The sequence below is a fragment of the Hirundo rustica genome, chromosome 8 (genome assembly GCF_015227805.2).
Source record: "Hirundo rustica isolate bHirRus1 chromosome 8, bHirRus1.pri.v3, whole genome shotgun sequence".
NCBI classification, from domain to species: Eukaryota; Metazoa; Chordata; class Aves; order Passeriformes; family Hirundinidae; genus Hirundo; species Hirundo rustica.
This window is the reverse complement of record NC_053457.1, coordinates 35,642,249-35,930,606: the sequence shown is the minus strand read 5'-3', so window position 1 is coordinate 35,930,606 and position 288,358 is coordinate 35,642,249. Positions and strand designations below refer to the sequence as shown.

Below are 288,358 nucleotides of genomic sequence, written 5' to 3'. Positions count from 1 at the left end.
GCATGGTGAGTTCACTGGACTTCTAGTGTATCTGTACAATTCACACACACAAAAAAATCTTTTGTTACCACATTTCTTCACCAGATGCTGACAAACACTAGCAGATGTATATATAGTAAATAATAGCAGAAAAATAGCTTATTTGACTGGTGAGATAGAAGGTAGAGGAATGGAAAGAAATATAAAGTAGACATACTAAAAAGAATAACTAAGAAATTCAGCAGATACTTGGGGGAATAGTATTCTCTTTATATCTGTAAGGTTAATCTGAAATATGGGCAGACAAATATGAGCAGCAGCAGTGGATTTTTGGTATATCGGTCCTGTCTCGTTCCTTCTAGGAATTGAGGGCCCTATCTGATATGTCAAGGTGCTTGTACTTACTTGCTGTGTTGGCTAACCTGGAAAGAAACCACAGACAAGCTAAAGTACTCCTTGAGAAAGCACAGCTTCTGGGAGGAAACGAGCAGTTTTGGTACAACAGTACTCTTAGTCTAACGGAAGCAATCCTAGAGGAAGAGGGGGAAGGAAAACTGAGCATGGTAAGAAAATTTTTTGGGGCTTGGAGGTTGTGGTTTGGGGTTTCTTTCAGAAGTCGTCTCTCTCAGTGAAATACTATAGCCTTTACATTTCAATAAAAGCAAAATTGGGTGTTAAATGCAGTTAATGTTGTCTTCTCTGAGAGTTTAACAGACATTAATTACAAATTCCAAACAGATGCAGGCCACTAGGAATGAGATTATACCCACAGAAATTTAGGATGTTTTTATGATAAGCTGTATATTCTTCTATTGGGTTAAAACCACTTATAATCTAAGTGGATGTGTGACTAAATCCCAGAGTTCTGATTCTCTTGATTAGAATTCTTTAGCATTCAGATAGTTCTGTTAACACTGGTGTGTCTGTTTTTCATCTTCAATAAAAATCATACCTTTCAGTATTATTTTCCATTATGCTTTTCCTTCCCAAGTATTTAAAATAGTTTTACAAATATTTTTTCTAGATGCTAGAAGATACTTCTGTAACACTTTTTGTTTGTTTTTACTAAAACCCTATAACATCAAAATATCCATTTACTGTTAAACCCTTAACTTTCATGAGTTTCAGAATAAATAAAGTCTTATGTCTGTGATGGTCTGACCTGTCTCAATAAGCTGTGCAAGGTTGTGTCATGTTGAGGGATGATTTAGAATTTGATGAAACTCCTATTTCCTGTCTTCTGCTATGTACCTCCAGGATGAATCTGGCTCCATCTTCTCTCCTTGTATGTATGTGCACTATTTATGTAATCATCAGAGTATCTAAGTGGGATCATAATAAAACTTTCTAGACTTATTTACAGTTATCAAGAGCCAGCCATCTTGGGGATAATTACTACAGGTTCTGTACAAAGTTTAAGTTTTCTAAATGAATGTTTATTATTACCCATAGGCATAGAATTATTCAAATTCTGGTGTTACCTGCAGGCTTGTGAGATACTGGAGCGTACTGTAAACGTGTTTCGATCGACGTTACTGAAGAGACCTCCTGGCAGGCAGTCGGAACTGGGCTTTATGATTGCATCCCTTGAAGCCAGGTAAGCTGTCTTTTCTCTAAATTATGCCCGGCTTCTAATATGCAGCTACATTGCGCATATATATGTAGTTTTTACCATACTGTCTTATTTTAGTATGGCAAATTCTGTGGATTCTCAAATATTTTTGTTCTAAGTCATTTATGTGGTGGTTAGATTTTTAAAAATTGAAATTTCTTTCCAAATTTCTGTATTTCCTTCCCAAATGCTTGCATGTAGCCCTACTACCTGTTATGTTGGTAAACAAGATACCACGATCTATTGTGCAGAGCTTGCAGTGTAGGTTACCTAAAGGTGCAATATATATTTGCCTATGCAGAGGTGTCTGAACACTTCCACAGCACGACTGCAGTCTACAGTATTGACTTCTGATCTCACCCTGAACCAAGAAGCCCATTCATGGTGAAACTAAACAATGATTTTGGTTCCACTGAAATCCAAGTTCAGAGACCTTAAAAGGTGTCGGTAAAGGGAGAGAAGTATACAACACTTGCACTCCTGCCTCTTTCCATAAATGGGAAGCTTTTCAATTAGAAAAGGAGGAGTATTATCAGTCTTCTCAGTTCATCTGTATTTAGAAGACTGATTAGGCCTATTGAGATGGAATGATTAGATATATGGAACAAGTGACACTTCTTCTCTAATCTCAACATATAATATTTGGATTTTTTCAGAATTACTATAATTTGTAAAACAGACATTTATGATGTTTTTTGTAGATTTCTTAGAATTTAAAGGGAAGCAGAGAGAAATGTGTCTGCCCTCAAGAATAAGCCTGTGCTTTCTGACTGCTGTCTTGTATTTAATTTTTATTTCTAGAAAAACACTTATTCAGATACATTTCACCCAGGATCATATGACGGTTAATGCCAATTCTGCTCAGTTGCCACACATTCTACAAGAATCCTACAATAAATTAGTTCAAGTTGAGAAGGACTTTTTTCATCATGGGCATAAAAAGTACAGTGCTGAAATACTGCTGGAATGTGCAAATATTCATAGGTAATACTATACCTCTATATGTCCATTGATTTTTTTTCTTTTTAGGTTGAACTAGTCCATGAAGTGTATTGCTCACTTATTATGGTCTAATTAAGATGGAAAAGAGCAGATAACATTGTTAGGTTTTATATATTGGTATTAGATGTCTGTTTGCATTCTTCATGTGTTCTGTGTTCAAAAAAGTACTGTAAGAATCAAGAATTGTTTTCATTGAAAGCGTAATTCTCTTTTGTTCTCTCTTGAGGTCGAAACCTAGTGTCAGGGTCTCTTAAGTCAGCTTTTTGACTTCCCATTTGTAGATGTACCATTCTCTAGTATTTACAGGCTTTTTTTACTGTTCTTATTGTTGAAATGTTTCTCTAGAAACTGCTGCAACAGTAAAAGTGCAATAACATGGTATACTTGGAATCCCAGCTGTTTGCATGATACCCCTTAAAACAACTGAGATATGTTTTGTACCTGGCACACTGCCATTGTGTTCCTGCTGAATACGTGCTCTAGAATATCATCTGCTTTCTTCTCTTTGAGTCCTGGCATCTTCTTGCATTGCAGCAGTACAGTTCTAAGAATAAGACCTTGGAAAAATAACTTGTAAGAGTTCACTTCTCCTATTTGTGCATTTCAAAAACACATGTACAAAGGTATATTTTATCTATAATTAATCTATTTAATAAATTATATATGTTGTTATTATATATGTTCAACAGTGTTGATACCACAAAAATAAGCACTTTCTTATGTAGGTTCTTTTGAGTTCATGGTGTTGTTTTTTGGTTTTTTTTTTTTTTCAGGGTGATTGCCAAGCAGGAAAGGAACAAAAAAGACAAACACAGTCACTACCTAGATGCCTTTAACTTAGCTCAGAGAGCAATATCCAAAACAGAGGAAGTACTTAATAGCATTTGTAGTTTATTTGCATTTAATGAGGTATTGACTTTTTTTCCCCCTTTATTGTGGAAAGGAAACCTAGTTCAGTTGTAATATTCACTCATTCTTGGATTATCTCATTTGGGGCTTCCAGGAATTATCTTCTTGTAATGATAAACATCCTTTGTATATAAAAGGAAAAACAGCATGCCAGAAGAATTTGCAATTGAGAAAGGGATGAAGAAAGGATATGTTTCATCTTTGTCAAGTTTATTTAATTCTGACATTTATCTGATAGCTACAAAAGAAAAATCTGTAAACTTGGAGATATTTTTGATTCGTTAAATACCTTGAAAGTTTAAAATTATTCAAAATGTGTTTCTTCTCAGGAGAAGCAAAAAACATTATTATAAATAAAGAATGTCTGTCTTCAAAATACTGTATTTTGGGTAATGAACGCCTGCAGCCTACTTCACTAGTGTGTATGTAGCATTATTAGATATTATATTTGTACCAGGTACCTAAAACCTGAAAAGCAGAGACCCAGCTGCTCTTTTTCTATGGAATTACTTTGATTGCCTTGTAATATACTTGACATTGAAGTTTTTCTTTTAAATTGCTTAAATATCTTCATTGTAATATTTCTGCTCTATCAAGGTGGTAATGCTAAAATGTTTGTTTCTTTGGTTAAAGGAAATACAACATTCTAACTTCTTATAATGTAAATTTGCAAAAATACTTGAAATTAAAATTCTGTTTTCTTTGGCATTTCAGAGTAAAAATGCTAGTATCCCATTAATGAGACAACTAGCTCTTAGAAAAATAAATCTTGTAGAAATTCTTCTGGATATTTTTCATCTTGTCATTAGTGAGAAAAAGCCTAAAAATGTGGGAGAAGCATCATTTCATGAATTTGTGGAAGAATTCATCATTGAAGATGATGCAATAGAGCAGGTAATAAAAAATATTTAGTCCTGTGATTTGCATAAAGGTATAACAAGGTTTTCCATTGCACAGTTTCTTCCACCACTGAGGAAATGGGTTTGTAGCATGGAGGTTTGTAGCAATGGAGGTTGAAGTGCCTGGTTTTAACCGGCCACCCTCCCCTTATCCCGTGTTTTCCTTGGCACTGGTTGAACTTTGCTTGTGGATTACATTGAATATGGATTACGCAGAATTTTTCTCTAAATCAGTTATTAATGATGTTGTATATCTATTAAAGACAACTCATTTGTAGTTGAAAGTATAATCACATTTAACATATGTTTTTGTATGTGAATATACATGTGTTGTATTTTTTAAAACGTATTTGTCTGTCTGTATGGGGATATATGAGCAAATAAATATAAATATGTGTTTTACCAGGATTGGAAGTATATGAAACGCACCGCAGCTCATATTGCACTGGCTCAGTTAGCAAACATTCAGAATCTTTGTAAAGGCTGTCCTGACATCAAATCCAAATGCCTGTATCTAACTGGGAAAACCCTTCATTTACTGGCCATTAATGTAGATCCTGTATGTTCAGAGATTTACTGGAAGCCAAATATTATGGTATGCGTTCTTTCCTTCAGTGAAATTTATTCTTCTGTGTGAAGTTTATCTGCTATAATATTTTTTCTATATACATTAGTATAAAAGCTGCTCTTTATATAGAGCTAGGCTTTATATACTGCATGCAAGCCGTAATAAAAATGTATGTCCAAATGAGTAATTTCAAAAACATGCTTCTGCCTACATGCTATTCTCATATAGCTAATTTTTAATTTGTTTGTGAGCTATACTAATTACAATATTTTCAAAAGACAGAGAGGAAAATTCTTTGAATGCCTTAAAGGGTGAGTGAGGTATGGTCTCTGAATCCGTGCAATCAAGAAGTATTTATTTGTAGGTTAAAAAGCTTGGGCTTGTAAGTCCCTTTTGTGTTGTAGTAAGAACCCCATGTAAAAAAAGGAGAGTTGGTGGAGACATTAAAAAGTCAGTGATGAATTAAAGTTTTCAGAAGAAATGAGTGGAGGACAAATATGAGAAAGTCAAACTCTTAGAGGTTGTATAGGGGTTCTTTTTTTGTTTATATTGGTCATATTGCCTTCAAAACATACTAAGAAGTTTTCATGGTTGATAGTATTGCTAAATCTCTCACCATGAAGGAATTAAAGTAGTGATTTCTTTTAAGAAGAATTCTGTTTTCACATAAACTTTTATAAAAGAAATGAAGCCTGCCTTACTTAATGAAGTGATTAATTGTTCCTCCTTTTCATACTGTGATGGGTAGGAAGATGCTAAATCAGACATCAGAAAATCTTCCCTGACTTCAGCAGAATGCAGTGAACAGGACACGACAGAGAGATGTTTATCAACTAATACATGGCATAACGATAAGTGTAGGAGGAAAATACAGGAATTAAAGGTATATTTCTTTATGAGCTCGCATTAGAATTTGAGTGCTTTCTTTTTAAGGAATAATAGTCAATTTAGCTTATCAGTTCCGTTTAAACTGATAATGGAAATGTTGTCACAAAAACTTGATCTTAAAAAAGATAAAAATCTACAAAACACCTTACCACAAACAGCTTTCCATCACTCTCTGCTGTGTAGCCTGCTCCTCAGTAGATTGTGTGGGAACTCCTGAATGAGCATACCCAGTTGCTCCTAGAAAGAAATAATTTCTCCTCCAGTGGTTTCCCACTGATAGAGCATGTAGCAACCAGGACTAGATGAGCAGGCAGCTTCTTTCTGCCTCACAGACCTTTTAAGGGAGCATAACATTTTGCAGACTGGGAACAAATAAAGAAATTACTTCTATCACAAAACATTTGTGAAATTCGGTGAGCTGATCTCTGTTAATTAGTACAGTTGAAAGCACACTAGGAATTGGGAACGTACAGTTTGTGTTGCTAGTAAAATCAATACCTGAGATAAGAGATTTGTGGGTAAATTTGGACTAAGTATGGTTAACTGTCCACAGAAACAATTGTATTGATCCTTGGTTCTGAACTGCTCATATTGCCTGGAATTTAAAATCTGTTCTGCTGAGTACACATTTTATAGTAAAAGAAATTTCTGTGTTAAGCCAAATATTTTTTAATGTTTTATAATAAGTGCTGGTGTCTGCTAAAAAATTAATCAGTATTTGCATATTTTGATCACACATTAAGTGCCTTAAAAAGAAAATGCATTAAAATTACTCATTAAAAAACAATATTTATCTTCCCTAACCTGCTATAATTGATGTATGTATCATAAATACTTAATATTAGCCAGTTTTAATATAAAGCTTTCTATTTTTATCATCTAGACACAACAAAGGATGGCTCAGAAGTATCTTTCTCAGTCCAGTGAGGCTTTGCTACAGTCTATGGCTATTGCATTCACTCATAATGTTACTGATATACTGGCTCTTTCTAGTTTGGAAATGGCTGAATGCTTTCGACAGTTGGATCCAATTTCAACTAGCCAGTTTTTGGCACTTCATCAGGTAAGGCAACTAATGTTTATGCTGCTTTTCACTGGGGGGATGTTTGAAGTTGCACAAACTAAACTGTATTTGCATAGTCTGAAAACTGGTCATATAGAACACATGTAGGGTTCTGTGTAAGAGGCAGTGTGTAATATAGGTCAGAAAATATATGATATATTTGCTAAGTTCAGAACATTTGATCAGTGCTCTTTTAACAATTCTGTTGTCTGTTGTATTTCGCCCGAGATTTTTACTGATGATTGCATACATGAAAAAATGTTAATAAATAAATTATTATATTGTCACTAGCAAAGATAAGACATTGCCACAAAATAGAGTTTCATCCCTCCCTAACAAATAATTTTGAAAATGTTTCTCTGGATTTATTCAATCATTACTTTTTCAGTTTACATTCAGTTGGTTGGATTGATACCTGCACAGCCTGGTCCCATAGATGGCTTGAGGGTGTATGTATGTGAATATGTGCCTCCATCAAAGACAAGATGCAGAATGGCTGTTGGGCTTATATTGCTTGCATCAGGAACAAACAACCTATAGTTCTTAGTTCAAAGGACAGGATTAGTGTGTTTGCTGAAAGAAAAGTTTATACACTCTTACTCATTATTTTGCTCTTCATAGAAGTCTGTTGTGTGATACGATGGGTGTCCATTATAACACAGAAACAGAAAAGACAGCTTGCGTGAAAGGCTAAGCTAAAAACACAGTATTTACCATTCCTTGTGGACCTTAGATGATTAAATGCAGGAACCTTGATGATAGATATAGGCAAAGAAATCAATTCCTTCCTTAGTTATTGCCAAAATGTTTACATCAACCTGTAAGAACAAACAGCAGTCTTCAGCTAGTTCATCGCACCTTTCAAGTAAGAGAACTTCTCTTCAGCATAGATATATGTTATAAAAAACATAGTGTATGTATTTATTAATTTTATTTTTGTGAAGGAAAATAAATAGATGTAACAATTTCACAGAGTTGTTCGGTGTCTATGATGCTGAAGAGTATCCTTCTAACTGCTACATCCAACACCAGCAGCTCTCAGCTGGCAGCGTTGCTGCACCTTCAGAATCACTTAAAACAAAACAGAAACACCAGTGATCTTCTAAAATGTGTGGAACAGCAACTGACTGCTAATTCAATGGTAACTTTCTGAGCTACTTATTAGGGGTTTATTTGTATGTTACATAAATGCATACAGAGTGTGCTTGTGTGTGTGCAGGGCATGGGTTGGTGGTTGGTTGGCAGTGCTGAGAGAGCAGTTGGAACTCGTTGGTCTCCAAGGGCTTTTCCAACCTGAACAATTCTGAGATTCCGAGAGCCACCCCCCACATCTTCCACTGCTACCAAAATCTTGCCACGTAAACCAAATACCATTTTATATAGCACTTGTTGGTGAAATGTCTCTAGTAAATATTTTTCAAATATTTGTTTGAAATAATGTTTCTATTAATGTTACTTATAAATGTAATAAATGTTACTATGAATTATTCTACTAATTTCCTTTGCTAATACTTTGCTAGTATTTGATAGCGTTTTAACTTCAGAAATTAAGTAGTGGCCATAAAAGTCGTGTTTTGATGGAGAGTGGACTAAGATACAGTATTTGCAATTTGTTTTAAATAATATTTATATGTTCTGCACTGCACAAAAACTACATGATCATAGAATGGTTGAGATTAAGAAAAAATCTCTGAAGGTCATCTTGTAAACCCCACTGCTCAAGCAAGGGCCATCTAGAGCTTGTTGTCCATGACCATGTTTAGATGGCTTCTGAATTATCTCCAAGAATGGAGGTTCCACAGCCTCCTTGGATAACTTGTGCCAGTGCTTGCTTCCTTCACAGGGAAGCAGTATTTCCTGTTTTTTGGACAGAGCCTACTGTCCTGGCACACCTGCTGAGTGTTTGGGCCTTTAAAGAATTACTATCAATTTTCTAATGAAAGAACTGAGAATGGGGTTTATAAAGTCTGTGAAAATAATAGTATGTTTGAACTATTGACAGGCATGGAGAAACCTCTGTATTCCTGTTGAACATTTTAATATAGTGGATGAATTGCCATCCCTTTTCTACATAGTTATTCTCCAGCATTCAGAAGACAGGTATAAAATTTCATCATTTTGATTTAGCACTGTTTGTTACAAATATAATATTTTTTTTTACCTGGATGAATATTGCCTTTCACTTCTAATTTTGATGGACTTGAATTTTAGGATAATGAACTAATTAATATATAAATAAAACTGCCTGCAGCTCAGTTGTATGTTTTCTGTTCTTTCAATTTCCCTAATTATCTCTTAGATTTCCAGAGGTCACTTAAAAGATTTCAGGCCATTCTTGATATCTTTCACAAATTCTTTTAAGAGTTTCCTGCTTTTATTGCTTATGCTCTTGGAAATGTTAGAAGGGGTCATATTTAGCTTCATAAAGCCACCAATTACTTGATTATTGCAGCCTAATTAGCTGCAATAAACTCATAAATTGAGCTATAGCAACTGACTATGGGAGCATTCACCAATTTTAAAAGTGTTTAACACTTATCATGGAACAAATAGAAATCTACCTTACTGGTTATATAGTAATAGAATTTACCCTACCACTCTCAGTTTGTTCCAGCTAGAATTTGCAGGTTTTTGCACCCAAGGTGGAGATAGTTACTGCATCATGAGAATATTTGTGAGCACATTAAGTTAGAGGGCAGTAATTACTCATCTAATAAATTTGAGTCATATAAACAAGGTTAGGCAGTCAAATAATCTATTCTGCACTTTTCTACTTTCCACAGATCACAGTTGTACAGTTCATTGATTGAGATGCCCGAAGTAAGTACTGCACAACAGAAAGGAAAACTCTCTCAGAGGATGGGTAAGTACCTCTTACTTTTAAGAGACAAAAATCATTGCACTGATGTTATGAGAAGGCTCATATCTTTCACTGTTGCAGTTAGTAAAATTTTAAAATTCTTTTCCAAGTAATTTTAACTCTTCTTAATTATCAAGGAACATAAATTCATGAATATATGTTTCATTATCAGATGTCATGTATCTAGTCAAAATTTATGTAATTTTTGCTTATATTTGAAGGCTGAAGTTGTTACAAATAATAATAGAGTTTTTTCATTGTAAATTTCTGTATATATTTTGTGTTTATTTCTATCTATTAATCTAGATTTTATTTTCAAAGAACATCATGGCTAGAAACTGATGATGTTTGTACAATCATTTGTTCAAGTACAAATATGTCTCAAAAAGACTCTTAAGAGGGTGTTATCCTTCTTTTAATAGTGCAGGCAAAAGTTTCTCGATTTCCTGTGGATCCTGATGTGTTTCGTGTTTTGCTGGAAAAAATGAGTCTTTATAAGCAGCAAAAGATGAAGAATCATCTTAAACAAACTGTTATTCAGAACTTGCAAGACTCTGTCTCCAAAACAGACGTGGTAATATGTTTTATTACTCTATAATTTAAATTGGGTGAAAAACGTGTACTAAAAATACGATAGACATTCTTTATGCGGAATTTTTCAGTTCATTCCAAGTGTGGCATCCCCAATCTTCACAATGACTATATGCTTTGTACTCTGCTTCAAAATTTAGTCTTACTGTGCTATTGTTGCTGTATTAGTCATTCAGGAGCTTTGAAATGTTCAATAGTTTATCAGAATTGAAATTATGCAGTTGAGATCAGTTTACTTGAAAATGTGCCATATTTCAGAGGTCTGCATTTGCATATGTACACTGTCTTTCATATTACATGAAAGTCTCTGCTGTTCCAAGGGGAAAACCAAGATCATAGATTGTAATGATTTAATCTAAATAAAACTACCTTAGCCAAAGATTTATTATTGATTTCCAACACAGAAAAGTTTTCTGTCAGAGCATGCAGTACCTTCTGCAGTGTAGCTCTTTATCTGGGTGCGGTTGATCCAAGTTAGTTAGTCACAAAATTTTGCTTCAAGGACATGTTTTGTTGGAGTCTTAAGTTTGTAGCACAGTCTTAAATTCTAGATGATAAAAGTTTTCTGTAACTGTAACTGTGGGAAGGCTTGGTTCTATAACAACATTATCCGAGTCAGTGAGCACAAGTTGTATAACATGTAGATATTGGAAAAACCTACAACTTTCACACTGTTTATCTCCAAGGTGACAGAAGGTTTTCTACACATGAAATGTACAAGTCTAAATTCTAGCATTTTACTTTTAATTTTGGCTTCATTACAAAAAACTTTGGTTTTTCAACTCTGAAGAAAATTCACTGTTAAATATAGCATTAGCAAAAGCTGGTACAGGCTTATTTTCATTATTAATATAAAGGTAAAAAATACAGATAATATTGAATTTTCTGCACAAGTTTTCATTGTTTTAATTACACTAATTTGGTTTAAGACAATTTGAAGAGATGTACACTCTAAGAGATGTATTTTAAGACAATTTTAAGAGATGCTACACTCCCCTTATAGCTTTAACCAATCCCTTTCCACCAGTAAGGAGAAACAAGTATGAGCAGATATACATGAAAAAATAACAGTTTAAAAAATGGAAGAGCTATAGGCAGAAATAACAGTAATACTCGTTAGTTGCTGAAATCTCATGGACTCCCTGGGAGCAAAGAGGAGCTCACAGTGGTGGAGTGACCCCTTCCCCAGCGTGGGTGTGGAGGGAGGCGAAGGTAAAACGGCATCAACACCCCAGCGTCTCTGCCAGCGGCCGCTGTGCCAGCAAAGGCGGCTGGCACGCTCCGGCGACTGGCACGTGCTCAAGGACTGGAACCTGTCACTTGCCCTTCCTCTCAAGAGGAGATGGCAGGGCAGCTGCCTGGGGAGGCTTGGTGCCTTCCCACCCCGGCGGGCACTGCTGGCAGGCTGGGGTGACCACCCTGAGCCGGGCCACTCTGCTCCTCTTGCTTTGATGCTGGCTGCAGACAGGCACGCATGGAATTTGCCCTGAGGATGTCCAGGACTGTGAAATGTAGCCTCTCAGGAAAAAAACCCCACTCATAGCAATCGTCCAAAAAAACCACAAAAGAAAACCCAAAAGGGGGGAGCCTCCAATTGCACCGCCTCAGCTCTATGGCAAAAGCCAAGAGGCGAGAGAGCTTTGCTTGGGTGACTGACTTTTAGGAGGGACTGTCACTCCCCTGCCCTGTGGTTCTTGTTCCGGGTGCAGGGCCTGAAAGAAACAGTGACAATTTTAGGTACAGATAGATAAAGGATACAATACCTTTAGTTTGGGTTACCCTGGACATTGACAGATTTGGTTCTTGAATTTTAATTCTGTTTTATTCATCATGTTAGCATCTTTCTGTTAAAATACTGAGTATTGCAGATGATTGAAATGTTGATGATCACTTTCTCTTGCCCATGGCCAGCCTTTGTTGTATTGGCAAGTTTGTAAAGATTGCTGTAGTTGGGTAATTAAAAAAAAAAGGTGCTAAGATAGTGTCAGGTTGAACAGGTGAAAAAAACAAGTGGCATAGGTTTTAGAAAAGCATACGCATTAAACTCCCAGACCTTAGGGATGCACCCCATACTGAGCCTTGGATGAGGAGGTCATTCATTAATACCAACACTCTTCACCGTTTAGTTGAGCTTGTTTGTCCAGTTCGGGGATTTGTGTCCAACTACGTTGGATTTTACAATCCTCAGTTTTCAGTGTCTTTCTCTCCTACGTGATTTTATTTTCTCCTTATCTATTTTCTTCATTCTGATTAGTTTTTTCACTAAATTGGCTCCACTGATCTCTCCATATGCTTTCATTTGCTTCTTCCATATTCGTCATGCAGCTTCTGCTCACTTCTCAAAGTTGTCCTTAGGCAATTTCTTCTCATTATTTGGAGAAACACATTAAAATTTCTTTTTGCTGTAGTTTCCTGCCATTCTCCATTGAAATGAAGTATTTTAAATGTCAATAATTAATAATTAATTTTGCTGAAGTATATTAATTGTTTAATAAGTACTAACACCTTCTAGAAATTGTTATGTTAGAGTATTTTGCAAAATGCTGGTACAAAATTGAAATAAAGTAGTTCTGAAACCAACTTCTTATATTTATTTATTCCATTTTATGCTCTTTTGCATTATTTTATTTGGTCTCTGATTTAACGTATTACAGAATTTATATATATAATGGTATTTAACAAGGATGGAGATCGAAAGTATTCTAATTTTTGTTTCTACGTGTGTAATAGATTCCAACAGAGAAAATAGATGATAGTGAGCTTGATTTGACATCAGATTTCTCTGAAATAATAGAAATTATGGAAGACTATCTGAAACCAACACTGTCACAGTTTGGTTTTTCTGCTGTCAGGTAAGATATATTGACTTTGATTATCATTTGTGAAAACACAACTGTGACTCAGGTCCCTCAAATAAAAGAATAGTTTTAGCAAGGATGCCCTCTTGGGTGACTGTTTCATGTCTTGAAAGTGAGTATATTCAGGATATGTCAGACTAAGGGACTGAGCAATATGATAGACTAATGGCCATTTCTGACAAGCACTGTTCTCCAGCTGAAGTTATACTCAAGTTGAAGCTCAGGACGCATCATTATAATTAAACTGTTTAAAGATGGAATTTCTAAAGGACAAGAGGGAGCGTGTCCTTTGTGTAAAATTTCACTGAAACTGAAGCAGAAATTGAGGCTGGTAACATTTTCCACAAATTTCCTTTTCTCAGAGAATCTCAGTGTTCAGCAGCTGAAACAGGAAAAAAGAAAGTGAAAGATAAGGACACCAAACAAGTTGGAATGCAGGGTATGTGCTTCCTTGAGTAGTGTGTGTGTGCATGTATGGACAGATCCTAAGACCCAGTAATTTTAATTTTATTTTAAGCAAGGAGGGGACAAAGGCTTTAGCATTGTTTTTCTTGGTTTTATTTTCTATATCAAGTCAAATATTTCAATATACATTCAAAGACAAATTTAGATGCTGGAGCAATGCTTCTGCATTTATTTAGGGTCTTCCAAACCATACCGTCTGTAGATACCTAAATGAAATGTTTTTATTACAAACCAGTTTTTCAGGAGAAAAGCTAGAATAAAGAACTTCCTTAAGTCAGTAGATCTCTTTGTTTTGTCTTTTCTTTTGCTTTTAGCTTTATGGACCGTCACAGGTTGTTAGCCTGCATACAAGCCTAATGCTACAGTATGTCTCTAAACACATCTGAAGAGTAGTTCTGCAAAAACTGGAGAAATTGTCTCCCATGCATCTGCTCTTTCTCTGTAGAACAGAAATATTGCCATAATAATATTTAGTACTTTTTTCCTAAATAACAGAAACGAATTTTTTGTACAGAACAACGCAGTATTGGATAAGAGTTCCTTTAGAACTCTATTCTGTATAGCCAATCACTGCTGCAGCGATTTTGCATTTGCAAACATTGCTTTCCTGAATGTTTTGCATATACCTGGTCTTGGACCTGGGTTGGTTGGTTATTAATATGGGGATATTTTTCCCTCTAAAGAGTTGGTGCTAACAATTTGAGAACATCTTAAGAGTAATGATAAAAAAAGAAATATTTTTTGTTAATGGACTTAATCCACAGTACAGTGAGGTTCATGTGTCATACAATGGATAAAACTTAGGTTTTTACATCTAATTGCAATTGTTTATATACAGACTGAGAACTAAATCTCAATCATGTTCTGTTCCATCACTTTAGATACACCTGTGGATTTAGGAGTGTGTGTGGTATTACTAGGGGATACATTATTTATGGAATTGCCTTTGGAAGCTCTGAGTGTATTTAAAGAGGAAGGGATAAGTTCTGTTTCCAGAGATTTTTCTCTACAGTTTCTCTACAATCGACTACATTGGACTGAGTCAGGTACTATTAGATACACTTTTTTTTTTCTTTTAGCATAATGATGCATAAGAAAGATACTTAAAAATTTAAATATGAACCGTGGTGTGTATTTTACTGGAAGACAAGCACATGCAGTAGGTTTCCTTCCAGTATTTTAGGTGGACTAGATAGTGCAGTAGGCTTATTTCAGTAATGTACAGGCTGATTTTAGGTGCAGTGGTAGCTAATTTAAAATAACCTTGACACATTAAAGAATTATGTAAAACTCAGTGGAATCTAAAATTTTAAACAAATTTACAAGCATTTTGTTAAAACTTCAAAGCTATTTTCAGCTGCAATGAAAAAAACACAAAGTAGGAATTTACACTTCTGTAATTTTTCTTTATCATTACTATAAGACTTTACTTAAAATACCAAATGTAAAATCTTACTCTGAAATACTTCCCTCTGTAGTTCTTGTGCTACACCTGGGCAAAATCAAATCCCCACAGGCTTTATGAACTTTCCCTACTGCTGACACTTATACCCTACATAAACTCTTCAGCAAAATGAGGTTAAGTAAGGTAGTTGGACAGTTGGTAAACTTCTCCTTATGGCATCTCACAACTCATTTCTTAGATCTAGAAGTGAGGGATAAATGCAGGTGTTAAGCCATTCCTGTATGAATCAAAGACACCTTCTATTAATGAAGTTTGAAGTTTAAAATTTTAAGCTGCATTTTTCTCACATGTAGAGAAAACTACATAAAATTATTAAAACTAGCTTGTCCAAGATAAAAAATAGACCAAGTATAGAAAATCTCACTCTGTACCATGAAAGTATGCTGTTCTGGAGAGGTTCTTGTATTGTGTCCATAGCTGTAATATTTAGCCTCCAGTACAACCTGTTCTCTGTTTTTCCATTTCACTTCTTTCGAAAGGAAAAGAATTGTAAGCAATCTGAGATTAAAATATTTTCAGTTTACATACTGTTACAGGCCTTTCATAAATACAAGTTTTAGAACATGTAGGGGTTTTTGTATTTCTTTTTTTTTCCACTTTTTTCTGAGTGGAACTTCGTCTCTGTTCTTGTAATTATGACAGAGGCCACTGAGTGAGGGAACATGAGCAATATTATATTAATGCGTATGTCAAGATTCCATGAACTCCCAGGGCACTCAGTGATGACTGGCTGAGATGAATTCTGGGTGATATTCATATATGCAGTGAGAATCATAAGACAGTTTCCTGTGCTTTTTAAAATGCCCTTCAAGAAATAAAAAATCTAATTCAAATATGAAACTTCCTTTTTCCTTTAGACCTCTGTGTATCCCAGAGAAACTTCAGTTATTATATTAACATCAGCCATTAATAGATACGGTAAATGACTTAAAAATGATCACTGTTCTACTCTATCCAATATTGGCGGTATAATGAAGCATTTTCACATCTAAGGGAACTCCTCCTCGTTTTCCACTTTAAAGCCTTTATTTTTAGGCAAGAGGGTTTGGGTAATGTCCTTACCTTGCTGCAAGGAAGTTTTGAGATGGATTTTTATTTTTTTATTTCAATCTGTTGTTATTATTTTTATTATTACTACTAGTAGTACTATTACTACTACTACTTCATCATATTAAATACATACAGTCAGTCCTTCAAGGACACTTATTTGCTAAAACTGCCTGTATATTAATATTTTTTTCTTTTCTTTTTCACAGAAACTGAATTTAAAAAAAAAATTGAAGTATCTAAAGAAAAAAAACCAAAAGCTCAACAGAAAAAGAATGTCCAAATGGTGAACTTTCCACATTTTTGTAAATAACCAGAGAACTTGCATAGAAAAGTGTGGAAGTGGATTTCATAGAAGTTCCTTATGTGTGCTAGAATTCTGAAATGGAATGAATGTCACATAAGTCCATAAGAATCTTGCTTCCTGTTGATTTTGCAAGGAGTTTTTCTTTGTAAAATAATGCTTTATAAATGGGACATATTTAATAACCCACAAAGGAAGTTGCTTAAAGTTACTGAAAATAATTTCTGGAACAAAATACTGTATTTTATATAGAGAATAGATATGTTTTTATAAATCTATATTTATATTTGCATATATATCTATATATGTGCACACGTGTATATATGTGTAATATATGTATATGCATTGTAGATAATGCAGAATAGTTTATTAATTTCCACTGACAGTTGAGTACCATGGTGCTTTTAAACCCAGATTCAAAAGTTCATTAGTGGTTTAACGTGTCTTTCTCTTAGTTGTTTGACACAAAGAATGCAATGCTGTTAGTATTTAATTGAAACTTTACCACATAAGAGAATATGTATTCTTTTTAATTGTAGGCACCAATTAATCGGGATCTGCATTCTAATTTCTTGCCTGTTGATACACGTAATTTAAAATGTATCCTTTCACAACCTATTGGCTAAGTGCATTAGCTAAATTTCCATCTTTTGTTGTTTGAATAACGTTGTTTGTGATTAACTGTTTGTCAGATATTGTGGACCCCTATAATGAAGGAAGAGAAGCAGGTAATATATATTAAAGGATATTTTATTCATGTTCTACCCATGGAATTTAGAATTGTTTTGTACCAAAAATTGAAGTCATGACATCAAGGTGTTGGCAAAAAAGCATTCTTTTTCATCAGGAGTGCTTTCATCATTCAGCACAGCTTATCACCTGTAAATGGTGCATCTGTAAGACAGTATAACATTTCATGGAGGTTTTTAGTTAAATCACAGAAAGACAAACTGGTTTGGGTTGGAAGAGACCTGTAGGCTCATCTCATTTCCCCCCCACCGCAGGTAGGGACACCTCCCACTGTCCCAGGCTGCTCCAGCCCCAGTGTCCATCCTGGCCTTGGGCACTGCCAGGGATCCAGGGGCAGCCACAGCTGCTCTGGGCACCCTGTGCCAGGGCCTCAACACCCTCCAGGGAAGAATTTCTTCCTGATACCTAACCTAAACCAACTATGTTTCAGTGTGAAGCCATTCACCCTTGTCCTGTCACTCCATGCTCTTGTAAGTAGTCTCTCTCCACCTGTCTTGTTGGCTCCCTTCAGGCGTTGCAATACTTTTTAAGTCTAAACACAATGGAAAAGAAGCTACAGAACAATCAGTAGCATAACAGAATGTGTCTCTATGTGTTAGCAGTTGTCCTTCACAGCAGATCAATATAAAACAGTTTATGTGCTCAATGTCTTGACTCTGGAGTGTATTTTTAACTTAGACTAATAGAAAAATGTTGTCAAAAGGAGAAAATTTTTTATCATTCAATGTTTATCATTAAATCTCTTGGAGAAAAGAGGTGGTTTTAGAGTCTTGTTTTCTGAAATTAGGGCTCTGGAAACTCAGTTTATCAGCCCACTTAAGTCCTCTCTGAGCCTCTGCAACAGAACCGTATGAGCAGTACTGGTTTTCAATGCTTTTTTCAGGGTATTTAATTTTTTTTCTTTGTGTCCTTAACCTGCCTACCAAATATTCCTTGTTCATTATAAAAGACATCTTTCAAATGGGCATCCCAATTTTACTCTGAAAATGCCACAATTGTTTTAATTTTAAAAGCCAGACTTAGGTTTCAAAAAAATGTGAAATCTATTGATGACCTAAACCACCCTAAATATGATAGTGTCATTTTAAAGTTATTGAAATTGAGATTGTCCAATGTACTTTGTAGTATATTACAATCATAATGATGAAATTCTGTTTTTACAGAAACTTCAAGTCCTTCCCAAAAAATACAGAAAATACTAGAAAAATACCATGACCTATTTAAACTGCAGTGGGAAGGTGTCATTGGCAATATATGTTCTCCAAGGTATGTAATATTCTATCAGCTTTCCTGTTTAATCCGTATTTCTTGTTTAAAATTATGCCTATTTCCAGAGACTTTGTTAATAAAATATGGTCACATTTTGCTGAGCTGATAAACACAGAGCAAACCATTGTTGTTGTATCGAACACAGATCTAGGTTTGTAGACAGAATCTTTTAGAGATCTGAAATAAAGTGCCACAAAGTGATTTAGCCAGGTTGGTTTTGTCAGAGTTGCTGTATATGTAAATAATCTAATTTTGATAGTCTTCTGGTTCAGTCTTTGATGAATACACATCTGTGAGCATAAGTGTAGTTTCTGGCTTTGCTCATAATTGTTTGTAAATCCAAGTGGTAAAACCACAGCATCTCCATGCACCTTCAGTCAACTGTAAGTGAGAGCACAGATTTCAGGAGCAGGGTAGTGAAGGTACATCACACAGTTTCCAATTTGAAACATTGATCATGAAGCTAATACCGTTTTATGGAGTCTACTCATTAACACACTTCATTCTTTATAAAAATGCTTTACTTTTAAAATCATGGCCATAAAGGAATAAAAGGGATCTCAAGAGGTCAATCAGTGACAAACCTTGTGAGACAACATGGCCATCACTGGACCTTCCTTCTTGTCTGCTAGTTTAGCAGTCAGTCCATTGGGTTTTTCTCTGCTTAGTTAATACCACTGAGCAGGTACTGTAGTATTTTTTCATAACAATTGCAAAGATTGGTATTACCAATTTGCCATTTTTGCTGCCAGATAGCCTGATTATGCACATCTCTTTTCAAAAACTAATTGCTCATGTCCTGGTGGGTATATACACAACTACTCCCTTTGACTGTTAGACAAATACTGTATTTTAAAGCTGTACAATACATACAGCAATGATTTTTTGTTTTGGTTTGGTTTTTTTTGATTGTGAGGCTGGTATTTATCTAAAAATGCACTATGTCTTTTGCTCACTATGAGATGTTACTGAGTAATCATTTTAATACAAGAGCATAGTATTAATAATCCATATGAGTTATTAGACTTCTCACACAATTCTGTCGCCATGTTTGTCTCCTTGCTTTGCATGCTGGCTTCTGTTATAATTATTCCTGGAGTAAATAGCGCTGAAGTATTTGCTATGGATAATTTCTGAAAAGTATTCTTGTCAAACAGTAACATGAAAGTAACTTCCTTTCTTTTTTCTTCCTTCCTTCCAGCCAAGCTAAATGGGAGCAGCTGCTGACAAACTGTAGTGCATTTCTGTTCTGTGGGATGGAGAGATTCATGTCTCATGTGTTGCTTGATTGTTTGGTTGCTATGAACATCCCAAGTAAGATAAGCAAATTGAGAAGTATTTTTAATTACTCCAACTTTTATTTCTAGATGTGTCATACTGTATCATTATTGCAATATTAATGTTGCCAGTTAAGGGCTTTTTTCTAGAACCAGGGTTTTCTAGTCAGAAAACCTTTGTATTAAGTAGGTTTTATTCTGTTGCACAGTTTTCTTGTTAATCCTCACAAATAAGCTTAGTCCTTCTTTGCTTCCACGTCTTGGAATTTCTTAGGTTTCAAAAGTTAAATCATCATCTAATGGTTTTCTTTGGAATTTAGTACTTGATTGCAAGATATATTTTAATGGTAAGAACAACCTCTGCAGTGCCACTTCAAAATTCATAAGTCTCTGCTGAGGCAAGCAAGAATTGTCCATCAAGGCTGAGTTAATGCTGAAGGATTACTCTGGTATTACAGAGCATTTGTAGGCTCTGAGAAGGTATTTTTTTCTGTTTCTTCACAACTAATTAGTCTTCCTGTTGTAGTATAATGCTCAGATTCAGGACTGGTTTTTCAGATCCACAATCTTCCTTTCTCCTCCTTTTTTCCTTGTACATCTGGAAGGGGCTTGATTTCAGAATTGTGCTGAATTTGGCAGGGTAGCTATATTGTGTTGAGATATGAAAGTGAGAAAGAGAGTACACATCAGATTGTGAAGCCCTGAAGAGCAACAGGAAGCTTCTTCATGAAGCTTTGATTTTAAAAGTGATTTTAAAAGCTATATGTAAATACTACAAGAAATAAGAAAATGTATTTTCTATATACATGGATCATGTCTGAGGAGGATGTTCCAGATATCCATTAACCAGATATTTACAGGTCTGGCAGCTTTTGGAAAGTTGTTAAACCTCGCCCTTTGTCCTACTCTTAAAATATACCAGGATTAAGTCTGTCTGACACTTCTGAAAGCTCTAACCTAGACCAAATATTAAGTATTCAGTTTGGCCATTTACATGGTAAAATAAAAATATGTAATTGGTAAATCTGAGCATGAGACCAGTCTGACAAAGAGAATGCAGTGGTTTAGCAAATCGTGAAATGCAAGATTATGATACAAATTAACCTTGCTTTATGTGGGATGTAATTTGGGAAAATCTAGTGGAAGATACATTTCAGGGAAAATAATTAATCATTGATAAGTTAAGTTATGACTGCTTAAGGGACAGAGTTACAGAGCAGACTCAAGAGATGGATCACAATTTAGAAAACGTACCCTTGCTAGTGTTAAAACGCCCCAAGGTCTGTATAGGGGTAGCTATACAGGAGTGTCACGTGAAAGTTGTGTGAAATAATTTTCCACTCTATGTAGTATTCCAAGGGGCTCAACTGGAGAAGAATATCAACCACATTGAGTAAGTTACTGGTGGAGAACATTAGGAGTGGTCAGAAGGCTGTACCACAGCTTGCGTGCTTAGTTTTATGAATAAATATATATGTGCATTGATATGTTTATATGCATTTTAAACATACTTTCAGAGGAAAGATTGACATATTGAGAGGAGACATGATAAAAGTTTTAAGTGTGTTAAAGACTTTCTAGTCAGAAAAGTAATTTACTTCTCATCTGCTTGGCTTAGGAGGATAAGTAACAGATTTAAGCTACAGCAAACCAAACAATAGGGAAAACCTTTTAATTCTGAGATTATTCTGAGTTATTTCACTGGAGACCTTTAAGGAAAATCGGCATGTTAGGGATGTAACTTGGTTGTGAGTTGTGGAGAGGAGCTGTTGTTCAAAAAAATGTCAATACCTGCATACCATAAACTCCTCCAAGAGTTCATAACTACTAAGTTGGGTGACACACGTCATTGGCTGTAATAAGATGACATTGTGGACTTCATTCCCAATTGACACAGGAAAAAAAAAAAAACAACTGCAAAACACTATGGAAAAGTGTAGCAAAATTACATGAAATAATGCTAGGATGATTTTATTAGAGTGCATTTACATAATATTTGACAATTGCTGCTGAAATACGTAGATTTTGTGGTTTAGACTATGTTCAAGAAAGTAAGTAACTTACAAAAGACCTAATTTACTTTTAATTAATTATTATACTGGGCGCTGTTATTAGTGCAAATACTATATTTTTTTTAGTGCAAATTTTTATTTTTTTTTAGTGCAAATTGCTGTATTTTTTTCCAGAATGCCGTTTGGTGATTCTTCTGGATCTGGTACGATCACAGCAAAGTTACCAAAGAATTACAAACTCTGATATCCACAAAAGGTAGATGAATTAAATTTCAGACAAGTCCATGATAAGGCAGATTATTTCAAAGCCAAGTTAAAATTTTGAGTTATGAATATTATCCTTTACTTCTGCAAGTAAAAGAGCTTCTTTATAGGATTAAATAGGATGAAAGCTCTATTAGAAGGCAGTGATAAGAAAGTATGATACAGAAACATTACACATACCTCACAAGTCTGAGAGCAAGATTCTCAAAGTGTTCTAGTTGAATGTTTGAAATTTTCCTTTAACAGATAAACTGCTAAGCGTCCCTCTGAGGGGTCATACATGGAAAAGTTTAATAATCCAACAGATTTGTATTTAAATAATTTTTATGGCATATTAAATAACCTGTTCAGAATTTTTAATGTTAATGGCAGCTTTTTTAATCTTTAAAGGCAGTTCAGTATTTTCGTTGTTTTTAAGTTGACAGCTGGTAGAGTTTACATTCTTTTATTGCATGTGTATTATGAATTCTAGACAGATGCCACAGTGTCCTAATTTCATTCATTATTTAGTCCATGTTGAATTTTCGGATAAGTTGATCATCCTCTTGATGGATGGGATGCCTTGCAGAGGGATGTAGACAGATTGGAGCATTGGGCAATCTCCAGTGACATGAAATTTAACAAGAGCAAATGACAGCCTCTTCACTGGTGACAAAGTAATGCAGGACGCAAGTGTCAGCTTGGGGAGGGGTGGCTGGACAGCAGCCCTGCAGAAAGGCACTTCAGGCTGAGCCAACACTGTGCCTGGGCAACAAGTGGGCAAAGCACGTCCTGAGGACATAAATACCTCTTGACTTTTCTAATTATTCATTCCATGAAGAAGAAATAGAAAAAAAATTCTAAAAATACTGGTTAATTGGTGCAACAATGCATAAGTTAAATCCGGTTGTGTGTAAGATAGGTTATACACACATCTACATATGTAAATATGCAGGTGTCTGAGTATATAAACGAACACCTGGGGTTTTTTTGATACCCTTTTTGATCCCAAACAACCATTTCCTAAAGTAAACCAAAACACAATTCCTTTAACTAGTTTTTCAAACTCAAAAATTTTGAAGTCTCAGTTTAATAGTTTGGTGGATTTATCAATAAGATAAATTTTTGTTTAAGTCCAAAAGCTTCCTGAAAATTTAACATAACATTCATTTAAAAATGAGTCACATAAACTCCATAGACAATCTGACAGCATCTCCCCAAAAGATTGCAGAAAACTTTAATTATCATCTTTTGATAAAGTTACTATGAAAAGCAGATCTGAATAAAACCAAAATGCAACCTTCTGTTTACTGCAGTTTCAACCTTAGAGTATCACTCCCCTCTTATTACTAAAATAAATATGCCAAAGATACTTAGTGAAATATTCAGCAGTAAAAACTCAAATCCCACATTGCACGTGATTTGCTTTCACGCCTCCAAATCAACACCATACTTAGGACAAAGAACAAGGTTTCAGTTCCTGCAGTATTTTATGTCTAAACGTGTTTTTTCACACCTGATTCCCAATATTTTGACTGTCTTATAAAAGGTATTCTGCAGTGTTTTGTAAAAGTTAGCTCCTTTCAGATTTCCAGAGACATCCAGAATTGTGGTAATGACAGAGAGTAAAACCCATGGCAGAACTGTATCATGAGAAAATGGAGAGAGAAGGTTACCTGAATTCATTGTGTTAAATCCAAAGTGCTGTATGAATGTTAGAAAACACTTGATGCTCAGCATACAAGAAAATGCACTCTGACATTCTTTCTCCTTCTATTAAAAAGTGTTGCATATTGGCTATATTTTTTATATATTATGTACATTTTTCTTCTATTGATCTCATAATTATGATCTTTTTTAGCTGTCTACGTATTGCTCTAGAAAGACCAACAGAGACAGCAATGCTTCTAAGCCTGACAGGTGTTGGCTGTATAATAGCCACCCAGTGGTACACGAGCTTGGAGGAGAATGCAGAAAGGCTGGAGACCTTGTTTGAGAGTAAGTGTTTGTGTTTTGTGTTTGTGATTTGTGTTTGTCCCGGCCTGCGTGCGCATTGCTACAGACACTCGTGGTGCGCATTGCTACAGACACTCGTGTGTGTGCACTCAGGGACTGTGTGTATCCGACTGTCTCCTGTCTCTTCTTTCTTGGCTTCTTACCAAATTCTGCCAGGAGTTTCCATAGGAGGTGAACTGCATGTGGGAGCCACTGTGTGCTTGACAGGTTGATCTTTCATACAGAACAGTAACCTACTTAAAACACACTTGGTGGGGTGTTTGTTTGTGGTCCTATGGTAAGAAGAGTATTTGTGTGCTGAGAGGCAGTGCCCTAGGACATGGCCATCTGCAATGACATCAACTACGGGGAAAAAAAATCCCCTGGATTTAACTTACATTTGCACAGATACATTGTTTAAATCTGTAAATATACTGTTTTTCATTAAGTTTTAAATATGAAAGCACCAGGCTCTATGATTGATATTTTCTTATTTTTCAAGACTTTCGTGAAAAACTCACAGAAACTAATATTTCTTTCCAGATCTGCTGAGCTTTGGTAAAATGACTGGGCAGACAGTTCATGTTCTTCAGAAAAGCAGAAATCACAGGAAAAGGGATTCCATTAAAAGTAAGAATTAAAAGGCTTAGTATGAAAGACTGGCCATAAAAACTAACTAGAACCTTTAGCTAGGTAGTTCACGGGTATAAGTGAAACCTTACAGATGAGCTAATAAAATTTTCTCTGAAACCTCCTAAAAGAGCTGAGAGTTGGAAGACCACTGATACAATATCATACTTCGAGTAGCTATAGTTTATATAAATAAAATTTTGGGGAGGCTTTGATATAGCTGTCCAGAAGCTAAAATTTCTTCTCCACCAAACAAATAAAATAGTGTTTTATGTCGTGCTCCTGATGTACCTCAGGTGCACAACATAAACAGAATAAGTGGTATGGGATTATAAACTGCAAAAGATCAGTAGGATCTGCAGTGGTTTTAGACAGTCTGCATTGTACAAGGCATTCTAGACATAAGAAATATCTGGCATCCTGTTGGAGAGGGGGTAGAACTTCTGAGTAAAACAATTTCTAATATACTGTCTGTAAAATTATACTGCTATTTTTCAGTGTACGGGACTTACCTTTTAAAATAAGTTTTGATAAAATAAATTTTACTTATAGCTTGCACTGTAATAGAATTGAAGAGAGAAAGAACTCAGATCAGAAATATTCCCTAGTTTTTTGTTTTTCTTTTTCAGAAAATGCTTCTTCAACATAGTGACAGTTGTTAATATTTTTAAAAGAATTTAAAAGAACTACAAGTATTAATCAAAGGGAAGATGCGTTAAATTACGGCACTTACAGCATTCTTATGTTTAGTCATATTCAAAAATAACAAAGTTTTTAATATATTTTTATAGTGGAAGCAGATTCTCACAACTCTTCTGGAGACAAAATAGAAGAGCAGACTGCTTGTGCTTCCTCAGATATTCCTGCAACTCATCCATCATCTTTTAATTGTGTGCTCTATGGTTTACCCAACGTAATTCCAGTGTAATTTGTGTCAGTCTTTTCATGCTAGGTGTACCTACACTGATCTAAAGAGAGGTGAGATTAAGAAAATGTACATATTGCTGATTTCTGTTTCAGATGTAAGCAGTTTGATATTAGAATAAGTGTTAGGAAAATAGAATATTAGTTCAGAAATTTCAGTTAGTGCTGTAAGGTTTTTTTAACTTTGTGAATCCTTTAAAAATTTGGTAAGTACCAACATATTTTAAAGAAAAGTGTGTGTGTATGTATATATATATATATATATATACACACACACACTAGCTAGTATTTTTCAGCCTTGATGCTTGAATGGAATTGGAATGTATCAATGTTAGTGCTTCTGTTTGGAAAAACATTTCCTTGATGTATTTTATTTTCACATGGGTGATTCATCAGGAACATACGTAAAAAATTTACCAAGTGACTTTATTCTGAATGAACTGATCTTTTTATATGGAGGTAGTTGTAGAATTAGAAAACAAGTTAGTGTTCAATAAAAAGGTTAATAATTTTTGCTTTATTTTCCTGTGTTTTTCCTTAATAACATTCCCAACATAATTCTTTCCCAATCTCCCACCCAGCCCTGCCCTCTGGCAGTGGGAGCCATTCCCTGTGTCCTGTCCCTCCATCCCTTGTCCCCAGCCCCTCTCCAGCTCTCCTGGAGCCCCCTCAGGCCCTGCCAGGGGCTCTGAGCTCTCCCTGGAGCTTCTCCTCTCCAGGTGAGCACCCCCAGGTGTCCCAGCCTGGCTCCAGAGGGGCTCCAGCCCTCAGAACACCTCTGTGGCCTCCTCTGTATTTGCTCTTCTACTGGGGACTCTTGAACTAGATGCAGTGCTCCATCTGGACTTTCACAAGAGTGAGAAATTATTTTTATTATATTAAGCAATAAATTGTTTTAATTAAAAGAATTAAAATATTTTAAAATTAAAAATACTTATCTGATTTTTCAGTATTCTAAAGTGTTCATTTATTTGATTATGAGCTCTTAATTTTTACAGTATTATATAGTGTTCAGCAACCTGGAGGAAAAAAAATTCCTACCAACTAATGACCCAGAAATAAATTACAGTAGCTACATCTTAGGACGTATGAGCTCTCTCATCAAATGACGTTGGCACGAGCCCAAACAACAAGAATAAGAGCTTCTGAAAATATTTCATCTACATGGCACTACATCATTCTCATGCACCGTATTCATTCATACAAGAAATATTAAGCAGTTAGTGCTATTCCATGTATCAAGGGCTTTAAAATAACTTTCTGAATTATGTCTCAGCAACATAACAAATCACACTATCAATTAGCTTTTATAACAGAAATGACATTTCATAATATATTTGAGCATGAAAAGAATTGGTCAGCTAAAATTTATCTAATCTGAAAAATGTGAGAAGGAAAAAATCATGGTGAATTTATTGATGATATTCTAGGATGAGAACATAATTTGAGTTGTACATAGCTGTCCAAAACAAGCGTGTGGTTTTGAATGGTCTGCAGTAAAGAGCTGCAGCAAGTTTGCTACAAAATGGTAAACAAAAGAAAGGATTTCATGTCACATGTGTGTGTCTCTGCAGAGCTGCCGTGGCTGTGCCTGTCAGCAAGGCTGCAGCCCCTGCTTTGCAAAGAGATGTGGTGGAACAGATGCCAAAACGGAGCAGCTGCTGCTGTAGGTGTTTGTAGGCAGGGAAATCAGAGCGGAGTTGAGCGTGGTGTACAGTTCTTTACCATAATTATTTAAGACCATCCATCTTGAGTTTGAACACTAATTTAGTGATTTTGCAACCTTGTAAGCCTTCCAACCTGTGCTTCAGCGCTGTCTGCCCTGGAAGCTATCCTGAAATAGGGTATCAGAGGGAATTGAGCAGTCCTGTATGAGTGTAAATCCTTTCTTCTCTTGCATGTGGATGAAAGACCAGCTCATCCCTGTAAAGTCACCAGGAAGAGCTTCTTAAAGTCCCTCTTGAGTCTTAATTCAGGCCTCCAAATGTAGATATAGTGATATACTGTCTTCATGTAGATATAGTGACAGCTATTAGCAGGAGTTTTAAGGGTGTGGTCGAGTTAAAACTGAAGGCGTGCTTATGTGCCCTGAAATATTTACTTCTCAGTGGAAGACCCAAATTGGTACTCAGGTGATAAATTGATGGAATACTTCTCAGCCAGTGATAGAAGAGTGTGTGGGGTCTTTCATGAACACGGTAGTAGCATTTTCAAAAGTAACAGGCTCAATAGTCTTCATTTCAGAATAAGAAGAGAGGAAATGTATTTAATATGTTGCAGTTTTCCAGAAGGCTGCTTAAGACTTACAGTTACTTATGACTTACTTAAGTGTCATAGAGTTTTAGATCACTTAATCCCATATTTATAAAAATGCAGTATGGAATGTTAACAATAGTGCTGGTGAGTAAAATATAAATTATTACATTCGCTGAAATCTGAATCTTGATACCTATTATGATATATATGTACACTTTTAAATACATTAAAATAAACATTGTAAATGCAATAGTCTATCTATGAAGAAATGTTTTCTTCCTTTGCCAAAAGAGTTCATGAAGTCAGCGCTGAATTCAAACAGTTGAAGCCAACAAAATAAAGACCCCTTTCAGAAGTAAAGGCCAATATTTTGGGCTAGGAAGGTGCAAGAAATTAAAAGTGTGTTTTGTGACAATGTCCATTACTATAGGAAATATTTAAGAAGATATTTCTTTGTTACTGGATAACTACTGTGTTTTCCCTGTGTTTCATATAATGCTTCATCCTCACACACGATGGCAGAAGACGGTGAAAGCTGTCGAGATTAAACTGTGAGTCAGTACTGAGTTCGAGAACGTCCTTTCCAGTAACTGAATGTTCCTTACTCGTCACTTTTCTTGATGGTTTCATACTTGACATTAAGCATTTGAGATTGTTAGGAGAAACTAGATGTTTACAAAGATGTACAGCTTTTCCAGAAATCAGGGCTGCACTGGTTAAGGATTTGCGTTTATTTCCTGAAAAGGCATCTAAAAATATTTTTATAATGTTCTGGCTTTTTTTATGACTTAATTTTCTTAAAGAAAGTGAAGTTAATGTCATAAGTGTCTTACCAAGGTGGATGGGTAAGACTTCTGATTTTTACAGGCTTACCATAACCATGATCAACAATTCAGCAATTCCAAGAATTGACATAACTTTTCTGTGCTATAGGTACACTGAGATAAACTACAGATAATAACACTGAAGTAAACTAAATCAGAGTCATTATTGCCTAAAATTATTTTTAATTTCGAGTGGATTTTTTCTTAATTTTAACAAAGTATGTCAATTGTGAAAGAAGTCAGTACATTACAGGGAGAGGTCCAGAAAGCAAATAAAAAACCCAAAACAAACATGGGTTTTTCAAAAGTGCGGATGGTAATTTCCCTTGACAATCATAAACTCTACTGGCTTCTGTGTGAAAATATTATGTATTATAGGTGTTTTATTATCTGACTGGATACTGGGTTGCAGATCAAATTTATATCATAGCAACAGTGTCCACACTACTCTTCTCTGTTTTCTTCTTGATGCCAAAATTTTAAGAAACAGACCAGTGTGCCAATTTTGTTTTGATTAACACAATGAAGACATGATCGTAATCCATCAGTAGGGGAGAACAGTTTCATATTGTAGGACAGAAGTGTTTGTTTGGAAAACCAGCTTGGAGAACAACTTCTTAAGTACAAACTGAGTCTGATGAGAGAACAGTGACAGTGGAATTACAGTTAAGACCAGTAATCTGCAATATCCTGGAAAAGGAATGTGAGGAAAAAAGTTTGTGATGAAAACATTTAATCTGCTCAGAGCAGACATCTTGACCTTCATTCTTGTCTGCTGGGGTTCTCAGCATTGTAGGTGCAGCCAGAACAGTCTGTTCTCCCACTGATGTGTATTAATTACCAGTCAATACACTAGTGGAGAGAATTAACTAAGATTTCCTGATGGAAAAAAAGAATGGGCTTCAGAAATATTTGCAGTTCTGTCATGTCCTCAGAATTTATCTGAGCTTGTGACTCTTGAAGTAGGTTACAGAATAGAAACTGAGTGTGGAGTATGCTGCCCTGAGGTATGTAGATGACCACCTGTACTTTGGTTAATCCTGACAGTGAGGCAGCAGCTAAATTGCATAGATCACTATGCATGGTACTGACATAGAGTTCTTACATTGTCATTCTGCATCTGAGCCTCTCTGGGCCATTATTTTTTTCTGATGATTAGCAGGTAATCCTGTCACTGTCACTGATAACACAGGTGCATGCTTTCTCCTGCTCTGCTGCTCTAGAAGCTCAGATACACGTGGATACAGATGTGCAGGCATAGAGTGGGAACAGATTTCTTCAGCTGAGACTTCACCATGGAGATACACATATGCTTTGCTTATGGTGTGTCTACTGTAGCAAAATATGACTGATGTAACTATCTTCTGAATTTTTATCATATATGGAACAGAAGCTGTTTCCAACTTTTAAGTCATGGGAGCATAACTTAAGTGGTTCATCACATGTGACCTGTGTGGGCACCAGAAAATTGAGAGGTATTTCATCTGTAAGGATTTGTCCCTTGCTGGTCCATGACAGACCTGCATGTGCAACTGGATGCACAGTTTGTGTGTACAGAAAAAGGAGGGCACAGTCCTAGTGACCACCAGAATGGCGCAGAAGCCAACACAGAGATACTTTAACCAGATGTCACTATCAGGTATTTATACACAGGTTGTCTTCCTGACACAAAGCATATACTGTATTTTCTGGTCCAGCAGAGACAGAGTTTAAGCATTACTATTCCCGTAAGTAAAAGAAATGCTCATTTTGCTTCCTTGGTATAGTCACATACGTGCCCTTGGGCATCATCTGTGCTTGCACCAGCACACTGGCTTCTGTGCTGGTTTTACAGTTTTTGCTTTTTTCTCCTCCAACAGAGTTCATTGGTATTTCTCCTGAATTATATTGACTTTTATTCCATCTGAAAATTCCTATTTAGCGTGGGTTTGTGGTTTTGTTTGTTTGTTTTTAATTAGTATTGCAAGTACTGGCATTAGAATCTGAAGTAGGATGTACATTGGAATAAATTTGCACTGGAATTCCACAAACCTTTCTGGTTCTTCATCAGTGTGATTCAAGGGACATGGCCTACATCTCTACTTAATCAAACAGGGCTGTGCTGGCCAATATAATCTAATTGTTTGACATTTTTATAGTAATTCATTGAGACTAAAGAGAGATGACTACATTAATATCTTGATGCAGGTAGCTAATAGTTGAGATAAAACTGGTGTGCCAAATTGCTGAAAGGCCTTTAAATTCTCTTACAGATATTTAACTATTTGTGACATAGGAAAGAGACTTTAACATAATGTAATAAAGAGAAAAAATAGTACAATCTATAACACTAAGCATTATAATAAAGAACATTATCATAAATTTTCTAGGAATCTTCTCTTCACCAATCATTTAAAATTATATTTCTCAATAATTGAGATGAGAATTATTGTTAATGTTCATGACTCTGTTTTCTTGGATAATCATTTTCACCGAGGTCATAATTAAACAGAAATGTTCTAGCCATATAATATATATATTATTCCTCTAGCTAGACTGTGAACAAATATGTCAAATGAGTCCGCCCTGTGTATATCTGTGGGAACACTCAGGCTGGAATAGCGGTGGAGGAAAATCATGGGCACTCTAAACATATGTGAATGCTGAACCTGCTGAGGCTTAGACCTCATCTCACTGTCCAGCCCTTCTCTCCTTTGTGAGTGCATTTCTTGGGGGAAGGAGTCTCCTCTGAGTGAGATGTCAGATCTGCAGGTAAGAGCAACCAGAGAGAGAATATTAGAAGTGTTTTATTTTGGACTTGTTGCTCTGGACCCAATGATGAAATGAATGGAAGAGGAAGTAGAAAACAAAGAAAAAGCAGGAATTAATATTTCATCCAAAATCAGAAACAGAAATGTGTTTCTCAAACTTGGTTTGACTGCTAGTTGCATTTTGGCTTTTAGAGCCTTTGGCAATAAAAGTTCAGTGTGGGTAAGGGTAAGGTCTTATTAATCAAAGGTGAAAGAAACTCAGATACGTGGTTAAATGCATTTTTACCAAAACCAAGGCAAAAATATTTGCAAAAGGAGCAACCTGTGTATAAAGAGGTACAAATAGATGATTCAGAAGTTAATCTGTATCAGAGCTATACTGGAGTGGTCTGGTTTATGGTGAACTTCTGTAGAACTGATCTTCAATGACAATCTCTGCTCCTCTCCATGCCCTTGCACTTTGAACAAGAAGTATCTTCTCCAGCAGTGCTCTGCAGTACTTGTGGGTTTAGGAGAAACGAGATCTGTATATTAAGACAGATTTGTATCTTCAAAAGCAGTAAAGAATCCCCAGGGAAGCTGTGGTGTTTGCTGCCAGAGCAAGAACAAAAACATTTTGTAAAGTGCATCAACACTACATTCAGTGTCTAAGCTTTCACCTTCATCCCTGCTAGTGGGTGATGAGATAAGCTGATCTTAGGACATTTTAAAATGTATTCTTTCTCTGGATTTGAGACTAGGAGAAATAGCTTGGACAATCTACTTTTAAGCCTCAGCATTTTATCTCTTACTGAAATGAGTTTTGAAAGCTGTTTTGGATATTTTTCCCCATGTCCAAATCCACTTGTTTGCTCGGGGTTTTTCCTCAAGAATACACAGCTTTAAGAATAGATTTGTTTGTTAGTTTTTCCACAAGAAAGAACTGACACAACTATAATTGCAGAGCAGCTCTGGTGGGGCACAGAAGACCTGGTAACGAGGAGATAGTGATTCCAAACAGAACCTGAGCAGAGTTTAAACTCAGCTGTACAGACCTGTTCATTAGCTTGAGTGACCCCTTCATACCCTGTGCACATGCCATGATGTCAGGATACACTTGCCCTAAAAATGCACCTGTGTGGGCTCATTCCTAGCGGGAGAGAACCGTGGTGTGCTGACTGGAGAGTCCAGCATTGTACAGGCACAAGATGCTAATTTTGTTCACTTGGACATACCACAAAGCTGTCAAGAACAAGGCTGGAATACTTCGTCCCAAACAGGGTCTGGGTAGCATGTCATGACCTAAAAGGAGAGAATCATTTCATGCTGAAACATGAGGTTTCCAGAACAAGGGTCTTAAGATTGATCTTTTCCACGCTTTCTAGTTTTCACTCAGTGAATCATTTAGCTAGGCTTCAGTGTCTGTGCCTTTCTTACTGTTATTCCAAAGGAACCAACATGACCTCATAACACAACTGTAACTCCTAGTGCATCTATCATTTATATATATATATATTAAAAAAAAAAAAAAAAGTAAAAAAGCGCTATTTCCATTACAAACAAGTAGATTGATGAAGTATTGCTGACATTTTTAAGAAAAAACACAAAGCAATTATCCCCCTATGCCGTGGAAGGTTTGTGGAAAGGGCACTATCTTTCTTCAGGTTACATCATTTAAATGCAATGATTACAAAGCAGAATGTGGTATAGTGTTACATTGCTAGTTTTGCAAACAATAGACAATATATAAAAAACTTTTTTTTAAGGAATGTTATTTCTAGGCATAATCTTGGTGGCAAAATGAAAATTCAAGGACACAAGATGCTGTTTATTAGCTCCCAATCAAGTGTAAGCAAGCTGACTTTTGCAGTGTTCACACCTTTCATTCATGGAATCTTAAGGTCTTAAAACCATCCATTGCCAAAATTACTTTTTGTACCTGTTAAAATCTTCGTGTCATGTTCTTAGCACATACTGCAAAAATGTGTCCCCTTAATCACTGTGCACAACTCTGAAAAAAGAGAGCCCTCTCCCTTACCCCTAGTTTTGTTTGTAGGTCTAAAAATTATTTTATCGTGTTACATTGAAAGACTTAACAACCATCTCCTGGGAAGCCTGTAATATTTTGCTCCCAGACTGATACTGTTCTGGTTGGCCCACTCTGACAATGCATTAAGGTGTTCTCACATTTTAAAATCTACTCTCTGACCAGTAAGTAGAAGAAAAAGTCTCCTCCTCCTCCTGAAAAGCATTACTGAAGATTTTTTAAGATTAAAATACCCATTGATTCTATTATTCCTTGTTTCTATGAAAGATGGGAACATCTTATAGAGACAGCTTGCTGTTTTCTACTGTTTTCCATTGTTTTTTTCTTTGCAATTACTTATTTTTTGTTGCTTTACTTTGGACTACAGAGCTATACTTTACATATCCTCACCTTCTCAGGAGATAAAATAATTCTGTTGCTTTAATTAAACACTAGCACTTCTGCCAATTCTTCATGATTTAATGTATGTAATACTATTAACTTGTGATTAACCTAGGTCAATATATCCTTGAAAGAGAAAATCTGAGTCTTAAATGCAAGAATTTTCACTTTCAAATCACATCTGACTGTTTTAACGGACTAATGAGCACAAAAGGGTGCATACAATTAATTACTGAATCCCTCTCTTCCTATCTCACAATATGTCCAAAACATTTTAAAAAAGCAAATACATCTGTTCATTGCTCTGCTACAGCTAACACAGGATTACTGGTAAGGAATGTGCCTGCTAGAATAAGGATCAACATTTGAGTTTAGGGTTGAGCTCTTACAGAAGTTCAAGCCAAAACTACACTGTAAAAGGCAGTCACCACATGAAATTTTGTGAGACTAATAGGAAAACTATATAGTCTTTTGCAGTGAGCTCTCACATGTGCAGCTCATGATTTTATTTGCAGACGAACTCCTCTCTTTGGATATTACCATCCCAAAATGAAATCAGGGCAATGGAATTTGAACATCCTTCTAATGAGAAAATAGAAAAAGATCCAATGCTTCCTAACCTCTCCTCTTCTGGTAAGGTCGCTGTGTAGAAAAGGTCCAAAGGGCTTTTGTAAGATGCAAAACCAAAGAGCGTGATCGTCCATGGGTGTGAGTGCTGTGAGGGCCACGAGCAGGAGCAGATGGCGAGCAGCCCAGCGAGCATGTCAAGGCCAGAGTGGCTCGGGGCCACGCTCCCATGCTTGTCCCTCCACTCCTTGCAGGTAACTACAGCTCGCCTCCTCATGAGCAGGGGAATCATACCGAAACCTGTCTCTGCAACATACCAGGGTTTCAGGATATGCTTTGTGCTGTATGTCTGTGTTACCTTTTCCTGATCCTCCAGTGTCCCCGGCTGCTGCAGGAATGGTTCTTGACTTCCAAGTCAGCAAGGTACTGCTCAGGGACTGGCTTTGACCACAGGTATCTCAGGTATTCCCACTCTTTTTCAAGGCAATATAGTTTTTCAAACATTAACTTAACAGAAAGCAGAAAAACATCTGATAGAAACAAAATTTCTTCATTCTGTGTAAAATAATTTTATTTTTTTGAAGTAAAACTGAACCATGGATGATCCATTCCACATCACATTTCTATAGATAAGGACTGTACAGGGTGGAGTTAATGTAACTTCCCTATACCACCATGGAACAACATTTGTTTCAACTGGCATTGTACTAACATCTTCTCAAGAAATAATGCTTTTCCATCCTAAAGCGTTTAAATGCAGTCAGCCTTTGCCTTTTCTCCTAATATGCATTCAATTAAAGATAGATTTTATATAGGATTAAAATTCCAATGTGCCTTAGCACAAGCTTAATTCTTAGCAGCACTTCATATGATGATCCCAAACACTGTGCAAACCAGAAGTCTGTCTTTATTACGCTCGTAACCTGGTTTGGCTTTTCATGTGCAAGTGACATTCCGCTAAAGCTAAGTATATTGCTGCACTTCACTGTGTCAATTAAATATGAGATGGAATACAGCCACAGAAAGCTGGCAGTTTCCGTTAGTTTTCACTGTTTACAGAAGCAGTATTTGTGTTATAGTCCTTGCTTCTAAAAGCGGAGGTGTAATAACATGTTAATAATTTATTCTGGAATCAGCAGCCCAGTTTAAGCAGTGAGGACGTGACTTAAGCAGAAACAAGGACTTAAGGATTGGAGGGAGAGAGACACACAGCAGAAACAGTAGTGGCACGACTACCTGCTACAGGTGGATTGTGGGTTGGGAAGAGGAATGCAGTGGAGGAAGGGACTCAGCTTATGTTTGAGCCAAGAAGCTCTTGCACACACTGAGGAGTCTGGGATCTCAAACGCTGATGTCGACAGGACCACAGTGTCCCCAGTGACAACCTGTCTTTAGTAGGTGATTGTAACAATGACATACACTGTAGCATTGCATTAATGATCCCATCTCCCACTCTGCATGGGACACATTTTGTTTTCGGAAGTTGTCTAGAGAACCAAAGATTGTCGGCTTCTGTGTTCATCCCCAGTTTTCCTCTTAGGAATGGTGCTGTGAACTGCCATGGGGGACATCTCACTGCCTCTTCTGTCCTGGCTGAGCACTGCTCTCTCTGAAGTCAGGTTCATGTTGGACTCCGCAGTTCCTATGGCACTGCAACTGAACATTTGAATCAGACACTGCCTGAACTAAAAAGTTGAAAAAACAGGAGATCAATAAAAACACATAAGAAATTTAAAAACCGTTCTATAAATCAATCTGCATATTGGCTAAAAGTCTTGGAAATTCTCTCATGAATCAGTTGGAAATATAAAGAAATAACCCCATAAAATATATTTGCCTATGCCACCATGAAGAACTCTAAACCTAAAGATCAACTATGTCCTCAAAAGACCCAATCAATCTAAAAAATAATTTTTCTTTTCTGCTTCTAGCTAATCATATCTAATGAACATAATTGGTCATTTCTCCAGACTCATGCTTTCATATACTAAATTCCTGGCTAGTCAAAGATGGGGTTTTGTCGTTTACATCCACAAACAGGGTGAAGTGTAGCACACATCTACATGGTTTGGGAGATCAGCGTGCTGTCCCACAGGATATAAGATAAGCAATAGCTCTCTCTGCAGGACTGAAAAAATAAAGTCACTATTTCTTATTCCACAGCCACTTAACAATTTTTCTTTATTTAATTTATGTGCTTGATGCCACCACTCCCTGTGTTGCATTCATTGCAGAAATCTGCCCGTATTTATTATCATGCTGTTATCACTGTGAGGACATAGCCCTCTGGTTCATCCCCATGTCAATTCTTTATTCCTGCATTCAATCCTCTGCCCTCATTCCAAAGAAGAAACCCCCCTGTTAAATGTTTGTGTGCAATACTTCTACCCCTCCCTGCACATAAACCACAAATGCCTCATTTCCCCAAGAAAAATTCAAGCTTCAAAAATATGCAGCCCACCTCAAGGTCAACTTACTGTGTTACATTCCTATACATAATTTTTATACAGGAAACTAACTCATGTTCCCTAAGGGCTGATTTTGCTTTATAATATCTAAACCAAATAATCATTAACATATTTCAATCATGCTCAGAGGTTTACACTATCTTCCACCAGGCAGATTATTTTTTCATTCTAAATGCTGGATATTGTAATGCTTGTTAGCTAACACATAGGTAGGTAGAAAGAATTCATTATAAAGCAAGACAAAATAGCAAAATATGAGTGTTAGAGACACTCTGAGAGCATACAGTACCTGTTTGTTCATAAAGACATAAATAATTGGATTATAAACCGTAGCTGTTTTGGAAAAGAAAGCCGGAATTGCTGCCAGACAAGGATCCAGCTCAATGGAGGGATATGCAGCGACTAGGAGAGAAAAGGTAGCGTATGGCATCCAGCAGATTAGAAAGGCGATGATCATAAAAACAACCATTCTAGTCACTTGTCTTTCAGGTCTCCTGGTAGTTCCCAGCCTGTCTTGTGCATCTGACACCTTTTAAGAAAAGAGAAAAGATTCCAGAAAGCAACAAGTCCTGTCACCCTGGTTTTTCTGAATTTTTTTTAAAGCCTTTTACTTGTTCATAAGATGGAATCAGTTTCTTTAGTTTCTACACAATATTAGGAGCAGTTTTCTCTTTTCTCACACATGGGAACATAAACAAACCTTTTGTTTTTCATTCCCTGTCCTTTGTTTACATATTTCTAGCCTGAAAATAATTGTAACTAACAGCTGGTCTGGCCACCGGGCTGAGAAGCGGTAACCCCAGAAACCAATCCACGACCAGACCTACAAATGTACAAACCGTAAGAAATAAACAGGCTAGGTCTCGGCCTTGAGCTGTCTCTGAGGAGCAGCTCTGCCCTACAAGTCTCCTGTCTCCGTGCGATTGCTTTGCGTGCCGCGGTCACAAAGCCCAGCCAGCGACTGCAGCGAGCGGCCCGGTGCCCTGCCGGGAGGGAAGAGCTGCTCCTCCCGAGTGGGGTAGCGCAGAGGGATGGGTGCCGCAGTTACTGCTGGGGGGCGTGAATTACCATATACCAGCCTTCGTAAATTGTCCTTTGCTTAACTATCTTTGCGTTTTTATTGTCAAAGTGAAAAAGAAGGACATCACGGTGAGTCATAAGGAGATAGTGAGCTGAATTCAAGCGCTTTCTATTCCGTGTAGCTTTTGCAGACAATGGGGTGTCTGACATGCTATTACAGACAGCATGCTGCTGAGCTGTGCAACCTCCTAACAGAGGGGCAAATTCACACCAGGGGAGTCTGTCTGGCTCAATGGTGCTCTATGGCCTTCCCCAGAAGAGCATTTACTGATGCATTTACTGAGCATTTACTGATCTGATAATGATATCAGAATTAAAGTGGGATTGCGGCACTTAGTAGGAGTGTTCTCACTCTTTTCCTCAGCGATCGTGCAAAAGCTTAAGCACAGGTGTTCATACAGAGATTAGCTGATGTCAGACACCGTCTTTCTGGGAAAGATCCTTGTTTGGTTTCTGATGACTTAGTGAAACAAGGTGTTGTTACGAAATGTTACTTTACATGAGAAATAATTAATAACTCTGGCTCCAGAAAAGTCTTGTGCCAGGTCTTGCAATATTACATTCTAATAAAATAGGATTTGTTTGCATAACTTGGCCTTTTAACTTCCTGCAGTAATGTTAGAACTCTATTGAGACATTTTCTATAATAACTTTTGAACTGCACTCGGAGAATTCAACATGTTTAGTACTTAAAGAGGTATAGAAGCACCTCCTAGGAATGGCAATGTCCTCGCCTCTGTAGAAAGTTTCAATACATGTCAGTTTTTACCAAATATAACAACAGCAAGACAACAACAATAATGAATTGTTACAATAACTGCAAGTTATTAGGCATTAACAAAGGCTGTGTTTGATACTAATATATTCCCTGCCAATATATGAGATTTCTACAGCATTTTTTCATGTATGCTTTTCCTACACAGAGAGCAGCCCAGCCTCTCTTCTAGCAGGAGTAGTCCTCTGGAAAAGGAACACAATCTCCTTTATTGCACTTTCAGCTGTTTCATCTCTGTCTCATATCAGCCTGGTCTTTTTTTCCACATACAGATTTTCCTTTCTATTTAAAGAAAAACATACTGGTGCTTTATCTTACAAACACAGGAATACTGCCATAATAATTTATCTCTATTGTAAACTGCTAAATTGATATTTTCCTGAAGATTAATTTCTTTCATCGACTTCGATGTTGCAGTGAAAACTACAATTGGCATTGTAAAGCTGGGGTCACTGGGACTGAGCGACTGGCAGATTATTCCACTCAGGAACAAGCCTACACTGTGACAACTGTGGGACAAAATGCATGAGGAGAGATGGCTGGGAACATCAAGACACCAGTTCTGGTGCTTGGATCTCTCTCTGTTCACTATAGTCAGATTTTTGAAAATTAACTCAGTTGTGAGATATAATCATATGCCAATTCATTATAGATTCACAGAATATGTTGCAGAGCTTTGCAGTAAATAGAAATATCAATATTTTCCCAAAATTTTGTCCCCAAATCCTGTACCAGACAGGAATTTTCCTATCCTGTTGTCTTCTTTGTCACTTTTTGCAGCTTCTCTTTTGGATCAGGTCAACACAACCATTAAAGAAGATTCAAAAGCATTTCTCAAGTATTTTTAATACTCCTTATTAATATTTTGTTTATTGAACAGCATTGCATTATTTACAAAGGCTGCATCTTATTTGAGAGTATTACTAAATAGTAGGCAGCACTCTTAACATTTACAACTGCAGTCATTTTAAGCTTCATTCTTATTTGCCTGGTTTGAGTCTTATGAACTGTCACTGAATTGAAGAACAGTTGTGAATAAAGCAGTACTGGATCATTCTGTTTATATATGAGGTAAACATTCTTTCATTTGTATAATGTTTGACTGATGAGATGTACTGATAAGTGATGTGAACTCCACACTTTAAAATATCACTTCTAACCATAGCATGAATTTCTGTGTGTAAAGAAAATTATATAACAAGGGATGTAACTGAATGCGTTTGCTGCCTGCGAATCTGATCTGCTTATGTCTGATCTTTACAGAAAATCGAACACAGTAATTCCAAACGTTTGCATGCATACACATTTTAAAGGTTTACTTATGAGTGCTTCTTCTTACCTTTTTTAGCTTCTGCATCAATTTTCCATAGGATACCAAAATCACAAATAAGGGTACTATAAAACAGGTGGTGAAGAAGGTAATAATGTATGCACGGTCAGCATAAGCTCCTGAGTACCTATATAAAATACAAAATACCTTGGGCATGTACACTACTACTATGTGCTCTTATTATTTTCTTGAATATTAATCTTTCTTTTCAAAGACGTCACTAGTATTTTTCTCAAATGTTTTTTTATTCGACATGCCCCTTTGCAGTTCTAGTCATATCACCAGATGGAGCACTGGGCCAACTCCCTGCCCAGGGGCTGGGAGAGGATCCTACAACTGTAGGTGCAGTATGAAAGAACTGTGGGGCTGCTTAGGTCGGAAGGGATGTGTAGTCCAAACTCCTGCTCCAAGTAGAGCCAGCTATGGGGTCAGACCAGCTTGCTCAGAGCTTTGTCCAGTCTTCTGAAGAAAATCTATCTCTTTGTCCTTTGACTCCTGACAAAAACCCACAAGGTCTAGAGTGATTTTTGTTTTAGAAACTGATCATGGAAAATTTTGATCAGTTTTATTACGGGTTTCTTTATTTTATTTTTTTTTTCCCAGAGATTTACATCATCTTTAACCCTTTCCTTTAAATTTCTGTCCCTGAGACATCCTAAGCTGCAAGTTTCATTTTTTTACCATACTCTGTGAGAGCAGCCTTACCAGTTAAGCTCGCAAGTAGTTCCAATCTTACTGGTGGTATAACTGCTCCAACCGATTGTTGGTGGAATGGTCCAAATAAAGGAAAAACTCCACACAAAGACAATACCTAGAGCTGCATCCTTGCTCCTCAAGCGCTTATTTCTCAGCGGGTGGCAGATCAAAATGTACCGCTCAAAAGCCAGCAGAGCAAGAGACCAGAGAGCTACAATGCCTGTAGCAAGAGAACACAGCATCCAATTTGGGTAGATCGCTGAAAAGCAAACACCATCCCAAATTACAGAATCCCTGAATGGTTTATTTTGAAAGCATCTCTGGAGGTCATCATTCGCCCTCAAGCACTGTCCGTCAGCAGGTTGTGCAGGACCCCGTCCAGCTGGGTTTTGAGTGCTGTGGAGATGGAGACTCCACAACCACTCTGGGCAACCAGTTACACTCTTTGACTACCCACAACATCAGACATCCTTTCTATCAGCACAGGTTATGAAAGGATGGGCAATTTATGTGCATTATTCTATTATTAATGAATAGCATAAGAATTTCACATTTATCCAGTTTGACAGTCTATGGTATAAGGGCTACAAAACCAAGCAGCTTATCAGGCCAGTCAAGTGATTAGGACCTACACTTTTCATTTGGCTCTTCTCTGAAAAGCTGCGAATTACGTGTAGCATCCAAATTAATTAACTAAAATCTTCCAAATACTATCTTTGCAAAAAGTATTTCAGGCTATCAGAAAACTCAAACCTGCAGACAGCTGCCCACAACAGCAAATTACCAATTTAGGCACATATTACTTGGTGGGACACCAAAATCTCAGAATAGCCTGATCTTTCTCCATAGGACACAAGCTTACATGCCACAAACTGATGAATAAGTATTGTCCCTCACTGTCATTCCCTCTGTCTAGCTAAAACAGGCAGAGAGCAGCTGTGGGATTTTATTTCAGCACTGTGAGTGATTCAGCTGAGCTGAGGATCAGTACTGTGTGTGATTTAGAGCAGGGACAAGCATTACTGGCTGTCTTCATGCAGCTTCAGAAACAGGCACAGGATGCAGGAATGAGCCTCTGTCTCAAGTGAGTAGATGCCCCATTTTAAACTAATACACCATTTATTCTGCAGAGGTGTATTTACATGGGGTACTGTGCGGTGAGGATTTTTCCTCTTAGAGTACTTCTCATATATTTTGTAGCAAGTGAACAAAGACATGAAAAAAAAAAATTACAGAAAGATGTAGATGTGTGGACTGACTGTTACAGATGCTCCCTGCTCCTTCAGTCCCTGAAAGATAGAGAGCACAAGATGTTCTGTGCCCTAAGATTTTCCATAGTTTATGGGTAGCCACTCACTCTTTTTCTCTCTCTCTTATTTATCCATATATGCGTACAACTAAATACAAATATTGAATGTAGCTACACATAAGGATTTTTTTCCTGAAATTGTTTTACCATAGGCCCCATAACACTGCTATTCTATTGGCAAGCTTTTCCTCATCCTATGAAACATATTCAATGATCAGTACACATGCGACAGTACACATGCCATTTATATGACATGGATAGAGAGATACACTTTTCCACTCTCCACTACAGAATATATGTAACAGGGGAAAATACCAGTGAATTCAAAGGCATGCAAAGTCAGTGACTTAGGAAGCTGCTGCAGAATACGCTGAAGGAAGTTGAAGGAAAAGGACATAAAACTACAAGCAAAATCAAGCTTACCAAAAAATGTGACGGCAAATCCTTCCAGTACGCAAGCCCAGTATCCCATGAAAAAATAACCTTTTAGATTTGTTAAAAAGCTGATGGTACCACCAGTAAGTGAGACCAGGAAATCAGCCACAGACAAATTGACTATGATATAATTGACAGGTTGTCTCAATTGCTTGAACTTAAAAGTTACCAGGATTACAGCCAGGTTCTCAGCAAGTGACAGGGAGGTCACCACCAACATTACTGCTGCCAGAAGTCTGAATTGCCAGGGCTGGATGGAGTCCAAGGGACGACGGAAGGGATCCCATCTGGCAGGAGCAGGGTAACTGGACAAGAGCGACCCGTTTTCAAATGCTCCGAATGCATTCATTACTTCGTTCAGTAGCCAAAAAAAAAACCAAAACCAAACCCAAAACAAAACAAAACAAAACAAAACAAAACCCACAAAAAAACAACCAAACAAAACCATATAATATTGGTGTTTCAAATCTGTAAATAATATTCAGGATTAAAAGGAGATGTTTGCTCTCTCCAACAAAAGTGTGAACAAACTCCTCCCTCTTCTGCTCTCAAATAATAATTGAGGAAAAAATGTTTTGATTAGAGGAAAGTTTAGTGCTGCAGAGTGAAAGTGGGAACAGGGATTAGCAAGAATATATTTCAGAACAATTTCTGCCCCTCTCTGCCCACTGCCTCTCTCTCACTGCAGCTGTGCCTTTATCTGTAGTAGAACTCAGCTGTAGAAGCTGCAGGTTTCCCCCTCCTGCAGCAGCCAGCAGTGCTGAAATACCCCACAGCTCAGCCCTACTCTGTCAGGAAAAAAAATCAGTGTTTGCTTGGAAGCTCCCACACCTTTAGCACTCTAAAAAGAGAGGCTGCCTGGTGTGAGGGAGATGTCTGTGGTGAGCCAGAGAGCTTACAGGAATTTGGGAAAGGGGAATGTAAATGTTGAAATCAAAATAATATGATTTTTGGCGTTATACTGATCCTTCTCATGGTGTGGTTCCTAAAGAAATCTTCATGGAAGAACTTTTCTCTGCATACCTTGAGAAAACAACAGATAAAGAAACACATGGAACCAGCAGGGAACAAAAACCAGACCTAGGGACTCTTTTCCTCTAGCTGCACAAGATTAGATCCCTCTGTCTCTTTGCAAAGCCAACATGACTGTCTCAGAAAATCAATAAATTAAAATAAATGTTTTAAATATTTCCCTTGTTCAGCGGCCTTTATAATGACTAATGTAAAGATAACCTACATCTGACTGCAGTGATATGTGCAATACACGGATGGTCGCATTAGATATGTCACAATCAGTGAAATTCTGCTGCTAACTTCTAGCCCCAAAATGCATTACTTTTAGCTCAATGTCTGAGAAGTAATCTTGCTTTCTTAGATCAGCTGATGATTGAAAAATGTTCTGAAACCCTACTAAATATAATCAGAATATTAAAAACTGAAATTCAGCATTAACAGAAACAAAAACCGCCAAGTTTTTTGCTTCATAGCAACAATTGAGTCTATCTTTATCCAAAACAACTCCTGTAGCCTAGGCAGCCGGTGAAAAGACTTGACTACACATTGCTGACATGAAGAACTGTATGTGTTGTATCATTTTGCTGGCAGAATTTGTCAGTTTGTTGCTTAAATGTGTCATCCAACCTCTGATTCAATTGATGGAATTTAACAGAATAGTAAGAACTGAGGTATTACTGAAAGTTAATTGCAAATATGGATTTCAAGAGCTGATCCTGACTTGATCCTGCATGACTTATTATGTGCTTCTGCTCTAAATAGTAACTTTTGACATTAAGTGTATTCAAGAGCTTACAAAAAACATTCCTATCTCTCTTTCTGCTCACTCTGAAAAAATCAGTCTGAAATACAAAAAATTAAAGGGGCTTTTCTATTTCTCCTGCCCTATCAGTAAATAATTATTTTCAGTCTCTCTGCAGATGGTTTCCCCAAGTAGGGCTGATCTGAACATAAGTTCCTTTTCTGCAAACTGAATACACTTGCAGGTGCTTTAATGAATATGGAAGTATTTCCAGAGTACTTCCTTTTGAGATGCACCAGAAATTATCATCCACCTACCTTGTTCCTCCAGTGTCAATGGAAATCATAATTGCCTGTGATTGGATTTTTCTGTTGGCATAGCATCTTTTATGTACTCCCTTGCCCATCTGAGCAAGGTTTTACCTAATAAATTTTATTTTTGTATTTGCACTGAAAAAGAACATTTATTGATGGGAATTTATGAGAAGAAAATAAAATGTTCTGAGGTACTACTTTAAGAGAGTTTTAAGCCCTGTATAAACCAAGCCATATGTCACTTCATCACACACAAAGCTCCATGAAAAAAGAACAATCACATCTCAGTTCAGTGACTCTCTTATTCCTAACACAAATGTCACAGATATATGTTCCTGTATGCTTCAGATTGTTCTGGGTTAATTTTTTAAACAACGGTATCTATTGCAGCCCTAAAAAAAAAAACCAAAAAACCAAACAAACAAAAAAAAACCCACCATACCTTGCAACCCATTAAATGATCCAAATGCCATTAAGTTCTGTCACCAAAAGTGAGTCCCACTAAATCAGGGCAAAGAGAGGGCGAAGCAAACTGGTAGGATGCACAGAAGGACCAGCACCACCACCTTTCCTCGTGCCGTGGGAAGGCTGCAGTTGTACACTCCAGAAGGATGCAGCCTGGGGAGGGACTGCCAGAGGTTCACACAGCTGGTCACCAGCCTGCAGAGCCAGGGACTGGGAAACTGCCGACAGAAGTTTGCTAAGCAGTCTTTCAGATTCGAAACAGGAAAAATTGCACAGACCACTTCAGAGCATAGGCAGAAGTTTTAGACTGCCTGAGACATCCTGTGTGTGAAATCCCACACCTGTTAGTGCTTTGGAGAGAAAAGCAAGGGAAGAGTGTCGAGAGAGGAGATAAGGCTTTCTCAGGCAAGGATGCAGGGTGGACTGACTATGAATTGGCCATAGTGCAAGGTAGTGCACAAAGAAAACTGCCCTGATCTTGTTGACTTCTCTACCAGAAGTATTACAGCCCAGTATATAATTTTCCTCTATAATCACAGGGAAATTCAAAAAGCACAGGCTGAAAAGAAGAGTCAGGACAGTCAGGGTAACACTGAGATCCAGCACAAAGTAAGGTTCTTTATGCATGGAAAAAGTTCACCACATTATGCAACTGGATAAATGACTAGCAAACAGCTCTCACTGACCTGATTTGGCATTAACACCATCATGGGACCCTGGCTAGAACTGTCCTGGGTGGACGGGCAGGCTTCCAGCCCTTGACAAGAGGAACCTTTGCTAGCACAGGGTTCTCCTCTCTGTTGTGCTGGGTGTGTGTACACTAAGACATCTCCTCTTCTGCTTTAACTGCACTATGCACATCTCCTTCTGCCTGACTATTCTGTGGATAATTAGAATGTATATACTTCAAGAGAAATATTGTCTTTACAGAAAAAAAAGGGTTTAATCTTCAAAATGCATGCTATTTTTTGCCTTCCTTGCATTTACAGATGTCTAATTTGCCATTCTAATTATCTGTCCTATTGAAGTAGACATTTTCTACATGTTTATGTTTGGAACGAAACAACTATAATATTTTTCCACAATCTTTTCTCTCTTTGAGAATGTCATTTTGAACCCCTCTTTCCACGAGATCTTATAAGTACTGCTTCTCAGTCTTTTAACCCTTGTTCCAGTGACAGATTTTGCTAGTAATTTTATTCCTTCCAAATGTAAATTCATGCGGAGTTTTTCAATATCATCAACAATTAAAAAGTCCTTATGTTCTGCATAAGTGGTTACAAGATACATTTAATTTTTGCAATTCAGTTTATCTGAGCTAAAATGAATGTAAAACCATTCAGAATTATTTTAATCAGTATAAATAAATCTTATCTTTCATTACCAAAACAAGGGGCAGCAGGAGAGAAGAATGACCCCAGAAAACCTGAATATATAGTGTGGAATAAAGTGAAGCAACAGCACAGAAGAAAGGATTACTGTCATAATTCATTTAGCAAATTGGATGTCAAATGAGCAAAAATTAATGCCAGAAAGGGGGAAAAAAAAGAAAAAAAAAGAAAAAGAAAAAGAAAAAGAAAGAAAGGAAAAAAAAGGTATCGGTCATTTGGCAAGTGCGAGGATAGAAAGTGCACATTAAAATGTGCGAAAGTGAAGTTAAGCCTCATGATTTTAGAGTGTACATATGGAAAAAAAGGTACATTCCATGCTGATAGAATATCACCACGAAGAGTTTGCTAATACCATATATAAGAAAAAATCTGCTAGAAATAAAACTGCCTAAACATCTATTTCATTCAATAAACTCTCGCTATGAAACACAGCACATAACGTCTCCAAAGTAATCCAGTCTCTCACTAGAGCAAAAACTAACTTCCTGGTCAGATTTCAGGAATGTAAATTACATATATTTCATATGGATGACCTGAACGTAATAAAATAATGTATTAGACTGATCAGATTTCAAGGAAGGAAAGTCTCTGCAAGAGATTAATCTCATCTCACTGCTGCAAGATACTTAAGTATCTATAAAGACGACTTTAAGACATACAAACCAGCAGGACTAGTTACAGAGGATATTATTGTCTTTTTCTGTTTTATTGGAAGAGTTAAGATCTCTTAAATAACTACGTATCTATTCCTGTCCCCAGTACAGGGTTCATACCATGTCTTTTAAAGGTAGAGTTGCCTTTAAAGGAAGCTTTTAAAATCTTTTTTTTAACTTTCATTTTTATTTAATATGGGATAATTTCTCAATCAGTTATTCCAGTGTATTTTTAAACTACTTTATCTGACACAACTTTCTGTTTTCCATCATGTGTTCTAAGAAATCCTGTTATGCAAAACACAGTTGAGCTCATCCACTTCTGTCCTCAACGGCAAAAGAAACAGTATCATTCCCTTGTTAATCTAATTAGCAGACACAAATTAAAAGTATTATTTATGTCAGTTGAATTGGTCATTGCAGAATGTTTTATCTATAGAACTGAACGTTCCTGAATGTACTCCTGGATTGCTGAAATTACCAAATTGAAAAAGTACAGTTTTGAGGCATTTTTCTGGTGGAAACAAATTTGTTTATCATTCTAACAAAATTATAAATACTATCTAGCTTCTGACATGAAGGTTTCACTGTGTTTCATGTTGTATAAAGAGAAGAAAAAGGCTCCAGGATGTGATTTCAAGTGAATATTCACTGGGAGGAGTTCAGCCACTTCCTCGTAAGAAGGGAGGAGTGACCAGTGCCAAAGGCTGTGACTTCTAGAAGCACAAATTCCTGCAGAAGTGCTCCTGAACTGCACAGAGCCCTTGGAGATCCTCTTCCTGCACTAGCAGGGAAAATAACAAGATGGTGAAACCAAATTACTAGAGAGCAGACAGAAAAACAGTAAAGAATAAAGAAAAGAGAGAACTGACAGTGTAGAAAATACTGAGAGAGGATGTAAACCCAGAAAGACAGAAAAAACAAGCCACATCAGGGGTCCATGTAGGGAGCTTTTACTGCTCCTGTCTCTCATTTTTTTAATATTCTCCAAACAACCTGGTCTAGCGGAAGGTGTCCCTGCCATTAGAACTGGACGGTCTTTACGGTCCCTTCCAAGCCAAACCAGCCAGTGACTCTGTGATTCTAGCTAAGTAGAATAAGCAGTGTAAGTTCATGGACACGGCACCATCATTGGGTGCTTTTACATCAGCTCTGCACTTTTCTGCACACAGACAAGAGGCAGCAAGTGTAAACAGCCAGAACTGCAGCCCAGGAGTAAAGTTCAGTGGAGAATGCAGTGGTGTTTGGTTAGCACTGGGACTCTCTCATATTGGAGGTCTTTTCCAACCTAAACAATTCCATGATTTTATACAGCAATCACTGCCACACTAGTAACACAAAATTTAAAATAATAATAGCGTTGTATTTAAAATAATAATAGCATTGTATTTAAAATTGCAATCATTCTACAGTGGGTACAAGGAGAAAATGTTAGTGACAGGAGAAGAGGATGGCCTTCTTTCCAAGATACCTGTCTTCAACAACACATCTTTTCTTTATTAATGATATTGATTCATTTCAGTGGTATGCTTGTTCTAGAAGTTGATAGTAATCATAAAAGGAAGAAAAATAGGGACCATTTCAAACACCACCCTTTTGCATTTGCCGGAAAAATTAGAGTAAATAGTATTACAGTGCCCTCAGGTGGTGTAAATTCAATTCTGTTCTATTGTCTCAGAAAGACATCTCTAAATAAGACTAATTTCAGCAGACTGGGTGAATATGGAAGGCAAATCACAGTATAAGAGGGTTTTGTTTGTGGTTTTGGTGTTTGTTTGTTTGTTTGTTTGGGGCTTTTGTTTTGTTTTGTTTTTGTTTTTGTTTTTCCCAAGGAAGGTTCTTTTCTTGAGTGTTCTCACAACTTCTGATTTTTAAAAGCGTTATTTTATTTTTAAATACTGTGGAATACATGTAACAAATCTCAAAAAAACCCTTAAATAATATCATCACTGAATGTAGGAACAAAAAATAATAGAAGGAAAGGGATCTAAAAAAGAAGATAAAACCCAAGGGCAGAAGATGTAATGAATTCTGTAAGAGCTTTTTGGAACAACATGAAGTAGGTGTTTGAAAAAAAACAAAACAAATGAAGGTCCAAACCACAGTCAATCAACCAACCAACCAACCAACCCCCTCACAGAGATCACAGAATTTCTTGGATACATTCATGTATAGTATGTCTTAATGACGAGGAAAATTGCATAAAGAGAGCAGTATTTGATGTATTTGTAATATAACCTGACATATTTTGAATTCATACTATTGTGTTAGTCTCAAGAAATCAGCTTCCTGAACTGGATGTGCAATTTTTTGTTGTTGTTGTTACTAAGAGTAACAATATAAAAAGGATATTATTTAGCTGATGTACTGCTCCACGGTCAGGGTAATTCCAATATTGTGTCTTGCATAACTAAATGGTTGATGTATGTCCATCATTTATCACTGTTTTATGTCTTCATCAAAAAAATGTGAGGAAGACCAGGACATCACCAGGAGAATCTTCTAGCTTACCAAAATTAAAAGATTTGTCAAAGCTGAAGTAATACTGTAATTTGTTATTCTTTCGAGATACTCTTAAAGGAATACCCTGTCATCTTACAGATATAAATTACATCATGGAATATGTGCACCGAAGATGACGGGAATCCACCACAGAACATGATTTAACAGAGAACACCACTGCACTGTCGCTTTCCCTCCAGTTCTGTCCTGTTGTCTTTCTTGGAAAACGGCCCTGTAAATAATACTTATTTTCAGCAAGCTGTGTGAATATGAAAGAAATACACAAGATAGTGCAAGCATTATAGACCTGAGTGATCCACTATTTTTCCAACTCCCAGTAAATGGACTCGGCTGTCCTTCAGCTCAGAACCACACTGCTTCTCTTCTTACCTGCTCCTGAATTGGCCCCTAGTAGCTGTCTAACATCACACATTGAAATATTCCTCGAAAAGTATTTTCAAAGTGTCACAAAACCCAAACAGGACAAAAGGAATTTGAATCTCACCAGTCTCTCATTTCCTGTGCAAATGATATCTTCCTTTTCTTTCATGATGATTTGGGGAACTGTCTGATCAATCTGAAATCGTGTGCCATATGAAATGCTGTGCTAACCTTTCAGTTTTGTAAGGATTGCCTTTGGGGTTTCTGAGGATGGCCAGAAAAATTGCTGTCACATTTCTGTCATTTGTCCTTACAAACTGTACCCTTCAAAGAAAAACAATGTAGGGTTCTCACCCCAAGTCATACCCCAGCCCTCACTGCTTTCAGTAAGCCCTATCTTTTTTCTTATGCTCACTTACACATTCAGGAACAGTTTTACTAACAAAACAATTCTCTGTGGATCAGAGAGAATCAATAGTGCTTATAAGCACACTCTTTATTTATTGGCAACTTACTCCTGAGTTCCCCCATCCAGGCTATCACCAGGAAGGCAATCTCTTTATAGCACTAATGACTTGCGGTAAAGTATATACATCTGTTTAATACAAATAAGGGCAAACGACTTCCCAGTCTTGGTTGGATAAAATAGAGCTTGCAAAGGCTTATCTCACTTAGAAAAAATAATCTGTAGCCTCCTCTCATTAAAAGGATAAACTGGAGGGGAGGCATGTAGGAAAGGAACAGCATTGGAGGAACAAGGGAAGTGGGAGAGGTTTGGTAGGTGGACACTGACTTTGACATGATTTAAAAACACAGTGCACTGAATACTAACCAGTGTCTAAGCCACTGGCAGAAGAAAAGGGGCATGTAACCCGGGGTTTCCCCAGAGAGAGGGAAAAAACCTCCTCAAAAAACCTGGGAATCTCAGCAATACCAGTGGTCTGCTGGAAGCTGCACCAACAACTCAGTCCACCATAAACTGACTCCTAGATTGACTAGGGCAGGAAAAGCCTTTCATTTTGAAAAGGACATTAAGCCAAAAAACCACCCACACCCTGCCCACCATATCCTTGTTAAGAGTGCCTGTCGAGATACACAACAGAGAGAACAAAACTAATGTTAATAACTCCTTATCTTAAATCTCTCAGAAGTTTCCCCTGCAAAAATACTGTTTCATTTCTTGCCCTAAAAATATGTATAAAATTATGTCCATGCTATTTTCTGTCAATATTTACAGTAATTGTTTGGTGTTTGGTGATTACAACATCAGAAGCTTTCATTAAACCTAATTCACGGTTTTCAGAGTTTCAAAAACTTGCGGTTTAAAATCCAAAGCAGACCAATTCACACAAAGGCTGAAAACTTCCTCATGATACTTTTAAAATCTGTCTCTAGTCTTCAGCAGGAATAAGTTCTTTTGAAAAGATTTATATATACCGCTCTCCCTCCACCCCAATAATGAGATTAAAACCTTAGAGAGTCATAAGATTGCAACACATACTGAGCCTTTTGTTGTTGTTCTTTCTAGAAAGCACTAAAAAGCAGTCTCATCTATGTGCTTGGTAGCTGAAGTTAACCGGCTTCCCAGGAAGACATCAGTTAGAAAGAGAATTTTTACATTACTTGACATTTCTGTCACACTGTTCTCAAGGTCACACAGATTCTCTTGTTGCTGCTCTAGACTATGAACACTCCCAGCTCTGCACCATTAGCAGATTCCTACCTTTTGTGCCAGGGATCATAATGGAAAATATTAAATATGGCCTTTCCCAGAACATACATCATCTTGTGAAGATGTTTCAACAGAGATCATCTAGTCTAAAATGACTTTGTTTTCTAGTGACTGCATTATTAGGCAAAAATACCCTTCATTTTTAACACAAGGATCTCTTTTAGGTATGTTGTGAAGAAGCAGCATTCCCACTGACAGGAACACAGGCAGATAGCACCGTCACAGTGCCAGGACATGGATTTTCCCACTCCCTTGTCACTATTACTCCACTTCATGCAACAGTGTCATTTCCCTCAATCCTCCCTGCTACCTCCATCAGCTGCAGAACAACTCAGGAAAAAAAAAACAAACTGTGAGGAGAGCTGCTCTGAGCTCCCGCTTCCTCAATCATTCTGTTTTTACACAGACTTTACAGCTGCACTTTGGAATAATGTATAATACAGTGAGGGATGAAGAGCATTCTTATTTGCAACTTATTTTCTTCTAGTCCACAACCTCTCAGACATTTTCAGCTGCACAAAGTACTAGAAAAGGTACTTTGGCTGAATGCATTACGAAAGAAACACACAAAACAAAACAAAACAAAACAAAACAAAACAAAACAAACAAACAAAAAACCAACAAAGCACACACACACACACACAAAAAACCACCCCCCCCCCCCCCCCCGAAAAAAACCAGCCAACCAACCAACGAAAAACAAAAAAAAAAAAGACCAAAAAACCAAAACATCAGCAGGTTAAACAAAACTTGTCTGAAGTTATTTGCACTGTAGAATTTAATTCTGGTCCACGTACTGCAATACTCCTTTTTTCGTATGCTGAAATACGTAAGCCCCTGACGAATTTGATGTTACTGACATCAGTTTTGTTTCTATGTCTTTTGTAAGAAATGTTACTGATGTCAGGGGCAAAGCAAAACGATCGTTGATTTCGCACGGTGGGAATTCGTGCTTTAACCCGCCTGTGACTGCGGCCCGCGAGTGCGCCAGTGCCGCGGGTCTCACCACGCACGGCCCGGTGCGGGAGCGTCACCGCTCCGGGGCTGCGCAGGGACAGCGCCGGGCGCCCGCTCAAGTCTCCCGGAGCCCCGGTGTCTGTCCGAGCCGCCAGCACATCCGGCATGGAGAGAAGCGGCGGCAGCGGGCACGGCGGGGGAACGAGACCGGGCACGGCGTGGGGAACGAGACCGGGACCAGCCGGGGAACGAGACCGGGCCCGGCGCGGGAGCGAGACCGGGCCCGGCGGGCGGGCCGGCCGATCGGCTGGGTGCCCCGGTCCCGGGCCGCCAGGGGGCGCCGGCAGGCCGCGGAGGGGCCGCAGGCCGGGCCGGCCCCGAGGGGCGCGGGGCTGGGCGCGGCGGGGCCCGGACAGGTGACAGCGCTGCCACGGCCCGGCCCTGTTCTCCTCCACCGAAATGAACATTCCGAAAGCGGCGACACGAAGGGTGCCGGTGGCGTGTCCGCCCGACGGGACGCTCTGCAGCGCTGCCGGAGTAACCCGGGAAAGCGCCCGCACTGGCGGGCTCGGGCACGGGTTTATAGCTATCTGCTGGGGTAACCCTCCATCAGTAACTTCTGTTCGGCCACCGGAAGCACCGGGGACAGCAGGTGCTCCGGCAGCAGCTGAGCCGCTGACTCTTCGGGACTGAATCCTCGACTCATTTTACCGAGACAACCTCTCCGCTGCGGGAGGCTGCCGGGAGCGATTGCGGGCGCTGCGCCGAGCCCGGGGGCGAGCAGTCAGAATGCCGGGCCCGGGCCGGGGCCAGGGCGCGTTGTAGCGGCTGGTGCAGTCGCCCCGAGGACTGCCTGGCCACTGCGACGGCTCCGAGGGGAACGAGCTTTGCACCCGGAACGGGGTTTGCTTAAGGGCTATGGGAATTCTTGGCCCCGGAGCAGCCTGGCAGCGCCTGGGACCCAACAGCATCGGGGAGAAGGAGCGAGGGGGGAGTGGGGCGCGGCAAGGGGATTCGCGGGCAGCCCGGGGGCGGGGAGCCGGAGACGCCTGGCGATGGCTGCCCGTGATCTCCTCCTTCGGTACCACACCTCATAGGAAGAGCAGACGCAAAAGTAGATTTATCACTCCACGAGGTACACAGAGATAAACCCCACATATTTCCACGAGGGAAAACGAGGGTATGAGATTTCAGGAAAGTCGGTGAAATGGACAAACGCACCTCTAATGTGCAACAAGTGTCACTGATAATATACGAACTACCAGGCGGACTCCGAGGCTGGTTTTACACGGAGGCTTTGGCTCTGCCCCCGCGACCCATGGGCGCCCATGGGCGAGGGTCCCGAGGTAGTAGCCCATCGCAGGGCCACCGGCCACCGCGGTCCAGACGCCACCAGGGGCGACGCGCGTTGAGTTCTGCGCGCTCCTGGCTGCGGCAGAAGCCGCGCGGGAGCGGGACACAAGGACACGGACACTCTCGGATGTCCCGGGGGAGCAGGCGGCAGGCGCGCGGGAGGACGCTGAGCTCCGCCACGTCCCTCCGCTACCGCCGCCAAGGCAGCGCAGCGGCGAGCTTATCCGTTAAGGCCGGACCGGGGTCGGTCTCGCCCCGCCGCAGCGTGGATGGCGGAGGCGGCGCGCTTACCTGGTTCCATCTGTTCCGCGCAAGAAAGCGGCGTCCCCGCGGGGCCGCCACTCGGTGGGAGGCTGCCGGCTGCCTGTGTCTGGATCAGCGCCCGGTCCCCGGCCGGGCGGGGAGGGAGGCGTCCCTCTCGTTAGCCGGGCTGAACCGAGCCGGTCAGCACCACGGGGTCGGCATTTAGAGTAGCAAGATCTGCGGGCTCGGCGGGCAGAGGCGCTGCTGGCGCCCAGCACCGCAACTGGGGCGGGCAGACCGGCGGGAGGCGGGCAAGCCGGGCGGTCTTCGCCCCTGAGAGGCAGGGGCTGGCAGAAACCGAGCCGAGCCGCGGGCTGGCTGCGCTCCGGAACCTGCCTGGCCGGGACGGGCTGTCCTCGATCCCCGCCAGAAACCACGACTCTCCGGGACGGCCGATCAGCCCCGTCTGCGGCCACCTGCAGCAGCTTTCAAGGCCACCGTGAGCTGGGGCCGCGCCGGACGAGCAGGTGGCATTGCCAGCCCCTTCCCAACGCAGGCAGGCGTCGCGGGAACGAGCCTGCACAGAGCTGATGGGGCTCTCCTCACAAAGCCGGACGCACCGTGAGTGTTCCCTCCGCTGCTGATGTTTGCAGTAAACAGAGGGAAAAACAATTAATTCGTTTAGCTTTTCTTTAGTGCAGAGTCGTTTTTAGTCTCCCGTTTCTACGTAAAGCTTTTTATAAAGATGAGCAAAACAAGACGCACGGACTATTACATCCCGTAACTCCAGCGGATTGAAAACAAAGACCATGGAAAAGCCCGAGTAGTTACTTACCAAACCTACATTGACATTACGGTCTTGTTACGAGTTAAACGAAACCCTGCTCACCTGCAAACGATTCTGACGACAGACATGACCACAACCAAAAGACCACGCTTTCAGTTGTTCTGATATGATCAAGTCGATTCGTGTTTACGTTATGAACACTTTGAAAATATTTAGTTCCCCGCTTGTTGTGGATAACGTTTTCCTTGGATAACAATGTATAAAACCCGTAGGGGAAAGCAGTTTCAAGGCGGAAAACATGCTAAAAATCCAGTTTCCGGGATTATTTTCTGTATAAGCCTCAAATCCGAATTCTTTTCTTGACAGTGAATTATGCTTTCTATTAGGAATATCTCTGAGGGTCATTTCATTTATTCGAACGAGCTTGGTTCCCCGTGATGCAACAGCAGTTTTTCTCCCTTTAAAGACCAGAGGCGATACCCCTACTTCGAGAGGAAGGAAGGAAGGAAGGAAGGAAGGAAGGAAGGAAGGAAGGAAGGAAGGAAGGAAGGAAGGAAGGAAGGAAGGAAGGAAGGAAGGAAGGAAGGAAGGAAGGAAGGAAGGAAGGAAGGAAGGAAGGAAGGAAGGCCTTTGCGAGGCCAGTGGGTTTCAGAATAGGCAACAAAGTTGAGCTAAATAGTTATTCCCAGGGCGTAAGATAATTTTTTACAACAGCTTTGAAAACTTTGGGCTCTAACGCGAGGGAACGGCCGCTGCGCGGCTGAAGACGGAGCCGATTACTCGACCGAACAGCGATCGGGGTGGGCATTACCGCTCAGTGCGCCGAGGCAGCGCAGCCGCCCGGGCCCCGCGGTCACTGTTCGGCTGCGCGATGAGGCGCCGGCGGTCTCTGCGCGGGGTCCCCGCCCGGCGGGAAGGGCCCGACGCGGCGAGTGGGAGGGCATCGCCGCCTGCGGGTGTAGGCGCGGGCGGCAGGCGGGAGCAGAGCGGGCCGGAGGGGGCAGAGCCGGCCGGCGGGGCAGGGCTGCAGGCAGGGCAGGGCTGCCGGCGGGGCACAGCGGGGCGGCGCCGGGGCCGGGGGTCCCGTCGGGCGCGGCGCGGCCACGTGCAGCCCCGCGCGCTCCCACGGCTCGGCCCGGCCGTGACGTATCGGGGTGGAGGCGCGCGCCGCCCGCCGATTGGGCGGTGTTGGCGGCGCGGGGCGGTGGCCGCCCAATGGGCGCGGGGCGCGCAGGTGCCCGCGCGGTTATCTGCGCGCGGGGCGCGGCGCGGAGCGTCCCCGTGGCCGCCGGACACGCGGCCGGGGCGAGGCGCGGAGCTGCGGGACCCGCATCCCCCCTTCCGCCGGATCGCGCGTGGAGCTCATCGCCCGTAGTCCGCCGGGACGCGCCGCCGGCGGAGGCTCTTTCTCCCGCGGCTCTCGGTCTGTTGTTTCGTCGCGCTGCCTCGGCTCGGCTTTTGCCGCCTGGACTTTGAAGGTGCGCGGCGCGGGAGCGGACGGGCAAGCGCCGGGATTTTCCTGTTCCCAGCAAACTTCGGCTCTTGCTGTCGCTGAGATCCCGCGAGCGGCGAGGAGCCCGTCCCGCCCGCGGCCGCGCTCCAGGCGAGGGTCCCCAGCGGAGCGGCCGCGGCGCGACTGGGAAGGATCCGCGCTCGCTGATGCCCGCAGATGTTAGCGGTGGGACAGATGGATGCTAATCGCCAGAGCGCATTCGTCCTTAGCAGTGCGCCGCTAGCCGCGCTGCACAACATGGCCGAGATGAAGACCTCCCTGTTCCCCTACGCCCTGCAGAACCCCTCCGGTTTCAAGGCGCCGGCCCTGGGCGGACTCAACACGCAGCTCCCCTTGGGGACACCGCACGGAATAAGCGACATCCTGGGGCGGCCCGTGGGCAGTGCCAGCAACCTGCTAGGAGGGCTGCCCCGCATCAACGGGCTGGCGGCCTCGGCCGGGATGTACTTCAGTCCCGCTGCCGTCTCCCGCTACCCGAAGCCTTTGGCGGAGCTGCCGGGACGGCCGCCCATTTTCTGGCCGGGAGTGGTGCAAGGCTCTCCCTGGAGAGATCCCCGGCTCGCCTGTCCCGGTAAGTGCGGCCGGTTTTTGCAGGGGGCGGGGAGCAGCGGCTTGGGGTCCAGAGCCGGGGCGGCCCCAAGCCGGCGGACGAGCGCGGTGGACGGGGCGGGCGGCAGGAAGGCCCGGTGCGGGTCACTCGGTCCTCACGGCACCGGGTCTGTCCCGGACCGAGCCCTGCTTTAGAGCCGGCTGACACTCGAAGCGGCTCCGCAGCGCCTGGCCGGGCCCGGCTACGGGCCGGGGGCAGTGCAGAGTTCATCCCTGACGCAGCTCTTTCTCCGCTTCCAGCTCAGACGGGGATGGTTTTGGACAAGGACGGCAAGAAGAAACATTCTCGACCGACTTTCTCTGGGCAGCAGATATTCGCTTTAGAGAAAACCTTCGAACAGACGAAATACTTGGCAGGACCGGAGCGCGCCCGGCTCGCCTACTCCCTGGGGATGACTGAAAGCCAGGTGAAGGTAGGTCCGTCCTGCTCCCCCCTCTCCCGCGGCAGCTTTCTGCCATGTCGGTAATTACTAGCAGCCACGAACACTGCACAATTATGCAGGTTGGGGTGGTGTTTTTTGTTTTTTTTTTTTTTTTTTTGTAGAGTCAGTTACAATTTGAGTTGTCGTTTAATTTAAGTTACATTTCGATATTGGATAGATTTTAGGCTGATTTCTACATGTTTTGTGCTTAGAACTCTCTGTGCTACAAACGACTTTAAATAAATATATATATTATATTTAATATAAACCCCCGTCACAACGACAAGAAGCCCTCCGCAGGTAATTGTTTTTAAAGGGTCACTTCTCCACAAGGATCGTGTCCACTGGCACAACTTTACCTTGTGTAACCCCGCAAATTTTTTAGCAAAGCCTGCAAGTGCATCTGAGTGTTGGGATGCACCATAAGCCAAAAGTACGTATTTTCCCGGCTATTGTATTCTCTTTTCAATAAATGACTGTTCCGGGAAGCTGCTCATTTTAACCGTCTTGCACTCCCGTGGAGCCGGGCAGGTGTCCCCAATGGGGCGCCCCTTTCCCACGAGCCTTCCGAGGCTCTGCCTGGCGCAGGCTCTGCACCGAGTGCCCGCAGCCCCGCGTTGTGGATGGGATGGGGTCGGCGGGCCGGACGCGGCGGCGGGGCCGAGGCCGTGGCTGAGCTGTGCCCGGCGCCGTTGCCCAGGTTTGGTTCCAGAACAGACGGACCAAGTGGCGGAAGAGACACGCGGCAGAGATGGCCTCGGCAAAGAAGAAGCACGACTCGGAGACGGAGAAGCTGAAGGAGAGCTCGGACAATGAGGACGATGACGAATACAACAAGCCCCTGGACCCCAACTCAGATGATGAAAAAATCACGAGGCTATTGAAAAAGCACAAGTCCACGAACCTGTCCCTCGTCAGCCCCTGCAGCACCAGCTCGGATACGTTGTGAGGGTGTGGGGCCGACAGCTGCACCGGGCAGCGCGGCGAGGGTGAGTGTAGCCGGGTGTTTGAAGTGGTGTGTTGTACAGCCTAAGATGTATGTGAAATGTATATATTTTTTACAGAATAAGTTATGAATTTATTTTCTTTCTCATCGATGTAAATTTCAGAGAAATTTTTTCAACTTTTTGGGTTTTGTGTCCCCTTAAGTTTTCTCGCTCTTCCTTTAGCCTTCATGTTAATTTTCTGCTCCTAACAATCAGGTTTTGTTACATTTTATATGGGTCCCAAGTCCGAGCTCAGCCACTTTGTATATAGTAAATTTCAGATTTTGTGATGTATATTTCTAGTGTAAAAACCGGCAGTCTTCTTTCACTCCATCCCTCAGTGTTTTGGCAGTTTCCTTTCTTCTGCCTCTGGATTTTATGCTTAATAATACCAAAACCCCCAAACCAATGCTCAAAAAAGCACGAGAGGAAAACGGACACTTGATTTTACATTAGAATGTCTCCACAAGTGTTGGAAAGACTTTGTATAAATCAATAAATTATTTAACAACCTTCTCCTTTAGCGAGTTTCTTCCCGCATTTCTGTGCCAGGGGCCGGGGACACCAGAGCTTCGGCAGGGTGCCCGATGCTGCTCCGCAAGGGACAAGGAGCCGCTGATCCGAGAGAGCCCCGGCACCCGTGGCACGGCGGGCGGCATCGGTCACTGCCGCATGGGAAGCCGCGCTGTGGGACTGCCTGACAACCCCAGGAAGGAGAAAGGCCCGGGGCTGAACGTGCAGCCCGAATTGCCCGTGCAGCGTTTCGTCGGCTTCGGGCGGGTGTCAGGGTCCGCGGCACATCCCAATGCGCTGCCCGAGTACCGGCCGCTACAAAAACCCGGGGGCGAAGTTTTAGAGATCCGCGGCGGCGGCCTGCGAGCTCCACCACCTTCCCGCCGAGCTTCCGGGCCGTGCTTCGGCCCCGCAGCTGCGGGCGCACCCGTGCCCGAACCACCCGGGCGCTGCGTGGTTCCGCGGCCGCCAAGGCGCTCCCAGCCGCTGAGACTCCGCATTTCTCCCCTTGCCACACGCGAGTCCGGGCGGGTGTGAGCCCCCCGAGTTGTTAAGATGTTTTGCAGCCTATTTTTTTTTTTAATTTTTTTTTTTTTTTAAAGGAAGGAGAGCACCTCTTTTCCCTGTGTATTTGCTAGGGCTTCGCAACCTGAGCAAAGGCAGCGGCTGCACCGCGGGCGCTCCCGCTGCCCCTGCCTAGCAGCCAGCGTCCGGAGCGGGTCCAAGCGCCTCCAGCACCGCAGGGCCCGCGTTCTGCATCCACCTTCCGCAGCACTGGGCGGAGCGGGCCCGCCCGGGCCCGGTGCTCGCCCTCTCTCGGTGCCGAGGCCCGCACAGCACCATTGCTCACCGCGCGGCTTCCGCGGCACGACACGGGCGCGTTTCTGCTGCGGAAAGGGGCCCGGACCTGTCCCCGTGGAGCCACGCCCGGGTCCCGGTGCCCCCGCTCACTGTGACTGAATTCCCCTTCGCTCCCGCCGGGCCAGCTCCGCGTCCCGGGGATCCCCGGAGGCCCCTACGCACTGAACGGGGCCGCGCCCGGTTATGCCGCAGTTACAGAGGGAATCAATCGGGTTTAGGGCCTAGGCTTCGTCCGGCCGTGAGTACGCCGAGACCGGGCCGGTGTTCGGGCTCCTCAGGGGAAGTGGCTGGATAAAAACACCTGCGCTCGACGCTAATCATTCCCACCGGCCTCTTTCCAAAGTTCTTAAACGAAACGAGCTCGGAGGGGGCGTAACGGGAGAAGGGGGCTCCGAGACACCACAGGACTGACAGCCCGGAGACTGAGGGGGAGCTGACAGGACCCGTCCCCATCGGCTGTCCCGGGGCGGCGGCGGGGTGCGCGCTGAGATCCGCCCGGCCCGGCCCGGCCCGGCCCGGCTCATCCCGCGCCCTCCGCGCTCGCCTCCGGGCTGTTAAAACGCGGAAGTTGCGTTTTATGAATTTCTGAGGGTTCAGTTCGGGGCATTCTCAGCAGCTCACCCCGGCAGGTCACCGGTGCACGCTGCACCCCCGGGGAGTTCGGGCCCCGGACGGCCCGCGGTTGGAGGCTACAGCGAGTTCATCTGTACTCGGGGCTTCGGTCCTGCTGGAAAAGGCTAGAGAGGTTTCTTCTGAAACTTGCGATAATCACAAAGGAGTTTATGGTGGCACATTTACTGACCTGCTGAGGACTAGCATCTTGTGAACAGCTCGTAACGCTGCATCCCCCTCTTCATCAGAGCTCCCATACCAGCTCCTCAGCGCCTTTTACTCGGTTTGTATTGTGTTTTGATTAACACCAAAACGGTATTCTATCATCGAGGTTTTCATGTGAAAAATACCAGTGTGAATTGTCATATGAAAAGAATCTCACTAAGAAATGTGACAATTTAAAAATTTCCCTGTAATCACCAAATTAAAGGGGCAGACACAGCCATGTTCACCATGATTAGTTTTATTGCTTGAGAACCAGAGTACTCATTTCTAAAGGCCTTCAGAGTTATCATGAGTTGAGTTTGCTTAAATAGAATTACTGTGTGGTTATAATGCAACATGGCACAGTAAAAATACAGAGCTGCAGACACCCTTTGGGCAACAATATTTGCTATAAACTGGGTTGTACTGTTGAGAAAACTCTGCAAGCGGACATCAAATCATTTCCAATGGTAGTGATTTATACCAAAATCAAGCATCAATCTAATGCCATCACGCAGTCCATGAACTCTGTAGTGTTCTAAATTAAATCAATAAAACATACATTTGTGTTTCATCAACAGACTCCCTAATCACCTTTTAATGTTGTATTTAGTGGTGGGAGGAAAATGTCTGCAACAAGACTATATTGTAGGCTGCACCGAGCTACTAACCAAGAAAATTTACAGTTGGGTTGATTTTTTTTTTTTTATATACTGTATAAATACAGTCTGTGTCCAATACAATTGCTACTTGAAGCAGACTATTATTTTCTTCTCCCATGTTGTTATTGTTTCAATATAGAATATGGCACCATAAAACAGTAACAAAAGACAGACAAAAACAGTTTACAAAATTCTGGAGAGTTACACCCAAACCTAGCTAAGAACTTCACATTCAATCCTTAATATTACATAGAAAGAAGAGATTATAGGAGTAACAAAGTGAAACTGCTAATATATGTGCTATATAGTATGCTATATATCTGTATCCAGGATGGCACTGCTATATATTATTTATTATATAAATGTTGGTTGTTGATGTACACTTAACTAAACCTGCTAAGACTCCAATACTTACTGCTGATATGGCACTCTCAAGCATTCATATTGGAAAGTATATTTAGCATAAATTTTGGTCAGGTTTATAAATTATTTATATATCTGTGTATATATACACATACATACATATATACACACACATATATATGTATGTATAGAAAGCAGCTGCTGTGTGATTCAAAAGCCATGTAACATGGCAGTATAGTAAATAAAATGAGACAAAAAATTAAAAAATGAAAACCAAAATACTAAAACTAAAACACAAACCATAAGCCTTGGTCAAAAAACAAAATACCATTTAAAACCATCAATATCTCTATCTATACAATCCAATGTACAAAATCCCAAAGTGGTAAAGATATATAATGGGTATGATACCTTTAAAAGTTCATAATATGCTGAAATAGCTTTTCCACATTGACAAACACCCATTAAAAGTTGAAAGTTGTGAAATCTAGAATACATAACATCTCTGCTGTCTATTTAGAGTTTTGGCAACAGATCTGTGACATATATATAAAAAATAATTCCACATTTCTACTTGATGTCACATGAACATACAAGACAGTGAGGTATGTGAGGCTTCTCTTGAACAGAGTCCAGATGCTGAAGCATAGTGTACGATCAGCAGTCTAAAAATGTGGCACTCAGGACTGGATTTATCAATACAGCTGTTAGGATTACAGATTTCAGTGTGCTGCCTTCCCTCCTGGCTACAGTGTGGTTTCACGGAAAATCTTCTCACTTCGTAGGCATCTTTTTCCTGTTGCAGAATTGGCATTTTTTTTAAAAGAAAGATAAACACAGGGGAAATGATGTAGAAAATGTAATAGAAACGTAAAGAAAAAAGATGATATTTACCACCACATCACTGCACGACACAACACTTGTGCACATTTGCAATAGGTTTACCTGCCCCAGCAGCTATTCGAAAGGACAGGAACACAGGCTGCAGCAAGTTAGGGAAAAATAGAAGTTACATGTTTGAAATATACAGGTTTTTTTTCTTTACAGTCAGTAGTAAATATAACAAAAACTTCTCTATGACTGGAAACAATCTGTTTCAACAAGTTTTTGAACTAATCTAATTACAAAATGCACAACAACATCATGTCCTCACAGATTTCTGCTCCCACTAAGGGAAAAATTTCCACAGATTTCTGAGGGAAGAGGTTCAGGTACTATTCACATCTCCCTTTTGTAAACGTGCCACACCACTTTGGTGATGAAGGAAACAAAAACTGTTTTTGAACTGCCTGACCCAGAACTTTTCTTTTACTAGATAAGTTACTAAGTTGCTCTATTTTAAAACCATTCTGGACCAAATGCCCTAAGTGCATTTTTCCTTAGAAAACAATTCTCTGTATCACAAGAATTCTGGCCATGGAATTAAATAGCAGTATGTATTTGCGAGTTCAGATTTGTGTGTACACGTGCATCCACACATACAATTACCCACTATCCCTCTCTGAATTATCATTCGAGAGCCTCTGTGCTTTTAGATAGCCTTTCACAGGTTACCTCCTCCTCCTCAATCACCTTTTTTCAAAGAAAGCAAATACTCTGTTTTATTGAATTTCTAACTTAGATTTCCATCTGGTATCTTCAGCAAAGAAGATTGTAGAATTCAGGTATTTTATTAATTTCAACAACTGATATTTATATATATTTTTTATCCTTTTTCTATATTCTTTTTATCACTTCTTGTTTGAACATGGAACTGCCAATTTGTTCTTTTACTAATAAGCACCTGTGCATCAACCTAGCTGAAGTTATGCTCTTAAAGCATAGTTGATAACCCAATGAAATCACTTGTGCTTTGCTAGAAGAGTTTTAAGTGTACAGATGGGTGGTCCCTCTTCACTTGCACTGTATCCTGCTTTCATTCTAGGACCCGTCACCCTGCTCTTCAATACAAGCACCTATTGTAATGTACAGACTGACTGCAGCTCAATTTGACTTTGAAACATTTTCAAGGTGTTACTTGAAAATAGGGCAGAGATACAGCTGACTTACAACTGATAGAACCTAGTGCATACATTCTCCTTCTTATTAAAAAACTTAGAAGATAAAAGACTAAAATGTTTAATTTAATTACCTTGTGATCCCCCATGCAGACATTTGGCCCAATGTGGTCATATATTACTATCTTCTCATCATTTTCTGACTAGTTAAAACAAAACAAAACAAAAACACAACAAAACACTAGTCAGTCCAAGAATTCTCCAGATTACACACACAGAAAGGAACATTGGAAATATTGTGCAAATAGGTAAAACCAGTTTCCGAATGAGGCGATATTAACAGATCTTTGCTTGGCTTCTCCAGAGAAAGAATGTGTAAAATGAACTTTTATGCTTAGTACTGCTTGCAGTAATTTGTGCAGTTTGCCTGCATAACACCCCCTGAGATTTCTGCACCTCTCCCTCCCTGCTGATGGGACCTTGGGGAATATTTGTGGCAAACACTGCGCTAAGTGAAATGAGTGACTTGTAGTTTCATTCCAGGCTTCTGCTGCAAAATGCAGCAAGCACTTTTGCCCAGTCCTTTTTTAAGAACAACACAATTTTTATTGAATTAGGTGAGATAAATGTTCTTTGAATTAAATGCAATCCTTGTTGCCTTCTAACAGCATTTGATTTCATCATATAGGGGATTTTAAATGTTCAGAGAGATGAATGATTATTTTCAGGTTATGAGTATAATCTTTAACCATTTCTCGGAGATAAATTTCTTCATCTGAAATAAAGCATTCAGTGATTTTCAGAAAACCAGTAAATGCCGGATGACATTCCTCCAGTCTCCATTATGAATTGCTTTCATTTTGTTCTGTGTTGAACTTTACCCTTATACACTGACTTCTTTAGCATTTTTATCTTAATGAATAAGAAAATGTACTCATCTTCCTGCCGTTTGCAATAAACATGATTTGGAAGAGATATTTTGATTCTCTAGCACAGTGCTTCAGGAATAAATACAAATACGTTGCCATACAAAACAATCTCTTATTGTGCTAAACAATTTCTATAAGGTAATTAAAGATGTAATCTGCACACTCTCCAGTCTCTAATACAATCGTAGATGTGCTTCAAACCAGTTGGTGATACTAATTTATTTTGTAAGGAAACAGCCAAGACTTTCTCATGTGTAATCAGTCAATTTTGACCGGGCAATAACTTTATATAAACAGTAGCATTTAGGACTATAAAGTTAAAACTGAATTATCTTTAATGCAGTAAGGAAGCTTAAGGTCAGATTTACTTTACAGCACGGTTGTCTGCCAAAAATATAAAAACATAACCTTCTGCATTGTATGCATGAGCACTTTCCAATATTTCAAGATCATAATGCCACCAGCATCGGAAGTGGGGATACATTCATCAAAAGCGACTTGATAATTTACAAAGGCAGCATAAAATTGTGGATTTTCAACTGCATAATCTTTAGACAGATAAACAAATTACAGCAGTGCACAAGCAGAAACAATATACACTTGGCTGAGCATTCATTACTTCATGCGATCAGGCATCAGCGCAGCTCCCGAGCAGTGGGCAACCTTTGGTGGTTTAGGGCTCAGGAAGCATAAAATAACATGATGGTGAGGTAACCGACCATGGCATGATAGATGATGTTGCATGAAAGCTGTTTACAGCCCCATGTCAGTACAATCTGTAATGCCTACTGTGTAGCTGAACACACTGTACAGTGGCAATTTGTGCACCCTATCCTTTCTTTACCTAGGATTTAAATGCAGATTTACCACAATTTTTGTTTGAAATAAAACACAGAATTGCCTAGGCAGAAAAATAAACACTTTAATTGCCTATAAGAAAAATAAATACAGCAAAATAATTACTTGCATAAGAATATTCAATAGATAGTTATGACTGAAAAAATTCTTTAAAATTTCATATACATTTATATTTTAAGGATTTGTTACAGTGTAATCAGTTAATTAAAATTTGCTTTTACTTTTTTCAGAGTTCCTTGTAAAGCTTCAAAGCATAGATCACTGCAGTGGAGTAAATTCTCAGTCAAGGCCAACACTTCTTGTGTAGAACCACAGAAACCTGTAGGGTCATTTTGCCCTTTCCTCTATCAGTTTGGCATTCTTTTCTAATGACTATTTTGATTAGGTTTTATGGGCCAGAATCCTGGGTTGTCTTTGGGCTGGATAAGCTAACTCCTACGTTGGTACAGACTCACTGAGTTAAAGCCCAGTCCCTCAGCAGCCCCTGTCACTTTGCATACGAGCTTCTGGAGATGTCCCCAGTTGCCTGTCCACAATTTGCAAATGCAGAGCTCCAGAGACAGTTATGTGCACTTCTAAAAGTGAGCTTTGAATGATCTGAATGATGAGGTTTCTGTTACGTGGAGACTGGAAACTGTAGCTGACCTCACAGTTACAAATCAGTGTTCTAACTTTGTTTTCGCTTGTTTAATTTTCTCCCATTATATCCAAGTTATAGCCCTCTAGATAATCAGAAAGAATTCCTTTCCCTCTGTACTGTTTACACTCTTCAAGCCTTTGTGTACACTTCTATCTCCTTATTCATAGCTAAAAAAAAAAAAAAAAAAAAAAAAAAATCTTCCCTCATTGGCCACTCTTTTCATGGTTTTAATCTTTTGTTCTTTAGGAATTTCATGGTCGCCAAGCACTATCGGTAACATTTGGGGTAAAGTCTCACTTTCTCACATATTTTTGTATAAGAAAAAGGAATAACACTGATTTTGACATTGCTCTTTGACTATAAAGCCTGTATTACCTTTAGGCTTCACCTTTTTATTATTATTATTATTATTATATTTTTTTTTTTTTTTTTTACTGAATACTCAGTACATGCATTGTCTAAAATTTTGGTGAAATTTCATGATGTCATGCAGACCCTTTTTACACATCAAAATGTGTGAGGAAGTGCATTGCCTTGAAATTCGAGTAGCTGTGGAAAACACGTTCCCAGCCTTTCAATGAGTTATATACTGCAAAACAAACAGACTAACCATGAGATAAATAACCCCAATGAGAGAGAAAAAGAAGGTTATAAACTTCAGGAGGGCAAGTTTCAAGGGTGTAATTAATTTAAACTGGAAAAAAATTGGGGTTCTATAGCCATGAAGCTATAGACCACTGATTTACTTGGAAGATTATTTTCTGTCATTCACTCCCACTAAACTGTGTTAATTATACAGGAGCACACAGACAGACACACGACTTCTGGCAATTTTGGGTTCAGTAAGTCTGTTAGAGTCATACAGTCTGGTCAGCAAGACAGCAGCACATCCATTTATGCAGCCACCCATGGTCACCACCAGCCCAGAACAGAGAAGTGGGAAGATCTCATATCCCATCCCCATTTCCTGATCTATTCTTGGCCCTTTAGAGTAGCTGGCAACCAGTGTCAGCAGGTTGGGGGTCTGGGTGCCAGGAGCACACACACAGGGACAGAGGCAGTGGAAGCTGGCACAGGTAACCAGCTGACCTGGTCCACTGCTTCCAAGAAAAGGAGGACGGCAGAGCGGAGCAAGGAGAGAGAAAATGACAGAAAAGAAAACTGGAAGGCTCCTGAACCATATTTAGATCATTCTACCTTGGAGACAGCATCACAGACTAACCCTTAACCCTATCTATAAACACTAAAACCCCAAGAGGAATTGTATGTTCTAAAAATGCTGCACAATCTTATCTCTAAAGCTCTAACAGATTGTCTAAATTTAGGCACCTAATTGGTGTACCAAAGTTAGGACCCTACCTGCCAGAGACTATCCTCATTCAGGGGAGAGCGATAGATCTGGCCTGTGTAGGACCTGACATATTCTTGGGAGTACCTTAGGAAATCTACCACTCTGGTAACTCACGTGCCTCCAGCGGTTGCTGTACAGGTTTTTCTCTCAATTGTGTGACTCCTCAGCCAGCAGCCACTGGTACCTGCTCCTGTCTGCATCCCTGCTGAATCCTTGGTGCGGGCAGTGTTGCCGCTTATGTCACGGTAGGGTGGACTGGGCTGGGGGACTGATGAGGACTTTTTTATAAGGGCTTTTTTATTTTCTGTTACTCTCTTTAAAGCAAGCAGTCAGTCTCCCAGTGCTGTGCATCCCCGCACAGAAGAGGCACAGGACAGAAGACAGTCAATCATCACTGGCAGCTCAGATACCAAAAGAAGTGCTTGTGAAAGCTCATTTTTTAGTCACCGTCAGCAGGTTTATGGGGACAAATCTCCCTTCTTGGGTGCAAAGCACTGGAGGCACACCCCTCCATTTACTACCATGGTGCGCTGTCTCCAGCTTGACAAGTGTTTGCTACAGGCAAACTCAAGGACAGAGTCTTTCAGCTCTACCCACCTTTGGTGCAGCTAAATGCAGTGTGGAGGCATCGGGGGGGCTGCAGGTCTGTACTTACTTTCAGAATGAGCTCCTTGGCTGAGTGGGACATCAGGATTCTGTCGCACCAGGCTGGACATCTTGTGTTCATGTACTGCCTTCCCTGGCTAGAGTCCTCACTGTAGGGATAACTGCAAACAAATTCCAACCACAACCATCAATGACTCTTGGCAAAGCAGCCTGAAACCTCTGGCTCAAAGGGCCATATTACAAAATTTCACTGATAAAAAGCAGCTGTTCCAGACATTCATTCCAGACATGTTTATCTTTTTTTTCTCCTCTCTCTTTCCTTTTCAAGTGCTTTTTCTCTACGTCTCTTCTCAGATCTACAACTCCACTGTACGGTTAACAACACACACACAGTTTCAAAATTCTCACCTCCTACCTTGTGCTTTTGCATATGAGAGTGTTTTAAGACAACAAACTGCTTATCTGTGTGGAAGTATAGAAATCAGTTCAATAACAACTTGAAAGCAGACAAGAGACTATGGAAAATGTACATGCAGAAGCTGAAACGTGAAACCTAGGGAAAAAAAGTTCATCTTGTGTGATTTCTTTGCAGGATTCTCTCAAGGGGTTATCCAGGAATAATTCAACAGAAAACCGAGTTCATAGTGCTTGGATCACCGCAGTTGTACACAAACCTCTCCTGTATGGATTCTTGAAGGGGGACAGAATGGAAGACAGGAAAGACAGCAGGCTTTGCAGGGGATTTCTTCAGAACCAAGGAATCAGGAATGTGGTTTAAAGAAAGTGATGCTGACTACATAAGACCCTGTACCTATGAAATTGTGTTAAGAAGAAGTAGATTATTTTGTGAAGACATCTTGAATAGAAGCAGATTAAATGGTAGTTACACTCTGGGGCCATCATAAACATGCTATGACATCTCCAGTGCATTCTAACTTAGCTTTAAAGGGAAACAGAAAGCGTTTATTTTCATCTACTGAATATAACTAGAGGTAACACACCACTGTGAGCCCACGGGCTGAGATCATCTGAAGCACTTGAAGGGCAACCTCTGGCTCAACCTCAACAAGCTGAGGCCAGAATCTTTCATGTCTCATCCAAATCTTCTCACCAGTTTACTAAGACAGAACTTTGCATTCGATGATGGCTCACCACACTGTAAGGCCCACTGTTTTCTTGGGCCATTTCCAAAACGGCAAGTGGAAGTAGCTAAGAAGGGGTTTTGGAGAAATCCAGAGGGTTTGTGACAGGCTCAACTTCTTTAATATTGGGCCTGAATTAACTGAAGTTTGCCATTGATAAAACTCTTAAAATCCCCAAACACCTACATATGTATGTGTGAGTGTATTTGAAATGACATTTGCATTTTATTCTGCTCCTCACTAAATCATAAAGGAAATGCTGAGGTTTTTCTGATATGTGTCTTAAAATAAAATGTCTGGTATTGTAAAAAAAAGGTTTGCATGCCTGAAGAGAAACTTATTTACCATCCTGCTTGGTGTGATACTCTGAAATGGAGACATACAGCTCTCTACCAAATGGGTTTACAAGCTACACTGCCATTAAAAAGATTAGCCATGGCAAACATCCAAGAAAAGCGTACTGAATGTATTGGAACAAACCAGTGATCTCAGTATGTTTTCCACCTCATCAAACCTAACAAGACTCATTTTCAAAACATATTATGAGAATTCAATTTGCTGCTTCACTGACATACAGAAGTACAGCTTATTTCTGAGTGTCTGTGAAATATTTTGATGATGTAATACTATATTGGTAGTAGAAGCTCTTTGTCTGCAACTTAAGGCTTGACTTTTTCTCGTAACCTCTTGCTTTACTTGCTCCAGAACCCCACGTAACTGAAGCTACTTTTTATGACATAAAGGTATAAGAATCAATCACATTTCATATAATCCTTCCTTTTACAGCATTAACTGTATGGCTTTTGAAATATGATGTACCTGGAATGATCTGTTACTGCTATGTGTTAGAGCATTAAATCCTAGAGCCTATATTCTATGAAATGGTATTTTTCAATTTGCTTTATTTATCTTAATGTTTTCACAAGGTGAAAACTTCTGCCAATTTTTCAAGGTCCTTAGCACTGATCACCCAGTCAAAAAGTTACTGTAGTTTACAAGTATCTTTGACAAATCAGATTTCTAATGGCTGGGACAGACATGAAAACAAATGCTGCAGAATTATCCAGACAGAATGACTTGTAGGTAATAATTTAATATAATAAAGCAAGACAAGCTCTTCTTTTTATAAGAAAGAATCCTTCGAAGGAAGCAAGAAGCATGGAGTGTTCTGTCTCACTGCACTCCAATGAGTAAAGCTCCCTCCCCACATCCCCTCTGGCGTGTGGAAGTCCTAATCTCAGTGAAATGCTGACACTAACATAATAAAAAATCCTAACAAGATACATGCCCCTAAAATGGGGAAAACTATTTGCTCTCCTCCTTCATACTCTACAGGGGTCACAAACACTTTGGAATAAGCAAAATTCTTTTGTAGATGGGCTCAAATAGTGGCCATAGCTAAATACAACTCAAAATTCCCATGAGGGATTCTTTTTTTGGTGACTCTGGGTTGTAGGGATATTTTTATTTGCTAAAATCTTAAATAGATTTTAGCAAATAAAAACTCCGTTAGAGGTTTCTGGAATATAATTATCACTGAAGATGTTTTTGTGAAACATGCTGCTGAATGTACACTATTCCAGAACAAAACTTTTCAAATACCATAAACCCCAGAAGCTGTCTCCATCAGCCTGCTCCATAGCTAAGTGAACAGTGACATGAAAATAGTGGGACTGCTTCCAGAATAATCTGCATGTGAACTCTGAAGCTTTTGCTTGTTTGGAGTGTTTTTAAGAGTCTCGTCCCCTAGGATTACTCTTATGTGATGTTACTTCCTTTGGATGTCTCCCCACCAGCTGGTAAGACTTAAACCCAGTCAAGAGTAGCAATGGAAGCAGGAGCTTACAGATGCGCAGGCGTTTCAGGAAGGATGATGATTCTGATGCAGCCATAACAGAAAGATGTCGCAGAATCAAAGACTTAGGGAAAACGCCCAAAGCCTCAGAAGCGGCCTGAGGCAGCACTTGTTTCACACTCAGCCCCTGGGTGCTGCCAGGCCGGGGCCAGCACGGGCTGGCCGCGCCGGCTGCGGGAGAACCGTGCGGAAAGGCACAAGGCTCGTCCTGCCTCCTGCACACAGCCGCTGCCCAGGCAGCACGAGCCATGGTGGGACTCAGGAAACTGGAGAATACTTCCACTTGCTTCGGTGTGGAACCAAGACACGAGTGTGCCGAGACATGCTTCTACTTGACCGTTCACTTTTCGTTCTTTCTAAGCTGGCTTCATGATTTCCCTTCTCTTTTTCTTCCTTTCAACCCCACTTCTTGACTGCTTATTTGCCATTAGGCATAAATAGGCTCTTAAAAATTACTGTAAATTTAAGCTTGTGTGCATGCAAAAAGCAGAAATGTTCTCGTAATACCCATCTTCCAAAAGATATTAGGAATAAGACTGTCTGTGATCAAGAGCATTAAATCAGATTTGTTTTGCTGACATCTCCAGCCTCTTTTAACACATTCTCTCCAGGCAAATAAGAAACTTCCAGTTCTTAATTCAAAACTTACATAGTAATTCGAGTCAACAAATTTTCTGATTTGTGAATTGTATAAATAATTACAGATTTGATAAAAAAACAACTGCAGATTTGATAAAAAGAAATTCAAGGACTCTATACCAAATAATCAAAAGTTTAAAATTCCAGTATGGGAAAGTATTGTGCCATCCTTCTGTGTTTCCACCATTAGTCTTGACTACCAGGAAGAAGACTGTGGCAGAGAAAAAGGGAAAACCAGCTCCCTCTGTCCCATAATTAGACAGGAAAAAAGAAGTATTTTTTCCTTTCATTATCATTCTTTCTCAATCACAATCTACCTTGTGTAGTGCACAGAAAACAGTGATCTTGAGAATGAATAGGGAATGCTCAGGTAAAAATGATGACATAACAGATAAAGGCCTCTAGGTACCACGGAAACACAGATGATAAATAGATATAATGCTAACACATACAGGTGCTAGAGGTAAGGCTGTACACATGTCCGTAGTATTCTGTGCAGTTACACACTTTTTTGCACACACTATATTACATCTATTTAAAAATACAATGGGGAAATTGGGAATTCCCTGTGTGGAACAAATTTTATGCCCTACTTAAAACAGTGGCAAAGTTGGAATTTAGGACCTTAACCACTCATGTTAGCAGGGTAATTAATAGTAAAAAGAGACTGTTATTCTCTGTGTATGCCAGCCAGCAGAATTATCCAAAATACACTTTGACTGTGCACGTCCCTGGATGACGCAGAGACAGGCAGTTTTGGAGCATCCATGTGAAAAGCTTGCACAATTTTTCTCCAGTTGTTTAGGATTTACTTCTTCTCAAGATGCAGGTTCTAGCTGCTTTTCCACCCTATTTCACAAACTTTTGTTTCAGTTACACTTATTTAATCAGGATTACTGTCAGGTGGGTTTTCGGAATAAAACTTCCAGCAACATCATTAATATAATGTTCAATATTGTTGAGATTTAACCAAACACTTTGATGAATTGCTAATCTACTCTGTTAATAAGGAGCAGGCCATCCAATGAACTACTGTTGTCACAGTCAATAATGACGAGAACTACTTGGCAATTGTTTGGGGAAAATAAACCATTAAGAGGGTCAGTAGTATCAGTGCGCTACTGCTGTTGACAGGTATTGTCAGAGATGATTAGAGACCTTTACAAAAATGCTTACTGCAGGGTGAAAAGTTGTCCAGCATCGTAAACCATCCTGTCAGCAGTGCCTTAACTCAAAGCACAAGCCAACAATGCTGTGTATATAAATGCCTCCTTAACTGGCATTTCCAGTTAGGAAAAATGCTCCTAATGAACTCTTCTCTTGTGGAATATGGATAAAATCTGTTAGTGAGATTTCTAACAGGAAACAATTCATTCCCTCCGGAGGGCTGTTACCTGTAGCTGCCACAGGCAGTGTGCTCCGCGCGGGACACGCTGGGAACGCGCGGTGCTGCTCCGGGGACCTCCTTCTACGGACACACTGCCAGCTGCTGTGGGAAGTGTGGCAGCACCCACTAGGCAACAAGGGGGGAAATTCATCTATTTGATCTTTTTGAGTCCAGTAAAGGTCATTCTGAACAACTGTGCAGCCTACATCTAGGTTCAAATTAAGATCATGTAGCAAACTTTATCATGTTTCAGGGAGTGGAAATGCCTCCTGTTCAAAAACTCCCTGTGCTCGCTCATCTGTCAATTGTCCCCACATTTATATCACCCATTTTTTAATAGTACAAAGCAGCTGAGATAGAACTATAAAGCATCAATGAAAACTGAGCTCTTTATGGGAAGAACTAAGACACAGTTTTGATTTGGTTCATTTTATTTTTGAACTTAGGTAGGAGTACTCACATTTACTAAACCTTTTCTCACTTTTAGGTTTTCCTTTTTACATATGACATCGACAGAGAACTTCAAAAGGGGAAACCCCAACTACTCTTCATCAGAAAATTATTTACTATTTTCGTATTTTCTGAGAAAATGTTGGATCAATTTACCTTCAGCTCTGATGTGCTCTCATATCGTCTAAGATACTTTTACCTGAAGAAAGGATGGTGAACCTGGACTGTCAATACAATCTTTGGTGCTCTGAAAGTTTTAAGGCCAAAAATATAATAATATTAAAAAAAAGAAAAGATATTTTTAATTTACAGTCAGCATTAGTGCGAGCTGGTACATAAGTGTGATTTCAACAAAATGCCATTCAACCAATCAAAGGGCAACATCTAATTTTTGTCAGCTATCAGAGTGTTGGTTTCTTCCTCAAAATGGAATTAACATTTTTTTATTTTTCTGAACCTGAAAGTGAGAGTTGGATTCCCTAAATATCTTCCTAACAAATGACCCCATGTAATTTATCTTCATATACTCATCTTAGACAGCAGATCTAAACTAAGCAGTAAGACACATTGCTGTTTGAATTAGATTATCTGCTTCATAGGTACCAAAACACTAATAAGCCTTGGTGATGCTCTGTGAGCCAACTGGCCACAATACGTGTCTCACTCCAGCCAAATCAGGAGGGCAAACAGAGCCCTGCAAACACAGTAGTTATAGAGCAATGTGTTAAACAGCTGCTACTTGCACGGGCTACACTAACACCATGGTGACAGTACCAACAACTGGAGTCAAAGGTGACCATGGGACAGGGGGGTCACCCAGGCAAACCAGCAGCAAAGGGCAGGATGGTAAACAGGACTTAAGCCCTGAGTCTGGGCACAACACAAAACAGGAGGGTTAACGACATGGTGTTTTCATCAGAAAATTTTGCACAGATTCATGCTGGGCATATTGCTTTTTGGCTTAACGCTCTTTGGAGCATACTGGTCTGTAATATGCTTCAGAGTGAGCACTCCTGTATCACCAGTGTCCCAGCACCTTTTTCAGTTACAAAAAAACCCAAAAACCCCAGAGCCTATTTCTTTTTCCAGAGAGCATAATGCAACCCTTCACCTTCTGTGAAGAACATTCACCCAGAATGTTGTCCGTAGTAAAAATCTCCCCTGGCTGCTGAAAACCCCCAGTGGCCAAACCCTGGTGCTAGGGAGGACACGCTGATGCTCACCTCAGCACCAGGACCTGCCCGGGACCAGAGGCTGACACACAGCTGAGGGCAACGGCACACTGTGCTCTGCTCTTCGACCCCAGAGCCGTGGGGAGGCCCAGCTACCCGAAATGGATTATTTGGCAATACGAAAATGGATTATTCAGCAATACCAGTGCCTCAGCAAGTGAACGAGTGATGCACTCTATTGTTTTAATACCGGTAATGCTGTACCACACACAATGTATGCAATAATGCTACTATTACAAGGGGATAAATGCAATTATGAATAATGCTGGCTTCTTGGGAAGCACCCAGTGCTGACTTGTTGCACCAGATGTTTCTGTATAGGACTGTGATTGAGCTCGATGTCTTTTCTGGGAATATGTCTATCTGTACTTCTCAAAAGTACATTACTTTGAGGCTAAAATTTACGAAGTCTTATATTGGAAAAAAATAACTGGGAACCTGAGCAAGAAATGGGCCAGGGTTCAGGCTCCCATCTGCTGGGCTTTTCAGCACTAATTCAGATGGGACAGCCTGGCTGGCAGCAAGGACCATAAACTCTTAAGAATATTTTTTGCTTGCAGCATGGTCTGTAGTCCTTACCTTACACATGGTGTGGTGTAATTCTTTGAAACTTTTTGCTTCACTCATTTTCCTTTCTTTTCCCTTTTGCCACAATTCCTTAAACCAAACCTTGGGTAATGCTCTCCAGTTCCTCATAAAATAAAGAAACACCCTATTTCAATTTAAAAATTGAGAATTGGTGAGAGTGGCGCTGGTTTAATATGAGTAGAAACATGGAGGCAAGATCTGTCTGAAAAACCACTGTGATGATTAAATTCTAATTGTTTTGGAGGAGATGAGAGCTGTCTCTCTGCTTCCAGCTGGGAAGTTGTTTCTGTGCTTCAGCCTTAGACGCTGGAATCACCCAGACAACTGCATCGCATCAGGTGGGAATTTGTTCCTTGGGGGCTGAGAGATCCATGGGTGATTTCAGATACCTCACTAATACCTGGAAGGTGTTTTACAGTGCATGAGTGAGTCTGAAGTATTTTTGTTCAGTGGAAGATACTTCTTAATTGGCAAAAAACAATTAATGTCATAAAAGTAACAGATATTGCAAGCATAAAAATGATCTAGGGCTTTTTAATCTGAGCGCCTAACTCCCCTTTTTGTAAGACAACAGGACCCAGCAGCACCACTGAGATGTTCTAGGAAATGAGAATCCCGTTTGCTTCAGGAGTGCTGCCCTGCCCTGTCAGCAGGCGGTCTGTATGACCTGAGGACACGGAGAGAGGCAGTGAGAACACTGGAAAGGAAGGGCTGCCTGTTGACACCTAATCCATCATCTTGTCCTTCCATTTCACACCCAAGGGTGACCTTGGGGCTCTGTGCAATGGCACCCAGAGGTTCTGCTCTGAATGGTCCCTGCAGAAGGGAAGGAACAAAGCTTTGCTTCACGCAGAGCAGGCTGGCTCAGTGCAAATCAGACCGGAAATGCATGTGTCATCGTGAAACCTTCTAGAACAGAGAAGAGTCTTGGGACAAAACACAAGGTAGAGAAACGTTTCATGGACTAAATAAGATATTTCCAGAATGACGAACCAGTGCTAGAGAGAATTCCAAAGGAGGAACACTCTGCCGAGAGTAAGTAAGATTCAACCTGTCTCTGGCTCAGAGGCATCAAAAGCCAAGACACTCCCAGTGCAGAGGGTCTGCCTGAGACAAATATGACACAGAGGGTATCTAAGACACAAACACATGTCCAACCAGTAAATTACATGACAGCCTAATTCAACAACAAACAAGAACAGGTCACTTTAAGAGAATGATTAATACATGAGATTGCTGTGCATGCAGCCTTATCTGAGTGCAAACCTTGTATGTGGGTGTGAACTCTTGCTAAAGTCAGCCCCTATCTTTGCTATATAACAGCTACAAGAATAATTATAATAATTAATGGAGAGCAGTGATAAAGGTAACAATTGCCCACCTGTATATTGACAGACCACAATGTCTTTACCTCCTTTTTTCACACCTCCTGCCTTTTGCAGCGATTGTTGACTACCATGAAGCCCTTTGCAGCCTCACACTGAGCTGTTTGCTCATGGCCAGACTGTTCAGCCTGTGAGTGACAGAGCTTAAGGAGTTTAAAATTCTAAATTGTATTTAGTCTCCAGTGGCTTGGGTTGCTATGGGCTACACTAGATCACAGATGATAACAAGATGAAAACATGAATATTCACTAAATAAAATAAAAGACCTCAAAATATAGGAATATAGGAGTGGGTGAATAATGTTTGAAGAATACTCTGTGGGAAAATTTTTTTACAGGCTGCCTAACATAGCAGACCTTCCACATAGCCCATGGTTTCCTGTTAAACTGTGTCTTCCCTCCTAGGCTGCCCTCACCTTTGGCATATCTCAGCAGGACAGAGGAGGGGTTTGCAAGGGAAGGCTGGGCCCTGGACAGGGCCAGAGGAATGCCTGACCCAGGCTGTCCTCTGCCACTGCCCTGCAGGCTCCAAGGACCCTGGAGAGAATGTGCTGGGAGGCCCTGTGGACACAGCATCAGCAGATCTGGGTCCAGAGCAGGTGGGATAAGCCTCTTTTTTCCTGGAAGTTCGTTCACTGCATCCCTGGCATGCTCCTCTGGGTACAGGCATACAGGGTGGTGAGCTGACATTAAAGAATTAAAAGGAACTCAAGAATTGGAGAGGAGTTTAGAAAATGCTTTAGGGATGCTGAACAGAGAGGAGATAACTGACAGGCTTGCAGATGCTGTCAGTGCTATAAAATCACAGAACAAAGGAATGGTTTGGGTTGGAGGAACCCTTGAGCTCAGTCAAGGCTTTGTTCTGGGTGGTTCTAAGGAGTGACTACCAGAGCATCCCTCCCTCTGCACCACAGCAGGACAGTCACCCATGGCAGGAGGAAGAACTCACAGCAGATCAAGCACACATTTGATTTTAAATGACAGTATTGCACTGGGGAAGAACAATAGATTAGTTTTGAGTTCCCTAAGTAAGACTGCTATTTTTAGATGTAGCTGTAGGAGAGCTCAGAAGCATCTCTCCAATCCCTCCCACATTCAGAGTTAACTAAAAACTTCTGAAGCTAATGTGCAGTAACACAGACTCTGTCAAGACCCTGTGGAAACTCCTTTGCATATGCAGGAACATTAATTTGCTGTGCTGCCTTAACACCATTCCATTCACAGATACAAATATGTGACTATAAATCTCATAGAACTATTATAGAAGTAATCATTTATACCTACCAAAAATTATGTATGATTAAAAATAGTAATGTATTTCTGTTAAAAATACATGACTGAGCCTGTGGCCGTGCAAGGACCATGGGATGGGCCATAAGATGTCCTTGCCTCATGATAAAGAAAACAAGGAGGGATGGGTGAAAAAACATCCTAATGTGAAGCCAGTTTGCCCTTTATATATACATGCCATGTTTCAGTATATAATGTTTTGGGGTTTTTTTTACCATTTATTATTACTACTATTATCTAGTTGTAAAGAAGGAAACAGAGTGAGTGAAACTAAAACACACAGAGTCTACTCACACCTAATTTCTGACCACTGCTTGAGGGAAGCATGACACCGAAAGAGTGTCTGAAGAAACTGAAAACTTTTAATGGAACAATGTATTTTTGGCAAGCCTTGCTCTGGCAGAAAGCACTCATGTTGGAGAAATGAAGCAGAAGAGTACGTACAGTATAAAAATTGTATGACTTCCCTTCACCTTCATCTACCCTGACCAGATACCTGACGAGTGAGAAACACGCAGGTATGTACCACCCTGCTGGTCTACTGTTATCATATGCAATCAATAAGGACAATTTAGAGCGGTGGTAGCTCTGTGCATACTTCCAGTGTCCCAGGGGATCAATACAAATCAGTATCGCAGCTGGCTGCTGAGAAGTAATGAGATTATGATCACAAAAGGCAAGCTTCCCAAATTTTTTCTTAGCGTATGCCAAAACATCATACTTTTCTATCTGTCCACGAAGCATAAGATAGCAGTATTTAAACATACTATATCTATTAACAAAAAAGTATATAAAAAGCATCATTTTATCTGCCTTTTTTCTACTATTTTTTAAACATTTTCTTTGTGAATGCAGTATTTCTTTTCCTTGAAAGCAACTGTGAGATTTGACTTCCTCACTCTTGGAAAGGTATCATAAATGTATAAAATGGCACAAATCTTCCACAGATTTCTCCTGAATAGGACTGCCATTTGAAAAAATCTTGGTTTGTATGACAGCAATATCTGTCCATTCATGGCTAAAACATCTCAGGGATACTTCTGACTAAAATCATGAACGTGTATTAAGCCAGCCAATTTATTCTAACAGTCTTAAGTAGTTATATGATGTTTACTGAAAGTGAAAAAGCAGAATCTAAGTTCCTGCCCTCTTTCCTGATACCCCTCTTGGATTTCCCTGAGTGATGGCAGTAGGCTCTACACCCCCAGCTGACTGCACTCCTGCCGAGTGCCACCGCTCGCAGTCATCAAACAGCTTGAGGCAAAGACTGTCTTTATGGCTGCAATAATGTGATTTAACAGGTGGTCTGGGCCCAGTGCTTAAAAGTCCTTCTAAATCTCTGAGCACACAATCCTGCCAGGTCTGTTTTAAGGGCAGCTATAAAAGACAGGATCAGCGGAACCCAAATGATGAGCTACAGAGCACTACTGGCATGTGGTTTATTAGTGATGGAGGGGATGTGGGGAGAATAAACAATCATGAAAGGAACAGAGATCACGATAATTTCTGCAATAAATATAGAAACATTCACATTTTACCAATAGTGCAAGTAACAATTATGTTGTAGCTAGTTAAATATATGGATTATATATGAATCTTACCTGGGAGGAAATGAGATGTCCAGTTCATACAATCTGTCTTTAAAGACTGACAGCTCTCTGTCAAATTCTAAAAGCTATAAAAGATAGAAATAAATGCATTCACTCTTTAATGTTGAACTGCAGCAATTCAAATTAATTTGCTACATTATATAGAAGGAAATAAAAAGACACAGCTTGAGGTATAGCCTTCATAAAATAGATTTTATAACACGGTGCAAAACGGTCTCAAGTAGTTTGATACATAAACAGTTCCTTGAGAAAAGTGTTGAAAACATTCATTCTCCTCTGTGGAAGTTGAGCACTGGCTCTTCACAGCACTGACCTGTAAGTGCACTTATACCGCAAGAGGGTTACATTTCTTGAAATTTCATTAGCAATCTTTTCAGAGCTAAACCAACTAGCATTAAAAAAGAACAGCAAACTGATATGCTAACCAGCACATGAGAATGTCAGGGAAATGCATCATATTGCTCTGTATTATCTTTAGTGTAGATAAAGGTACAAAAATCCCAAGGATGTGCACATCACTCTTCCCAAGCAAAGCTGAGTGGAGTTCTTGGACATCTGTTCTGGATGGTGCATGGCAGAGAGCAGACAGAGGGATATGTGACAGTAGGTAAATGGTGTTCACAGGCAGCAGCCAAGACAGAGCCCCAGAAGCAGGTGTTTAACAAAGATGTTCGCAAGTCTAGATTTAATGCCCTGTACAAATATTAGTCCCAGCCACATTTGTTTTCCCCTGGACCTCTACAGAGTGAATAAGTATCTACAGTCCTTGTTCATAAACACAAAGCCACTCACAACAACTCAGTGATAACTGTCCCCATTAAACCCGTGACTGTTCTGATGGACACAAATAATCTCACTCCAGAGCCCGGCTGGGGTGCAGCCTGATGTCCCAGGGAGCTGCAAGCCACAGACAAAAGCTCATCATCAGCATGGCGCTGGCCCTGGCTCTGAAGGCCACTTGCTGTTCTGACGAGCGTCTCGGCACCGTCCCGCGCCACGGCCGTGTTTGCCCACCCATCATTAATCATGTCCCATCTCACAGCTGTGCTGATACCATTGTATGAATGGCAGAGGTTCCCAAAGAAATTAGATCGTGTCCCCTTTTCCCCCCTGTCACCTCATAAATCATTCCTGAAATGTGCAATTAGCAGCTACTTGTACACATTAATTATCTGTGTGAAAAGCAGCTACCTGAACCACCTGCACTGCTGATTAGCTCCCCCTCCATGGCTCACCCAGCTCTCTCCAGCCTCTCTTGCCATGCTGCCATATGTATGTAGGTACCCTTACATGAAGATGCCAGGTGATGGGCAGCTTTCCCTGGTTTCGTTTATTCGACAGAAAACTCTGTGAAAGTACGCTGGAAAAGATTCTGCAATACCAACAACTGTGACAATTTGTGCTTGTTTTAACACCCTAATTGAAAGCCTGAGAATTCAATATGTTTGGATAAATATTTTGAAATATCTGTGTGGAAACTTACAATATGGATCTAACAGTATACTCAATCCTAAAAGTTTTGGGCTCGTCCAGCACTCACTGGTCTAACTGAATCAATCTCAACATACTTGAAGAATAAATGGATGTTTCCATCACCATGAACGTTTCCAGACTGTGATTCTGTATTTCAGTAAGCAGAACAGATTGGTAGACACAATACATACACGCTGGCTGTGAAAAGAAATGTTACCGTTCCTTTCCTGCTCCACGTGTCTCCACCATAAAGGTATCAACCTCCCTACGTGAATCTGGGAAAGGAAAACAAGTTGCCACCCCCAGTTAAAACTATTCACTGAAATATGTCTATACATGTTTCCTACTGTTCCAAGTAAACAGCTCAGAGTAGGGAAGGGGAGGTGTCAGGAGAAAGGCTGTTTCTGAAGCGTTAAACTGCGAGGACTGAATGAAAGAACAATGCTCCACAGAACACAATGGTATAAATTACTCATGGGTATCCCAAGGGTTGGCAAAGTTCAATAGATGCATTGTCTTCTCACACCAATTCACATTTTCAAAATTTTATACACTCAGATTGTTCTTGCTATGATGATATTTGCAAACGCCATGAGGCCTGGGGTTTAGAGGACTAAGCATTTGTACGTGCATTAATATCCACGAAAGTTTCTGCTGTGTTTGTTTGCTGCAGTTGTGTATGTAATGCCTGTGCAATGCAGATGAGCTGCTGACACTGGTGACAGATAACAGAAACAAGACAGCATTGTGTACTGTGTTGTCAGTTTTCCAAGTTTCCCCAGGTAAAGGGACAGCTTCAACCTGAAGCCAAAACCCAACTAGGTGCCTAGAAGGATTTAGGGAATGCTCATGGTCTTGGACATGTCTGTCTCATTCATCCTGCCATGTAAAACAGCCAAATATTTTTACTGGATTATTTGCAAAAGCTTTTACTTCCTCCTATATATTAAATAATTATACACATTTAAAAATTATTTTTTCCTGGTCATTAAGTGACTGTGTTACAGTACCTGTGACCTTCTGTCCAAACATGTCTACCAAGTGTGCAGACAGACACCTGCTCACTCTTGCGAGGGCAAGGACAGGTTATCTGTGTGCTCAGGGCTGAGCAGTGGGAAACCCCCCCTACAACCTCTCTGTGTTTACCTGGCAGCACTGCAGGCAGTGAGGAGAGGAACAGAAGAAGTGACAAAAACCCAAACTGTGCATTTTGAGAAAACTGCAGTTATTCTTTTCAGTAGAAGTGCACATTTTAACTTTTCTTTTTTGGTGTGAATGCAAAACTCTAGTTTTGCATTCTCACTTAAGCCTGTTATCTCAAAATGAAAGATTTTTGATGCAAACGCAAGGTGTTCACTAGGTCTTGTCACAAACAATTAAAAATGTCATTTGCCCTGAAAGCAGCTTCAGTAAGAGAAGGCACAGAGCCTGACACAGGTATCAGTCAATTCTTTCTGCTTTAGGACAGGTACACGTGTGCCTGGAGCAACCTGGCATGACAGAAAATTAATGAAATTAACATGGGCAAGATGATACTGAGGAGCAGTCAGAATTTCACAGGGTAATGTCTTTACTTTTAAAGCATCTAACATTGTCTTTAAAAAACCCTGTCTGGAACACACTCCTTTCATGGCAATTTCACCACAAACTGCCCTCTCATTTTTATACTGTACAGTAGTCAGTACTGTGAATAATGTCATTGCTGGAACAGGAAACATGAGTATGTCTGTCACTCTAAATGCCTTAAAAATGCTAAAATAATTAAGTTCAAACACTAAAAATCAATATATTGTTCTATTTAATTTACTCATAATAAGATCAGCCTTAAGAACCAAATCTTTAAGGTGTTACATGACATGCTGTGGTAATGTGAGCAATTACACAGAAATTTTAAAATGCTGTGACTGGCAGATCATTCCAGAATTATGTCATAGGCAGTTTTTAGAAGATTTTTTTTTCTCTCCAAACTCAGCTTCACCAATGTATTTATACCTCAATAAGAGTGAAGATGATGAAGGGTCTATGTTTTATCTGCTCCAACACCGAGTTGACGATATTAGATCAAGATGTTTGCTCTACAATGTCCAGTGACCAGCCCAACAGGAATGTCTGATGAACTCCTGAAGGATTCAGGACTGATGGCTGTGTCAGCTGCAGTGCCCATCACCTCCTAAAGGAATTACCAGAACTGCTGGTTTTCTAGGGTGCTGTGTATTCTGTAAAACCTGCTGAAGGGAGTCTCACTTTTTGCTCTTTCTTGGCAGCACTGTAACATGCATTTATGTGCTGGGGTGGAGAAGAAAGAAATGCACAAAATTCTGAATTTCTACATTATGCAGCTTGACAGTAATCAAAGGGTTATAAAAGAGTTTAGGCAGTTGCAGAAACCGAGGTTCTGCTTGTTTCAATTTAAAGCAATAAGGCACTGGTAAAAGGTCAGCATCTATTGGGTATACTGCAATAGGCCACCTTGGCTAAAATCATACACGTATGAACCCCTTCAAACAGGGCAACTTAATTCAGTCATTGGAGTAGAACAATGGCAATTACTCATCAAGACCTACAGACCAAAGTCAGAGCACTGGTAGATCAGGAGGTGATATTAGCAGCATTTATCAAATCCATCTGCAGGGCCCACAAGAGAATTCACAGCTGTGAAGGGAAATGAAGTTTCAGACCAAAAAGAGGAGATGAGCACAAAGAAGTGACCTCAGAGAATTAAAACATGTGGGCCCTAGTCACCGTAACCTCCTTTGCCAGTCTTGTGGAGCACACGTTTTTTTCTCCCAGAGACTTTGGAAAGACAGTAATTTTATCTGTCTTTGCGGGCATAGCAAATTATTTAGAAACTGATTTCAGCAGTCTACTGACTTCAGGTAAAGGCCTGTGGAAAGGCTGATTCCTCCCACTTATCCATGAAAATGCCATACACAACTCTGCCTGATTTTAAAGCTACTTCTTTCTCTAACAAAGACTATGTAAAATGATTTATTACTACATACGGTGAATCTTAATCTTCCTTCTCTCACTGCCAGTCTTTAAAATCATGTTTCACAGGAATAAAAACCCAAATCACTGAACATAAATGCACCACTTATGCTGTTTTTGTATAATATTATATTTCTGCATATATATATATATATATATATATATATATATATATATATATATATATATGCTGAATGGCAGTGTTAGCAAATCACAAATGCCCACATAAATGTGGATCTGTGGCACACAGAGAAATGGCACCAAAGAGATTGCTGTCAGCATTAGGGGGTGAGGCACAGCAATGCGTGGCCAGCAGCACTGGGGGCTGACACCACCGGTATGGATAAGCTGCCAGTCAAACACCCTGCTAACAGTTCCAAGGGCTCAGCCATCCTTCTCTTCTGCAACATGCAGCAGAGAATCCAGATCTTATCCTGTGAGACTTTCGTTACTTGGAAAAAAAATCAGAAATCAGAACCTGTCGTACTACTTAGGAAATTAGATCTCAATGAGAAGACTGAAGTATATGTAAAGGATAGACTAGTTAAAAAGCCAAAAGCACTGACACAGCTTAAGCCAGGGCTTCCACTCGTGCAGCAGCAGTGAACTTTTTGCAGAGCACAGAAGCTCCTTCCACACGCCAAGGGCTCCTTGCCAGACACTGCCCTGCAGCAGTGAATTGTGCCCCATTCCTCAGGTGCCCTGTGCCCAGCAGAGCCCGGAGCAGCCGAGAGGAACCACAGAGACCACAGCCCCCGTCACCTGTGCTGCAGCCCAGCTCCTCCACCAGATGGGATCTGCTCTCCAGTACATCCGCCTGCTGTGAGGGCAGGGTGGCCCACGGGCCAGGGGCTGTGCCCTGCGACTACCGGCTGGTTACAGCTCAACATACGCCTCCCATCTTCTGGTGGGAAAAATGGATTCTGCTGCTCACTCTCTGAGATTCCAGTGCTTACCTCGAATTAAAGGAAAATTGGCTCTGGAAAATGCATTCATGCAAATTGCTGTTTTCGCAATTTTGCTGGGACGGACACTAAATATAATTGTAATAATTCATACATTGTGCACAACAGCTCGTGACAAAGCTCCTTCAAAATGCCAGGAATGACTGAGTGGATGCTGTCTTTAAAACCAAAAGGCTTTAATTAGGAATATCCTGCTTGCAAATATGACACACTCAATGGATTATTCCATTAAACTTTATAGATCTGTTACTGTGAAACATTAGTTTGTCCCACTAGGGAGTCCAAACCACCATGCACTATCGTGTTACAGTTACTTGTGAGCTGCAATTTGGAAAAGCATGAAAATATGGAGAATACAGTTTTAGTATTACTTGTAGAGTGGTTAAAAATGGTATTTTCATGAGGAACAACTATGAAATGTTTCTTACTTGGGCAAGACTCCCACTGTGGGTTGAAGACTCCCCCAGGCTTGGCCGGCATGAGTGCTTTGGGGAACAGGCGGGACCACGGAGGCGCATCAATGCTGGGCGTGCCCCTGAGGGGCGTGGGGAGCTCCAGTCCTTCTCCGAGCCGCCCTCATGGAGTCAGGCACCTCGCAGGGTCACTGGCAGCTCACAGACACCTCACACTGAGCTGCTGCCCTTCCAGCAGGGATTCTAATTCATGCCTCCTGGTGTGGGGCTGCGGGGCGCCAGGGGGGTGCTGGGCTCTGCTGGCAGTGAGGGCTGCTGGAGGCTGCTCCTGGAGCAGAGAGGGGGACTGCAGCCTGCGCTTCCCACACCCGTGTAACACAAATACACGCACGGGCCCCACGCCAGCGACCAGCACCCATCTCTCCATCCTTGCAGCTGGGTACCCCAGCCTCATCTCTAGCTGTGCCCTTTGTATGAAAGCGTCCTCAGGTATCAGCTTTTCAAGTCAGTATTTGCTTTTCTCGGTGCAATCCTTTGGCACGCAGGCATTCACCTGGGAGGTTCTCAGGGCTACCTGGAGAGCACAAGAGGATTGAGCTACTGCAGAGAGATGGTGAAAAACAATAAAGCACCTTTCTTTTTTTATTTGGCTTGCCACAGACTTCGGGCAAGATGTGGAAGCTTCGGTATGGCACTGTTGTGCACAACTATTAGCTGGAAGGGATGATGGTGAGATCCATAAACTTGGGGACTGGAATGCAGGTGCAGACATTGCCTCTCTGGATATTCTCTTCCATGTCACACAGGTTAAAAAGGGCCAAAGCACATCAGCAGATCATACTATAGGCTGGATTACAGAGTGCAAATACAGATGCTGAACCTACTCTCTGGGCTAGACTTAAATAAGAACCAATGCCTAAAAAATTAAATATATCACAGTACACCTGAATTATCCTTATGCTGTACAGCAGCTGTATAGAACAGGATGGGGGAAAAGGTCATGAAATAATATTTGTAACTTCGTGCTACAGACAAATTTTACACCAGAATAATTCATCTATTTGAAGCTTGCAGTAAACAGCTAACCCAACACATCTGGATTGACTTTTTTGGGCAATCTGGATTTACATTTATGTTTTGCTAGTGGGAACAATTTATTAGTAATATTTCCTATCTCATTTTGCAGTTATTTCTCATTTTGCAGTTTATCCAGTGGCATATTAACTAATGGCTAATTTAAGCAAATGCATTTCTAAACACAGGAATGCTGCTTCTGAATAAAGACAGAGAGCATGAAGCTATTTTCCTATTAACACTTTATGAAAATCAGGCATCTCAGGAAGACTTTGTTAAATAAAAGAAGCAGTTTCAGGATAGGCAGGATTTCCTTCTGACCAGTCTGAGGTAGCAATGGTCCTAAGCAATCAATTTCCTTTCTCTACCCTAATTTGCCCTTATACATCATATTCAAGATTTTATCTGGACAGGGGCTGGTTGGCTCAGTGGATAAACCTCTGCCTTTTCACCTCTGGGATCATGGTTCAAGTCATACCCTGATGAAATGCACTTGATCGTCCTAATCTAGTTCCTAGTGGACAGTATTCCCATTATCTTTAAAAGGGTCAGAGCCAAGGCCATTGGGAAGAGTGCATTGTGCTATATCTTGTCTGTTGATTAATACATTTTCAGTGACGCCAGATCCTTAATCTTCATAAGCATACATATTCTCACAAAAATCTTAATAGAGGTCCCTGGTGGACTATATCTTTCTGATCAATTTGCGTATCATTTCAGGACTTCCTGGGAATACACGCACACCTCTCCCCCAATAAATTGCTTAAAATTTACAAGTATGTTTGCCTGAACTGTTTGCAGTAACATCTCCAAGTTACCTAGAATCATAATGGAGCACTTTAAATCACTACTTCTCAGAGGGAAAACAAGATCTTTAACTCAAATCGGTTCTTACAGCACATTATAATTTTCTTCTCATACCATATCAGTTAAGGCTGAACACACACAGAATAAAAGGGATTTATTCTGTGAAGGGAAACTGAGTCAGAACATACTCTCCATAAGAGTTCACTGTTTGTCCTCTGCACCAAGAAAGCTGCTGCACAAATGAAGTAAGAAGTAGAACCACTTCCATTCCATGAAAATCCAGGCTGGGAATCACTGTCATGCTTTTCAGCATAACATTCTTGAATCTGGTTTGGAATGAATGCTGGTACACCACCAGTGCCCTCTGAACCCTCTGGTGATCCTGGAGCTGGGTGCAGCAGTGTCCTTGGGCTAATCCTGCCTCCAAGCAGCCCAGCCCACGGATGGACAAGGGCTCTGTGTTTTTGTGGGAGATGGGTCTGTGGGGGCTGGGGCAGCAGGACCCAGGACCATCAGGGACAGCAGGATGGAGGACCACAAGGGCAGGCACAGCTTCACTATCAGTCACCAGCTTCCACAAAGATCAATAGAAAAAAGAGATCGTGATTTTAGCCAGAATATCATCAGGTTCCACTCTTAAGACAATTAATCCCCTGATCACTTTTACTACACAGTTGTGGTCAAAATCCTAAGGACAGTGCATTAGCTTCGACCTGGATTGATTCTTTAATACAGATCATAGGAAAGACAGGAATGTAGGTACCATTCCTCATTTCTAATTGAGGTTAAAGATTATAAAATGGTTCCTGATGATTAAACCATTCCTCTGTAGTCATTACAGTTTTTTACATTCTTACGATATATTTATTTAATTGACTGCTGAAGAAATACAATTTAGCTTGTGGTTCTTTGGCGCAAGTCAATAACCTGATTATATTTTTTCCCACTACATAATTACCTCCTTGGCTTGCTTTTCTTTTGATTGTTTCAAAATTAACAGGGAATTCCATTTGGAAAAAAAAAAAAAAAAACCCCACTTGTAGCCCGATATACCACAAACAATCGAAGAATTTGCGAATACCTGGTAAAAGTGTAGGTTTATTGAAGTAAGCTCCTGCCCCTCTCCTGGAAGCACTGATTTTTATCACTTACGGGCTGGAAATCCAAAGGTACAACCATGTTTTGTGTGAGCGCCATGCTGGCGAGCCAGTGTGAGCTCTGCAGCATGGGCAGCACCGCAGACCCCACCAGGAAATCCATGCGGGGTCCAGGGCACTCTCTGCACCTGCTGGGCAGAGGAGGAGCAGGACCAGAGAGGGGCAATGGGGGCACGGTGGTGGCTCCCAGACAGGGGCTGCTGCCTCTGGGAAGGTGTGAGAAGCCTCATTTGTGCTTTTCCACCACTCATGGGCAAGTTCCCAGAGTAGGATGACACCATGGAATCAATCAGCACAGCCTGGCTGTGTCCTGCCATCCAGGTCAAAAATGCAGAGCTTTTGCTAGTTGAAAAGAAACAACTTACACTGGGACCTGTCTGATGTCACGGTGGAACTCTGCATGCTGCACTTCCTCCTGCCCACCTGTCTCAGTGCTCCCCTGTAAGAGCCTCCCCACACACCCACACAGGACAGCTCTGTGTGCTTATGGACTCACACCCAGCTCTGCCTGAAGGACCTCAACTCTGACATACAATTCAGAACATAGGAATTAAATAATAAAACAGTTTTGCATTATTGCAACAGCTGTTTTCAGATAGGCTTTATCTTTTCCCCTATCACCACAGAACTGGGTAAATCTGGGTGTTCCTTTCTGAAATACAATGATATAGAACAGTCATTGCACTGTGAGGTAATCAATATAGGTAATTGCTAAGATAACTTTGGAATACAGATAAGTCTAAATAAGCTACGGATTAGTTTGGAAAAATTAGACCCGACGGATTACAGTATGCATTTCAAACCGAATTTCTGTTAAACAGGTGATTCGTATCTATATCAGATTTTTCAAAAAAAGAATAATTTTTATAAATATATATTAAGATTCTTTTTGTTGATTACAACATAAAAAGGAAGGAATAACTGTGTATGGACAATGATAAAGTAGCCTGTTGATAATAAATATTTGTCAGGCCTTGTCACATCCGTACACATTCCAATGTTACTGAAGAGACACGGCACTGATAAAAAAATACCCTCGGAAAAATCAATGGATTTTGAGCTAAAGCAGTTGCTAAACACACAGAAAACATCTTTATCCAACAGCCCCAGTGCTGTGAAAATTCCCAAGCCTTGCATTGGTACAGCTAAGGAAAATTTAATCTTCCCAAATACTCATCAGGGCACTCCATCCTGCAGACCTGACAGCCCCACTTATAATTAATTATACAATTTCGATGGGAATATCGACTACACAAAGCTATAAATCATAGAAAAAGTCAATAGGCATGGACATATTCAATCATGTCCCGACCAATGATTACTACTCTTAAAATACAATAATTATTTTCAGGAGCCAGCTTGAATTAAATTTCTGTCAGGCTGGTACAAGACCGGCGGTTGATGAAGGATGCGATGGATTTTTTGGGTTGAATTCGGCACAGAGACATTTATCGTTTTAGATAGGTAGTTTGTTTTTAGTGATCATGGTGCTGCGTGTTTAACTAGACCATGAAGATTAGATTATCTCCAATGGCTCATTATATCGTTTATCTCTTTCTTCCATGTTTGATCTGGAAGATTTCCCACTTCTTGATGCATGAAAGAAATGACTACTGATTTTGAAATGGAATGTGTTTAAGTGGGATTCTGCCTGTATCTTCACACCCCACAGCCCTGTATGCAAATCAAGCAGCAGCCACCCAAAATACCACCAGGACATAGCAAACAAGCACCAAGAACAGCTTTACACAACTTCAGGAACGCACTGGGGAAAAACAAAATGACAAATACTTTAGTTGTTTTTTTTTTAAAAAAAAAAAATGGAAAAGTTATTATAATAATACACATAGCAGAAAAATCTGAGGCACGAATGTGATTAAAAGGAATTGCTTTGAATTAAATGCCCCCCCAAACTGCAAAACATCAGTGAAAGAAACGTTAGGTATTTCCCGAGGATGCATTCACCTTGTGAATTTAAACCAAACAACCCCAAAGTGATCTGACAGTAAGTGCATTTGAAGGTACGTCACCCACAGAGGCACCTCTCACAGTGAGCACGCAGGCCCAAGAGCCACGCTGTGGGACTGCAGCAAGGGCTAGAAGGGGAATCAGATCTTCACCCCTCAGGGGTCTTACTCATCAAACTCTTCTGACCTCAACAGATGAGTGAAATCTCAGATTCTCACATGGAATCAATCTCCCAGGTGAAGCCAACTTAAAATCAGAGAGGGTGCCAAGGCTTCAGCTGCCCTCCATGTCCTGGAGCCCTGCAGACAGCCCTTTAACAGCCTGGCTCTCTGTGAGCACGGAGAGAATGAGCCGTGGGCAGGAGAGAGGAGGAGGGAGGCGGAGAGCCATGGATCCATGCACAGCCCATCCCCGGGCACAAAGCAGCAGCGTGCCCTGTGAGCAGGCACGCTGCACGACTGGTACAGAGTGCAGCTCAACTGGGAGCTGGGGAAGAGGGGTCTCTGTGTGATCCCTTGGATACAGAACTCCTAGGAACCCTGGATGAAATGGAGGAAGCTGCAAGCAGTGATACACAGCTTTTCCAAAATGAAGTGGCTACCACTTGAAATAAAATCATATTAAAGAAAATATGATGCCCTTCTGCACAGAAGCCTCAGAGTCCTTATCAGAGTGTTAGTGTCCCCTGTCTGCTTAGTCCTCTTGGGAAACCCTGTATGCTTGTCCAAACAAGTGACAGTCTGCTGCAGAGCTTGAGACTGCTATTCTACTTACTCTTGCGTTTCTAGTGTATTTTTGTACACTTAGAAGACTCAGGTATTTTCAGAAGGGCTTTGCATTTAAGGGCTTTTCCTAAGATACTGTGTGATGCACAATGAGGAGCTAGGAAGAAAAAACAGGGCGCTTGAAGAAATGCAGACTAGAGGACAGACAAGAAAAGTGAATCGTTATGTACATTTAATTTACAGTATTTTTCTATAAAAAAGAAGGTGAACATGCCAAAGTTAAGAATCTGTACATAATATTACTGGCTAACTGATGAGCAAATCTGGAGCAGTTATTGTGTTGGCTGAATTATCTCTTCTCATTCTGCAGACAGGAGGGCAGATAAGGATAAAGGGCTGGTTAGAGAAACACAATTTGTATGTGAGTTCCCAACTTACTCCTTTGAAAGGGTTTAGCAATGAACTTACCGCAGTGCCATTGTTATCTCTAAATACATCTTGATTAAAATAGTCAAAGAGCTTCTTTTCTAATTGCAGCATAACCTAAATTTAAAAAAAAAAAAAAAAAAAAAGAGGGAGAAAGGTCAGCAAAGCTCTTGGACTCAACGACTCGACACCCAGCTGCTGGCAGTGACCCTTTCAGAGGCACGCAGCCCTTTAAAAACCACGCATTTCCACATGTCCAAAGCCCCTTGTCAGCTTGCCCATTTGCTTGGCTGGCAATCACTTAAACAGATCCAATTAACTGAGCATTAGGTGTGACAATCTATATCCTCCCCTCCCTTTACATTATCAGTTTGGAACAACTATATTCATGCTTTGTAGAAAAGAAAGTGAACATTCAACACTGTTTCTATTTACATAGGGGTGCCAAGGGCATTAAGTTGTTTACCTTTCGGTCATTATCAGATTCACGAAATATTAGCTTGACTACTTCATTTGTGTCAGCTGCCCGGATGGTCTGCATTGTGGCCTTTGCACATAGTGTCTAAGAAAAACATAAGGGGAGAAAGGGAAACAAGCTGATATGCAAGAGAAGACCAGATTTAACTCAACATTACCAACAGATGTATCTTCAATGCCCCCCCTTAATATAATTTGCTGTAGGTCAAAGTACAAGATATTGCTAATTTAAGTCACTTCCACTCATGATGGACTTGAAACAATAAACTGAATTACCACTTGGAGAGAAACAGGCAATATTAAGAAAATATCAATCAGGAAAGGCAAATAGTCATTCAGCTTGTACCATGCAGAAAGGTTCTTTCACAGGTATCACTGTATGCTGTATCACACGTTACCTGCAAACATCCTCCAAACCACTGCTTACAGATAATGACCAGGTTTTGTGTGGGTTCTTAAGAGCTGATAACTACATTAACACTACAGTTCTGTGAGTTAACCCTTGTTTGCAAAAACATCTGCCCTGTAAATTCATGTTACAAGTACACTTTGCAAGTCTGAGAAATGTTTACACAGTCTGACAGCAATTTTCACAGTTACTTTGCATAGCAAATTCCTTCTTTTAAGTAAGAGATAATCACATCTCTAGATTCTGAGGACTGGGTGCCTAACACAAATTATGAACCAACATTTTATCAGGCACACAGGTATGAATTTCCATGCAAGGGTTGGGCCTTGAACCATTGGCCACTGGCCTGGCTGGGACCCAGTTCCGCAGGTAGTGGGGAATAACACGAAATGGCCTGCTCAAAGGGCAGGCTCCACCACATGGCAGCAGGTGAAAACTTAGAGCAAAGCAGTTAGCGAAGCTTTTAAGTGTGTTAAGTGCTTTGAAATGTAGGGACCTCCTGAACTGTCAGCTGGGCACATTTCACTAAGTGCTCTGCAGCCTCCCTGCCTGGGCAAGGCTGCTGGACGTGGTGCAGAGCTACCCGTGCCCCACTGCCTGGCTGCTGGGAACCACCAGGAAAAGGTCAGAAAGCAGAACTGAGGAAATTGTTCAAACTGAGCATCGTTCAAAGACACAGATGTCTTTGAACTTTTTACCTCCCACACCTGGGAGGCAACTCAGCATCCATGGGTGCTGCTGATGCACGTGCTGCCGACAGGATCTGTGCACAGTCCTGGATATGGATACTGGCAAAGACCGTCCTGAATAAAACCTGATTTTGCCAGAGGTTCTTAAGGAAAGTGTTTTTTGTTAAAGAAAATAACTGAGTCAAGGAGAGGCAAAGAGGTGACTTCCTGCTCTGCTCACCCCATTCCTTTTCATAATAACCAGACAAAAGGTTTTCGTTTTGCATAATATTAATTTGTAAGATAAATACATTCTATGGTACAGACTTCCACATCCTACTGCGCGTTTCTATCTCTCAGAGACAGAAATGCTTATGTTTGGATTCATTATCAGAGGTGCAGTGTCTACCAGACACAGCGTCATGAACTACAGCTCACTTCTGCTTCCCCATTCTCACCCTCTCCTGAAGGCAGAAATACATGCCAAACATGTATTTAAACAAAAATCCATCTGCTTCCAAACACTTTATATCTCAGCTGAGGATCCCAGTGCCAGAATGGGAACAATCTGTCAATGGACATTTTGCTCCCCTTCAATAAAAATTTGATCCTTGATAAAGGCCCTCGCCTACTGGCACAGTACAAATAAAAAGCAGTGAGTTGAGTGCTTTCATTTTTAGCAAGTAACTGGAATGGGATTTGGTAAAAACACCACAAATCTGCTATTTTTCTTACATGATTGTGAATGAAACAGGTGTTGATTCCTCATCTCACCGACCAGATGATGTCCATTTCTGACAAACTTTTCCTGACTATTTCCTCCCTCCCCATAAGCAGTGTCATGTCCATCTAACTCTGTGTTTACCCTAAAACGCTGGGCACACTTGCGGCACCATCGCAGCTGCAGACGTCTGTGCAGTCACAGGTTTCAGCGGCAGAAGGAGCACTGGACCCACAGGCACAGGCACGGGCTGCTCTGCGGGAGCTTCAAGCTGCTCTGCAGGACTTTAAGGTGGTTTTTTGAAGACCTGGGAGAAGGGCGGGCACATGCTGGTTCAACGCCACCCTGCCTGGCAGGAGGAGAGGCACGCTGGACCGTGGTGAGAGCTGCACCTCCGGGACCCCTTTAAGCGCAGACTCCTACCTGCCCTCGCACCCAAGGCGGGGGGATGCCCCCTTTGTCTGCTCAGACACGCAGCGGCCGTTCTGCCATCTGTGTCCATACAGAGCTAGGGAGGTAATCCAGCGGCGAGCCGTTCCCGACCCCGCTCCCTCCGCGCGGGTCATTGAAATTCAGAGCACAGATCAGATAATCGGGTCAAGCCCCCAAAAAAGAGGCTTTGGGCTCATGTGTCACAAATCAGTCTGGTCCCTTCAAACAGCGCACCAGATTAGAACAAGCACCCGAACAAACCAGAGCGGAAAACCCGCAGCTCTCTAAAGCTGGTTTCTAAAGCCCTAACAAATCGCTCCATCTTTCACTCATTTAAACTTTCCAAATGAGGGTCAATACGGTCCCCGAGCATCCAAATGCTAATGCGCTTAAGTGCGCTTAAGCAGCTTTCCAGAGTGAATGGGCCAAAGAAGGGCTCGAAAAGACACGGCAGAGTTACTGTCACTGTCAAAAAGTCATTGTAGCCACCCCCAGAGTGGTTGCAATTCAACAAATTCATGATTTCTGTCTCTTAAAGGCATCTGCTTGAGAACATTTTTTTTTTTTTCCTGAGCTGCTTTATCTCACAACGTCAGGACAGCTCCAAAAGAAAAACCCCGCGATCGACTCTTGAGAACCAATACAGAGAAAGGACCCACATACCTTATTGCTTTCAAATTTCACACACACAAAACGTTACCTTATTCACAGACAAAAGTGATTAGGCAAAGGTTCATTTCTTATACAAGCCCGAGGCACTCCTTTTTTCCTCCTCCTTTCAATTTCTGCACAGTCGTAGTCACCCAAGCAGAAAACTTTCGGGACCATGTGCCTTTTTAGGCAAGTCTGCTTATGAAGGGATTTTTTGTTGCTAGCAAAGAAAATCAAAATGCTATGAAAACTCACTGTTCCTTCCTGGATATTCCCTCAAAGGTATATTTTTACGAGGGCAGAAGAGGAGAAACCAGATATCAAAACTCATACATAAGGTTTTTTTTAAAAAAAATACATCTTTTTTCCTTTGGAAACAAGATATAGTTAAAAAGTTTGCAGGACAGCTGTATTCAGAGCTGTGAGGAAGCTCAGTGGCCAGCCTCTCCCTAGCAAACACAGCCATATCTCATTTCTGTTTTCCCATACTCTACACAGGTAGATGCTTTGTAGCACTTTTGAAAAAACCCTTTGCGATAATTTATGTGTAGTGATTTGTAAAACACAGAAACAACTTTCCTGACAACAGTCTTGGAATGTAATAACAACGTCCTGTTACACAAAGCTAGGAGGTGATGTTTTTTATATTTACAAGAGACGAATCTGGTACTTCTAAACTTGGCACTTCTCAGAATGACGCTGTTGATTTACAGCATAACACACCCTCAAAACACACCCTCATAACAAACCTGCTCCCCCATATACACCACAAGTCGAAGTGGTTAAGACTGCATTTCTGCATACATAGGGATACAGGCATTAAAACAATTGTTACAGACATAAACCAACAGTCTATAACATACACTTAAATTGTGTTTATATGGGAACTCTGAACAGCTGCGGCCTGCACCACTGCTTCCTGGTCAGCTGAAAGCTGCAGCTGATTTTTTATTGATTCCACAGTCCTGCCATCTGAACATCCTTTAGACTCTGAGTCCACTTCCTGATGTGTGAGCTATTACATGCTTGTAAGTCCCTCAATAATTTTTGGGGGCTGGGAGGGAAACACCTACAGACTCATCCTGTCCTAATCCATCTGTCCACTGGTGCTGAAGATGTGTGCTATTGATCTCTATTACTTGAATACTCTTCTTAGGACTTATTACTACTTTGAATTCTACTTAAAAATCAGAAGGGAAAATAGAATATATATATTGATCCTTTACAATTAAAAAAGTTCAGCAATAGTTGCCACTGGAATTTGCAGTTAGCTGTACAGATGTGCTCATGGCTGTGAGTGCTAGGAGAGAAGTGCAGTCTGAAGACTAACAGGAGCCAAGTGAAATAAGGTCTTGAGCACAGGAGCAACCAAATGAACTAAATTTAAGATATTTAGTTTTTTTTCCAGTTGGAAAAAATCCTCTCTGGATTCTGGAAGGACAGAAAAACAGACATACATGTATTATCTAATTATGAAAGTGAAATACTTCTGAAATGCTGCTCAAGACCCCAAATCAATCTGACACTTACTAAATTAGGATAATAACTGTCTAAAATTATTATTATTATCTGGATGCAAATTGTATTTGAAATACTCAGTGAAGTAAAAAATTTGCTACTTTGGGAATAACAGGAACATCTGTCTTGTTCGGGCTCCTCCTTCCCTCTGAGGAGATGACACGACTTCCTGGATATTGGGAATACAACAGCAAATACTCCAAGTCACATGACACCAGAGAAGTAAGATTTGCAATTGAGAAAAACAAAGTTACATGTCACTTTCTGAGTCAGTGAGAGTTGTGCATTTAGCAGCAGGTCAGGTAACACCGCACTTTTTAAATTCTACTTTCTGCCATTGAAATGAGGGCTTACTATAGCTGATTTTTCACAGCCACACGGGTTTTTTGCTTCAGAGCTGCTGCAAAAATCAAGGGCATCCCAGGGCTCAATCTTCAGGATACAGCAACCAAACCCTATCAGAGAGGACATACACTTCTATTGAAAAAAATATCCTTTAGACTACCTATTACCTTGCGTTAACTTTAACTGTGTGCAAATAGCAATAATATCCCAGAACAGCTACTACACTTTCCAGCAGCAGGAAATGAACTCAGCAGTGACATAAGCTTTAGCTGAATAAAGAACAAACACAAACAAATATTAATGAGAATCCACTTAAAGTACCAATAAAATGACTTTCTCCTTGGATGTTCCCGGAGGAGTCAGCCCATACCCGGGGGAGGCAGTGGCAGAGGAGCTGGGTGGCAGCAGAGCGAGACCCCTGCCCTGCTCCTGTCTCGTGGCACTGCTCACGTGCCCTGTGTACAGCCCCTCTTCTGAGGGCACACCACTACCACTGACATGACCCTGCTGCCTGTACCCATGTCAGGACTGATTTAACCTCACAGGTAGGTTAAAGAAGCACCAATCCCACCCCTGTGAGAGCCTGGCCCAGGAGCTGCCCAGAACCTGTGGGAGTGCTCCGGTCCCCTCCACGCAGCCCCCCTAACCGAACTGTGGCACAGAGATATTCCAGGATATTTTAAAATGCTTCTTTGGGTGGTGTCTGTGACCAAAAGATCTTAGCACTAAAACACTATCCTCAGGCTCCCATTGTCCCAAAGGTCTCCTGCCTCCCTAAAACAGATGATCCCTGCTGGAAACAACTTGCCTTCCTTTGGTCACAATTTCACAGCAGCACTAGGTTAATTGTAAGATGCATTTTCTCATTCAGAAACTGGTAATTCATGACACAGTGTGCCACCAGGCAATGCCAAACTGCCCCTGTTTACCTTTCAGGCACTGTGCTGAGCGAGCAGAGGGTCCAGGGGACAGCACGGCCGCTGTCCGGCACACAGCGTACCGTGCCAGGGTCTGCCTGCACTCAGGGTCGCTGCCCTGCTCTGGCACTGCCCAAAGCACCATCCAGCTCTCACAGAGTCATCCCTGCCAGCGCTGACTGCGCGTCCTGGGCGTGTTTGCTCAGGAGGCAGTGGGCCAGGCTTACCACAGCGCACTGCTGCAGATGCCGGCCCGGGCAGGGACTCACAGCTGGGACAGGGCAGGGATGGGCTCACAGCTGGAACAGGGCAGGGACGGGCTCACAGCTGGAACAGCTGGCCCGGTGCCTGAGCGGTGGCTCAGCGCCATGTGCCGGTGGCACAGCCTGCCCTTCTCCAGGTCTGGAGGGAGCCCTGAGGTTCCTGACTGTGGCCTCTGGCCTCAGCAGCTTTGCTCTGTGCCAACAGCCGGTGGCAATGATGGCTCTCTTTAATTCTCTTCTTCAGAAAAGAATCTGAATTAATTCCAAAAGGCCTCTGCCTCTCAGATTCTCCAAGATTACAGATCAGGCTAGAACTCCTTTTCTGTATTCCCCTGCATGCTGATTACCTTCTTACTTTCTCCCTCTGTCTCCCTGGTCAGGTTGCACACCTTTTTGTACTCTCTCGTTTCATCTTGCTGACTATGATCACAAGCCTGAGTTCAGCAAAGCATTTACACAGTGATCCACAAATGATTTCCCTGGAGCTGTCTGGCACCTGTCTGAACAGTGCAGTGTCTCTGTGGACAAAGGTAAAGGGCTCCCCTGCTCACTTTTTAAGGCCTCAGTTTAAATTCACTTGCTGACATCAGACATCAATAATACGCATTCAGGACTTTGATCAGATCCAGATAAACCCACAGCACTGCAAGATCTAGAACCTGGAAGCAATCTGCCAGAAAAATCCCTTCCCTCATCCTGTTCATCCTTCTAAATAATTTTGCATTACTACTCGATGTCAAGTAGTCCTGAGGGAGTATTCAATGAGAAATATTTGCTTTCTCATAATTATAGAAACTGGGACAGTCCAACTGTTCCTAAGGAAATTCTCTGCATAAACGCAATATATATGCCTTGTCCCAGAAGGTGTGATCCTCTTCAGATCTGCTCAGATGTCTGTTACTTATCTTCCATTATTTTCTCTGCTTTGGCCATGCCGTAATGCCAGCTTGAGAAATTCCTTGCTGGAAACCTTCAGAGCACTGCCACTCTGCCACTACAGCTGACCAAGCAGAGGACTGGGTATATTGTTTCTGTTCAGCAAAGACCTTGATGAAGCACATAGAATCTGCGATGTAAATCTGTTTCTGTAGAGAAACATAAAATCCCCCACTCTCTTGAATTCAGGAGGAACGAAATAAGATGCAGCTTCTCTCCTTATAGCTAAGCTTGCTTTTATCTAACTTGCAGACTAAGAACCTCTATTTCTTTTCATCTTAAAAGCAAAACCGCCTGTGAACCCCATCTGCTCCTGTGTGCCTTGCAATTGCCTTTGTTTTGAGTGGTAACATTTGCCTGTGTTTGCACTGATGGTGTTTGTGTTTCTGCTGCCTCCAAACTTCATAGTTTCTTACAGCCGTAAGAAATGAAACATGGGAGCAGGAACACCAAGTAGGAAAAAATTAAAGCTAACACCTAAGAAAATTATTTGGTTCTTCTTGACTCACCTGCAGCACTGGGCTTTGCAGTCACTGGAGTCTGTCAGCCTCGATCTCCTCAAGCCTTGCAGGGAGCACACACCTGAGAGCACAGCACGGCATGGCCAGCGCCGGGGCCGCTGTCAAGGGCTCCACGCTCCCACCTGAGCTCAGAACCAACAGCAAGCCCAGAAACACTCCCAAGCACTGCTGCCAAATGGAGTAAATTCAGGAGTTTGCCCTTTGAAATAATGGGGAGGTTTTTACATGATCAATGGTGTGACACAGCTCAAGTTCAAGGCTTAACCTTTGGAGAGTGTGACCCTTGGCTTCCACATAGTAGACTCTCAGCAGCAGGGATAATTGGGAGCTGACTTTTAAAATATGTAGTGTTGGGCAATTCTGAAATCAGTTATGTATGTACCTAAGATCTAGATGTCCTGAGGCAGGCACTGAATACTTTTTATCACAAAATTAGAAATACTAAAGAAATAAAAAACTTTTTTCTTCTTCCTATTATGCAAAACAGAAAAAAAAATCCTTAGTCCCCTAATGAAGATGGGATTTGAGACGTGAAACAGGTAAGTGACTTCCATGAGGCACAAGTGTGTTGTGGGCTGCCAGCAGTTTGGGCCTGAGCTCTTGCTAAGCCTAAGCACAATGGTGGGATGGATGGGTGCCCTCGTGGACGGGATGGGTTCTTCCATCCCGCAGAATGGAATGCTCATACAATGGTCATGAGCATGTACAGCAAAGTGGAAGAGATGTCCATGTTCTTCCACTGTTTTTTCTCTATGGGGAAAAAACCAATAAAACTCCTCCAAGTTAAGCTTATTTTTTAAGGAAACAAATGTAACAGGAAGGAAAATAATTTTCAGGTCACTGCTTCTGGTTTCCAGACCTGAATAAGTTGGGAATACAAAATTCACTGTGCTGATAACTGAAACATGCTGCATGGTGTTATGGTGAGACTAAAACTTTGCTGACCAGGTGATGTCTTCCTGATGCAGCCTGTGAACCATTTATTTACTGCATTTTCCCCTGTTGTTTTGTTTGTCCAGCCTCTTTGACTCAACTCCTTTTTATCCTGCCATATCTCATTAATTTCTCATTGACATATTTCCTGTCTGGTTCACCATCATTTGCTGCTTTACTCACTTCTTAAATGGAGTATGAGTCCAGCAGCCTGTAAATTCAAATAATCCTTTATAGCTAGTTATGTTCAAACAGATCTGAGAGCCATGAGGTGGAATTGTTGAACTGTCCTTCTCCCACCTCTGTGGTCGTGCAGGTGCCAAGTACCTGGCTGCTGCAGCACCCTGCTGTCCCCAGGAACACTGCCCACCAGCAGGCTGATGCTTCTTCAACAAGACTCAGGCCATCATGGAATTCACCTATTTCCAGGAGCTCGTATTCACACATTAAAATAAATATTCTTGGATGAAATGAATGAATGATATCTTTGTAAAATAATGTGCAAGGTGGGTACCCAACATTTGCTATATTCTCCCTGATGAACATTAAGATGGACTGACAGATCAGCATGTGAACACACCCCATACCCAACGAAGACTGGCATCACATAAAAACAGCTGTGGGGTAGAACAGTCAGCGTGGAGAGAGGAAACAGGGTGGCATGTTCTGTGTACTGCCTCTGTTCAGCACCCTGGTAACGCAGCTCTGAGTTCCTTCTGGTGTGGTTTGTGACGGTGTGAGAGCCAAGTGTTGCGCAGTACAGCAATGTTCAGGCCCCCTAGGACGTGGGCTCCAGTGATGGGGTCAAGGCTTGGGACCAACAGCTCTTGGCCAGCTAGGGGCACAGCTGATCAGAGAACGACTTGCAGGAACAGCAACTTACAGCACTGGCTGGGGACCCAAAAGGATTTAACCCTGCAATGAATGCTGATCCCAGGCTCATTCGACCCCATCACTGAGGGCACCACTGAGGACAGAAAGCTCTGCAAGAAATGAGGCAACCAGGGTCCTCCTGCTTGTAACAATCAAAGACCCCCCCAGAGGGGATGGGACCCGACTGGCCCAAACAACCAGAAAGTCCATTCAACAGAGTTTCTGAAACAGAGATGAAATTATTTTTGTTTAGCAAACCAAGATTCAAATATGCGAGACACATGAGTACAGAAGTGTTAATGCAGCATCATTTTAGAGCTCGCAGCTGGGGCTGGCTTGTCAAGTGCTATTCTTTCCGCTGTATCTTTAAGTGCTGTTAAATTCATTTGTCACTTGATCGAAAGCCAACAGGCTACAAATCTCCCAAGCCCCTCTCGCGTTGAATAGTGACAGGAGGATTCTGTTCCGCCATCAGAAAACATTTGTGCGCAGCTCTGTCCGCAGTCGTACACGCTACTTTAACTCATCTGCCTCCCCATTCTCCCCAGCCTGGGAGGACAAATTGCTCACTGTGGCTCCCTTTCAGAGGCAGCACAGCGCGCAAAGAATCATGACTGAGCAGAAACACAAGGAACAGGCACATAAAAATTCATCACTTTGGCCTCCTGACCTCTTGCCACTGGATTTGGCAAACCCCATCTCAAAAAGTAGCACCGAGGGAGAGCTAAGCAGAGCGGCTGAGTGAAATTACTGACAAAAAATATCCTGGACACAGGAAAACCCCACCAGATGCTTCATTGTCTTTGCAGAGAAGTGGTGCTGAAAAAGGGGGTGATCTACCACATGGCATATTGGGTGGAATAAGTAGTGCTATTGTTTCAGGGCAGCTCTGTCACTTTACTGACCGCAATACAAAGAGGTGTAAAGCAAGATTTAATCCTGACTTTTTAGTCAGCAGATTAAAACCAATCATGCCAGATGTCCACAAGACTGTTTAACATACAGAAAGCTTTTTCATACTCTACAAAAAAGTAGAAGTTGTAATAACTTCTTTATTTCCTCTAGAGAGGCCTCTTTCACTCACTTTTGGTCAGAAAAAAGGGAGATGTTGTAATAGATTTTAAGATGTGCTATTAATTTTTACTCTAGCCTTTGTTCTTTTCCCTTCTGAGACAAAGCTAAACAATGTAAATTCTTTAACCCATCCAAAATTAGACAGGTATGCCAAAGAAGACCGCTGGCATTAGAAAGTGTGATTTTAAAAAGAATTTATACCCATTAAGATGAGCAACAGATGCTCTCAGCAGTGTTTAAGTTCTTCAAGTAATACTTGAAGCGGTGAAAGACATGAAAACATGGTGGTCAGCATGCTGAGGAAGCTACAGATTATCCTTTTCCCCTCCAAACTGGAATTGTGCTGATGGGACTTCCTGCGCAGATGTCTCCTCACAGGAGGATGTGTGTGCTCTGCTGCCTACCTGAACAGGAGCACACAGACAGACAGACACAGGAGCACACAGACACACACAGGAGCACACAGACACACACAGGAGCACACAGACAGACAGACAGACACAGGAGCACACAGACACACACAGGAGCACACAGACAGACAGACACTGGAGCACACAGACACACACAGGAGCACACAGACACACACACAGACACAGGGGCACACAGACACACACAGGAGCACAGAGACACACACACAGGAGCACACAGACACACACAGGAGCACACAGACACAGGAGCACACAGACACACACACAGGAGCACACAGACAGACACAGGAGCACACAGACACACAGGAGCACACACACACAGGGCACCTGGGGCTGGCAGGACCCTCAGGGGAGCCCTGCCCACACTGGAACCTCTCAGGACCCTGGCCTGGCACTCAGAGGGGCAGGTCCCTCTGTGCCACGGGACATGTGCCAGCAGGCCACTCCTGCTGTGGGACCCAGAACCCTGGCAAAGTCACCGCAAGCTAAAATATGAGTGCCAATAAGTGAAGAATACTCACAGAGTGGTCTTCTTTAAACTTATCTACACAACTGTTACACACTTTGCAGTGTTGCTGCTTTCTTCTATTTCTACTTGTGAACAAAACCATACTACTTAATAAAAGCTATAAATTCAACAATAACCAAAGCACATTTAGTAATTTTTTCTCCTATATGAGCAGAATGGAAAAAAGTCTGCTTATTAGTATTCCCCTGCTGAATTTCCATAGCCAAAAGTGCTGCTAAATTCAGCAAAACTCAGACTGTATATTTAGTTTGTCATACTAGATTACAAACAATTTATGCATTTAAGAAAAAAATAATTAACTTCTCTTTGGAAAAAGAAAAAAAAAACCTATAGAAAATATAATCTCCTTAAACTTCCAGTATTGGGCTGATTTATATCATATTAGTAATCACTTATTAGTGTATCACATATTAGTATTTCACTTAGTAATTCAGAAGCTATATGGCTGCAAGATAACACCTTGCTTGGCACCCCTTATCCATCAGTTGCCTTGGAGAAAATACAACTTACATACTTCGTTTGTTTGCTCATCACATGCTTTAAAAAAAATCCTCATTACAAGCCTCAAAAGTAACCATCTTATTGAATCCCTGACCTAAACCAGTACTATTAAACCATTTTCTTCATTTCACACCTGGCAGAGACCTAAGTGAAGAGTTAAAATCATAAACAAACTAGCAAGGCACTGCTTTGGTTCCACTGACACTAAGCGAGGGACAGGCACAACTCTTTCCTGGCTGCTTAGTCCTTTCAGAGGAGCACCTGTAAGACCCCTGCAAGCTCTTCCTGCCGTGCTACTGCAGGTGGGGAAGAGGCTGAGCTGTGTGTGACTGCGGCTGTTCTGCCCTCCTGCCACCACATGAACCACTCCGCATGTTTCCAAACCAGGGTGCCACTTCTGCAACTCACGTCAAACAAAAGAATAAGTGTGTTTTGGCCGATCATGGTTTGCAGCATTATAAACCAGCATAGTAGCCTGCTTCTTTACTGGAAGATGTGTTTCATTAGGCTAATTAAGATGCACTATTTGTCTTTCTATCACCATCATCATCCTCACTGTACTCCTTGCAAGTCTTGTATCATACAAGTAATCATAATGATTCTGCACTGAAAATTTTGGCCAGGCAGAAACCTCCAGCACTGCTTCTCATTTCCTCAGTGCACTCTGATGGCTGAAAGGTCTAACACACGGGCTTTAAATCTTCTGGCCTCTCCCTGTCATACTGAATGGACATGGCAGGCACCACAATGAAGATGATGGTATTTTCTTTGTAACAAAGTCCAACTAGAGATTCTCAAGCTACCGAACAGGAATAAGTCAACCGAGTGTAAATGTGACCAAGAGATTTCTGCCAGTTAAACACTTACTTCATTACTACTTATTCCACTCTGGAATTTGCACTATTTTAAAATGACAATTCTACTCTCTATTTCTGAATTTCTACAGACAAGTCTTGTGGGTGGCCCTCAAGATACATTTTACCAATTTTTCATGCCCATCCCTCGAAATGTGACCCTGCTCCTGCGCTTTTATCTCTCTGACAACTTCACACAGGAAAACATGCAGCCCCTCTGATAGCATGAAATCGGAAACAATAGCCTCTGGAAACAAAGGGGAGGAGGGAGGCAGGGTACAGTCCCGGTCCTGGCTGATTTTAGGCACAAACAGATGTTCATAGGGCCCAATACCCTGAGCAAGCTGAAAGGAAAAGCTTGTAAAAGAAATGGACCTTAAAAACAATGTATTCAAGAGCTTTAAAATAAAGGCAAAGGGAAAGCAATATGGCTTTCACTGATAAATCTCAGCTAAGAAAACCCAAGTGGCACCATGAATTTCAATGATGCATTTTTCTTTCTCAATGAACTCTACAGCTCATTTTGAAATCTACAAATTGCTTAAATCTCAACTTAGTTTACAAGTCTCCCATAGCCATTAAAAGGTTACAATACAGGCATTTCTATTTCTTGTAACTAATCACCAGAGCTGGAAACACCCAGCAAAGCCCTGAAATATAGGCTAATGCCATTATTTTAAAAGCTGCTTACAGCTCAACAAAGAGGAATATGCTGAAAGAATCTTGATTGGAAAAAATCTTAGACTAGCTGTTGGAACAAATTATGTTCAATCTCCTGTTCTTTTCACGGGCACTATTTCAGACTCAAAAAGCCCCATGGAAAGAATACCTAAAGCGCTGTCCTGAATTGGACTTGGGTTCTGTTTCACAAAAGCCAAACCGCAGCATTTACAAACGGAACAAAGTGTGGAATCATTCCTCTGACTGAAGTTTCTGCTTTTGTGATTAAAACTCTCTTCCTCTCTCTTGAAGAGCCTGCCATCCAAAAGGCCCTGTGCCATGCTCCAATGCACAAAATACATGTATTCATTACAGAAGAAAAAACCCTGAAAAATTTGGCACAAAGGCATGTGCATAGCTTAAGTCCTGTTTAGGGTAGCCCTCACTTGAACTCCACTCATTTGCATAGATTTTACCTATTGATTGTCTCTATCAGGGATACAGTGGATGGCTAAAAGGAATGTTCCATCAGCTGCTTGTGGTCAGGTGCAGATTTAACTTGATAGTTATTAGCATCAATGAGACTCACACAGTAAAGAAATAAAGAAGTGGAATGTTTTTCCACCAGCATCAAACTCAGTAGGAATTATTTTAATGACAAAGCTGAGAGTGAAGATATCTAAGTCTGATCAGGAAGCTTTAAGATATTACAGGTTGAAACTCCATCCAGAAGTGACCGTGCATTTGCCTAGTCTAATCACACATACCAGATCCTACATGGCACCGATTTAATCCTCAACTGAAATAAAGGGCACCTCTTTGACTAAAACAAATCTTCAGGAAGGCATGACATCCTGGTAACACACAGGAAACTCACCAGTTCCTCTGGCAGCCACTCCAGGAACAGAACCACTTACTCATCACTGTGGCTGATTTCCCCATGTATGATTTTTCATTTTAAATTGTTAGCAGCTTCTAAACATCACTTAGACACAAAAGGAAGGGGGATGTTGCTGTGAACCCAGCAAAGTATGAAACCACAGCCTTCTGACTGCAAACTCCTGGGAAACCCTCTGACCTATTGGCAAGGGCTGTCGGAGTTTAGTGGAGCGGACTTCTAAGGAAGCCTGGCTCAGCAGATCTGGCCCTACAAGCTCTGAAAACAACTCCACCCTGGCACTCAGATCTGGTCCCGTGTCTGGGTGAGGGGATAGAGGGCCTTGCTCTCCTCCCACACCAAACCATGACTTTGCAATACATGGAGTGGAGGTGTGCAATGGATTTCAATACGCAGGCTCAGCAGCCACGTGTAAAGTCAAATACGCCATTACAACAAATTCACCTAGAGATGCCTGAATGATTATGCCATGGCATTGCTGTGGGAGCTGAGATTCAGCTGTTTGCCTTTGGTGTCTCCCAGCACTCTGCCACTGACCCCTTGGTGCTCCTGCATGTGCAACACAGACAAATGCAAAGATAAACTCTGATGTTTTCAACAAACGCATCTTCCCATAGGTCCACTTGATTTCACTTCAACACCTTCATCCAAGTTGTTAATCTCAGAATAAATTGCCTTGTTCAGGCATGTTCTGTGACTGCATTTCCTCTCTCAATTTTCTTCTCATTACCAACTCTTGCATTAGGTTGTCTGAAATGAATGTCAAGCTAATGAGCCTTCAGCTACTGAGAACCTTGCTCGGTGCTTTCCTCCTTTCTTCCTCCTTAACTACAGGAACAAACTCATTCTTCTAAAATTCTGTAATGTCCCAGGTATGCCAATTTGTTCTAAACCAACTTTCAAGCCTGCTGGTTACAGATGGGCAATTGCAATCGGCCATTCCTACTCTTTAAATTCCTTTTCCTGACTGATCTACCAGAAAACATCACTCAGGCACTGGTGGCTCAAAGCTTTCCTTAGTTTTTAAATTATACACAAATATGTCAAGTTTAGGAGATTTCCAGTACATTCAGGGAAAAGCTTAATGATTTTTCTACTTCCAGGTGTGAACAGAACTCTTGAACCTTTTACAGCTACAATACTGGCATCCTCGTGAAATTCAGCACTAGTTAAAACCGCAAAAAATAAAGGACAGAAACGAAAAATAAGTCTTGATGACACTTTCAATGACATTTACAAGCGGGGTAATACTGTAAGGAGCTACCCTTCATAAGCCTTCCACACCTAAGGGAAAGAGAATTTATATCCATCAGAATTTTTGGACTGTCTTCAGATATTTCTGTGAGACAACCGAAACAGACTATGGTTTTGAATGGCATTGAAAGAATGCTTTTTCTGCATGAGTGCTAATAATGTGGCATTACTTGTAGTGCAGTGCTGAATTACCTACAACAATGTGATTTCAGAACTGCCATCAACTAAGCAACCAGTGCAGTTTGCACTGTGACATGTTTTACTCCATAAAGGACATACTTTAACTTCTGAGAGATACACTCAGTGTGCAGGAAATTGAGCTGCCCATATTAAAGGTTTTTAAAATTCCCACTACAAACCCACTATGAACTAGTACACAGATCTGATCAGTTAAAAATCTGTAATTCACCAGCTTCAGTGCAAGTTCCATTTAGTTCTAGAGAAATGATCAAAGGTGGGATAACAGTCTATATATACCCTTCTGTATCTTCCCAGTGCACACACATGGCTGAAAGAAATCCATGCAAGTTACCGTCAAAAAATCGGGTGAAGTAGCCATCTGTATAGGAAACACTGGCAGAAACTGGCTTTTATTTCAGTGGTCACAGGTTTCACCAGAAATACTGAGAGCAAAGGGCCAACGTCAGCTGTTTGCTGAAGCGCATTCAATATGCAGCATCAGGCAGCAGTTTGAGCCCTCTGCATAGCCTAACAACTGAAGAATTGCAGCCTTCATTTTGTCTAACCCTGCTTTTATTGTTTGTCATTGTTTCTTAGAGTTATTCTGCTGTCAATATTTGAAGAACAGAATCCTGTCTAGGTATTGATTTCCTAAAGACTTTGAATCACTGCCTTCATAATGCATATATTTTAAGGCAAGTGCATGCAAAAGGTAGAGGTGAAGTTGCTTATTGAATTAAATCAATACAAGATGCCATACTGGCAATTATCATCTAGTATTCATTTTATATAATGTAAAATACTCAGCAGACAGAAGAAAAACAAATTTCCATCCCACTTTGGCAATCTTAATTTAAATCTCTTGTATATTCTGGGCCTTTGGCTTGCTTAAGGTCAGCTGCTGTCGCTCACGCATTTAGCACACGCTTGACTCTGCTCTGAAGCCGGTGATGACGGGGTAGCACAGTGCCACCTCCTGTGATATTCCCACAGTTCCCACTGAAGGGAAGAGACAGACAGCAGTGCAGCTGAAATCTGGAGATGCTTCTCCAAGAGCACCTCAGGGGTTGCACTGCAGAGACTCCGTGACTAAAAAAGCTCCAAATTACACTGAGAGGGAAATACAGGATCCACACTAAAGTCCAACTCAATTCAGGTCATGTTTGTGTTCTGCAAGCTTAATGACAGTACTTTGGTTACACTGCATTCAGCTGAAAATAAACAAAAAAATACATCTGGTTTAATTTTCAGGGAACCATTAGGGTTATATGAATGAAAATAATCTAGAAGTAGCATTTTAGAAGCACAATGTGATGTCCATTAGGAGCTCTGCCAGTACACGCATTTCTTTCCTGTCTCTAAGGGAGCAAGGGGATCTGAGTGCCATGCAGCAGCTTGCCACAACACCCTGAGCACCAGAGCTGGAGGCAACTAGCTGCGGTGCACCCTAATCCATGCCAGACTTCCTGAGGCTGGAGAGCAAACTAGCAGCCTTTGCCTGTCAGAGAGCTGTCTGCTGTGCTCAGAGCAGGACAGGAGATGATGGCAATCGTCTACAGCTACTGAACAGCCCCCCTGCACTGAACCACGTGGCAGAACTGGGCGCAGGGGCCTCAGTCTGTGCTCCTGCCTGCAAAGGGCTGAGCAGATGTGCCTCACTAGGAGCTCAGGAAGATGCTTTCTCCACAGGAAGATGATTTCCTCCCTTTTATGACAGGAAAGCAGCAGAGGCTGAGCATATCCTTCTGTGGTACTGGGTCAGCGTGCTGCCTCTTCCAACTGCCTCGGCTCGGGATGGGGAGTACCACCACAGCTTTGCCAGGAGTGGGAATCCTCTCCGAGGCATTCTGTGCACTCTAAATGAACCCTGGCCCACCCCACAGCCTTCCTTCCCTCCTTGCAGGAACAGTTTCCAAGGAGAACAAGGGAGCTGATCTGTCAAACACTTTTTTAAATGAGACCCCAGAAGTGCCATCACAGAGGTTGAACTCAGAATCTGCTCCTACCAGGGAGCTGTTTCATATATGCTGTTTCTTTTCCCACCTCTACCAGAAAGTGCTATTTGTTAGTGTTTATTTGTCCCACTGAAAGGGCAAGTTACACAAAAGTGTGGAAAGTCAGCTACAAAGAAAACAACAAAAACCAGCAGAAGCCAGAGGAAACACGACTTCACAGAAAGGTCCATGTGGTAATACACCTTGTTCTTCCAGAGGAAGACGCCACAAAGAAATATGGTAAGTTTCAAGGATTTCACTGGCATACTTTTCACTCATTAAAAAAAAAAAAAATCTATTCCATGATCGTTGAGAATAACATCAGACTGTATAGGTCAAAAATTGACTGACATCACTCTGGACAGGCATTATTGAGAGACACAAAGAAGCTGTTGTGCCTTTAAGCTTATGGTACATTGCAACGCAGTAAATGAAAAGCCACTATTATGAGGAGATGTTTATGTCAGTATCTGAAACAAATCTTCTTTTTACTAGGATAATACTGTCTTAAATTGTTAACTGTTGATCAGATAAACAACATGTGATAAAGATCCTATAATCTCTTCTCATACAATTGGTTTTAACCCCTTAACAGTATTCAAATATTACACATAATGACCCTAGTGAAGGCTTGAAAAGAGCTGTAAATTACATCCTAACACATTTCTTGTGTAAGCAGTAATGCGAGATTAGATTTTAATAAGGTGAAGATAGGATGATAAAATTTTCACAGGAGGTAGTGTTTCAGTCACTTCTAGAACTTGCATCCTGCTCCCTTCCCACTCTTGGCCTCTGTGTGAGAAGAAACGAGTTTAGCCTCCCTGGTAAAGCTGCAGATTGAAGAGGTATTTCATGCAGTGCAGGACATGGAGAACCTCTCTTGCCATGTGGTACCAGGCAAAGGTGACCCATTGCTGCATGACCTCATAAAGGGCCAGGAAGCTTTATCTTTCTTTCCTTGGAGAAAGAGCAACCTAAATGTTACAGCAATTATTACTGCTGATTTAAGGTTCCTATATTGTCATTTTGCGTATTTTGCTTTGAAATGTCCAATTCTCATCTCAAATTGGGACTGGGAAAAAATGACATCTTATGGGAAATCCTATTCTGACCAAGGTAAAATTGCTGTCTGAATTATCTATACTAATAAAAGTAGATTTGCGGACACATCATGTAGATTAGAAAGTCAAAGTTTCCTTTAATAATGCATGTGATAAAACACAGTGGAGACTGCATCCAATACAATTTTTTTCAAAATTACCACTGTGTGAGTCCTCCTCAGAGGGGTTGAGGAACAGAAGCTGCTATCCTGTTTCTCACAGCTGCTATCCTGTTTCTCACCTCTGTGCTCCAGAACTTGAGAGCAAGAACCATGAAAGAGACAAAAGTACCTTGCTGCAAGTGCTTATTCCATGGTGCTAAGCAGTTCAGGGTGTGTTCCCGAACTTTCTTAAAATTAATACTGATGTCTATGCTAATTTTCAGTGAAAGGAGGACTAGGTCCAGTGCCTGTGTTAGTGCAGAGAGGGCTGGAGAAGCTGGAAGAAAGAGAAACAAATAAAGAATCTGTCTGCCAAAGAGTGACAACATGTATGCCTGCACTGCAAGGTACAATCCAACTATATTCTGAACACCTTCATCCTGACAGCTTCACAGCAGAGATGCCACAGAGAATCTCCCACCCTGCCTGTGCCTCAGGGAAGGACACGCAGTCAGGAGGCTCCTGTACCTCTGTGACAGGCACAAGTCTGAGGGGAGTCTGAGGGGCTTTCTCTGTCAAGATACTTCAGATAATCGCAGTTTGGATAAGGTGGTTTTAACTGCAATGGAAACAGATGTGATCAAGACTTCAATTACAAGCCAAACGATTTAGCGCAAAAGCAACTCGTGTCTCTCACCACCACATTTGCTGCTTGGCCCATACAATATCCTACCACAAATCAGCTTTACATACTTTAGGCATCACTGTTTGTCCATTCTCCCTGAGGCTGACCAGATTTACCACTGGTCAAATCTAAATAAAAATAAAGACTTCCTTTTTTACCAAAATATCCATCTTGGTTTCTTAGTGCTCTTTTCTACGGCTTTTGAGACTTACTATTTTCTGGTAAAATAAAGAAATTTTTTTTGTGTTTTAACATAGCTGCACACACATCCAGAGATTTTGTGCACTCAGTTCATCAACTCTCATTGTATTTCTGGCTCCAACTCGAGAATAAAATTTGCCATCGCAACAGGAATTGGTGATCATAGAGGCAAATATGATCCTGTTCCTTGATTTTCAGATAGATACCAAATTCTTTCTACCCAATTTTGTTTCTGATGAGCAAAATATCATTCTTTAATACACAGTGTGATTTTTTTGGAACAAAACTCCCTCTAGGCTTCCATTTATGCCAGTGAAAATAGGTAGTACACAGGCTTTTGATACAATGCAAATATGCAGAGTGTAAGTCTTGCATTCCGCCTGCCTTTTGTTTTAGCTCATCAGTGGGTGCCTTTCAAATACTAGTGCATGACTCATACATAGATGCTAAAATTTTGTATTGCAGTAACACCCAGGAATAAACTGAAATGTAAAAAGAATGCTTTTTTTTTTTTTTTTTTTTTTGGTAGGTACATCTATTCCTTCTACAATGAAATAATTATTTTAACTAGAGATTTTATAGCATCTACCCAGATGATATTTTGCCCCATCTGAGCTGATAAGTTTCTATGCTAGAAATAAACAAAAAAACCCCACCCCCCAATTAATAGGCAGCTTTATTAAAGTACTTATTACAGATTTGCATTATGCGTTACAATGCTCCACTAAATTATTCAAACTACACCTTCCTAGATAAGAGTGACTTTCAAGTGCAGCTGTTATCACTGGTTGGTTACACGTGCGTTTTTCCAGACACAGTCCCTGCTGCACATGGAGCCCTCTTGCCGTGCCCCACCGCGGCGAGTGCCGCTGCCCGGAGTCGGGCACGGGATGAGCCGCTCCCCCTGCTCTGACTCCACTGACAGCGGCGAAACCTGTCGAAAAGCTCGGCAAACACGTCTCAGGCTGTCAGGCAGCGGACACCAGGCTGCCTCCCGCAGACAGACAGGCACTGTTCCACCCGGGCAGGCTGCAGCGGGTCCCGGACCCGGCGTTGGGATCGCACCACCCGCGAGCCCTCGTCCGGGCCGTTTTAACACGCGCACGAAGCCGCGGGGAGCTGCCGAAGCCGGGAGAGCGGCGGGGCCCTGCAGTAGCGCTGCCGGGAGCCGCTCAGCCGCCCGGAGCCCCGCGGCAGCCCGCAGCCCGCAGCCGCAGATGTGGGCAGGTGATGGACGGCAGGTGTGAGCGCCGGGGACGGCGCTGCTGGCACCGCTGTCGCCCGCCGTCACTGCCAGCTGAGGGCACAGCTGCCGGCGAGCGCACGCTGCCACGCCGCGGGGCACGGCCGACAGACCGCGGGATTCATCCGCTCCGTGACGCCCGGCCCCGTCAGAAAGCGCGAGATAATTGTGTTTAATTTGCGTACGTTTTAATTATGGACCAGACAGTGCCGCGCCTGATGAACTATCATCTTTTCCGTTCTGCTTTGTCACCGCGTTTGCGCTAATTTGCATCTGAAGCTGGAGGAGGCCCCGTTTTTACAGTGTCATCCCTCGCACGATGACGCCGTGCGGGACCTCTGCCTGCTGAGAGCGGTGTCATCCCTCCCTGCAGCCACAAATTAAAGGCAGGTTTATGACCACATGCTCCGAGACCCTCCGGGGCCCCAGAGGAGGCAGCCAGAGAACAATCCATTCACTCATCTCTCCCCTTATCTATGATGGAAGTAGAAACAATTGCATCATTTAATTTACTATTGCAAAGGGGATATGGCTCATTGGCCCCTCGTTGTTTTGAAGATGGATTTAATTAACCTCCTATGAATCTTGCCAATACGTGTGGCAGCGTCAGTATGGAATGAAAGATGTCAAAAAATCAGCTGCGGGGTAATGAGCATTTCTCAAGCTTGCTCTGCTGAGAGGACTCACGGCTATAGAGCCTGGCCCCAGCAGAAAGCTGAGGAGCAGATTGAGTTAATACACTGCTGTCTGGCCTCTGGGAATCCAAGCTTGGGTTTGCCTTAGACTACTAAGAAGAGAGGTAATTGAATAATTCCTCGTAGCCACATGCATCTTTAACGCAGAGGCCATTTGCAATCACTGGAAAATAAATAATTGCAATTAACTACACTGTTAAGTAAATATATCCTGTCCCTCGGGGAGGCAATCTGCATGCTTTTATAAGTCTGGCTACAATATAAAACTCATCACAATGTCTGTGAGAGTAATTTATAATGAGCATTTAGCAGGTGCCTCAGATGTGTTGCTGCCATTTACCTACATTAATAAAACTCTCCTTATTGGACCTGAAGTTGTATGCATTTTAATTTAACAAATCTTTATTACACTTTCATTTTACAAAGGATGCTGTTTCCAGCATTTCCTAGAAACATTTGAGCTAATAAAGAATGTTAAAATCTTTATGAGAGGAAGGCATTTACAGCGAACTGTTTGAGATTATAAAACCAATCCAGGATTTTACATGCTTTCCTAACTGGAATGAAAACATGATCTGAAACTTGTAAGCTATTGATTTATATTTATGATGGCTGGTTTATCTCAGAAATAAAGCAATGTGTTTTTTCTCTTACAAGAATGATTTAGTATCACTTTACTGCAGGAGGAAGGGAACCCTGTTACAGTTTTAACCTACCAGCCACTATGGAGTAGGACCTACTGGAGCTCGCTACTTGATATGAATTAAATGGTTGAACCCGATATCCCAAATGGATATGTGGGCACCTGCATGTCTTCACTGACCAGGAAAGGCAACAGTCTGGTTTGGTTTGGAATAGGGAGGCACAATTGAATACGTCCACAACTACATACACTTGCTTTTTATCCCATGTCAGTATTTTTAATGCAATGGAAACTTACTGGTTTCTCAAACCAAAATTAAATTTAAAATTAAGAATTAAAAATTAAGAATTAAAAAAAAAAAATTCGAAATTGCTGTGTTTGTAATAACAAGAATGTGCGATTCTTTCAAGCCCTTTTCCTGATGCATTCAAAGCATCTTCTGCAAATATTACTTAGATTAAAAAATATATATATACACAGACAAATATTTGCACCTGAGAAGACAGCCAGGTAGTTGGTGGTGTCTCCTGAATGCAGGAGGACAGCAAGAGCCTCGTCCTGAAAGGTGACCTGTTTTTGTCCACAGAAGCACATCTGTACCAAGAAGGAGATAATTAAGTCTCCACATCCATCCATCACCTGACTATCCCACTTGAATCAACTTTTCAAATCAGTGATAATTGTCTAATTAACTATTAATCTTTTTCATGACAATTACTAATGGATCATTTGTTGGCTAGAGTTTGCAAAGATCCTTGTCAGTGTCCAATGCATAGGATGAAACGAGTTCAACTTAAAATATTTTTTCAGATTTGAGTAAGATCTAAATCAGTTATTCAGATGTGAAAAGCTGTTCATCAGCTTTTATTTTGAACAAGAGATATTTGCTCAAAAGAGAGTGAGTGATATCTCAGAGGAAGAGGTCTCCATGTTGCAGGCACACACTGTGGCAGTGCCAGGAGTGCTCCTTCCAGTTCTGCTGGCACAAGCACGTGGGATAAAGGGATTCCATACCTCCACTGGCTTGTTCAGAATGAAAGAAGATGGTGAGATCAAATGGAAATTATGTGATTCACTGCAGCATCAGCAATACAGTGGGAGCTAAAAAGTCATGCCAGAATGTAGTTGTTCCTATTTTATCAGATAATATAAAATCACATGGTCAGAGGTGGCAGAGGGGCACAGTGCAAGTGAATGATGGAGCCAGACATGTAAATTCTTATGAGCAGTTATTACCTTTTAAAAAACATTTAATCAGCAATTCCAGTCCTGGCTTATCAAAGGGCTGCTTGGCAGAAATCTAGAAAGGAACTATTCTGGTTGACTAACCCATGGAGCTGACAGGGTGGGTGGACAAGGTTAATTCTGAGCTTTAAGATTAGGACATTACTTTTTTTCCCTGCAGGTAGAGCTTGACAGATTTTTGCAGGCCAAAATGTCAGGAATCCTGAAACACTCTTTTGTGGATACCTTTATAAATTTTCCTATATTATACAATTAATCCCTCACCAGCTTACCAAGCTACCACCAACCCTAACAAAATGTGCTTTAGTAAGGAAAAAATAAAACCTGTTTTCTCCTGGATACAAGGCAAGCTTATGGCTTACCTTGAGTAAATGGATTTTGTGATTAATGTGACTTTCTCCTAAAGCCTGACAAACTGAACTCGTTACTGAGCTGCTGTTCTTGGGACTGAGGAGCAAATTTTTTTATTTGCTTTTTTCCTTGGAAGTACAAGGTACTTTTCTAAGAGGCTCCTGAATCAGCAGCCTCAGAAAGAGGGTTTTACTCCCAAACAGTCAAAATAAGCCCGTTTAATACTTCCCTAAAAATGGACATATTGGACAAGGAAGACCTATAGTTTAGAGTTTCAATGAATAACTTCTTTAAATATTAAAATAAAGTAATTGTCAGAGAATAATACAGGTTGTTACTGTGGTCAGCTGACTGAAAAAAACCTCTTCCTTGGTCCAAACCCCTCTAAAACACTTGAATTGTGACTACAACAGAGCAAGAGTGGTAACCTCTGGGTAAGCACAGCCAAAACTGGGAGCTGAGATGCTTTGGGCTGGGGCAGGGTACAGGAGAGAAGCAGCTCCAAGTTCCAGCACAGTGCCTGGGCCAGCTGGAATGGGAAATCTCTCTTTTTTCAGCACCTCCTCTAACAAAGACGAGGCAAGGGCACCCTGCCTGGGCAGCCCCAGGTGCCAGCCCGTGCAAGCCTCACATACAGAATGGGAGCGGTCACGGCCCTCCCACGGCACTGCCACAGACGGACACGGGACCACTTCTGCTTCCACACTTACACCAGCAAGTGCCTGGGGAGTTTACACAAAATGATAGATGCTAGTAAGTTGTTTACACTAAAAAAAAGAGGTAAAAGTGGAGATCAGAATGGCCTTGGACTTGTCACAGCATGAAACCCCATAAGCTCTGCAGCAGCCACTACAGCAGAGAGAATTAACCATGCAGTCACTCACTTAATTTCTCTAAGTTCTTGCCTGGAACAAAAATAACCTCCTCAGTTCTTGGTAATAAACCCTCTCATTCACCTTAAAGTGACCAAAACCCAAGGAAATGTGGATCTTTCTTCTGCTGTTACTGCCTTACTAAATACATTTTGTAACTACAAGGGTTATTTTTGCCGGCTGGAGTGCAGGGGTGTCCTCCAAGAGGCTGGACTCGAATGGAAGCTTTTCTGGATGTTTTCCAGTGATAAGGCACTGGCATTCCCCTTCCTTAAAGAGAGAGAGACTGTCCCCCCAGCCGGGCTGCACAGTCCCAGTGGGGTGTGCTGGGATCTGGCCGCAGTGATCTGCCGAGGGAGGTCAGGAACTGACCAGCAAACACACCTGGTGCTACCTCAGCAACAGCAGCTGGCACTGCCCAAGTGCCAGCAACAACCTCCCCCTGGAGGGGGGGGAGACTCCAGCAACAGCAAAGCTCATTTTCCTAGCAAGGAAATCAATGTGACTTTAAATTAGGGCTTCCGTAAGTGTTCAATAAATTACGTATTAATGATTTATAGTCTATTAATTATGAATTAATATACACAACATTTTTTACATCTGATTTAGGACACTGCACATCAGGGTCTGGACTCCACATTCTGGACAGCTCTCAGATTCTCCCTTTAAACGGCTTAATTGGGACATTATTTACAAACACACTTCATTCTTTATGTTTGATGTAAGCACAGTCTGCATTTACACAACTCAAGTATTGCTTGTAGGATCTCAGTGTTCGAGCGTTCAGCAGCTGTGGTCTCAAGAGGGAACTCGAAAGGTCAGCAAGAAAAGCAGAGATAAATTTAGTAACATACACAAAGATGACAGGTCAATGGATTAACCCTTACAATTCCCAGTATTAACACCACTGTTGAATAGTCCAAAGAGCAGTTAATTCCCATTTGCATGGGCACACGTTTAAATACCAGAAGGGGCTGGGACAGCCTTTGGAGTGGGAGGTTCCCAGCTGAGCACAGGCTCAGCCTGGGGCTGGCACTGAGCATTTGGGACAGAAGCACCTCTTGCTGCTGTCCTGCCACTGCCAGCTGTGCACAGTCGTGGTCCCACCACTCGACCAGCTCCCAAAAAACGGCACATTTGAGTCACAGCTTTTATAAGCTACTTTGTGAAGGGATTTGGGCCTGGATCTTAAACACAATCAGACCACCAAGTCCTATCTAGTACAATTCCCTCTAGGGGTGGCCTGTAGCAATGATGCTGTAGGAACTGATCTGTCACCTAGGAGCCAGCCCTTACTGCCTTCCTGCTATTAACTCCCTCAGGACTGTCCTGGTGCCTACATGCAGTCCAAGACACCTCACACAACTGTTTCTTACAGCTTGGGGGTCTGCTGACATACAGATTTATAAACTGCACCAAGTACAGAACACTACAAAATAAACTTACTGTGACTTTAGCTGTCCATGTATAAACTGTAAGTGGAAGTTTCTAAATCAACTTCAATTATGCTTAATTACCATTGCAGAGTAGCTGGGTGAAGTTCTGATTACTGGGCTATGCTACTTCTCAAAAAAAACCCCAAACCCCAGAAAATCTATGTTATTCTAGAGCTTTGTACAATCACACAGGCTTGCATCTTAGGTGGGAAGAGTGAGAAAATGAATTTGATTCACATGCAGCAACATAAACCGGCAGAGGTAAAGCACTCCTAGCACTGTGTCAGGCTCAGAACCCCCTGGGTTCACCCTACTTGCTCTGCAGCTCACTCAGTTTCCATCATTTGGGGTTAATAACACTATTTTGTTTGATGTGGATTTTGAAACTCACAGATATAAATGTAGAAATCTTAATCTATTGGTGCTAAAGCAAACACCCTCTGCAGTTTCAGTCCTGCAGACTGTTGGCAGTATGTAAGTCAGGAAAAACCTGGAGCACTCTTCATCAGTACTGTGTACAGGAGGTAACTCTGCTGCCGTGTGACTGACAGGGGTTCTCAGACAGCAACATCCTCAATAATACCATCACACCACTACTGAAGAAAAAAGGCATAACAGTTAACTGAAGTGATCACTACCAAGTGATCTCTGAACACTGATGATAACTATGGCAGCCACCGGGGAGCAGAGCAGGTTTTAGCCCTTAACATATGCAGTATGAAGCCGCTTATTCTGAATTAGTGACTTGACTTTCATTTCAACTATGCTTTAAGCTTCTTGGCTAAGTGACTACACTACAGAAAGGATTCCAAGAAGAAGTTATTAGTTCCATATGCAATGTTGTCACATCGAACTCCTGTTTTCCAGAAGATGGACTACTCAACACTTCAATAAGGAAGAACAGCACTGCACCTGAATGGGGGGAAGCCAGCTTTTGGCACAAAGGACATTCCCCACAGTTTAATTTACAAAATAAAAACTTTTGACTCAAAAGATACGTGCCTACCCTCAAGGACACCAAAAAGACATCACAGTACCTCAGAGAATTAAAGTAGGAAAACCATAAGATTAAACTGGTTTTCAATCTGGGTATTATTTCTGACACCACCTTACCTGGAGCTCCAGCATTCAAGTGAAGGTGTGCTGGTTTTCACACCTTTTTGCCGGTTAACTCAACTCACAATGAAAAAAGCTTAGTACATTCTTTTGGTTTTATACAAATCTCCCAGTCACCCTTCCACATCAAGTTGCTACTGGCACAAAGGTCTGTACTGATGACTGCCTGGACTTTTAAAGCATGGAGTTCTATCACGAACACTTAGGAAATGCCTCTTGGTTTTTTTCAGGGTAGGAAGGTAATTTCTGATTCACTGTGAGCTAAAAGGAGATGGCAAAATTCACAACCACACAATGTTTGTTACTTGTTGGATGTTCCTGCTGTTAGAAGTAGTCTTGGCCAAGTCTGATGTCAATATTAACATTACTTTGTAAAGTCACGTTTAGGTTTTCTACAAAAAAAAAAAAAAAAAAAAAAAAAAAAAAAAAAAAAAAAAAAAAAAAAAACCAAACAAACAAAAAAAAATCAAACCTGGTAGGGTCTGTAACAGAAGAAAAAGAGAAGTCCTACCTCTACTACTGCTTTGGCATCCAGTCTAAAGTTGAAATCTCCAAAGACAAAATACGAAACTTTCTCAAACCGCTGATCTATAATTCTGGAAAAAAGCGAAAACAGAACAAACCTGTCATTCAGCTTTACATACATGCAGGAATGTACAAAGACACACATATTATCCTTAAGCACAGTCTCAGAAATAATTATTGGAACCATCAAAACTACCATTTTATACTGGACCAATATAGTAAGCATATTTTTCAGCTGATTTTCTTTGCTAAGGCAATTCTATCTCCAGCCCCTGTACAACAGTGCATCTGATTTCCCACGCCTGGCTGACAGAGCAAGCTGAGGGAAAGCGTGTTTGCAGCAGTTTGTACAAATCTTGCAGAAGTGGCATTTGGGGAAATGCCTGAGGAAATGGAAATTTCCATGGAAATCCTGAGGCTATCATGGAGTTCCTTCACACTTTGGAAAGTTTAAGGATTTTGCTTTGGGCTGGGCAGGTTAAGAATTAGGAATGCTGAATTAGCAGCGAGTTCAGAGAATGTTTGAGATTACTGATATATAAGATGATATATACTATATATACACTATACTATATATATATATATAATATTATATATATTATATACTATATATTACTGATATATATTACCAGTGTTTTTGGGTACTTTGTGAACCGCATGAGAAATGACACGGTAGGGCTAGACATCAATCATCCCACCGGACAGACTGAGGCATCCCTGACTCTCCCAGACTGGTTACAGTTCTCTCAAGACAGCTCTTGTTATTCACAGCAGATTTTTGCTGAGGATATAGCTAACACCTAACAAGTAATTGCTCCAGCTGTGAAGATTGACTTTTTCCTCAAGCCTTTGCTGAGTCCTGCCCAGGGAGATATGGCATTACTATTCACCTTTCAAATCTTGTATGATTAAAAACTGTCATTATATTATTAGCTGATCTATTATTAACAACAGTTGTGAGCTACTCTCAACAATATGCAATTTTACAGCTTCTAGAGATCTTGGCATTTAGAAATCCACCAAGTCACACTTACTTTCAAGTCAGGAATCAATATAATTTATCTCCTATCAGTGGCTGAGGAAGGTATGAAACACCCAAAACTTGACTGTCACAGCCACAAAGAATTTATAGAGACAAAATGCACAGAACCCCTCGGGAGTGCAAGATGTGGGAACTAAGGGATGAATAGGCTCTGAACATTCTGGGAACACATCAATATGTAAGGACTGCACTGTCAGAAGCTCCAGGTGAGCCTGGGGCAGGGCTCACACGGACAGGTAAAGCACTGTCCAGCAATGCTGGTCAGGAGGAACTGCTGCCCCATTAGGAGGCAATTGTTGCAGATGGCTTTACAAGGTCTAATGCATTACATCAATTTATTCTCAAAGCTATAAGGAAAGATGTCACATTGGATATGTAACGAGATACTGCTTCTTCTCTGAAAACATCTCACTGTTTTTGTTAACAGTAATCTATTACATAAGGAATATTATTCTATGGAAAAAATTATGTGCATTGGGCCTAAGACACTGATCATTTGAAGAAAATCTTTTGCACAGACTTATCTGTTTCCACTATGAAAATCTCCAATCCTTCATTTAGCTGACAGATTACTGCAGGCACTGTTAATAAATACTGCCTACTGTCAGCTCCCAGCAAGCCCTGAGAAAAACCTGTCACTCCTGACCTGCACAAAACATTAGTTTGATTAGTGCCCTCATGGAAAATGGAAGGAAAATGAGAACTTAAACCATTCACATTGCCACAGTTTGCTAACACTATCATTGCAAAAACAGATCTGCAACTTATACATCAGAACAACAGACGTTGCTTTGCCAACTGTCCTGATTCAACTATCAGCTTTGGCTCTGCTCGTTGCCATTTACTGCTGAGAGAGGAATGACAGATATTGCAGGAATGACACCAAGGTCCCCTGAAGGCCCCTTGAAACAAATTGGGATTATGAGAACCATACCTGTGATTGAATTATGCAAAGACAGATTTTCCAAACAGACTATTCCAAAAACAGTCTGTGAATACGTCTCCAAACTGATGACTGACCCAGCTGATTAGTCTGCTTCTGATCAATTAATTAAAACTCAGCCACAGTCCTGCACATTACCCGATTTAAACATGATTCGCATACAAATCAATGCCAGCTCTACAACTGATAATTTTGTCCAGTTTCTCCCCTTGTAGCTTGTCTTGTTGGACATTTTAGAAAGAGTGTCTCATGACAGACTAAAGTAAGAGTCCAAACGTTACTTCTCCAGAATGATGCTCCAAATGGCTTCTGACACGTCTCTTTCCATAGATGGTGAAAGTAATTCAGGTGCACAAGAAAATTCCCAACAGTGGCACAGCAAAGGATGCACACATTTATGTACTTACTAAGTGATGTGGGGTACCTAACAATGAAAATTCCTTTAAGTGACTCAACTTAATACATGTATGCGACCTACTGTCCTTGCCATTACTATTAATAAGTGGAAGTTACTATTAGTTCAAGAGTTCCCAAATGTTAGACCTCTGTCAGCAGTTTGGAACTCTGATAGCTCTGTGCTTTAAGACTTCCTGGTGCCTAAAACTGCCCTCAGTCAATGGCACAAGAACCAGTTTTCCCGACTGTGCTTTCAGAGTCAGACCCCAGGGCTGCAAAGGAGATGGCAATAATGAAGAGTACAGAAATGTCCCCTCCCCTAGGAATGTGCAGAAAAGCTGCCTGTCACTGAGGGCACTGGGACAGAAACGGGGCACTGCAAACACAGCCAATCTAGCCAGCGACACAGGGAAGGGGTTAGGACTGCAGTGCGAGCTAAACAAGTCTTCTGTTCCTCGTGTTTCCATGTTCTAAGCTCTAAGTATGTTCAGTTCAACATGTGTATAGGCAACTGAGAATTCAGAAGACAATTATTTTTAAAAAAGAATGAGTGCTTGCAGAAAAAACTAGGAAGGCTTCCAAATCTGTGTCAATCTCTTTTGCTTTTTGTTTCTAAAAAATATCCTTCCTTTAACCACGAATCAAACAGTCCTTTAAAAATGCCACCATTAATCACTCAATGAAGTGATAAATCTGAACCATATAAAAAGAAAGCAGCCAGCCCATGTCACTCTATAAATCCTGTGGTTTTAGTGGAAGGACCCAGTGCCATTTCCTTTAATAACTTTTACCAGCTCATCCCAAAGGGTTTCAGCACACCTGAAGGCTCTACTCCTGCACAACTTTAGATACCTTATGATAAAACAGGTGACTCAGTTAAAGATTTCGTGACTGTACAGAAGGCACAGGTATTTCCCTTCGGCAATTCTACTTGCCAGCACACACGAGGCATCAACGCCTTTGCTGGCCATGCTGCTTGCTGTGACCTGTGCAAGGCCATCAGGAGGGGACGGGTTCAGAGTGGATCCAAAACTCGAATAAAAATGAAGCAGAAAACTTTTCTAACAGGTGACAGCCAGCCCTTCCTTTCCAGAAAGAGAAGTCTTCCTTTTGAAAAGGGTGGAAGAACTCATTCACCCTTGTCTTCCTTTGCTCTTGCTCCAGGAGGAATCACTTACGGGAAAAGAAATTTTTAACATGTTTTAAAACATAGCGAAGAAAGATCTTTACTTCTGCACGTTTTGGAAGTCAATATAACAAATTGACAAATCAATCTACATAACAAACTGGCAAATCAGCTGCACTGGGAAAAAAGCTAGCTCCTGTCTGGGCTTACTTCCGTCCCTGGTAAACTTCAGAGCACATAACTATAAACACCACAGATAATTCTCCTTTACCATTTCCAAAACCACAGAACTTGTAATTGCACAGGGAGACCGTGGTAACAGATTCTTCAGGCCTGGAACACATTACCTTAATTATTTTGCCAGTTTCAAACTAATTCTACATTTTTAATTGATGGCACTACACTGAAAGTTTTCTACACTGGGTTAGTGTCTGTTTGTCTTCACATCTTGTTGCATTTTGAGAAGTGGCAGGCAAGTCGAATGAAAGAGCCAAAGAGCTTTTTAGCCATGACAGGGCAGTAAGAGAAGCAAACATTCAAGCACTTGCTACTTTCAAGTAGAGTCTACAGTCCAAGTTATCCCCATGATGAAATGTTTTGATGAGTTAAACCCATGATTTGTAGTTTTTTAAAGAGTAAACTTGACCATCACTGCAAATTAACTCTAAATTATACTGCTGCAATTTCTTTGCTGCAAAAGAAATACATATAGTTCTCATTTTGGTCTAACAACTGCAATTTGGCTAACTCTGGGTACAGCCCCAGAAGGAAGCCTCTGTGTTGCACTGGAGACACCCTTGCTCTGCTGCGTCAGCCAGGCTTCGAGCAAACCTCCTTCCCTCAGCAGAGCTTTTGGCCTGGCAGATCCTGACACACCGTCCTGTGACAAAACTATCTGTTATTCTGGGGACATCAGGTGAATCACGAGGAACCTCTGACTCCCTGAGCTGTGCTGTTGAACAGCTTCAGCCTGGGCTGAAGCATCCAGCCTGGCTGGGATGGGAGCGGGGCCGGAGCGAGCACGGGTGGTGGAGGGAGAGGTCACTCCAGTGCCACGGCAGGAGCCTGGGTACCCCGAATTCCTCTGCTGGAAGGACAGACCTCTCAGCTTGGGTGGCAGTGCCAGCTATGCTGACTGCGAAGGCAAAGTTTTCTCAAAGCCACTTAGGAAATGTCAGATCCCTACCAAGACTAAAACAAGGAAGAGGCAGAGGTTCCTCTTCTCAATACTACCGGAAATCTGGGCCTATTTATTAATTTCAGCTGCTACACAAAACAGGGTTCACTGCAGTCCTAAAGTGAACAATTCTGTGTTATTTCAATCTCTGAAATCCTTTTGCAATTTATTTTGAAGTACTCATTGTAGTAGCTAAAAATAAAGTTCCTTGATGAAATGCACCTCTTTATTTATAAATGCTGTGTGGGGCAGTGTATACATACTTCAAAGTACGGAAATTCAGCCAGAAAATTATGGAATCAACTTTCCACCCTCCTATACTGTCCCCCCTTCACAGAATGGAGAAGACAAGGAAGCAGTTAAATATCAGCAATTTGGTCATGGAAGAGAGCAGCTGAACATGATTCAGTGTGACAAGAGGCACTGTGATTTGGCTAAACCATTTCTCAGGGCACTTTGTAAGGAGGATCAGCAGCATTATTCCTTTAATAGCCATGTCGAATGCAATAGCCAGCTGGGTTTTGTCCCAGACCAAGGTATCAGCATCAGGTCAGAAGGTAACATTCTGTTTACACGATTATTTCCTAAAGCACTTATCTTCTCCTCGGTGTGAAAGTTGACTTTTCTGTTTGTAAGGAGGCCTAAAGAATTGAGGGAATGGGAAAAATTAGCTACACTGAGCTGGAGCTGAATGGCATTAGGTGGGAGGTCTGAGAAAGGCTGCAGTGACGCTCAGCAGGACACCTTATTAGCCGCGTCATCGCAGTTCATTCAGGCAAGCCATACCAGTGTCACCAGCATTCCCACACAAAGACAAAGTTCTTCACACAGTCTATAAACATGCCTCCCTGGCCAATTCATCCTAACTTGACACTGCTGAAAAGAGGGGCTTGAGGGTTTTGTTTTTTTTTTTTAAACACAACAATAACATAACAAAACAAAACAAAAACTGTGCAGCTCTGCCAAGCAGGCTGAATGGGGGAGAAGGAGGGACACTGTCACATTTCTTGGGAAGAAACAATCCAAAGGTCAAGCCATATTTTATTCAGTGAGCAAATTTTTATAATAACTAAATGTGTCTAAGATAAATACCAGCTAATATGAGCACAACTTCTAGGGTAAGATACTATCTCTCCACAACCTATTTATTTCTGTGCATTATCCACACATGGCAGTTACAGACACAAAAGCTTTTACAAAGGACAGAGAATCAAAGAACGGTTTGGGTTGGAAGGGACCTTAACATATGACTGCCTGTATAAAACGTCCTCTCCTAAGTGAAGGAGTATGAAGATCACAACTAACACACCGAGACAAGAGGATCAGCTCAGTCTCGGTGTGACCATCATTTCTCAGGACAAACTGCTCACTTTGTTTACTGCTGACCTGTGCAGAGCTTGGAGCCACAGGTTCTGTTTGGAGTTGACACAGCAGAAGCAGCGCTGGGCTCTGTCCCCACAGGGGGGAGAAAATCCTCTCTCACACGGGGTGAAGGGTTCAGGGAAGCCGTGGGGCACTCGCTGTGCGCAGTTCAGGCGCCCGGACCCTCGAGCCTGTCCATGGCAGCAGTCACTGTGCCCAAGGCAGGCTCCACTCACCTTTCCTTCCAGTCAGGACCCAATCCCAACAGGGAATGTTCAGAAAAGTGACTTGGCCATCCCGTAGGCAGAAGCCAAGAGCTGGCTGGGAGGTGGCAGGTGACCTATGGGTAACAAGGTTATACACACCTTCTCCAGGATCTGTTCTGCCAGAGGTGGTAACAGCTCCTGCAGTGACTTCTGGTGGAAAGCTAAGGAACGACAACACTGAAACCTGTCTCCTGCTACAGCCACGTCAAGGAACTGAAGATCAAGACAATGGAGATACTAGGTTTTGGCTTACACCAAACCCAGATCATGAGGATTTCTGCTGTTCCTATCTGCATTGCTTTTTCTTTTTTAAGCTTTACTCAGAGATCAGCTCAAATACTTGCACCTTGAGAGCTGGTCCCCTCCAGCAGAGGTTTCAGAGACAGCTTTGGAAAAAAACCCTGTTCTCTCTTGTGTACCACCTTCCTTCTGGAGCTTGCACCCTTCTGCAATTTCAAATACATGTTTGGAGACAAATTCCAGAAAAATTCTCATCAATTCTGAGTACAAGTTACCCAGTGACTGATAGTTTAAGTGTGCCTCAAAAGCCATAATGGAAGTGCCTTCATTGGCATGCCCAAGGTGGTGTAGTGCTGTCATTTAAAAAAAAAAAAAAAAAAAAAAAAAAAAAAAAAAAAAAGAAGTTTATAATATTTTTGTGCCTTGTTCTTTCTGATATAATGGCTAAAACCTATTAGTAACACTAAAATATCTCAAAAGGTCAAGCACCATACAGCAAGATGAAGGGAATTGTCAAGAAGCTTAGGCAATCATCTTAGCACTCAAGACATTTGCCAGGGCTGTTTAACTAATATGTGATGTTCACTTTTAATTTCAATAAAGTGCCATTTGGGCAAAAATGTTGTATTTTTTAATTAATTACAATGTCAGCAGCTATTAAGATTAAAAGAAAGACCACATCAATAATAAATACTTAATCCAAAGAAAGGATTACAAGAAGAGCAATAAAAATCAATTTTTAGAGCTGGAAAATTGTGACTTTTTCCTCACTTGACTGGTATTTTCATTATATTGACAAACCCATGATCTTACCTGACACTGACATTCGCCTAATGAAATAGCAGCCCTGGATAATGATGTAAGGACTTGTCAATTCTGCTACAGGACAACACAGCACTACAGCACCGGCGTTATCATACAAAGAAATTTTCATGCTCTTCAGCTGATACAAGAGAAAACTACAAGAAGAAATCAGAGAAATTCTATGTCTTTTTGAACCCTTGCTTTATCATGGAATATTACCACCCTTCCACATAGTTTCTGAGCTCTTCAGAGCTAGTGCCCAGCAGACAGCAGGTAACTGCTCTATCTTTCTGCATGAAGCCCAAGATGTCACAGTTCTTGCGTTTTGTTCTGCATGGCTCAAATGTGGGGAGGAAAGCCAAAATCCTGTGGTCACTCAGTGTCAAAAGCACAAATAGTGAGACAGAAATAACGAGGATATGTGGCAACAGAATACTGATCCATTGTTGGGGCCGAGGAAAGTATTTTTTGTGATTTTTTTTAGAGAAACTCAGACTAAAGACACTGTCTGTCCTACACAGCTCATCGCAGGAACGGTGGTGCAATGGTTAAGGAATTTTGCCAGATTTGGGTCTTGCGAGACCTACAACAAGCATCTTCTTCAGCTTCATCTCCTGTGATGGCTGCATGGGCAGCAGATGGTGAAAGGACATAGGACAGCACTGTGCTGTGCCATGTCATCCACAGAGAGCTGCCAGTGATGGGGACCTGCAGGCTCCTACCATCGGGCCTGGGAAATAGCTGGGCTCAGGGTGATGGTGAATTAAAAATAAACCTAAACGTTTCTAGAAAACGGCAATGCAAGTGGCTCAGACCCAGAGAGAATTCACTAACAAAGGACTAAACAAGGCTCGACGCTGGGAAAAGCTCATGAGCAGCCAATTTTACATTATCCTTTTGAAAATCACATTACAGTGGAGTACCAAGAGCTAAGAGAGGGAACAAAAAAGGGGTGAGGACAGAAACGTTTGAAGTGCTAAAGAGAAGGGAAGAACCCTCTTTCCGAAGAGCACGGTGATAAAGTTAAGAGCTATCAACGTTAGGTTTGAACAATGAAAATTCTAGTGACTATAAAACCAGCAGGACCCAATTCCTTGTTGGAGCGAGAAACTGACTCATCTTGGGTGCGTCTTAAACCCAGCACTGATGGAATGAAAACAAAGAAGCTCCACAAGAGGTGAGGCAGCCAGAGGACTGCCCTGTCCAGCCCTGAGCAGTGTCTGCCCAGCCAGCCACCACCTCTCCGGCTCTGGCACAGGCCGACCAGCAGCTGGAAGCGCCGTCCCTCCCATCTGAGCATCTCCCCGTTAGGGATGATCCCAATCTTCTAGGACACGGAACACAGGATGCAGAGCCTACAACCTCCTCCCACACTGCTCCCACCTTATGGGAGTCAAAATCTCCAAAGAGGCTCCTGGCCTGGTGCCCACAGGCTCCAATGGGAGTAGAATGGGGCTCTTTCAAGCATTCTCCATTTTATAGCTATCAGCTCACAGCATCAGCTGACAGCCAGCATTGTAAATAAAATCACAATAGCAATTTATTTTCATTTCTCTGCAAATGAATAAGAATTGGATCAACAACCCATATAGATTCTTCTTAATTGAATCATTGAGATTTGAAAAGGCACAGACAACAATGGATGCTGATGTCAGTGTCACCTTTAGCTGGACACTAATGACTTATCTTCGTCCAGCTCCAGGCTCTCTAAGGAACAAACTACAGTAAAGAGAGAAATATACCTCAATGAGAATGTGACGCACTCTGCACATTCTCATATAAAGCCACTTTCTGAGCAAAATCAAGCAGGCAACAAGTTACTTGCAGTCATTTCATTTTTAAGAGGCATTCTCTTTCCTTGCATCACATGTTTAATTACAGACGCTCTCCTGGGAGTGGGACTGTTACAGCAAATCCAGTCTTGCCTGTGCTTACAGCATTCATATTCTACTAGAAAGACACAGCAGCCAACAGGGCAGCTCCAGGAGATCCTGTTAATTGAAAACAGGCAAAAAGGAGTAAAGCCCTTAGGGAAGATGGAGCCTTGATACACAAGCCGTGATCCACACTGCTGGACAGGGACTGTGTGGGCAAACAACTGGCTAAAACCTCTCCAGAAATCCTTAGAGCTTTACCTGCAGCATTTCTTCTGAAAAAGATGAAAAGTCTATTCACTGGCCAAGTACAGCAAAAACTGGCTTAGTGCATCTAGTTTTTTCTTTAAATGACACTTTTCTCTGTGATACCTGCAAGTATCTAAAGTTCTGGATTTTGGATTTCAGATCTTCACTTCCAAACCTGGTACTGTTCACACAGATTTATCGTAAGAGAAAAATCAGATATTTACCATTTAAATAATGAATTCTGAAAATTTATTACAACCTGTTCAGTTTATAATGCAAAAAAGAAAAAAAAAAAAAAGAAAAAAAGAAAAAAGAAAAGAAAAGAAAAGAAAAGAAAAGAAAAGAAAAGAAAAGAAAAGAAAAGAAAAGAAAAGAAAAGAAAAGAAAAGAAAAGAAAAGAAAAGAAAAGAAAAAAAAAAAAAAAAAAAAGCCTCCAAATGCTGAAAGTAACAGAATAAAGGCAAAATTACTGACTAGGATGACCAAAAATTATCATTCACTTAATATGGAACTGCATTTATTGTGTTCTTAAAATTATACTAGTGTACGCTTTCCATTAGAATGCATATTAGTACAAAAATATTTCCCAACTAAAAAATATTAACCTAAGTAAAATTCACCATGTGTCTGTGCAGAGAGGAAGGACACACGAATTGAATTTTTGACAACTGCATCAAGGATGCAAAAGCTCAAGCCAGCAGAAAAACAAGGAGCAAGGAAAAGTGACTTTGCCTGTATTTGACAGGCTGAAAGTAACAAGACAATTTTGCTGGATTTACTCTTTAAAGAGCATATTATCCAAACACACTAATTTTGAGAGCACTTAACCTTCCTTTAAGGGGGAGAATGACTGAATATTAATGAGCTGAGCTTTGGGTGTTTAATGAAAAGCTGTCGATTTGAATGTGATCCAGGGGTTTAAACCTTTGTTAGAAGACATTTGGCTGGAAGGTTTATTCGCCCCGAGAGTGCTTTCTATCCGAACACACAGAAATTTCACTACTCATTTCAAGGCTCATGTTAAAATCACTGTGGCAAAAAAACAAATAAAGTAAAAACAAAATCAAGCCAAAAAAATCCCAAGCCCTGCTAAAGCTCGCTGCTTTGGGGATCTTCCCGAATGACCCAGATCTTTAGAGCAAAGTTTTCCTTTGCCTAGAAACTAAGTGGCTTTTCTTTTGCTCATTCAGCTGCTAGTTCTGGGAAAAGCCCAAAGAGAAACATTTAGATTGGAGGGGTCTTTGAGAAGAGGTGACAGTTGACTGATGAGCATCCATAAAATGACAAAGAATAGTTGTGTGGAGCCGGTGCATCACATCGCCTCTCCCTGGGAAACTAATTGCTCTGAATTGTTAATAGTAACATTATTTTTCTGGCAATCATTTCTTTTCAATACTCAAAATCAGCATGAAACAGCTCCTTTGACCGGACATAAAAGTTAAATGTCCCAATGTTGATCAAATTAACTTCAGCTATGTGACAATGGACTATATTTGTGAGAAAATAATGAAGGGCACAAAGGGGAGCTTTATGCCAAGATTTCACAGTTGTAATGTAAAAATGTTTCTGTTGAACTAGGCCAGGGAACATTTCAATAGGAAAACAGAAGAGCACTGTCACTTTCATTTAAAAAAGCCACACTCATTTTATGGATCTCAATGCTCGAGATAATTTCAGGAAGTTTAGATGGCTGGCACACCAAGCGCCAGAGATCAAGCTAACACCTCACGTCCTGTCCTTCCCAAACTCTCCACTCTTGAAGGGCCCCATCCTGCAGCTTTTTTCCTCGTTCCCCAGCCTGGGTATTGCATTCATACATTTTTCCCAATCAAGTGGCTACAGGACATGACTATTATGCCAATATGGTTAATTAATATGAAATAAGTACAAGCATTAGTTACAACAGATGCATGAAAAATGAAACCAAATGTAAACTATTTTCCTCTCTTACATCCTCCAGCTTCAGTAAATTAAAAAAAAAGTAAGTATTATGCAAATAGGGCTAACTGTACACGGGAATTATCCAAAATGGTCTTCAAAGAATTTTTTTCCCCCCAAAATATAAAATAGAAGTTCTTATCTCATTTTAAAGCAAATTCAATTTTGACTGTAGACCTGTGTCTACCTGGAACAATGTAACTGACTTCTGGGGGCTCAGTTTGGGTTTACACTAGTGCTGTCAGAGACTCATTACACACCTCAATTTTCTACATATACGCCAAGTACGTATTTGTAAAGATACAGGCAAATATTTGTTTAACAACAGCGTGATTCCAATCCTCTTGGTCTTTAAAGCAACAATCCGACACCACGTATTCTCCCTTGCTAAATGCCAAATATTAAATGCAATCTGGCTCAGCACATACCAGTGAGCTGCCTTTAAATGTGTTCTTCTTTCCATTTAATTAATTTTAATGCTATTAAAGCTAAATCACTTCAGGATTAACTTTATTAAAGCAGAAGCTTTATTAAAGCGAACAGAACAAACCTTTCTACTCCTCAAACATGCTATTAGGGTTACTAACAGATTTCCCCAGGAGAAAACTTTGAAAAACTGGAAAACTAGCATAACTTTGCATCAGTCCGCCAATGCTTTTTTCCTTGGTTTTCCCCAACCTCCCCCTGCTCACCAATGCTGCGATGATGCAAGCTTTTTTCTTATGCATTAAAACTTTGTGGCTAAAATTTTGGAGACACCAACTTCCCTGGCAATCTGAACAGTTAAACTGATCCATTTGAGCTTTATTTGCAAACCCTCTTCTGGTTTGCATCCCAAACTCCTGCGGTAGCTCCTGCCCAGATAAAAGGCTGTACATAACTCATGTTTATGAAGATGCAGCGTGAACACAACTGAGCTTTCACTGACTCCCACAGTGACCTAAATCAACTGTGAGAAGGTGTTTCTGCTTCATTCAGTGAAGGTTTAGCTCATTAAACTGTTTTCCTTCTCAGCATTGTTCATTGGGTTTGAACTGCATCGCTGTTAAATGCTCTTTAGCAGTTTAAAGGCTTTAAAGGAAAAGTCTTATCAGTCTCTGTTTTTAACAGCACTAAATCTGCATTATTAGTTCATGCAGATAAGGGGATTTGAAAGCTCAGCTTGAAACCTCTCTCTTCTGTATTTATCTGACACTGCATAGTTCCAGTAGCTCAGCTGGAAATGTAGATCTATGAAGCTTTAAAGAGAGATTAAAGCCAAGAAAAGAAGTACTTTTCCCCCTAAAGCTGCTCTCACTTTCCCTTTTCCTGCTGTCTGAAGGAGTCCTGGGGGACAATGGCCAAAGATGGTTCCCAAAGCCCCTGAATGGGGACACTGTTGGTGGCAGCATTCATTCAAAGTAAGCTTCAGTGTATTGTCCTCCCCAATCAGCAGATCAGAATAGAGTGCGCTGGTGGCTGCCAAAAGGTTAGTCCTGCCGATGAAAGGGGCTTCCCATTATTCACTGCCTACAGAACTCCCCCTTTGTGCCCGCCAGCCCATCACTGCACTGTGGAGGTCCGGATCTGCGGCTGGCTGCTCCCTCAAAATGAACAATTCATGCACGGCGAGCCTGCTAGGCACTGTGCAACCCGAAATCGAAGGGCTCCTTTTCTAAGCACAGCGCAGTTGGGGCAGTTTTTGGCAGTGTCACATTTTAATGATATACCATCGTGACATCCCTGACCCACAGCTGACACTAATACTACAGTCTCATTACCTTACCCTCGCCGGGGCATCGTGGGAGGTCCAAAGCTAAAATTAGCTAGGGAAGCACACTGTATGCTGCAAACAAGCGTGAAATAAACAATGCAAAAGGTTTGCACAGGTTTCCCTCATGTAAAGCATTAGAAAAGGAGAGGAGATCAGCGGAGCCAAGAAAAAATGAAATAAAAATCCATACTGCTCTATGAAAGAGAACGCAAGGATATGCACCCCGACATCGAGAGCAGATCCTGATCTTCCCGAGTGCGTTCTGTAAATCAGGGATCTTTTATATATTTCTATATATGCTACCTATGGAAACCTTCCAAGTGCCACCAGCATTTTTGAATGGTTTGAGCAGGTTTTGTAAGTGATACAAGAGAAAGGCAATACTGGCTTTTTCTCGTCCACCCTTAGATCATCCCAAAGGTGATCATAAATTCTTCTTTGGAGAAATTCCTGCTCAGCCCCCTGCTGGGGGAAAGGCAGTCTCTCCTTCTATCCCACATACCCGCCCTTACAGGACAGGAAACCCACAAAGAGGAAGGAAGCTTGAGAAAGAAACCGACTGGAAAGGCATTTACACTCCACTGCAGCATCTCAGAACCTTTTCCAGTGAAAAGCTACATAGGGAAGAATGGCAATGAGACACTTTCCAACACATAAACTGCATTGTTCAGGAGTGTGTATAACTTCAGGCTGCTGCCAGAGAGAACCAGAAGAGCTGACAGCTGCTTTTGGACAGGGACCCGTTACACCTCTGCCACGCACAGGGAAGCTGTGAGCAGAAGCCAGGCGGCAGAGGCACAGCAGATTCTTTTGGGCAGTGGTTCCCCATGAGGCCAGGCACCTGCTCCCCTCCCCTCAGCCAGCAAGGAATTGGCCCTTGACAGTGATGTGGCCGCAGCCGAAAAGCTGCGTGGGGCAGCGGGATGCGGCTCAGCACCCCTGGCTGGGCTGGGACCCTGCCCCTCGCTCTGCGGAAGGACAGAGGTGACCCCGGCCGGGTGCCCCTTGCCCAGCCCTTGCTCCAGGGAACAGCCGCAGTGGTCCCACACTCATTGAGGGTCCTGTTAAAGAGCCCTCTGAACTCAGCACCCTGGCACATGGCCACGGGCTGCTGGACAGCAGGGCTCAGGGCAGGAACAGCACACAAAGTGCTCTGGTTCTGTATTCCTTCCAGGCTCAGCAGCTTGTTGTAAGCTCCCCATTATGCCATGGTTTGCAGTATGTGCCATGGCTGCTCTGAAGAGACACGTTAAAGCTCTGTTTCTCCTGCAAACATGAAGCAGACTGGCACCAACCAAGAGAAATACCTGTTTACTCTGCCAATACGTTGATGCCCACACAGAAACATTTTTTTCTTACTCAAGACGAAGCTGTCTTTTTCCCAACTTTATAATTAGGGCAGCTGTAAATTTCTGGCTATTTTTGTGACACTTCTGTATTGTGCCACTCATCAGATGAACCAATTCTGTAATACCATTAGAACCCACACGGTTATTGACACCAGTGGTGACTACACACAAACTCTGTGTCGCTGCCGAGATGAATCGCCTGCGGTACCCAGCTCCGTGGGGAGGGACCCACAAAGAGAGGCTGAAAGACCTGGGTTTGTTCAGGCTGCAGCAAAGTTGTCTACATGAGAACTCTGTTACTGGCTTTATCTGTTTGGTAGTTAGAGAGAGGAAAGAGCCAGACTTTGTTCCACAGTGCATGCCAAAAGATCGAGGTGATGGACACGAACCACTTTGAGGCTGGATAATCGGGACAGAATGTTTCACAGTGAGGGTAGTCAAACACAGCAGTGGCCCAGAGGAGCTACAAACCATCACCCTGGAGCTGCTCAAAGCTCAGCTGGACAAACTGTTGAAACCAGCCCTGCCCTGAGCAGGGGGATCAGTAAGTGACTTCCAGAGGTCGCTTCCAACTGGAATTATTCTGTGATTCGGTAACTGAAGATGCACTTGAATGGCAGCTTCATTAGAGTCCACACAGTCTAAAAATAAGCTAATCTACCTGACACATTTAGAAAATAAGCGTGGTTCCTACTTTGCAGTTCTGGTGACTTGAGAATGGTTCCCTGAGATCAGTAATTTGGCTTTAAAGAGTACATGTTGTAAAGTGACCTGTAATGAGCACTGTCTAGAAAACTCTGGCAAGCAGTAACTACTTTCAGGAGACAGAATAAAACCCTCTACATTTCTGAGCGTGCCATTTGAAACATCTTTCATACGCTGCTTACGAACACAGAGATTGAAAGAGGCCAGGAAAGGCTAATACATACCTATCAAGTACATAGCCAAGAGCCTTATGCCGTATTCCTGAGTAAACCGATGGGCTTGTTTCCCAAGCAATTAAATTGGAAGCATCATGGAAAAGATGAATGTTTACCAAGTCAAAGGCACTATGACAAAAAAAAGGAAAAAATAAAATGATTCAGGATAAAAGAAAAAAAAAAAAAACATTTGTTGCATCAGCAAAGCATTCAACACAGCACTTACTGTATTCACTCTTACATTACCTTAAAACTTACTCACAAACACTGTGCAGATTAAGCTACCATAATCACAAAATTGTCAGACTGCCATCAAGCTTACAGCTCATCCACACATAAGACTCCATCAAGTCTTTTACATAAAGGACGCACAACATGAAAACGAAAAGCTATTTGTCAGTTACAATTCCAGAAATCAGGCAGTACCCCCTCACTAAATTTTTTTTTTAAATTGAATGTGTAAACAAACAACTTTCAGTTTCAAAGCTGCAGCTAAGCGTGGAGTAGAACTGTGGCTTTGCAATAAACAACAGGAAAAGCTACCAAGAGGAGAATGTTACTGACATTAAGGACTAAGTCACATCACTGTGCCTCCTTATGTGTCCCTGTGTGGAGAATGCTGAGACAGCAGCAGTCAATACACACACCACTTCCAGCTGGGAAGAGGACACGTGCTGCTTCCCTCGGGCCATGCCTGTGAGAGCACAGAACCACAGATTTGTTTAGGCCAGAAAAGCCCCCTAAGCCTATCTGCAGCCTGCCAGTGAGCACAAGGACAGGCTCTGGCAGAGACAGACATCAAGCAGAAGCTCCGAGCTCTGCTCAGGGAGGTTTCCCAGACCACGGCAGAATTTGGAATGGACCTGGAAACAGCAATAACAGCAGTGAGAACAGTGAGAGCATGGTCAGACACAGGTCACACAGCACAAAGGGCTCTGCCAGAGATCCTGGTGAAAATCTCTGGCTCCAGAGAACAGCACATCCTGTCCAGTGAACCCACACTTATGGGGAGCAGCCCCACAAACCTTCTTATAAAGAGATAAGGATCACAAAACTACAAAACATGACAGCTCCAGATACCCAGCCCTGTCTGTCTGAAGGACAAACAGAAAGAATCCTTGCAGGACAGGGAGGGTCCCATGTCACCAGCTCACCTGATGTGTAAAGCTATCTATAACCCACCCCCACGCATCTAAAACATGCTTGCTCTTAAAATTTACTGATGAAGGAGTTTCCACCTGCAACTTCCTTGTCCTTAAACTCAGATTTTCATCATATTACCTACTTTCCTGCAAATTAAACTGATTTCTGCCCCCTCTGCAGGGCCGACAGCAACCAGTTTCCCTGCTGCGGTCAGCCAAAGTTTCTCACCCCCTACACAAACACTGCCACCACCATTCCTGACTCTCCTGTCCTCTTTCCAGCATGCCTAGGGCACAGCACTCAGAGCCAAACAGAACACTCTATCACAGGCTTTGGCAGCACTCACATAAATAATTACTGTGCCTTCTCCCTCATGTCCTTCACAGAATCTACCTATTAACACATCTCAGAAAGATAATAATGATCCATGTTCAATTCCTTCTCCCTTGATCCTCTTCTACAGCAGGGGTAATGAGTCAGTTATTCCCAAAATAGTATTGGTGCTTTTTAATTCTTCTCTCAAAGTGCAATGCTTTGCATTTCCCTGACTGTCATCTTCCAATACTACTTCCTCAAAAATACCAAAATTATTCTGGTTGCCGATTCTGATCACTGATATACTTGCAAACATTCCCAAGGTTGGTGCCCTGCCTAAATATTGTAAGTGCATTCTCTACTCCATTCTCCCTAGCAAATATCAACTAGGTATGTAAACTATATTTAGGACTCTAATGCCTTCAGTGCACTATCCTGCACCCGCTAAAACACTGAGAACTACTGGAATAGAAACAAGCACCTTCACTTTATAGGCAAATATACTAAAAAAACCCCACAAAATGAAAGTACATGTAATTATGCAATTCTCTTTCATTTTTTGCATAATGTGAAAACTCATGAGTGGCCCGGGATTCTTTGGTTCTTTGTCCATACTAAAGGTAACTTAATGAAGAATAATGGATTTGAAAAATCTGGATTCACAGAGAAACCTAACTGGGGCAGACCACTGATCACACAGGAGGGAAAAGGACAGCTCTCTGAAGCCTGTTAAGGTCACTTTTTTGGTTTTTTGGGAGCCCGTTTTTGGCATGAGGTACATTCTGTAACAATGTGCTCCTAGGTAGGGAGAAAGAATAGTTCAAGGACCCATGCAGAAGTACTAATAACAAGTGCCTGGGCTCTATTTTTTTTACCTATTAGAACGTAGAAATGCATTGATCAAAAATCATGATTTATGAAATTGGTTTTCATGATTATGAAAATGGGCAGAACTCTGTTCATATGCACAGAGACTGGGTGCTAACACTCATCACACCCTGAAGAGTCACATTATGCACTCAGACTTTCTCAGATGTATTTTATAAACCCCTGTATTTTCCATAGTATTTCACTACTCACCCCTTCAACTTCCCAACAGAAACATCTGAGACCTTGTTAGATCATGTGGATCATAACTGCAAATTACTCCAGACGGAACTACCACCATGGCTCAGCTCATCACAGACTAGGAGAAGCTGTGATGTTCCTCATTCTCACTGCCCAACACACCCTGGACAGACACTCACCCAAACATTCACTACAGCCAAGGACCGTCCTTTTTTAATATCCTCCCACAAGAAAACATTACATTTAAATCTGTCTCTGAAGAACACTTTTTTCTTGGAAAGGCCTAAAAATAAATTCATGTAGTCTTTTTCAGCAGAGAGGAAATCCCAGAAGACAGAAGAGACAGAACCTAGGGAAGTCACGATACAAGAGCAAAGGCCGGATTAGCATGTGATGTTAATACCAACTACTTCTGCAATTATCTAGTGCTGGACTCACACCCCACGCATATGGATCTGGAAAAATTAACATGGACCTACATTATCACACAACTGCCTGCCCGATTTCTGGGTCAGAAGCCTATAAAAGGAAAAAACCTGGTACTTCTGTTTTCACAGACTGCTTAATTAAATGAACATGCTTATGCCAACAAAGCCAGAACACTCTTCAGTACTCAAAAGTCAGCCTATGTGAACACTCACGAGATTTTAGAATCAAGCTTTCAGTTATAAGACATGAAACAATCACACGAGGAAGGGGAAGTGTTGAACGTTCATGAACACGTAGGTGACTAACGTAAGTAAGCAGTACAGACCAAAACCGTGACTACATGGTAAAAAAAGCAAGGTCAGATTTTCAGGTAGGCTCAGAGAAATCTGAAGGAGCGCCCATGGAAGAAGCTCTTTTTGCAGAAGCCCCAGAGGTGAGGGCTGCGACAGCCAGGAGCGGTGCCTGCCCTAGGTGAGACACTCCAAGCCCCAGCAGCACCAGCAGTAGTGGCAGCAGCAGGGGAAAGTGTCAGCTCCACGCTGTGCCTGACCCCCGTGCCCTGCCCACCGGCACAGAGCTGTCCCTGACCCTGCCTCCTCTGGCTGCACGGTGCCACGCCAGCGCTGTGAGTGACCACCAACACCGCATCTGGCTATGGATCATCACAATTTACTGAACACTCCGTGTTCAACAATAATAAAGTGACTGCCTGGAACCTACCCGCTCTATGAACAAACCGATCTGCACAGGGAAATACCTTCTGGAAACACTTGTTAACAAGCATACATAAAACAAACGTAACCAGAAACAACTTAAAGATGCAACTTACCAATCAGTAATACACCATCGTGTTCGAATGAAACCTTTTCTGGACCACTTGCACTGAAAAATAAATGAATAAGAATCAATCACCTTAGGTAAAGATCACTGTGAAAGTGAAATGTACTGACACAGAAAACAAAATGAAGTGGAGCTCATCCATACATTATAACCAAGAAGCACTGAACACAAACTGAGATACCTTTAAAACAGATACTGTGTCTTTTATAAATCCTGGAATTAATTATATTTTTGGTCCTGTAGCAGTTACAAACTTACTTTTTATTAATTTTAAACTTAGTGTAAAAATAATAAAAGCCCTGGCAGTTGTTTATAGATGACAGATACCCAAACAGGAAAGCTTTCCAACTATATTTACGCTTAGCTTAAACCAGCAAATTCTTATTACCTACGCACAAACGTTTTCTTTGTAATTTTACCTGAACTGTAAAATGTCATCAGAGATTTACATCAAATTAAAATGAATGAGATCTGCTAGAAAGCTATTTCTCTTGCTGAGCCAAGCCACCCAATATTTCTCTAAAAGTTAAGAATCTAAAGAATGGTAGAAGATTCCATTCATCATAACTGCACAATTGGCAAGAAAGCCACAGTCAGCTTGTGCCCGTACGTGTCACTTATGATACAAGAAGGGGTTTTCCAGCACCACTCCCTAGCCACTGCCACAAACTACAACCTCCCATAAAAAGACATGATTCTGCATCCTATTTATTCCACGTTAACAACGCATGTGTGTCTGGGCTAATATGCTCTGGGAATGAATATTGCGCCACAAAGGCCTAAATAATGGTGCCAATGATTTTGTAGCAAAAGACTGTGACTCCTTATTGTGAATAAATTGCCAGTCCCAGCAGAGCATCCCCAGTCAGTGGTACTACACCCCAGAACTTCTCCTGAGGCACTGACCAGGTGCATTTATTCTCTCCTCTACAAACAGTCCTCAGTCCTAAACACTGCTGGGATAGTGAAGGGCCTGAACAAACCAAACCAGGCTGCCTTAAAATGAATCACAGAATCGCAGACTGGCTTGGGTTGGAAGGGACCTTCACCTTGTTCCAACTCCCCTGCTGGGGGTCAGGGACACCTTCCAGTAGACAATGCTGCTCAAAGCTCTGTCCAACCTAATCTGCATCTTCCGACCACCCCGCAGTGAAAAGGGACCCATCTCCCTCCCCTTCTCCTTAGGCACAAGCACAGTGACTGCAGCCAAAACCAACCAGAAATAGCACCATAATAATTAAATTTCAAATAATAATCTACTTTATTGCATTTTTTATGTTTTTTTAACGCTGAAAAATTAGCCTCTTCTGCAGGTCCAGCAACCCCTCAGGGGATGGTTAGCTGGAAACGGGATCCATGGCTGAATCACAAATCCCACAATTCAGTAAGGTCTCTTCTGCTCATGAGGGCACAGTTACAAGTAGAGATGTCAACACTTATTCAAAAGGAAACCAATGAAAAAAAGTTAAATGCTAAAAGCATTCAAAATTGGTTCAAATTTAATCTTGATTAAAAAAAGGGAGCTCTGTCAATTCCTTCTTAAAAATAACTACACGGAACTTAAAATCAAGTTGTCCAAGCCTGTGATGCGGTCCAAGATAACATTTTCAATCAAGCTGACATTTCTCATTTGCTGTTTTCCTCTTTGACAAAACGGCAAAGGTACTTCAAAAGATGCAACGCCAAAACAGGCCCAACCAGACCGTATTGCTTAAAATCGTATTCAGCTGGGTTTTGAGCATCCCCAAAAATAGCGATTCCACAACCCGTCTGGGCTCATCTCCCGCTGTTTAACCTCATGGTGAAAGCTTCTCCCAGATTAAATCGGATTTTCTCTTGCTGCAACTGCTGCCTGCTGCCCCTCGCCCTGCTCCTGCACACCCGCAGGGGCAGCTGTCCTCAGAACCCGTGCCCTGCCTCTGCTGGGGCACACACAGCTTCTGTATGTCCCCTCCCACCCCCTCTGCTCCAGCCCCACGGGTGCCACCGCCCGCTGCCTCTGGCTGCCCAGACCCCAGAGAAGACCCTGCAGATGTGACGTGGCCCCGGAGTGCCAAGCGGATGGAGGTGTCCCCTCCTGGGACCCAGCCCACACCGGGAAGCTGGCGGCCTTCTCTGCCATCCAAGGACAGTGCAGGATCGTCCTCACCTTGCTGTCCAAACAGATCCGTCTAACACAAGCCTATGCTGATAGAAGCCGATAAAAAGGTATTTTCAACACAATTTGTGTTTCATGACAGCATAAAAGACAGCATTTCCGACTAAAGCCTTCCTCACACAGATGTGAATGCCGGTTTAAGGACAGCAGTATGAGAGGCCACTTTGCCAAGGTACTTTAGGAATGTGTAGCTGGAGCTCTGACACCTCACTATCGGAAGTCCTCACCAAAAAAATACGACTTTTAAAATCACAATTTGAAAACTGGTAGTTACATTCTGCCAGCTTTTTCCTTTGTGAATGGAGTCCCTGAGGAGATTGTGCTGACCTTTTAAAACCTCCCAGAACCACCATGTACATAAATAACGCCTGCTACATCGGGGGAAAGGACCTCCAGGCAGCATTAACATGAAGAGAGAGGTTAGAGAGGGCTAATGTCAAAAAGCACTGTGAGCAATAAGTAATGCACACAAACCATGATTGATAATGACCAGCACAGAGCCTTAATTCATCTTTTCTCCATCATTTTACTGAGGGGGACCATATCAAATTAAATAGTGACCCAGAAAGGGTTTATTCAACCATACAAAGCAGGGCATGAAGGAAAGACATTAAAGTGGTGATGACTGCAGTGTAATTGCAGCTCCTTAAAGGAACACCACAGCTCAGAGGGAAACCTGAAACAGGAATCAGCTCAATACTGGCAGCAAGAGCAACCAAGGAACGGAGCAATACCCAGCACTGACAAGCCTTCCTTGCCGTGGTGAGAACTCCTTCTCAGAGCCTTGCACAGGAGCCCACGTCCCCACGCTCACGACACACTCACTGCTCACTAGACAGGAGACAGAGCTGTATTATGGCAACTTGCCGTAAGAACAAGGTAGAATGTAGTTCCTACCTCAAAATTACTTCCTTTCTTCCATTAGATCGGTTGCTTCATTAACTATTTGAAGTCAGCAGCTCCATACATAATGCTCCAGACCGAATAATTGCCAAAAAGCAACAAGCGGTGAACAGAACCATGAGGGTTTGGGCCTTTTACCTGACCCAGAGAGAAGCCAGCACAGGAGATCCAGGAGGAGCTTAAGCTCACACTGGGAAAGTTCACACAGCTGAGGCTGAATAAAGAAGGAACACCTCTGCCTCTGTACTGTAAAAATAGCACTTGTTTCATTGTGCAACTGGTATATACCCCAACCTGCAAACTAACTTTAGGTATTAATAACTTGAACACAATTCCTTTAACTTCAGTAAATAATTCACTTATCAATAACTTGTCTATTTAACATTAGGAATGCAGAAGTCAGGAGGCTTCAGGCCTCCTAATGCAGCCCAGGAGCTGGAGCTCAACAGCTCTGATATGAAGAGTCATTCTCAGCCTTAGATACATACTGCAGCGGAACAACACCCCTTACGTATTTTTGGACCGTGTACGTGCGTTAGTATTTCTAAATGAAGTATTTGGAATGCAGAAAGTTTTGGAAACAGAATGTAAAGAAGAGTTATACCTTGGGAAGGAGGAAAGAGAAATTTTCTTTTTATTGCAGATTTCAAAGCAACAATCTTTATTTTTACTTTAACAAATAGTCACTAGCTGCTACACCATCTGTAAGCCAACATAAAACCAGGTGGAGATGACAGAGGTCATCTTATGCTCTCAGAGAGTGATCTACATTTTAAAATAGGAAAAAAAAAAATCCTACTTCATGTCTCAGAAAGGGGATACCACATCTTTCACCTTACATTATTAAGTCTCTTCTCAGATCCTCTGTTAATAGGATTCCTTTAGCCAGCAGATGGATTGTGAATACAGGCAGTTTCATCTACTAAAAGACAACATAAATCATAATTGAGAAAGGAGAGACTGCAGTAAGGTTATCACCATACAGCCTCCTCCATGAAAGGTTTGCATTAAAGCATTAGTGAAATTAATTCATCTTTCATAAGAGCTTTGAGCAGTATCTGTGATCTATGATAACAACCAATTTCTCACTATGAGAAAAAAAAATTACTCAGGCCTGATAGACTACACAAATCTGCTTTTTTTAAAATGGCCTAACATTATCTAGAGTGTTGCTCCCAGAGGCATCATTTGAGGTTTATGCCTTGCCAAGAGGACCCATAAATCAAGGCAGAAAGTTTTGTTAGTTTTATATGCAGTGGGCTGTAATTATTTTGAATTGCATTATGCCTCAATCACTGTAATTACTTTTAGATCATCCTTAAACAGCTGCAATAAAAAGAAATCAGTTTTAAACCATTTCTCACACAAAAAAATTGCAGATGTGATATGAAAGGTCTGGCTAAAACACACAAGAGCGTGTCAATCCAATGTTTGGACAAGTACGCTGCTCTTGCCTTCTGCTGGGTAACCACAAATTTCCAAAATAAGCACCATTTTGTGGCCTTTTAATTGCTATTGCTATTACTAGCATTTGTCTAGAGAGAAAATGCGATAGCATGATTAATTTTAGCTTTGCATATAAAAACATGCCTGTGAGAACCAAAACTATCTCCCTGCTGTTTTTTGTTGATGCTGTTTCTGTGTGTTTGAGACACTTTTTGGTCTCCAGCTCCAAAGAGAAACAGCGTAGTCTAAAAACCACTGTAATTATTTTCTAACTTTTCAAGTCACATGAAAATATCCTGGGTTGGCACTTGCCAGGCTGCAGGGCAGGCAAGCACACAAGGTTCAGAGCTGCCGTCTGGATGCTGCTGTTATTCACATCACTGCAGACCTGCAGAGCCCCTGCCTCTTTCCTCTCATTCTGTGCAAAGCTCTGCAACAGCACGGCCCCAGTCTGTTCCATGGGTCTGGCTGCAACGGCATTCCCAGAACCTGTGCTGGGGGCAGGAACAGAACTGAACTTTAAGGTGCTTCAGAGATTCGGTCATTACTTAATTGCATATATTTGTGGATTTTCTCTTTTCCTGTTTGCTCCTCCAGCAGGTAAACACTATCCCTGACAATCAGCACAGGGGTTTCTGCTAAGAATGGTCGTTTAAGGCACTGGAACCAATGGGAGCAGGATGAGGGTGTCACAGCCCCCAAAGGCTGCTCCTCGGGTTCCAGACCCCACAGTCCCCATGGTCCTGCCCCAAAAGCAGCACAGGAGGCTGTACTGAGGAGGAGCTGCAGCTGCTAATGAACATAACACCTGATCCCTGAGCACCATTCCTGCTCCACACAACCATGTGGCAAAGCCCCAAGACTCGACCACTGCACAGAGACTGTGAAGAACTGCTGAGGCGAGAGGGGCAATAAACAATGCTGAACAAGTTACAGCTTTGCCAGTCTCACGATGAAGCAAGGGCTGGTAAGTAAATAAAGGAGGAAATCGTTCTCCCTGGCTATCAGTGAGCCATGCACAGCTTGTCCTGGTGCTGAGCCGCAGCGGCAACACTCACCGTGCTGTGCAGCGCCCTCGGCGCTGCAGCATGTTACAGCACGACCAGGCACCCACAGAAAAACAAACGCCTGAGGAACTGCCTCAAGGTCCCTCAAAATGACATAACACTTAACTTCAAAGAAGTATTTGAGATGTTTATTCACAGGAAGTAAATGCTTTGCAAAAATATGTAAAAGGCACTTCTCCTTCCAGTACTGAAACGTAAAAATAAATAATTTAGTATCAGAGTCAAGAAAAAGAACAACCTTCACCCTATCAATCCTGTAACTATTTATGCAATGCTCTGCCAAGCACACAAGCACTGTGTAAATATCTCTAAGCATGTATATTTACAAATTCTAAATTAATTTTAGCAGTTTATTTAGTTCTTCCTTTTATTAAAGTAGTGACATACCTGTTTGATCCACAAATGTTACAGGAGTTCAACAAATTTATTCACTTGGTTTGAGGGGAACATTAACCATTAACCATTAAACACTCATGTTCTATATGTTCTTAAGAAATAAAACCTGAGAAAATTAAAGAAAACATCAAAGAAAAGAGAGTCTGCACTTGCAGGTGCAGTGCAAGAAGCCCGTCAGCTCTGCTTGTGTTTCTGGTTTTGACAAGACCATCAATCTCAAACCTCCAGCACCCCCCAGCTCTTCTGAGGACAAGCACAAAAGGGAGTGCGAGGGCAGCCTTAGGGGACAGCACCGGTGTGTGTTTGAGTCAGGTGTCCCTTCCACCAGGACGGGCTCCCTGTGCTGGCAGAACCCACCCGTGGCTGCGGAACCCGGCAGGAGCAGGGCTCCTGAGACGGCCCTGCCATGGCGCACTGCCGCGTTTCCTGGGGTTTACATGCACAAATGAGTCTTTTCATCACTGTCCTCACCCTTCACAAGGATTTCTTACTGAATTTTGGTACATCACGCCGTGACTTAAAATGCATATTACAGGTGTCAAGAAACTGACAGACAAAATTCCATGATTCCATTCTGCCCTTATCACCGAGAGGAGCTGCTCAAGAGTAGCCAGAGGAAACCAGAATCAAATCCAGTATTTGGGAATGTTTCACAGTTCTGTACATACCTCAGGGAAATAATCCTGTGGAAACTTCTCTTTTTCCAGCATGGGCGTGCTTTCTAAAGTGTCAGAGTAGATTTCTTTCCCAGTAACCTTTTTATACTTCTTAGCTAGGAAGAGAGAGATAAACCAAAATTAATATACGTAACTTCAACATTATGAGCATTTTCTCACACTTACTGGCAAAGCAGCAGCATCTGCAAAACAGCTGGTAAATCAGCAGGATCTCACCAAAATGTGGAAGCACTGAAGTGCTCTGGGGGAAAAGAAACGCCCCTGTTTATATCAGACACCTTGGAGCGACACAGTTATGGTATTGTCATTTCTACTATCCAGAGCCCTATAAAATGTTGGAGCTCTAACTGAGCTGGTCTCTGTACACCCTTACACTCAAATCCCACCTCAGCTGCCCCGAGACCCTGGAGCCCCCAGCCTCCTTCAGCTCAACCCCTTCTGGCCATCAGCACGAGGCATGGATTTTACAGCTGAAATGGGTGTTGGACTTGTACAAGACTCAGTGGTGATGCACATTACCATCCAAAGTCTCTAATGAACAGTTTCATCACAGACAGAAACAACAGACTCCTATGGATTTACTCAACTCATGAACGAGAGGTTCTCCGTCTTGATCCACTTTATACTCGGTTTCTCACCTGATGAGAGCAATGTGCTGGCATATCTAAGGTGAGAACCTGACTCAGTTTAACTCCTCTGACACAAGAGCTCGTGCAGCTGATGTACAGCTGCCATTATGCTGGACCTACTCAACTGGATTCAGTTTCAACTGGGAACATCTAAGAGAAAAACTCCAAGTATTATTAAGAGTCCTAAACTGTTCAGTCCTATTGGATATCTGAGGAAGCATTTACTGTAATGCAGCACTATGTCTTCAGGAAGACAAAAAGTATCATTCTTCATGAGCCAGCCACTCTGGGGTTTCTGCTTAGAACAGTCGTTTAAGGCACTGGAACCAGTGGGAGCAGTATGAAGGTGTCCTGGCTCCTACAGGACAAGTGAACAAATACCCTGATAAACTGATCTGGCATCATTCTACGTAGATTGTGGATGGATGTGCCTCTTTCAGCAGGTTTAACGGTGTCAGCAAAGAGACCCTGATGCCTTTTGAATTACAGAAAAGACTTGGCAGAACAGTAAGGACTGAGGGCATCTGCTGGGAGAACTTCACTAACAGGCAGCAGCCGGTACAGGGAGGCACCTCTCCATCACCCACGGGGCATCGACACCACGCGTGAGCCACAGGCTCGCTGCCAGGACTGCTGAGCAGAGCCTGCAGGGGCAGCAGAGCCCGTCTCCAACTAACACCAGGTCTGCTCCATTGCTGACTTCACACCGGAGAAGAAGATTCTTTCTGTAAACGGAAGTGGTCAACTGGCCTAAATTCTCTCTTAGAGGACATCCCTTCAGAAAAGACAGCTTGGCACTAGTTTAAATTGTAAGCAAACTTTTGTGCCTTTGACCACTCTGAAAACAGCCCAACTGATTTACACTATAGCATATCATATGTGAGGCTGCAGGAAAAAACTGTTCCTGTTTTAAAATGGAGAGATGTCTTCCTGAGATCTCAAAAACAGCCACAATCTTTTTTCCAGTCTGTATTCAGTCACATCCAACTGTGCAGTGAATTCTGAAAAGCAACGGTGACGTTCCAGGAATACTGAATTGTGTATAAAAATCTATTTTTCGCATGCTTTTGAGTAGAACCAGAATTTCATAATGATTTTTGTGCAGAGAATGTTTGTATCCATTTGGATTTTTCTTCTGATTTAAGAGCTTAATACACTGTGAAAACATCAATAGTCATGAGAAAAGAGGCAAGTTTTACATTTCCACTGAAAGATGGGAGCCTTTGGGGTCATATTTTACAAACCCTATGCTGGGAGATGGATTCTGCTCTGTTACAAGAACAGCGTGTGACTTACAACACCAATTCACCAATTTCCTTGGATTTTTATAAAGTTTTTTCCTTCTAAATGATGTTTGGGCCAAACCCATTTTTATGAACATGGTTCACATTCCAGTTGGCTCTGCTAAGGTCTTGCCAAACAAAACAAAGCAGTGACTATTTAAAGCATTTCTTTTCTGGAAAAAAGCATTTGTTTATTGTTTCCCCATGAATTGTTTTTCCTCTATAGATTCTTCTTCCATTTTCTCACTTTTTAAAAATTCTTACGCTTTCTTTTAGAAGTCGTACAGAAGCAAAAAAGCTGCCAACAAAGGACTAATAAATCCAGAAAGCTCCTCTTTTCCTAAAGCAGAGGTCATTTCCCTGCCAGGTATTGCTGGAGCAGGACATGTCCCATCTGTGACCATGGGGAGAGACCTTCAGGTGGAGTTTGGGGTGAAACTGCTGCTGCTCCTCCGGCGCTGATGGGATGGAGCAGAGTGCTCAGGTGTGCTGAGACAGTTCCCCTATCACTGGTGCACAAAGGCATTTGCGTGGCAGAATGAATAAACAGCCACACAGAGGAGAGCAAACTGTCCCACCCAGGGCCTGGGGACCTGGGAGCCCCCCAGCTTCCCCCAGGGTCCCCATCACGCGCACACACGTGCACATTTCTGAGCACCTGCACAACTGCTCTTGCCAGGGACAATGCCCGGGTACGACCCCTCAGGAGTGCCAGCTCCGCTGTGGAGTGTTCCCATATGGTTTGTCAGAAATAAAATCACTCTGTCTGTGATATTACAGCAAAAACGTTCCCTCAGCACTGAAACCAGTGGTAACAGGAGGACTTGGTTGGCTACACCTTGAATTGTACACACACAGAACTACTGTTCAAATATTTCAAGGCAGGAAGACCCTGCACCCTCAATTGCATGAGCAGAGAGAATCTGTCTGCCAAGAACAGAGATAATTAATCTATATAATTATGACAATTAGTTCAGCCCACAGTCACTACCATTTCAACAGTGCCTCACATTAATGGGATACTAGATGTGGTATTAATGTGACTCAGCTCAGTAAGCTAAATGAAGCTCAGGATATTTTTGTATTAAATATATACAGTTCTTAACTGAAATAACATAAATTTTATATAATCTTTTTTATATTCACCTCGGGAAGCATTCAGTAATTTTATATGATATTTCTAATATTTAATGTATATAGCCTAGCATTACTTTCAAACTTGAGACACAGCAAGACCTCCAACCTGAAGGATCACTGTGGGTTAAAAGAGTGCCACCCTCCTACTGACCTGCTCTGCTCTCAAGTAATTTAAGCCATAAATCCACCTCAGCTGCTTTGCAAAATGACCATCACTGTTGGACAGTTAAGGTCTTGGTCCTCTATCTGATCTACATTGAAGAACCTTGTGGCCATTCAGAGTTCTTCTGAAATCCTCAGGGATCACTGTGGACCTAAAGGTGCATGGGAATGATTAATGCTCTGGCTTGCAGCCTGTGGCCATCCATTGACTTCTTCTAAAAGGTCTATAAAAGGTAAGAAAAGCAACACCTGTCACCAAGGGACCTGCCTGCATTTTACAGGAGTCTGCATAACATGGAAACACTGCCAGAAACCACCATCAGAAAAGAGGATGGAAAAGCTGCCATGATGTATAAAGCCAATTGACCATTAAAAACATTTAATTCCTTTGCTTACCTTTAAAATCAAACTGGTAGATGTTTTTCAAAGATTCATGAAGAAAGTAAAAACTTCCTAGAGCCTGTGAAAAAAAATCCAATAAAACATGAAATTATAAAAATATATGCTTTGGCTAACAAGACCCAAAAGAGCATCAGGCTTTCCAATTAGAAAATAACCCAAACTCAAGAAATTAAATACTAATAAATAAAATTACTGATGTTTACATTTTCTGAGATCTATAAAACTATTAATTTCTTTTGTTGCTTCTCTGAAATTTCACCAGTCATTATAAAGATGATCTCTAACAGCTGATTGACCATGATAAGGGCACTGCTAGGTGTACATTTAAATACCAAACAGATGGATGTGATGTGATCGGTGACACAGACAGACACCTTTCTGAGCCCCAAAAATAGACCCTCAATTCTGTTACAAAAACCTGAGAATTTCTTCTCCACTTTCAAAGCAAAACCAAAGCTTTTAGAGCAGGTGGTACAGGAAACAAGTGCCATTTTGAACTTTTCTCACTTGCACCTAAAGCCTCCGCAGAAGAGGCTCCACAACCTTGCAACACAGCCTGACGTGGTTTTTCCCTACCCTAAAATTTACACAGTTCCTCAACAGTGACAGCTCCCCTTTGCCTTCCTGCACCAGGCACCTCTCCACATGCCCCTTCTCCTGTCACCCTCCAGAGCTGCCCACCCCTGGGGCTCACGGTCCCTCCCTGGCTCCATTTGTGCCACGGCCACACGCACAGGGACCGTGAGCTTGCTGCTTGCTTTGTCTTCTCCACAGACATGTCATCTACTGCTTTCCCCCGGTCAATGAGAGGAAAATCACATATTAGAAGAGAGCAAATGAAAATCACGTAAGAAAGAAATAAAACAGTGCAAGTAGATTTTATGGTGGAATATTAAAAAAAAGAAAGAAAGAAAGAAAGAAAGAAAGAAAGAAAGAAAGAAAGAAAGAAAGAAAGAAAGAAAGAAAGAAAGAAAGAAAGAAAGAAAGAAAGAAAGAAAGAAAGAAAGAAAGAAATTTAAAAGGAGAACTTGATGAGCCTTTAGATATATCTGATGCATCCAACAGAAACTGAGGAAAAAAAACCCCAGTCTGTTACTGTATAAACTCTTACTAAGAAGAATAAAAGAAGCAACACATTAACCAAAAATGGTGATTTAGTTTCACTGCATCTTTTCCTCTCCAACAGCAAAGCCCCTCCCAGCACAGCAGGGCTCGGTTCGGTGACTGCTGAATTATTTATGAGAGGCTGCACATCCAGAGATTAGACATTTGCTGATTTGTCAAAGGCACAAACATGAGGTCCTGCCCATCTCCTTGACGTGTAAGTCCGTGCAACAGAAAACAGTGCCACATGTTTAATTGATGAGTACATGTCCCCGCCAGCCAGGCAGATTCCTTCAAGCCTTTGGGTTTCTTTCTTATAACATGGAGGAGGCAAACAAGGAACTGCAGGAGACATCCCTGTGAAGGACTCAAGGTTAAGTGTGCTGCAACAAGGACACATTGCCAGGAGAAAATAAATCCTGGTACAAGACAAAAACACTGCCACCTGATATTTCCATCTGGCCCATCTCTCTCTTCAATGTGTAGGGCAAAATCTGACATATAAAGGTAACATTTTGCTATATAATAATGCTCTTTAAGAACTCAATATAAGGATACAGCTTTTTTTCTTACATGGCCTTCAGAAGAAAAAGAAAGGAGCCTTGGCAAGAATCTGGAAAGTATCATCCCAAATGCCTCAAGTCTGAAATATTTAAAAGCAAACGAAAAAGAGATCCTGGAATGGGAAATCCTAGGCTATGTCAGTACTACCTGGCAATCCAGCCTACCTGTAATATCTAAGTAATGTTTTAAAGTGAGCTCTTCCTTTTTCCCCACAATGCTGCACAGCAGAATCATGCTGTGAAGGGACCTTTGAGGTCTCCAGTCCAACCCCTGACCCACACAGGGCTGCTCAGGGCATTGTCCAGGAGACTCAGAACTCTCCTGAGGTGGAGACTGCCTTCCCTTCTGAGACACTGCTCCTGTGTCCGACCACTTTCTTGGTAAACTTTTCCCTTCATTCTCACTGGAATTCCCCATGCCTCAGCTGAGATGGAAGTTTATGACTAACTAAAAAACAGTATTTGGAAATAGTGACCAATCCAAATCAGGTAAAAATAATGTTAAAAACAAGTGACCATTTAAATCTAGGTGACAGAATTGTGAACTCCGAAGCTTCTCTTTGTAGCATACCTACAAGCAAACCAAGAAGAAACCAAAGGCTCTAAACCCCATTTCACTTAGGGTGTCATAACTCTATTAAAAATAGTACTGCCATTCATATTTCAGCCACAACTTCATTTCTGAGTGTCACAATTTGCTCATTGCTTAACTTTGTACAGTTTTAATCTCATTTATAAAATGAATTTTTAAGACTTGTGCAGCAGAAGTTCAGTTTGATAGTCTACACTTCCAGCACTGAGTATCAACTACTCGCGCAGAATGAATCTGCGACCGTGATGAAGTAACTCTGTCAAGTTTCAGGAGCTGATACCACTAACATTCAGACTGGCTTGGACTGTGCAATTCCAAACACCCCACTAAAAAGAATCAAAACTATAATGGAATGGAAATTACAGCTATCGCTATCTTCCGCATTATTATAGACTTAATCAGGCTTAGGTACATAAATGTAAACTCGTAAAAATGATGGAGTGCACTTATAATTCCCTGCCCTAACGCAATGAAATATATTAAAAAAGCCTTCCAGGCCCTACTGCCTAGGCCTTTTTGTTGAGGCGATTATATTAATTCAATTTATTTGTCATAAAATGTCAGTTTAACAATAAAGTTAAATGAGATTAATTTAAAGTCTAAGAGCTTTGCTTTATTTTCTTATGTACAATTTCTGGATCCTTTGGAAAAAGCAGTACCGGTGCATGCAGCAGCAGCAGCTCATACGATATCTAAGTGATACAACACAGGAACACATTACAGATTATAAACCACCCAAACAGCTTAACTTTTAAACATTTCAAACATAAGAAAAGAAAGCTATTATTTGTTCCACTTGAAAGGCTGCCGAGATGGACGCCTTCTGCTGTTAGCACAAATTCCACACCACCTGTAAATAGGCGCTGCTACTCAAATGGAAGCCCACAGCAGTCACGTTGCGCACGGTCCCTCCCCTCCTCAGTTACACAGATGTCAGCGGCTGCAGCACAGCAGACTCAGGAATATTGCACCGTATTGCAGCCCTTCTAGAGCAGAAACCTGGAAAATAACACTGAGGGCCACTGGGCTTGACTTCCCCACACCCCAGGGACGATGCAGCTGCGCCGCTCCAGGCAGTGCTGCAATCACCCCTGAGCAGGTCAGTCCGCAGCCTCTCGTCTCCAGCACCCAGAGCACCCTCACTTCTGAGGTCAGGGCTCACACAGCACACCACCTGTCCCCTGAATGGAGCACTGCTGCCCCAAGGAATGCCCAGGGGATGGCACACGCTCTGCTGCACCACATGTCTCACTGGAATGAAGCGCAGGCAGCAGCCACAGGCTTCTCTGCTTGATTTTCCAAGCAGTCTGCAAACACAGACCAGCCGTGAATTCTATTTCAGTAGCCCTGGGGCAGAGCGATGGATGGCTTGCAGTTGGGCTCAGACCAGAAAGTTCCCAACTCATCATGCCAACCTGGCAGCCCCAGCATCTGTAACTGAATCGAGGTCATTGTACTCAGCACCACCAGAAGCTTCTAGACCAGCCCAACCTTTGGCCTCAGGGACACAGGGACAGCGCATGTTATTCCCAGGATTGATCAACCAGGTGAACTGGGAAGGAATTGCTCCCTGGGAGGGTGTTGGGGCCCTGGCACAGGGTGCCCAGAGCAGCTGTGGCTGCCCCTGGATCCCTGGCAGTGCCCAAGGCCAGGTTGGACACTGGGGCTGGAGCAGCCTGGGACAGTGGGAGGTGTCCCTGCCATGGCTGGGGTGGCACTGGGTGGGCTTTGAGCTCCCTTCCAACCCAAACCATGATCCTACAAATCCCTGACTTACACCTTACTAATAAAGTCAGGAGCTGACAAGACAGAGAGGACTTCATCAGAGTCTGAGGTGCCCAGTTACGCCCAGAAGTACACTTCAGAGCAACACCCGCGGTGAAACACCACACGGTCACTGCCAGTAACGCAGTGCCAGAACAGAAAGTCAGGTGGCATAGTCATGAACAATACTCATTTGTAGCTTGGCCAAGTTCTTAAGAAACACACAAAACAGTAGAACAGATTCTTCTGCTGTCCCCCTATTCACTATAACCAACAGCTTGGCTTTAACACCCCTCAAATCAGTCAGACCAGCACCCAAGATCCTGCAGGTACAGCAGGGAAAATTTCCTTTGTAAACTCTCAGGACCTGTTTTGATATCACGGTCACTAACTGCAGAGTACACAGGCAAACACATCCTGGCTTTTGTGAGAATGGCCCTGATGGAAACGCTCAGGAGCTCAGGGAAAGGCCAGGCACTTTATCTCTGTTAACAAAATGCTTTTTCCGGACTGACAGAAGTACCTGACAATTCCTACCACGTCTGCATGTGCACCTGTACTGCAGCTAAAGACACAGAGAGCGATGTTTAACCTAAGGGGAGCACATTCACTAGAAGAGCTTCACAGCTCCCCCGAAGTGTATCATGGAGAAAAAAACAGGCATCATCTCCCTGTTAGCAGATTGAAGTTGAACATTCACTTCATTTAATTAGGTTCCAGAATGATACTCATTACAGTATTAGGGATTTCTTTCATTATTCCATACAGAAAGACTTGTCTGAGAAAACTAGTGCTGATAGCAAGAGAAACAATTGGTTCTGATAGATGGCACATCCCGCATTATTAAAAGCACTATTCCTTTAATTATACAGAAATTTTGCCACAAAAATTTTAAGATTTTAATAGTTATAGGGTGTTTTTAAACAGTTAATTGGCATAATTTCTTTTTAAAGTCCACCATTTCATCTGTGGAGATTTAATGCAAAAAGGAAATAGATGAATAAAAGTTTAATTACTGTATAGAGTAAACATTTACTGCATTACCTCACTAAATGTGACAGTTAATATATAAAGATTGCTTTAAATATATTTAAAATAAATTGCCAATGATGACACAGAAACTGTAATTCATGTAGTCATAAAATCCATAATTAGCTTTAATGAATATTTAAAGTCAAAGTTCAGCCCAACTTTTTCAATGTTTAACCTCCTATATCAATATAGTTCAAGGAATTCATTTATCATGGAACATGACAATGTCTGAATATGAATTAGCACAAGCACTGCTGACAGGAAGCCCTTATCTCCTACCAGCCTTTTTGGCTCTGCTGAATGTCAACAGCGAGTTTGGCACGCCTGACTCTATTGATTGTCCGCCTGCTTTGCTACCAACAATTAAAAAAGTATTTCACATGTTTATAAACCCGAACATCAAGAGCAGGCATTAGTTTCCCATTAGCGAGATGGAGTCTGCGAGCAGCCACCTCTCACTCAGGGCCAGCCCAGCGCTGGTGGCTGCTGCCACCCCAGGCAGGCTGGCAGCAATGTCACACTGGAGCTCCCACGGGCACTGCACAGAGACTCCCAGCCCGGGCTCATCTGTGAGCAGATTAAGAGACTTCGAGCAGAAAAACCCGAAATGGGAGAAGGCAGGGCCTGGACCAGCACAACAGCTGCCCGTGCCCAGGAGCTGCTTCGCGCCACCTCAGCCAGGGCTGCCAGGCTGTGGGTGCCCAGGGACCGGGGGCACCTGAGCGTGGCCTTGGCCGACGGGCACCTGCTCTGCAGGGTACCCTGACATGGGTACAGCCACAGCAAAACAGCTCCCAAACTCTGCTGGGAAACAAGCCACGGCTGTCTTGGGTTTTTGTGGCAGCTTGGAAACACTTTGTGAAAACATCTGCTCTCAGTTTGCCATAAAATGTCGGGTTTGATACAACTGCCACTTTCCCAAAAACAAAGGAAGGGTGACCTGCAGTACAGGCTGGATCCAAGACACCTGAACAGTAAATGATGAAGTACCGACACACACAAGGGGTGGCACAGCTTTCGCCCATGGGTCTGTGCACATTCAATCCACTACAGCCAAATTAACAGCAACCGTCTAATACCCATTCAAGGTTAAAAAACCAGGCTGGGTACACTGATCAACTCATTATAAAATACTCTATCACTTCTTATTTGCAAACAAATTAGGTGTCCAGCAATTTATCATTTCCTGAATTAGACTTATCAGCTAAAGCACATACAATTAAAGTGCCATTGAGACTGCCTGAACAGCCCTGCTCCACCTGAAGCGCAGACAGACGGAGCCCGATCCAACCATTCCAAACAATTACACCCCGCTCCTGCAGCTCTGCATTGCAAACACAGCTATCAGCTTCATTTCAACAGCATTTGAATAATTACACCTTTAATAAACTGTCAGAGTGAGTGGGCTCCAAATACTCACTGACAAACTTCAAAAACTCTCTTGAAACAGACCTTGGTCTGTTCAGTGACATGGGATATTTCCATTAAATCAAATGGAACTGTCCACTCAGGAATAAAAACAGTGGCAGGACTGACACTGCAGATTCTCATACTCCATAAAACCTAAGCCAATATTATGCATCATAATCTAAACATACAATGTCCATAAATATGTAATACATTTTATTTGCAATAACCATGTTGCGAAGAAGTCACCGGCACTTGTATCTTAGGAGTGTCTCCAGTGCCAACTTCCCAGTGAAGTCAGTTTTGTTGAGTATTAGAGACTTCTGGAAGCAGCAGATGCAGCTTGTGGAGATAAAAAGGGGTGTCTGTCCACCTCTAGGAGTCCCTAAATACTGGGAATTTCTTGACTATAACTGTTTTAGAGCTGTACCTCAAAATATCCTTCTGCATTTCTAAAATAATTCCCACATACTGGTTTTGTCTTTAGAAGTTCTGCCTTAAAAAAATCTAATTTATTTGTAATCCATTTATTTCATGGATCTGCCAATTTTTCAGGCTGACTCTTCCAGCTGTACATCTGCATGAGGCTGGGAATTTCCACCTGGGACTGGCCTGTGCCAGGCGAATCACCTCACACTGCCCATGTTCCCAGCTTCTGTGAGCTGTCAGAACACTCACTGTGCTTTCCGGACACCCTTGACTCATTTTAATGCCACAATCTTTGCTGCGCAGTTGTTGTTGAGCATCAGCAGACATACCTGTAACATCTAGCACTGCTTCCTCACTCTTCCTCCTCTTCAGAGGAGCCTTTCAAGCGTGAGACCAGTATCAGTGGAACAATCAAGGGGGATAATCACTACAAATTTACCACTAAAAAATACAAATAATTAAAAAAAAATTCTTATTTTTTTGGCTTTGCTTTTATAATAGTCAAATTAAATGCAATTAAGGAAATGATTGATCCGTAAGTGTTCATACACAGCTTTGTATCTTGTACTGTTTATTTATATTTTCTACTTCTTTCACAAGATTTTGGTATATTCAGATGGGTTTATCTGTTTAGGTTTCATTCAAGATTGAGACTTGTCTACATGACAGACTGGAGTAACTATTTAAAAAATTCTAAGATATTTAAATCCCAAGTAATTTAAATTCTTAACCAAGAGACCAACATAAAAAAGAACTTGCTTGCAGTCCTGGTCATTAGAGATACCTCAGAGAAGTCTCTGCTAATGGCAACCAGCACGGTGCGTTTTCTGGAATAAAAGCAAAGCCCCAGGAGTTTTCATTTTTCTATCCTGAAGACTAACAGAAAAACGAGGGAACTTCAGCTAACATAATCCACCTTTATCACCTTCTCTTAATAATTTTGTTACAGCAAATGAAAAGTCATATTCAATTTAAAAACATTATTTGGGACCAGTTAATTCAAGATAAAAATTAACAAACAAAACCTCTGAGCTTTATATAAACATATCCAAATAATAACCTATATGTAACCTAATGCATAGACAAAGAGTATTTAATGCCACTTTTGACACTGACATATTTCACAAAAAGATTTCATATTTTAATTACAAATCAATTAAATTAAAAAAAAATCAGACAGAGGTTCTTTTTCTGAAAACCAAGATTAGTGACAGACCAAGGAACCAGCCCAAGCTAAAGGAAGTGTATGTGTGCTGAGCACTTATAAAAAGCACCACTTATCAATATTCCTGAATGCAAAGTAGAGCCTTCACAAAGTCATTAATCACGTTGGTATTAAATATTTCTATTACTCAAGCACTCTGGAGGCCCCAATCAGGATAAGAGGCACCCAGCCTGGCTCTGCACCAGTGCAGAAAGGAGGCTGTTGGAAATCAGGATTCAGAGCTGCAGCCCAGGGCCCTGCTCTGCATTTGGACCCAGCCACTTTAAGAGCAAGAGCTGAGTGTGCTCAGAGAGCCAAAACCTCTGCTGAGGATGCCCCGAGGGCTTCGGAGCCAGTGCCAAACACCCTGCCATGCTCAGAATATCCACCAGCTCCTCAGAAAGTCTCATTTCTAACTGTGAGCACAGCAGAGGATTAAGCATAAGCTGCCCTCAAAAGATACACAGGTAAATGCTCATGGTTATTGTAAGTGTTGAACCTTATGGAGAGCCAAAAATATTCCCCAGGAAGTTAAAAATTCTTGACAAGCTAAAAAAATTATCTGAAGATCCAGATTTATCATGTGCATAGTGGCAACACTTCTTGAATTTCAAGAAACAGAGCTTGAATCTCAGGTTGCAGAAGGTAATGTGCAAGTGCAGAATATTATTTTTCATCTGCATTATACTGGCTGTTTCACATTTATTTTTGCAGCGGGGGCCAGCCGGCAGAAGAGCAGCATCAGTAAAAGCCCATCCTGCTGTGCACGGGACAGGGGTGCCACCGCCAATGCCAGCCCCTCCCCGGTGTCACACGGGACAGGGGTGTCACACGGGACAGGGCTGCCACTGCCAGCCCTCCCCGGTGTCACACGGGACAGGGGTGCCACTGCCAGCCCTCCCCGGTGTCACACGGGACAGGGGTGCCACTGCCAGCCCTCCCCGGTGTCACACGGGACAGGGGTGCCACTGCCAGCCCTCCCCGGTGTCACACGGGACAGGGGTGCCACTGCCAGCCCTCCCCGGTGTCACACGGGACAGGGGTGCCACTGCCAGCCCTCCCCGGTGTCACACGGGACAGGGGTGCCACTGCCAGCCCTCCCCGGTGTCACACGGGACAGGGGTGCCACTGCCAGCCCTCCCCGGTGTCACATGGGACAGGGGTGCCACTGCCACTGCCAGCCCTCCCCGGTGTCACACGGGACAGGGGTGCCACTGCCACTGCCAGCCCTCCCCGGTGTCACATGGGACAGGGGTGCCCTCAGCAGTGCCCCTGCAGCTGGCCCCAGCCTGCACGGCTTCTGAGCAGATGGAAACACTGACGGATGTTCAGTGCTTTACCAGTGTCCTTCTAGTAAAAAAAGGAACTTTATCTTGGGGGAAACTAGTAAGATCTGTGACTCCTACTATACTGAGTTGATGCTAAATAATTTTAATTTTGAAAACTTTAAATCAATACAGTATTTTATTCATATGCTCTTACATGATACACTCAAGATGACAAATTCAATTTGATGAGGAGGCATTAATGCCCATTTCATTTAACATTAAACAGGTCATCTACAAATAGGAAAGTACCATGTGGTAAAAGGTTGTATTTAGCGTGTCACAGTCACTGGCGGTTGTTTTGTTTCTCGGAGAACCTTTGTAGCTGCCTCAAAATAAGAGATGATTGATTTACAAAGTACCAAATTTCAAATTTCATATTCTAGGACTAAACATCAAATAATTGGACAAAGCTGTCCCCTTGTCTGACCCATCACAATCAAGCCCCTTTCAAGGTTGACTGCCTGCATAAGAAATATGTGCATAATTTCATTTTGTCTCCTGTCCAACATCCAATGTTAGAAGTTAATTAAATTGCTTGTCCATTGTATTCATCCACTTACAAAGTTAATGATATTCTGTTCTTGAATTAAAGAGAATTTTATAAAGCCTGCACTATGGAACCTGGCATGCTGTACACTGAGGAGCTGAACCCTGTCATGGTTCCTGATTGCAGCTCTCCTAATTAGGAAACAAAATGAATGTTTCTGTGTCTGCCAATGCAGAGGACAAGTCATTCCAACAGCGAAGGTAAATGCTCTGTACAATAGCAACTTAATAATATCTCATGTTTGACTATAATAAATTCTGCAGGATTAATAAACCTGTTAAATTTTTAAATTAACATAACAAAGATGAACTGCAGAAGAACAAGGCAGCCTCAAAAGACGGTCACAGGTTTGAGGCTCAAAACAGCTTCTTGCAAGGGCATCAACCCTGAGGACACTGAAATCACGTTTTCTACTTCTTGCACAGATGAAGAAGGAAAACACACTGCTATAGCACTCTGCTGGACAAGCTGGGATTATTAATAATTTCAGCTGTACCCCTCTGGTGCCTTTGTCTTAGCTACACTGACCTGGTACTTCTGGAACAGTCTTCCTGGGCAGCCACATAGCCAAAAGTGTAACACAGCGGCAAATCCAGTGCCTACAACAGCAAGCTTGCTGCCCAGGAATGCTGCTGGTGACAGCGCTGACCATCGTGAGCCAAAGCCACATCCAGCACAAAGCCTACATGCCACATGAGGAAAAATAACCACAAGGTTACTATTTTTTTCTACTCTACTCTACTCTACTATTTTTGTAAATGGTTATTATTTTACTCAATAATGAGGTTGAGTAGAACCCCTCAGCACACTGCCCTGCACACAGTCCTGTTTCAGTAAATCTCTTTCCCATACTCAGAACCAAGGTGCCCTCCAAGGCTGATGTCCTTGGTGGCCCAGTCTCTCTCACCTCAGTCCTTGCTCTGAGCAACCTGAACTAGCAACCTGTGCCAGGGGGTTGGAACTGGCCGGTCCCTTCCAGCCCAGAATGTTCTGGGATTCTGTGATTCCGCCCGGCACTGCCCGGGTGACAGTGCTGGAGCTGGGAATGTCCGTCAGCAGCACAGGGCTGGCTCTGCGGGCTGGGGACACGGGCACACCAGCGGCACAGGGCTGGCTCTGGGGACACGGGCACACCAGCGGCACAGGGCTGGCTCTGGGGACACGGGCACACCAGCAGCACAGGGCTGGCTCTGGGGACACGGGCACACCAGCGGCACAGGGATGGCTCTGCGGGCTGGGGACACGGGCACACCAGCGGCACAGGGCTGGCTCTGGGGACACGGGCACACCAGCGGCACAGGGCTGGCTCTGGGGACACGGGCACACCAGCGGCACAGGGCTGGCCTTGCACAGCTCCCTCAGGACCAGCTCCGGCCAGGCTCGGGATGTGCTGGCTCACACCTCTCCAGGGTGGCTTCTCCAGGACGTGCAGGGCACCCAGGCCCTGCTGCTCTGTTCCATGCGGCATCCCGCAGACTCGAGCCGGGGACAGCAGCACCAGGGCCTGACACACACAGGAGCCCCTGAACACAGAGCATGCCAGGGGGAACGCCTCATAACCCCTTCGGAACACCCTCCCCACAGCTGTGTGCTCAGCTTTCTGTGCCACCTGCAGAAGTCTGAAACCTCTGAAAACATTGTTTTCAGTGCCTTGTATCACCATCATTACGTACTGAGAAACAAACACAATGAGAATTGCCCGTATTTGAAAGCAATCTCTCTTGACTTTTTCCAATTTAATACAAAATATTTTACAGTAGAAACCAGAAAGTCTCTCTCCCAGCTTTTGTCTTTTATTTGCTGCTCTTAATGCGGAGGCTTGGTGTTAAACCTTGCATGTGTCACTGGACTGACTGAGCAAAGCAAGCTGACTGGGCGCAGTGACTGCACTGCCATGCTCTGGATACTGCCAGTTCAGCCAAAGACGAAGACACAGATGATATGCTTTTTAAAATTATTATTATTATTGCTAACAAGGAGCCAAACCTGATATCTCCTAACAGGCTTCACTTCACTCAAATAAAGAGCAATGTGATTTATGCAATTATGTATTTTACGCCTTTGCACCCTTTGCACCAGCTACTGCACTGATTCCATAAAGGAATAGCTATATAAAGCAAAGCAGCAATAGTAGAACAATTCAAGCTTACCCTGTCACAGTTCAGTAAAAATACTAAAAACTGAGTTACGAAGAATCTTAAAAAAAAAATTCAGTGTTTGCAAACTAAAAATAAAAGCGTAAATGAAAACGTGCAGCATGTTTGGTTTAGCAAATGTAAGAAAACATCAGGATTGCTGACAAGAAACTAATTTTCCTGGAATTATATAGAATAACTGGATTATGCAGAATAACTGAATGCATGCTGCCATTTCGCATTTCTTCATGTACACTTCAGAGCAATATTTTATTGTAATTAACTTTAAATTATGCTCAGCATTTTCTTCAAGTGGCTGCATTTCCAAAATAAAGCTACATGGACCAATCCCAAAGATGTATTTCAACTAATGTAACTTTTGTGAACTGAAACTCATTAAACGGTATTGGCAAATCAATAAGGACATAAAGATGTAAAGCCTTTCTTCAGGAAACAAACCAGATTATACTCTTCTAATCTAAATAGTCAGTTAAGTCTATTAATAATTAAATCACATAGAAAACCTGCCTTGTTATTAAAGTCTCTTCAGAATGTCCATACAAGTTGGAGTACGTACATATATAATACATATTATTTATATTTCTACCTTTCAGAGCTTTCCAATTTCAATTAAAATCCTGTAATTTTTATTGGGAATCACATTACATGCATGATAGAGATAAGTTAATTAAAGGACAATCAATTCTAAGAGATGGCCAACAATGAACATAACCAGTTTACAAATTACCTACTGCCACTCAACCAGAGCATGCAATGTCTGTGGACAATTACAAAAAAGCTTTAATTGATTTTTAAAATTTCAATAATACCATATGATTTGTACATTCATAAGTACTTTGCTTTGGGCTGTGACTTTTAGCATTAGAGGAACTGCTGAGAACACCACTGCAAATTCCTGGATGGTCAAAGCAAAGCTGGCACGCCTTCGGCACCCCCTAACCAGCCATGCCTTCATCTCAACCTGAACAAATAACCAGTTTATGTGGTGTAGTGCCTTAAGATAGTAATCTTTTAAAGGAACTCGTTCTTGACTAATTACAATTAGAAGGCATTTAGCACACTCACTTGAAGTTTGTTACAGACAGGCAGGTTCCACTGCTCTGATGGCAGACAAGTACATTATTCTCTGAAAATTCTGGCAATCCAACCGAACTGCTAAAAAACAAACAACAAACTGTTACTCTCTGACTCACTTCTAATACAGCAAACAGGACACCTTAATGCTCTTTTGCCTCAACATCCTACAAAGTCTGAATGAAAGTCGTTCGCTATGACCTGTTTCCACTACCTCCTCCTCCTTTCACTTTGGGGAGGTCTGACAAGTCCCAGAGCACCAGCTATGAGAAGCAGGGACAAGCAAAGGCTGAGCCCCCAGCAAAGGCATCTTCTCACTGTAGAAATCCCAAAAAAACGACATCATGCTAGGAAAAGAAACTCCAGTGATTCTGCGGTTGCAGGTAGGACACTCGTTATGTGCAGGGAATTCATTTTGTGAGGCTGCCCGTGTACCACAGACACCACATGAACAGTGAGCAGAAAGCAAATGCTGGCTCACTCTTCCTGCTCTGCTTGTCCTGCTAAGAGCCTGGAGATGAACACAGCACGAGGACGGAAGTGCCCGTATCTGCCAGCTTGGATTTACCCTGAAACAGAAATCCAGCTTTGTGGTAGGGGAACTTGGAAGAACGCCATCCTCCCTGCAGAAGCTCATTTCACAAACAAAACATCATGAACAGTTTAGGAAGAACCGGCTAGAAAAACATTTGCCGTATTTTGCTTGGAACTGTAATTCATTATTTCCATTAATGCTTTACCTTTGGAAGACACAGATGAACTTCAGCTGTTGAGCTGCCACAAGGGAATTCAAGGTGCTGAACTAGAAAAAATACAACTGTGCCTAAAGGCTTTACCAGCTTCAGGTGGGGGCCTAAGGTAGCATTTCAATGTGTACTCCTGACTTCTAAAAATATAATTCAGAAAGAAAAACAAAACCAAAACTGTAGTCTATAGAGCCTATATGAAGAGTGAGTTATAATTACTTCATTTACTAGTTCTGTCACCACTGCCTTGTTCAAACCTCATTTTTGGCCTTGCTAGCATCACCATATTACCATTGTTTTTTCACTTTGAACTAGAAAATTGTAAAGAAAATATATTTTAAACATTTCAAGAAAGCAGAGCATTGTAACATACTTTGTGAAGCTAATCCATCAATAACAAAAAGTCCACTGTACAAATAAAGCTCATGGCTCTGTAACATGCTTCTTGATCACATGGAAGTTGATAAAGGGGAGCTTTGGTGATGCAGATTGGGAGCGTCCAGACTCACAGCTGAGGCCTGACTCTACTACAGTTTCCAAGGGCATTAACTGCAGATCTGTTCCTGCTCAGGATGAAGTCAATGTTCCTGAGGGAACCGGCAGTGATGGCACCGAGCAGGGCACCACGGGCTCGGGGACAGCTTTGCCAAGCAAGAGGGAGGCACCGGCTCAGCCAGCCTGGAATTGCAGCTGGGCTCAAGAGCCACCCTGTGCTGCTGCACTACCAGGATTACTGTGCTTTTACACATCAATTTGAGCACAAACCTGAATGGAAACAAATTTCTACTTTTAAACTGGATATATGCTTTCTTACAGAAAACAAATTAATCAAAAGGCCTAAAAAAGGGGGACTCTTCCAAAGGAGTGCAAGGTATCAGTCAGTTTTGCTGTTAGCACACCCAGAAGAAGGACTTTTTGTCCTACAGGCTCACACCTGGATTACCAAGCAGCCACCATCTGAAAGGGATGTTTCAGTAATAGTGGAAGTGAAAAAGAAAGCCTCCATATAAATATAAGTAATAACTTGAATTTTATTTTAAAACTGAGAAGATAAAAATAGTCTGTATAAATCAAACAAGTTGTCTCTTCATGTCACTTTTATGATGGACATTAATCTTAGTTTCTAGACAGAACTGCTGTCTGATGTAACCATGCTTATTGACTTAATGGGAAGAAATTTACATTAGTCTAAGAAACTGTGATGAATGCAGTCTTAAAGTTCAATGACTCAAACACTTAGTAACCTCAAACATTGACCCAGATAGACAGAAACTTAAATCTTAAACCTGGAGCATAAGTTTAGGCTTCATTCACATTTTGCTGTCAAGGTATTTTGAATCTTCACATGTTTTTACATCTCCTAATGCCCATTAGTGTGCGCACACACTGTACGTGCAGGGCACGCCATTTCCACACAGAGAGGAGACGGCCGCTCCTGGGCTCAGGCTCTGGGTCCCACTGGCCTCTGCCCAGCTCAGGAGACGCAGGTTCTGCTCTCCCAGCACAAGCACCACGGCACGTGGCTTACCCACGGTCTGGGCAGCAACCGGCCCTATCCTCAAACACTTTCACTTCTTCTGGATTTAGGACTAGGATCTGGTAAACAGCCTTCACGCCTAAATATGTTAAAACACATGTGTTCAATGAAAAGAAATACTCCTTAATCTGAGATCAGATAACATCACTGCAGCAAAAGCTGTTCAGCTGCTGAGATGTCAGTAATTTAATGGAGCCAACAGTTTATGGATCACAAATGTGATTTATCACACAACTGAAAACCTGTAATACTGACTCTTGCAAAGAACAAGGCTCAGGATTTTGTTTGGTTTAGAAAATAAGACAAAAAGTAAAACAAACTATTAATGTCTTATGGTTCACACATTCAAAACTGGAGATCCCTGATGTGAAATAATACCTAAAACATCTGAAGGTTCTAAACATGTATGGGCACCAGATGCTTCATTTGTCACAGGAACTGTAGTAAAACCACCCCAATTCTACCTCCCCCCCCACCACTATCTGAACTTAGAAGACAGTAGGTAACTAACTTATAAAATACATTTTTATAGCAACACCCATTCCATACATCAGGAGAGATTCCCAGCTGGATGCACCCTGAAACTACTGGAGTTAACAGAACGCACCCAATACAATCTACATGGGACCTTCGTGAGAAGATGGTGCACGGAAATACGAATGTTCCAAGTCAGAAGGAACAAGGCAACCTAGTTTAATCTGATTATTCTGAGGTTGAGGCAACATATTAATCAAGTGGACAAAACAATTCTGTTAATGACATTCAAAAGGTACAGTACAATAATCAATCATATACTATATTGCAAATGATAAAACAAGCATCCAGAAGGGTTATGCTAATTACATGTTTCAAGTCAAATGAACCCGTTCCATGCTTTGTCTTGTTTAGACAAATAGAGCATTCCTGCCATTTAATTATATTTCAGATGTCTATACCAGTGTCTGCAGCGATACGTTAGCCTGCAAAGAACTGGAGATGGACTCTTCCCTCCAGGACAGGAGCACTGCACCCCAGAAGCAGTGCGGGACACACGGACACTCAGACACAGGGACACACAGACACGTGTACACTTGGACACATGGACACAGGGACACACAGACGTACACTCAGACACACGGACACTTGGACACAGGGACACACAGACACGTGTACACTCAGACACGTGGACACAGGGACACATGGACACAGGGATACACTGACACAGGAACACCCTGACACTTAGACACACTGCAGCAAGGGGACAAATGGACATGTGGACATACGGACACACAGACACGGACATACGGACACTTGGGACATGCGGACACACGGACACACAGACACACGGACACGTAGACACAGACACATGCAGACACATGTACACTCGGGCACGCAGACACATGGACACACAGACACATGGACACGCAGACACTCGGACATACGAACACAGACACTCAGACACATGGACACTCGGACACACAGACACATGGACACACAGACACACAGACACATGGACACACAGACACACGGACACTCGGACACACAGACACATGGACATGCAGACACTCGGACATACAAACACAGACACTTGGACATACGAACACAGACACTCAGACACGTGGACACTCGGACACACAGACACACAGACACATGCCAGGCGGGGAGCTCTCGCCAGGCACCCCGGAGGGCGGGAGCGAGCGCCTGGCCGCTCGGGCTGGGGCAGCGCTGTGCCTGCACATCATCCTTCTCCACCTCGGCCACAGCTGCCCTTCCTTTCCAATTTCCTTTGCTTGCATTTAGCAGCTTGAGCCCTTCCAGCCACGCTGCATCCACCACAGCACAGCCCTCCTCACTTGCAGTGCAGGACTCAGCAGGTCAGTCTTTCAAGGAAAACAGGAACATTTTTAAGCAAAAACTACTAAGCCTATAAAATCAGCCAAATCCTCAGAGAACTGAGAGCAACCAAGTATGTTCCTAAGTCTGTAATTGGAAAAAAAAAAAAAATACCCAAACCCCAAGATCTTCCCCCAAATCCCAATCAAAACATCCTTTTGGATAAAAAAATAGGTAAACGCAATTATCCTTAGTTTTCAAAAGGAAGTTGTTTATTAATAAAAAAAGCACAAGTCATTGCTATGTTTCAGAATCCTAACCTCATGCCATTTTCTGTCTAGCAACAGATTACAGTTTTATTCAAAGCATTTTCCAATGAAAGCAAAAAAACGTAAGCATAAGAAAATTCAGTTTTCCATACTGTTTTTCCTTCCTCACTTTTAGGGTCCAATCCCTTGGTTACAACCAAGAGAAATGACCTCCTAAGGAAGCTACACTAACAAGTCCACAGATGCTATTAACTTCAATGGGCTTCCTTGGGAATTTACATATTTGCCAAATTAAAAAAAATGAACATTAATGCCTGGAGTCAATGGGGGTGATGTGGCTCTACTGTTCTCTTAAGAAAGAAAAATGTCCATTTTCAGAAAGAAGACACTAGATTTTGAATTGCAATGACTGCAAGTACCCTGACTCACCCAGTATTCTGTATAGTTATGGTTTTCCCTGATAAAAATAAAATGTAAGGCATAAGGAAAACTAGGCTACTAGCTCAGGACAGGGGAAAAAATAACTTTGCTGCTGTGTATAAAAACACAAAATCGATTTTGTGCAATTTAGTATCCACATTTAATTTTTGATTTTTAAACTGTAAATTATCAAAATAGCAATACTCGTTTCCTCACAACATTTCAACAAATTTTTAGACAAATCCAAATCCTAAAATGAAATTTTTAGCCTTAAAATGTTCCATATATATCTGCATGGTCTTTTAAAGAATGCTCCCTACCAGAGTGGAGGCATTTTTAGGCTGGAGGTTTTACAAGGATTAGTCATCATTTTTGCTACTATACGCTGTATAATCACCCACGCAAACTCGTCAGCTTGCCTTAAATTAACTTTAATTCAGGTCTGCCAAAGAAGAAAATCAGACTGTAACTAAATGAGGTCAAGGACTTTGAGGACCCCATCGAGTCCTCCCACAATACCTGGATCTCTTTATGAAGTCCGTCTGCTCATCATGAGTCACGCAAATGGGTGCAAGTATGGATGGCAGATTAAATAACTCTGTTTAATATTAGTCAGAAATAAGAAACAATAACTAATATTTGTAAAAAGTTACACCTGAAATATTCCACTCTGTCTTATGTTAAATGTACTTAGCAGAAAGGTCAGAGCTCCTGAATTTGCTAGATAAATAAATGTTGGTGAGGTGGATGAATCACTGGAGAATTGGTGCATGGCAGCGAATGAATAACCTGCAAATGCTTCCCAAACCCCATTATTTCCCTTTTTCCAGTAGGCCAAAGATTCATGTCCCTGCATGCCGCCAGTTCATTACGGAGAAATATCATTCCTCTCCTGGCACTCTCTGGGCGGCCTCTCAGCCCCACGAGGACCCTTTAATGTTTAATTCCCCATCATCTGCTCCAGTGAACAGCTTAATCTCTGCTTGTATGATCAATACTATATCAGTGTAAATTAAAATGACAATTTTAAAGTAATTAAGCCTGTTAATGCTCGATTCAAATGTCATTATTTGCACAAGGGATTGAGGAGAAATTACATCGTGTCCAGGGTGACAGGAAAATGTTTGAGCCTTCTCAATCCTGTTGCCGCTGTGCCACTGGAGGCTTTAGCAAAGCAGATTAACTTCTAGCTCCCACTGCCAGGATACCTATCCAATTTCAAAAGAGGATAACACAATTTGATAAATTTAATTCCAGCTACAAACTCAATTATTGTGATAATGGATGAAAACTGGGAGGAGACACTAAACAAGACTCACATAAAAAATACACTTAACTTCAGAATGAGATACAACAGTAATTGTTTTATTTGATTTGCTCTATCCCTTTTGAAAACCCTTTAAATAATTGTGATTGTTAGAAGAATGGCCAGCATTTATTAAATAGCATGAGCTCTAAGATCAAAGTGGCTGCAGTTTAAAGGATTTTGGTCACAATGGAAATGTTTGCTATCCTTTGTTGTACAGCTACATTTATTAGACAAGTAAAATTACATCATTACAGTATTGGATCTCATAAATAGATCTATAAAACTCAACTATACTCAGATGAAATCTCAGGCCATTCTACGTGCTGGCCTTTCCAGACCCTACCTTGACAGCATGTAGTCATTTATTATTTTAAAGGAAGATTTTAATAGCAGAAAACCCAAGACTTTATGAGACAGCCATAGGAGAGGGTTTGGGTTTCAGGCCTTACCAGTGGAAAAGTGCAGTCAAGCTATTGTTACCTGAGCTCATCTTTAACCTTGGGATACAGAAATCCACAGCAATTCGGGCAAAACACTGGACAGAGCCATCAACATTTTATATTTTGAAGCAGAGAGCAAATGTGAAACACTGAATGTCATGGCTTTAACTCGATGATAAGGAAAAGTCAAAAACCCCTTACGCAAAGGAAGTTTCAAAGCATCATACTCCTACTGCAAAGGTAGCACCAGCCTGAGAGGTCCATCAGCATTCCTGTCACTGGATATTGTTTAATAAATTCAGTTTATCTGACCGTTTGCATTTCCCAAAGTTCTCTGAAATAATTATATTGAATTTTTATTAGTGCACATGAAACATTTTTGGCTTTCACTTCTTTGAATAATAAATGGCATATATTAAAGTGCCTTACAGGTCTAATAACTTGCATCAGATCCATGTAGGCCTGTCTTATTAACTTTTAGTTTAAATTACAGCAGAATTCATCAATCAGTGTTTCTAAAAAGCAGACTGTACATTGCCACAGACTCTCACGAAAAATGGATCTCAGGACAATTAAAACATCTACTGTGTCTCAAGTATTTAATCAGAAAATCTATCAACCAGCAGATTTTCTTAGATGAACTGTCTAACAAAGAGCCCTGAAAGGGTAACCAAAGCCTATTAAAAATTTTTCACGATGAAGAAAAGGGAAAGAAAGAACTGAGCTTTAAAAACAAGCTTAAGTTTTTAAATTAAATTCGTTAGCTCTAGCACAGAGTTCTGAAATTAAGTCAAGCTGATGGAGTGGCGTGCAGGAGGCTTGGTGCTCCCTCCATCACCCCTTCCTTACACACAGCAACTGCTGCCGTGGCACAGTTCAAACCCAAGTCCCCAGTGCCATTTGATGCAACAAAAAAGATCTTCCTCCAGCAGGAACAGCTGCAGATTCAAAACTGTGAGGCTACAGGAATGCTACTGTAAGTGAATTACATTTTGCTCTGATAATGAAACCTTTAAATTAAATAGCTTCTGCACCAAAACAGAACCAAACTGCTATCTTTAAAAAAATTACCTGTTGCCATATTATGTGAGCTTTTGTGAGATGTTTACAGCTCTGTGACTAAATTTCCCACAGTCTGTACTGTAAACATCTTGTTTTCCACATTCCTTTCTGATGGTAGTCAACTGATGGACTTCTAGCCTGGCCAGTGGGATGGAGAGGTGGTAACCTTTTTCTCCAGTCCCTGGTCATTCTTCAAAACCTCTAAAAGCAAAGTCTTTGTAAACAATAAAGTTCTTTCTTCTTCAGCCTTCATCTCTTGGAGGCAAATCTGTGCGTATTTACCCGTGTGCACCAGCGACAATGACCAGAAAGCACATCCAACGAGTGAGGCCACTGTTACTCTGAGATTTCCCAATACCTTCAAACTCCTCTTTACCCTCTCCTCACATCAGCGACAGGCCCAAAGACTTGGCTGCTGCCACAGCATATGGAAACATGCTTGGGTCGGGCAGGGGTTACTCTTCTTCAAGAAACTTGGAAGAGAAAATTAAACAGACACCAGAAGGGTTTTTAAAATTAAATTAGGAAATATGAAGTAACACTGTTTTTATACCACAGTGAAATTATTGCCCGTAACAATTTTATGCAGTATTTGCACTGACAATTTGAAATATTTCCCCCATTACGCAGGACAAGAAATGAATCCAGATGTGAGTCCACATATGGATTCTACAGCTAGGTAGTTGAATTCATAGAATATATATTAAAAAGGAGTAACGTGCTAAGAGTATTGAACAAGGCCCTTCTCCTGAAGCATCCAGCTCACTCCCAAGGCAGAGCAGAGAGCCTGGTTCACCAAGGGTACAGGTGAGGACAGTTGCCTAACCCCACTGTTAAGAGCAAAGCTCCTTGCCTGCTGGCTAGAAGGAAAGAAAGAAAGAAAAATACAACTTTCAAATTAGTGCTTGAATAGATTATTAGAATATTTTCCTTTGTACCCCACCTAAAACCTGTGCACACACTACTACAGCTTTTCTGGTTTGCATTACTAGCAGGGCATGTTAATTGACTTCCCACCGTATGGAGCATCACATTAATTGTTTCCCCATGAACAATAATAGCTCCATTTATCATGCACATGTTGGCCCACATTGGCTTTGCAAAGCTTAATAATCATCACTGATCTCAGTGTCCGAAGAACGAAAGAAACATGGGTAAAATTTACCCCAAGTGACAGATTCATTCAGAATTATTAAATATACTTTTGCTGTTGAAGAAAGAATAAGTGTTCCACCTCACTTTGCTTTTCAAATTGCACAGGCAGGCTTTTAAAGAAGTAACACAGGTCAGTAGAAAGAAACCAAACTTTACTGGGACTCCATCAGATTTATTTATCCTCATCAATGTCCTGTTTGAAATCAACTCTTTCTTTTAATTCTGTATCTAGCATGAGCTGATTTTTTTCTACTAGGCTTTTATTAACATGTGAGAAGATAAGGAAAACCAAGTGCTTCAAAGTATTATTAATCTAATTTGATCTTCATTCCTCCTATGCATATTTGGTTCACTTAGCACCTGCAGTAATGAGGGGCTTCATCCGCATGAAGGAGGGGTTTTGTCCTGTGCTGGCAGCTCCACAAGAAGCTGATCACATGAGGTACCCATCGTGGGCGAAGTAAACCCAAATAAACCCTTTTTGGTGAGGCAGCAGATGGCCATGTTAGACCCAAACACCGTGAGTTCAGCCACTTCAGCAGAACCCATCCAAACACACAAAGGACAGCAGCATTTTTTAAGAAATTTCTAAGACTTTTCTATGGTTTGACAAAAAGGAACTCGATGAATTCCCTGAACACAGGTAACAGTTGTTCAACTGTAGGGGATCTCAGACCATAGAGCAAAGAGGCTCCCAGGTACCAGGAGAGATCCTGGTCCCAGTCCCAGCACAAGACTGAGTGCCTGTATGGAGCAGGATGCTGAACAGAACCACAAACCCGAATTCCGAATCGGCCATTGTGACTCTTTGGATCTTTCTTTTTCTGTTCGCTATTTCAGAGGGCTTCTGTCAGGACATGCTAACAAGTGTTTTAGCTCTTTAAGAGCTTAACAAATTTTCAGTTTGCTCTGATAGATTTTGTGCAGAATATTTGTTTCCCACATGTGATGCCATGACACAGCACTCAATCACATTTGTCTTTTGCCCTGATATATGGTCCAACCACAATACACTTGCTCAAACCTTTGCCAGCCTGTCAGTTACAAATATTTTGTACTCTTTGGGAAAGTCCAGTGACAAGTGATTGAATTAAAAGACAATCTGGGCATAACACTAATCTTAAGAAACGGACAAACTAAACACAACCAACAAGACCTAAACAGCTATTGACTTTTTTTAATATCACAACCGGGGTAGGTTGCTAATGACAACGTGAGCTGACCAAGGTACTGCCACAGCGCTGCAGTAGCTGAGGGTGCTCCAGCCATGGGATCTCTTAACCTCAGCACCGGTATTATCAGGTGTCAGGATAATGAGGTTCAAAATTCTCCTTTTTGCCAGTGAAACAGGAACATTTTTGAAAATAGAGAAAAATACCCAAATAGATAGTGGGACTGGACTCTTTTTAATTTCCAAAGCAAAACAGAATCTAATACTGCTTTTCCACTTGGAAATATTCCTAAATAGGAAAGGAGAAAAGTTTTAGTGCTGCTGTGTTAGACACAGCTGTCAAAGATGCTCACAGGACAATGACTACAAAGCTGTGAAGAAGGGAGACAACATTTAAGTCTGTTAGGAAGACTGTTAGGAATTCTTTCTTGCTTTCCATCTCTTTATCACTGCATGTAAATTTGTGGCATTTTGCTCTTTTACTGGTTCCTCGGCCTACACTCTTAAAGACTTTTTCCCTTCCCACTTTTTTGATTACTGAACTGCACCTTTTATGAGCAAACTCTAAGAATATCCATTAACCCGCAGTCAAAAAATGTCCCTGAAAATAAACAGAGGATCTTTGCTATTTAGCACATACAAAGAGAAAAATACCAGGTTTACAAACTGCATTTACAACACTCACATTAGTAAAAAATCAAATTTCTTTTTTTTCCCTTTGCCTCACAAGTGATCTGAAAGGACATGAAACATACTGCTAGATTTCCCAGGACACGGGGAACCCCACCTGTGAGCTGGTGGCTCATACAGATTCCTATGTGTAAGCCTTACAGCCCTGGGAGCACACTTATGTGCTGCGTCACATGAATACCAGAAAAACAGATACAGGTTAAAAAAAAAAAAAAAAAAATAGTACGAACCCCAGAAATTTTAATCAAACTCTTGCACACTAACAACGGCTGATGAATAACTTGGTTGACGAAATGCAGTTATGGAGGGAAGCGGACAATGACCAAAACTGCCATCAGCTCCAAAAAGTAATTTACAGAGATGCAGTTTTATTCCTCTTGACTGATCATGTCTCCTTGAATTAAACAAAATAAACACACAATCCAGGATGTGGATCTGGGGAAGGAATACTGCAAAATGGGAATTTGTGCCTATGGAAACACGTGAAGTTGTGAACAGTGACTCGGGGACAGCTGGGGTGCAGTGAAGGCTCCACAGGACAGACCCAACGGTTTAAGGGTCTTTTTTAACACTGACCAAACTCTTCTCTCTGTTCATGGAAAAGGCCCCTCCCATGCCCATTGCAGCTCTCCTTTCCTGCCACCTTTCAGCACTGAGCCGGCGCTCTGCCACGGCTGCAACGGCTGCCAGAGAACAGCAACATCAATAAACCTGTTCAGAAGAACATTTTGATATCTAAAACTCAACTGGCCACTTTTTAAGAGAAAATGACTTTTTGAAAATGCAGGTAATTGTATTTCATCCTTTCCACTAACCAGAAAGACCTAAATACCCCCACCACCCCCAGAGTACACAATGCTGGCAGCGCCAGGGCCCAAGCAAGTCCCAGTTAAAGAGCTCATTACCCTGCCGCATACCTATTGCTGTTCCGATGTAAAATGAAGTTAAACCAATGAAGCAAAAATAATCCATTTAATGCTTATGCTCTGTGATGCATTTCTATGGGGTTTCTATTGTTGTTGTTACAGTGCTTCTGTTCATTCTTATGCTTTAGTGGTTCAACTGCAATTTATCAGCCTGGAGTGGAAAATACCTGGCACCTACTTAAAATGCATGGAGCTAGCAATAAAATTAACCTTGTGGCAATTGTTTTCCCACATGTTTGATAGACCAATGTCAGCTCATCTGTTAGAAGGAAATAAAAAAGTCAAGCCTAAATGTACAAAAAATTATGATGGAAGCCTTAAATAAAGCAAGGGTAATGCAAGTTTATTGAGTCAAAAATCAATCAATCAATGACCGAGTGGATTAGGAGCACCTCATAAGCCCCAAAGAAATAATTTGCCCAAACACTGAGATTTAACGGTAGAGGACCAAATTCCAACACTTTTAGGAAGTAAGTAATGAAAAATCAATTTGAAAGGAAAAACAGATCAAGAACCCTGGATTCTGACATGCCGACACATTTATTGCTGAATACCATTTCTTGGCTGACCCGAAAACTTCGGAAGGTGTTTATTTACTTTCAACACCTTCCAGAGATCAATATTTTTAATTTGGATCCGAGTTATTATTTTTCACATCACAGCATCGGGGAGTGGAGTAAAGTGGCTCATATTTTAGTGCTAAAAAGATCGATATGACAGTTTCACCTTCACTGCAGCCCCCCGCAGCCGCACGGGTGCACATCATCACGTCCCGCAGGGGGGTGCAGTGCCGCGGCACAGGGAGCAGGTCATCACCCAGCCCCAGCTCCAGACAGCCCATGATTTACCTGGTCATGAAGGGCCTGGTGCCCTTAGAAAACCAATCTTGCTTCTCCCACTTTATCAGGCCTGTCTCTTACCCGGTGTACGGGAAGGGGGAGGGAGCAGGATGAGAGAGAAGGGGAAGAGAGGGAGGGCAGGAGCAGAGCGAAAGACAATCAGTTTCACAAAGCGGATTACGTCCCTCATCGTAAATGCATCCATTCGTTTTTACCTTCCTTGAACCAGGGCACATCTGTAATCGATAATTAATTTTCCATAAATTTCAAAATATTGTTCTGGTGGCTGGAAGAAGTGGAGCGCACAGGGGAAGCAGGAGGGAGGATCCCAGTGGCACGAGGGGCTGCTCGTGGGCTCCGGTGGCTCTATTGATCGCTGCAGGGCTGGGAGAGCCAAAGGCTGCCCGGCATCTCCGGCCCTACGCCCAGGACACGCTGCTGCTCCAGCTGCCATCCCGAGCGCTCCCTCAGCCTGGCTGCCCTCCCTGCGACACATCGGCTCCAGAGGCACCTTCTACATACAGCCCTGGGGCTCCAAACCTCCCTCCACAACGGCATCACCCTTCCAGGGTAAGAGACTCAGATGCTGCATAAACACCAACATGGCGCTGCATGAAAAGGACGAATGTTTCTAAATACGGAGAGAAGCATTAACTGCAGGTTTTACCAGACACAGGTCAGTGACATGGAGGTCAGGGATGGGATATGTGTGGCACAAGAACAGGCCTGTGGGACTTGGGGCTGGCAAAGCTGAGGAGACTCAAGCTTATCTGAGCATGCATGCACTGCACAGGTAACTGCTGCCGGTTGACTATGCTCTCTGGACTAAGTACTCTCATGATCGCAGAACCACAACTCAAAACCAAGCACTAATTGGACACCCCAAGTGATTTTGTAACAAAATGGTGATGCTCCAGCCCCGAGAAGTCATTTGTGATATGATAACATGGCTGTTACTCATTACTTAGTGCAGTAATCGGTTCCTTAAAAGCACAGCTCACTCGAAACCAGGTGGATACCAAAAGAGGAAAAGCATCTACCAGTAAGAAGCATTTATGAGGAAATCTCACACTTTCTTTTAAGTGTGTCTTAGAAAACAAGCAGCAGAGACGAGGAGGAAATATGTCTCTGCAAGATGGGCTGCTCCAAGGAACACATTCTTTTCTCAGCATAATTAATAGCTCACACTCTTTAAAAAATTGCCTTCATGAAGTCCTGTGCATGGAAGAGTGATAAATGACAGTCATCCTCCTGGGGTGTGTTCCAGAATACTAACTGAAAAGTAAATGCAGGACTATTTCTCCAAATTATGTATCCGAGCTAAAGGTCATATTAAAGGAGCAGCTTTATGTAATGACATTAACTGAAAGCCAGCAGCTTCTGGCTTACTGACAGCGGCACTGCAAAGTCAGGGTAAGGAGACTTTCTCGGACTTGTGGGGACACGCAGCACCCAAGCACGCCGTCCCTGATACGCCTCTTCTGTATGGAGAGGGACTGATACCCACTTCTAAATTCCAGTCCTTAAGTCCTTCCAGACTCAAGAAGTGGAGAACTGCAGTGACTGACAAATAATCCAAACATGTGGATGGTCACTTGTGTTTTTGTGACACTGTTTAGAAGGAACTGTCCTAGGATTGCACTGCAAAGCATCTAATATCTCAAATCTTGCAACTCAGTAAGAATTCTTAGTTTGTTGATCTCTGTCAGTCAGAAACCAAAGGGATCCAGGCTGGCATTTTTTACTCTTATGTTAGTATTAGGAGATTAGAAAACAAACACTAAAACCTGGCTGAGACTAGTCCTAGGATCCTGGTGCCCCCAGGGGCTATTTGGAAGCCTGTCAGGGAACAAGTTTGTGAGTTGGTATCTCTCACCTGGGAGAAAGGCTGAAAACTGAAGACATGTCCAAGGCCCCGGGAAAAACATCTCTCACTGGATGTGCTCTGATGGAGACACATACCTTGGATAATGCTCCCCAGATTTTTCCACTCCACCATCCTTGCTAAGGAACACATCCTTCCCGCTCAGCCAGTACAGATACACAGCATTTTTCTGGCCTGTTAATACCCACTGCATCTCTGAAGAAGACTTACAAACACTCTGCAAGTGGTATCTTGTTGGCTCATGGTTAAAGGCAAAAAAATCCAGGCACTGGAAATCCTAAGAAATGAGTGCCAAGTGACTGTCTCCAGTTTCACAACCTGGTTTAGGATTGGTTCATCTAAGTTTTTTTTAAGTTTGTATTTTCCAAGTGTTACAATGTTTTTAGCTCAGATTTTTCTCACTCTTTCAGGACCCACTGGAGATACTTTTTTTGGTCCATCAACATATACAGAAGAATAACCCTTGTCTACATGTAGACATGTTCCCACATTCTCACACATTACCCACCCATGCACACCTCCTTTCCTTACACGATTCCTTACTCCGTGGTCCAAACCCCAAACTGCTCTACTGTAAGTGGTCAAACCATCAACTATGAATTTTAATATGGGGGCCACATAAATTCTGGCCCAGTTTCTGGGCAGCCCTATTTCCCATAACTTCCATGACTGAGTGTTGTACCTACTGGCGCGTGTTGTCCCAGCTCGCTTCCAGGGACATGGACTGGCTCACCTCAGGCACATCTGCTGACTTTCACAGACATTAAAGATCAGCCCTAACACTGTACAAGGCAGATTTCCACCTTCCATGTCATTTTTATCATTTGATGTTCCCTCTTGGACAAGCTGATGCCCTTTCCTGTCCCAAACAAACTTTGCTCTTTTACAGGTCTTGTTATTTGGAAGAAACAGAATCTACTTTTCAGATGCCAATTCCTGTTTACGGCACAATTTTTCCTATGCTTATTACAAAGCAGGTGCAAGAGAAGCCTTCCAGAGGACAAAGAACATTATGTCTGAGAATCCTGGTACAGTAACAACTTTCAGCAAAGAAAAACATGCCTCCTTTGTGAGAGATGGGAGCTTTTTCCAAATGTAAGGACGAATGCCTCTCCACTAAACCTAAAAGACAAAAGGTGCACAACCTGAATACTCAGACTGGAAGGACACCAAGACCATCAGTCACACAAGCACATCCAAACACCGCAGGCAAACCTGCTCTCCCCAAGAGCACTTCACCCCATCACCCCTGCCAGGGAGGGACCCCTACACAGGACACAGCAACTGGGAAGGGGTTGTGGGTAAGTCCAAGAGTAATGCCCATCACTCCTCGAACCAATGTTCACGGTGATTTTACTTCATTCAGAGAGCAGATTTTACATTATTCTCCAACAACACCTTTTGTCAGCCTGGAAAAGATGGAATAGAATAAAACAGACCCCAAACTCCTTTACACTTTGATATGCACAACCAAAAGAAGGGAACAGATAACTATCCTCCCCAACTGCAACTGCTGTCACCCACCTCTGGAGACCTAGTATTTATCCTGTTTATTCGAAAAAAATGTTATGATCAGTTGCTTTTGTTTTGCTACATTTATTTATGTTAATAAATTACTGCAAATATTGCAATCTGTGTTCAGTGTAAAGGCCAGAAATGAGACACAAAGCTATTCCTGTACAGTGAGCCACTCAGCAAACAGCAATATTTGGAACTATTTGGACAAAGGCAGCAGTGTCTCAGCCTGAATTCACGAGCAAAAATCACTAAATTTGTCAAAATGACTAAACCCATTTCTACCTTTTCCTCTGTTGTTTCACACGCTTTGCATGTCAGACAAATTATCAGGAAAATACTCCTTGTTTGACATTTCATTGCTTAATGCTTTACTGGTGCAGTAAAACAAGACAACTGCTGAAATTATAGGAAAATAAATTTGTAATTTCTTCCTCATTTAGCCATTTTTGAAGCTTGTGTATAGGAAAGTCATTAATGTTATGTCCTCCTATCGACGTTCCAAGCCTTTCAAGGGATAACTAATGTTTTTTCTATACTCTTCCATGTGGCCAGTTAAATTAGACACATTATTTCTGTGCTGTTAGGGAACACTGATCAATAGACACTTGGAAAGCCCTCTAAAACGAAGTGGAAACACTTCCTCAGTGTCAGAGGGTTCTAGTTTGGGTCTGTATGCTGCAAACATTGCTACACGTAATGGAGCAGCGAGAGCGTGTCTGAGGCATTTTAACACTCACGTCCAAAGCTCTGAACACTCTGAGCTCTTGAAGGGACGACACGCTGTCTGCTGGGCCTTTGTCACTGGCTTCTACCCCTGGGAATGGCTCTTCTGCCAAAATCCATCGGCCTCTAGCAGCAGAGCCTGCAGGCTTCACCTCAGCTCAGCACCACTCAAGAGCTGTGCAGAATCTTACCATTTTTCCCTTGGAAAACTGGGATATTCAGTGCACAGCAACAACCATATCCTGACATATGATCAGGTGACATAACGCAACTCCATCTTTTGTTCCCGTTAGTTCTATTTCATTGTGAAATAATGGCTGCGTTCCCAGCCTTTCTGCACGGTACGGTGGGTGAGCAGTGCAGTGAGGCTCGATTGTCATAGGATATTCACAGTCAGGAGCCGAGCGGTCTCGTGGATTGCTTTCTTTTTGGCTACAAATGCTGCATTATAACATTATTTCAAACGTTAATAAACCCATTAATTTCTGTCAGTAAACACCATACATCTGATTTTTCTACAGTCACACTGATCTTATTTAAGTATTAATTCAGTGCCCCAGACAAACACATTAGCAAGTGCCTTAAGTAGCATTTCATAATTTTTCAAGCAATTATTTTCATATTTTCAAATCTCACATCTTTACTTGAAAGCCAGAGCTGCTCCAAATCTAACACTTTGTCACACAAACCAAATTCCACACATGCATTACCTGAAAAGAGCTGTTAATAACCTGAAGGCTCTGCTCAACCAATGTGTGACTGGCCCTGCCCTTCACCCTACCACATACAAACCCAAACAGGATTTCTGACTGCTTCATACTGGAGGCTTTTTTTTTTTTTTTTTTTTTTTTTCTGTAAAAAGACAAAATAGGGAACTAGATGCCCAAATTTTTAAAGAGGACCCCCATGTGGGACTTGGAAAACTTCAATTTAAAGCATTTCCTGTATTACTTTTGTCAGATCCTCAATTACTTCAGCAGATAACGCTGTTCTCCATTACTATTCCTCCCGTTCTATTAAACACATCATATCCTCCTGAGCACTTGGCAAGCTTTACACAAAATGCTCCTGAAGCCTCAGCCCTTGTGCGGAGCCTGGTCAGCTGGGGGACAGTGGCCAGCGAGGGGCTGGGGACCTGCCCACGGCCACAGCCCCGATGACAAGGGCAGGGCTGCTGAGCACTGCCCCACGGCCTGAATAGAAGGCTGCGAGGGTCCCTATGCATTAAGGGAAGGGTTAGATCCCACTGGATACACTCCACAACACTTGAGTGTCCAACACGTGTTCCCGGTGTGCCGCATGCAGCACGCACCAAACGCTCACAGCGAGCAGCTGCTTGCAGGGCAGTGCTGGGGGAAGAGGCTGCTCAGGGGTGAGCTGCTGACAGCGGTCACCAAGCAGCCCTCTGCTCTCCCTTCTGCTCGGGAAGCTCCCTGTCCCAGCGGGAGACGTTCACAGAACACGGGTGGGCAATGGCAGCCCGTGCCCACAGCGCCCAGGGAGAGCCAGGCACTGAACAACTGGCCCACAACAGCGAGGCAGCACCGGGGAGGAGAGCCAGGCACTGAGCACCGGGCCACAACAGCGAGGCAACGCCGGGGAGAAGCAGGCACTGAGCACCGGGCCACAACAGCGAGGCAGCACCGGGGAGAGGCAGGCACTGAGCACCGGCCCACAACAGCGAGGCAGCGCCGGGGAGAGCCAGGCACTGAGCACCAGGCCCACAACAGCGAGGCAGCGCTGGGGAGGAGAGCCAGGCACTGAGCACCGGGCCACAACAGCGAGGCAACGCCGGGGAGAGGCAGGCACTGAGCACCGGCCCACAACAGCGAGGCAGAGCCGGGGAGAGCCAGGCACTGAGCATCGGGGCCACAACAGCGAGGCAGCGCCGGGGAGAGCCAGGCACTGAGCACCAGCCCACAACAGTGAGGCAGCGCTGGGGAGAGCCAGGCACTGAGCACCGGCCCACAACAGTGAGGCAGCGCTGGGGAGAGCCAGGCACTGAGCACCGGGCCACAACAGCGAGGCAGCACCGGAGAGGAGAGCCAGGGACTGAGCACCGGCCCACAACAGCGAGGCAGAGCCGGGGAGAGGCAGGCACTGAGCACTGGGCCACAACAGCGAGGCAGCGCCAGCTCCTCTGCACCCCGAGCCACACAGCAGGGTCCTGGGCACAGGCACAGCACACAGCAGTGTCAGCCCCTGCACTCAGGGATGCCACGATTAAAGACGCCACCCTTGCGCCTGTACTAAGACAGCCTTTACCCTACAAAGCCTGCTCCCAGCTCCCCTGCCACGGAAATTTCCTTCCTTTCATCTCCAGAAGATTTGCCGTGTTCTTGGACTGCAAAGAAACTGTATTAAAATAAAAGGCCAGGAAACAAAACTTTTATTCCATTCACAGTGAGAATTCTCTACTAGCCATGATTTCTCTCAAAATTCTTTACTGTTTGAACAGAACAAATATATTTATTTAAAATGTATTTATCTAACAGAATTATTGTTCAAGAGCTATGTACCTCTTCAAGTTCTGTGTTCTTCAAGTAGCTATGTACTATAACAAAATGGAAAAAGCTAAATAAAAATGGAGAACTCTCATGCAAAAAGCAGGCAACAAGCCTTAAGTTGCCACGGACTCCAAGTTAAAGCCTTGGAAATATGTCAGCAACATCACTGGACTGTCAAACGCAGACCTGTCAAACAAGGCAGATGATTGAGAAGATTTACTGTTTGAGGTATGCGTTGAGCCAACCAATAACTCTTTCCATAAATCTTTGGTCAAATTACTTTAAGAACACGCAGTAATTAAATATGCACCAAAGCAGAAGCAAACAAAAATACCACCTGCTTCTGCACCGAAACGAGAGCGGCTCTCCCCACGGCAGCCCGCGGCCGTGCCACCGTGACGCGCTGCCGGCGGCCCCGGCGAGGAACCGCGCACGCACTCAGCGCCCCACAGCACAGAGCGGGGCAAGCACACAAACCCCGAGCACTGTCCGTGCCACAACGCCCCTGTGCCGTGCTGCCTGTGCACCCTGCCGGCCCCTTCCAGCACCCGCGGGCAGTGCGGGCCGGGGACAGGGCCCGCCGGAGCGGGGCAGAGGGGCCGCGGCCGCCTGGCTGCCCTCAGCCGCTCTCCGGCGACGGCTCCTCCCGGGCCGGGCGAGACCGGCACAGCCCCGGGCTGCTCCTCCCGGGCCGGCCGAGCCCGGCACAGCCCCGGGCTGCTTCTCCCGGGCCGGCCGAGCCCGGCACAGCTCCCGCAGCGCGGAGCGGGGACACGCCGCTCGGGGACACGCCGCTCGGGGACACGCCGCTCGGGGACACGCCGCTCGGGGACACGCCGCTCGGGGAGCGCAGGCCAGGGACGGCCAGCCCCAGCAGGCTGTGCCGGAAAGGAGAGCTAGGCTTTGCTTTAGCCTCACCTCTCTAGCAGCAATTAGAAAAGTTTAGGGTTTTGTTTTGTGGGGGTTTTTTTTTGTTTTGTTTTGGGTTTTTTTGGTTGTTGTTGTTTGTTTGTTTTGGGGGTTTTTTTTTGGTTGTTTGTTTTTTGGTTTTTTAACCTTTAAAAGCTTGAAATAGTTGACTTCCTCCTGTGTTCAGACACTATAGCCTACAATTTAATTTCAAGTATTTCAGCTGATTTTTACACAGATGTATTCCTACAAAACGAGGTTGTAATTTTTCTTCACAACCAAATTTTTTTCCTGTCTGTTGCACAACTGCAGGATGAAATTCTGAATATGAAATCCACAGCCCATAGAAAATTCAATTCTGTATACAAATTCCATACCTGATACAAAACAGTGTAACAATTCTGTGCAAAAAGAAGCTGCTTTATCACCAATTTTCTCAGCACCAGCACATTTGTAACAACAGAGATGCACCCATGCCTGTACTATTGAGCTATTGGTCTGCGAAATCCCTCACTGTTCTGTAATTATTCCTTCTCTTACAATTATATAGAAGTGTCAGAAAACAGGTGGAAGATAAGCCATGCCCTCCCAGCAAGAACTCTGTTGATGGGTTAAGAGATGTATTTCAAAAATGAAAACAAGACTACTCAAAAACAGAGGAAGGTTCTGCAGTGGCAACACCTTTCAGATTCCATTTCTCCAGAAGAGACTGGAAGCTATTACTTGACAGACAACTTAGTTCCCTAAGAAATTAAGTGGAAGATTTCATTTCAGGTGGTTGTAAGTAAATGTCCATGTCACAGAATGACAATGCTTCTACAACCATTTTTCTAGGATTTTGTCAGAAGCTGTAAGATTAACTTTGACATTCACCAGCTTCCTTCATGAACTCATTTTTGTTCAATTAAAAGAAGATAGAAGCTAACAAAGAGGTCAAACTTTGTGACACACATTTCAAGAAGCTCCCAACTGTCTATCTCACCAAAACTCCTGAAAAAGCAGAAGGCTGTAAAGGGAAGGGATTCTGAGTTAAAATGAAGATGGCGAACATGATGAAGATGGACACAGTGAGATACGAACTGCTGGAAAACCTGCAGAACCCACGTCTCCACCAAGTGCAGTACCAGCCCCGATCCCTGGCAGGCACTGCCACCACGAGGCTCCATCCCGCTTTGCATTTTCCCTACAAACAAGGTTAAAATGCTTTTTTTTTCCATTTCCTGTTTCTACCACACACATCTCGCTAGAAGTACTTCTGTGCGTGGCTGGAGATTTGCTTCTGGCATTTTAGGGCCTTCATAAGGAATACTAACATGTTTTTCAAATAGTTTTATTCCTTTATTCTGCCTAAGAAGTGGAGCTAGGAGAAATTCAAGATCCTACAAGTATCCAAGTAGCCAGCAGCTGCACACAACCAGCGCTCTGCTGCCAGCTCTTGCCCAAGACTATCACACAGCCCTGCACCCTCCTGCTGCCACCAGCCTTACACATGCTCCCCTGTGCTTGAATATCAACAAAAATATCTCAAAGGACTGGCAGAGTAAGATTTGTTTATTAATATTCAGACTAACTTATCACTTCGGCAAAACAACACAACAGAGGGAAGGCATTTGCTCAGGACAAGACAAGTGAGACAGGGAAGAATTTGCTCAGGAGTGATGTGGGAAACTGATGATGAGAGAACACTTGCAGATTTCTCATATGTACCTCTTAGAAAGGAGTCTGGACTTTTCTGCATCCCAGAAGATTGTTCCCTGGATGAACCTCATAGGAGTTAAAATTTGAGAAGAGAATCTGAAAGACACTCCTGGCTCCTCCTGTGGCATCACCTGCACTTGCAGAATAGCCCAGTCTCCAACCCTTTCTCCAGACATCATTACATCTCTGCCAAGCAGTGTGCTGCCGCCACCCACTCAGATAAATTCCTAATTCTCTAGGTTGGCATAATTTTTACAGGTAACAGTATAAAAATTAACACGGGTACAAATTATCTTTCAGTGGAAAGAAGAGGGAGAAAAAAAGGGATAAGATAGAAACAGGCTCATGTGAGTAGTAAAAGAAAATCCACTTCAAGACTACAGTAATTGAGAAGCAAGAAAACACACTCTAAAGTCTCCTGTTCAGCAGTGGGTCACAGTGACAGTGACATATCTGAGACTGTGACTGACATCCCATCAGCAGCAGAGCCCCTTCTCCAGCCTCCCTAGGACCAGAGTGATGCCCCTGAAAGACATCCTCCATGTGTGTGTGTGTGCTCAGTGTGCCCTCCCTGCCCAGTGCCTGTGTCCCCAGCATGTCCCCAGCCCGGTGGCAGTGTCCCCAGCGTGCCCTCCCAGCCCAGTGCCTGTGTCCCCAGCATGTCCCCAGCCCGGTGGCAGTGTCCCCAGCGTGTCCCCAGCCCGGTGGCAGTGTCCCCAGCGTGTCCCCAGCCCGGTGGCAGTGTCCCCAGCATGTCCCCAACCCGGTGGCAGTGTCCCCAGCGTGCCCTCCCAGCCCAGTGGCAGTGTCCCCAGTGTGCCCTCCCAGCCCAGTGGCAGTGTCCCCAGCATGTCCCCAACCCGGTGGCAGTGTCCCCAGCGTGTCCCCAACCCGGTGGCAGTGTCCCCAGCGTGTCCCCAACCCGGTGGCAGTGTCCCCAGCGTACCCTCCCTGCCCAGTGCCTGTGTCCCTCCCCAGCGTGTCCCCAACCCAGTGGCAGTGTCCCCAGTGTGCCCTCCCTGCCCAGTGCCTGTGTCCCTCCCCAGCGTGTCCCCAACCCGGTGGCAGTGTCCCCAGCGTGCCCTCCCTGCCCAGTGCCTGTGTCCCCAGCGTGGTGGCAGGCAGTGTGTCCCCCGTGTGCCCTCCCAGCCTGGTGGCAGTGGCCCCAGCATGTCCCCCCATCTGCAGTGCAGGCTCCGGGGGCTCCTCCAGGGCACCCAGCGCCCGCACCTGGGCACTGCAGATGGGAGCTCCAGCACTGCAGCCTGGTGCTCCAGCTCCATCTCCTGGGGAAATCCTGCCTTTCTGCCAAGCCTCAGCATTCCGTAAAACTCTTAATGAAGAAGTGGGCTGAGAACTCATCACCATGTGAATTCCCTCAATATTCAATTCAATTACAACTCTCTTCTTAAATCATCTTTTTTACTTAACCAAACTCTAAATTGACAGAGCTAATAAGCTTGGGAGAATCAGTGTACACCATCCATTTCTGGGAACAGGACAATATTTTCTAAGACGCATTAATAACTGTGACAGGATTTATGTATAAGAGAAATTCATTTCAATTTCCTTTTTCAATTAATGGCCAATTATTTGAACTCAGCTCAACCAAAAATATTACTCAAGTATCATTAATCTAACAAAAATTAACTTTACTATTCTCTCAGTAAGGAGCGGATATAATTTTAAGGTACAATAACACACTTGAAGAACATGCTGTCCATCTGTAATCTCAGGACCACTGCTCCCCACTGGAGCCCTCTGTCATGCTGGCTCAGGATTTGCTCTTAAGGATAGTGACTGGAGCAAAGGTCTGCCCTAGATGCTGCTGCAGGCTACCAGTGCATTATCTACTCTAGACTAAAAGCCATTTTACATTAAAAAATACTGGCACAGAGTGCGTCAATTAAAAACAAACCAGGGGGGAAAAAAGAAAGCACAGCCTTTTCCTGCACACCCTGGCAATGCCTGGACTTGCTTTGTCCTCCCAGTCTGGTGGCACCCAGCCCCAGCGAGGAGCACCGGTGCCACACAGCCTGGGGCCACCACTGAGCCCGTGCTGCTCTGGGACAGCGCGGCTGGGACAGGGGCACCACCAAACACCAGCGCACGCGGCAGGGCAGCCAGAGGGACTTTCAGCTCCCCACAGCCCCAAGGATCCATGCCCCATGCACAGGGGGTGTGATGGCAGGAGACCATGTGGGCACTGACTGACTGCTGCCTCTGCCACCTTCAGCACCCCAAACCTCCCAGTCTCAGTAACTGAAACGCAGCTTTGGCACGGGTGTGAGAAAAAAGCTTGTCAGAAAAACGCCTATTACCACTGTATTCTTTATTTAAACTTAGCTTTGTCCACCACCCAGGTGGCTGTTGCAGGGAAGTTTCATTTCAGTCATTATCTCACCAAACCCACCCTTCAAAAGTGGGGAGCTGTGCCAAGCACAGCAACCTCTCTCCCTTCAGTCTACTGGTTAATAAAATTGTGCTTGCAGCTTGAGGCTCTGGTGTTGCTTAAACACATACAACTGATGTGACAAACACTGGTTTTGAAAGGTTGGGTTTTTTTGGTTTTTTTAAATTGGAATGAAACCCTGTTATACAATGAACTAATTGCAGCGCACTGCAATTAGGAGGAGGAGGCTGGAACTTCAGCACATCACGTGTAGAGCTCAGTGGCATTTCTTCATTGCAAGGTAACCTTAGTAGGCCAACAGACAATGGAGAATTCTGTTTATTTTTAAAAAAGAAATCTATACATAGAGAAGTAGAGCAATCACTCCACTGTGCAGATGCTTCTGCCCATCAGCTAAGGGCTGTGCCAACCACACAGCTCCCAACATGCTCCCTGAACACTCCAGGCAGGAGCTGGGGGTCAGCTTGCCCTTGGAGGCCTGGTTTGCCAGGAGTCCTCAGGACTGACTTACTCCAGGAAAGATTCTCTCTCCACCTACAGAAACCACATGTTCAACACAGCAAGAAGGCTTTAAGCTACACAGGAGTTCCCTCTGTCTTCTCTGCACAATGAAAAGGAAGCCAAGGATTTGCAATGTAAGACTTCAAGCGAGTATTCCAGAAATCAATAAACACATGCCACAAAACAAAACGAAGCTTGATCTAATTAAATAAATAATAAAAATGTCACTGATTATACTGACATATTTTCGTATAAAAATAGTTACAGATTTGATGAAAATACCAATGTATTTCTGACTGATATTTACCTTCAGTACACTTTCTTATTCCAGAAAAAACCCCCACCTTATTAACCATTAACTTCGGTTATTCAAGAAGCATTGACATGCAAAAGTTCAACACACCCAGCTATTTTTAAATAATTCTTCATACAGAAAAGTGACAAGATTTATAATTCATCCCCTACATGAAATATACCAAGTACAATCAAATTAACAGAGAATGTAAATAATGGGATGCTTGGTAAAATCAATGGAAGTGCAAAGACCTGTTTTATTACAGGCGAAGTCCATTCAGTATAGTCACAAATAAAAACAGCAATGTACTGAATTTTTCAGCTTCTCAGATTTTTACCTATTTCATTCTTCTTATATCTGTCTTTTCATTCACTGTACATTCTCTGGCAGAAGTCAAGATCTACCCCTCTGTAACATTTTATACAACAAAAGAAAGCACCATGCTTTCAAACAGGGATTTATAGGAGGCTGTGTTTCACAAAGCTTTGCAAAGTTATCTGAGTGTCTGAAATTTAGCACATGTGCCAGTTTATCCACACTCAACTGCTATTGGTATTTCCAGTCAGAACTGGAAGAGCAGCAGAGCTGCCGGTTTAGTTAATCTGAGATTTCTGGGAAGCCGCTGTCAGCCCTGCGGAGGCTGTCACCCACCACCCTCATCCATAACCGCTGCGAGCTCTGAGCTCCAGCACTGCCACCTCCCCAGCGCTGACAGGCATCCGCTCTAATGCAGCAGCTCTGTGCCAAGAGATTCATCTTCAGGTCACTCTGAAATCTGATAAAGCTGTGCCTCTCCCAACTGTGACACGAACTGCTTCATCCCTGTGTGCCCTGTGACAGCCCTGCCGCTCCCAACGCCTGGCCCTATGAAAGCCTTGGGCCAGGAGTCACTGCCCAGAGCTGCCACTCCCAGCCTGACCCTTGGCTCCTGCACGCTGACCCCCTTCCCTGGACAGGGACCTGCTGCCCCAGCACCCTCCCTGGCCTTGCACTCGCTGCTCTGGGGATCATCATTCCCGGCAGAACAAACACAATCCACTGAACCACAGCTCTCTCCCTCATCAAGGCGCCTACCCTGCTCTCCACAAATCCCAGACCTAAAACCAACTGCTCCTACAACAGATTTGTTATAATGGAACCATAAATGACAAATCCTGATATTAAGCTTTATGTCTGGAATGATCCATTTTGATCCTTAATGAAATGTAGATTATTAGTTTTAAAAACCAAGTTGTTCCACGAGAGACACCTCATGATTACACTGGTTTCTTATTTCTCATGTGGAATTTGCACCTATGAGCTGGAGACAGAGGCTGCTGACAGTCTCAGATCTTGCTGCCAGTCCTATCACAGCCAAGCTTGAGTAACTGTGCGCAGCAAAACCTGGTTTGGTTTTGCAGGAGCCAAGCCAAGGAAAGCCTTACAGAGGAAGTGGTGCCAAAACTGGTAAAAAAGGGGATGTGAGAGCAGCAGGGATAAAGGTTAACCAAACTGTAACTACTTAAACTTCTCCCTTTCTAAAGCAAATAGCATTATACAACAAAATATATGATAAACATTTCTATTTCAGAGAGGTAATAATATAACGACAAAGCTACCATGTGCTGCCAAGTCTGTGCCTTAGAAGGGATGGAAAAAAGCCCACAGAAGTTACAGAACTTTGCAATCAAACAGAACTAACAAGGAAACACGGAGACACATGACATCGTACAAGGCAAACCACACTGGAGATAAGACCAGAACTTTACCCTAAATGGACACACCGCATGTGAAACCCCTGCTCACACAGTCACACATGCACACACTGAGCAGATGAGCTGAAGGTCTGCCAGTTCAAATCACATGTGGGAAAAACCATTTCTATGAATCTTTCATTCCTGCCAGGATCTGTGAAGGAGGACTGTGAGCATTCAGTGCCAAAAAGCAGACCCTAACAAGCCAGAAGCCTAAGGAGGCTCAAGTGCATCCTCTCTCTCCTTTCTAGGTTTTCGGGCTTTGGTTCCAAGCCACTGCTACTGCATTCTAACAATGAAGGTATAAAACACTCCTCTAGCACACAGCATTTCCTCCCAGTGATAGTAAAACAAAACATCATTGAATAATAGCTCTTCCTTTGGGTTCTGCCTTTTCCACGCTAAGCAGATTCAGCTCTAAAAGGTTCTTAAGGATTAAAAGCAGCCTATCATGTGGAGTACATATCAAACGCTTCTGTAAACCCATTTTGTATCTTTACAATCACTACTTCAACAGAGGGCAATTTAACCAAACAATAAGAACATGTCTTTGGTTACACTATTTCCATGGAAAATAACATTGGTACTAGCTGTCTTTTTTTCCCCCCCTTTCCCTTGATTGAATAAATATGTTGACAGAACTTTTTTTTTTTTTTCCCCCCCTGGAAGGCCCAGCTTTAGTAAATAAAGGATTAGAAGAAAAAAAAAAAAAAAGGCAAAGCAATACAAGAAAGGGAGAAATACAAAGGTGGTTGGGGAGTACTGCAAAAAACACAGTAACTAGAAAATAATGCTAGTATGTGAAACAAGAAACATTAGTTCTTGAACTGGGGACTTAGCAAAATACAGGGTTCTTCACAGAGACACAAACAGCACAAACTCTAACTGGGATTCCTGTCCAACCTCTGTAAGAGCCTTTTTATTCACCATAATGCCATCAAATCAAATCAATGTACCTCATGCTAAATAAAGCATTTTCAATACTATGAAGTACCATGACTATTCTTACAACTTTTTATTATTATTTTGTTTTATTTTGTTATGGATTGCAGTAGTCTTCTATGCTGTTTCCCAAATTAAGATCAGAGGCAATGATCCCTTTTCCCTGTATCACAGAAAAGTCTTGGCTGGAAGGGAGCTCTGGAACTCATTTGGCTGAAGGCAGATCAGGTAAATGCAGAGCCCCTTGCAGCTGCCCTGCCCACATTAGCAGATCTGTGCTGTAGGACCCCCACAGGGTCTCCACCAGTGTGTGGGATCATCTGGATAGAGCTCTGACCTCTGAGTGACTCCCAAACATGCAGCTTTGCCCTCCTGCTTTTACCTACCAGCACTTACTGAACATCTGCTGAGTACAGTTTCAACATTAGTAACTGAGGTTTGTCCCATTAAGGGGCTCAGTAAAGCTGATAATCTTGTTTTTCTCTTCTCTGATGAGCAAGAGAGAAAAACCTGCTGATTCCTCTCCTCCAGTTTCATCTTAGCTGGGCTTCTAGCCAGAGTTATTAAAAAAATGAAGAAACAAAAACCTTTCCAGGTTCTTATTCCCTGAGCTTATATACCTCCAAGCTGGGGTTTGTGTGTGCTGGGCAGCTGGAGTTTTTTTTGTCTGAACTGTGTCCCAGGTGCCATCTTTGGCTGCCAGGCAGCACCAGGTCTCCAGCCAGGCACCTTCAAGCCACCACTGCCACTGAGGAGCATACTGGGGGAGAAGGAAGCTTCTGCCCTGGGAAGAAGGGAGATGTCACTGATTCACCTCCAAAGGGTTATTTTTTCCTATACAACCCAGCAGTGATCACTTGGACAGACAGCAACTGTGTTGGCACAATGCACAGCCCTGGCAACAACCACACACATCATTTTAGATGTACCTAAACACCACTCGTGTGCTAATGCAAACTTGTACTCTGGCTGCTGTCACCATGCCTCAGGCCAGGGAGGCTGTGAGCCAGCTCTGGAGATCCCTTGCACAGGCCCTGAACCCCTGCCAAGCTCATCACACTCAGTGCTGGCACCACCTCACACTGCCAGGCACTGAAATGGAAGGTGATTCTGAGCCACCAAAGTTAGCTGTTGGAGGAAGAAAAAACCTTTGACAACCATTGTAAACAAAAGACTGTCTGCACGCTGATATTCTGCACATTTTACATGGATGCACTTCTGGGAAATCAGCATGCGCACATGCCACAGAATAAACACTCTTAGCAGTAAAACACAGTGGTAGTAAAGACATAATCATCATCGGGATGGAAACGGCTCACAGTCCCACACGGGTCAAAAAATCCCCAACAGAAGAAATTCACCTTTAGTTAAACTACACTTGCAAAATAAAGAAATTTACCGTGAAATGTTCCTGTGATTTATAGTTCTCATCCAGGTAAACTCGAGCTCTGTTGTAGTCTTTCATTGCATCACTTGATAACAGTTCTCTGAAAAGAGAAAGAAAAGACTGAACGTGTAAAGTCAGATATAAATGTAGTGCACTGCCTCAGCACTGCTCCGTGCTGTGACATCCCTGGCATCACCCAAAAGAACCCACGGCCTTCCTCTTCTTCTGGGAGGAATTTCAGCGTCAGAGGCGTTCCCTTGACACAGCCACCTGTCCGCACGCGCCAGAGCTGCCCTCATCAGCTGCACCTTCAGTTCAGCTGACCTTGAGGACGGCGAGTTTCGCGGCGCCGTTCGGACACGGCCGGGACGGGCGCGGCTCCGCGACGCGACGGAACCGCACGAATCTGGGACTGGAGCTGCGGGGCCCGGCCCGAGCGCGGCCCCGAGCAGCGCCCACCGCCGCCAGCAGAGGGCGCGCGGGGCCGCCGCTCGCTCCCAGCCCCGCCGCCTTCGGGGGCGAGAAACGAGCCCGGGACCAACGAGCCCGGAACCCGCGAGAGCCCGGGGAACAACGAGCCCGGGGAACAACGAGCCCGGGACCCGCGAGAGCCCGGGGAACAACGAGCCCGGAACCCGGGAGCCCAGGACCAACGAGCCCGGGGACCCGCGAGAGCCCGGGATCAACGAGCCCAGAGAACCCGGGACGTGCCACCGCTGACTGATCGCTCCCTGCCCTTGTCCCCCCCATCACTTACTTCACGAACTTGTCCACATGAGACATTGAAGCTTCATAGTTTTTCCCTCCGAATTCTTGACAGTGTAAAGCCATAAAATGGGGCTTGTGTGCATGGACAACCTGGAACAGGGAGAAAAGTAAGTTTTAGCGCTCAGCACAGCCTTGTCCACAGCACAGCACCAACGACATAGATCCGGGTGCTCAGCCGCTGCCTGAGAGGTACGTGGCACACTGGCACAATAAGCAGCAAAGGGAGCATCATTTGCTATCCATATAAAAGATTGATAATACACAATTATTAACTCAAACATTATTAACTAATATTTCATTTTTTAAACTATAACTTAGTTCCTAAGCTATATATATGTAAAATATATTTTAGTATTTATATTTAAAATATAAGCAGACTTTTCTGACTCCCCTTAAAGATGACTTGACATGATTAAGATGATCCAAACCTTTCCTTTGTCTGAGGGTTAGAAGAGTTCCAACATTTCAATTCATTTGCTAGAGTGGATTTTTTCCACTTTTACAAAATTTCTCAGTGCTGTTTAGCAGCACTTTAGCAGTTGTGTTTGATATTTTTATTTATGGAGTATCTCATTTACAAAAGTATTTATATAACAGATGCACATAAACACCTGTTAACACAGGAGGCATAGAAATCTATCATGTTATTCCAGGTGTTAGTCTCGAACACTGCAAATATCTTAAGTACTACACAGTCAGCACTAGGATGCAATTACCATACCAAAACCCTAGAATGTTTATGTCTTTCCTCATACCCCAAATCAAACGCAGTGTTTATAAATTTGCTGCTGTTTTGAACACACATTCAGTGTTATTCTGTCCTATGGAATTTTCTCAGCTTTGTCTCTATTCAGAACTGCAAACACCACATCCAAAACGTCTCGATTAACACTGAGTCTCTATAGCTTGTGTTCCATGCTTCACTGTGAATTAATGGACACAACCTGCAGAACAACTTCCATTTTAAAAGGGAACAGTCTGAAACAATCAAAGTGCCAGTGCAAGCATACATGGAGAGAACTGTTAAAATCCAAAATGGGGTTCACTCATGTCTGGTTTCCCAGGCAGCAGGGAGGCCACGCTGTCCACATCACGAGGCAGCTCCTCTCTCTGCAGGGCTTGGTGCCCGCAGGCTCGGGGTGCTCTGCCCCGCTCGCACTGCAGCACAGCCACCAGGACAGCAGCTCGCAGAGCCCCGCGAGGGGAAGCCTGGCAGTGCTTTGTGCATGCCCAAGCCAAGGAGAACCCGGTGTGCTGCTCCATCCAGGTCACTCAGTGAACAACAGCGCTGCCAACCCGCACCAGGTCACCCTTGCAGAAAGAAGGGAATGTCCTGCCGTGGGTTTCTGAGTCATTTCCACCAGTTACTTCCTCTGTACCTCAGCTTCCCAGTGATTGAATCGTCTTGGCACTGACCTGCTTGGTGAAACATTCTGAGGTGAGCTGCTGTCACTGCTACTGGATAAAGGGAAAAAGTAAATACTCCCACTCAGGTGTTGAATGATCATTGAGCACTTCCATTAGATCATTAATGCTGATTTCTGCCAACAGGGATATTAGCTACTTGCTTTAAAGCATGCTGCTTCATCCCATTGGTAGGGATGGAGAATGAGCCAGAACAGGACCCAATAGTAAGTTTAACTGGGGGGAGAGAAGGGAAAAAAAAAAAAAAAAGCAGTTAAAAGACCAGTTGTCTAAAAACATACCTGAAATGCAAGAACTGATATCCAACTGAGACACGCCTTTCCTCTGAGATGTATTTCCTATGACAGACTTACAAACAACTAAGACACAGTTGCTGAGAAGGTGTCCCTGCACATATGCTCCTTTCTTCCCAAGGGACCACTAGCAGCAGGCTGCCACCAGAGTCCAGCAGCAGCAAATGGCAAACACTAAGCTTACCTGGCCGGTTCACTCTGTTTGCTGTCCGGAAAGCAGTACTAACCAAACACAGCCATGAAGCAGAACTCTGCAACAGAGCTCATCTGTGGACCCTAACACCAGGCCATCCCGATTCTCCACGTGCTTCATAGCTCCACATCAGTTCTGGATTCCAAGTCCTGATCTTATCTACTTGGAGAGCTCTATGCAGTCACCATCATCAGAAAGCAGTTGTAACTATTTAATCCTGTAAAGCCAACACACCCACTCACACTGTTTCAGGGCAGCACACGCAGTAGCACTGACTGTGGACGTGGCAGGAATGTGCTGACATCATGTCACTCATTTTAACTGCTGTGGGTTTGCTTCAGGAAGAGCTCTTCCTACACAGCTAATGAAAATATAAACTGATAGGACAAAACCATAATGAACTATTTCAAGTAAGATTTAGGCACAAACTATCTCACAGTCATGAACTGTCACTCACAGGGAGCCCTGAATGGGGAGTTCCTGCAGTGAGACAACACTGGAGAACAACTCCACTGCGCTGAAGCAGCAACAGAAAACACTTCCAGGCTCTGAAGATGCAGGACACAGGTTTTTTGGTTTGCATACAAATCCTTGAGAACTTGAAATCATAGTGGGTATTACAGAAAAGAATTATGTCATTTTTAATGGGGAAATAGCATTAGCTTAATAGCAGCGATGTCCTTGCGGCGTTCCTTGCAGGTTAAACCACTAGAACATACCTGAATATTAGTTATGTCCCCTCATATAATAAGTACCCTCCAATTTAAGCAAATTGGCTCTGCTTCATTACCTTTTACTAGTTTTCTACTCTTATGGAAGAACAAACAGTACATAATAATGAGTAATGAATGCTTCAGAGCTGAAAACTCCCAGTTGCTAGAGGTTAAAGATCATACATGAGACCACATAAAGAATGAATTTGCATCCACAGCAGCATAATGTATCTACAAAGCTGGGCATTATTTTCAATTCTGGATATGCAAAAATAGCATAAAGGGAGCCACAATCAGGAGTTATTTTGGGGGATGTGGGTAACTAAGCAAGATGCTCCAGCATAGCTGAGTATGAATACAGAACTGGTGAAAAGCACAAGCCTGACATCTCATTGCTACAGGTGTTGGCCTGTTTGGACAGGGAATGGGGAAGAGACCCAGGCAGGGCAGGGTGAGTCAGGCTGTGCTGGAACTGGGGCAGCAGCCAGGACAGGACACTGCTGCTGGCCAGGCCTCTCAGAGAGGGCACTGCAGGCACAGAGGCAAGGGCACCAGCATTAGACCTCAATCCAAGCAACGCAGAAGAGGAGCTTGAGCCTTGATGTTGCGCAAATAGGATTGCTTTTTAAAAAAAAAAAAAAAACAAACAAATTAAAACACAAGCTTTAGCTTCCTTGTGAGCTGTGAAATACAATTTAGCATGTATGGTCCTAAAGCACTTCAAGTATTTTCAATTTCTCTAAGCCTGGAGAAGAGGAGGCTCCTCCTGGGGACCAGGTGTCCAGAACCCTGCAGCACTCAGCTGCACATGGCCAGCATCCCCCTACCCTTGTCACAGGCCATGGATTCAAACCAACAACAAGCAGCCCAAACAGCCCCCACCTGAGGAAAACACGGTCTGAAAAAGGGCTGAGACCTCATCTTGAAAGGGCTGCAGGGTTTTTTTGCCCCCTCTAGTTAAAAAAAACCTTAATCACCCCCTCTAGTTAAAAAGCAGCATTAAATTGACTAAAATAATTAAACAAGCTTAGAATGGCTGGGTGGGGTTTTGCTGTGTTTTGGGGTTTGGGATTTTTTGGTTAGGTTGGTTTGGGCCCTTTTTGTTTGTTTTTCTTCCTTCTCTCCAAAGAGTAACACACAAAGTTCCCATGCAGCTATACCAAGATGACCTTTAGCTATTAGGTAAACTTTTAACTTCTGTATTTCTACAAATAAAGGCTCAAAATACTCTCAAACACATCAGGCAACATGGAAAATTGCATTAGAGGAAAAAACCCTCTGGCTCCAAGTTTGCATCTAAAATGACCATGTGCCACAAATGCTACACAAAAAGATTGTTACTAAATCAGTGCAGATTTTCAATAGCTCCATCTTCTGAACTCCTCCTGCCCCAAACATGAGGCCCAGTGTAGATGGAGAACGGGCAAAGGATGGGGAAGGAAGGAGTGAAAAGGAAAAAGAGTCCTAAGTAAATAAATAAGTCAATAAAACTCCTCTCTATGCTCCTATACCCTTTGCTTGGAAACAGCTTCCTTCATGTTCTTGGAGCTTGTTCCCCCACCTTTTTTCCTGTGCTCTGGCACCGAGGCTGCCAACCAAGGCACAGGCACTTTGCACTAGCAGGACAAAATTCCCATGTGTGTATTATTCTGTGAATATTCTCATTTGCATGGCACCTAGTTCACCAAGCCATCTCACATCTAGATCATCAATTATCCCATTTCTTGGTAAGAACCAAAGTCTTTCCTATCACACATTAAACACCCAAAACACTGTTCTCAGGCTGTTTCCACTCTCCCCCAACAATCCCTTTCCCACGTAGGTTTGATTCCAGTGTAGGTTTTTTGGGGTAAGAGAACTTTTACTGGAAAGAGGACAACAGTCCAAATTCAGCTCTTTCAGACCCAAGTTACCAGCACCTATCTGCAGTTAGGAGATGGGGCAGAATCCCCAGTACCAGGACTTCACTGGATCCTGCCTCCCTGTAAGGTGCCTTTTCTCACCCTTTGACGCAATTCCCAATCATCATGCGACATACTTGCTCACAAGCCTTTTTCCTTCTCTTTTGATTCCAGCCTACTGCCTTCAATTGCAAATACAATTTTCTGCTTTAAACATTAGAAACCAGAGCCAACTCTGAAAACCCTGGGATGGATTTGCAGCATCTTTCCCCCCCAGTGCTTGCTACTCCAGATAGGAACGTAGGTTTTGCTGCTCAAGTGGCACCACGTGGCACCGAGGGTGACACAGAGCACACGAAGACACAGTCCTGAGCAGCCCCAGTCCTGCAGCAGCCAGGCCAAAGGCAGGGTGGCTGTACCGGAGGGGTGGACGTGTTTCCTGCCACAGGCTGCTGCTGCTGCGTGTTCTGGTCCCAGAGCATCCCCTCAGCCAGCCCCGGGACACCCTCCCAGAGCCGCACCCCGCCTGACACCGCTGACCATCCCCAAGCCCACGCACGTCTCTCCAGGCCAAGCAGAGCACGCAGCGCTCTGTGCCAGAGCACACCGACACCCTGTGCCCGCTGTCACGCAGCCTGTGCCAGCAGGCTGCTCTCCGAGCTATGCCAGGAGCTGCCGCTAAAACCCGCCTGGAAAGCATCTTCCCGTTTGCATTTCTCAGAGAAACTGTTTCATTTACCAGCATTAGATCTGCCACATGTTTCATGTTAACAATGTAGGATAGGATATTTGTAGATCAATGGCAGAAGTTTAAAAAATTTAACATGTGGCATTTGAATCTTACTTTAGCCCTCCGTATGCTACCATGTCCTTGGAAATGCACAAGGCATATAAATCAATGGTAACACATAAGTGACTCATATTTGCCCATGACAGCAAATAAAATCCCTTATTTTAATTTACTGGAACTTATAAACAAGTCCACAAAATGCTCCTTAACATCAGTTCAAAGACGTTATGGGTTTAATTTCTAGAAACATTTTAAACTTAGAGAGGTAATGGTGCTTCCTTTTCTGTGGAGAACGTTTTGACTGCTTACACAAGGACCTCAGCCTCAGAAGTTATGCAAACTGCCCTGACACAACTGCATATGCAAATTGAATTCCTCAGAAGAATGGAAAAAACTGCCGTCTGTGGTTTATCTGGTTTCAAGTTTACAAAGAGGCATGAAGAGTCATTTTCCAGTGCTGCTGCTGAACCCCAGCTCACAGAGGTTTCGCACACAGCGTGTGGAATCAAACACAGTAATCCCTCTGAGGCTGCACATTTGCTGGGTCACTCTGAAGCCTGAGCCAGAACGGTGCTAAGTGATTCTGGTACACGCATGTTTGTCTCTCCCCTAAGGAGATTTTGGTCCAATTTTGTTCCACTTCCTGCTGCGCTGGAGAGTGTGGCGTGAGCAGCCAGCCCACTGCCGGGACCCAGAGGGGAAGCAGGAGAAGGCCGGCAGCAGCCATGGGCAGCACTGCTAACTTTATCCTTTGTCTATTTTTCCTTTCTTTTTCTGTTTTAAAATACAGTTCTCATATTGCAGGGACAGAGGGCAGAGGTACAGAGGAGAGGGAACAGAGCAGAAGCCCCCGTAACTGAGGGATGGGCTTGGGTCTGCCTCAGCAATACTTGCTCTGCTCTGGACCCTGCACTAGACTGGCCTCATGGAGCATTAATGGATAATTTTATTCCTCTTTGGAATTGTGTACACACAATATTTACTGGGCCAAAGACAGATCACGTTCAGTCACATGTCAGTGGTCCCTGCCCTAAGACACCAGCAGCTCGTTCTTTTCCCCTCCCCTTCCTGTTTTCCACAAACGATTCAGAATCGTTTCTGCAGTGCTCATGCCACTTCAGTAAAAAAAATGAACATAGAAGGAGTCTCCTTGATAAAGATACGTAAATAAGTCATGTGATGATGAAAAACATGCAGCCATCTAAAAAAAAAAAAAACAAAAAAACCCACCCCAAAATAAAGAGTTCTCCCTGTTTATTTGTACTTCCTGCATAGGAAGCTTTTTCTGAAGCTGTGGAGGGTTGGAATCAGAGCTAGCTGAGACGCTTGCGCAGTGCAAGCAACACGTACATACAGCAATGATTAAATAAGACGGAAGAAGAAAAATAAAGAGATGAATCCGAAGTTGGCAGATACTAAAAAAAATCTAAGAGTGGTTACTTCATCTTGGATTTTGCAAATTTCTTACATTTGCCAGTAAAAGTGAATTTAAGTATTTTACATCCATGTAGTAAAGGTCACAGGCCGCACTGGTAACCTGAGAATGTAAAGACTCATGGGATGCTTTCAGTTACAAAAGCAAAAGATGAAATACTGCTCATCATATTTTCTGCACACAGTTTCACCTTGAAATCTGAACAGCACAACTTTGTCGTTTAACTGTTTTTCTCTAAGAGATGTAGGCCTGGATAAAGGGATCTTGTGGCCCTTCAGTACCAGGTGGCACTTTTCTGTGGCCAGGGCAGGCAGGGCTTGGACCACGGTGCTCGAGAAAGGTGTCCCTGCCCCTGGCAGGGTGTGCTCTACAGCATCTCCAAGGTCCCTTAAGGCCCTGCCAGTGCAAACCATTGTGGGACTCAAGACTCCCTCAGTTCTGTCAGCAGTGACAGCAGCTCTCGTGCACTCCTCATCCCAGGGATGACACCTCCATGCCCCAGCAGTGTTCCTTTCCTGGTGTTTATTGCCGTATTTCTGCACAAAGACTGCAAGTTAAGCAAGTCTCTACTACAATAACACAGTGTGTGAGAGGGGCTTTTGTAATTTAGAAAACCCCTCACACCAGAAGGTTACAGCACATTTTAAAACGTGTTCAGCATCAATATTGTCACATTACTAAACAAGAAAATTGTTAAGAAAGAGCAGACACAGGACTTATTTATTGCAAACCAATGCCAAAAATTGTCATATTTCAATTTTAAGGTAAACTGGACTTCCCAATAGATTTTTTTGAAAAAGTGCTCAAATATAGAACTTAGTCAGTAGACTTAAAAGACCATTTAATGCCAAACTGAAGTCAATTTTGTATAACCTGAATCTATTTTTTAGCAGACAATTGTTGATGAGAAAAAATTGTGCCTATATCCTGAATTTTTCTGATTACTTAGAAATCCAGAAAGAGACATTTTTCAGGGATGTCTTTTACTATAAAATAAAATCACTATAAAATAGTGATTCTGCTTCACAAAGCAGAAGATCCTGATGTTACAAATTAGGTCAATAAAGATGCACAGAACTACATGAGAAAATAAACTTTAGCTTACCTGATAAAATTCCCGAAGCCAATTCTTCTGTAAATTTTCTGGCTGAAAAACAAAAGGCAAAAATTAATTAAGAAAAAGAGAAATCTATTTTTACAACAATATCATGATATTATTGCTTTACTCAGTGTATTCAAGAAGGGAGCTGTTTTCACAATTAAAACAAAAGGTACAAACGAGGATGTTCCTCCATGATGCCACTGGACAGACCCCACCGCCTCATTCCTCAGCCCCCTCTGATTCTCACCAAAATGGTGCGTTTTGTATAGGACTGTACAGCACTTGTGCCCACACGTTTAGCAGGCAATGACACACCTGAACTACGTCCTGTTAGGACATGTTCATCGCCTGGGGATCAGGAATTTCACCAGCCTGCCCACACCCAGATGCCACCACCTGAGCTTCAAGTGACACGGAGTTATTTCACACAAGCTGGTTCAGGGGAAGGACAGTGCCTTTGGGGATGCTCCAGCCCATCAGTCCTCCTGCCAGGGACAGACTGGGAGAAGCATTTTCAGACTGCTCCACAAGTTATAAAAACTGAAGCAGCAAAACTGCAGTTAAGTGCAAAGTTCTGTCTTTTCAATAACAGATCCCAGCCTAGACACGATCAAAGGGAGAGAATTGATTTGTTGAGCTTTATCTTCAACAAGACTTCTGGATAATTTTTGCATCCTAGTGGGGAATAACAACACAAGTCAGACTTCCTTGTCACAGCAGAGGCAGAAGGTCCAGAATCTGCGGGAGGCAGCAGAATGTATCCAACTAAACACCAGAGAAACACCTCATCCCTGACAAACAGCTCCAACACCAGCTGCCCAGAGGCAAACACACAGCCATGAAACTTCTGCTCTATTCTCCCATCGAGTGTGCTCTTTTCAGATAGCCGGATACAACTTTGAATCAAAATCTGGAGCAGGAGAAGCAGCGCTGGAAGGTGCCCATTGAGTTCCTCTGTGCGCAGTCCCAAGAGGGAGGGTGCTAAGGAGGTCTCGGGGGCTGCCAGCACCAACTCCTGTGCCCAGGTCCGTGGGAGCCCTCCGGCTGCTGGCTCGCCCTGAGTGGGGCCCTGCCGGCCCCGCTGCTGTGCCCTCGCCCAGCAGTCCTTCCCCTGCCACCACCACAGACTTTCTTTCCACTTTTACCACTCTCTGGTACAATTCTGTAACCCAGCCCTCTGCCTCAGACTCCTCTCCAGCCACCTCACATAAATGAAAAATTTTGAACATTTGAGGGACTGGAGATAACAATCAAGTAGAAAGATAATTTCTCTTCCTCTTATTTTTCTGTCTAAAAATAGGCACATCATATTTCATGTCTTCCACAGACTTTGGACTTCTTCCGATCCTTTCCCTCCACACTTTGTCCTTCATTAAATTATCTCATTCTTTTTGTAACATAATGGAAATTAATCTTTTTCCTGTCTTCTTTTATGCTGAATCCTTTCATTCCCATCCACTGATAAACCAATTTCTCCTGGGTCACTAATCCAAACCTCACTTTTTCCACCTCTTTCTTTCTGGCTATCCCCACCTCCAGCTCTGCTCCAGCTGGTTGAATCTAGTCCTTCTCCCCTGCCCACAGGGCAGCTTCAGCTCATGTTCTCAGGAATCCACCAAAGAGCAAACAGGAGAAGAAAGCAAAATACTTACAGGCATTAACATTTTGTTTGGAATATCTAGAACTATAGAGTGGTTTGGGTTGGAAGGGACCCAAAAAAATCATCCAGTTCCACCCCCTGCCAAGGGCAGGAACACCTTCCACAAGACCAGGTTCCCTCACACGCTGTCCAGCCTTGGATGCTTCCAGGGATCCAGGGGCAGCCACAGCTTCCCTGGGCACCCTGAGCCAGGGCCTCACCACCCTCACAGGGAACATTTCCTGCCCAATATCCCATCTAACCCTGCAATTCCCTGTGTCCTGTCCCTCCCCACCTCTCTTAGCACTGAAAGGAGCCGTAATCTCCCCAGAGCCTTCTCTGCTCCAGGGGTCTCTCCCCTCCTGCCATCCTCCCTTACCCTTGCAGCTCAGGGCCCCAGGGCACTGTGCCCTGTGCCCACCTCCTGCCTGGGAACACCAAGTCTGCTCAGCACAGATTTCTCAGGGTTATTTGCCCACTTCAAGCACAGGCTGCTCCTCAAACACACCAAACTCCGCCATTCTCCAGGCTGAGATCAGCAAATGCCCCTGTGCCTGGAGGAGCACGGCTCTGCTTTCATCCTTCAGACACACATTTTACTCCACTGAGACACAAATAGAAATCCTTCTCAAAAGAAACTCTTCCCCTCAAACAAGAACAACTTCCAGACAGCAAAACCACATGGGATCCATATTAAAAAAACAGGACATGCGTCCTGCATGCGCTGCTCCCCTCAATTAAAAGCAGTTTTGACCTTTTCCTGGAATTCCAAATCCTTCTAAAACTATCTTTTTTCATTATGAGTTTCCACTTGAAGTCTATTTATGTCACACTGGTCACTGTAATGATCAGGTTTATAAGAAAAACCAGTCAGCTAGTGAACACGGGAACACCACATGAGCTGGTAATAGCCCAAAAACAAGCGGCTTTTCAAATCCGACATACAAGTAGTCTCTCTTCTCCCCACTATTTCTATTTCCTACAAAATTATACTCAACAGCCAACAGGAAAGCTTTAAGCCTGCTGCAAAAATATACTTATATGGGGAAGGAGTCCTTTCAAAAAAATGAGGAGAATATATATTTAGACAGGGTAGGGAGCCTTTCATACAGAAAGAAAAAGGGAAAAGAACTAAATGAAACTAAATTAACAGCCTGGAAAATTTCTTTTCTGCCTTGCTCAGAGGGAAATGGAAGAAAGGCGATGAATTATAGAAAGCAGGTTCTATTTTGTGAAGTTTATTTTTAGCGAAGAATAGGCTCATTTTTTAAGCTAAAAGGAAAAAAAAAATTGACTTGCTTTGTGAAAACTGAGCTCCAAAATGAATCAGAGGACAACTGGCCGCTGTGATTCTGCACACTGCCTGAACACACAAGGCACAACCAACCCAAAGTTTTACATGCCTGACTGAAACAGCCCCAAGAGCCCCACATGGGCTGAGGGATCACTGGAAGCCTGTCTGAGTTCCAAAAGTCTCCTGGCATCCCACAGCACCACAGGGACCTTGCTGCAGTCATAGACTCTTAGGGGGCAGTCCCAGGGAGGACCCAGAGCCTCTTCATCTTAACCTTCAAGACACATAAAGAAAAACATGAAATATAGGCGATTTTCCTTTGCCTTCACTATACTTGGTTTTCTACTTATTTAATGAAAAGCAAAGCCTTTGATCAAGTTCTGTCTGACCAGCAACAGGTGCACTCAGAAACTTCTTTCAAGTCCATCAATGTGACTGACCATCACAGTTGTTTCAACAGAATTATTTATATCATGTTTTTGATCAATATTTTTGATCTCTTATATTGTCTTTGTAAGTTTACTGGCATCCTTTAGACATTTATATTCAATCTGTTTTTATTTTCAAATAGAATTCTAAGCACCACTCTTGCTATGCCCTCTTGAACTACACAAATGATACTGGCAAAACCTCCACATCAGCTGGGTACTATTAATGTGGTGATTTGTACCAACCTTACTATCTTAAATGACAAACAAAAAGATAATAATCTGCATGTTCTGTTCACATTATGAGTTCACAACATTTCAAAGCCCATATAGGCAAACCAACCAGGACCAAACAGGAAAACTAGAATCATGAGTTTAAGAAAAAACATTGAAGAAAAAGCGCAAATTCTTCAAAATCCAAATTTTTATTTAAAACACTGTTTTTGTTCCACGCATCTGCACAAACTTACAAACACAACTATGGTGCCTCTTAGTCTAGCATTTCTGAAAGTGCACAGCTTTCCCAAGGAGCAGCAGGAAAAGAAATGTCCCATCCTGGTGCTATTACAGCCCAGTGACAGCCCCCAGGAACAAGGACAGGTGCAGGGGAGAAGAAACAACACAGCCTAATTAACACAAACTCAAAAACAGGGGGCTGGACACACGCGTCTGTCACTGAGAGGTTTAAGGCCAATTTACTCCCAGGCTGAGCAACGCAGCGGCTTCGTGGGACGCCGAGGAACGGAGAAAAAAAATGCAGGAGGTGACGCGGGGTAAAGCAGCGCCTGAGGGGAGCGGCTGGGGAAGGAAGGCCCCGCTGCCGGCCTGTGCGTGGGACACGGGCCGCCCTGCAGGGCCGCGACGGCAGGGCCGGAGAACGGCAGAAGCACGGCCAGTGTCCGCAGGCAAAGCCTCTGGCCCTGCCGGGGAGGGGCACAGCGCTCAGGGCAGCGGGATAGAGCTCAGGGCAGCGGGACAGAGCCGGGCACAGCGCTCAGGACACAGCCCGCCGCTGGTGTGACAGGACCGGGGCCGGAGCAGCTCTGGGCACGACCTCCCTGCCCCTGCTCAAACACCGGCAAGCCCAGCTGCTGACCTTTCCGGCTGATCCCCCTTCCTATGAGCGGCTCGAAATACACAGCACTCGGTGGGAATAAAGAGAAGCCGCAGCGGTGCCGCCTTCCTGCGCAGCAGGGCAGCGAACGAGCAGCACTGCCGGCACAAACAGCGGGGAAAGCAGGGCCTCAGCCCGCTGGCACAGCACATCACAAGCTGAGACAAACACACCAGCACCTGCTGCCTGTTTCAAAAGCTCTGTGTTTCTAAACAGCCGAAGCTGTCTATGAACTGGTGCTTGCGTATGCAGGAGAAACCAGCAGCCCTGGAAACAACCGAAACCACCTGTCCCCAGCCTGTAAGAGACACCAAGAGACAGCCCTGCCCAGGAGAAACCAGCACCCCTGGAAACAACCGAAAACACCTGTCCCCAGCCTGTAAGAGACACCAAGAGACAGCCCAGCCCAGGAAAAACCAGCATCTCTTGAAACAACCAAAACCACCTGTCTCCCGCCTGTAAGAGACACCAAGAGACAGCTCTGCCCAGCCAGGGATGCTGAATTCTGAACACAGCAGCACTCTCTCAAGCATAGGAAATGCAGCCTAAAACGGGAACAGCAAACAGTGACCTGTTAATTAACTACTCTGGCCACATCTGAGGGAAATGCAAGGAATAAGGTAACAGAAGCAAGGGTGAGGAAGCAAGTCTCTACCTCTTCAAAAGATCTGGACATAAAGGCATATATAGATGTAGGGGTGTATGTAACATATGCATATTATGGTTTATACCACAACAGTAATGAGTCGCTCCTCAAACAACACAGGACAGGGAAGGGAAAAGAGCCACCTGTCTTTAACAGCTACAAAATAATGGTAGCATGTGCTGTCACTACTTCGATCTGGACAAGATCTTTCAAACCCTCAAGAACCTGACTGACCAATCTTATATGTTACAAAACTCTAAAACAACCAAGAATCACACAGATGTCCCCAAAAGCAATGCTGGGAGCAGGCAGCTTACGAGCAGCAGCTGAAACAAGCTCTAGTTCTTCAGCAGCTTCAGCTGATGAGGCTGATGCCGTAACAGCATTTAAAGCAACCAAACCTCCGCAAGCACCAAGAAGCTCTTGCTGAGGAGCAGCCCCGGATAGGACACAGGCCCAGCACAAGCGCTGAACCCATGCAAAACAAACCTCCTCTGGGCATGGAAGTGAAAAAAGGAGTTAGAACAACAAATGTTTTTCAATGTTTTTCTTCCTGTGTCAGTGAAAACATTCACCAATTTAGTTTAATTTGGGGGCTGGAATGTAGAGTCTCTCCTGCAACCTTGAGCCCAGTGGATGCAAGTGCCAGAAGAGGGTGACCTGAGGGTGCCTGGAGGGTGACCAGCAGCTCCCTGCAGGCAGGACAGGACAGGACAGTGAGGAGGGACACCACAAACACACTGCTCGTTGAACAGGATTGTGAATTTTCTTTCCTGCCCCAAAGAGCAGCTCTGTCTCAGGTTTTCAATGTGGATATTCAGGAGCCCCACCTAAACTCTGGAGACAAAGGAACAAGGTCAACTCAAAAATATCCCTCAAAGAAAATAGAAAAGGAAAAAATAAAAACAGAAAACTACTCATTGCCAATGGAAAAAGTGAAGTTTACATGACAAACCTGAAATTGTCATCTAATTCAGCACAAACAATGCATCTAATACATGATGATTCAGGGCAGTGACTAAAAGCAATCTGCCATTCATAAAAACAACTAAATCTCTGGAAGTTCATCAATCACATACAGTACCCAAAGTTTGTAACACAATATTTATAACTCTCAAGTAGAAAGATGAAAACTGCACTCCAAGTACCTTGTGGCTATGGAGTTTTAGAGCCAGTGCCAGGTCTCCAAGGCCAGTGGCACCTGGAGCACCCTGGTCTGGTGGAAGGTGTCCCTGCCCATGGCAGATTGGTAGAACAAAATAATCTTTAGGGTCCCTTCCAACCCAATCCATCTGTGATGCTACAAAATTCAAAAGGAAGCATTAATGTCTGTCCCAAGTCTATTCCTTTCTTGGCTAATCCAACATCACAGAAAAAAAGAAAAATACTTCTCTCAGGACTAACGGAGCTCAGGCTTTCAATTATACCATTCCCACAGAACAGTTAATTGAAGATACACATTTTTAGGAGAGTTTACATAACAGATAATTTTCTTAGAGTGTCACATTAGATTATACTGAGATGGAGCAACACAAGCTCCAGATTTTCAGAATTGCTGGTGTAGAAAATAATTCAGTAGGTCTGTTGGCAAAGCGACCAGGCTTATACAGGTCTGACATACATACAGTCACACCCTTAAAACAGGAAGTTGAACTGTGTTTAACCATTTTTTCTGCAGGTACACAGCACACAGACACTGTTCATCTCCTGGCACCTGGTGAGCTCAGCCTGGGCTGTCTCTGGGCACACAACAAAACAGGAGCAGGGCCAGGGCACAGCCTCTGCAGGCTGATTGGTCTCCACAGCCCACACACAGGATAAACCCAGACAGGCACAAGCACAGGGCAGTAACTACCGCTGGATAATGATTTACAAAAAAATGCAAAGACTGGAATAAGAGAAGTCCAGAATCTTCAATCTCCTGACCCCAATGAACTGCCACGTACTTTAAATTTAACTTCTATTACTGACATCTTACTGAAAAGCTTAAAAGCTCCTGGATATTTGAATAACCAACGTGCTAAGAGCATTAACGAGAGTTAATCCAACACCACACAAACTCTAATTGTTAGCAAATAGCAAGATTAATCACATTAATACACTCAAGTTTTCCACTACTTTGTACCCTTATTTTGGCATGACACAGGGAAAACTGAAAGAGTTGAAATCAAATTAATCTGCTTTTGCACATGGATAGGTAAAACAGATCTCTGGCAAAATTCACACTCACCACCACCACCATGGTCTGTCCTGTGCATTTATGGGGTTTCTTTCTGTATTTGTTTGAAATGAAACCTTTAAAACTCTCCCAGGTTAAATAGGGGAATATCTACAACTGTTCTTTTAAATCTGCATGGTACAGAAACAGGCACAGGGGAGCAGTGCCATCCAGACTCACATCTCCCAGAAACTAAAGGCCAATGATTCAAATGGTTCTTCCTGTGGGCTGAGTTTTATGGAGGCTTGAAAACATCCCACAGGTTTTATTAATCCAGTGGTCTGTGTCAGCTGCAGGCCCTTTCACAGCCATGCAGCGCTGGCATCGCGAAGCAGAAGGGCCCCAGACTCCCTGTTCCTTCTCCACAGCAAGTAAACAGACTGGTGAGGGCACCACAGGCCAGTCATTCCATCCAGACACAAGCTGCTAGCCCAATACACCTACAGCTCTGGGCATCTGAGCCCAGCAGCACAGGGAGTAACTGCAGAGCAGGAGGATGGTATAAAAAAATAGCCTTAAACCAATAAACGTACTATGTGCTCTGTGGAAAAATAAAAATCATAATGTAATTTTATCTAAGTGCTCATGTTTGCAGACAGTAACTTCTGTGACCTAAAGCTCAAGAGCTAAAGGTCATGAGCTGCATGCCCTGCTGTGCAGCAGTGTCTATCAATTCCTCTAAGTAATAAATGCTCTTTCCTCAAGAAGATATATCCTTATTTCTGAGCCAAATGCCATGTGGTGGGGCACTGCTCTGCTGGGGATGAAAGTCCTAGCTTTTCCCAGAATCGCTGCAGAGTCAGTCCCAGGGGGAATGTGCCAGGACAGCGCGAGCTGTCAGTGAGGCAGCTCCAACACACCCTATATCCCATGAGAAAAAAAAAGAGCCTTCACACTAAAATACCGCAGTCCCAAGACAGCTGTGAATTTACCACCGAGTGAATCCCCGGGGAGCTCAACACACTAATAAATGCACAGTGATCTAATAGAAGTACTTGACAGCAGAGGAGACAATGAAAGTTGTTTACACCCTATTTCAGAAATAAAGGGCTAAGGGAGATACTTAGAAATTAATTTCAATTTAATCTAGAGAGTAGGTTTTCAGGACTGGGGGGGGGAGGTTCTCCTCCTTGCTGCTATGAAAATTTCTGTAATAAATGCATCATTGATCAATGACCCAATAGTCCACAAAGATTATTTTCAGTTTTATTCAGAGCTGCCACATGAAAACACCAATATTGTTTTGGTGACACTGAGGGTAAGCCCAGCAGAGGTGGATTGGAACGGACAGATTCTTCTATGGCACAACACTCTGTGCCAGCAGGGCTCCCACAAACACACAGCAGAATGCTCACACTGCTTTCCCCACTGCATCACTCCTGGAAGAGAGGACGTGAGCCTCTGCCCAGTGCTGCCCATCAGGAGACGGACAGCAGATAGCTCTGGGTAGCTGAGGGAGGGCTGGTGCAAGGGATGTGCCGCCACGACTTAAGGCATCACCGTGTGGTCCCAGCTTGCTCAGCTCAGGTGAAGGGACCTGAAGACTCTCCTCCTGACAGGTGACACTGAAGTGACCTCCTCCACTGCTGTGTGTCACAGCCAGGTAACCTTGAGCAAAAGCAAAAGTTTCAGGTTTGCTTTACACAGGAAGGATGGGGGGAAAACCACCCACCAAAAAAACAACTGAACACAGGAAGCCTCAGCTGTCCCATATAGAGTATTACTGACATCTTGGTTGGTCAGAAGCCAACACTTTTCCCTCCTACACCCTTGGGATAGCCCAGAACAAGGTTTAGGTGCTACTATTGCACTTACAGCAACATGCAGTTGCTATAAGAGCAAAAATTTATGAAGAAAATATCTAGATGATTCTTTATGGTAAAAATGAAGCATAAAAGGAGAAACAGGAAATCTCCAAAACCATGGACAATTCAGAAGAAACAATTTAGAGAAACAAAGTCCTGAAAGGAAAACAGTTTTGCTCAATTAGTAGAAAATTGCTGATGCAGTTTCAAGGAAGCCAAAGCATCAGAACTGATACATGCAACTGGAAATAACCATCCTCAGTATTCCCTTAAGTTTCCACAAAAGGCTGTCAGACATTTGGCAGAGAGGCAAGCTTAGAAAGATAAACTGGCAGAGATGTGTGCAGCCCTTTGCAAAATGTTTCATCCAGCCAGCTTCAGCAGAAGCAAGAACTCAAATGAAATACAGATACTTTATTACTGCTTTCGAAACAGATGTACATTTAAATCTGGCATTTATATTCATTTGGAAATCTAAATAACAAGCAATACTGAAATGGTGATTTTAGATGTCTGTAATGCTGATATCTCCACAGATTTATTTGAGTGTATAAATCGTAGGGATTGTGTTTGGTCCTCAGTTACAGAAAAGAGGCTGTTGTTATATTGATCCATTCACAGCTGTAAGGTCCTTGGGCTTCTACACATAAAAACTGGATGTACAGTCAGTGTGTTTCTGATTCGAGTCAGAACACACCTTACAATAATACACCAGGGCTCAATCCTCTTGTTACAGTGGAAAAACAAGCAAAAATCCCAAACACAGTATGTTTTGAAAGATAATGTTTTCCCGTTCTCCCACCCCTCAGATAAAAATGCATTTTGTAGTATAAAATGGGATTTTATCAGCTTTCATGAAAGAAGAAAATAAAGAGTAAACACATGAGATGAAACAAAAAACACATTCCAAACTGTTTTGTGCAAAATTACATTAATGCATATGAGGTTACTACGGTGTCAAAAAGGTGGCACTGATGGCAGTCCTGGAGTTCCAGAACCCCTTCGCTGCACTGAGCGCTGATGGGCAGCAGCTCAGCATTCCCGTGAGGGACACCTGTCCAATACTGCCCAGGAGCAGGGTGGGCAGCCCCCCTGAAAGCACACCTTGTGCCTCACCTTGGAAAGAGACAACCAAAAATAGCAGTTATCAATCCCCAACCCCTCTAGTTGATGGGCTACATGCACAGAGCTTTCCTCATTGTGGGAGGGAGGCAGAGGAAAAACTCACTGCTGTCACCGAGCAATCCTTCTTTTCCCACTCCTTTTCTGAATTTCAGCTCTCCGTAGAAGCTAAAGCAAGAGAAGGGCCCCAGCTGTGTGTGCAGCAGGTGCGTGATGCCCGACGCGCCCGTTCTGCGCTCCGCCGTGCCCACGCACATGCTGCAGACCCTCTCTGCTCCCCCGGCCCCTCTGCAGCACCAGCCAGCCCTGGGTGAGGACTGGGGGCTGCAAACAGCAGCCACCCGCCTCGGTAACACCTGCCACAGGTGCTCCATGTGACCTGAACTGGGCTCAGGGTGGCAGGAGCTGGGGGGGTTTCTGCCCACCCTGCAGGTCCCCACTGCAGGCTCTCAGGGTTGTGTCCAGGGGCTGGAGCATCCCGGAGGATGCAGACCTGCAGCCCCCTGCTCAGACCCTTCCCCACCCCTCCCTGCACCCAGGCTTCCTCCACCAGGCAAAAAAAAAAATTGTTCCTGTGCATATGAACTCTTCAGGGTTTCACTTTGCCTTTTTTGCCATTAACTTCAAAGTAAAAGTCAACTCCCCTGTGGGTGCGTTTCCACAGGAAATCCTGCCCCTTGTTCACTCTTATCCTTAAAGGGAACCATTTCCTTTGGCTTGAAAGCAAACTGCCTGTAGCCCTGTGCCACACTGAATACTGTTTAACACTAAATATAGACTCTGAAGGAAGGAAACATCAAGCAGACAACAGCAGCAAGGAGTGTCAGCATGCAGTGCTAGATGAACACACTAACACAAAACCTGCAGAATAACCAACAGTGAGATCACAGCTTCTCTTGAGTTTGAGGGGGGGGGGGGGAAAAATCCACTGTTACTGAAAATAGATTTTAAAAACACCTAAAACAACAAAAGCATGCACAGATCAGGACGACACCCTGCCAGCTCTCCAGCCTCGCAGGATCCTGACCTGCTTCTCCTCATGTTAAAGGTTACATCCACTTCAGCATTTTATGTTTTTAAGCATGTGCACTTTGCTCAGCTCTGAAAGCCAACAGGCTGTTTTACTTTGAGAGGTGTCCCACACTGCACAGAAGCCAGCATACACTGCCTGGTGTCCCCTTCTGTACTGACCACCCCAGCCCCACAGCTCCTCAGCCCAGCCACTCTCAGCTTTCCCTGGGAGAGTGAAATCTTTTTCATAATACCTCAAACACAACCTCAGGAGTTTGTGTGTCCAACCCCACATGAGAACCTGTGACACAAATAGTGGCATCTAATTCCAGTTCTGTCTTCAAACTATCGTGCTGTTCCCACAACACAAGGCACCAGTGAGCAGCAGTGTGACTCAGACTGGGAGCTGCTGCACCCCTTTGATTATTTCCACTCAAACATCTGGCTGGGAAAGGAGAATGCCGGAGCTTGCCAATGCACCAGCTCCCACACTGAGACTTCCCAGTGGGTACCAAGTCCAGGCTATCCTCCAGCTCCCACTCCAGGCACCGTCCCCACACCTATCTCCGGCAGCAGTGACCTCCCCTCCTGCACAAACTCCTGCCAGCCTGGCCCCACAGACAACTTCTGAGCTCCCACACCTCCAGCTGTATGTGCCAAGATCCATAACAAGGAAAACAAAACTAACAGAGTACATTTCTTGTGTAAAATAAATAGCAACAAACTTGAATTGAACACCCAGTCCAAAAGTCTTTGTTTTTGCCCAAATAAGTGCAATAAAAGTTATCCAAGTACAACCAGAGGTCAAAAGATAAAGCCTAATTTGTTCCCTGGTCCCACTGTATATGGCCAAATGAGCCCCGGGTGCTCCAGTACACAAGGACGTGTGAGGCAGCACTCCCAGCACAGCTCAAACGTTCCTGTCCCTATTGACAGCTATTCTGCATTTTCCCCTCTCTTCATATTGAGTGTTGATACATATTTATCCAGTTTCCATTTGTCTCCCAGTCAAGCTCTTCCAAACCAGTCACACTCAGCAGGACAGTACATCCCACAAGGAGCACTTTCCTCCAGCATCACTGTGGATGTGACAGCCCAGAGGCGCTGTGACCATCCCCAGAGGGGAGCCCCAAAGCTCTCATGGCTCTCGGGTCACACACAGTCCCAGCTCCACCTGAATAAAGATTTACTTGTAATATGCATTTACAGTTGTGAACAGATTAATCAATTAATTAAGTTACTGTCAAACCAGTGGTTAGTGATGCTAAAGGTATTTAATATCTAAACTCTCCTGGCTGCAAAGGGGTTGCTGAAAACCAGAGTGGTAGTTGTTACCACATCTCTTTTGCAAGGAGAAAAGCTGTCACAGCAAGCTTTGGAAGAGCTGCTGGGCTTCCATCATTTCCCATCCGCATTTCCTGAGCAATTTTCCAGGCTTCAGGCAAGAGGCTTTTTGTTTGAAATTAACTGAAAACAATGACAGATATTAACAAAGGGCAATAATGTGTGTTGTTTTCACAATTTTCAGTACCACCCTGCAAAACAAACACAACAACTCAGCTAAAGCATCCCTGTCCCACAGCTAACCTCATGCTTAGGTGTGGCAGAATTAGGGCCCAAATCACCTTTCTGCAGATTTTCACTGACCACTGGTGAAGGCTCACATCAGGCAGCAAGTGGAGAGTACAGAACTAAGAGCACATTTTCAGAATACAGCTGCTGAAGGTAGCAAATATCTGCAAAGCAGGAGTTCATCCCAGGAAATGAGGTTCCTGCCATGCAACCCTTCACAGGCATCTACTGGGAATACAACCTGTGGAGTCAGCTCCTACAGCTGCATCGACTGCCTCAGCACTCAAAACTTTTGCTTTCTGTTCGTGATTTAGACCTTGTTATATTTTTTTTTTTAAAGAAAACTGCAGTGGCCATGTATCTCAGACATCATTCCTATGAGAAATATGACTTCTCACCATTTCTCTCTCTGTGGCTATACATATTTGAAAACATGAGTCAAGCATTCCTTAAGGTATAAAAACCATAAAGCAAACGAGTAATACCTCCAATCTCCTAACGGCAGGTTTGTTGTTGCAGTTATAGTACCAGGCTGGGGTTGGCAGGTCCCCCAGTGCTGCCCCTGATCATCCCATGACAAGAACAGAAACACCTCAAACTCCTGCCCCAGGCATGAAAAGAAAACTCTGCTCACTGCATGAACACTGCTCTGACAGGCTGCACAGCTGCCACCAGCCCCAAAGGACTCAGGTGCTGCAGAACGACTTTTCAAAGTGTCCTTTTTCTAAAAACCAGAAGCAAATTTATTCACCATGCTTTATAAAACATATTTTGTAACTGTGCTTGATATTCAGTAGCACTAGTTTCACAGAAGCAAAGTCAAAGCAGGGCAGTGAGCTGGACAAACAAGAATAAATTGCAGAGGTTCCATCCATAATGGCAGAAATGTGAAGCACCACTGTAATTCCAACTACAAAGCTTCACCACTCAGGCAGAGAGTGAGGAAGTTTTGCCACCCAGCTGAGTGCCCCAGGGCACCTTTCCTCCAGGGCTCCTGTGATCTGCTCCCCAGTCTGAAGGCACCCCCTCCATCCCTCTACAGCGTGACTCATTCCCATATTGCATTTCACAGGTAAACACTCGGCAGCTTCGTTCCCGTTTGCATCTCCCATTGGAGCTTTCATGCCACCACACACTACCTCAGCTCCACGGGTCCCTGTGACATCCCAAATTACAGCAAGGAGGGGTGCCAGCCCCACAGTGGTACCCAGTGTGCTGGGCACTGTACCCAGCACAGCACTGCAGCCTATGCCCCAAATGATTTCTTTAACTAAAAACACATATGTACTTTTTTATATATGCAAATGTATGTTAAAATTATATTAACTGAAGAATGTCAGAGTACAGGGAGCTCAGCAGGCTAGAAGCCAGTGTAGGAGGCTGTTGTTCGAGTACACAGGCTGTTCAGCTCCTCTCAAACTTTTACAGTGTCCCCCGAAGTTTTGTAGATTTCACAAGGCTTTGTCCTGCAATAGAGCAAAAACATCTCCTGGCAAATCCAGTGTGAGAGCAATCAAGACAGGAAGCTTTGGCCAAAAACAAATAAACAAACCAAGCAAACCAGAAGGCAGTTTCCCACTATTGACTCAAAATGTCTTGGCAAGGCTGAGCAAGCCACGGGGTTTTACATGAAGTTAGGCAGCTTATCCTCAAAATAATGGAATGTGAACTAAATGGAGAGATGCGACAAGGAGCAAAGGACCTGCGAATCTGGCAGGCCAGACAGAATCTGTGTTTGAGTACAGCCCAGACAGACGGACACAGAAGGTGGGGAAAGCCTTTTACAGTAACCAGATGCAAAGCAACAACCTGACCAAGTCAGGCAGCAGGACTGACCATCGCCTGGGCAGGGGATTAGCAAGGTCATCACTGAGCCTGAACTTGAGGAGCCAGGAAAAACACTGTCTGCACTGGGGTTGGTGGAACCACTCCTGTGGGATTCCTGAACAGATTCTTAAGCTCGTGGGGAAGTTGATAACTGACAGAAAGCTTCACAGATAAGGAGCAGAACAAAAATGACAAGACTTAGCAATATGCACATCCACAAGTAAAGCAACAACAACAAAAAAATATACTTGCAGAACACCTAGAAGTGTTTTCCCCTCAACTCATTAAAATAGCACTTTGCTCTTCTACACCCATCTACAAACTTATTCACAAGACACAGCCAGGAATAGAGACTTCCAATTCAGAAGTTCCTCACTGTAACCACGTCTTGCTCAGATAAGAGACAAGACTGCAGCAAGAGAACTGATGCATACGTTTCCCCAGAACTACTGAACTCTTCCCAACTTCCTGTACATATACAGTCTGGCACACTGGACTTGAACAAGCACATGCTTGAAAATGAAAATCCAAGTCAAGCACTACAAGAGCATGTACTCTGGAACCCGCTTATCAGCAGGAAAAGTGTTTCAGAGAAAAGCACTCCCTTTTGTTACACAACATTCACCATCCATGCTGCTGACAAGACAGACTTTGGCAGGAACAGAGGGAAGACATCCTCAGTTGAAAAACTTACTTTCCATCTCCAACCCTCCCTAGAATTAGAATTAAGGGTGAGTCTGCCACAAGGACAGGCCCTGGGAAGGGAGGTGACTCCACACTGGTGGGCAGCTTGCACTCCCCTGGAACATTCTGCAGCTGCTGTGATCACACTGCTTCTGCCAAGGGCTCAGACAACACTATTCTATGTACGAGAAATTTAAAAAGCCAAGCACAAAGTCCCATTTCCACAAACATGCTGTGGATACACTGATTCAAACAGGCTTGACCCAACACTAAAAGCAAATGCGTGGCATTGTGACGTTACAGTGGAAACCCCGCAACAAGCAGCCAGCAGTAACACTGCTGTAGCCAAAGTTCATTCTGTGTCCGTGGCTCCAGAAATTCAAAGCCACTATGGAAAATATTGTATATTTAAACCTAACTATTCAGAGATATCCTGTTTGCAGTGAGGTAACACCTCTATTTTTCTCTGTCACAAGGAAGTGAACTTCACCTAGTATCAACATTCCTCATGGTGCTGGAATGGCTCTTTTCCTGTTTAGGAAAATGGGCTTCAGCCTTCAATTAAACTCTGAGAAAAAGTCAGGACAACTCTATTTTCTCCATGAAATTTTTTTCATATTTTGAAACATCCCAAACAAATTGTGGGTTAACACTGGGAAAAGCCACCTGGAGTAGTCTCTGATCACCTGAAAGAGTCGAAACCACAATGGACTCATCACTGGCTACCATGGCATGAGGATGCATTTCAGGACAGTGCTGCAGATCTGGGGACACGCTCACAAGGACAGCTGTACGTGTTTTTACATGCTTCTCTAGGAAAGCCCTGGAAGCATATATCTGTGCTGAAATATGTTAATTTTAATTAAAAAGAAAGGGCAAAACTGCCCTTAAAGTCTGGATTGAGAATTAGGATTGTCAACACGCTTCCATTCCCTTGTGCTGGGAACTGCTCCACAATGCTCAGGCTGGAGCCGCTGCCTCCCAGCAGAGAGAACCCACAGGCACACGAGGAGGGAGGATGGGGGCTGCAGCTCAGGAACCACCACCCTGAGAACCCTGGGCATCACACTCTCTGTATTGCCTGAATGCTGACTTAAACTCCAGATCCACATGAGAAATGGAATTCCTCCCTCAAAAAAGTTAAGACCTGTACTCAACTGCTAGAATACTTTCTTTATTCATAAAGTGAAGTACAAAGGAGAGCACTTCACTCGGTATTTTAAGAAAACAACCGAACAAGTGAAAATTCTCTTCCTGCCCTGTGCTTATAGCCTTCTTACATGCCCAACTGGATTTTGTGTCCCTCTTAAGTTTTCACACAGATATTTTCCATAGTAACACAAAATTTACTCAACTGCAGTTACAGGTTAATAAAAGTAACTGGAACTATTTATTAATGCACTCTTAGCTAGTATCTGGTATATATACACGCTGTCATATACCTGTTTTATGTTTCTACTTGATACTAACAAGGTTTGATACACTGGAGTTAGCTACATCCATCCCTGTACATTGTCCAGCTTCAGAAGTCAGCAGGGTCACATCAAAACAGAAGCTTCAAACTTTCTCCCGAATTCCATAGCAAAACATCAGGTTTTTTATACTTCTTTTTCTGGGGCTCAGGAGCTCAGTTTTCTACCCGAGCTGCCAGCGCAGGTGTCCTCGTGTGGCAAGTACACCGTGAAGGTGCTGACACTGGAGCTCAGGGTGAGCTCACCTGCTTTGCCACTTACTCTATTTTGAGAACAGATAGTCCAAAGTGACAGGGCACAGCTTAACACATGCAAAATAGACCTGCTCTTGTTTTCAACCATAACTGGCCTGTCAGAGATCCTTAAAGGCACACCAAATGTCTGAACTGTGTTGAAACTCCAGAATTTTCCTCCCATTTCCAGACTTTAACAAGAGGATATTAGCCATGGTGATGATTTCACAGTTCATACAGATTGGAGTGCAAAACACAGTAGATGATGCTGTGAACACTCCTGAGGGCTCTGGGGGCTGCAGCCTTCCTTGGGTTTGAGTTTCCTCATCTGACTGATGCCTGAAGCTGCCATGTGCTGCTTCAGACCCTACTGCCACAGCCCCCAAGCAGAAATTAGGGCATGTGACAGGGAACCTCACCAGACCCAGAGGAATGAGGATATGGTGGTGGAGCAAGGCATTTCCCCAGGGAGCAATAACTTGGTTATTTGCAGTCTCTTCCTTACAGCAGTCTGCCAGCAGCTTGTCAGGGCCACCCTGCACCCCAGAACACGGCTGGTGGCCCTGGTTTGTCCTGGGGAGCTGCTGCCCCTGTCCCACAGCCAGGCCATGCTGCGGCCAGGACACGGTTTGAAGGGCTCCCCTTTGCAGTGGGACAGCACAGCTATGATTGACATATTTACACACACCCTTCTGTGCAGCTTTACAGTCAGAAGTCATTCAGGATGACAACAACAGATTCACAGCCAAATCCCAGCTGGGGTTCCCTGAGCATCCATCAGACTGGGCTTCTCCCTGGCACCATCCCACACAGATGGGCTGTCAATGAAGTGACCCAGATTATACATGCTCAACTCGGTTCTCAACTTCAGCTGTGCCTTTTAAACTGTAATTATATTTACAACCCAATGACAGGAGTGTATATGGGCAAATTCTCAAATCCCAGACAGAGCCATAGCACACACATAAAATTAACCACGAGTACTTCACTTCAGACTGGTAGAAAGAGTGCTCAGGGCAGCCACGGGATGTCACCAAGCTGGGTTCCAGCTGCAGGCTGCAAATCCACTGACCCCAAGGAACGCTGTGCCTACACACATGGGGTGGGTGTACACCTGTATACCCAGCTCTCTGGCTGCCAGGAGCGGTCAAAGGCCTTGCCAGTCCAGCACTGGAAGACTTTTGAGTGACACCTCTGGCCATAACAGCAAGACAAGCCATGGTGCTGCTGGAGTTAATTACACAGTGGGGAGACAGCATGACAGCCCAGTTTACAGGGAACAGCAGCGAAATAAGTGTTACTAAAACTAGCACTGCCAATATCAAGGTGAAGATTTCGCTGACTTGTAAAAGCCAAGCAAGTTGATAGGGTCAAAAAGTTAATTAAATACATTTTCCTTCCAATTATCTGCCATTTCAGGTTGGATTACTATACGGTTAAAGTATGAGCAAGAAGGGTCTAAGAGCATCATTCCATATTTACAAAAATAAATATGTTCATCTTTTAATTATAAAAAAACCCAGCTTCACTAGTATTTTTAAGGAGTTTCCTAGAAAACTTGGATAACTATGGATTACATTTTTTTTTAATTCTTCATTTGCAGTTCCAACACAACCACAAAACCAGAGACAAAACCACTTCACTCAGTGGCCCGAAAACCCAGAGTCAAGATTACTCAGGAAATACCTTCTCATTCCATCAGAGGTGATCCTGGAAGCAGCCTTAGGCTTCCAGAACAGAAATGTATTGTTGAGGGCAAGTGCCTGCTATTGAGAGCTCTTCAGCGTGGCTGTTGAACACACCAACTATTAACAGAAAGGAACAGCGAGAAAGAAAAGCATCATTGTTCCCACACTGAACAAATCTTGCATCTACTATAAATACACGAGCAAACACTTAACAGCACAAACGCCTTTGTGTCTTCTGTACCTATGCAAACATCTCATTATGGTTTTACTTCCCTTTCAGAAGTCTCAAACATCCCAAAACATTCCTTCCTATCAATTTCTTGTTGACAAAACAAGAACAAAAACCTGATTTCTTCCCGCTTACTGTTGGTAGGAGTGAGCCTGCTGAATCTTCTCTGAAGGAAACCATCAGGAGTGATGCACTCCAGCCTTAAAGACAGGTGTTTAGCCCCTAAGATCAAACTCGAGGTAGTCTGAACACTGCTGTTCAAAATAACAGATTCTTTCTGAAACCACTCCTACCGAATGGTATAAAAGTGCAAAGACAGCGTTTTTAACTGAAGCGTCCTATCTTGTGTGTCTCAATGCATTAAATAGACATTCCCACTACAGGAAATAAAGCAAGTATACCAATTAAAATAATTTTTAAATATCAGTAAAAATATTGAGGACTTGATCTCCAAGCCCATTCTGGAGCTTTTGAAGCAGTGTTAACCTGCACTTTACCCCGTATTATCCAAGACACACGATTTCCCACAAAGCTTTTAGCACAGACCTCAACAGCGCCCAGGGCAAAGCTAGAACAGATGCTGAACATCAGGCTTGCTGTTCCCAAGCAAACAGCTTTGTCAGGCTGCAGACCAGCAGGAGAACAGTGCAGTGAATTCCAGCTCGCTCCATCCAGGAAAACAGGGAAATACAAGCCATGAAACATCTCCAGATATAGCGTCTGTTTTCCCTTTAGAGAGCATTAACCCCCAAACACTTCCCCATTTCTTCCAGATCTCATGAAATGCTGAATTTTCTCTAAGTCCCAAGTCCCACTATCTCAGCTGGCAGCAGGCAGCTCATCCCAACCTGCCTGGCCCCACAGCCTGTCACTGTCCCTTCCCTTGGGTGGGGTGAGATGTGGCCAGGTCCCCCAGCCCGCCCCACTCCACACGTGTGGGACACGAGGGTGCAGAGGAGCAGCCAAGGAGCACCCGAGTCACTTCAGTGCATTCCCACCACTGGACATCTGCCTTGGCGCTCCAGCTCTGCCTCACTTGCAGAGGTCAGCCAGGCTCATGGGCCACCAAAAGCCACCAATACAGCTTTTCAGCAGGGTAGTGGGGAAGAGAGACGGACTGTGGGTCATGAGCTGAGAAGACCTGCCCCAAATTCCTCACCCCACCCCAGTTTGCCCAGTCTCTTCCTTTAGAGCAAGTCCCCTTTCTGTGACAGTATTTGAAACCAAATCAGAAAGAGAGGTCCTCAACAGTGCATTAATCAACCTACATACATACCTAAAGGAATTCTATAGGGAAAACAGCCAAATATCTGCCTGGGCTTCCTAACTGCGAGAACACTCTGACCTTGTGCACTGGTTTGTCCAGGCATTCACCAGATGACCACGTACACACTGAATGGAGCCACCCAGATGTCCCTCGGTGCTGCTGACCAGGATTCCATTAACAGAGCAGCCCAGCCCGGACACGGTGGGACACAGAGCTGCCCTGGCAGGCACCGCAGACAGACACTGCACAGACACCTCACTGCGGCAAGCACAGCCTCCGTGTGGCTGCCGAGCCAAGTGCAGGTGCTGCCAGGTGAGCCCGGGCACCTCCTGGAGGAGGCCATTCCCTCCCCTCCTGCCCTCAGCCCTGTCCCAGCCTCTGGTGCTGGGCGCTCTTGTACACCCTGTCGGGGGTGATTGACTTGTTCCCTGGTACGTGTAGCAGCATCTCCCTCACTCACCTTTTGTACAAGACCCAGAGGAAGATGTAACAGAGACAGATCTGGAGTTCATTACTACTTAAAGTCTGAGGTTAAGGTTAAAAAGTCTTTTCCTCAGCCTTATTAACAGCAGAGAACCAACCTTCCGATGTCAACACGCAGCAGGCAGCTCATGTCCAAACAGTTTGATCCTGCTATACACAAACCTGAGCTCTAGCACAGCTGAAGCCAGCACAAAGCCCGATGTCCTGCACGACTGGCCGCAGGCAGAGCCACTGCAGTATCAGGACCCAGTACACGCAGAGCACTGGCAAGGCTGCGATCCAGCGTGCTCAAATCAGGAGTAGGTAAATCCTGAAAAGACTCTGCCAGTGCTGGTTTGGCCCCTCCACCTTCACAGCTGCTGCAGCTCAGTCGGGGAAGCTAAAAATAATTTTCATTCTAAAAATCCCTTTTCCATGTGCGGTGGAGCTGTGGTTACCCCAGAGATAGCACCACGCAATCCCCAGAGACCACGCCACATCACCGCGACGGGATGGAGCTCCCAGAGAACCTCCTGCAGCCAGGCTCACGCCTCCACGGCCAACGCTGCTGCCACGGCTGCTCAAGCAGGGGCTGGTGACCGTCACCCACGACCATCAGCCTGGCTGCCTGACAGAGAAGGGAGGAGACTGCCTCTTTTTACAGCAAACATCCACAGGAACCACTGCCTTACGTTCCAAAGTATTCCAGAAAGCATCATTTGAGTACCTATTCATTCACACATGATCTTGCCCTTGAATGTTTAATCCTGATGGACAGGACAACTATTAAGAACTCATTCCATTTTCTATTTTACTGTCAAACACTGTAATTCTTCAAAGCCAGGAACACTGCAGGCACACAGCCCTCCTGACAGTGCCAACAAATCCAGCGAGCCATGGTGCTCCTCCTGATGCAAAGCTGAGCCTGCTTTGAACCTTTCAAAGTCCAAGAAGAAAATGTCACTGGTACGTTTCTGAAAAATTTGTCCTATTTTAGTACAAGGGATAGAAAACTACAGCTCTATTGCTCTACTGATATGTGAACAGCCGGAAAATGCTAAGAGAAAGGACGGTACAGTGTAAAAATGAGGACAAGTACAAAAGAAGATATCCTGACAAAAAGAAAAAAAAAAATCCCTGCGTAGAAGACTTAGCAAAAAATGATCCCAGATTAATACATTCTCTGCAGAGCCTTGCAGAAAGCTTAATATTTCAACCATCCATAAGAGTTATTAAAAGACCATGCAACAGGCTTTTGAAATAAGAAAGCATCAAATTTCCCAAGAACGTCCTTAGTATAAAAAGCAAATTAATACTAAGTCAAACCACCCTCCTCAAATCCACAGCTCTCAGCAGCTGAGTGCTGGATATCCCAGGTCAGATCCCTCTGCGTGTCCTCACACAGCTGGTCAGAGACACCCTCCATCCAAGCCCTGAATTTTACACAAGAAAGAATATTATCTCTATTTACTGGACATGGTTTTAATAAACACATTGATTTCAAAAGACTTTTAATCAGTCCAGTTTTAAGGATGTACATCAGTAACAGGAGTGGCAATTAATTCAATTAATAATTAATAAAAAGCGTACTGTACATTTCTTCATCCAAAGGGAAAAAAAGGAAGAAAATATGTAATCAATCACATTATGAATTCCTGAGAAGTCCAGATACATGAGATACTCCATGGACAGGAAAAAAAGTAGGAGTTTTCCCCTTGCTTTTGAAAGGTCAGTGTTGCCAAACATTGGAGCAAGTCCAGAGGAGGCTTCTCTGCTGCTCCCAGGGCTGGAGAGCTCTGCTCTGGAGCCAGGCTGGGAGAGCTGGGGCTGCCTGGAGAAGAGAAGCTCCAGGGAGAGTTTAAAGCCCCTTCCAGAGCCTAAAGGGGCTCCAAGGGAGCTGGAGAGGGACAAGGCCCTGGAATGACAGGGCACAGGGAACGGCTCCCACTGCCAGAGGGCAGGGCTGGGTGGGAGATTTGGCAGGAATTGTTCCCTGGGAGGGTGGGCAGTCCCTGGCACAGGGAGCCCAGAGCAGCTGTGGCTGCCCCTGCAGCCCTGGCAGTGCCCAAGGCCAGGCTGGAGCAGCCTGGGACAGTGGGAGGTGTCCCTGTCATGGCAGGGGGTGGCACAAGATGAGCTTTGAGGTCACTTCCACCCCAATCCATCCTGTGACCCTACAAACACTGAATACAAGGTACAAGCCAGTCTGACACTAAAGCAGGGTCGCCCCTGCTGGTCTGCCCCCTGAGATCTGTGATCTGTGCACAGAACAGTTCACACCCTCACAGGGGCACACCTGCAAGTATCATTTCTTTCCTTGTACTTATCTTTTCTACTCGTCCTCATTTCTCCCACACTGCCCACTGGAACAGTGCCACCAGTCCCAACAGGTAGAGAGCCAAGGTTGTCCTAAACTCAGCAGCCAGAACCAGTCCTTAAATCCATACTTAATGGAAATCTTCAAATTACTATCACACCATACCAGCTGACAGGAGTTTTCTGTAGGTTCTAAAAATCCAGCAGCTCTGTTTCTGTGAGGTTCTCATTCTTGTATAATTTAAATCAGGCAGTCTCTCTCTGTGTCGCTTTTTCTCCTCCCTGCCCCATTTCTCATTCCTGTCAGTACATACAAACATTCTGCAATAGCTTTCAGTGTTCAAAAGGAACCACAACACCACAGCTGGCCTCTGATAAATTTCACCTACATTCCCATACACTGGCTGTAGAACTTTTAATTTAAATATTTCTATTCTCAGCAGATTAGATTGTTGAGAGAAAGCACATGCCAGGAGAGCTGGCAGCATCGTTACTGCCAAGGGCCCCTGCAATGCCTGGGAGTTAATTAGGTGAGAGAAGAATGAAAATGACAGCACAAAGTAACCCACGGGTTTTGCTGCAAATCAAGGGAAGGAACACTGAAGAGCTTTGCAAAGCCTGTCTGCTGGCACACCTGAAATCGAGCTTAACCCCAAAACGCGTGAATAAAACATGCTGGCCAGGGATCTGAGAGACAAGCACATTGGGAACACCTCGTAGGACAAGTCGAATCTGCTCTTCCCTTCATCAGCATGGAGAAAGCTTCTCAGTGGGAGCCCTCCCAGAGCTCGAAAGGAACAACAGTTACCTGCCCAATGCCCTCCTCAGAGCCTTAGTAAGAGCTCTGATTCCATCTCCTCCTTCACTGCCATGGAAATCTGCATCTTAAGGATGAGATTAAGTTCCAGACAGCTGGACCCATTCTGTTTGTGCCATCTTGGTTGTTGTGCATTGGATGGGATGGACGCCAAGGGAAAATAAAAGGATCTACTTGCAGAGCACAGCCCTAACCTGTGTTTGAAAATACAGACAGAAGGGAGGAGCCAGAGGAAGGCTGGAAGAGCAAAAAAGCAGGAATTGAGTCATGTCCAAATTGACTGGATGAAGACAAACTTTGAATGAAGGAGGTTGTTTCATGCCCAACAAAACTCTATCGCAAAAGTGCACCCCGAACAAACACCACCGCACCTGGCCACAAAGTCCTCACCTGGAGCTTTGGCTTTGAATAATGTCACTGCAGAATTCATCTCTGAAGATGCTGCATGTCCCACGGACAGCTGCTGCTAAAACCACTTTCCAAAGAGAAGGATTTATCAGAACTTCAGACCTTTGGCACAAAAGCACCTTTGTGGAAGATGAGAAAAACCCCAAAATGGCAGTTTTCACACTGCTAGCTATCTCCCTGCACTGAAAACACTTGAATTACATTACAAAAGTCCATGGGAAAAAAGCTCCACTGTAAGAGTTAGTAAACGCTGCACTCTGTCACTCAAACCCCAGCCTTCTGGTTAGTCTTTCCATCTCTGTTTTACCTAAGAGTCACGAGTATGTTTTATCATTACAGCCTTAACCTGAAGATACAATGCCCTGGCTATATACATCTGTACACAGTTCTTGATGAGGGCAAACAAAACACAATAAAAATATTGCACTAGAGTGTAAAACTTGGTTTATCAATTTTCAGAAAGGTGTCCAAGGAGATGTTTCAGAAAAAAAATTTAAAATCAGTAACATTTTCAGGCAGCTGTTAACTGTACTCACAGTGTTCGTGCTTGGGGATCAGCTGGAAATCCACACTATTTGCACTGTAACACAGAACATCATGAGAGAGGCTCCCAAGGAGCGTGGGAATGGAATGGCAGAGTTTGAAACACATATGGCCAGTCATTTACAGCCAGTGATGCAGCAAGATCACTTTCACACAATCACTTTTCCAGTAATTACTACAATTTGAGAAGAAAAAGTCACTTCAGTGAGTATCTGAAAAAAAAACCCATATTAATCCCTAACACAAAAAGGTCTCATCAAAACCTTAAAAGATTTGCTAAGCACAGTTATTAATACTCTGCCTGTCTGCTTTGTTTATATTTGACATAGTTTCCATATGGAAACTGACACTAAATTTCATCAAGACCTTTACTTTGTTTAAAACATCAATCCATCTAATGTAATAACCTACAAAGGTGATGTTTTCCTATATCTGCAAATATTTATCCTTATACAGAAGGGTGAGAGAATTCACACATAGCTTCTCTCCAATGCTTTCTAATTCCTTCCTGAATAATACACCCCTTATCCTCCGACCCAATCCTCAGCTGTTTCACTTTGCATACAGCTATTTTGGCTTCACTGCTTGTATCTGTGGATTTGTTTTCTTCACACCAAGAGGCATGAGGGGCCACTGAAGTTACCTATATAGATAAACCTTATGAAATCTCCCATAAAAAAAAAAATTGGATGTAACAGCATCATGCTAATCAGCCAAGTTAAAAAAAAAAATCCCCAAAACATAGAGCTGATAAACCAGTAAGAACAGATACTAGTCCTGTCATCTTTCCATTCCCGTCTTCCCTTGTACACAATCACAGTTTCTGCACAATATTTAATGAAAGCTCATTAATTTATGCAAGAAATAGAAGCAGCCATGTCAAGGTCAAAGCTTGGATAAATAATTTCACATCATTTTCATTGAGACTGTCGCTACAAGTTCACGTCTAGCACTCAAAGTACCAAGTTATGATGCTCTCAGGAATCCGTCAGGTAAGTACCTGGCCCCACATCTGGAGACACCCTAAGCTGAGCCCAGAGCCCTCAAACAGAGCCCCTGGTACACAAGTGCCAGCATCACACGAGCACCGGCAGGGCTGTGCCCCAGTGCTTCAGCACAATGCTGAAAAATGCACAAAAAATGCTCCTTCCACCCACTGCTGGGAATCCCACCAGAAACATGGGAAAACCAACATCACCCGCCTCTGTGCCAGCCTTGGGATACAGCCGCCTGTACAACTGTGACGTTCAGCAGCTTTAAAACACTGAAGGCCAGGTACAAAACATGATGAAAATCCATGAATTGAGAAGAGAAGTGCACTTTAACCTTTTTGCTCACTAAATACAAAGATGTGACAGTTCACCTCCCTGACAGGTAGGAAGGACTGACATCAGTACAAGAGATACACATTGCTGCAACATGCCAACTAAGAAAAATCATTCTAAAGGGAGAACACAGCAATTGTGCTTGGGGTTTTACCTTTAGCTATTTGTCAGGTTTAAAAACCAGCAGAGTATTAATATTAAACTTGGCTTATCTTGAAAATAACACGTTCTGCTTGACAAATTAAAAAAAAGGTCTATTCTAGACATGCTACACCTAAACATTGTTGAACTTAGCATTTACTTGGTAAAAATCCAGGAGGTGACACGTTTTCGTTTCCCTGTTATCGCCTGCGCTCCGTGACGGAGCGTGGCCATCGTCACCACAGGACAGCAGAGCCCTGGGCTCGCGCCCTGCTCACAGGCACAGCCACCCACAGGGGCTGCCAGCAGCTTCACCCAACAGCGGCTGCTCTCACAAACCTCACTGCTGGCACCGTCTGTGCCCAGCTCAAAAAAAACCAGCAGCAACCTGAGAAAGAAAACTAAAAGAAAATCCAGTTCACGGATGGCAAGCAGAGCTTCTTGTGGCTAGAGATTTCAGGGGGCCTTGCCAAGCAAGGATGGCAGACACATTTCAAAAAGTATTCAATTAAACAAAATGAGGTAGACCAGAAATTGCACACTGCCTCTTTTTTTTTTTTAAGGCCAAATTGGATGCTGCTGTGTTTGCAAAGAGCTCTCAAAGAAGTAAACAAGATGCAGCGATAAATTCCAGCGAAAGTCTGAAGCACTGCTCAATGAAAGCACGACAGTTTTGCTCCCTGCCTCGGTTTGTAATTTATCAGAGGAGCAAACGTCAGGCAGTCTGGAGAGAGGACACTTCAGAGGACTGCACCCCTCAATTTTACCAGCACACCTGCTGGGCCAAAAGCCCCATCACACACAGCCCCTTGCAGAGCCCCACGAGGAACACAGGCTTTTCCAGAACTGCTTCTTGCCATCCTCCACTTCCACAGCAAACCCAGCTGTGTGCTGACCTCCTCTTCAGACCCTGCTCAGCACCGAGCAGCCCCTCCTGCCTGAGTTAGGGCAGGTGACGTGCACCCAACAGCACGGGAACTAAAGGGGGAACTAATTAATTAACTAATCACTTCATGTGCCCAACAAACAACATGCGGGGCACGGCCACTTCGCTGATGGTGCGGCATTCTCTGAAGTAATCTCATCTCTATTCCTGCTTACGATATTTATTTTGCAAAAGGTGCAAAGCCCAGCCTGTTATGAGAGAGCAGCAAAGCTGTAGAGCAGGCTCTCTAAACCCAACCCACAGCTCTGCTCACACTGCGGGCACCGCTTGTCAGGCACCCCAGACATTCCAGTAACCTCTGTAATGCCACCTCCTTTGGCATTTGCTTTGTGTTTTTCCCACAAGGTAAGACACTTGCTGTACTCCAGGTTCTGTACCAGGCACTGAATTTTATGGAAGTTTTACAAGCAGTTTGTTTTCCCATATTGAGACCTTGTCTCCTCAGTGCACACTATCATTTACAATGCATTTATACTGCCAGTTGTACTTGGGGCTCTCCAGGCATAACATTACCATAACATTAATTAACCACAAATACTACCTGAGCTCGGTTTAGTTGTTGCTCCTGTCTGAGATCCGTAAACAGCCAGTACATCTTGCAATATTCTACAGAAACATTTATGCAACATGGCTTTGGACATGAGAACTTCCATTTTACCCATCTTTGAGGCAGAGGCAATGATAAAAGGAGGAGAAAAGTACAAGACAGACAGAAGGGAGAACACTGCTCCAAGAAAACTCACCACCATGGAGCCTTCCCTTCCAAACCCAGAAGAGGATTAAAAGGACCAGGGAGATTTACCGCCTCTCTAATAACCCACTTAAAGCACAGTTCACTGGGGCAGTATTTATTGTGACCTGTTCAAATCACATTCTCTTCAAGCTCATTGTAAAAAGTCAGTCCCTTTCAATATATTAAAAAAAAAAAAAAAAAAATCACACAACCAAAACCCCCAAAACAAAACAATAAAAAACAGCACCACCACAAAAAACAAACAAAAACAACCACCAGAGAACAAAGAAACAGAAAACTCCATCACACAACCAACTAACTGCATTTCTAAACTCTAGAGATAAATCCAGCTGGAGCACACCTGAAGGCACAGGCACAGTGCTGTGGCAAAAGGCACCGATGGACAAAGGCCAGGCGCTGAGGGAGAGAGCAGTGCTGGGGTCAGGGCTGTTTCTACACACCTCAGGCCTTTGCAGCACACCCCACTGACCACAACAGAACCAGAACCAAAAATACCCTGCAACTCTGTCCTCTGAACTGACAGGTCTGTAGCAGTCAGTCCAGACTGTTTCAATAGCTCTCAGTCACCTCAAGCTACAGGCAAGCAGCCCTTACAGCTGTTTAGGACTTACTATAAGCTTACTTTATTGTAAAGGCTGTTTACCTGTAGATCCCTTGGTTCAGGGGTCAGAGGGAAAATGTGACAGACTCACAAGAAGTGGGGCAAAGCCAGCAGCACAAGGGAGCAGCCAGCCAGCCAGCTCCCCCCGCCTTTGGAGCGAGCCAAGCAGGCCAGCACCTTCCCAAGAAGGGCCAGTGTGCCACAAAAATGCCATGAACTCCAGGGTAAACAGCTGTGAGCAGGGCTTTGATCCAAAGGTCTCAGAACTGCAAACACAGTACTCAAACCAGCATCTTCCCCGAGACACAGAACTGAGTGCTTTGTGAAGAATGCAGCTTCTACTCTCTCTTCTCAGAGATCTACTTCCAAAATGCATTAAAGAATGCCATTTGAATTCAGGATTACTGATTTATTTGGAAAAAGTACCCATCTGTCTCCCAGGGCAAGTCACAGCTAGTGCTTAGAGACACACAGAAAAGTCAAATGAAGTAAATGCCCCAATTCCAGATGGGCTTTTGGCAAACCCACCTATTGTATTTTCACATTATGCTTTGCTTATGCTCTGCAGAAGAAACACTCGCATAATCACCCAGATTATCCTCCCAGTGATATGCCTCAGGTTGGGCACACAAGAGAAAGGGATGCACTGCCCTGAAACATCAGGCAAATAGCCTAGGAAGGCTGTGAGCACCTCTCTACAAGCACTGACACCATACAGCTCCTATTCTCTACCATAAGATATATACCAAAGGAAGAATGTTCATTTCAAGCAAGAAAAAGCATGAAAAACAGAACACATGGAACAGTCTAATAAGCTGTCTTTGTGAATGTCACATTTCAGAAACATTGGGAATTTCTACTTTAACAAACAGCTTTGTACGTTTCCTGACTTTTTTATATGGCCATTTAACGAGACCTTTCATTTTCTTAAAGCTTTTAGGTTCATGGATTTAATTAAGAGGTTTTAGAAGAAGTGCTGTGAAGGCAAAGTAAGAATTTCAGTCCTGCCAAGATCTCAGGAAAACACCTCACATTTTTCAATTAACTGAACTACTGTTGAACCTTCCGAAAAAGCTGAGCAGCTGGAAGTATCTCCCTCTAGGACGGTGTGACACACGGAAGCTCAGCACGTGCACATTTCATGCAAACACAGTAAAAGCACTGTCTAACATCTCCAGTTCTCAACGAAAGCTCTGAGGAGCTCTAAGGAACACAGTAAGATGACCCAAGCATTTCCAGCATTTCACTAAGGCTGAGATTCACCATTGGCTTATTCTTGTATTTGGAAGAGAAAACAGTAACAATGTTCTTGCCAAGTATGAGGCTACATAACATTGACTTTTAACTGTCTGAGGATTTGGGAGTTTGGGGATTTGCTTGGTTTGTTTTTCTTGGTTGGGTTTTATTTGTTCGGCATTTTTTTTAAACAACTGTCTCTTGTCCAGGATATACATTAATATTTCAGTATTTGTGTGATATGCCAGGGAGATGGCTGTGATTCTGGATAAGAACCCTGTCCATCCTCTTATGCTCCAGTCCTTGTTCCCATTTCTGGATCCCACTGCAGAGGTGAACCTAAAAGTCGCAAACTATTCACATCTGAGCAGCTCCTGTACATTTCTGGTGTGTGGCACAGAGGGGTCCCTCAATTTCTAAGATACGACCCTGCACAGGTTTTCAGGATAAACCCATGCCCACTACCTCGAGCAGCAGATGAGAGACTCCTCCAAGAACGAATCCACAGCTGCAAAGCTGTTTGCAGAGAGGGAATGGGGAGACGGGGAGACAACAGCACCGATAACCACGGCCTCAAGTCACCCCACCAGCCCTGCCTTCTTCCGTGACCCACCCAGAGCACGCTGAGACCTGCCCAGTTACTTGCGCTGTCCCCTACTCGGCCGGGGCCACTCGCTCCCCAGAAAACCACCTCATCCCAGGAGTGTCCCATCCCCGGAGCTGCCCGGTGCCCATCCCAGGAGCGCCCCAGCCCCGCTCCCTGCCCCCGGAGCTGCCCGGTGCCCATCCCCAGAGCGGCCCAGCCCCGCTCCCCGTCCCCGGAGCGGCAGCTCAGCTCAGCACAGCCCTGGAGAGAGCCAGCCCCGGAGCTGCCCATCCCCGGAGCTGCCTGGTACCCCGCTCCCTATCCCCGGAGCTGCACGGTGCCCATCCCCGGAGCGCCCCAGCCCCGCTCCCCGTCCCCGGAGCAGCAGCTCAGCTCAGCCCAGCCCTGGAGAGAGCCATCCCCGGGCCACAGCTGCAGCTCAGGCAGCAGCGCTCAGCCCGCGGGAGTCACTCGCCCGGGTCTGGCATCGCCGGCACAGGAAGGGTCCGGCCCCGCGGCATCGCCACCGCAGCGGCCCGGCCCCAGAGAGCTTCACAGCGCTGCCGGGAGCTCCGGCTGCGCCAGGGGAACCGGCAGCCTGTGCTCTACGTGACACGGGGATTGAACAAAAACGTAAATCGAGAGGAGCGGTTTCTTTTTACTTGCTGTGCCATGACGGCTTTTCCCGGTTCTCAGCACAGTTGTTTGGAGCGACCGTGCTTGAGGCAAAACCCAGCAATACTGCAAACGCAGGAGTAGATCGAAAAGAAGCACAAAGCGTAGCAGTTTCTCTGCTTTTGAATCGCTTCCCAGCACATGCCTCTGCTGCAGCTTCATTTTGGGGTAAATACCACATCAGCTGCCAGTAAACCCTGCGCATTCACTGCCCTTACTGTCCCAGGCACTTGGAATGGTCTTCTGGCTCTTTCCCACTCCTGAAGTAACTGGGAACGGCTTATTTATTTGCTACTGAAATGTCAACAGAAAAGCAAACAAACAAAACCCATCAGAGCTGCAAGCCTGACTTGGAGATTCCAGTTCCCACACACTGAGGGGCACGAGGAAGCTTTCACAATATTTCGAGACTTTACAAGCTGACAGACAACACGCACGGTTTTCCTCCAATTTTTAGGAAAGCACGCACCCGTTCCAGTTCCTGCACCAGTCACTTTGCAAAGCTTCTGGAAGTGATCTACATCCATAACAGAAATGCAGATAAAAAGGGAATGGGGATTTGCCACACAATGCTGAACAGAGAGGTATGCTGCCATCCCTGGCAAGTGCTGGAAAATAATGGCAACAGCAAGAAAGATAAAACCAAGGAAAAAACGTATAATGTCTGGCTACAGAGTCACAGAACGCGGTGGAGTTCTGGACTCGGGCAAAGTCTCCCAAGAGTCAGGTGCTCGTCCAGGTGCCTCCAATGATGGGGCTACCACAACTCTGGCATTTCCTTATGGACCTTTCTTGCCCGGCTCTGAATGCAGCAGCTTCTACCCTTATCTGTTTAACACACACTTTCATTATACAACACTGAATGTTCACAGAGGTTCATTATTTTTAAGAAACAAGCAAGTCTTGCACTGAAGTTCACCTACTTATCAAGGATGTCTCCCTTTGCCTGGCTGATACCATTCTGTCTTCATCCACCCTGGGAGACAGCCTTCTGTTCACACACTTCAGTGACACTACAATGATAGCAGCTGCCTACAAGAACAAGCAGATCCACACAACATTCATATAACTTCAGAGAAAAAAAAAAGTGTGAAAGGAACTACAGATCTTTCTTTTCTGAATTAAGTAAAAGGTGCGCAATGGTCATAAAGAACAAATACTTTAATATCTAGTAAGAACAGCTGAAAAGGGTTTGTTTCCTTTTTGCTAAAAGGATGTCCCACAAGACAAATGAGAGCTGGCTTCAGAGCCTGCTGAGCGGTGGAGCCAGGATCAGGCCTGTCCTCCCAGCCCAGAAAAACAACACTGCCAGTTCATGAAAATAAACTTGTTTTAGCAGAAGATTTTTGGGTTACATCCAGTTCTCTGAAGTGCGTGGGTTGGTCCTATCATACTGTCCCACCCAGTTCTTGACTTCATGTGCCTGGCAGCATTTGAAGTTAAAAATAAATATAAAAAATACCCAGTTTTTCAATTTCTTCCTCCAGTAAAAAGCAGAATAGGAATTCTAGATCAAAACTTTCACTCTGAAAAGAGTGTTTTTAAAAACATTTTGAATGGTCAGGTCAGGGACACAAACAGCCAATGCTTTTGTCAAAGGGAACCTTCTTTGTGTAAATCTGCTGCAGCACTGGACCCAATGACAGCTGTCTGCTCAAGAGTGCACAGAAAGGTCTTCACTGCCCAGAGAGTCTGAGAAAAGCACAAATTCTGTCCTTAAATAAAAATCTGAAGTAAATAAAACACAGCCAGTGCTGGCTGATGGTACTTCACAAGTACCAACTTTCCTCAAGTGATTTTTGTGCCATTTCTTTCCATATTCACTTAGCACACAGAGTTCAGCGTACAGTTCTCAGCTGTTCCTACAGGAAAACTGGCTTTGCTTTTCCAAAAGGATTGTTAAAGTCTCTAAACTTAGAGAGTTTGCCACACCAGGAAAACAAACATTTCGAAACAAGCTCCCACCACATCACTTTAAAAGCTTTAACGAAAGAATTCAGAATTAGGTCCCGCTCCCAAAGCCTGTGTGACTCTCATGTTCGCCCACTGCAGTGCCAACAGTGCCACCAGCCCGGCACAGAGGTGCTCCAAAGAGCCCAGCCATTAACATGCAGTGCCTTGCCAACACACTCATGCATTCCAGGACAATTAAAAACTTCTTTTCATGAACAGAGTGGAAAATGGAAAGCGAGGAGTGAACATGTAGAGGCAGCTCTACGCCAGGCGAGGTACAACAAACAGGTTTTGGATCCTGCGTGTTCCCATGGTACCCAGAGCCCGCCATCGGCCGCTCCTGTGCCGCACGAGCACGGCCTCGTACCGAGGGCTGAACGTTCTAGAGAAGGTGACGTTATCCACATCCTGTAAACAGTGTCTGCGAGCCTCACCAAAGCACAGACCCACACGGAGCCCCTTTCCCTGCTTGTACTCACTCCCATAACTAAAGGGAGCTGGTTTTGCTTTGAGTTTGTGTAAACCAAGCACCTCTCGTTAAGCAGAAGGCTCTCAGAGCTCAGATTATCTGAGCCTTTGTTTCTCCAGGAGCTTCTCCAGTACCCCAGGGAGGTGTGTGCCCGTGCAGGCTGTGCTGCAGTCTGCATGACGTGCTCCTCTGCCCTTCTTGAGCTAGAGCTGAAGGAACAGGCCATTGCCATGGCCCACGGGATCCAGCTCCCCCAACAGCTCTCCGTGTGCACACCTGCTCCACCTGCAGAGCCTCACTGCACTACCTTCAGCTTCAGAACCTCCAGAGCATCCTCCAAAACGCTCTCGGCAGGAGAGCCGTGCCCGCAGCCCGTGCCAAGCACGGAGCGCTGTCGGAGGCGCAGCTGCCTGGGGGATCTCGCTTTGTGTCACGCAGGATTGCTCGTGGCTGAAAGCAAACTGAGCCCCGATTTCCAGAGCCCAGCTCAGCATTCCCAACACTAACCACCACTCCTCCTGGAACACACCTTTTGCCCTGAAGGCAGTTATTCTTTTTCCCAGGCTGTTTTGAGGGTCGGACAGTCCTGGGCAGTCGCTGCACAGCACAGGCAAACACCCTGTCTGAACTGTGGTGGCTTCTGCTCTCCCATATGGTGACCTGCAGCCGCAAGTGCTGCAGTCCAACACCGTGGGCTCCAGATTTGAGCCTAATTTAACACGACATATTTTGTATTGCAAGGGAAAACCTCCAAACCACCTCATTCCAGCACCATTCAGTACACTGTCCCTGGGCTTGTCTAAGAGGAACAGTGCATGGCTTCCAGATGCAAACCAGCCCAAATCAACATTTTTTCCTTCTAGGTTTCAAAGAGCACAAGCAGGATGTGAGCAAATGCTGTGCTCCCAGTGCTTCTGGAGCTGTCAGTGATCTGCAAGGAGCAGGTGAGCCCTGACCCACCTGCAGCTGACTGCAGCCTCCAGCATGGACGCAGGAAGCAGGTCAACACAAAATCACGTTTGTCCTAGAAAAAAAGCCTGTGTGTGAGAAGTCGGGATTTCTTCTGCTTCACCCACACGTTATCCAAAAGCTCTGGCTGAGCAGAACCCCTGGCTGGCCTCTGCCCAGGGCAGGCAGCCCTGCACACTGCATATCACCCATCGCCCTCTTTCTGGCTCTGCCGCAATTCCGTGTGACATTAAAGCCGCTCCTGACTAGAGCTCCTGGCTGTGAGCTGTATCAGAAAGAAACCAAGGTGGAACCTTGGAAAAGAAGAGACAAGAGATAGGGTCAGCAGGATTTGGCAAGAAATATAGGTGGGAGAGTTCTCTTCAACTTGGGAAACAGCACAAGAAAAGATCAGAAGCTGCTTTATTGTGGACAAACCAAAACCTGAAGGGAAAATCCTTCCAGTCACAACCCACAAGTGAAAGGAAAGCTCTCCATGCTGCACCTTGGCACTTGTAACCACATCCCTGAGCCACTGGTCCCATGAATCACAGCCCAGAGGTCCCAGCTGCGCTGCAGGGCAATAAACACCCAGGTGTCAGTGACAGTCACACCCCCAAGAGCTGCTGGAACCGACCCTAGGGTACCACGAGAGACCAAAACCTGTGACAACACCACAGGTTAATTGCTTTCCTGAGCTTTAATGCTCCGCTTTCAAGGATATCATTTGTTACAGATGACTGACTCATGAAGATGAGTGCTTAACAACTTGAAGACATTAATGAAAACCATCAATTACATCTGACTTCAAATATCATATAAGAACAATGAACACTTTTGTTTGCTTCAATGCATGCATTAACTTCAAGTTTTGCCAGTAACAGGAAAAGTGTTAGAAATTAAAGTGATTAAATAAAATATTTAAATTTTTAAATGATGTACAAATACTGACAGTAGTGCCAATAGTGTTGAATGATTACTATACACTATTGGAAGAAAAGAAGCCAAAGTAACATTTTACTTTTAATGCTTGCTCTTCCCCAGAATGATGATTATTGTACTTAATGTAACCTTCTCCACAATATGAAAAATAACATATTTCCATGGAAATTTCAGCAGGGGAAGAGGCCACTTCAGTAATAAAGATGCCAAAAGGATGCTAAAGGACTCTGATGGGCCATTCTTCAGCCACTGAAGTCAGAAGGTCCTGTTTTCCCCTGACCACCTTCTGTTCTCCACAAAGAGAGTGAAAGATGGTTAGAGAGTACTGAATAAAGTATCAACCCACACTAACACAGATCCATTTTGAGAGCTTCCAGTTACTGAAAGCATACAACTGGCTTGCAGCCACACCTGTCTGCCTGATCTTTTCTTTTTTTTTTCCTTCCAATTTAAGGTAAGAGTTTAGGGGCAGAGAACAAGGCAAAGCTGTAGCCAAAGCGGCCGATCCTCTGCAGGGTGCTGGAAGAGAGACACCTTCCAGAGCCACCCTTAAAGCCACTTTATCTGCCAAGGTAGTTCAGTCACTGGATCTCCTCTTCCCACTGGGACACCGAGGCACGGCATGCCCACGCTGGAGAGGAGACAGAGTTTAACCTGGCGGGATCTCCTCTTCAGCAGGGAGCAGAGCGTGCTCAGGGCACCCTCCTGAGGGTGTGCGAGGCACCCGTAAAGCTACAAATCAAATACTCCTTCAAGGGACTCATTCAAATCACAAGTGAGGAGCAAGTGAAGAGCCTTCCGAAGGAGGTGAATAGATGGCACCAGAAAGGGAAAGGAAGTGTCTGAGGTGAAAAGAGGAAGTACATTCACGGGGGTAGAATATATAAACAGTATGATGAAATAAATAAAAGGGGAAAGAGAGAAATAGTAGGTAATAACCAGATCGGCTTTTTATGTAAATCATGAAATCTGAGGGTTTGACTGATATTCTGCATCTTTGAAGTCAAATTTTGTGGTAGGAAAATTGATGATGAGAACTTTGGAACAAGAACAAAACCTTCAAAGTATGGCCAAGCGCTTATCTAAGCTAAAAAACTATTAGACCTACGTAGAAAGTTTTCTTCCTATGGTATCCTTCCCACATTGCATAATTTCATATTCGAATATGAAATAAAATAGGAACTAAGTCCTTTTAAACCCTCATACTGATACACTGGTGACTTGTGAAGCCCAACAAGCTGCGAAGTACCAACTCTACTGCTTGAAAACCACTTTAAAAGGTGTAATTATAACACACTTTGCCACTATTACCTCCTCGTGCTCTTGTTGTCAGCGACAACACTTAATCAAAAGGAAAAAAAAGACAGTCTATAAAATAAACCTCTGAGCATGTTCCTTAAGGAAGGCTATACTCTGTACTAGCTCTTAATGGAAACTCTTTTGCTCAGGGAATTGTAAAGCTATTTGCTAAAAAGAAAAAAAGCACTGGATTTTTGCTAAAGAAAAGTGGATTCTTAAAGCCCATAACTCCATCTAGGACGAAACCTCCACCCTCTGTGCTGCCTGTGCTGTTACTGCTCCAGTCATCTTCAGCAAATTAGAGCTTTAGCTTTTACAAGTACGTGGATGCACAATAATGTGTCACTGCGTTATTGCACATATGCTTCGGGTCTTGCTCCTCATTTGTACTTAGAAGAGGACTTTGCTCTGCAGCTCATATGCAGCTGTCACCCTGAGTACACCCCAGGGGCTGGTGGTGAGCAGGACACACACCCCGGAGCGCTGCAGGGAGCCGGGGATGCTCTGAGTGGGGCACTGGTTCCCAGTGACCCCAGCACGCACTGACAGTGCCCCGAGCCCGCCCCAGGGATGCCGGGAGCTGCGTTCCCTGGAAGCTGCCACTCAGGACAAGGATCCAGCTCCTGTCCGAGCAGGCTGTGGGGGGTTGACACTGACCCCGTGGAGCTGCACAGCTGTGAGCACATCACCCGCCAAAGACAAACAGAGTTCGTCAAACGGAAGGAGTTTCTGTGAGGCACCACCCCAGCTGGTACAGGCGCCACACAGGTACCAGCACTCGCTCCTTGTCCCGGGACACCTGGGGAAGGCACCTGGGCAGCACGGGCCAGCTCAGGCACTGCTGCTGCAGCTCCACCGTGGGGCTCGAGCCCAGCAGCTGCCCCACACACAGCCCTCAGCTCACCCCCAGAGCAGAACAGCAGCAGGGAAGGATTCTCAAACCGAAATCCCCTCCCACAGCATCATACTAGAGGGCACACAAAGCCAGGGCTATCCCGCAGCCAGGTCTACCTCAAAGTTCCACCTCCTGCACGAGGAGTTTAGAATGGAGTAAAACGAGAAAGCTTCCTAAAATAAAGCAAATGTGAATATGGCAGAAACTGACAGAAAAACATTTGAGAGTCTGCCACAGAAAACCAAACAAATAGAAGGCAGCAACAATATTTAAGAAATTAACAGGGCCGCTCCCACAAAAAAAAAAAAACAAACAAACAAAACCAAACAAACAAACAAACAAAAAAAACAAACAAAAAAACCAAAACAAAAACACTCCACCAAACAAACAGAAAAACCCAGAAAGCAGACACCAAAACAGCCAGAAACTAGAAAGCACAAAGTGCAGAGTCAGATAAAGAGAAGCTAAAGATCACTTATTTCTACAGTTCCCGCCATAGAGAACACTGAAAAATACGCTTCTGTTGGCCTTCTATGTTACTGCTCAAAATGTACATAGCCCCCAAAGTCAGAGTCTGTAAGTCTGAGCTGTGAGCACACAATCTTGCAGCAGCAGAGAGCGAGACAATGACCCCCGAGTCTGGGGTCCTTGTGAGCCAGCCAAAGCGCTCAGTGCCGGGCTCAGCCCCACCAAGCTCTGGGCATCACAGCGCGGAGGATGGACCCAGCAGCAGAGCCAGGACCCTTCTCCCACCAGCCTCTCCCCATCCTCAGCTCCCCTGCTCCTGCCCTCACCTGGCCAGAACACGAGCCCAGGCTCCCCAGTCCCTCCCTGCTGGCTGCCACCACAGCTCACACGCTGGCACAGCCCAGAGAAACACCATCCTGACCTGGACAGGCTGTGCCAGTCTGATCTTCCACTCTGGGGAACAACAACACTGCCGGACCCTAAGGACGGGGTGTTTCTCAGCAGTGAAATAACAAGTTTCTTTTAAAAAGTCACAACGAATCAAATATCACCTTTGTCTCAATCCCATAGCTGGGATTTGAAGAGAGGGTGCCTTGAATTGCAACGTGCTACTTTAGAAATCAAAGCCGAACGAATACATGTCCCAGCCTACCACACTGGAAACATTCCACAAAATTCAAACAATTATTCACGAGGGGGGGAAAAATAGAAAAAAACAAAATGAAAGCCAAAAAACCTTTTATAGTTATCAGCAAATACCAGCTAAATACACAGATGTCCAATACCAAAACAAACCTACACCCACTGCCTCAGAACCAGAAAATTAGGATCAGACATGATAAAGAAAGACTACACTGTGATTATCACCCATCAGAAGGGCATGCTGTCTTGAAAAATTATTATGGGAACTATTCCTACTTCAAACTCAATTGACAGACTTCAGCTCTTAACAGAAGTAGAGAATACTTCAAGTTCTACTCAGAACCGAAGAGTAAGTTTATTTATAATAATACTACGAACAGGGCTTGAAACAGGAAGTTCCATCCCTGCCCTCTTTGTGTACTGGATGAAAAAGGGACACGTTGACCCAAATGAGGATAGGTGAAGGCCACCTTGGAATGTCAAAGCTTACTGCCTTCCCATGGCACCGTCACATGAAGGCCAGTGTTCTGCAGGGTCAAAGAAAACAGGGGCACAGGTAGGGCAGTAAAGCTGTTAGTCATTCACAATCCTGGGTATCAGCACCATACAGCAATCCCCTGGCACACTTCTCCTCTCCTTCTCTTTTAAGCTAATAAAATCACATGTTCTGGTTAACTTTTACCTACCTTGTCATCATTGCACATCTATTCTGACCAAACCTGTCCTGAGAATTTAAAAATAACATACATCCAGTGCATGAAGATGGAAGGGTTTTGGAAGCTCTGACCTGATTTAGGCTTATACGCTGCAGTTTCAAAGACAACTGGAACAAATGAACTATTTCCCAACCCGAAGAGAAATGTCAGAACCTGTACAGCTAAGTCTGCTGGGCTTCTTGGAAATCCTTGCCCTGAAGACCTACAGGGAGACACTTAACCAACAGAGATGGTCACAGTCACCTGAAAGTGACCTGGAGTAAGACAAGATTTTCAGGTGTGAGCACCAAGGTGGTTTTCCAACGTTTGGGCCTGCACCCAGACAAACGCACAGCACACGGTAACAAAGCTTCTGGGGCGGCCACAGCGAAGGAATTGTCAAGATCTCCACCTGCCCCCTGCAGCAGAAGCAGCCACAGTTCCTGTGCTGCGCTGGCCATGTGGTGAGGAAGCTTTCTCCACAATGCCTCCCTCACCCGCTGCTCACAGCCCTCTCCCAGGTGTCTGTCACAGGAAAAACAAGCAGCTCTAAGCCATTTAGAAGCAACTAAGCAGAATGAAGGAGATCTAGCAGACTGGAAAAAAAAAAACCTCAGGACATAAATTAAACCCCTGTACAACAAAAGCAGCACAGTGTCAGGCAAATGGATTCTGTGCCCACCACAGCACTCAGCTCATTGCAAGATACACGTGAAATTTTGTCAATGCAGATAGAGGAAGCAAGGAATCAGGGAGGGAAAGAAAGGGAGAGGATGGGATCACAGGTTTAGGTTGGAAGGGACTCTTATAGATCATGTAATTGAATTTCCCTGCCAAAGGCAGGGGTATCAGAGGAGAGGGAAAAGAGAAACAGTGACTCATGGGTAGCCTGAACTCCATCCTTTGTTACTGTGTATACTGTGATAAAACCAGGAAATGATTCTATAGCAAGAAAAGCATAAATGCTTAAGTAAACACAGGTACCAAAAATCATACAGATTCATAAGATGCACATGTTTATGTAACTTGGAAGAACATTTGAAGATCTAATACTCCACTAACATTTTTAATGAAGCAGCAAAACTACTAGAGGAATGAAATTAACCCAGCTCAGTCCCTCTCCACTTTGCCATGTTTATTTATGAGCTCCCAGGTCACCACTGCAACGGGTAATTAGTGGATGGGGATGGCCGGCAGGAGCAAACCCATGTGTTATCATAACCCGCTTCTGGCAACCAGAGAGCAAAAAAAAAAAAAGCAAATTTCCCCACTTTACAGAAGTACAGGCAGGTCAGCAACACCACTGATCTAAGCAAGACTGTCCCACCCAGGCAAACCTGCCTGCCACAAGTATTTTAAGCTATAAAATGCTGGTGTCAAGAGCATTTGCACACACAAGCAAACAACGCTCACACAAAACACACCTGAAGTGCAAACCACGCCACTGCCACACGGCACCACTCAGGGAACACGAGGAGACGGGGCAGCACAGGGCCATCATGGGGTGTGCTGGCTGGGAGGGGGCAGGAGTCCCACCTGCAGGGCCCCCCATCACCCAGCCTGCCAACAGCAGCCTCTTCCACGGAGCTCCAGGCGGGAATGCTTCCCAGAGGGCCCTGGCCCACAGCAGATGGGATCCCAGCACAGGAGCCAGCAGCACTGTGCGAGTGAGGGATACCTGGCCCTGGTCCCCCATCTGCCAGTGCTCCTGCACCGCCTTGTGACTGCACACGCTGCCACCCTGCCTCCAGGTCAGGCAACACCTGACAGAGAGAGCGGCGTTTAATTAAAACACCTATCACCCACTGAAATCAGAAATAAAAGACATGAGTTAAAGGAATGGGAAGTGGTTTTCCAGCCCAGCTCTGGCACAGTCCATCAAAGCAAGTCCCTGTTCAGGACTGAAATCATTCCAGGTCACAGCAAAGAAACCCATTCTTCAACTGCACGGAAAGGCCCAGCAAGCAGAAGCAGCCACTTCAGACAGCTCCCACACGCAGCTCGAGAGCCAAGTCCCCAAACCCAGTTAATATCACCTTTCCTGCATCCAAACTGCACTAACGTAACTCCCACAGCCACACACCAGGACCACAACCACAGATGTTGAGAGCAGTCCTTCCATTTCCCACCCTGCAGTGGAACCGATCCAAACAAGCCCGGTTTTGTCGCTGTAGAACACTCCATTTCTCACAGCAAGGCAGCTGCTGGCTAGAACTGAAGCGTGTTCCCTGCGGTACAGCGAGCGCGCTACAGAACGCCCGGAGCCGCGAATAGCGACCGGGAGCCACCAGGAAATGGCTGGGTCTGACAGCCGCGATTCCCGCAGCGACACTGCTCCCCAGGGCCTGCTCCCACCGAGGCACGAGAGCGCAGCAACCGTGTGGATGGCAAGCTCGGGGACACAGAGGGGTCCCCCCTTGGCTCCAGGCGTGGAGTAGGAAAAAGGCAGGAACCACCTGCTGGAACCCCACTGAGCACACCGGCATCACCCACACCCGCATGCTGCGTGTGCCCAAGGCCACGACCACGACAGTCACAATGAAGTGAACATTTTCACAGTGTTCACTCAACATGAAGCGGCACACTTAAGTGTAAAACTAACTGTGGTGATAACAATAAAAGTCTACTTCACTTGAAGAAAAGGTGAACTGCATCCTTTGACTACAGCTGTTAAAATCTAAGTGAGAATATCAGAACAGCCTTTAAAGTGACGAAAAAGCAAAGTGGACTTTGAAGACCAGACCAAAAAACCCTTGGGTTACTGCATTTTGGGGTTCTGCGCATTGGGCTTAGAGCAAAGCCCCTCCTAACGCACAGCAAGAATAATACACAGCACAAGCCTGGACCCAATTCTTTGCCAAATGCGTATTACTTTACAGCCAGCAAACGCCTAGAAACGCTCCCCCTGAGCCGTGGGACGTGTCTGCATTGCTCGGGCCCAGGGGGGCTTTGCTACCGGCTTCAGCGGCTCTCGGGGGCAGCGTCCGGGGTGCGGGAGCCCGGCGACGGTCACCAACATCTGCCTTCATTCACCGAACCGAGCGTTCCTCCCTCTGCTCGTCTGTGCCAGCTGCGGCTCTCGCCTTATTTACAGCGATGAGAAACGCTCCGGAGGTTTGCCCTCGCACTGCGCCGAACAGAAATTACGCTGCATTTTCGTGTCACACCGTGCCCGGTAGCCGGGGAGGAGCGCCCGGAGGCGGGCAGGGCGCTTCGGGGGCTCGGTCGCCCCCCCAGTGTCACACGGCGACCACCACAGGGACCGGGACGCGGCACGGCGCCCCCGGCCGCGCCGCCGCCCCGCGCTCCGGCAGCGCCGTCCCACCGCCGGGAAGCGCCGGGACGCGGCCGGGCCCCCGGCGCCGCCGGCGGCCGCGGTCGGGGCGGGCGGCGCCGCGCCCGGCGAAGCCCCGCTCCCCCCGGTGCCCGCGGTACTTACGTCGTCGAAGAGGGAGCCGACGTTGGCGGTGACCAGGAGCACCCCGGCGCCGGCCGCGGCCGCCTTCCCCGCCATGGCGCGGGCGGAAGCGCGGCCGGGAGCGGCGGCGCCGCGGGGAGCCCGGGGGCGGGCGCGGGGCGCTGCGGGGAGCGGGGCGCCGGGCCCGCCCCGTCAGCGCAGCGAGAGCTCCCGGCGCGGGCGGCCCGCGAACATCCGCGCCCCGCGGGGCCGCGGCTCAGCGCTCGCCCGCCGCCGCGCTGCTGCCGGGACGGCTCCCGCCGGCGGAGGCTGGCGCCGGGCCGCGGCGCATGGCAGGGCGGCGGTGCCGGCGGGGCGGTGCGGGGCTCGGCGGGGCCGGTGCCGGGGCGGGTCCGGGCGCTCCGCGCTGCCGCCGCCGCTCCCGGCTGTGCGGGCGGGCGGGCGCGCCGGGATAGCGCTGTGCGCGCGCGACGTCACCGCCGCCTCGCGCCGCTCTTAAAGGGGCAACGCCACCCGCGGCGGGAGCGCGCACACGCCCGGCGGCGCTGTCCCACGGCACGGGGACACGGGGACACGGGGAGCACGGCCGGGGGGGACACGGCCCGGGGGACACGGGGAACACGGCTAGGGGGGACACGGCCCGGGGGGACACGGCCCGGGGGGGACACGGGGGACACGGCCCGGGGGACACGGCGGGCGCGGCGCGGCTCGGCGCGGGGCCGCTCCCCCAGGACCGGGCGGAGCCGGAGGTGCCCCACCTGCGCAGAGCGGGGCTGCCCGGTGCCGGGGCCCGGGACGAGGAGGGCGCTGCCTCCCGCGGGGAGCTGATCCCCAGGGCCGGCGGCCCCTCCGGGTAAGCGGCGTCCGTCCCGGGGACGCCCCGTGGGGATGGCGGCCGCGGGCCCCGGCGGTGCCACCGCCCGAGCGGGGCTCGCGGGAAGCGGTGCCGGCACCGGGAGAGATCGCGACAGGGCTCCGTCGCACGGGGAGGACGGGCGGTTGGCGATGCTGGACAAGCGTCCCGCCGCTCGCCCCCGGAGCCGACACCCCGCGGAGGGCTGGGCTCTGGGGGTCCGGGCAGAGCCCGTGGGTGCCCCGGAATCATCCGCGCCTCGCCGCAACCTCCGCTGCGGAAGGAACCTGCCCGGTAACTTTGCCAAAGAAACCTGAGAAATGACAGATGAGTCGTTGCTGCTTCGCCTGAAACATCCCCTGTGGCGGTGTCCGTGTCTCACGGCGGCTCTGGAAAGGGACACAACGCGCGGGAGCCCCGTGCCCGAGCTGGGGAACCTGGGCGCAGCGTGGGTGACGCTGAACCGATGGGTCAGTCCTCTCCAGTCTCCTCTGTGGTAAACTTTATCAGGCAGGGATGCAACCGGAATGGCAAAAACTCTGCCAGATCCTGAGCACCGGCCTTCCTTGCCAGAAGGTACAAATTAAATATACAATTAAATAAAAAATGTATTGAAATTCTGGGTTACTTGCTGAGCTCCAGTGATCTGTGGCACACAGACAGATGCAATGTGGAGACATGGAACAGTGCTGGACTTCTCTACAAAGTCTTTTCTAGGGTTTTGTGCAGCTCCTGAGACAGCTGCATAAAGTTGCACTGTAGATATGGTGATTTTACGTGGATGCAGCCATCAGAGCTGTCGAAAGTGAGCTGATCCAGTACACCATCCTGGTGTGCCTTGATATATTCACAAACAGGGAAAAAAGAAAATAAAACGGGGAAGGAACTTTTGCGGCTGTTGTGTTTTTGGCACGGCATTGCAGCTTTCAGCCAACAGCGATTACATCAAAGCCAGGATATGGTGGAGGGAGCCGTGTCAGATTACACAGCTGGAAAGGGATCCCAAGCCAGATGGCATCCAGGTGAACAGTTTGGCCGTGCTCAGGAACGGGAAAGAGAATGAGAAGAGGCCGGTGAGGAATCGCCGCTGCGATGTGAAGGGACCTTGCCAATTGCTTTAGCGGAGGAGGTTCTGCCGTGTGAGAGTATCGCAGCTGCACACGAGCAGAGCAGTGTCCAGCCCACGCCCGGGCTGTGGCTGTGAATCCCACACCTTCTGCACAGAGAGCAGAGGGCAAAAGCTGGGAAAACAGGAACATAAAGTATCACAGCGTATATAAAGCACTTTCAAATGAGTTCCCAAGAGCCTCCTTTATGCAGTGAGGGATTATCACGGGAGCCGTTTCCAGAAGCAAGGGAGGCTGAGCTCCGAGTGAGGTGCAGTGGTACCTGAGAGCCGCGGCCGTGCGTGGGGGAGCACAGGCCAGACAGAACATCCCACGTCCCCACGGAGGAGCAAAGGGGACAGGACCAGCCCAGACGTGCAGCCTGGGCAGCTCCAGCAGTGACCCCTGGCAGGAATGACTGAAGCTGGATTCTGGGCTGCTACAGGAGCCAGTACAAACATGATGGGAGATGCAAGGGAGGGGTAGAGGGGACGTGAGCTGGTTTGCAAGGCAAATTGTGCAGGGCTGATACTTTGGTACTTGTTAAATTTGGATGAACAAGATCTGTACCTGTGCTATATGGGGAAAAAATAATTGGGCAAATATGTTTGAATATAAAAGTTTGCCCGTGGCAATGGGGAAATGAGCAGTGAGTAAAGCACTCGTGAAAGGTGAGGGCTGAGTTGCGTGTCCTGACGTGAATGTTAAACCCCGGTGGGTGCTGTAGAGCTGATGCTTTCATTCACACACTGAAAAGGATGACTCTCCGAGGGGATGGCACAGTATAATGGTGGGGAGATAGGAGTAAGTATCAAAGTGCCACTTTGCATCTGTTCAGTGAGCAGGGGCTGTGGCTGCCTCCAGCTGTGCCCTCACCAGCTCCAGCCTTCCCAGCTGACCCTGAACTGAGTCCCACGGGCTCAGGAGTCACATACAGGTCAGATATTTCTCTGCCTCCCCACACAGAGCTGGAAGGCTGGTGGGAGCTGATCAGTGTGTTACTGTAGGGAAAACACCACTGCTAGCAAAAGGCTGCCTCAAGTTTCGTGCTGCAGCTCCTTGTTTTCCAGTACTTAAAACCCAGACAGTGTAGTCTGAGTATTTCCAGTCTTGGTGCCTGCCTTGAATGTTAACATGGAGCAAGAGAGCTCAAGAATCAGGTTAGTTTTTACTGAGGAACCTTGCAACAATGAGGTAAAAATGGTCTGCAGGTTTGGCTTAGCTATGGAGCGTAAATATTTTTAAGCATCGCTAAGGATTGGTCCTATGGGCTCTTGAGATTTTCCCTCAGGACGAAACTCCCATCTCAGTGTCCCACACCTGCAGTGCCATTTGTATTTAAAGCCTTTTGCTGTGATTCTGGGCAGCTGCAAGGGATCAGTTTAACGCTGAAAATCCAGGTGACACGCAGTGGAGCTGTTCACAGCCCAGCACACAGGCGCTGCCTGTTTTGTCTCTGGAGGATGCAGAGACCAGCGGGGTCTGCTCACACTCCAGGCCATGAGGGAGGCAACAAGGGCAAATGTAACTTCTGACAGACATGGACTGTTTTCTATAACCATTACAAATGCCATTTCTTTTATTTAAAATTGTTTTTTAAAAAGCTGCGCTTGATCAGGTCTGTGACACAGATGAGAAGATCCTTTGTATTTCCTAGAGTGGATGTCCCTTACCCCAACAAGCACCAAGTCCAGTGGCAGTCCATGCACTGAAAACACTGCTTTAAAAAAAATAAACACAATATAGTTACTGAATTTGTTATTCAAAAACAATTTCCAGGTGCACCACAATGTTTCCCAGTGTGCCTGAAACTATTTGGATGTTTCTGCTCTGTGTTTACAGCCAGGGTGATTTACAGGAGGGACAATGTACACTTTGAGGGTGGTGAGGCACTAGAACAGGTTGTACAAAGAGGCCGTGGCTGCCCCGTCCCTGGACATGTTCAAGACCAGGTTGGGTGGAGCACCAAACAGCCTGGTCTGGTGGAGGTGTCCCTGCTCATGGCAGGGGAGCGGTCCCTCTGACCATTCTGTGACTTTTGCAGGGGGGAGGATGTGATTTACTTTATGCTGAGCGTACAGGAGTAAATCAGGGCAGAAAGGGCATCACAGGCTGGGGCCTTCAGTGAGACTCTGTTTCTTCCAGCTGCTCAAGAAATGAGATGCTGCTCTGCTGTTCTCGGCAGGGGCAGCCCAGTGGGTGCCCTGTGCAGCTGCTGCTGGGAGGTGAGGCCAGGGGAGCAGCACTCATCCCACTGCAAACAACGTCAGGACAGACAGGGAAAGGGCAAATGCTGATGACTGCACCTTCACTGCCCTGGGCAGCTGTGTCGGTGTTTGCCACCATCAGTGACAAAGTCCACGGGTAAAGGGAACCTAAAGAAAAGGACTGGTACACACGGGAATAAAACTGAGGACTCACACATCCCCTCCTGTAACAGGAGGCAGCTGCGCTGCTTCTGCAGCACCTCAGAAGTATCTCAGGAATATCTCAGGAGTATCTCAGGAGTATCTCAGGAGTCCAGTCTCCTGTACACTGAGCACTCTGTGAGAACCAGAATGGAATTCCCAGGAAGATGTTGCCTGGACAGCCTGTGAGCATCTGTATATTAATGTAAGAGCCAGAGCCAGACAGCCAGCCAGACACCCAGGGGCTCTCCTGGAGGCGTTGCTGGCATCAGCTCAAAGGGGTGGCTTCTTTTAGCAACACAGAGCTTGCTAAAGGGCCTGTGTCCAAAGTCTCTTGAGCAATAAGGAAAGTTCACTGATAATCATCTTCAGCTATGTCAGCTGTATTCACAGAATAACAGAATCATTGAGGCTGAAAAAGCCCTCCCAGCCCACTGAGTCCAGCCTGTGCCCAATCCTCACCTTGTCCCCAGCCCAGAGCACTGAGAGTCACCTCCAGGAATTCCTTGGACACCTCCAGGGATGGGCACTCCAAACCTCCCTGGGCAGCCCCTGCCGAGGCCTGAGCACCCTTTCAGTAAAGATCTGACGCACAACAGGGACAGTAATTCCCCTTCCCCAGTCCCCCCTTCTGAGTGTTTGGGGCTAACGCCAGCAGAGCCATGCTCTGCCTGGTCCCCTCGCACCTGGGGGTGCGTGGTGTTTGCACAGCAGCCATGGCACACATTCCTCCCTCTCCAGCCCAGGCAGCTGCAGAGAAATCGCAAAAGCCCGTTGCCGGTCAGGGATGGGGATGGTTTTACCTGTGCCACACGGTTCCTCGCTCACCAGCGGAGCTGCATCCCTGTCACCGGGGGCATTTCTCCCTGCCCAGCCCCGGCGGGCCGTGCTGCCGTCACCGGGCACAGGCGCCCCAAGGCACAGGGATGCTCCGGAGACCTCGCAAGCAGCCAGTGCTGAGGGAGGAGGGTGAGGTGAATAAGTGTTTTTTCATGCTTTAAATCCAGCCAAGCAGTCGCTGGATGAGCACCGGGAGGTGACGGGCACAGGGAGGTGACGGGCACAGCGGGTTGCCCACAGTGGGATGTGGAGCCAGTCTGTGGGTCACGGCCAGTGACGTGGCTGCTCTTGCATTTCCTGGAGCCTCTCCTAAGGGCTGCTGACTAAGCACGGCATTCAGGGGAGCCCGGCTGTGCCCGGGCACTGCTGTGCTTCCCACAGGGCTCTCAGCAGCTCCTGGCGGGTCCTTAACCTCTGGCTGCCTTTGCAGTGTTCTCACACACATTTCCAAACAAAACTTACCAGAATTCCTCTAACAGCAGGACGAAACCTACACGTGTTTAGGATGGTTCTTTCCGTGTTTGGCGTTGTAACACACGCATCGAAATGAAACTTACTGGAATTCCTCTAGAAGCAAAACGAAACCTACACGGGTTTAAGATGGTTCTTTCTGTGTTTGTCACTTACCAAATAAAGATTAACAGAGAGTTTTGAGCTTTTAAACTTCAGCCAAAAGAAGTATTATTGTAGAAGCCAAACAACAGCCCTACTCCCAAACTGTTTGCTGCTCCTGTTTTTAAACATTTTGCCGAATAAAAGATTTTTTTGTACATTCTTGCATCTCTTTGTGTTTCTCATATTTATTCTCTTCTCACAGTTCTTTCCCTTACAAGGATTTAGCCCCAGATGGATCCGTCTGGTCTGCTAAATGCTATCCACATATTTACTTTTTACAGCTCATAAAGAGTCACACCTTGCAAACACTCCTTGAGAAGTCCCAAAGCACTGTACAGACTTTGTTTTGGGGTGTTCATGGACAAAGGAGGCGCAGCTGCTGCTCGCAAGGCTGCTGCCCTTCCCAGGCCGTGTCAGGTAGGACGGTGCCTGGGAAATCCCACGTGCAGCTCCCAGCACTGCCCGAGCACGACGCCAGGGACAGCAGTGCTAGGGGAGCGTGGCCAGGAGCAGGGGGATGGCAGTGTCACCGCACGGGGCTTTGTGTCAGCACGGAGAGCGCTGGTGAACAGCCGGCCGTGCTCCCCTGGCGTCCCTGCCTTTGCTCAGGTGTCCCAGTCCGAACCTGCCCAGCCCCAGAAAGCTCCTGAGGCCACTGATGTTCAGGGCAAGGCAATGTGCTCCCAGCCCTTGTCCATCTGTCCTGGCCGCTGGCAGAACCACGGGCGCTGGGGTGGGCAGGGGCTCCGTGCTGCCAGTGCACCTCACGCCAGACGTGGCCTCGGCACACGCAGGAGAACCTTGGGCTTTCCCCTGTCCTGCTCTCCGAGGCAGGGTACGAATCTGGGGCTCTGCCTCCGGGATCTTTTGTTGATACAGAAGTGAAAAAGCACCTAAAAACCATTGCAATTGTAGGAAAAGAGTGAGGACACAAGCCAAGCCTTTACCTGGCCGTTCCCTGGCAGAGCAACAGGACAGCTCTGACCCTGATTTTCTGCTGAGAGCGTTCAAAACTTATTACAGTTGGATTTGGGCCTCTGCCAGCTGGGGATGAGCTGTCTCTGTTTGCTCTCGGCTAAAGTTTAGTCTCTGTTGAAAAAAAAGTTGTATGTATAGAAATGTGTGAAATTGAAATTTTTATAAATGTATGGAAGAGATTGGAGAAGGAGGATATCTGAACAGCAGCCTTTGGTCATTCTCCTGCGTAACAATCTCCCAGAGCCCAGAGCCCGGGGGACAAGGTGTGAACTGCGCCATGTCCTCCATCTCTTGAAAAGAGTGAAAAGAGAGTAAAAAGAAAAGTTGAGGACTTTCAGCTGATTCTGCCAGAAAGCAGACAAAGAGGGACTTTAGGGGATGTTAAGAAATGTCCAGTTCTCTTCCGTGGTATCAATCCCTCACTTTCATATAAAGCAGTAAGAAAAAACCATCAAGACCAGAGTGTCATGGGATTAGTGTGGAAAAAAGTCACAGGAGAAAGCAGAGCTTGTTGAGCATGAATACATTCACACAGCAACTAGCACAATATAATAAACTATTTTTTGAAAATCTGGATTTATTATATTGTCCATTTATACCTGGTAGAACAAACAGTTCCCTAAAAATAAAGAAAACCCCCGAAAACCATGAGGGGCCTGTGAGATGCATGGTGGCACACTAAGGGAATTAAGGATTTATGCTGAACAATTTCCTCATGAAAAAATTCAAAACCCTCTTCCCAGAAGAGGGTTAATTTTCATGATAAGAAGAATTAACCCTCCTTCGGCCATTTTAAATTACTGAATTGTTTTGGGGCATCTGTGGAGGACTCTCAAGCGTCTTGGTGCCCGGCTGTCAGCAAGGACTGGCACTTTGTGACCCCACTGTGTGCCAAAGGGGGGCACCCGGGGCGGGCACTGCTGGGGGACGGTGCCACGGGGGCACCTGGGGGCAGGGGCAATCCCACTGCGCTGAGAGGTCCTGCCGGTCCCATGGGAAGGGACAGGGGATGGCACCCTCGGGGACAGGGTATGGCACCCTTGGGGACAGGGGATGGCACCCTCGGGGACAGGGTATGGCGCCCTGCAGGGACAGGGGATGGCACCCTCGGGGACAGGGTATGGCACCCTGCAGGGACAGGGGATGGCACCCTCGGGGACAGGGGATGGCACCCTCAGGGACAGGGGATGGCGCCCTGCAGGGACAGGGGATGGCACCCTTGGGGACAGGGGATTGATTGCACCCTGCAGGGACAGGGGATGGCACCCTTGGGGACAGGGGATGGCACCCTGCAGGGACAGGGGATGGCACCCTCAGGGACAGGGGATGGCACCCTGCAGGGACAGGGGATGGCACCCTTGGGGACAGGGGATGGCACCCTGCAGGGACAGGGGATGGCACCCTCAGGGACAGGGGATGGCACCCTGCAGGGACAGGGGATGGCACCCTCGGGGACAGGGGATGGCACCCTCAGGGACAGGGGATGGCGCCCTGCAGGGACAGGGGATGGCACCCTTGGGGACAGGGGATGGCACCCTTGGGGACAGGGGATGGCACCCTGCAGGGACAGGGGATGGCACCTGAGCAGGGACAGGGGATTGATTGCACCCTCAGGGACAGGGGATGGCACCCTTGGGGACAGGGGATGGCACCCTGCAGGGACAGGGGATGGCACCTGAGCAGGGACAGGGGATGGCACCCTCGGGGACAGGGGATGGCACCCTCAGGGACAGGGGATGGCACCCTCGGGGACAGGGGATGGCACCCTTGGGGACAGGGGATGGCACCCTTGGGGACAGGGGATGGCATCCTTGGGGACAGGGGATGGCACCGTCAGGGACAGGGGATGGCACCCTGCAGGGACAGGGGATGGCACCCTTGGGGACAGGGGATGGCACCCTGCAGGGGCTGCTCGGGGCACCAGGACATGGGTTGGTGCTGCTGCTGGCAGCAGTGGTTGGTGAGGGATCTGTGCGACCGCCCCGGCCCCTTCCCAAGGCTTTCACAAGGTCATGACAAGGAAATTCACAGTCTCATAAGCAAACCATTCACACACGGAAGCAACTAATTATTATAATTTAAGCCGCTTGCCATTTCTCAGAATGTGGTTTCTTTCAGATAAGGACTGTGATGTAATTTGGGTGTCTGTCCGTGTGATCAGGCCAATCCTGCTGTCTCCATAGGGTTCCTAACCCAGCAAAGTGACTCCAGCTCTTTTTCTGCACCTAACTTTTCCTAGAAATTTGATTTTCCATAAAGCTGATAAGAAAATCTCAGGCTCTGTGGGTAAAGCCCTGGGGTGGGGCACTGAGGTGAAGGCACAGCAAACCGTGGGGTCTGCAAAGCCGCAGGAGGGAATCTGGGTCCTGGGATGTGCCTCCCCACAGCTCCCCACAGAACCAAGGGGCCCGGGCCTCTCACAACAGCGCTGGCAAAGCAGAGCTACTCCTCACAAAGGTGATCTTCTCCACCCCTCCAAGAATTGCCCACATACAAAATACATAAAAATATAAATATCTGATGGAGTTAAGAATGGGGAATACCATTGATTTGGTCTGTAGCCTGTAGGTTGCACAGCCATTGGCACTTGGCCCCTTTTTACCCTGCCCTGAGGCTGGGATGGAGAAGGCCTAGAGGAACAGAACTTTTTAAACTAAATTACACAAGGAGTAACAGTGCCAATATCATTGCTGCAGAAAGGCTATTACCTAATCACCTAACATTAAAGAAATAAATTAACATGGTGTCTGTTCTCCCAGGACCATAGATATTTTTGTGGGATATGGCATTATAATAAAAATTCCCCAGACTTCTACCTAATCTAGAAAACTCATTAAATAGATTCAATACACTGTGGAATTCTAAATAGAAATATTATTGTTAAATGTGTACCATATTTCTCTGTCTCCTTTGCCCAATCATTTTCATCTTGTGACATATTTTACGGTGTGAAGGAGATAGAAGGAAGACTCAGATGCAGGCTTTAAAGACCAACAACCTGCTTCATAAAATCATAGAATCACAGAATTGTTTGAGTTGGAAGGGGCCTTGAAGCTCATCTCATCCCAGCCTCCTGCCATCCCACACCTTGCACTGTGCCAGGCTGCTCCAAGCCCTGTCCAACCTGGCTTTTACTTTGTGGGAAGATGGGAGGAAACGGGCCATCATTTATAAATTATTTTATCATCACAGATGAGCTCAGCATCAACAGAAAATCAGGACTGAACCATAACTGGTGAGGTTTTGGATCCTCAGCCAAAGATGTGTTACAAAAGTCACAGATCTCACCTGAGCTACAGCAACACAACTGTCCTGAGCCCAGAGCCATCAGCCTGTGGGGAGTTTTACCTAAAGATGAGCTCCAGGGCATGTCTGACCAGGCTGCAGGAGCACGGCCCCTCCACTCCACCAGGGTCTTTGGGGAGCCTCTGTCAAACAGGATCTCCATGTTCCTTGCAGACCCTGCAGTGCACAGCAGCAGATGTGCAGGGAAGGTCGTGATCAGCAGCTCCGCTCATCTGGAAAACAGACGGTAACCTGCAAAGCTTGAACTTAAGAGCAGAAAGCAGAACTGTGAGGACCAGCTTGAGATTCTCACAGAAATTCCTACAGGATCCGAGGCTCACCATGAATCTCGGTGTTTTTGCAGGAGGTGCAGTTCTAAAGCTGAGCCTTGCTCCCTTGGGTACTGTCATATCCCCCACGGACGTTCAAATACTGCACACTGAGGAAAATGCCTCATAGCACGTGTGGTTCCTGCAGCAGGGAGCAGTCAATGCCCCCCGAGCTGCAGCACTGCACCACCAGGGAGCCAGTCCTGAAAGGGCTGTGCAGGGGCAGCCCTTGAAATGATGCTCTGGTTCCACTGGGGTTCAAATTACTGATGGAAACTTCCTTTTCAGCAGCTGAGCTTCAGGTGTTGTGGGGTTCAGCTCACCAGAGAGGTGTGTGTTGTGGGGTTCAGCTCACCAGAGGGGTGTGTGTGAGTGTTGTGGGATTCAGCTCACCAGAGGTGTGTGTGTGAGTGTTGTGGGGTTCAGCTCACCAGAGGTGTGTGTGTGTGTGTGTTGTGGGGTTCAGCTCACCAGAAGTGTGTGTGTGTGTTGTGGGGTTCAGCTCACCAGAGGTGTGTGTGTGTGTGTTGTGGGGTTCAGCTCACCAGAGGTGTGTATGTGAGTGTTGTGGGGTTCAGCTCACCAGGGGTGTGTGAGTGTTGTGGGGTTCAGCTCACCAGAGGGGTGTGTGTGAGTGTTGTGGGGTTCAGCTCACCAGAGGTGTGTGTGTGAGTGTTGTGGGGTTCAGCTCACCAGGGGGGTGTGTGTGTGTTGTGGGGTTCAGCTCACCAGGGGGGTGTGTGTGTGTTGTGGGGTTCAGCTCACCAGAGGTGTGTGTGTGTTGTGGGATTCAGCTCACCAGAGGGGTGTGTGTGTGTGTGTTGTGGGGTTCAGCTCACCAGGGGTGTGTGAGTGTTGTGGGGTTCAGCTCACCAGGGGTGTGTGTGTTGTGGGGTTCAGCTCACCAGAGGGGTGTGTGTGTGTGTGTGAGTGTTGTGGGGTTCAGCTCACCAGGGGTGTGTGTGTTGTGGGGTTCAGCTCACCAGAGGTGTGTGTGTGTGTGTGTGTTGTGGGGTTCAGCTCACCAGAGGGGTGTGTGAACAGGAATGTTTTCAGGGTAGCCTTTGAAGCATTGGGATCGCTGAAACACCGTAAGCGTAGGGAGTTCAGGGTATGGAGGGTTTTTGGGGTTGTACCGAGGCAGAGCTTTTCTGAAGGAAAATAGCATTGTCCTGCGAGGCAGAATCCTTGTTTTCCAGCAACATATGGAAGCAATATCCTCAACAAATGTGTTGGAATAAACTCCCCTGCTGCAGATAAACAACAGGGCACTGTACGGAGTGGCTGCACGGCTCTGTCGCTCTCTTGGACACCACTTGTGTTTAAAAATAAGCTGTTTGCGTTCTGTACCACTAGTGAAAGTAGAGAACATTCTTGTTTCAGAGGAAATGGCTTCCCATGCGGAGCGGGGATGGAGGCAGGGAGGGCGAGCAGCCAGAGGAGGAAGAGGGAGTCGAAGGCTGAAGCTCCTCCTTCCCAAGTGAGTAATGGAAAAACGATGTAAGAATTCCAGCATCTGAATAAATACGTGCCCTATGACCTTAATCCCCTAGGAACCAAAAACATCCAGAGTCAGATAAAAATAGTAAACGCTTTACATTGGTGAGGGAGAACAGCACAGCTCACAGCTAATTAGCTAAATCCTGTTAATAGTGGGGAGCTGGGCAGCCACGGGGAAGCAGGTCTTCCAGAGATGACTGGGCTGAGGGCACAGCCAAGGATGAAGGCAAGCATGAAGCCGAGGATGATGCTGAGGACACACACAGCTGTTGAACCACATGGAACCGTGAATGGCCACCACAGCCAGGGCACCGAGTGTGCCAGGTGCCTGGAGGGAACGCCCAGAGCGATTCCTGGTTGATGGCAGCCGCTGTTTGAGACCCAAACCCCCAGGTTACAGACCTTCCTTGTGCTGGGAACCACAGCTGGACAGCAAGGATCCTCTAAAAACCTTAAAAAGAAGAAGAGAATTACAGTGATCCTGACAAAAAATGCCAATGAATTGTTTGGCTTCAACGGTACCACTTTACTTAAAGTATGATAGCTTCAGAGTGAGCCAAAGATGAACTTTTATTCAGCCTCTGGTGGAAACAATGGATTGCTTTAACCGGCATTCACAGCTGTTTGCTCGTGTCCTGAATGCCGGTGTCATTAGTCAGTGTGGGGTTTTCCTTACAATTCCCTGTGTGCAAACATTAACACCAGGTGAGGGTTTTGTTCACCCTACACCTGCACACCTGTGCAAGGTTATCGTCTGTGCACAGCCAGGAGTCCCGCGCCAATTCAATTTTCTATTTCATACCTTCGATTTTTCCAGCCAAAGGAAATCTCACCAGAGGGCAGGAACCCCACCAGTGGGTCTCAGTGGCCGTCCCTGTTCACCTTCACCAGACAGAGCCCCGGAGCTGGCCCGAGCGCGGGACGTTTGCTTCCCAGTCCCCGGGATTGCTTAGGGCGCTGCTCGCAGCCGCCCCTGGCCCCGGCCGTGCCCCAGCAGCCCTGCTGCCTGCTCCCCGGGCACCTGGTGCCCCAGGGCTGCTCCTCTGTCCCGCTGCCCCGACTCCTCCTGCCTCCGGCCCTGCCGTGTCCCTGCCGTGCGCGAAGCCTCCGGACCTGGGGCAGGGCAGCGCCAGCGCCGGGAGCAGCGTCTCCCTTTGCCGTGTGCTTTTGGGCTCCCCCAGAGCCGAGCCGAAGCCAGCCCCAGCGCCAGAGCCAGGTGTTTGTGTCTCAGCAAGGCAGCCGAGAGCGGAGAGCGGAGAGCTGCCGTCCTGTGCCAGCCTCTGCCGGGTACACAGCCCACGTCGGGTACAGCGCTTCCAGCTGGGACTTTCCATGTGGTTATACTGACAGGGAGCAGGGGAATGTGCCCAAACAAAAGCATCTCATACTGAGTGCCAGCTCCTCTGAAGAGTTGCCTTTTCGCCCTCTGTGTCTCCCACTCTGAGCAGGTTTCAGGAGAGCCCTTCCCCAGCAGCAGGCATGGTCCCTGGGTATCAGACAAGTCCTGAAGCAAGTCCTGTGCCCCATCTCCCAAATCAGCCTCAGGAGCCCTGCAGCGAATGCCGAGCACAGCAATCTGGTTGGGGGGACTGCAGCCGCGGCTCCTTGCCAACAGGACCTTCCACCTCAGCCTTGTAAATGGCTTTCAGAAGTTTGTTCATCTCCTGAAGTAGGAACGGAGCTCTTTATTTGCTCACAGAACGCCCACGGCTGAGCCAGGGCAGCAGGGCAGCTCCCTCCAGCTCTGAGGGCTCCAGGGTGGAGGGACTGCCCAGAGAGGAAGAGGCAGACGCAGGGATGCAGGCATCACTCTTTCCTTTCTTCTGCTCTAAAACATGAAAGCAGGAAACGAGGAACAAGAACTGGAGTAACTCCAAGGCAAGACACAGGTTATTTTCAGTGAATACTTCCTTATTCCTCCCTGCTCTCCAGAAGCCACCTCACCAAGAGTTTATTTGCAGAGCTGTATTTCAATTTCTTTATGAACCTGCATCGTTTAGTGTCCCTCTCATAGCCAAAATTGCAAACAATTTTAAAAGAAACCGTTTAATTTTTCTTTTTCAGTAGCCGTCAGGAGACAGATAACCAGATGAAAAATATTCTCATGAACTTGTTTCTACTTTTGCAAGAAGTCTAGTAGAGAAAAGTGAATCTGAGGATAATATCAAATGTTTCTCTTCACGTGAAAATTCTGCAAGACATCATATTTGTAGGCTACCTGGTGAGCTGGCATCAGTCTTCAACAGGGACTAATTGTACTTCCCATGTGGAGAAGTACAGCAATGGAAAAGGCCTGGATGTGGTTTAAGTGCAAAGTGCCTTTTTCTAAATTCAACCTTTAATAGAAAGATTGTTACAAGAACACAATTCCCTTAATTGTAAATACAGACAGTTATTTAGGAATAACCTTTTCTCCAGGCTGACCCAGCTGGCTCCTGTGGGTTTGCTCAGCAGCACTGAGCTCCAGCCTGGCACGGCCAATGTGATTTCACCTCCCTTTCCAGGCAGTGGATGGACCCAGGACCTGCAGAGAATGGGAATCTTGGCCCCATCAGGAGAGTTTGGCTTTGGGAAGCTCAGCACTCGCAACACTTTGGGAGCTTTTCTCGTCTTGGGGACTGAGGGTGGACAAGGGCTGGGCATCTGCTGCCCTTCCTTCCACCTGTGTAGAAGCCTTTTTGGCCTTATTTCAATTAGCTTGGTTTTGTTCCTTCAGGAGCTGCTTGAAACCAAGGAAGAGGTGTGAGCCGGAGACCACCCACTGGCTCACCCTCATCTGAGCCTTTAAAAGACAGTAATAGTCCCATTAAAGGGAATAGATTTGTATCAGGACAGAAACACTGTGAGCAGCAAGAGACTTGGCTGCTTTGGGTATAGATTCATGAAAGTCATTTCAGGGCTCTCTGGGAGCATAATTAAAAACATGAAGTCCTGGGATGTCTTCCTTCCTTTTTAATCCAAAACTACTTTTAAGAGCTGCTGGCAGCTTGAAAAATGGTTATTAAAAGAGAAACAACTCCATTAGCCTGCAGTGTTTCTCTGCAGATTGTAAGGTTTGGAAAAAGATCTACTTATTCAATTGGGAACAGGACACAGGCTGATTCCGGAACAAAAAGAGATGTCAGAAACGTGGAAGGAAAGTTGTCCTTTAATCTCCCACACGGTGATTTAATTCAAGGTGACAGATACCTTTGCTTTTTAGAGCAGCACCACCTGCAGAACCTCTAGATGAAGGGGGGCTTTAAAAGTTTCCACAATCCCAAAAAGGGTACATGGGAGAGCCTGGCAAAAGCTTGTTCCCGTTACATTATCTGGGGACAACAAATCAAGCATAGAGATGAAATGTTAATTCTTCCAAGATGTTGTTTCCAGAGGCTTCTCTGCCACATTAATAATATTTGCCTTCCAGCAGAGCAATAGGTAAGGACAAAGCAGTTACTGGCTATGTGTTAAGTAGCTGGAGGGTGCTCAGACAGCACTGGAAGATAGAAAAAGGGAGCCAAGATTGGTGGTTTTCCATGGCTGAAAGACAGCTTTCCCTTACCCTTCTGTAGAGCTCTCACAGTGATACATAAGTGGGCCTGACCTCCTTTTGGTGCTTACTCCAAGAGTAACACATATCTTTCCTGCTTTCTGTCTTGAAAAGGTTATGTTGATGTTTTAGAGACAATCACAGAATCCCAGAACTGTTTAGGTTGGAAGGGACCATAAATCCCACCCAGTGCCACCCTGCCATGGCAGGGACACCTCCCACTGTCCCAGGCTGCTCCAGCCCCAGTGTCCAACCTGGCCTTGGGCACTGCCAGGGATCCAGGGGCAGCCACAGCTGCTCTGGGCACCCTGTGCCAGGGCCTCAACACCCTCCCAGGGAAGCTGCAAATTGGAGAGGTCTGGGGAGGAGTGGGCAGAGCAGAGTGGAATGCTCAGCAGGTTTTGCATGACAGTGACTCAAGTAGGTGAACAAAGGCTTTAAAAATCAGTTTAATATTTTCCCAGTGTTTGACAAAGCACAGCGTGTCACAGAGATGTGCAATGGCATCAGGAGCAGAGCTGAGAGGCTTTGCAGCCTCTCCCTGGGATGCAGAGGAAATGTCAAGCTGTCCTTAGCCTGGATATGAAAAGGTTACACTGAATTAGGAAATCAGCACCGACTGAACAACTTTCTCCCCCTTAAGTCTGACAAAATGTCAAGAAGCTGTCCTGCCTGCAGCACAGGATGGGGGCTCAGGGCAGTCTGGGACCACGGGAGAGCTGGAAGCGCCGGGGGACAGGGGTCTGCCAGGACACAAGGGTGGGCCACGGACCCTTGGTGCCTGGCAGCCTCTGGCTGCAGCAGAGCCAAGAGCTGAGCAGGGGCACCCTGGTGCCTGAGCTGGAGCTGCCTGCCCCCCCTGAGGAGCGAGGAGTGGGTGCAAACCCCAGGCCTTGGTGTCTGTCTGCAGCTGATAAATTGGGCAGCACGACTGTAGGAAACAGCTTGTCAGAGACAAAAGCCAGAGGAAAAAGTGACTCATGGCTTGGCCCTGAGGAAGTGCCATCCTCGGCCAGTCACAGCGTGCCAACACGAGCTCCTTTGCCTACCTGGGATGCACCACCAGGAAGCTGGGAGAGCTCTTCTTCTCCAGGCAGGATGTGACTGTGTTAAACGTGGGCACTCTGGAGCATCTCCCAGCCTCAGTCACGTTACGGACTGTCACTGTTGGCTGTGCCCGTGGTGAGTCCAGCTGGGCTCACCCTGTCATTCCAGGCATTATCCCAGCCTCTGTCACCTGGACAGGGTGACACAGTGTTGTCACCAGACACACAACACGCTCTGCGTGAGCCCCACACCATATTACTGGGTGAACTCTAACCAAATACTTTTTCCAGGATGTGCTAGAACTCCACAAACTGGTTGATGCCAGGAAGCAGCCACTGGATAAACTGTCCCAAAGGTGGAGTGTGAAGTGGACCCCACTGCAAGCAGCCCCGTGTCCCTGGGGCAGCAGCAGCAGCAGCAGCAGGGTCTGCACAGGGTCCCAAACTGCTCCCAGGCTGGTTATGTCACAGTGTCCCCGCTCTTCAACGCGGACATTCTGCAGTGCCAAACACTTGTAACTTCACAGAAAAGATATTCTTAGTGTAACTATATTTTTTTTTTTTTTACTTTTTCTATAATTGAGGTGAATTAAGTGTAATTGGAAGCATCTGCTCCGATTTTGGCGCCTGATATAGCGTGGTATTCTGCGTCTCCTGGAAGACACTCTCCTTCAACCCCCACTAGATCCAGCTAAAAATAGTTAATCTAAATCACATTCTCTTGGGCAGAAGCGCTCTTCAGCTCTCAGGATTTGCCCCTCTGTGGCACCAGACTTCTTGTCCTGGCAGGAGTGGGGAGAAGGCACCCGGGTCCTGGAGGGTGCAGGGGAGAGGCCCCATTTTGTCGGCAGTGTCTCACCTGGGGGAGGTGGATTCACAAAGCTGCGACACCAGGGAAAGGCTCATGGCCCTGGCACAGGGCAGGGGGTGACCCCGAGGGACCCCAGCTCCTCCAGTGACACAGACTGCAGTGGCTGCAGCCAGGGCAGTGATGGGCTCGGGCCTGAGGCTGCTTCTCCTCCTGTGTCACAAAGGCCAGCTGGGTCTGGGTTGGTCTTGCGGCCGTTGGTACTGTGAGAAGGAAGCAGCCCTGCCTCCGTGAGCATCAGCACAGGGCGGTGCTCCCTCTGCCATGGACCGGGGAGTTCCTCTGGCCCGGGGCAACCACAGTCGTGTTCCTCACAAGGATAACAGCCTCGTCAAAAACTAACCTAGGGTTAGCTTTTCTCCTCATTCTTGAGCTTAGCATAGGCTGAACAAGCCTAGAAAGTTTCTGGAAAGAAAACAGAGGAAACTTGTACAGAAGGGTTTGCATAGATGTCTTGGCACAGCTGCAGAAAGCCGTGGGAGCGTTTTTCTGTAGGCAGCCGAGTTTGCTATGAGGTCAGTGCGTTCTCCAGAGAGCAGTGTTTTGGTGGGAGAGCTCTCTTTGTGCCACTTCACCCAGAAATCCTCCCCTGCCTGCAGGATCCCCGAGCTGCGCTGGAGCCGTGACCGGCACACGCAGGGAGGATGTGTCTGGCCGATGCATCCTGCCCGCTCTGATACCCAAAGACAGCCCGTAGGAAACACTGCCCGGCTCCCTGGAGGCGCAGGGAGGAGAGGAGGCAAGGAGGGAGGCTGGGGGGATACGTCCTGGCTCCTACACCCATGACCTGGCATAAAGGAGCTGCAGCCCCGTGATCCCACCTGGGCCCCAGGTGCCCTCAGCCCCTGAGATCCCACAGGTCCTCAGGTGCCCCACCCACGCCCCTGACTTCTTCAGGCTTAGCAGAGTGAGAAGGACAAAATGCTGAAGCGCTCATTCCCACTAGGAAATAAAAGATATCCTTAATATCTGGGCTGGTCTTTTAGGTTTTCAGACACTGCCATTTCATGACTTGGGTATTCGTGCTTTAACTGCTTCACACTCTGGAGCACTTTCTGAAAGGAATTCATTTGGGAATCCTCTTTCTCACAAGTAGGGTCTGCTGGCATGAGCATGGCCTCGAGGAGACCAAGGAACCTGAGCAAACACCCTGGCTTTCTTCACAGCTTCACTGCTTTTAGTTTCCAGGGTTAAATGAATTTTCTGAATCTCCAGTTATTGGTCTCATGAAACTGCAACATACTTACTGTGTTATTCATCTCATTCTCCATGTACTCTCAATCCTGACTCAGTCACAGTTCCTGCATGGGAATATGAACTCAATCAAAAATCATGCTCTGAGATTGTAAACCTTCCCAGGAAAGGATTAAGCCTTGCTTACGAGCAAAATTATTTGTAATATTAACAGGTGTTCATTCTGTCATGATACATTTTAGACAAAATAGAGCTCAATGAATCAATTTCTGTAATACAGTGCAACACTCAGTTTTATATACCGAGAACAAGGGGATTGACTGGGAACTGGAAACCAATCTGAAGTGTGCACTTCTGTGTAAATTCATGCACTAAGTATAGGCACAGAACTTGGTATATGGAAACGTTGCTGTGACCTTTCCTGCAAGGAGCACAGGGCTGTGGGGGGCACAGGGCTGTGGGGAGCTGCCCTGTGCTCCCCAGGTGCCCTGTGCTCCCCATAGCCCTGTGCTCCCCACAGACCTGTGCTCCCCAGTTTCCCTGTGCTCCCCAGGGTCCCTGTGTTCCCCAGATTCCCTGTGCTCCCCACAGCCCTGTGCTCCCCAGGTTCCCTGTGCTCCCCAGGGTCCTTGTGCTCCCCAGGTTTCCCTGTGCTCCCCAGGTTCCCTGTGCTCCCCAGGGTCCCTGTGCTCCCCAGATTCCCTGTGCTCCCCACAGCCCTGTGCTCCCCAGTTTCCCTGTGCTCCCCACAACCCAGTGCTCCCCAGGTTCCCTGTGCTCCCCAGGGTCCCTGTGCTCCCCAGGGTCCCTGTGCTCCCCACAGCGGTGTGCTCCCCACAGCCCTGGCCCCTGACACCCGCTGACCGCAGCCCCAGGCACTCAGCCCCGAGGTGCCTGCCAGGCATTCCAGGCTGTTCCCATCCCGTTTGCGCTGGGACTTTGGTTCTGTTGGGGCTGCAGCAGAAATGGAGCTCCAGGGACCCGTTCCCACCTTGCAGGCTTCCTGGCCACCCTCCCCCTCCCGTGCCAAACTCCCTTCCCTCTGCTCTCCCCCAGAGGCTGCCCCAGTTGCCAGGTTCAGGTGTGGGCAAAGCAGCTGGACACAGCTGCACACCACCGTGGGCACACGCCCCTGTGACCTCCCGTATGCAGGCTCCGCTTCCCAGCCCCGGTGGCAGCTCCAGAGGGGCAGAGAGGTGCAGGGGGTGACCTTCCCTCCTCCTCAGCCCCGGGACAAGGACTGAGCCCTCTGGGACATGCCGGGCTGTGCCACCAGCCTTTGGTGTGCCCTGGAGGAGCTGGGAGCGCTCTCGTGCCCTCAGCAGCGATGTGCCTGGGGCAGGAGCCAGCAGCGTGCTCGGGGTATGAACCACGTGAAGCTGCCTTCACCCCAAATGTACAAACACGGCTCAGGGAGAGGCAGTTTCACAGAAAGATTTCCCGTGATCCTGGCTCTGCCTGGCTTTGCCCATGGTCACCGGACCCACCAACAGCTCCAGAGCTGCAAGGGGGAGAAGTCTGATGATGTTCCTGCCCCTCAACCCCCCCTGAACTTGCTGTGGACGTCAGCAAGTGTTCCTGCCCACACAGACAGGGTTCCCTCTCAACTCACATCCATCTTGTGTTCATGAGGGCTATAAATACATCTTGTATTCTATACAAATCAGGCATGCACTGAAAATATTTATACATTGCATCCACTCACACAGTCCTCTGGATTCCAGCCCTGACAACAGCAAAAGCTGTCATTATTCCATAGTGTGGAGGGGAGAAAATTCTAGTGTGGAAGCAGTTTATCTTTTAGGGAGTTTGAGGAAATTTCAGTTGTGCACAGACTGCAGCTCTGGCAGCTGAGCTGGGCCCTTTAAGGAAACGTCCTCCAAAAGAAGGCAAGGTTTATTGGGTTTTGTGCTGTTGCACTTTTAGACCGTTCAAAATTCTCCCAGGAATCCTTTTAATATTCCTATAAAATTGAAATATGAGTTATGCAATTATAATTAGAGCACCATACTCCTGATAACATTCACTTCAAGTCTTTAGGCTGTTTACTTCCTAACTTGTACCTAGAAGAAATCTTAAAACCCCAAAATGAACAGCCCCCCTCTCCCCTGTCACAGCACAGACAAAAGCAAACAGCCAATTGCTCTAAATGTATTAAATTAGTTCTCATGAGAACTGTTTCCATAGAGCTGCTGCTGCTGTAGCCACAGCTGGGCAGGAGGGCTCAGCACGGCCCTTTCCAACCTTTAAGAGTCAGTGGCACCCTTGAGGCAAGAGGAGCTGAGAGCCATAAGGACAAGTGACATTGTCTTTTCTTGCTTTCAAAGCAGGACACGTGAAATTCGGTGAGGGCTGGATGCATCAAGTCCCCTTATACGTCAGCTGCCTTCCCCAGGTAAGTCACAAATGTCGTATAGCTTAAAAACCTACCCCCATCCCCAGGCTGGCAAAGACCTGGGGCGTGTTGGGTCTCTTCTCCCAAGGAACAAGCTGAACAAGAGGGAAATCCCTGGAGTTGCACCAGGCGAGGTTTAGGTTAGATATCAGGGAAAAATTCTGTTTGGAAAGGAATTTACAAGCACGAGCTGTCCAGGGAAGCAGAAGAGTCACCATTCCTGGGGGGATTTAAAAGCATGTGGATGTGGCACCTGAGGACATGGTTTAGTGGTGGCACTGGCAGTGCTGGTTGGAACAGCTGGACTCAATGATCTCAGAGAGTTTTTTCAGATTAAATGACCTCACTGCATCTCAATGACCCTTCTGGGGCACATGACCCCCTCATGTAGGGGCTGGTGGCTCCTTGAGAGAGGGGTTTGTGGTACTGAGTCTTGATGTGTCTCAGGTAGCTCAGTGAGAGACAACAGATTAACGCTGAGGCAGTTTGTTCTCTTCCAGTCCAGTTTCATTTTGAAAGCGTAAATTACACAGTTTAAGCCCTTTATGCTGTGGTTTGACAGCTGTTAGAGCCCAATAAAAGCATTACCAAGTAATTTCCCACTTGCTTCCCTTTGATTTTAGCACTCTTGGGCCTAGTGCTGCCACCTTTAATTATTAGGCAGCAATATCTGTGGTGTAACCCACACAATTTAAATTCCACACACTGCTGGGAAGCACAGATTTTATTTTATTCGAGAGGAGTTCACGTATGTGAACAGCAGAGAGATGATGGCACTGAATACGATGAGCCCTTTGGACACCACCTCAGAATTTTGGAATCTGCCACATCCAGGGTACTTCTGGCACAGCTGTGCTGTGCCGGGCCGGCACCCTCCAGGGCAGGGAAGGGCTGGCTGAGGCTCTGCTCTGCCCCTCCCTGCTCTGCCCATTCCATCCCTGCTCTGCCCGTCCCTGCTCTGCCCATTCCATCCCTGCTCTGCCCATCCCTGCTCTGCTCTGCCCATCCCTGCTCTGCCCGTCCCTGCTCTGCCCATTCCATCCCTGCTCTGCCCATCCCTGCTCTGCTCTGCCCATCCCTGCTCTGCCCGTCCCTGCTTGCTCTGCCCGCCCGGCCCACACTGCACACCCGCTGTCCCCAAACTGTGTCCCGCTGTCCCCAGCCGTGTCCCCGCTGTGTCCCCTCTGTCCCCCCGGGGCCGCCGTGAGCCGCTGTGCCCGCTGTCCCCGGCGGCAGACAGCGCTGCCAGGGCGACCCCGGGCTGCGGGCAGGGGACGTGAGACTGGCCGGGGAGAGGCTGTCCGTGCCGGGAAGGCAGCGGGGTGGCTGGTCGAGGAGAAGCTGTCCGTGCCGGGAAGGCAGCGGGTTGGCTGGTCAAAGAATGCCCGTGTCCTTGCGGCCGGGCTGAGGCTGGCCGGGCAGAGCAGCCCCTGGCCGGGGCAGCCCCATGACCGCATCCCTCCCAAAGCACCGCATCCTCCAGGCTCGCCCCGGAGCTCAGAGCTACCGCAAAACGGAGCCTCTTTCCTTCCCCTCCTTCCCCTCCTTCCCCTCCTTCCTTCCCCTCCTTCCTTCCACTCCTTCCCCTCCTTCCTTCCACTCCTTCCCGTCCTTCCCCTCCCCTTGTGCCTGCCGGGCCGGACCAGGTGTGCCCTGCCCCTGAGAACAAGAGCTGTCTGTCCCTTGCCCAAAGCTCCCTTGGTGGCCCAAACTCTTCCAACTCCTCCACTGTCCAGCCTCAGAGCACCCTGGTTAACAGTCCAATCGTGATTTTAAAGTCAAAAGGTTTTATCACCCTAATTACATCGAGGTTTTAAAAAGTTTATCCCAAATACTTCTGTCCTCACTTCACACATCCTCAGAAGTCTCAAACACATCTTTGCCAATAGCAACAATATTGAATAAAACAGCCCCTCAAATGTAAACAGAGCTGAATGCAAGGGGGCAAAATAACCAGCAGAGCTCCAAAGTCCCCTGCCTGTAGCCAAACTGGGACTGAGCTGTACCAGAGCCCCCATCCCAGTCCCCGGCTCCTGCCCTTCTCCAGCCAGCCAGAACAGAAGATAAATGTGTTCTTAACCTTTGCAAAGAAGTGGGAGCTCTGGGGCTGGTATTTGCACTTCAAAGCTGGAACCGATGCCATCCTCAGAGGACAGAATAGAGGAGCAGCTTTATTTGCTTATTATTTTGTTTATTTGGCACATAAATACTTTGTAAATCATGCAATATGAAATGATTGTTAGCATTCTGTGAGCTTGCGCAAAGCTGAGGAATATTATTCTCAGTGATGTTATTAAACCTCAGACAGCATGTGTCACCCAAAGCTAACAAAGTCCTGCTCCAAATACTCCTGAAGAGCGAGGCAGATTTCAGCTGGCTGCAGAGCGCATGTGGAGCCCCAGGTGAGGTCACAGGACATGCCAAGGGTCCCGTCACCATCACACTGAGACCCAGGAAGGGTCACAGGGAGTGCCCACAGCCCCCCGGTGCTGTGATGGCTGAGGAACCTGGCTTGTGTTCTTGGGACACAGCTCAGGCATGGGATTTCACCCCAAGCTGAGCTGCTGCTCCCAAAGGTGCTGAAGCACCCTCCCAGGCACTCCTAAACGGAGAAATCCCAGACAGGGCCTTCTCAGAGGATGGCTGTGCCTGTGGGGCCAAAGGGATGGAGGAGCTTCATCAGCCACCCCTGCCTGGAAAAGAGCCACCCTGCCTCTCTCCCCGGGGCCGACAGGCTGCCTTTCAGTGCAGAACCAGTTTCCTGAAGAACCCAAAAAAGGAGACTGACAATTGACATTAAAATCTAACGAAGCTAGAAAAGCAAGGGGACAGACAGTTTAACAAGGAGCCATTTCTGGTGGTTACTAGATAAGATTTAAAAAAATTGTTTCATCCTGACTTGACCTAAATGGAGTGGAAAATTACCATGACTACATTTATCTGAAATCATAAAGTGTGTTCTGATTAGAGCATGATAAAAAGGATGGTATAAATTGATCCAAAGATAAAGAAAGGGCAGGGGAAATGAGATTAAGAAAAGAAGCAGACGCTAAAAAGGCAGGATAATACGGCAAGTCTCTGAAGCTCTATTAAAAATAGCTGTAGGAACTGGAACATAAATAGTTTGGTGCTTCACTTTCTGCGCGTGTGGCTGCAGCCCAGCTGCTGAGCTGGGGAGCCCAAGTTATCACCTCGTTAATCCCAATTCAGCAGACTGGGAAATGGGAAGAAGGTCTGAACCAGGACTGAGCCTGGGCTGGAGAGCACTGTCTGTCTGTCTGTCTGTCTGCTGGAGTGGTGTCCATCTGTCTGGAGTGGTGTCCATCTGTCCATTCAGAGTGGTGTCCTTCTGTCTGGAGCAGTGTCTGTCTGTCCATTCAGAGTGGTGTCCGTCTATCTGGAGCAGTGTCCGTCTGTCCATTCAGAGCGGTGTCCGTCTATCTGGAGCAGTGTCCATCTGTCCATTCAGAGTGGTGTCCATCTGTCTGGAGCGGTGTCCATCTGTCCATTCAGAGTGGTGTCCATCTGTCTTGAGCGGTGTCCATCTGTCCATTCAGAGTGGTGTCCTTCTGTCTGGAGCAGTGTCTGTCTGTCCATTCAGAGTGGTGTCCGTCTATCTGGAGCGGTGTCCATCTGTCCATTCAGAGTGGTGTCCTTCTGTCTGGAGCAGTGTCCATCTGTCCATTCAGAGTGGTGTCCACTGTGCCAGTGCCTGGGGTCCCTCCTGGCTGTGCTCATCCCTCCTGCCTCCTCTGCTCTGCGAAACCTGCAGCTGCTTAATATGTTTCAGTCCCTATCAAATTACATGGAAATTGGTCAAAAGAGTAGAAAACTAGTGCAGTGGGTCTGGAAAACAAACCAAGCCAAAGGGAGCCTTTGGCTGAACTTCACTTCCTAGAGAGACAGCAGTTGCCTCTGGCAGAAACCTTCATGGTCATGGAAGCAAATTTATCCCTGATAAAAGCTGTGTTTCAATTTCCTAGAGACAAGTTAAAAAATGTGAAAAAAACCAAATATTGTTTTTCCTCCCTGTGTGGCTGCATAACTGTCTGCGTGGGGCTTGGTGTGTCCCCACTTGGTGTGCCCCTACTTGGTGTGTCTCATTTGGTGTGTCTCATTTGGTGTGTCCCCACTCGGTGTGTCCCCACTTGGTGTGTCTCATTTGGTGTGTCCCCACTTGGTGTGTCTCATTTGGTGTGTCCCCACTTGGTGTGTCCCCACTTGGTGTGTCCCCACTTGGTGTGTCTCATTTGGTGTGTCCCCACTTGGTGTGTCTCATTTGGTGTGTCCCCACTTGGTGTGTCCCCACTTGGTGTGTCTCATTTGGTGTGTCCCCACTTGGTGTGTCCCCACTTGGTGTGCCTCATTTGGTGTGTCCCCACTCGGTGTGTCCCCACTTGGTGTGCCTCATTTGGTGTGTCCCCACTTGGTGTGTCCCCCACCACTGCCACGACACCCAGCAGGGAGGAGACCAGCAGGCACAAGGCCACCGGAGGCTGGCGAGAACACGAGCGGAGCCTGTGCTAGAGGGGCTGTGTGGGCTGGTTGGGCAGGGGCAGAGCCTGGCCCTCACCTGGCTGCAGTGACCCCTGACAGCCCTGGGCTCTGCCCCCTCATCAGCACCCGGGGTCCCGCCGTGAGCACCAGCACCAGCTGAGACAGCAGCGTGCTCCAGGGACCCACTGCTCCTCTGCTCTGAGGTGCCCACCCTGGTGAGGGACAAAGCCCTGAGACTGGCAGTGAGCTGTTCTGAGATAATCTCTGTCCCAAAGCCCATCACTGACAGTCCAGAAATAATGCTGCTGCTGCTCGGTACCGGGGGATTAGGAATGGTGGAAGGGCTGACACCACCTTCCTTTTTAGCTGTTTTTTCTCTTCCGCTTAATGACCGGAACGTCCATCCTCCCTCTCTGCAGAACAGGAAAGTTTATTTATCTAATATTTACCAATGTTTACCTAATCTGTGTATTTACAGACCTATGAGTCTGATTTCAATCATTTTTTTCTGAGTGCAGCACTGAAATGCCCAGCATCCTGTGCCCATGCGACCCCCCAGCAAAGAACTCCCTCCTGGACCTTCCCTGGGTAGCCAAGGTATCCATGTCTGTTCTTGCCATCCTTGCCAGTGACACAGGTCCATGGCAACATTACAGTTCTCTCACTGCTGAGCTTTCTGCATTGTCATTAATCAGTCACAGATCACTTAACATCCCTAGATTTGTTTTAATTAATGTCCAGCTACTCAGCTGTTCCTAAGGGTGTCTGTGCTCTCCCCTCTCCAGCTGTGAATATTCCATCCTTGAAAACAGACAGACACAGCTGATGGGGAGGGATGGTGAGGGGGCCAGTGCAAAAGCTGAGACCACAGCCCTGCGCAGTCATCACCTTCTTCCTGCCTTGTTCTCCTCTGAGATCCCCAACAGAAGGGTTTGGAAATGATGTTTTGGGTGATGTCCCTGGGGACTATCGGCCCTCTGCTTCCAAAGCTTGGTGGGATTCTCTTTTTCTGCTGGATTTAGAGGGTAGAGGATGAGGGCTTACTTCCGCCTTACGCAGGTGCCAACTAAACAAACAAGGCAGGTATTTTGTGTTGCTGTGGGAGCAAATTTGTCTTTGCTGATCAGCAGCAGAAAGAAACCTGGGAAGATGGCAATAAAGCTGTCTGGGTCCTAAATTCAGTGTGATGAAAAAGAGCTCTGTGCCATGCCTGGGAAGGGATCCCAGGCAGGCAGAGGGTGCCCAGCTCCCCGCAGCTCGGCAAAGGAATCAGCCCTTGCTGGGGAAACTCACTCTCTTGGGAACTAGTGCATCCAAGACCAATAGAGACGGCAAAAACAACATCCAGCTATTCTCTGGTCTCATCTGTGCTGAAGTCTATTTTCATTCATGTGAGTCTGCCATTGCTGCCATGGTGACCAACTTAGAAATTAATTATATAAAGACATTAACAACATATTTAAATAGGAACATTCAACCCACAGTTCTGGCAAAAAGATCCACGTACTCCTAGATTGTGGCCCTCCCACCTTCCCCTGAGTCCTTAGATATGCCACTTCTTTCCCGCACTTACCTCTATGCTGATGTTAACAAATATAACTAGTCTTTTGAATTTTTTTTTAATTACAACTTTTATAAACCAGATATTCTTTCAACAATTCTGTTCTGTCCAAAGCCTGTGTTGCTGTGAGCACCAAGGCTGTCCTCATGTAGTACGTGAGGTGTGGGGTTTGAAATTCTGGCTTCAGACAAAGGAAACCCCAGAGAGGTGCCCGGCAGAGCTCGGGATCGCTGTTACACACACTGGGCTTCTGCTTTTGTTTCTTTGGGTTTTCCACAGAGATGGGTCAAAAAATGTACACCAGCACCAAAAGCTCGTCCACGGCTGTGGCAGAGAAGAGAACCTTACAGAGACTGCCTCGCTCCTCAGCCCCTTTCCCAGAGGCAGGCAGCAGTTCAGCCTTGCTTGTTCTCCTCTTGTGACTGCTCTCCAAGCAATGAGGCTTTTCACCTCCACACCCACTGTGGCCCAGCTCTGCCGCTTTCTCTCATCTCCCCTTCCCAGGCAGCTTTCATCTGTGTCTAATGGCACCTTCTGTGCCCTCCTGTCACACACAGCCTTTGATGCTGGTACTGTCATGGAGATTACTTTTGTGCTCTTTTCTGCAGCTCCTTTACCATTGACTCATGTTGTTTCTTTTTCCTGTGTGTTTTTTTAATGCATGAACATATATCTACCCTTACCACATTCCCTTCTGTTCAGCTTTGTGTTCTCTCAGGAGGTGGGGACGAGCAAGAGGGGAGTGAACTGCACCTGAGTTTCAGGGAATCTGGCTTTTCAGGCACGCAGTGAACTGAATGCAAACCCAGCTGTGTTGCAGGCAACGTGTGCCTGTTGGCAGGGATTTGTGCAGGGAAGGACTCACCCCTGGGATGAAGGCCTGAGCGTTCCCACTGTACGAGCTCGTTTGTTTTGGCACTCTCAGGGCTGGCTTACATGCCTCTGCATCCAGCCACTGCCCAGCTGCTGGAGTATCTTCCTTCAAAGAGCTGTTGGGAAAGAGGCCTAAGAAAACTTTGCAGAGATGTCTGCATCAGTTCTGCTGGAAGGGATACTCACCAGAGAGGTGTGACAGATGCCTTTCCCCAGAGAACTGCTGGTGACTGGTGGAGCCATGGCTGATGTCTGGGTGCTGTGGCTCCATCAGGGACAGCCAGCCCTCCCACGATTTGTTGTTCAGGGACTGATTCTCAGAGTTAACAGCCTGTGCAAGCAGGAAATAACAAAAGAAGCAAACAAAAAACGGTATCAAGAGGACTCAATATGCTTACAGAGAGAAGGTGACTTCTCCATAGATGGATTTTGCTGGAGCAGCTGAGGTGGTGCCTGTTGAATTTCACACAGACAGCACCTTCCAAGAGATGTGCTAAAGCTGCAAATTCTCACAGATGTTTATTCTCAACTACTTGTGTAAAGGTTCAATCTGCTCTTCCAACACAGCCTTCCTGGGAGAGGAACAGAGTGAATGGAGGGAAACTGTAAAGAGTACAAGGAAATAATGAGGGTGAAAGGGAGCAGAAAAGATGCAGCTCAAATTAGCACATAATCAGGATTACCAGGAGAGTTTACTGGTTTTTACCATCACCTTTCAGATGGATGCCATCTCAGGTGCTGTTCTGTATTTCCAAGAGGAAATGGTTCACCTCTCAAACCCCAATTAAAAAGTCTCTTTTAATGCTCAACTGGTTCACGAAACAGCAAGGCCTAATCCTGGCTCATCAGACAGGGTTTTACACTGGCTGGTGTTCCTGAAGCTGTAGGAAGAGAGGCTGATGCAGGTGACAGGAGGGAGCAGCAATCTTTCCCTTCAGGGCAGAGATCCTGTGAGGATGGGGAGCAGAGGGTGACCCGTAAGGGCTGAGTGCAAGCATCTTTTCAGCTTTTTGCTGAGAAACAGCTGGGTCCTGAAGAGGGCAAATGTTTGATGGACAGAAAGACTAGGGTTCAGCAAGCCATATCCATTGTGTCTCTGATTTGGTGGCTTTAGGGAACATATAAAACAGAAGAGGGTAAAATGAATGTACAAAAGATGAGCACAGAGCAGCATCAAAGAAATAAGAACTATTGGCCTGAATAAAGAAAAGCCTGAAACTCAACCCAAATGAGCTCAAAGTCGGTTCTTGGACTTCCTGGGGGAGATGGATATTCAAAATCCAATTCAAAATCCACAAGGCCTGAGGAGGGGAAGCATCCCCAGTGACATGTCATGCTGGAGCCCTGTTGGGTGGGTGCCACTGGCAGGGCAGGGCTGGCCCCTGAGCTGCACGGTGGTGGCAGATGGCAGGAATATTTCCCCATCTGCCTTCCCAATGGAAGCTCAGCCTTGAGCCATCCCAGGAGGGACGCTGCTGGCTGCATCCCAAACGTGGTCCCAAGCCTGAGGACTGGCAGCGTGAAGAGCTCACTCTTGGAACAACATTTTCCCTCTGTGGAGGGAGCAGAACAGCTCCCACAGCACAGCAGGCAGAAAACCTCGGCCAGACAGAGCAGGGATACTGAGATCAGGCTCTGACAGATGATGCCAGACAGCTGCTCAGCCCTACATCTAAAACATGGGCACATCCATGCTCCTTCAGAGCCCAGCATGGCAGCAGCTGCAGGGAGAGGGGTGAGCCCCAGGCTGGCATTGCCCATGGCACGTGAGCAGGAGTTGCACCGTGTCCTCCTGCTTCTGTGGTGTCCCTGGCTAGGGCTTCTTGCCCTCAGCTGGAGCCTAAAAACGGATCTCAAGTGTTTCATTTGCAAACCTTTAACAAAGATCACGCTGACATGCAAATAGCAGAATGGCAAAACAATACGTGACAGCCGGCTTGCTTCTCTTCTTTGGAAAACTCAGATGTTTTCTTGTCACAAAGCTGTTCATTCTTCCTCTTAACATAAACATTGTAATGAGAATAAAATGGTTCTCTTTTATAAAATGCTGTGTGTTGGTGGTTAAGCAAAATTAACATTTTGTAAAGCAAATGAAGGAGAAAGGCAGCTCTCTGACAAATTCTGTGAGCAAAGAAATGGTTGTTTTATGTTCTGAACAAATTAATTTCACTTTTCTCGGATGCTGACCCAGATGCAAAGCTGTGTCCTCGGGCACGCAGAAGGGAAATGGTTAAGAAAGTGAGCAAGGGTCCCACCCCTCCCTAACCCAGCCCCGCGGTGTGTGAGCCCAGAGAGAAGGGATGTTTTAGAATTGCTCAAACCTTGTGCCTTCACACAGCTCCAGAGAAGGCAGACAAACATCCTGTGCTTGTCTGTACAGCTACTTCTGAGCAACCTGGGCTGGTGGAAGCTGTCCCTGCCCATGGCAGGGGGTGGAACAAAATGAGCATTAAGGGCCCTTCAAACCCAAATTCTGAGAATCTGTGATTCTATAAACCATTAATCCCAAATAAACTAGAGTAATCGTGTGTTATCACTCACATCAACTCACAGTCTGACTGATTTTTGTGGGACTGTCAGGGTCGTCAAGGTTTGTCAGTGTCAGTTTTAGTTTCAGAATAATATTCATATGAGTGGAGTCCAAGAATCAGAATGGAACTGCTCTGTTTGGTAAAAGTGAGAAGACAAAATAAAATTGGAATTATTGTCCTCTCTTGCTGGAGATTTTTTCTTTTAAATTGGAAAAGTGCCTACCCCGTAGGCCCTGAGCAGCAGTAAGGAATCTCCTGCTGAGATAAATGGGAATTACGTTTTTGGCATCAGTTCCTGAGTTGCTCAATGAATTCCATTACATTTTACGGCAAAGACTGTTCTTCAGCACAAGCCCTTCCTGTTCCAGACCTTGGAGTTGGGAATGTGCAGATTAAGGCATTATTTTGACTACAATCTAAAGACCTTGTAGAAAAGTTGAAAAAATTCCAAGGCGCTGCCAGTGGTTTTTTTGGGGACAGGATTCATATTTGCTGGATTTGCCGTATCCTTTTAACTGCTGCTTTCCTCCTCCTTTCAGTACATAAATCTGCCTATTAGTTAAACAAACTGACTCTGATAGAAACCAAACACGAGAGATGTATTAATAATAATCCGCTGTTCTTAAAATAGAAAGGCAATAGTGAAGAGGGGCCGTGGGCTCCGGCTCGTGGCTGGGCACTGCTGGCTCCTGCTTTGAACTCCTAGAGGAGACAAGCGTGGGCTGTGGCAAACCCCAAAAGCTGCAGAGGCTCCTGCGGGCTGCAGCGTGCCGTGACAGCCACGTCACCGTGCCGTGCTGTGTGACAAGGAAGGGCAGTGCCACCTCCTGCACGGCTCAGGGCCCGACCCGACACACACACACACACAGCAGCAGGAGAGGAGAGTGAAGGGATGAAGCAGATGATCCTGATCTCATCTCTCAACCTTTCTTGCCCTCTCTCGGTGAGCTGTGTGGCGCGGTGGGAGACACGGAGCAGCTGGCACTGCCACCTGGCCGCCGATGGCTGGCACAGGACTGATCACAGAATCACAGACTGCTTTGGGTTGGAGGGGACTTTAGGTTCATCTCATTCCAACCCCCTGTCATGGGCAGGGACACCTTCCACTAGACCAGGCTGCTCCAGCCTGGCCTTGAACACTGTTCCTGGTGAACACGCCACCATCAGTGTCTTTTCTTAAGAAAAAAGAAAGCTTTTTTAAAAAAGTACAGATTATTTGTTACGCGGAAACAAGCAGCAAAATCTGGCATGCAGTTTTTGAAACGGGCATCTGCTCAGCAGAGATGATCTGCTTCTGTGTGACATCTGAAGCACATGAGGTCGGGGCATTTGGTGGTGGATTGCCGTGTGCCGAGGAGGATGTGCCAGCCAGGGCCCCTCTGCTGCCGGCAGAGTGAGGTTAGGCTGCAGCCAGAATCCTTTTTCATGCTCAGTTCCCAGCAAGCAGAAGCAGGAAATTTTGGGAAGCCTTTGGGGGCCCTTCCTGCCCTCCCTGCACTGGGAGCAGGTGTCTTGGGGTTGTCTGAGCACCATGCCTGTCCTCGCCTCCCCAAAACCTCCTGTTGGCTCCATCAGGATTGCAAGAACATGTTTTGCCCTGATTTTTACTGCTATGCCTGGGACTGTAGGACCTCGCTCTGGAACGTCCAGAGGACACTGCCTTGACCTGGCTTCCCGCTGTGGCTGCTGTCACGGCCAAGGTGCTCCTTCCATCACCCTCCTCTCCAGGACGCAGGGAGCTCCTGGTGGTCTCAGCAGTCTCCCTTCAACTGGTTGGGCTGAACGATCCATTAATATTTAGCGATGCGTAGAAAAACCCCTGAAGCCCGCAAGGACCGGGGACGCCTCCTCCCACTCCTTTCCCGGTATTTCAGTGGGGGTCAGCCTCTCCCGGCTGGAAGGAGCCCATTTCTCAGCGGGAAGGGCAGCACCTGTCCCGGGGAGCAGGGGACCCACGGGCCCGGAGCTCTTGTGGCCTTTTTTGGAAGAGCCGGGCCGGGCTCGCTGCGGCGCCGAGGCTTTGCTGCGGCTGAGGGAGGGCCCCTGCGGCCCACATTCCTTGCTAATTTTAACCAGCTCCCTCGAGAAGGGCCTGGAGAAGTATGGTCCTGATTTATTAGTCTTCTCTTTCTGAAAACTTTGTTCAAGTGTCTTGGGGCAGAGGTAAAACCAGACTGGGATTCTCAGTCTGGAGCCTGACAGATGTTTGCCCGCTTCGCCAAGCGCTGCGAGGGTTTCTCAGAGCGGGCAGTTTTCCCCTGAGGCATCCGGGGAGCAGGGCTGCCCTCAGGGCCGTGTGGGGACGGCGCGGTGCCGCGGCGGGACGCCGGCCCGGCCACGGCTGGTGCCACCCTGCAGATGGCCCCGAGGCTCGGGGTGCCGGCGCCGGGCGCTGCTGCTGCCCGGAGCCCTCCCCGCACAGCTCACGCTCCCTCTGCCCTCAGCGGCCCGGCAGAAAGTCACCAGCACCCCGCTCCTGCGGCTGGGGCGGCAGGGGAGGTGCTCGCTGTCCCGCAGGGCTGGCCTCGCCCAGGACGGCCGCTGGCCCGGCAGGTGATGAGGGCACGGCGGCAGGATGGGTAATGCCCAGAAACCCGGGCGCTGGAGTGGGCTGCTGAGGCTGAGGAGCCAAGCACAGGGGACGCAGGCGGCCTCGAGCTCTCTCACAGATGTCAGAAAGGGACAGGGGACAGGGAACAAGGGATAGGGGACAGGGGACAAGGGACAGGGGACAAGGGACAGGGGACAAGGGACAGGGAACAAGGGACAGGGGACAGGCTGCCTGGACAGAGAACAAACCCAGTGTGCTTAACCTGGGCAAAGAAAGGTTGGGCCTAGACACGAGGGAACTCAGAGGTTCAGCTGATGGCACAACCAGCTTTCTAGGGACTCTGTTGTGTCCGTGTTGTTGGACATTCCCGAGTGCAAGTTCCACAAGCGCATGGCAGGTAAAACCCTCAGAGCTGGTCCTGGCCTGGGGGGGAAGCACAGTCTGGGAGACCAAGGCATTGCTGAGCTCTGCAAGCAGCAGCCAGAGCCCCCAGAGTCCCCAGGGCCACGCAGGGTTATCCCAGCACTGGCACAGACCGGACCCCTGGAAAAGCTCCCCTACCTCACTGGCTCTCAAAGCACCTCCTCAGTGTAAAATCGGAGTGTATCAATCTCAGTCTGCACCACTAACCAAATCAGCATGAAATCCACAAGCTGGGTATTTCTGTAGAAAACATTCCAAAAGGAAATACTGAATGTCTTTTTCTAGTCAATTTCACTTGCTTGTTTCCCATTTCAATTTTGTGTGTGTGTGCACTCACATCCATTGCCAAAATGAAGCTGTGCTCCTGGAGAACGGACAGGAAAGTGCTGGTTATGCTTTTTATTTTCTCTTCTCAGTATTAATGTAGAGGAAAAGATGCTCTGTGCTTCTGCTTGGCTGTCCCAGCTCACGCCCTGTGCCATGGGGAAGGTGCCCGGGGCTCTGTGGCACTCGGTGCCAGCAGGTCCAGCCCATCCTGTGCCCACAGCAACCCCCAAAACCCAAAGGCTGTGTCTTGGAATGAAACAGCTCTGGTCCCATTACCCTTACAGAACTGATGATTTCTCTAAGGTGTTTTGTACTAAAGACTGAAGAATTAAGCAGTGCCTGCAGTTTAAGGAGGTTTTGTTTGTTTGTTTGAGATTTTCCTGTCCAGCTGCCAAGAGTTTCTGGCTCAGCTTTCAAACAAATTAACTCTGCTATGACCAACCAATTTAAATAAACACTGGTTGAAATGTGAGGCTTGAAACAGTGGGGAAAGTGGGACTGGACATGCTCCAGGCATTGTTACTGGGGCAGTGGGGCCCCGAGCCCAGCCTGGAGCACAGCCTGGCCATGTGCCCTGCGTGAGGAGGGATGAGGACAGGGATGGAGCAGTGAGTGCCGCTGGACCAGCATGGCCCCAGCAGACAGCACTGTCATTTTCTTGCTGACAGGTGCCTCAATTGCGGCCAGTCACCTGCAATGTGCCTCCAGCTGGGCTCTGTTGTGGGGCTGCTCCTCAGCTCCCTTGGCTCAGGGCTCCTGTCACCCGTTGCTGCTGCAGCTCCAGGGGCAGCCCGGGGCCAGAGACGGCTTCTCCCAGCTCACCTGGGCTTCTTCCCAGCCCACACAATGACCCCTGCTCTCTGTAATTGCCAGCTATAATTAGACTGTAGGAGCAGAAAAATAGAAATTAATAGAAAAGGAAAATCCTAATTAGCCGTCGCTGTTATTGGCAATATTGCTGCTGATTGCTCTGGAGCCTGTATTTTGAGATACACAATGAAGAGACTGAGGAGGGGTGTAAAACGTGGCAGCATGCCAACACCTGCACTGGCCAAGGCCCTGCTGCAGCCTCCCAGGACACCCACATGACAGCAGTTTTCCTGCCCCTCCCTTTGTGTCTCTGCCTCTTCTTTTCTCGCACCAAACTCCGTGCTGCTCACTCTGCTGACACTGTCCAGAGCTCTCACACCGCCTGGCACACAGAGTTGGTCCCATCACCTTTTGTGTTTTGCGTTAGGTTTTTTTTTCCCTTTCCACTGGGGCTCTCTGTGGGAACACCTTTACCTGTTCCCCATTCCTTCTACTAGGTCATGGTTAACGTCCAACCCCACGGAGTTTATGAGCCTTGTGTCCTCCCAGGAAACTCTCCCTGCAGGAAACAAGCTCCTGTCACCATTCAATGAAAAACGCTTTTTAATTCTTAAAGTACCCTGGAATCCAGCTCAGGTTTTTGCACTTTTTCAGCCATATTTAATAGTTCTTAGAAGTATTTTCAGTTTTCTTAAGGAATTTATGTCATCATTAAAGCTTTACACAGGAAGAAGGTTTGTGGAAAAGGCTGGCTGAGATTTTTTTGGGATATTCCCTGACAGACAGGGAACCCTGACACCCCCAGTGCCCGGTCACTGAAAAAAGAGGCATTTTTAGAAAATGGGATTACACTTGAAAAAAGAGTTCACATTTTCATTTTTTACGGAAGTAACAGTCCCATGAGTTTCAGCAGCTGAGATTGGATTTACTTTTCTCAGTATAAATTGATGCTGTTTCTCCCCAACGTGCGTCATCATTTCCTGTTATTTTGAGGATGGAATAAGGCAACTGAGAAAATTAATGCACTACATATCCATATCTTCACTTTTATGACTAGAGATTGCTGTCAATATAGCTAACTTAGGGCAAACACTTTAAAAAGACATTTAAAAAAATTAACGGTGAAAATCCTTTTTTCTTTGCTGGTGTTTTTGGCCAGTTGAACTCACCAGAAGGCGCGCCTGTGGGTGAGCAGCGATGGCTGTTGGGCTGTGGGGAGCAGGGAGCAGTGACAGCCAGGGACAGGGCAGTGCCAGGTGTCGCGGAGGGGCTGGCAGCCGCTTTTGGATCTCTGCTTTAGACCTTCAGTTCACCCAGCAGCCTCAGAAACACCCAGCCGTGCTGGATAAACTGTGCAAAGGACTTCTCCAGCATCCCAGCGGGGCTGCAGCACGAGCAGGGTGGGAACCAGGACCCTCAGGCCATGTCTGAGCTCAGGAGAGGTGTCAGAGCTGCAGGCACCTCGCATGGTTTCGCTGTGCCTCCATCCTTTCCTCTCTGCCTGCACGATTTCCTTCAGCTCAGATGGGGATCCTTACTTTGGGAACGCTTGATGTGACACCAAGCTTGGCACCTGGTGTCTGGAGCACAGCAGCTGCTGCACAGGGCAGGGAGCCAGTGCTAGGTGCTGGGTGCTGAGTGTCAGTGCTGGGTGCTGGGTGCTGGGTGCTGGGTGCTAGTGCTGGGCATCAGTAATGGGTGTCAGTGATGGGTGCTGGGTGCAGGGTGCTGTGTGCTGGGTGCCAGTGCTGAGTGTCAGTGCTGGGTGCCAGTGATGGGTGCTGGGTATCAGTGATGGGTGCTGGGTGCTGGGTGCAGGGTGCTGGGTGTCAGTGCTGGGTGTCAGTGCTGAGTGTCAGTGCTGGGTGCTGTGTGCTGGGTGTCAGTGCTGGGTGCCAGTGCTGAGTGTCAGTGCTGGGTGCTGTGTGCTGGGTGTCAGTGCTGGGTGCCAGTGATGGGTGCTGGGTGCTGGGTGCTGGGTGGTGAGTGCCAGCGCTGGGTGCCATGTCCAGGGCCATGCCATGCCCAGTGACAGCTGCAGGAATGCCGCACCCACTGCACAGTGGGGGGGTGCCAGCTGCCCCCCGCACCCCTGGCAATCTTCCCTTGTGACTGTTCCATTATTTGTCGGTGTTCCTCTGCTGTTCCAGCACCAGGGCCCCCAGAACCTGGCAGTTGCACACCCCGGGCATCGCCCGGCGCTTGTGCTCTCCTCTCCAGGTAGAAAAATCAATCCGAGGTTTTTGCTGTGCAGTAAATGTCAATTGTGCAAACATTACAAACCCAGAAACATCTGTAACTATGGAAACTTCAGAGGCAATACTCATTTCAAGAATAAATTATGACAAGAAGCTTTTTATAGCTGTTTTTAAAGAATAAACGTAAATTAAAACCAGTGAATTTCATAGGCACAAGTAAATTTTACTTTTTAACCTTAAGTGCTATAGCTTTTCAAGACATGTTTATCAATACTCATGTAGAGAAAAATGGTATTTTATCGGTGTTTGCATCCTAGGAATTGGCATGACTTCTTGTATCGCTTCAATTCTGCTAAGACAATCTCCACCGTATTGCAAAGGGGAGAACACTTTTCAGATGACTAATGGCCCACCCTTAGAGTTTATGTTGTTATTTATACTTTTTGCTACATTTTACAGCTACCAAAAAAAGTCATCAAGCGTGTGAAAGGAAAACTCAGAGACACCTTTCTTGGAGCTGCTGGGACATTGCAGGATATGAGCACAAGGCCTGTCCCCGGCCACGGATTTGGGAAGAAGTCTGGGACTTGGTCTTTGCCCTTTGCACTTGCTCCCTGCTCAGAGCCAGTGTGAGGTGCCGGGACTGAGCTCAGGCTGGGTCAGACTCCCCCCTCTCTTCTCCCCTTTAGGATTTCACACCCCTAATGCACAGAACGCAAATCCCTGGAGATAAAATTTGCTGTTACTTTCAAAAAAGAAGAGAAGCCTAATCACCTGAAGGTGTTGCTGTGACAGCTGAACTGCTCTGACTGGCAATTTATTGTCCATTCCCTGTTTGTGGCACATAAACCCTGGCGTGGTTTGTCCTCAGCTGTCGGTGTGTGCCCGCACAGCTGTGAACATCCAATTGCAGGGTCACCCTGGTAGCTTCAACACTGACTGCTCGAACTCGCTGCTGGCAGCTCTGCAGTGTCTGCTCTTCAGGGAAGAAAATCCTCGGAGGTAAAACCTGGATGCAGTTCTGTTCAAGGAGATAAAACCTTAAGGACGTGCTTATATAGCAATTTTTCCTATGTCCGTGGGAGTGTGTGCTGGGGAGGGAAAAGGGCTGTGCCCTGTTTGCAGAGACATCTCTCAGCATCCTCACGGCTCTGCCCTCCAACGGGATGGGACTCCTGATCCCTCTGCTGAAGGCTGGGATCAGACCTTCCACGGGTTCAGGGGGATGTACTGTGGGATCAGACCTTCCATGGCTTCAGGGGGATTTACTAAGTTCCCACTTCCCATACGGAAGAAGCAGCACAAAAAGATGCTTAAAAATGCAGCGGCTGCTGGGGTTTGGGGACAGGGCACGGAGAGGGCAGGGTCGTGGTCAGAGGGGAGCGGCAGGGGAGGTGGGCAGGGGAGGTGGGCAGGGCACGGGTGGGCAGGGGAGGTGGGCAGGGGAGGTGGGCAGGGCACGGGTGGGCAGGGGAGGTGGGCAGGGGAGGTGGGCAGGGCATGGTGGCAGGGCACGGGTGGGCAGGGGAGGTGGGCAGGGCACGGGTGGGCAGTCCCGGCCGGCACTGAGCAGTGAGCAGCGCTCCCCGGCAGCGAGCACAGCACGGCTGTTCTCTTGGCTGGGTTTGTGTTCGGAAACCTCTTCTTCCTCCTACAGAAGTCTTTGGAAATCAGGCCAAAACAGCGAAGCCAGTCAGCGGGAAGGCGGCTGCGGCTGCTGGGGCTCAGTCTCCCTCTGCCTGCGGAAACACAAACAGGCTCTGGTGAAGGGATGCTCTCCTCTCGCCCCGCCGTGCCAGCGGCTCTGCCATCCGGACTTGTCCGGTGCTGCGGGACGGGACAGCTCCGTCCCCTGCAGAAACCTGCACACGGGGTCACTGCTAAGTGTTCCAGAAACGATTTCCCGAAATCAAAGCACCACGGTCTGCCGGAGCCTCGGCTCGCAGCACGCCAGCATTACTGTGAATGCCCTCCAGGCTTTTAGGACGTGAAAGACTTGGGACATACTCCACGAGGAGCAAGCTTGTTAACAACAGCCTAAAAACGAAGATGCAAGCTGGATATGTGGGCGATTCTACCAGAAATGCTCAGCACGATCACAGGAGTAGAGACGGCACGGGCCAGGAGACTGTGACAGCTTCAGGGCAGGGCACAGAGCCCCTGGCTGGGGCACAGGACAGAGAGCTGTGCCCTCAGGCCGGGCACCTTGGGACAAAATACAGTGTTTTGAAGGCCAGACTAGAAGAGCAGTTTATGCCTTTGTGACCCTGTGATGTCCAGGAGCATAGGAGAGGAGCAGTCCAACTCCTTCCCAGCCAGAGTTTCCCTGGCATTTCACCTGCCCTTGCAATGATGGCTCTCTGACAGAGCATTCTCAGCAATGCCAACACCTCATCCACACCTGGCCACAGCCACCCCACAACCCACTGCTGCCTCTAACTTCTCCCATCTTCCTCTATTCTGCCTCTCTTTTTGCCCACTTTGAGCGGTTTCTCAGTATTTTTTTTGCTTGGGTACCCATATGACTGTGTCAGGGTCACAGGCAGCGGCACCTCACTCTCACTCTTTTACAGTTGTTTTATTGTGGTTTTCGGTTTGTTTTGGGGGGTTGGTGGGGTTTTTTTTGTTGTTTGCTTTGTTTTGGTTTGTTTGTTTGTTTTGCCTTTTTTCCCTTTAACACCAACCCTCTCTTCCCACTGCGAACTGCAACTGACATCAGCTGTAGATTTTGGATGCAGAACCACTAAAAGCTGTTTGAAATCCAGGCGCACGCTGTGGAACACAGCTCCCCCTGTCTCCCCCTGACCCTTTCAGAGACCTCAATAGATTTACAGGGAATCGTTTCCCTCCACAGCCACCTGCTGCCTCTTCCCACCACATCACCCAGGCAGTGTCTGCTAATGCCCCTTGCTCCTGGCTGGGGGCAGAGCCCCACTCAGGGGTAAGTGCTTCCTCCTCAGGAGTTACATAAAGGGATTACAGTCCCCCACACGCTGCTCTGGGGATCAGTATAATGCACTGCAGATTAGGAACACCAGTTGGATATTTCAGCATTAAGCCTGCTTTTCGTTCCCTCTCGCTGTGTGCTGCTGTTCTGGCCAAGCGGAGACCAATCCCCCTGGCCTCAGCTCCCTCAGGCAGGCAGCTCCTTCAGGGCTGAAGGACAGAGCAAAAATTTCCAGGTCTTTTCTAAATCTAGGTCTTCCACAGGGGCTGCCGTGTACCAAGCCCTCAAATGAAAGCTAGGAAGGCACTTTTCAGAATAAAAGGGTTATTTCCACCATAAATTGCACAAGCAATACAGCTGTAAAATACAAACCCTAATTTTAAAGTGTCTTACTGAAGTCAGACAAATTGCAGCTGACTGTTTACAGAATGGCCCCAAACAATGCAGACTCCACTCAAGCTGCTGGGCAGCTTCAGGAAATCAGCACTCCTGGCTTGGCTGCTCGCTGCCAGCATCCTCCTGCCTCCAGTGCATGCCTGTCCCAAACCTGCCCTGGGATGTCTGGGGTGGGAGGCAGGCAGAGCAGCGGTCACATTTGTCACGAGGTGCTGCTGACACCCCAGCCTCGGGGCGTTGGGCACGCAGAGCAGTGCTGGGCTGGGAGCCCCTGGAGCCGTCCCAGCAGTGACACTGGGCCAGGCACTGCAGGTGTCGGCTCTTCCCTCCTGTTCTCCCGCACAGGAGCCTCTGCCAGGGGCTTCTGCCGCTCCATGGCTGCAGCTCTTCCATCCCCTTTCAACCCTGCTGCCCTTTCATTGGGATCCCATCAGCCACTAACTCTGGGGTTGAACATCAGCCAGGATTTCCTGTTCTCCCCCTTGGCCAGTCAGACTGGACATGGCTCCAAGCACCCCCCGTTGATGCCCAGAGGACAGCTTGGCCCTGGCTCCCCACAGAGTGCAGTGCAGAGGAAATAATGCTCATTCCCCAGTGCTGAGTCAATCCACGCTCTCAGCTGCTGCTTTTGCAGCATTTAAATGTTAGATTATGTTACAGAATAGCTCCTTACCAGAGAGGTCTGGCAGCATTAGCTGTTGAAGCTGCTCCCGCAGCACCTGCAGCCAGTGACTGCACGGCCCCAGCAGCTCCTTCTGCTGAGAAAAAGGCTGGATTTTAAACATGTAACTTACATCTGCGGCAGCTGTTTCACCTCCTCACACTCGTGCCCTTCTGCACACGCCTTACCTGAGAAGGTTACGACAGTCACAGTGCCAGTGCTGAGCACAGAGCCACGCTATCTGAGCTCACAATATCGAGTGTATCTGTCAGGACCTCCAAAGTGCACTACTCACAACTAATGCCCATTTCCAGCTCACTTCCAGGCTCACTTCCCTAAACAAACGAACAAAGAGGCACTGGCAAAGGGAACTGAAGGGCTTAATGGAACCGCTGCAGAGCTGGAGGAGCAGCCCAGGGCTGACATGACGCCAAACCTGTGTCCAAAGGAGGGCAGCAGAGCTGGACAAGGGTCTGGAGCACAAGTCTGATGAGGAGCGGGTGAGGGAGCTTGGGGGGCTCAGCCTGGAGAAATGGAGGTTCAGGGCACAAGTCCCTGACAGGAGGGGACAGCCAGGGGGGTCGGGAACAGGGACAGGAGGAGAGGGAACGGCCCAGCCTGGGCCAGGGGACATTTAGGTTGGTTATTAGGGAAAACTTCATGGAAGGGGCTGTCAGGGCCAGGATGGACAGGGCTTGGAGCAATCCGGGCTAGTGGAAGGTGTCTCTGCCTGTGACAGGGGTTTGGAACTAGGTGGTCTTTACGGTCCTTTCCAACCCAAACCAATCTGGAATTCCAGAGAATCCTTGAATGAAATGGGTTTAAGACAATCGATCCCCTGGGACCGCCTTGCTGTGCCTTCGGGTGCTTCACTCGACGCAGGGGGAGCTGCGGCAGCTGATCTCCTGAGCTGCTCTCTGAGACTGCAGTTCCACCTTGTTCGAAGCGCACTGTGATGGCTTTAAAATGAAGGAGCCTTGAAAAATAAACCTGCAATGCTGCTCTGGTGGTGTTTTAAAACATAATAAATTTCCAAAGAGAAGACTTGGCAGAGGGGAGGTAAAAAGGGATATTTTTTTTTTTGGCACTTACAGTGCAGCCAATTTAAATTAGGTAACCGAATATCTATAAATTGTCTAATTAGGTCAACTTTCATTGCAACCTCGGCCTGAATTGCCCCAGCAATAAGCTTTCTTCAGAGAATGTCTTTTGCACCCCTTGATCCCACATAGTACTTCAGAATGATAAAGATCCACTTAATCCTAAGAACTGGCTCGAGGTTTTCCAGAAAACCCTGGGACTTCAAACAAATACATTTCTTGGGAATGCATATCTCTACCTATGGAAGGATTTGTCCTAAAAACCATAAAATCTCTGTAACAGAGCTCTGCAATAATGCATAATTATATAAATGATGGCTTCAAAACAGCAGTCAGGTTTGCTTTTCATAACGCTCTGAAATAACAGAATTAACTAAGAAAAAACCAATTTTGTTAAAATAAACCCACCCTCTCATTAATGAGAAGTGAGAGCTGACATGGTCACAGGCCCATCTGGCCAGAGCTCAGGGAGTGATTGGACAAGGCTCCCAGGCACAGGGTGTCCTGTGCAGGGCCAGGAGCTGGGCTCGGTGATCCCTGGGGTCCCTTCCAGCTCAGGATGTTCTGATTCCTTCATTTCCACTGCCCACTGAGCCCCTGCAGCAGCTGCTGCCGACTCTGTCCCATCACACCTGCAGTGTCCTCTCCTCTGCCCACTGCTGCTGAGCACCTCTGAGCTCCACTGAGCACCTCTGAGCACCACTGAGCACCTCTGAGCACCTCTGAGCACCTCTGAGCACCGCTGAGAACCTCTGAGCACCTCTGAGCACCACTGAGCACCTCTGAGCTCCACTGAGAACCTCTGAGCACCTCTGAGCACCTCTGAGCTCCACTGAGAACCTCTGAGCACCTCTGAGCACCGCTGAGAACCTCTGAGCTCCACTGAGAACCTCTGAGCACCTCTGAGCACCTCTGAGTACCTCTGAGCTCCACTGAGAACCTCTGAGCACCACTGAGCACCTCTGAGCTCCACTGAGAACCTCTGAGCACCACTGAGCACCTCTGAGCACCTCTGAGCACCTCTGAGCTCCACTGAGAACCTCTGAGCACCACTGAGCACCTCTGAGCACCTCTGAGCACCTCTGAGCACCTCTGAGCTCCACTGAGAACCTCTGAGCACCACTGAGCACCTCTGAGCACCTCTGAGCTCCACTGAGAACCTCTGAGCACCTCTGAGCACCTCTGAGCACCACTGAGCACCTCTCCCTCCTGCCACCCCCCTGTCCAGTCCTGCCCCCCAAGCCTCCTCAGCTCACTGCCCCATTACAGCTCTGACTTTGGGTGGGTGGTCCCTGTCCCTGCCTCATGGTGCTCACCGGGGCGCCCCACCTGGCTAATATTGGGGAACTGTGCTGACTGAAAAATAACAAACCCAGCAATAATCTGCCTTCCTGGCCTTGTTTTAGGCTGAGTTATGTCCCAAGTGCAGCTGGCAGGTCGGTTGTGTTGTCCTGAGCCCGAGGGACACCAAGAGGCAGATCAGCCTGTGCCAGGGCTGCCAGTTCCAGTGCCCTGGGAAGCTGAAGGGCAACAACATCTGCCCTGAGACAGACACTAATTGAGCAAAAACTTACTGAAATCAATTCTCTGGAGGACATTTCTGCACGGTGGTATTTCCTCTCCTGTGCAGCCTGGAATTCTGCCACCATCACGATCCTCTCCCTGCGTCTGGACCCCTGCTCCGCTCCCCTCCCAATATGGCTTTGTAAGCGCAGTGAGAGCAGGAATGAAAAGCACCAGCACCACGCTGGCACACAGCCACAGGAGCGGGTCCCTGGGGTGCCTGATGCCTCCTTCTCCTGCAGGCAGCGTCAGAGCCTGGGAGCAGAGAGCAGCAGCGCTGGGGTGCCTGGAGACACAGGCTCTGTGCCAGGACAGGACACATTTCCCTGGGAAGATCTCAGCCCACCCTTTGGCGCTGGCCTGCTGTAGGAAACCGTGGAATTGTTCATGCTGAAAAAGCCCCCTCAGACCATCAAATCCAACCATTCTCCCAGCACTGCTGAGGACCCCACGCCTCCAGAGGCCACATGGCTTTTATGATTACTAGGCACTGGGAAAAAAGGACGAACAGGAGGCCAAAACCCTCATGATGAAATGCTGAATTTCCTCTCTGATTCGGCTGTGGGATCTGTCCCTCCCCAAAGCACTGCAGCTCCCAGCGAAGATAAACCCTTTGCCTTTGTTTGTCTGCTCAGAAACAGATCATCACTCCCAAAATTAGGGCATCCCTGCAATTAGTCCTTAATTGGTTTTATTTTTTTCCTGCCATTCCAACTAATTAGAATTACCAGGCAGTGTCTTGCTTGCTCACCTTAAAGAGGGTTTTGGTTTAGGTAAGGGCAGCAGGCAGTCTGACACACCCTGGGGCTCCCCAGGTCTGGAGCCCCTGGGAACGGCCCAAGGCCAGAAGCTCTGCCCGGGCACCAGCTGGTGCTGCCCCAGCACCGTGCACTGACCCCAGCCTTGCCCCGGGCAGTGCCCCTCCACCCACCCTGCTCCTCCTGCCCGTGCTGTCCATGCTGCCCATGCCACCCACAGCAGCCAGGCCATCCACACCTCCTGTGCCATCCACACCTCCTGTGCCATCCACCCTTCCCATGCCATCCACACTGCTTATCCTGCCCACACTGCCCATGCCACCCACAGCAGCCGGGCCATCCATGCCTCCCGTGCCATCCACCCCTCCCGTGCCACCCACACCGCTCATCCTGCCCGCGCTGCCCGCACAGCCCCTCCTTCCCCACGTGCAGAACACCTGGATTTGGCACATTTTTACCCCTGTGACTGCCCTGAAGCCCCAGAAGTGGTTTGGTGGCAGGTCCTCTCAGCCACAGCTTGGGCAGGCCCCTCAAGCAGCGCCTGAGGAGCCAAAGGTGCCTTCCCAGGACACAGGGAATGTGACAAGACATGCAGCCAAGTGATTTGGGGATCTCAGGTCGCTCTGGGCTGAAGCTGGGGCTTGGACAAACGCCGGGGGCAGCGGCAGGACGTGCCACTGCTCACAATGCAGCCCAGCAGCTGGCCAGGAAAAACGTGTCCAGCACCTGTGTTTGCTCTTCCCAACAAAGCTGATATTGTACAGGAGTGCCTAAAAATGACAAACCCACACGAGGGGGAAAGCTGCTCCTGAGCAGACACAGGGACCACTTGCATTAACCCAGCAGAGAATCAGCGTTTGGAATTTGCCTGCTGGAATCCCAGGTTACCTTCACCCTCAATCTCAGCTCCCTGACATCTTGGTTATTAGATAGATCATTTTTATGGATTATGTCTCGCAAGGGCAACATTTTAATGAATAGTGGAATTAAATGTTTGCCAGAATTTTTTATATAAATGATCAATTACCTCTGGGTGCATTCATCACATTTATTAGCTCCTTCCAGAAACATTTCTCATATCTTGCAAATCGAAATGAGGTTGAAGTTGAATTTTATTTCTTCTTCAATTGCCCATAGTAAATACAGTTCTTGCACATAAACCGGTGAGGTTTTCATGTAATTCTTTTTATGACATGGGATAAATTATTATTAAAATGCTTATTCATTTGAGCCGC

The 288,358-nt window shown here is 44.8% G+C and overlaps 4 protein-coding genes across 5 annotated transcripts in view; 2 read left to right on the top strand and 2 right to left on the bottom strand.

The window, feature by feature from the left end:
• The window catches only part of CFAP46 (cilia and flagella associated protein 46), a 70,836-nt gene extending 45,102 nt beyond the window's left edge, over window positions 1–25,734 (top strand). The window contains 24 exon segments of the mRNA XM_040071941.1: window positions 342–542; window positions 1,467–1,576; window positions 2,393–2,575; window positions 3,367–3,502; window positions 4,217–4,396; window positions 4,808–4,996; window positions 5,718–5,852; window positions 6,741–6,920; window positions 7,894–8,061; window positions 8,923–9,020; window positions 9,704–9,783; window positions 10,203–10,354; window positions 13,102–13,223; window positions 13,592–13,668; window positions 14,576–14,740; window positions 16,416–16,492; window positions 17,050–17,110; window positions 17,203–17,238; window positions 18,424–18,526; window positions 19,731–19,843; window positions 21,993–22,074; window positions 23,923–24,059; window positions 24,600–24,686; window positions 25,478–25,734. Of these exon segments, the coding sequence (XP_039927875.1) occupies window positions 342–542; window positions 1,467–1,576; window positions 2,393–2,575; window positions 3,367–3,502; window positions 4,217–4,396; window positions 4,808–4,996; window positions 5,718–5,852; window positions 6,741–6,920; window positions 7,894–8,061; window positions 8,923–9,020; window positions 9,704–9,783; window positions 10,203–10,354; window positions 13,102–13,223; window positions 13,592–13,668; window positions 14,576–14,740; window positions 16,416–16,492; window positions 17,050–17,110; window positions 17,203–17,238; window positions 18,424–18,526; window positions 19,731–19,843; window positions 21,993–22,074; window positions 23,923–24,059; window positions 24,600–24,686; window positions 25,478–25,614 (3,009 nt within the window). The 3' untranslated portion in view covers window positions 25,615–25,734.
• A 9,312-nt stretch (window positions 25,735–35,046) lies between these two features.
• On the bottom strand, window positions 35,047–42,856 carry LOC120756141 (vertebrate ancient opsin-like). The gene is made up of 5 exons (XM_040071940.2): window positions 42,496–42,856; window positions 40,773–40,983; window positions 40,077–40,194; window positions 37,172–37,411; window positions 35,047–36,099 (listed from the first exon to the last, which is right to left on the bottom strand). Exons 1-5 carry the CDS (start codon window positions 42,854–42,856, stop codon window positions 35,902–35,904), a joined length of 1,128 nt encoding a protein of 375 aa, XP_039927874.1. The 3' UTR covers window positions 35,047–35,901.
• Window positions 42,857–56,361: 13,505 nt separating this feature from the next.
• Window positions 56,362–59,077, top strand: NKX6-2 (NK6 homeobox 2). The gene is made up of 3 exons (XM_040071494.2): window positions 56,362–57,125; window positions 57,404–57,576; window positions 58,286–59,077. The coding sequence occupies exons 1-3, from the start codon at window positions 56,711–56,713 to the stop codon at window positions 58,532–58,534; spliced, it is 837 nt and encodes a 278-aa protein (XP_039927428.1). The 5' UTR covers window positions 56,362–56,710; the 3' UTR covers window positions 58,535–59,077.
• Window positions 59,078–61,004: 1,927 nt separating this feature from the next.
• Window positions 61,005–243,098, bottom strand: INPP5A (inositol polyphosphate-5-phosphatase A). Of its 2 annotated transcripts, none has more exons than XM_040071218.1 (16): window positions 243,000–243,098; window positions 200,194–200,235; window positions 192,328–192,428; window positions 191,583–191,670; window positions 149,478–149,541; window positions 145,862–145,965; window positions 139,213–139,265; window positions 135,438–135,557; window positions 119,976–120,060; window positions 92,207–92,302; window positions 91,783–91,857; window positions 79,736–79,809; window positions 68,217–68,328; window positions 63,918–63,986; window positions 62,681–62,768; window positions 61,005–62,582 (listed from the first exon to the last, which is right to left on the bottom strand). In XM_040071218.1, exons 1-15 carry the CDS (start codon window positions 243,072–243,074, stop codon window positions 62,688–62,690), a joined length of 1,239 nt encoding a protein of 412 aa, XP_039927152.1. In that variant the 5' UTR covers window positions 243,075–243,098; the 3' UTR covers window positions 61,005–62,582; window positions 62,681–62,687. The 2 variants fall into 2 exon arrangements, with proteins under 2 accessions (XP_039927152.1, XP_039927151.1); XM_040071217.1 differs by having other exon boundaries at window positions 62,732–62,768.
• Between the last annotated feature and the right edge of the window lie 45,260 nt (window positions 243,099–288,358).

Coding starts and splice junctions, on each gene's coding strand:
- LOC120756141 (XM_040071940.2), bottom strand. CDS start 42,856: ATGAATGCATTCGGAGCATTTGAAAACGGGTCGCTCTTGTCCAGTTAC. Junction 40,195..40,772: donor ACTACTTGCGAGCTTAACTG/GTAAGGCTGCTC, acceptor TATTTTATATAG/GTACTCAGGAGCTTATGCTG. Junction 36,100..37,171: donor ATGTCTTTATGAACAAACAG/GTACTGTATGCT, acceptor TCAACTTTTTAG/TTCAGGCAGTGTCTGATTCA.
- NKX6-2 (XM_040071494.2), top strand. CDS start 56,711: ATGTTAGCGGTGGGACAGATGGATGCTAATCGCCAGAGCGCATTCGTC. Junction 57,126..57,403: donor TCCCCGGCTCGCCTGTCCCG/GTAAGTGCGGCC, acceptor CTCCGCTTCCAG/CTCAGACGGGGATGGTTTTG. Junction 57,577..58,285: donor TGACTGAAAGCCAGGTGAAG/GTAGGTCCGTCC, acceptor GCCGTTGCCCAG/GTTTGGTTCCAGAACAGACG.
- INPP5A (XM_040071217.1), bottom strand. CDS start 243,074: ATGGCGGGGAAGGCGGCCGCGGCCGGCGCCGGGGTGCTCCTGGTCACC. Junction 200,236..242,999: donor TCGGCTCCCTCTTCGACGAC/GTAAGTACCGCG, acceptor TTTGTTTTTCAG/CCAGAAAATTTACAGAAGAA. Junction 145,966..149,477: donor CTACCAGTTTGATTTTAAAG/GTAAGCAAAGGA, acceptor CTCTCTTCCTAG/CTAAGAAGTATAAAAAGGTT.